We start from the raw sequence: 288,358 nt of genomic DNA on the forward strand, positions 1-288,358 counted from the left end.
AGGAAGACGTGAGTACAGAATGAACTGTCTGAATTGAGTAGCGTTATCTAAGGAGTGACTAGAAAAAAATTATGTTAGTGAAGGAGAATGCAACTAAAATATAAAAAGTTAACAATAAGGAAAGGAAAATAGAAAGGATGATGATTGAAGACCGGAGGAACAAATGGTATAAAGAATATGGAGAAGCCAGGCACAGTGGCTCACATCGGTAATCCCAGCCCTTTGGGAGGCCAAGGTGGGTGGTTCACTTGAGGTTAGGAGTTCGAGGCCAGCCTGGCCAACATGGTGAAACCCCATCTCTACTAAAAAAATACAAAAAAAAAAAAAATTAGACCAGTGTGGTGGCAGGCACCTATAAATCGCAGCCACTGGAGAGGCTGAGGCAGGAGAATTGCTTGAACCTGGGAGGCAGAGGTTGCAGTGAACCGAGATCGTGCCACTGCGCTCCAGCCTGAAAGACAGAGTAAGACTCTGTCTCAAAAAAAAAAAAAAAAAAAAAAAGGAGATGGAGACTATCAATCTACTTGAAATCTACAGAAAACAGATCAATTTCTAAAGAGAAATGGAAAAGGACCTGGAAAGTTCAATGAGTTGGTAACCTTGAGTTCTGTTATCTTAATTATTTAAAGTAGACATTCAGAATTCAATACAGAATTCTGGATAGCATAATGCCCTGATAGAAAGTATGCTTGAAGACAACTTCCTGTTGTGTATCAATGAAATAGAGCTATAGGAGAAAAACAGCCCAACTCTGTAAAAGGTTCTACACAAATGTTGAGAGCAAGAGGGTCGCCATCTTGCTTTATGGTTGTGGAGTGCAGGCAAAGGAGAGAGGACTGAAGAAATGCACAGAGAACAGTGAACAAGCCATGCAGAAGGGCAGCCAAAACCCAGGGCTTAGTTAGGTTGTCTTAACCCTAGCTGCACAATAAAATCACCAAATAGACCGGGTGGGGTGGCTCACGCCTGTAACCGTAGCACTTTGGGAGGCCGAGGCGGGCAGATCACGAAATCAGATTGAGACCATCCTGGCTAACACGGTGAAACCCCATCTCTACTAAAAATACAAAAAAACAAAACAAAACAAAAAACTAGCTGGGCGTGGTGGCAGGCGCCTGTAGTCCCAGCTACTCCGGAGGCTGAGGCAGGAGAATGGTGTGAACCTGGAAGGTGGAGCTTGCAGTGAGCCAAGATCCCGCCACTGCACTCCAGCCTGGGCGACAGAGCAAGACTCTGTCAAAAAAAAAAAAATCACCAAATAACCAACCCAGACCAATTAAATTCTAGTGTCTCCAAGCTGAGATGATATTAGTCCTTTAAAAAAAAACTCCTCACACATTTCTACCATGGAGCCAGAGTTAAAAGGCACCAGCCTAATGCCCAGGAATACTTCAGTGGCAAAGATTATTAGGAGTCAATGATTTTATTAAACTGACCTGTTTAGTGAGTTGGTGGCAAATTCTTTCAAGGTAGATTATCTGTAGGGAGAAGGAAATATGGACATTCAAGGCAAGAGATAGAAAGTGGAAGTTATTAACTTACAGGGGATTTTTTTTTTTTTTTTGAGATGGAGTCTTGCTCTGTCACCCAGGCTGCAGTGCAGTGGCGCAATCTTGGCTTACTGCACCTTCCACCTCTTGGGTTCAAGCAATTCTCCTGCCTCAGCCTCCCAAGTAGCTGGGACTATGGGCATGTGCCACCAAGCATAGCTAATTTTGACTTACAGGGGATCTTTAAAGCTGTGTTAGCAGGTACCTCTGAGAGACTGCAGAGAGAACAGAGAAACTAACACAGATTTGTGGACCACTGCTTCCATGGTTTATCAGGGTAATGAGTGGATTATGGGTAAATAAAATGGGAAACCAGCAAACAGGAATCAAAAAGCAGGGGTGAACCTTCAGTCATCAATCACATGCAATGAAAAGATCCCTTGTCAATACTGAACTCTGACTTTTTGCATTATTTTCTTCCTTCCCTCCCCTTCTAAATGGGCTTAGCTTTAACAGGTAGTCTCCTAGCTTTGTAGAATTTTTCCTATAAAATGCTTGCCAAAAGAAAGAGAAACACTTGCCTACCTTTTCATGTCTGCCCTTAAACATGTGAGTAGCACTCCCAGTGGTATTTTCCTCCGTCTCTGCTCTATTTTAGCTGACTGTTTCCTGCTGCCTGAAATTAGCCTGCCCCTAACTGTATAGATTACTTAGGTATGGCTTGCCTAGAGTAATAGATCCTAGTATTACAAACTTTTGAATAATTCCTATCCAATAAAGTTATTTGATTTTAATTGAACTGAGCAGAATAAACTGACCTCTCCCAAATATTAATAAGTCAGATTGAATCTTTCTGGGTTTTATTCTGCTTCTTAGCATCAAAGCAGAATTTTCCAAATTTGAAAATCTTAAAAAGAGACCCTCGGTTATAGTCCGCTTTTAGTGTCTGCTTAACTCAACTCATTCTTAAATAAATAAGTGGTAAAAGGAACAAGACTACCATCATCCGCTTAGGTTAATCATTGGTAGTGGAAAAAAATTGCTGAGTCAGCCAGAGTGATGACTGTGCTGGTTAAACTCTCACAGATCCTAACGGTTAATGACCATGATTGGTGAAGCAGTTCTCCAATATCACCTTTATTGTCTGTATGAAATCCTTCATATTTTGTAAGAGATGCAATTTCACTCTGTGTTTACATGGCGTTGTCAACCACCAACAGTCAATGAGAGACAGCCAACATAAGATAGACAGAGGTGGAACAGAGATGATAGAAACAGAAACCAGGGCCACTTTGTGGGAGAGAGAAAGTACAGCATGGGTTAGTTCCATAAGTGGTCAGTTCAATCGTGAATATTTTTACTTTGTGATCGCTCATTCTTCCCAGTGTAATCTTGTAACTTCTGGGACTCACACAATTCATTTTTTAATGAAAATGTACTTACACTGTCATATATTGTAATATTTGCATTTTGAGTATATACTTCTTGATTCTGTAGTTAATTTCATCAAACATATCTTTCTGATATGATCCCTGTTTAAAAAAAAAAAAAAGTGAAACTTTTTAAACTCAGGCCTGATCAAGCTACTTCTTGCTTAAAATACTTTAGTGGTTTTCCACTGGTTTTTAGGAGAAACACCAAAATCCCTAATAGGGCCTACAAGCCAAGCAGTGTGTGGCCACTGCCTGCCTTGGAACATACTCTACCTTGTCCTTTATATTCCAGAATTTGTAAAATGGCTCAGTAACAAGTTTAATCACGTTATTACATGACGTTCTCTCTTGTTCTCCCAAATTTTCATGTAAAAATTCCTTATACAGTTGTAACGCACCCTAAACACAAGGTATTAGTTAAATTCTTATATATTCCATATTTTTGTATAAGACTTTAAAAAAAAACTTTCTCAAAAAGAACTTTTCAATTAAAAATCATTTTCTCGCACAGTAGGTTAGTCCTTAGGCAGACTGTTCGTGTTGCTATTTAAAATGCCATCTTTTTCTTTGCCAATTTTGTTTTGTTTTGTCTCCCTCACCATCTTTTCACTTTTCGTTATCTCCTACAGCACTCAAATTTGTTGCTAAAATTTGGTGAAAATGTTTGACAAACTCTATTGTGAATAACAAATAGATCTTATTAAATTTGAATTCTGAAGTCTGATCTTGGGTGACCTCCTTTCTCTAAGTGTTCATTTTTCATTTATGCCAGGCTGGGGTAGGGGAAAGGGTAAGAGGTAGTATTTATTTCCTATGATTACACAAGTAATTTATTCTTTGTAGAACCTGTGGAAAGACTAAAAATATATAAAGAAGCAGAAAAATAGTCCACAATCTTAACACTCAGAGACAATCAATGATAATACCATGGTGTGTTGACTGCTCCCACTCTGGTGCCAGTCACCAGCACCTCACACTGAAACCAACCCAATAGTCCCATAGATCAGCAGTCCCCCAACCTTTTTGGCACTAGGGACTGGTTTTGTGGAAGACAATTTTTCCACAAACCGTAGGAGGTGGGCAGGGGGAGTGCTGGCAGGTGATGGTTTCAGCATGATTCAAGCACATTACATTTATTGTGCACTTTATTGTGCTGGGGAACTGTTGGCATAATTGTGTTTTGAAATGTGAGAAAGGTGAGATTTGGGAGGGACCAGGGGCAGAATTATATGGTCTGGATCTGTGTCCCAACTGAAATCCCATCTTGAATTGTAATCCGAATTGTAATCCCCACCTGTTGGGGAGGGAACTCGTGGGAGGTGATTAGATTATGGGATGGTTCCCTCATGCTCTTCTTATGATAGCAAAGTGAGTTCTCACAAGACCTGATGGTTTTATCAAGTGCTTTTCCCCCTTTGTTCGGCACTTCTCTCTCGCCACCATGTGAAGAAGGACACATTTGCTTCCCCTTCTGCCATGATTGTAAGTTTCCTGAGCCCCTGTGGAACTATGAGTCAATTAAACCTTTTTCCTCTATAAATTACCCAGTCACAGGCAGTCCTTTATAGTAACATGAGAACAGACACAATTATGCCAACAGTTCACCAAAGTCTTAACTCATTTCAGCATTAACCCAAAAGTCTTAAGTTCACAGTCTCATTGAGACAAGGCAAGTCCCTTCTGCCTATGAGCCTATAAAATCAAAAGCAAGTTAGTTACTTCCTAGATACAATGAGGGTACAGGCACTGGGTAAATACACCCATTCCAAATGAGAGAAGAAGTTGGCCAAAACAAAGAGGCTATAGGTCCCATGCAAGTCCAAAATCCAACAGGGCGGTCATTAAACCTTAAAGTTCCAAGATGATCTACTTTGACTCCATGTCTCACATCCAGGTCATGCTGATGGAAGAGGTGGGTTCCCACAGCCTTGGACAGCTCTGGTCCTACGGCTTTGCAGGGTACAGCCCCCTTCCTGGCTGCTTTTGAGAGGTGACAGTGTGCTGGCAGCCCTCTCAGCCCTTGCTCACTCTCGGTGCCTCCTCGGCCTTGGCACCCATTCTGGCCGCGCTTGAGAAGCCCTTCAGCCCACCTCTGCACAGTGAGAGCCCTTCTCTGGACTGGCTGAGGCCAGAGCCAGCTCCCTCAGCTTGAGGGGAGGTGTGGAGGGAGAGGCGTGGGCGGGAACCGGGGCTGCACGCAGCGCTTGCAGGCCAGCGTGAGTTCCAGGTGGGTGTGGGCTTGGTGGGCCCCGCACTCAGAGCGGCCGGCTGGCCTGCAAGCCCCGGGCAGTGAGGGGCTTAGCATCTGGGCCAGCAGATGCTGTGCTCGATTTCTCGCTGGGCCTTAGCTGCCTCCCCGCAGGGCAGGGCTTGGGACCTGCAGCCCACCATGCCTGAGCCTCCCCCGCTGCCATGGGCTCCTGCGTGGCCCGGGTCTCCCTGACGAGTGCCGCTCCCTGCTCCATGGTGCCCAGTCCCATCGACCACCCAAGGGCTGAGGAGTGTGGGCACATGGCACAGGACTGGCAGGCAGCTCCACCCGCGGCCCTGGTGCGGGATCCACTGGGTGAAGCCAGCTGGGCTCCTGAGTCTGGTGGGGACTTGGAGAACCTTTATGTCTAGCTAAGTGATTGTGAATGCACCAATCGGCACTCTGTATCTATCTCAACGTTTGTAAATGCACCAATCAGCACTCTGTGTCTAGCTCAAGGTTTGTAAATACACCAATCGACACTCTGTGTCTAGCTAATCTAGTGGGGACGTGGAGAACTTTTGTGTCTAGCTCAGGGATTGTAAACACACCAATCAGCACCCTGTCAAAATGGACCAATCAGCTCTCTGTAAAACAGACCAATCAGCTCTCTATAAAATGGACCAATCAGCAGGATGTGGGTGGGGCCAGATAAGAGAAAAAAAGCAGGCTGCCTGAGCCAGCAGTGGCAACGCCCTTGGGTCCCCTTCCACACTGTGGAAGCTTTGTTCTTTCGCTCCTTGCAATAAATCTTGCTGCTACTCACTCTTTGGGTCCACACTGCCTTTATGAGCTGCAACACTCACCGCAAATGTTTGCAGCTTCACTCCTGAAGTCAGTGAGACCACCAACTCACCAGAAAGAACGAACAACTCCAGACGTGCTGCCTTAAGAGCTGTAACACTCACCGCGAACGTCTGCAGCTTCACTCCTGAGCCAGTGAGACCACGAACCCACCAGAAGGAAGAAACTCTGAACACATACGAATATCAGAAGGAAAAAACTCCGGACACGCTGCCTTTAAGAACTGTAACACTCACCATGAGGGTCCACGGCTTCATTCTTGAAGTCAGTGAGACCAAGAACCCACCAATTCTGGACACACTTTCATGGGCTGGCATTGTCTATGGCTTTTCCAAGCTCACCATGCAAGCTGTTGGTGGATCTACTGTTCTGGGGTCTGGAGGATGGGAGGATGGGTGCCCTCTTCTCATGGCTCCACTAGGCAGTACCCCAGTGGGGACTCTGTGTGGGGGCTGTGACCCCACATTTCCCTCCCACACTGCCCTAGCAGAAGTTCTCTATGAGGGCTCCTCCCCTGCAGCAAACTTCTGACTGGACATCTAGGCATTTCCATATAACCTCTGAAATTTAGGTGGAAGTTCCCAAACCTCAATTCTTGATTTCTATGCACCTTCAGGCCCAACACCTTGTGCAAACCACCCAGGTTTGTGACTTGCACCCTCTGAAGCAATAGCCTGAGTTGTAACTTGGCCCCTTATAGCCACAGCTGAAGCTAAAGCACCTAGGACACAGGGCACCATGTCACAAGGCTGCATACAGCAGGGGGGCCCTGGGTCCAACCCAGGAATGCATTTTTTCCTCCTAGGCCTCTGGACCTGTGATGGGAGGAGCTGCCATCAAAGTCTCTGATATGCCCTGGATACATTTTCCCATTGTCTTGGTGATTAACATTTGGCTCCTCCTCATTACTTATGCAAATTTCTGCAGTTGGCTTGAATTTCTCCCCATACAATGGAGTTTTCTTTTCTATTGCACCCTCAAGCTGCAGATTTTCCAAACTTTTTTTGCTCTACTTCCTCTTGAACACTTTGCTGCTTAGAAATTTATTCTGCCAGATACCCTAAATCATCTCTCTCAAGTTCAAAGTTCCACAGATCTCTAGGGCAGGGGCAAAATGCCACCAGTCTCTTTGCATAACAAGAGTGACATTTACTCTAGTTCCCAACAAGTTCCTCTTCTCCATCTGAGACCTCCTCATCGTGGAATTCATTGTCCATATCACTATCAGCATTTTGGTCAAAACCATTCAACAAGTCTCTAGGAAGTTCCAAAGTTTCCCACATTTACCTGTCTTCTTCTGAGCCCATCAAACTGTTCCAATCTCTGTCTGTTACCCAGTTCCATAGTCGCCGCAACATTTTTGGGTATCTTTACAGCAGCACCCACTCTCTGTGGTACCAATTTACTGTATTAGTCCATTCTCACACTACTATAAAGAACTTCCTGAGACTGGTTAATTTATAAATGAAAGAGGTTGAATTGACTCAGAGTTCTGCAGGGAAATTTACAATCATGGTGGAAGGGGAAGCAAACACATCCTCCTTCACATGGTGGCAGGAGAGAGAAGTACCAAGAAAAGGGGGAAAAGCCCCTGATAAAACTATCAGCTCTCATGAGAGCTCACTCAGTATCATGAGAACAGCATGAGGGGACCACCCCCATTACCTAATCACCTGCCACGAGATCCCTCCCCAACATGTGGGGATTACAATTCAAGATGAGAGTTTAGTGGAGACACAGAGCCAGACCATATTACACACCTATGTTTATTACAGCACTATTCACAATAGCAAAGACATGAAATCAACCTAAATACCCATTAATAATAGACTGGATAAAGAAAAATGTGGTACATATACACCATGAAATACTATGCAGCCATAAAAAAAGAATAAGATCATGTCCTTTGCAGGGACATGGATGGACCTGGAGGTCATTATCCTTAGCAAACTAACAGGAACAGAAAACCAAATACTGCAGGTTCTCACAAGGATGCAGAAGGGAACAACTCACACTGGGGTTTATTGGAGGTTAGAGGGTGGGAGGAGGGAGAGGATAAGGAAAAACAACTAAAGGGTACTAGGCTTAGGTGATGAACTAAGGGTACATCACTAGGTGATGAACTAATCTGTACAACCAACCCCCATGACGGAAGTTTACCTATGTAACAAACGAGCAATGGTACCTCCAAACTTAAAAATGTTTAAAAAAAAAAAAGAGAAAGAAAGAAATTGACCTTTCTGGTCTTAAAGCTTGAAACATATTTGTTTTGTCTGAGTTCCTTCCTCAGGAAAGGGCCTTCAGGTCTCTACAAAAAAGTATCAAAAAACTGAAGCTCACCACATCACCACATCAAAACAATGAGATGCTGTACCCCTCATTCATCATGATTGCTTCTTGCCCTTCCCTAGTTCCCGTTTTCTTGCACATTGTTACATTTCTTCCCTGCTATAGAAAGCCCTAGTTTTAGTCCATCATGGAGATGGATTTGAGACTGAATTCCCATTTCCTCAGCTGCAGCACCCAATTAAAGCTTTCTTCCTTGGCAATAATTGATGTCTCAGTGATTGGCTATGTGGTGAGGCGAGAAGTAGGACCTAGACCAAACCCCTAATGTTTCAAAAACAACACCTGGAGTATTGCACCAGGCCTCTGAACTACCCTGTCTCATTTTGTCATCCACGGGATCTTCCACATGCTGTTTCTCTAACAACCATGCAGCTCCTGTCTCTTTTGCCTTCTACTACAGAAGCTTCTCTCTCCAGAGACACGTTTTACTCCCTTATCTCCAGGTTTCTGTCCTAATATTCCCTTATCAGACCTTTTCTAACTATCCTATATGAAATAGCACCCTCCATATAAGCACTTAGCACTATCTGATTGTGTGTGTTTTTATGTACATGCGTTTTTACTTATTTATTTATTTGCTAATTGTCTGGCTCCTCTCACCATAATGGATGCTTTATGAGAGCAGGAACTTAGTTTTTGTTCACTGCTATATTCACAGTATTTAACATAGTGCCAGACAAGTCACAGGCCCTCAATAAATATTTGTTAATGATTGAATGAAACAATTGATATTTTTATTACTATGTCTTCTTCCAAAACATGTTGAAATTTCAGTTCTCCTTGAATGATCTCAAGTGCAACTCTAAATTTGGGCTTGGTTTACACAGCTATTCAGGCTGAGATGCATCTATCTGCAAATGGGCAGGTTTCTAGATGAGCTATAACAAATGCAGTTGACTTTTTTTTTTTTTTTTTCTGAGACGGAGTCTCGCTCTGTCACCCAGGCTGGAGTGCAGTGTCGTGGTCTCAGCTAACTGCAAGCTCCACCTCCCGGGTTCACAGCATTCTCCTGCCTCAGCCTCCCGAGTAGCTGGAACTACAGGCATCTGTCACCACGCCCAGCTAATTTTTTGTGTTTTTAGTAGAGATGGGGTATCACCATGTTAGCAATCAGCAATGAAAGTGGCAGCACCACAATGTCTGGAAGATCTTCATTGGATCCTTTGTGGATGGTAGGCTTATTTCCATTTCTCTTTTGCAGGACTCCTGACTGGCTCAGAACTTTTATTCTTTTCTCTGAACAATCCCAGATTATGCCTACTTCACTTTTTTTTTTTTTTTTTTTTCTGAGGCGGAGTCTTGCTCTGTCACCCAGGCTAGAGTGCAGGGACGTGATCTTGGCTCACTGCAACCTCCACCTCCCGGTTCAAGCAATTCTCCTGCCTCAGCCTCTCGAGTATCTGGGACTACAGGAGCGTGCCACCATGCCCGGCTAATTTTTTGTACTTTTAGTAGTGATGGGGTTTAACTGTGTTAGCCAGGATGGTCTCGATCTCCTGACCTCGTGATCCACCCGCCTCGGCCTCCCAAAGTGCTGGGATTACAAGCGTGAGCCACCACGCTCAGCTGGCAACTTCACTTTAAAACTGGCATTCTGTAATTTCCCATTAGTAAAGACTGTGACGATGATGATGATAGGTGAAATTACATTCTATTACAAAATTACATATTTTTGTCCCCACCCAATTCTCATCTTGAATTATAGCTCCATAATCCCCATGTGTCATAGGAAGGACTGGATGGGAGGTAATTGAATCATGGGGGGCAGGTTTTTCCCATGCTGTTCTAGTGGTAGTGAATAAGTCTCATGAGATCTAATGGTTTTATAAAGGGCAGTTCCCCTGCACACATTCTCTCGCCTGCTGCCACGTAAGATGCACCTTTGCTGCTCCTTCACCTTCTGCCATGATTGTGAGCCCTCCCCAGCCATATGGAGCTGTGAGTCCATTAAACCTCTTTTTCTTTATAAATTACCCAGTCTCAGGTATTTCTTCATAGCAGTATTAAAATGGACTAATACATTTATCTAACTATTTAAATCTTCTGGCAGATGCAATTTTGTCAGTCATAGCATTTATTGACCATCATGTGGCAGTATGCCAGGTGCTGAGGGAAATCATAAAGGTTTGTGTTATAATGTAATTGTCTTGGCCATGAAAGATGTTCAATAAATATGTGTTGATTGATTCATTATTAAATCCTTTGGTTTCTTTGTTCATAATCCTATTCAGTTTTTTTTCTGTTAATTTTTATTCCAAATTCAAGGCATATTTTACAAAATCTCTGGTTACAACCCAAGGAAAATACCTAATGGCACAAATTAGGAAATTAAAAAAACAGATAATAAAAGAAGCATGGTAATATTTCATTTGAAAGCATAAAATAACTGGGAAACTAGTTCACTGTCACCAAAAAAGAACATTTTGTGACTGCAGCAATACAAAAAAAAGGTAAAAAAAAAAAAAAAGTATCTGTTCCCCTTGTGCAGTTGAATTCTGTAACTTACACTCAACTTATTTAGACTATGTGATAATTCAAACAAAGCCTGAATTGAAGTGTATTTTTGCCCCATATATATTTTAATCTATTCTGTGAGAGTGAGTGGTATAAACATGAGTTTAAGTGAATATTTAACCTACTTAAGGGAATGTGGCAGACAGGGCAGGCTGCATATTCAATATGTATTCTTCCAGTCTTCATTACTAACAGAGCCCAGATTTTGTTTAGGGCAGCAGTTTAGCCCAGTAAAAGTATTCAGCTTTCCAGACTCTTTGCAGCTCAAGGGGGTTTTCTTACCCAGCACAGGGCATTGAAATTAAAGTGCAAGGTGATAGGGTTGTTTTCCTAATAAAAAGACCAAGCTCAGCTGGCAGGCATCTTTTACTCTTAGCTCTGCTCCCTTTTTCTCCATCCTGAATAGAGATGCAATAGCTGGAAGTGAAGTAGTCATCTACGTAAGGATGCAAAGCACATGGTTAGAATGATGGGACAGGAAGTGTGAAAAAGCCTGTGCTCTTGGCTGGGCATGGTGGCTAACACCTGTAATCCCAACGCTTTGGGAGGCCAAGATGGAGGATTGTTTGAGCCCAGGAGTTTGAGACAAACCTGGGCAACATAGTGGAGCCCTGTCTCTTCAAAAAAGAAAAAAATTAGCCAGGCATTGTGCCATGCACCTGTAGTCCCAGCTACTTGAGAGGCTGAAGCAGGAGGATTACTTGAGCTCAGTTTGAGGTTATGGCGACCTATGATCATACCCCTACACTTCAGCCTGGGCAGTAGAGTAAGACCTCAATTCAAAAAAAAAAAAAAAAAAAAAAGAGGCTGTGCCCCTGATGGCTTCCTTGAGTGATTGCCAGCTCTGAACTGTCAAATTTCTGTTACACGTAGCCAAACACAATTCTAACAGATAGGATAATCTCCTGATCTCCTGAAGTTTTCATTTATGTGCAATTGGATATAGACATGATAGACACATTATAAATAATTCATATTTTCTTTCTGGTTGTATGTGTTAGGCTCTACCACTCTATTAGTCTGCTTCCAGTCACTATTATTAACTATAAAATTTTCTTTCTATTTTTTTAAGACAGAGTCTTGTTCTGTTACCCAGGCTGGAGTGCAGTCACTTGATCTCAGCTCACTGCAAGCTCCGCCTCCTGGGTTCACACCATTCTCCTGCCTCAGTCTCTCGAGTAGCTGGGACTACAGGCACCCTCCACCACGCCTGGCTAATTTTTTTGTATTTTTAGTAGAGACGGGGTTTCACTGTGTTAGCCAGTATGGTCTCGATCTCCTGACCTTGTGATCCGCCCGCCTCGGCCTCCCAAAGTGCTGGGATTACAGGCTAAAATTTTATTTCTTAAAATTAATGCATAATTTCACATTTTCCACTGAAATAGCCCACATGAGTATGATCGTGGTATTATTTTATCTCTGAATCTAAGTATTATTTACTAATTATTCAAAGTCAGTGATGTGGGCAACTGAGGAGTCATCAATCTTAGTGTATACATGCACAGATTTCATAGTCATAGACACTGAGATTGAATCCTACTTCTTCCCCTTACAAGCTCTGTGACCCCGAATACATAACCTCTCCTTTCTCTGCCTACCATCCCTTAAACCCTGTGCTACCACAATCATCACAGCACTTACTACCCTACACTGAAATCACTAACTTACTTCTCTTTTTCCTCAACTGCACTGTGAGTACTTTGAAGGTCAGGAAGGTGTCTTTAGCAACTCTCTTCTAGTATTCATCCCAGTACCTACCACCTAGACGGTATTCAATAAATATTTGTTGAATGAATCAATAATTAATTCTGAACCCATAATTAAGTAATTTGGCTTTCCAAATATGACATTCCCTACAAAGGAAATTTAGAAAACACAAAAATTGAAGATATGAAAGGTGACTAGAAAGTGACTGCCATGATCAACCAGAGACAATTTATCCCACGGGAAAGCATTTAAACAAACCAGCATGGTAATGTATCTCAAGTGGGAAGGGCCATGTGCCTTCTCAGTCTCTGTCTTACGGAGTTTTAGTGGAACACGTGGGAATTTAAGAGGCCACTTGATGGTATTTAAAGTCTGTATGAAACAGAATGATCCCCTGGAACTAAAGCCCATTGCATTCCTTAGATTTGGCTTCTTTCCTCTCCATCTGTAGAGGACTTTCTGTGCTCTGGACCGCATGGTGTGGAGGGAGGGAGAATCCATCCCTCCACATACAGGACTCCGGTGTTAGTTCCACAGAATTGTGTGTCGTGTGCACCCATAGCCTTACATGGGAAGCGATACAAGCAGAACCGGGAGCGACAGTGCTTCTCTGGATGGCTGTGAGAGACGACTCTCTGAAACAAGAATCCTCACACTGCTATGAGTCAGACCATCAGCTACATACGTGAAACATCCACCTGAAAGAAAGAGACAGAAGGAAAAGAGAGGGGAAGAGAGAGGAGGGGAGGGGAGAGGAAAATTGCTCTTGGATCTGTGGAGGGAGGAGATTGCCAATTAATGATATCTAAGATCTCACTATTGAGAACTGCTTATATCAAGCACTGTGCAAATCACTTCTCACATACTCTCTCATAGCAGCAATCTTAATAAGATGGGTGTTACTATCATCTCCATTTACAGGTGAAGAAACGGAGGCCAAGACAGATTAAGCAGCATGTCTGCAGTCAGTCATGCAGCTAGAGAATGATGGCACCTCGATTTAACCCTTGTTCTATGATTCCAAAGTCTATGCCTTTAAATATTCTGATAAACTGCCTGAAAAAGCCTAGAGTCTTATAGAAAATACAGTCACATATAGAGGTACACTTATATGCACCCATATACTCACATACACATACACATGTACATATACACATAAACACACACGCATTCACGTATATACGCATATATGTATATACTCACATACACATATTCACACATATACCCACATGCATAACATTCACACACACACAAACACATACACATATACACACACATCACTAGGGCTGCCCATCCATAGAAACTCTCCCAATGCATGCTGATTTTTTATTTTATTTTATTTTATTTTATTTATTTATTTTTTGAGACAGAGTCTTGCTCTGTTGCCCAGGCTGGAGTGCAATGGCATGATCTCAGCTCACTGCAACTTCCACTTCCCTGGTTCAAGGGATTCTCTGGCCTCAGCCTTCTGAGTAGCTGGGATTACAGGCACCCACCACCACTCCTAGCTAATTTTTGTATTTTTAGTAGAGACGGGGTTTCACCACGTTGACCAGGTGGGTCTGGAACTCCTTACCTCAGGTGATCCGCCCCCCTCGGCCTCCCAAAGTGCTGGAATTACAGGCGTGAGCCACCGTGCCCGGCCTCGTGCTGATTTGAGAGAGCACTTTGCTGCATCCAATCCACATCCTCCCCTTTCTCTCCCACTCCTCATGAAGGTCCTTGGAGTTAACCAAGTACTCTCTCTTACAATTTGTTTAAGGTTCTGCAAATAGCAGAGAGCTAAAAAGACATTCATACCATGAGGGGATGTTCCTGTGTAGGAATTTTTAAATAACCAATTAGAACATGTTATGGACTCCCTGAAAATACTTTTTAACTCAAGAGAATAGCTTGACTTTGATTGGTTTTGTTAGAAGTCAAAAGGAAGAGTGCAAAGGCCTGACCTCCTATTTCAGGCTTAAAAATGAAAAATAGCCTCATCTCATTTTGTGGATTTTTCCCCTTATCTTTTTGATACCAAGGGAACTTATTTCTTTTTTTTGGTTACACATATCACAGACAGTGAGGAGGCAATCCTTAGAGAGCTTCTATTTGAAGTGGTTTAACTAAAAGGTGAGTCGCATTCTCAGTGCTGTTTCCCAGGTTCTGAGATATTTTTCACTCTTTTTCTTTCCCACAGCCAACACAAGGAAAATGGACTGTGGGTCAGGTAATGTAAGCAACAGACCACAAGATTATTGCCAAAAATGTAACCATCCAATCAACTTCAAAGGAAAATATTCATTAAAGTGACACATGTTAATAGTATTGAATTCAAAACACTTGTTTGGACACCCAGATGCCGGAAAGTGCCATATCCTGATTAGCTGAAATATTCTCAATTCTCTCAGATCTTCCTTCCTTATTTTGATTGCAAGTCAGGTTTCAGGGAAATTCTTTCCCACTACTGTCTACTGATCACATCACTAAAGCATTTAAAAATCTTACTTGTTTCCTATAAGAAGAAATGGAAAGCACAACCACAAATATTTGTGTAAATGTCACCATTTATTATTGGAGTCTTTGTTCATGCTGTTAGAGAATTATTGCAGCAAGTTCTTGTAGCTGGACTTCTCTTCAGACACTTCCTACAGTGAACACGCACACTCAGACACGCCCATATGCTCACTCACTCTCTGTTTTTCTTTTTTATGCAGATGATTTTCCATTTCTTTTACCTTCTATATGTAGTCTTCAGATAGAAGGTATATGTTCTACTATGAGTGTTTTCAAGCCCAGGGGAAGTGGAAAGGCAAGGGAGCTGTTCTCTTCCATAGAAGGCAGAAAATAAAATCCACAGAAAGAAAGAGAAAGCACTTCCAGAAGGCAGCAAGTTCATGTCCTAGCCTATCATTCACCAAAAAGGAAGAACAGATTGAGGCAGCAATATTGGGCTTTAACTCTTTCCTGGAATGCTCTGAACCAGATGCCCAGGATTTCATTTTTATAGAATTAGATCATAAATGGGACCAAGCTCCCGGTTCAGTCATTTGTCACCAAATAGCAAGAATGTGGTGTCCTAACATGGAAAGAATGTTATGTCCTAAACATTTATTTCTGGCCATGTCTTTCCCAGCCTTGAGATCAAAACTTCACCTAATAGATAAGCATGGGGCCTGGACCCCTTGTCCTACCCACTCCTCGATAGATAGCACCCCGCTTGCCCAGCCTGGCATGGTCATCTTCACCATGTTTTAGCCTGGCTGGGGCTGCAGCGATCTTTACCCTCAGTTATGTTTATGCAATGAGTCTCCCTTGCACTTTCTCACACCCATTCATCTCTCTGGTAGGAGCAGGATTCCTCTCTCTGTTTCCCTTTGCCTTGCTGGTGTTTCTAGGAAAACAACTCTGTATTTTATTAACTGAATAAATATTGGTCATTTGTCCAACTTTATCGCTCAACCTCATGCTTATTGTTATACAAGGAGTGTATATGCAGGGTGAGCCCGTGAGAGTCGAGGAGGGATCCAGTGGATTTCCAAACAATCCAGGTTCTAGACTGAATTATCTTCGGGCAACATCATGAAATGCTGGAATTGGTCCCATCCCCGTTAAGAGCTTTGTATGATGGGTGATTCACTACAGCAATGTCAACAGTTTCTTTTCCAATAGTCAAAGGCTTTAGTCTCTGCATTCTGTACCAAGGGAACTAACTTATACTTTCTTACACAGAGGAAAAAATCTAGATTCACAGTTTTTCCTCATTCTGTCTTTGCTTACTGTGCCTGTCTTTCCATGCCCGGGACTAGCATTTACCACACGGTTACACAGAAAGAATGCAATGAATTTATTTGATAACAGATTTTCCCAAACTTAAAAAAAAAAAAAGCAGAATTCTTAATGATGGAAAGGAAAACACTGGCTAAAATGAATGACATTTGGATCCAAGCCAAGGGTTAATATTTTTATTTCTATTTACACATTTGTTACATGATTGATTGCTTTGGCCCAAGCTATTTGTACAGATGAGTTGCTTTGCATAAGAGTCATGGTACCCCAAAATATAGAAATACTGTTGAGAAGAGGGAGGTACAGGCTATGGGGTCAGAATCCCAGCTACATCTCTTATTAAGGTGTGACTCTGGGAGAGTTAATACATTTTCTAAACCTCAAGGCTTTGTTTGTTTGCTTGTTTGCTTTTTCAACTAGGCTGAATATCTTTTTTAAAATTTTTTAATTTTTATTTTATTTCAATAGATTTTTGGGAACAGGTGTAAACCTCAAGTTTTAAAATGCAGAGGATAATGATGTTACCTTACATCCTAGCGTGATTGGGAGACAGAAGTGAGGTAGTTCACATAAAGCCCTTAGCTCAGTACCTGGCACAAAAGGTTTATACATGCTAATTTTATTATTATTATTATAAATACTAATATAGCAAATCCTATTTTAAGGGACTTGTGGAAGTTTACTAGTTCATTCATTTATAATCTTGTGAGGAATCATTTTGTGAAGGAAAAAAATGTTTCGCAAAGTGAAAAATTATGCCCTTATTAATTGTTATATATATATGAACTGTTTTCGGCCCAAAGATATTTACATCAATTTCATATTTCATTAATAAGTTTTACCAAAAGATGTTTACACATACACAAAGCATACATAAACATGCATATACATATGATATACATGCATAGGTATTGTATGTGTGTGTATATATAAATCTGTACTTTCTTTTTCTTGAACCAATTATCAGTGCCCTATAAATCAGAGGACTTACTGAAGACACACACCAGTGTTTTCTTCTTAAGGTTCCAAGAGGGAAAAATCATTTGATAATCAACAGCTTCCTATACTGCAACACTCCAGGCTCCTTTCAGAGGACAAAGTTTAGTAACATTTGTATCATCATTACTCCATCTACATTCTCAGCCTCTAGCTGCCTTAAGGGATACAGTCACTGTGAGCACAAGCCTTCTGAGGTTACCAGCAGGATGGTGTGGAATTCCACCCTCCCCTAAATGCCCAGAACATAAGTCATCACTGATGTTGACTTGAACTGATTCACACTGCCCAGGACTTCTTCCTTACTGAGTAGCAGTCCTTCACAGGATCAAATGAGATCATCTCCCTCTTGCTCCCTCTCTCTCTCTTTTTTTTTTTTTTTAATAGGGATGGGGAAAAAAAAGTGCTTTTAAAACTGCTGGGTCTTGCAATGTTTTCCAATATCCTAACGCCCTCTGCTTCTCCATTCCTCTCTATTCTAATAAGACCTCATCAAGTTGTGTTCTAAGAAGTATCTGATCTCATCCAAAGAAAAAAAAAACAATTTATAGACAGAACAAGGTAATATTCCATTCTAATGCACCTTTACTTCTTTGGCCAAGATTACAGCTTGACCACTCTGGATGATAAAGACACTATCTTGTAAGATTTTTGTTTTTATTTTGTTATACTTTTAGCCTTTTTGTTTGTTGAATACCAACAAAAAATAGATATTTTGCCTCTCCTTTGACTTCATTACATATCTAACTCTTCTAACTTACTTGTGTCTAACTTTCCTATTGAGTTCACATTTTCTTACAAAAATGTGTCCCCAAGAAAGAATGCATAAGAGAAGATAGACAGTATTTTTAGAATTCTTAAATGCCCTGTGATTGGAATTTTCACGTGAAAAGCATTTTCAGTCGACACATGTTATCTACTGAAATCTGTATAGATGTTAGGCCTCAAGAAAGAATACGCCAAAATGACAGCCTCAGCAACAGCCTCAGAAAGCAAAAGTTTTTCTCTGACCTTCTCCTGCCCTCCTGTCTCACTCTCATTCTCTCCTAAGGCTAGCACAGAAACTGGAATCCCTCTTTTCTAGCGGGTCTCCTGGACAAAACCCCTTTGCCCCAAAGCCAGCCATAAGACCTAAAAATATTATTCTCATTTTCCCTCTCCCTTTCTGTGTAAAACCTGGCCATAAAGAAATTATCTGACCTACCTTGTTTGACTGTAGGTCATAAGACCCCCATTCCAGAGAGGGCCCTACCACTTACCGAAAAGGAAAGAAGGGATGATCAGAGAGGCTGAGAGGAATCTAGGCAGACAGGCCTTGCTGGATTTCCCCACTCAGTCTATTAGCATTAGACCATAACCCTTTTGTCTAATCATATTTCTACACGGCTGTCCATATTTTGTTTAACCCAAGCATAAAAATAGACAATTTCCTCTGTACCCTTGGGTGTTCATTCCGAAGACCCTCCATGTATACATGTTAAATAAATTTGTATACCTTTTCTCCTATCAGTCTGCCTTTCGAGGGTTGATTTTTCAGCAAACCTTCAGAGGACCCTTTGACCCTACATAGATCCTGTCTGGTCAGTGAGGAAGTATTTTGTTCGGGAACTACCATCATTACATTTATGCAGGACTTGAAGTGGGGGAACAATGGACACTGCAGTAGTTGCTGTTTATCCCCCAACTCGGGCTCTGCTTAAGCTTTGGGAGGAGAAGAGGATGCGAGAGGAATGGAAGGAAAGGGAAGAAAGAAGAAGCCCGGAGAAGCAGCTCCCTCATCTATATAATGAGCAAAAGTAAAGATACTAAAAGAGTCAAAGCCCCACCTAGCCCCAAGTTCAAATCCTAATTTAAAACAGTGTTTAAATCACCGACTTTGACTAGATTACTGACCACACTCACACATTGTCTGATCTGGCCAATATTAGTTAAAACAGAGAATGTTTCTTCTCAGATATAAATGTATTTATTCCTTGTTCATTCTTTGAATAAATTGCTCTCTTTCTTTAAGTTCAGGAAGTTACCTTAACTTTTTCAGTATCTTGAATTTTCCTTCCCATGGATGACTGTTCATGGACTTTAAAATAACAATTAAAAAGCCGTTAATTTAATTGTTAAAATAACGGTTAAAAGCACGCAGGTCTTGTTATTTTGGCCCTTAGCAACAGCCATCCTCTAGTTTGTTTAAGGGTGGGAAAGGAGAAGAGAGGGCAGAAACCTGCTGGGCATTATTCTAATCAGGGTTCTCCATTTGGCAGCCAGCACAGACCAGCTCCTGTTCTGCAAAGCAGTTATCCCCAGGGTGCTGGAGAGAAGAACACAAAGGCAGAGCAGGTGCTGGGCTTTCCCGACTTACCATTCAGGAAGGCATTCTTTTGTTTTGTGCCAGAAAGTTGTTGGTGAGCCACTAACGAAACTCGGAAGTTGCAACTGGGCATGTTCAAGTAGTATAGCAAAAGCATTTTTAGGGCCTCCAGACCAAGCTGAGGGTAGCAACCTTAGAAAAAGCTCAGAAAAACAATATCATCTTGGTTTCAAGAATATAATGGCTATTTAGTCAACAGGCTGGGCTGAGAAATGTCTTTCTTTCCCTTGGCCAACCTTGTGTGTTTGGAGGCATGTCTCCAAATGCATGATGTCATAGAGCAGAGATATGTAAGCGGAAATTGATATCCATCAATCACCATATACCATGCAATCAACAGTTCCACTGAGGGTCTTATTCTCACAGAGAAATGATCCCTAAATTCCACAAAGGAGCAACCTGCAATGCAATCTCCTTTCTCTAAATGATGTGAAAAAGGCCTTGTGGCACAAAAGCACAGAGGGAAGTTTTAACAGCACTTCTCTTTTTCAGCTTTTTTGGTCAAAGGTCCACTCTTGCTAGTAAGGGGAAATCTCTCACTTCATAAAGATTTGAAAAGTAGTATGAAGAATAGAATAAAATATCAAAAGCACATGGAATGGGAATCAGGAGAACCTGGGATTTTGTCCCAGATTCAAAAGACATGTTATCTAATCTCAATGGATCTCTGTTTTCTCATCTGCAAAATATGGGAATTAGATAGACTGTCCCCAAGTATCTTGTCATTATGGGATTCTGTGACTTATGACACCTTATTATCAGATATTGGTGCTCTTCTACAATGGAGCAGTACTGGACATTGTGCTTAAAGGAATACATGTAAGTCCAGATTCAGTGAAGTTTCTATCCTTCACCTGTAACGCTAGTCAGTGCAGTAAGACAAACAGGCAAACAGAAATGGAAACTGAATTAACTACCTTGTAGTATGTAGTATGACTTGTAGTATGACTACAAGCTTGTAGTATGACTGCCTTGTACATGTTTTAACAAAATGGTCATTTGAGACGAAAAAAATAAGAACACTATGTATGCAAATTTGAACAGAAAGGATTAAACAAAACTCATAATTAGCAGTGTATGAGGGCAAATAATTAGTAAAGTATGGATAATAGAAAAAGCAGCACAATTGTTGGTGTTTAATATTGGATGGATTGGAATGTGGAGAGAAAAAAGATATAAGCCAATTAGAAAATGTCCTTCTTGCATAAAAAGCTCTTAATTGGCCATAGTGACTTTGAGGGGTACCTGGTATAAAGTCTCAGTTTTGCAGACTTAATACCTTCTCACTAATGACCATATTGGGATACTATGATAGAAAATTCTAGACAAAATAGTTACTTTCTCTACAGCTGGGAAGCCAAGCCAGGCTCACTAAGAGAAACCCTCGCTGTCCACTGAACTAAGCGGAGATATAAAGTGGAAAGCTGTGCATTTGCATCTCACCTCTTCCCACCCCTACTTTGTTCTGTGCTGCATCCCCTGTACCCAGCTCAGCACTGGCACATGGAGGACAGTCAGCAAAATTTTATGGAATACATTTTCCCACTATGCAAGAGTATAATAATCCCCTTATCTTTGTCAGCTAGTCACTGCTCATTCATTCAAAAACTATGAGTCGATCACTACTAGATCTTGGAGATAAAATGTCATTTAAGCAAACATTGTTCTTCATCATGGAGAGCTCACTCTAGTAGAAGAGATAGACATTCACCAGATAACCACATAAAAATTCAGTCTATAACTATGGATATGATGGTACCATGAAGGAAAAGGCAGAGCAGTCTGAGGAGAGGCCCCAACATGGTCTTGGTCTAGAGTGAGAAAACCTGTTCCAGTAGCTTCCTTGAAGCAGTGACTGTTGAACTCATATCTGAAAGATGACTGGCAGTTGACAATGTGAAGATGAGGAGAGGGCAATTCAGACATAGGGACTAGCATGAGGTGGACGTGAGCATGGAAGGTTGGAGCGTGATAGCCAGAGCACAGAACGTGAGAACAAGATGCAGGAGGCAGAAGACATTGGCAGGTGCTGCATCCCAGAAACCACATTAACTACCATCAATTAGCTAGGCATGGTGGTTCATGCCTGTTAAACCAAGCACTTTTAGAGGATCCCTTGAGGCCAGGAGTTCACGGGGGCCGTGAGCTATGATGATGCCACTGTACTCAACCCTGGGCGACAGAGTAAGACTATGTCTCAAAAACAAACAAATAAAAAAAGAATTTCCATCGATAGATCGATAGTAGCCAATTCCAAGCAGATGCTTTGTGCAGGGCACTCTTCTTATGTGCTGAACATACCAAGGAGGTAAGGCTCAATCCCTTACCTCAATCAAATAGAACTCTAGTTCGTGAAAATAGGATGTTTTTAAGAAGATTAAAAATTAAAAAATTAACAAGTGTCTTCAGCTAGGGAACAAATGAATGGGTCACAGGCATTGTCAGAATGGAGAGCTCACTGGAAGCCATCCCAGAAGAGAAAGAACTTGACCTGGACACTGAAGAGCAGACAGGACAAATCACACCAGAGATTCCAAGTGTGAAGACCAAGACCAGGGGAAGACATTTGCTAGGATGCTTGGGGAGTCATCCTAGGATGCCTTTGACACTGTCCACCTAACAGGGTAAAATCCAGTGAAAAGGGGACCACCAGACAAATCGTCATACAGACTCCCACACAGTGCCTGTCTGTCTGATTTCAACTGAGTTTTTTCCTAAATTCCATCAAAACAGACAGTAGATGACACACTGATTATTTGCTTTTTGTATGTATCCCACAAAAATTAGTTAAGGAAAAACAGTCTACGTGTAAATTTTTCCATCTGCAGCAGAAGGAAAATGTATCTGTTCATACCAACTAACCCAAGATTCAACAGAATGAACCAGTGAAGGAGGGAAATGTAACATGTCTGTCAGGATAAATTAAATGCACATACCTACACTTTGATATACCTGCCCTCAATTCTTTCAAACCAGTTTCAATTACTTTCTCACCATACAGTAATATTCATGAGTATGTTTCTGGAAGATTTTAAGTATTTCACAAGTATTAACTCATTTTATCTTCACAACCACCCAATGTGGTTAGTATTGGTGTTATCTCCATTTAATGGTTGAGAAAACTGAGACAGAATGAGGAGAGGTGACTTAACTAAGGCTGCAGCAGGGCAAAGGAGGAAATGGCATTTGAACCTAGGACATCTGGCTCCAGAGCTATACTCTTAACCTTTACATTTTACTGCCTACCTAATGTGTATAATAAACTAGGGGCCACAAACTTTTTCTGGAAAGTCCCAGGTAGTAAGTATGTTTGGCTTTGTGGGCCATACATTATCTCTGCCTTTACTACTCTATTGTGTCATTGCAATAGGAAAGCAGTCACAGACAATATGTAAAAGAAATAAGTGTAGGCCAGGCACAGTGGCTCATACCTGTAATCCCAGCACTTTGAGAGGCCGCGGTGGGTGGATAATTTGAGGTCAGGAGTTCGAGACCAGCCTGGCCAACATGGTGAAACCCCGTCTCTACTAAAAATACAAAAATTTAGCCAGGCATGGTGGCATGCTCCTGTAGTCCCAGCTACTCAGGAGGCTGAGGCAGGACAATTGCTTGAACCCGGGAGGCAGAGGTTGCAATGATCTGAGATTGCACCACTGCATTCCAACCTCGGCAACAGAGTGAAACTCTGTCTCAAAAAAAAGAAAAGAAAGAAAGAAAGAGAGAGAGAGGAAGGAAGGAAGGAAGGAAGGAAGGCAAGCAAGCATGGAATCAAGCATGGCTGGATTTGACCCATGGCAGACCTGACCAAGCCCTTCCATAATTTGCCATTGCAAATTAAAATAAGGTCACTTTTCGTAAATTTACATAGCATGAAAAAGATCTTGCTTGTTAGCCTTTTAGTCCCCATTTGTGAACATTCATTTATTTACTCAACAAATATTCAGTGAGTCCATACTCTGGGACAGGCACTTTTTTCAGGTATTAAAATAACATCAGTAAACAAGATAGTTTTTATCCTCTGGAGCTGTATTCCAGCAGAGGAGACAGACAATAGGCAAACAATAGAGATAAGCTAGATAGATCATAGAACAGTAGGTGGTAATAAGTGCTATGAAGAAAAACAAATCAGAGCAAGAGACTAAAGACAGGCAATGGTTGCTACTGCAGGGTTCGTGGTCAAGGAAGGCCTCCCTGTTGGGGAGGTTTCTGTAGAAGTAGTCACTGAAGTCTGGGAGTTGGATGAGATCTCCGAGAGCGTACATGTCATTCAAAACTGAAAAGTGAAGGATTCAGCAAAGAAGGCTAAGAAGAATGCTTCAATAAGGAGAGTGAAACCAACTGCAACTGCATTGAATACTGCAAACATTCACACGGAGGAGGTCTGAGAGGTGCCCATTGATTTGGCAATGAGCATGACCCTGGTAACTTTAATGAGAGCATTTTCAGAAAAGGGAGGAAAGCCCAATTAAAGGAGATTCAGGAGCAAGTAAAAGAAAGAGAAAGGAAGACAGTGAGTGTGAAAAAATTATTTCCAGAAATTCTGCTATAAGGAAAGGAAGTAGAGCAGAGTAGACAGAGGATAGTATAGTATAAAGGAAGTATTTTGCTTTGTGTTTTTTTGTGTTTTTTTTTTAACTAGGAAGACATAATATACAATATGCTTTTATATTAATAGAAATAATCTAGTAGAGAAGATGAAATGGATGAAGTTGGGACAAAGAATAAATACTCTTGTGTTTGATGTTGCTATTCACCTGTATAATGGGCATTAAATGTAATTTAGATGTTTTATGTGTTGATCTTCACCTGTAAGAGATATATAGTGTGATTTTCATGTAACACAAACCAGTGAGCTCAGCACAGAAGCAGGGCTGGTATTATATGCACCAGTACAAACATAGCAATTGTCTATGGTCAGTATCTGTTCTGACTGTTTAATGCATTTCTAGTGAAATATTTTATTTATCATCCCTGCTCAGGGTGCTTCACTATATAATCTTAATTTTTACACATAGTCATTGTATAATATAATAAAATTTCTTTGAAATTGAAAAGAATCTTTGCTTTTCAATAGAATTCACCAAGAACAATGAAATAAAAAAAAAAAAAACATTGGATTAGAACATCAGACATGCGTTACCAGTTTTCTGTTTATTGGTTGATTTTAGCTAGAAGACATCTCTCTATTACTCTATCTACATTTTGGGTTGTCATCCTGAGTTGCTTGCTGTGGGCATTTTTAGAAATCTTAGGCCACTCTAAGTAGAATGGTATCTTATACCCAAGCCATTGTGTTTGTGGGTTTGCTTAACTGATCTGAGGTTAATGCAAGTGCAGAGCAAACAAGCTTTTGCCCATGTAAGGACTGATTGCGAGTCCTGAATGTGCAGAACCACAGACAGGATTCCTGCAGAGTTTATGACATTAGACCTGGTTGGTGGCGAGGGTAGGGGGGGTGGTGGGGAGCAGCTGCCACTAACTACATTCCTGAGATGTACAAATGCCTTTGGAGGAAAGGTATCTTGTTTGAAGGAAATTCCAGAATCATTTGTGAATTCCCAGGTCTGGGGACAAAATCACGAATTAAGTGGGCATCCTTAAATTCCTATTGACAACACATAAAGAATAGTGCCAAACTCCCTTAAAATGTTGTCTTTTTAGTATTTTCTCATTTTATTTTATGCTATAGAACATACGCATTTAGAGTGGGGGTGGAGAGGGAAGTAGCTGAATATATTTGGAGTAGATACATGGTGAGCTCCTTAAAAGCAGCCACCTTGTCAGTTTTGTATCCCACCAAACGGCACTTATGCAGGTGTTGTATGAATGAATGAATAAATAAATAAATAATTGGGCAAATACATACCCAGGAGTCCAGCTTTGGGTAGATTATATCTGGTCTCTCACTCACTGTTTGTGTGGTCAATACTGTGTAGTTTACTCATCTTTACCTTGTATTTCATATCTAAGTGATTGAAGTACAATTTCCCAAGCCAGATTTACTTAACAAAGGCTTAATGAGACACTATATGTTTATAACCCAGTATCAAAAATATATTTGAGTTTTGGTTTTTGCTATTTATTTATTTTTTCTCTCTCTCTTTCTTTCTTTTCTTAATTACAAAGCTATAATTGTTTAGTCACCTCTCTCTCATCAGACCCTTCATCCATTCGACACACATTCACTAATGTGAGCTAGACAGTGTTCCAAATGCTGGAGATACCAGATGAAAGAAAGTGCCAGACTTCTGTGAGCTCACTGACTGGAGGCTGTGGCCATGACAAAGCAAGGGGTTGTTTTAATAACAGCTTGCATCTCCATCATCACCCTACTTGATGTCTCTTAACACTCATTTTTGAATCATCCAGGTCATATCAATGTCTGAATCTGGCTTGTTTTCCATTGGAAATATCTCTACTATGCTTGTTAACTAACGAGGTGGCCAATAACTACCACATTGTTATATAACCCTCATAAGGGCAAAGCCTTCCTTCATTTTCCTCTGACTTTACCCAAAGGTGATGATAACTGAGTGTTATCTTGGAAAGACTTCTGTTCCTGCTCCTGACTATTATGGGAGCCTTCAGAAAGCCATTACCTCTTTAAAATTCAATTCCCTGAATATAAAATAAGATCACGGAGATCAATAGTCTTAAGATCCTTTCTAACTTCCAGTGACTGTGATTATTTAATACTCAGAAACATTCATTACTCAGCTAGAAGGAATTTCTGGCACCTAAACACGTTTTTTTTGTTGTTTTTTTTTGTTTTTTGTTTTTTTTGAGATGGAGTCTCACTCTGTCACCCAGGCTGGAGTGCAGTGGTGCGATCTCAACTCACTGCAACCTCCACCTCTCGGGGTTCAAGTGATTCTCCTGCCTCAGCCTCCTGAGTAGCTGGGACTACAGGCATGCACCACCACACCTAGCTAATTTTTGTATTTTTAGTAGAGACGGGGTTTCACCACGTTGGCCAGGATGGTCTCTATCTCCTGACCTCGTGATCCGCCGCCTTGGCCTCCCATAGTGCTGCAATTATAGGCGTGAGCCACCGCGCTCGGCCTAAACATGTATTTTGAGGGAAATATAGCTTAATAGTGAAATTTGACCTTTGAAGTGTCCCGAAGAATCAGGTACCTGCTTTCAAATGCGAATACCTACTCTAATAGGAGTAACACAAAATTAAGAGCCATGAATAACTACAATTAAATTGAAAGGAAACTACACTTTCTGAGTATTGGCCCCATTTTCCCAAGCCAGACACAAACAATAACTTAAATTTGGTTAGATAAGTTTTGTTTTTTGAAGATGATGTTTCTTTTAATTATAAAGGATCAAAACAGGGACTGCCCTGAGAAAATCAAGGCAGTAAGTTGCAGCAATTGAGCCCTGAACTAGAGGCACAGACTTTCGACCCATGCCTCGCTCTAACAGTGATGGCTGATGGCATCAGGCACCTCTCTGGCCCCGTTTTCTTATCAAAAAAATTAAATAGTCAAATCCAGAGACTGCAAAGGTCCCATACAGTTCCATCATAACATGGTTTTAGGAAGTCTGTAACATTTGCATAGTTATGTACTTCAGTAAATATCCTAATATTTCAGAAGTCCTTCATAGCATCAATTTAGCAACCTTAGATAATCAATAATCCAAGAACTTGTAATTCCAATATCAGCCTATATAGCTACAAATTCCTGTAGTTTCCTGGGCTCAAGCCAAGCAGCACAGATTAATTCATTTGATAATTAAGGACTTACATATGCATGGACCTTGGTAGACACTGTAGCCAACATGGATAAATATATCTCAGACCTTGTCCTCAGGTAACATGGTAGGTACATATATAAAATACACACAATTCATTCACTTCTATAAAAACATTCTGAGCCAACAGTTCCAGACACACAAATACAACAATGAAACATAAAATCAACCATGACAGTCTGAGTTCAGAGAAACAGAGGAGTGAGGAGGCACAGCAACTTAATATGGTTACAAAGAGCTGAAAGAGAAAATGAAATTTGGAATGAGGATTGGTCATTGGGCAGAAGTTTCACAGATAGGCATGGAGACAAGAGCATTTTAGGTAGAAGGAATGGCAAGAACAGTTATGCAGAATTGCAAGTGCACGTGGCTTTTCCCAAGCTGTGAGTATGACTGGAGTTTAGTATACAGGAGAGGTCAAAGATGAGACTTGGAAGGTAGACTGAATCAGCGTATGAAGTATATTGGATGCCAGGCTAAGGCATTTAAATTTGTTTTGCTGATGTTGCGGATTTGCATCAAGGCAAGGCACATGCTTTAGGAAAGTTGCTTGGTAGCTGCCATTATGGTTGTGAGTAGGGAAACACAGAAAAGAGGAAGAGAGAAGAGGATGTTGGCACAAAGATTCTCATTATTAAATTATTTATATTAAGTAGAAAGTAAGAAATTACTGGCCAGGCGCGGTGGCTCACGCCTGTAATCCCAGCACTTTGGGAGGCCAAGGCGGGTGGATCACGAGGTCAGGAGATTGAGACCATCCTGCCTAACACAGTGAAACCCTGTCTCTACTAAAAAATACAAAAATGCACACAAAAAATTACTATAAGGACTGATATAAGGGTAAGTTGGATTATTACTCAACCATTAAAATATGATTACCAGGAGTTTGTAATTAAATGGAAAAAATGACTATTTTATAAAGTTAAATTTAAAAGTTTGTGAGACAAATTTTATATATATATATACACACACACAGACATATATGTGTGTGTGTATATATGTATGTACATTCATGCATCATTTAACGACAAGGATATGCTCTGAGAAATGCATTGTTAGGTGACTGTGTCATTGTGTAAACATCCTTCACATACTTCACGAACCTAGAAGGTATAGCCTTCTACACAGCTACAGCTATCTACACAGCAACAGCTACAGCTATCCTAGCTACACAGCTAGGATATATGGTATAGTCTATTGCTCCTAGTCTACAAATCTGTACAACACATTACTGTACTGAATACTGTAGACAACTGTAACACAATGGAATTTGTTTATTTAAACTTAGCATAGAAAAGGTACAGCAAATATATGGTATAAAAGATAAAAATTGGTACACCTATATAGGGCACTTACCATGACTGGAGCTTGCAGAACCGGAGGTTGCTCTGGGTGAGTCAGTAAGTGAATGTGAGGGCCTAGGACATTACTGTACTCTACTGTAGGCTTCATGAGCACTGTACACTTAGGCTACACTAAATTTATTTTTAACGTTTTCTTTGTTTAATAATAAATTAACCTTAGCTTACTGTAACTTTTTTAACTCTACAAACTTTTTAAGTTTTTTAACTTTTTGATTGTTTTGTATTATCAGTGAGCTTAAAACACAAACACATTGTACTGCTGTACAAAAATAATTTCTTTATATCCTTGTTCTAAAAGCTTTTTTCTGTTTTTAAATTTTTTTTTAACTTTTTAAACTTTTTTGTTAAAAAACAAATCACAAACATACACAGTAGCCTAGGCCTGCCTGTGACAGGGACAGGACTATCCGTATCGCTGTCTTCCACCTCCACATCTTGTCCCAGCAGAAGGTCTTCAGGGGCGATAACACGCATGGAGCTGTCATCTCCTATGATGACAATGCCTTCCTCTGGATAACTCCTAAAAGACCTGCCTGAGCCTGTTTTACAGTTAACATTTTTTAATAAGTAGAAGGAGTACACTCAAAAATAATGATAAGAAATCATAGTAAATACATAAACCCCAACATAGTTTTTTATTATGGTTATCAACTAGTATGCATTGTACATGATTGTATGTGCTATACTTTTATATGAGTAGCAATGCAGAAGGTTTGTTTACACCAGCATCACGACAAACGTGAATAATGCATTGTGCTACAGCGTCACGGTCACCAAAACATAACTAGGCAGTAGAAATTTTTCATCCCCATTGCAATCTTCTGAGACCACCATCATATATGCCTTTCATTAATGACTGAAACATCATTATGTAGTGCATGACTATACATATGTGTGTGTGTAACTCTAAAATATAATTGGAAAAATAGCTAAAAGAAATTATAACCGCTATTCCTAATTAGCGAACTTGTAGGTGAAGTTTCTTTTGATGCCTTTTCCTTATTTTCCATAATTTTGACAAAATATAATAATATTAAGTAGTAAGAAATAACATTTTTCAAGGAAGTTCGAGTAAAAAGTAATGGCAACCTGAGCTCTGGTATTAGCAATAGGAATGAAAATCAGAAACTCAGTGATGTAATATGGAAGATACGCATTTGGAATCCACAGATTATTTTTATTTATTTATTTATTTATTTATTTATTTATTTATTGAGATGGAGTCTCACTCTCTCACCCAGGCTGGAGTGCAGTGGTGCGATCTCGGCTTACCGCAACCTCCTCTTCCCAGGTTCAAGCAATTATCCCACCTCAGCCTCCCGAGTAGCTGGAATTACAGGCACGTGCCATCACTCCTGGATAATTTTTGTATTTTTTAGTAGAGAATACAACATGTTAGCCAAGCTGACCTTGAACTCCTGGTCTCAAGTGATACAACTGCCTCGGCCTCCCAAAGTGTTGGGACTATAGACATGAGCCAACCGTGACAGGCCTGGAATCCACAGATTATTCAAATTCTTTCTCCATTTTGGCCAATGACATCAATCTTCTCTGGTATCAAACCTTTCAAAATTCATATGCAAGGGACTATAAAGAATAGTGTTCAAGAGCATCAGCTCTGGAGTCAGATTGCTTGAGTTTGAATCCCTTTCAGCCACTGACTAGCTTGGTGACTTTAGGCAAGTCACTCTCTAAGCCTCAGTTTCTTCATCTTTAAAATGGGAGTGATAATACAAATTCATAAGGCTGTTGAAAGGACTGAATGAAGTCATACATTAAATCATTTAGTAAAATGTTATCCACATAGTGAAGACTCAGGAAAGGTTAACTGCTATTTTTATTATTATTATTATTTGTCTTGTTCAACCTCTAAACAAAGATCGAGTGAAAATGAGATCATCAGAGAGAAAGAAGAAATATCCACGTAAGTGGATAATAAAAACCACTGGGAGCCAGAGTCGCATTCATACACAGTCAATGAACTGAACCTCCTTTCTTGTCTCCAGCACTAATCTGGTTATTCTCTTTTGTCCTTGACTGAACTTCAATTCCCTAACAGCTCCTGAAATTTGATGATTATGCTGTTACGCACCTCACCAGCCCGTCCTCCTAAGTTACAAAGTACATTTTATTTCTTTATTCCTGTTTTTTTTTTGAGATGGAGTCCTGCTCTGTTGCCCAGGTTGGAGTGCAATGGCTCACTGCAATCTCCACTTCCTGAGTTCAAGCGCTTCTCCTGCCTCAGCCTCCCGAGTAGCTGGGATTACAAGAATGCTCCATCATGCCCAGCTAATTGTTGTATTGTTAGTGGAGACGGGGTTTCACCACGTTGGCCAGGCTGGTCTCAGACTCCTGACCTCAAGTGATCAGCCCACCTCAGCCTCCCAAAATGCTAGGATTAAAGGTGTGAGCCACCGCTCCCGGCCAAAAACATTTGATTTCTGACTGTGTATATGAAACACTGACTGGAGGTCCTTGGACACTTGTTCTCACTCAGCCTTATGCCACAAAGTATTACGTGGATCTACAGATGTTCACCATGAAATAATAGAGCTGCATCACTACGTTAAAGAATTTCCAAAAGATGCCAAAAGGAAGCAGAATTTCTTCCTCTTGGGACCTTCTTGCGTCACAGTGTGTACTTCAGGAATTAAAATAGAAGCTTTGTTGATTGAAAACTAAAAACCAGCCAAAAGGAAATAGTGCTTTTGTATTGTGACTTTTCTGGATCATAAAATACTCTTCATTACTCATTACTATAAAACAGAGGCATTTCTGTTGTTAGTGTGGAAGAATTGTGTACCTATCATCCAAACTATATTATTGACCTTCATTTATTCAATGGAAAAAGTGCATTTCTTTTTTCTGCTGCTTTAAATTCTACTTTCCATTATCCCATACTTCCACTCTTCCTCCTCTCTATGTTAATATATACAGCATAGACAGAAATGACTATCAAATAGAGTATAAAGTGATAAAATAAATTTGGGGCCGGGTGTGGTGGCTCACACCTGTAATCCCAGCACTTTGGGAGGCCAAGGCAGGTGGATCACAAGGTCAGGAGATCGAGACCATCTTGGCCAACATAGTGAAACCCCGTCTTTACTAAAGTACAAAAAAAAAAAAAAATAGCTGGGCATGGTGGCACGTGCCTGTAATCCCAGCTACTTGGGAGGCCGAGGCAGGGGAATCGCTTGAACCTCAGAGGTGGAGGTTGCAGTGAGCTGAGATCATGCCACTGCATTCCAGCCTGGCGAAAGAGCAAGACTCCATCTCAAAAAATAAAATAAAATAAATAAATAAATAAATTCGGACTAGGCACAGTGGCTCACACCTGTCATCCCAGCATTTTGGGAGGCCAAGGCAAGCAGATCATGAGGTCAGGAGTTCGAAACCAGCCTGGCCAATGTGGTGAAACCCCATTTCTACTAAAAATACAAAAATTAGCCCAGCGTGGTGGTGTGCACCTGTAGTCCCAGCTACTCGGGAGGCTGAAGCAGAAGAACTGCTTGAACCCGGAAGGCGGAAGTTGCAGTGAGCCGAGATCACACCACTGCACTTCAGCCTGGAGGACAGAGCGAGACTCCATCTCAAAATAAATAAATAGATAAATAAATAAATAATATAAATTCATTTAAAAGTGTTTAAATGAGATCCACATATCTGCATATAAACCCATGTAGGCAAATACTCAAGATAATTATGTAGTCTCATGGTTAAATTCTTCTTCCTTTAGTCATTAGATAAAGAAACATATTTAGAGAGAAACCAGAAAAACTAACAATGGTACAGTAGCAGCTAGGCAGTTGAAGAGCCAGGAAAGGAATACGGGAGCCCTCCCTGCTTATCCTATTTAATTATTTCCCCACACTATCCCCTTCAGAGCGATGATAACACCCAACCTTTCTTGGAAAGCATCACATTTTTCGGGCTATGTTTCTTTTGGAATTGTTCTGGAGACAACAACATCATTAAAATTTGAGGCAAGGGACAGACACAATATCTATCTGGTTGCTATTAGTGTTTTGGAAACTCCAAATGAAATACTGCTAGTTAGCAACTAGAGATGTTGATCAAACAATAGTTCCCCAGCCAACATAAAAACTGGTTGTATCCAGATGACTTTGCTCTCAAGCATTGGAATTTTGGGGCATGTGGGTAAAGCTTGACTAATTATGATACTGACCACATTAAAGCACACATATGTATGGCAAAACACCCATATATTGAATTTATGGCATGCCAGAGATAGCCATTCCATATGACACTACCAGATTTATAAACCAAAACAACTTTGTCCCAATGTAGCAAACTGTTAGAGTTTGTGATAATCCATTGAACAATTAATCTATCTCACAACCTGTCTTGCACTCCATTTTACAAACTGAGAATATACTTCAGGACTGAAAATATGGGAAAGCATTCAGATATGAATTGCTGAAATAACTACAAGGAAATCTCATTGCACACCATACAAGTTATGTTGACATGGAAGAATATCTCCCCATCAGTCTGAGTAAACTATTACATAACAGCTAAGCTATAATAAAATCCTGATTCCAAATCAAATAAGTCTCCCAGACTTCTAAAATGAGTCACCAACAGCTTTATAAACATACAAAATACTTGACAAGGAAGTCTCTGATAATTTTTTAGTAATTATGTCTGCAAATTGTTCCTTGCTGACATCATCATTAGAAATGGTTTCCCATAAGCTTGTATTGCCTCTTCACATCTGTTCATTAATCACTAATGCTTTGAATATTTCTATCATTATTAGGTAATTCACAGGGTTTACATGATTCCACAGCACTCTCCTCAGTGGAATTTTTAATTAGTGGAATCAGTGTGATCAAAGCTGATACAATTATGGTCTCATGTTCCTTGCAGTATTTTTAGTGCACATTCATGATATTGACAAACCTTAATCCTAAAATAATATTTCAGAAACAAAGATGACACAGTTTCTAAACATCTTGAAAAAAAATGCAAGGGAGAGAGAGGGGACAGAGTTGAGGGGTCACTAAGTTGACATATTTCGTGTTTAAAGACATTTCAAAGCACTGGCGTCATCTTTCTTTGTGTTGGACATGAGATTTGAAGTCCTGCTCTGACATGTGATTCACAAGCCAGCCCTGAGCCAAGTATGAGTGTCAGATGCTGGGTTCTGCATACTGTATTGTCTGGCAATGAGTGTAGGAGAGAGGAAGAGCTACGCAAAGCAGTCCTGCTGCTCTAGAATAAAGACAGAGCAGTCCCAGCCTGGCCACATGGGTTTATCCCTCAAAGGAGAGCAACACGGCAGAAAATGTAAATCTTAGACCTGGGAAAGTTGTTGGGGACAAGAGGATTCCTTGGCCTAAACTATGCCATTATAATGGATGTGACCCAGAATAAACTAAGTCCTTGATCTCTGTGTAACTGTATTCATCCAGTGATAAACACTGGCTCCCTGGAAGCCTGAGAAAGCACAATATTTAGAGGAGTTCAAAATGTGTCTAAATGGAATTTGGATTTCTCCCTAAATGACCTGCGTGGTGGGCATGCCAGAAGCTTGCCACTGGAATGCCACTGGAATGAAGATGGTTGAACAAGCAAAGGAATAAGCACAGTACTTCCTGTTGAAAACAAAATTGCTATCTTTTTCAGGCCTGAAGCCTTCAGTTTAATACATAAAATAAATACTTGGGAAAGAGAAGATGTTTTCTATGGGAAAATGGAAGTTCTGAGGGTAAGATTTAGGTTAATACAAAATAAAAGCTTTCTATCATTAGAGCTATCCAACATAGTTGGATAGGGTTGAGAAGCAAAGTAACAAGTATTTCACAACAGGAAGCTTTCCAGTGGAAACTGTGTGTGTGTGTCATATAAGCAATTCACTTATTAATTTATTCACTCATAACACATTATTTATGAAGTGCTTATTAGGTAATGATAGGGTACAGAGAATGCAAAGATTGATAAAATATAGTCCCTAACATAACATAGCCCAGGAGTTCACAAAACAATAGATGAGACACACACCAAAGCAGAACATTAAAACAATATAGTCAATAATAAGCCAACAAAATGACCCAGCTTTGGGACACACATAAGACCTGACTTCAAAAGGAGCTGGAGAAACAGACTGTATTATTCCACTGGGCTTCTGACTGGTTGATTTTCTGTGCTTCCAAAAAGACAGAGCTTCAGACCCATTGGTCATGTTAGTAGAAATTGATGCCCATCTCTTTAACTTGAAGAGAATCAGGAAGTTGGAATAATAGAAAGAGAATAGTAGAACAACCAGTGCTGCCAATAAAAGTGAATTGGTAGGAGAGAAAAAGATAAAGAAAATAGAAAGTGGTATTGGTAGACTCTTGGAAATCATGGTTTCCATAGCAAAAAGTTTGCTTTCTCTCTGCCTCTGACCCAGGAAGTAAACACTTTCTCATGACCCTAATTACAAGATACTTCAAACTGTAGAAATTTGCAATGACAGGAAAATACACACACACACACACACCTGTTTCCATAAACTAACCATGGAAACTGTTTAAAAACTGATAGTCATATAATCTATACCAGAATGTGTGACAATAATTTTTACACCCAAAGCATAGAATAAATATCAATAGAAAAGAATTTATGCTGAAATAGAGTGAAAACTATTTATTTTATATAAGATCCCTGAGATAAGAAACCAAAAGCTGAGAACCATGAATCATTAGCAATTGTGTTAAGGAACTATGAAGAATATGAAAGATGACAGAACATTGGAGAAGAAAAAATGTGGTTCCAGACCAAGCCCACCATGAGGTTCATGAATTAAGCAAGAAATAGGAACTTATTTCCTGTTCTGACAACTGAGAACTTTGACTGCCTGGGAAGGACAGTTGACAAGGTGAGTCATGATGTCCTTGTGGAGAAGATGAAGAAATGTGGGCTGAGATGACGAGTCCATGGGTGACTTTGTAACTGGTTGAATGACTGTAACCTAAGTGGGATGACTATGGAGGGCATTTAACATAGAAGAATTCTCAGAGTGAGCCATGGATGGCTCTTCCTCTGTCTTATGCCTTGTCTCAGTCAACATGTTTACCACTGAATTAAACAAGAATCCTGACAGTGTGTTGACTACATAGATACATAGAAAACAATAAGCTGAGAGGGATACCTGATTAGTTAGTTGAAAGAATTCTGTTCCAAAAGAAGCTTTGTCACTCTGGAGCAATGGGTATAATACCTCTGAGTAGAAAATTCTGTAGCTGATCTAAAAATTCCAATTTCAAAAGTAAGCCAGGGTGAAATGAGATTCAAGAAGAGAATACTTGAAAGTAACGAGAGTTATATCACAATATACTGCCACTACTGAAAGCTATTATAATATGAAATTTTCTGTAGTATTAAAAATATGATTGAGAAAGTAGAACAAAGACTAAGGTAGAAATGGAAAGTATGCAGGCTTTAGTGCAACATAAGGAAGAACTTTCCGATATTGAGAACTGTTTAACACTGTAATGGGTTTCTGGAGGAAAATCAGAGGGTACTGGAGTGAATTCTTCCTCTGTGACTATGTGAAACTGTCTTGTCCAGTACAGTGTCCACTAACCACATATGGCTAGTTAGCACCTGAAGTATGGCCGGTACAAATTGAGATGTACTTTAGTTGTAAAATACACTCTGAATTTTGAAGACTTGGTATGAAAAAGAGAAATATAAGGTATTTCTCTTATATGGCTGGGCACGGTGGCTCACGCCTGTAATCTCAGCACTTCGGGAGTCCAAGGCGGGCAGATCACGATGTCAGGAGATCGAGACCATCCTGGCCAACATGGTGAAACCCTGTCTCTACTAAAAATACAAATATTAGCTGGGTGTGGTGGTGCATGCCTGTAATCCCAGCTTCTCGGGAGGCTGAGGCAGGAGAATCACTTGAACCCAGTAGGTGGAGGCTGCAGTGAGCCAAGATCACACCACTGCACTCCAGCCTGGCGACAGAGTGAGACTCCATCTCAAAAAAAAAAAAAAAGTGTCTTCGCTGATATGGTTTGGCTCTATGTCCCCAACCAAATCTCATCTGGAATTGTAATCCCCATGTGTCAGGGGCGAGACCTGGTGGGAGGTGATTGGGTTATGGGGGGCAGTTTCCCCCATGCTGTTCTTGTGACAGTGAGTGAGTTCTCAGGAGATCTGATGGTTTAAAAGTATGCAGTGGCTCCCCCTTCTCTCTCTCTCTCTCCTGCTCTGCCGTAGTAAAGAACTGTTTGTTTCCCCTTCACCTTCTGCTATGATTATGTTTCCTGAGGCCTTCCAACCATGCTTCCTATTAAGCCTGCAGAAATGCCAGTCAATTAAACCTCTTTTCTTCATAAAATTACCCAGTCTCAGGTAGTTCTTTATAGCAATGTGAGAACAAAATAATACACTCATTAATTCTTATAATGATTACATGCTGAAGTAGTAATCGTTTGAACATATTGAGGTAAATATAGTATTAAAATCAATTTCACCTATGTCTGATTACTTTTTTAACATGACTACTAGAAAATTTAAAATTACTTACGTGGTTTGCTTTTTTGGCTCACATTCTATCTCTAGTGAACAGTTAGTAAAAGAGGCTAGACAATTCTAGATAGTTTGGGATGGGAGTTACATGCTGGATAAGGACTTGGCTCAGTCTCTAAGTCCCCTTCAGATTTCAAATTTTATGCTGTAGGTTAAAGAACTGCTAATAGAAGCTGCAAAACAATTAATATCTTCTTTGTTAAATCCAAATGCCTTTCTAGCAACTAACATTTGTTGGTTTAAGAGTCCTGCTCAAGTTAAGACCATTTGTGGAAGAAGCTCAATAGCAATGACTCATTACAAAAGTGTCTCTGGACTCATGGTATTTTCTAACAGGATCATCATGTTGGTCAGCCATCACGTTGATATCTGTTGACACAGAATCTCAAAGTAACAAATGACTAGCCTTTAAAATAGACACCAATAATAATCGTATTCAAGAATTTTCTAATTTTTGTTTCCTACAGGATCTTATAAAGATGATATTTAGGAGTTTAATAAATAATTTTAAAAGTTGCAGAAAAGACCAAAATAACTCAATATCAAATATTTATTCTATGTGTTAAGGAAAATTGAGGAGGCAAGTACAGTCTATGTTCCTAAAATCTTTATAATGGGTGTTCTTCACATTTCAAGACTGAATTGTTTATCTCCTTAACCAGGTTATTATAATCACCTTCAACTTAGTGTGTAAGTTCCTCATATATGAAATGTGAGCTTTGTACAATAAGAGATCTGTTAGGCACCAGATAGATGTTTGCTATGTATAGAGGTTATAGTAAAGTATCTGGGAATAAGAAGTTCATTTTCGGAGATGAGTGGAATTTTCAGATAAGCCCTGGAAGACATATATGAAGTTATCCTAGTTCAGACCACTGCAAATTCTAACCGCACCTTCCTCCCTCCAGAAATCAACAAGACCTTCAAGGAGTCTATAATCTAGCTAAAAAGTTCACGGTCACATATCATGGGATATTAGGGCTGAATGAGCCAGCTCTGAAAACTCTTCTGACTCCAGTCTTGATCTCTTAAGTTCCACTTGCATTTGTTACTACCTAGGCATCTCACGTAATTATAGGAGTTTAGTATTTTATGGGACAGGGGAGAGAGTCAGGAGCAGAAGAAGTGGTTAATATTGATAATAATCCTCGACCAGAAATGTTCTGCTTTTTACTTATCTTGATCAGGGATCCAGAAATTCTGACAAAATGTCAGTATTCCAAAGCTCTGCAAAGACTGCTTATATAATTATTATCCCTATTGTTTCATAGGTATTTGGCTTGATAGAAAGCTAATGATGGGCACTTACAAGTCAAATGACATGAGTAATTAAGAATAGCCATGAAGGATGATGTAAAGGCATCTCCATTTCAGACTGGGGAAAGCACAGAAATGTTCTACCTAGTGGATCATAGATAAAAATAGCTGCCATCTGCTGGTGCCAGGTACTTTTCATGATTCTCTCATTGAATACTCACAGACAATTTATGAGATGGGTACTATATTATTCCTATGTAAGACATGAGGAATCCAAGGCAAGGAGAGGTTTTGCCACTTGTCAAAGGTTACAGTCACTGGGGCTGGAACTCAGTCCCACATTGATCTGATTCCAAAGCCTCATCTCTTAACCACTTAACCATTGCTGAGATGAGACTGTCTCACATGAGTCCCTGCTTAGATCTGGATAAACTTGTAAGAGTTGTTTCCTCTGAAGGAAAAATGGGTGCTTTTCACTTTTTCCTTCTATACAGCAGGAGAGAGAGAGGGTGAACTGCCAAGACAGAGCTGGATGTGCTCCTGGGTTCCACTGTAGGCCCTCAGGGAAATCTAAGCCTAGCAAGTTCTTGATGATACAGGACCTTGCTCTAAAGAATTCCATACATCTCATAGCTGTACACCTCACTCAAGACAGCAACTAGGAAAAAAAATTACCTAAAATTCGGGTTAAGTATTATTGGCAGCACAATTTCTGTAACAATTCACTCCCTAACTCCCAATAGAAAGAGATAAATCAATGCCTCTTATTTCTTATTGAAACCCGTCTCTTTTGTACCCTTAATCATTTTGCTTCTCCAATGGAACTGTGTGCAAATTAAAACCCTTAATGAACTTGCTATCTTTGTCTTCTGATCTGAATTCAGTCACAAAATGAAGGACTCCAGTCACAATCACAAGCCAAGAGAAAACAAATGCATGTAATTCATTACCATTAAAACCTTAGAATCTTTACACTAATGATGTTGGGTAAGAAATGTTATCTTTGGGTAAGAGAAACAGAAAAAAAAAAAGCAACAGCATGTCTCTCAAAGAGACAAGCAGGAAACATTCTGGAAAAGTAGGTCATATTAGAAAATCTCTGCAGTTGTTACAAAGCCAAAAAGATATTGACTGTTTTGTGCAGAGCACAGTTCTAGGCACTATGAAGGGAAGGTGCAAGAAAACAAGGCGGAAAGAAAATAGGGAAGCATTAAAGGCAAGAAGGCTGAACAGGTGACTAGTTGAAAGGAAACAAAACATACTTCCTGCCTTTAAAGCATTTATCTTTGCGCAGGCTTCACTATCTGACTTATTTGCAACCACCAGATAATCAAAGCTGTAATAAAAGCGAAACTATTCTCCATCGCTAAATTAGCTAGTGGTTAAAAGGGAGACAAGATGAAAGAGTGTGGATTACCCACTCAAATTTATCATCAGTAAAATAATAACTCAAACCACAGGACCTAGAAGAGGATGATTTAAATAAGGATAGGCATTTGCTTCAAAGAAAGAACAAAGTAGTTAGGGCATTCAATGAATAGCACAATGCAAGTGGCAGATATCTTAATTACCTAATCTTAGCTGAGTTAAATTGTGTGCCTGCCCTTGCCAGTAAAAAATAGCAATCTAACAACATGGCCAGTCGTTAATAAAGTATTATTTAGAAAAAGAAAACAATTCCAGATTTAATATCATATAAAGGTAATGGCCTCATTAGATGTGCATCAAAATGATGCCTAATCAGTACCATTATTATTATTTATTAATAGCAGCGGTATGGAACCTGATTTCACAGTGGCTGAGGTCAGCCTCACATGGATGACTCACACACGTGGCTGATCTACATAAATAGCATGTGCTAAGATTACCATCTGGTATAACAATCTACATCACAAGACTCCACATTTCCTGTTACCCAGGGTAAGTAAATTTCAAGCATGAGGGAAAATTTTAGCAAGTTTCTCCAAGTACCTTTACTGAGAAACTAATGTGGCTTACACAGAGAGGAGGGGAAAGGAAATTATGAGGTAAAGGTTATTCTCCCTTTCATCTCCCCCTGACTTCCTCTTCACAGGAGAGGAGAAACACCACCTTTGCAATTCTGGCTCATATCATCTATAAAATCAAATTTGTCCAATTAATCTCTAACAAAGGCACACCAGGCATACTGTAAGACACATATTTGAACAACATTAAAAACAGGTGGCATACATTTGAAAATCTCTTATTCCTTTCCTTGTACCTTCCCTCTTTTTTGATCCCTATTCTTCTTTTTTCTTTTCCTACATGAAGACGTCAGCATGTATCATGAAATGACACAAAAGAAGCTGTGGTCCCTGAAGATTACTTTGATATTTCGGATTTCCAAAAAAGACACCCACATTTGAAACCATTTTCATACAAAACTAATTTTGTCTCATGTTTAAGATTGTACTGCCCGTCAGGGTGTTATTACTGCCATAACTACCATCAGAGATGGGTGAGAGATCTCCTATATTTGTACCTGCTTGCATGAGGCCCTCTGGTGCATGATTGAAACATCCCTCTCGCTCTCTGAGAACTCCTCAGGATGTACCAGTCTCAGAAGCCCTCAGATGGTCTTTCAGAGCATGGGGCAAGCCAACATCTCTACTCTAGGTTTGGTTCTTCAGATTCTGTTTATGTTTTAATTTAATTTAATTTTTTTCTTCAGATTTACACAAATCTGGAATTTTGCAATTCAGTTTATGAAAACAAAGATTACAAAATTCAGATTATAATTAGGCAAGTAACAAATCTCTCTCTCTCTCTCATTTTTTTTTTGCTATTTGTAAGAAAGAATATTGTATTATACTAATTAAAGGTATAAACAGATTTAATATAACTAGGAGGAAAAGCAAATAGTTTACAGCAACCTTTGCTTGTGAGCAATGACTATATTTATTACTAATAATACAAATCCCTTTTAAGCACAACACTTTATAGCAGAGATCAACACATTTTTTTTCTCTAAAAGATAAGATAGTAAATATTTGGGGTTTTGTGAACCAAGAGGTAAAATAGAGGATATTAAATAGAAGCTAATACAAGGGAGAATACAAATATCTACAAAATTTTTACTAATGAAATGCAAAATATAATAATAGTAATTTAGCACAATTTTTTGTAATACCAATCTACTAATGAGAAGAAAGAAATTCTTTAAAGGGGGCCTGGAGGAAGTGATATTTTTTATAGTTGGGGTTCAAGTGTAATGTTTCCCATTAGCAAACTGGTGCAAATGTTCATCTGCATCATTCTTAGCTCAGGGGCTATATAAAGGCAGGTGACAGGCTGGATTTGGCCTATGGGCCATAGTTTGCCAACCCCTGTTTTAGAGTCTTGAGTACTTTCAAAGGAGCAAAGTGTTCTTACATTTACTATGTGATTTATGTCTCACCATAACTCTATGAGAAGCCTGGCTAGATACCTTATTCCCTCCCTATGGATGAAGTTCCAAAAACTTCCACAAATGAAGTGGCTTCCTGAGGGAATACACCAAGTAAATGTTGGAAGCAGGACTTGAATTTGGACTTCTTAACTGTTAAGTAGATTCCAATTTAGGGCATATACTAAGTCTCTTCTTCCTCTGATTTACCAAGGTAAATATTAAATTAAACTCTATTGATATTTCAAGTATTGATATCACCCAAAAGATTTTTGGAACCTCATTATTGGTAATGTTTATCAGAATATTTGTAATGATGGTCCATCTTCATCCTTAGATGTTTAGAAACGGCCCCAAGTCTTCTCATGCCATCTCATAATGTAAACTTCATTTAAGTCACAAACAAGATTTAGTGATAATGTAATGAGATATTTATTCTGGATGGGCCTCAAAAACCAATTCTGAAGATAATGTTTAAGCAGAAACACCCCCAAAAATATCTTTAAAGCAAAGACATCTTTATTAGATGAATAAATAGCCTTTCAGTTAATTGATCTTTATCGAATTTTAGAATTTACAATTTAGGAACTTTGAAAATAAATTTTTCCAATGTCCTTATTTATAGAAGAAGAAGGAAACAAATTTAGAAAAGTTACTTTGAAGAATGATATTCAAATTGTAAAATCTAATGTTTGTTTTAAAACCTGTCTCTCAGTGGTAATACATAATAATGAATTGCGCTCCAGTACACATCTTGTAAATTACATTGGGTATAGTGACTTTAAACCAGGAAGGGTAAGATCAGGGAAGTTTGGACTTTTTAGGCCAAGCTACCGTTCAGATGACTTCCCAAAATCTCTTCCAGTCCAAAACACCATGATACTATGTAAAATAAGCTGCAGTCAAAGCCAAGTTTTGTAAATAGTGATAACTATTTACTGGGTGCTTCCTATATGCCTTGCAGCGTTCTCAGCCCTTAGCTCATAAAATCTTCACAACAATCCTATATGGTAGTTAATGTTATTCCCATCTTATAAATGAGGAAACCTAGGCTTAGAGATATTCGCCTGAGTTCACACGTATAGTTAGGGGCAGATATTGGATTCCCAATTGATTGGTTACTTAGGATTCAATCAGAGAAAATTATTAAGAATGATATATATTTGACATCATACAGTTAGACGAATGGGCTAGACTATTTACTGCTGTTGCTTTTGCATTTGGTGTTGGGCTTAAAGTCAACAGAGCAGGCTGACAAGAAAGACAGACAGACATAAAGTAGGGAAGAGCAAAGACAAACTAAATCCATGAGAATAAGCTGGAATCTATGAGGATGAACTGGAACCTGTGTTATCCTCTCACCCCCAAACCTCAACTTCAGTGATATGTGTATAACCTGCAGAAGAACTGGCTTACTTTGCCACAATGCTCCATATGAAACTGATCAGGTAGCATTCTCAACTTCCAGTTTACTGAAATCATTACTGTGCTCACTCCTTTGGAAACTAAAACCTCTAGACTAACAGAGCAGGAACAGGAAACAAAAATTCCACTAGTTTATCTCTAGGAGAATAACTATTATTCCCATAGAGAGGATTTGCCATTCCAGGATTTGAGAGGTGCATTTGCACAAATAGGTAAATCTTATCTCTGGCAGAAAAAGCATTATACATTGGTCAGTAATTAGAGCAAATAAAACATCCTGGAGGATATCACTTTTGTCTTCCAAGTTATTCACATCCAGTTGGCACTGTATCCCAGTCTTCAAAAGGCCATCCCACGGTTCTACCAGGCCAACTGCTTCACAGTGATTGGGAACAGAGAAAGACCACTGAATTCCATGAGTATGAGCCCCATGTTGCACTTAATTTGCTGTAAACTGAATTGCTTTGTCAGCAGCAATGTGTAGTGATAGCAGCATTCTGTGAGTTCATAGATGGTAGTATTGGCACAAACACTACAGGAAGTTAAGGCAAATCTAAATCTAGAGTAAATGTCTGTTCTAGTAATAACAAAGTGCTGGTGATCTCTCTAACCTGATGGAATTGATCCAATATAATCAGTCTCCAATCAGGTGCCTTCTTAAACCCACCAGGTAGTGGTGCCACACAAGTGTTGTTCTTGCTGTTGCTAGGACAGACCCTTAGCAGTGGCTGAAGCCAAGTGAGCCTTAATGAGTAGAAATCTAAGTTGCTGAGCCCATGCATAACTTCTACCCTTTCTTTTATGCCTACTTTCTTCATAGAGCCCCTTGGGCAAGGATGGGGGTAGCTGGAGAGAGAAACTGACTGATGTCCATAAGACAGGTTATCTCACACACCTGATCATTGAGATCCTCCTCTGCTTAGACTGCTCTTTGGTGCAAATTCAAAGAGGCCCATCGACAAATCTTTTCCCCAGACTTCTTTGTCACTAATTTTCTAATAGGGCTTCTTCAAAGTCCCTAACCTTCCAGATATACTCATAGATACAGTCAATGTGTCACTGTACATCCATACTTTTTGCCCTTTCTCCTTTCAATCAAAATGAGCAACCAGGTGCACTTGTTGAAGTTCTGCCTACTGGTAGGTTTTTTCCTTACCACCGTCTTTAGGGCCGCCCCAGAGTGGGGCTATAAGGATGTAGCTATCTACTTTTGGGCATTGACCACGCATCATCAAGAACAATCTATAAACCAGGCTGAAATCGTTTCTTCTTTAGTCAACATCTATGCCTTTGCATGTGCAATTTACCTTTGCCTTCAATACCTGCTTCAACCTGATCTCATTTATAGCATTTTCCTTTAATAATGGAGCACTTCTATACACATATGACTTTTCTTTTTAAGAGATGGAATCTCATTCTGTTGCCCAGCCCAGGCTGGAGTGCAGTGGTACAATCATAGCTCACTGTAACCTCAAACTCCTGAACTCAAGTGATCCTCCTGCCCCAGCCTCCCAAGTAGTGAATAGCTAGAACTACAGGCACGTGCCACCAAGCCTGGCTAATTTTTTATTTTTAGTTTTTTGTAGAGTCGAGGTCTTGCTGTGTTGCCCAGGCTGATCTCAGACTCTTTGCCTCAAGCAATCCTCCAGCCTCAACCTCCCAAAAAGCTGGGGTTACAGGTGTGAGCCACTGTACCCAGCCACACACACATGACTTTATGAGAAAAATATGTGTGTCTCCATAACCCATAATCTTAACTATTGTGCTACACTTCTGTCATAACAAACAGGAACTAACATATTTAACATAGAAGAAAAAGTCAGGTGACCATCATTCTTTTCAACATCACTGTAGACATTTATCGTGTTAGCACTTCTCATTACGAGTATAAAGTGGAATTAAAGGAAGAGCTATGACTTAAGCAGCTTCTGAGAAAATAACAATAGAGGATGTCTGATTTACACTCTTGGAGATAATGACCTGTGACTAGTAACTAACTACACAGGAGAAAAGATCTCCCAGATTATATATAATTTAAATTCTAAGTATCTTTTAAAGTAAATAAGTGTTTCACAATTTTTTTTCTGTTAACGACACATTCCCATTGTAAAAGAATAAAGGATTTGGTCTCTTCTTGACTCTTTAATTTTCTTCTTAGGCTTTCTAAAATAAAACTTTATACAGATTATGGTAATTGCTCAAAAAACATAACATTTATTCCATCACCAACCTCAAAACATTCTGCATCATATTTTGACATTTATAAACTATGGGTATCTGATAAGCTTGGTTGCCCTTTTGGGAGGTTCTAATTTATTTCAGGCAGGTTTGATCCCTGAACTTATATAGATAAAATAAAAGGAGAGAGAAGAAATTCCTTCATGAAGTACAAACAAACAAACAAACAAACAAAAACATGTTGCAGGAAACAGAGTGCAAAGACGACACTGGAAAAGCACGGCTGTAATGTCCATGTTGCTACTTCACCCATCATGGACCAAAGGAAGGCTCCCTATAAGTGGAAAGGTTGTGCACCTATGAATTAAGAGACAGTAGCCTCATCAACATTATATACATACGAATAACAAGAAGTAATTTTCTTCTAAAAAGTTCTAGTATTATATTTACAAAGATTAAAATATTAAAAATGGAGTCAGCCATCCCTTGAATTTTCCTTCTGGTCTTCTGGGTGACTTTTACACTCTGGGCTTCACGATGGTGGCTGTGACCTGCAAATCTTGGCTCTATTCCCTAAGCTTCTGGTGTCTTGGGATTTCTCTAGGTTTTTTATTTGTATTTTTTTCTTTTTTCCTGTATGATTGTCCTACTCTGGCTACTAGTTGACATAAATGAGAAATGAAGTTAAAAATGCAGTCGCTGTCAAGGGTATAAAAAAAAAAGGGAAGTGGTAACAAGCATAATCCAAGAACTGCAGTTACTGTCAAATGCAAGGAGAATCTAAGAATTGTAGTTAAGCCAGAGCATTAATGCTTAGCTTTGGAATGGATCATCAAATTTAGATAGCCTTCTTGCTGAACTCTAGCAAATACTAAAATAAGTCTGTGCCCTGGGGATATCCATCAAGTTATAGTTCTGAGAGGCCAGCCTGCATTTCACATTTTTCTTCAGTTCGGGTACAAAGTGGACAATCCACATAAATTAATGGGAAATCAATTGTGTGTGTTGAGTGTTGAGAAATGCCAGTGGGATAAGAAAAGGGAAGAAGAGATGAAGCAAGGAGGCACATTTCACATGTAGCCAGGCGTACAGGGCCTCCAATCAGATCCGTAATTCTATCTCCCACATTTTAGATGATGCTTACAATAGTCATGGGTCACAACACGAAATCCTTTATTCCCATGGCAAATAGCATTTGAAAATGAAGCTCCGTGCAATTAAGGTTTGTTGGGAATTTTTTCTCTTTTCACATATGGCAATATTTATCTTCAAAGTCCTTCTCTTTGGCTCACAGGCTCCTTTATAAAGCAGCTGGTCTTGTGTGGCCTAATTGTGAGATGATTTGTTGTGTGATTCAGTAGCATTGTTTATTTGTACAGCGGTTCAGTGGAATTTATAAACTGCATAATATTGTTCTAGACTGTTTTCCTTTTAGTAAGAAGCCACATTTTCTCCAGCATTCATGACTGGGATTATAATTAGGTGGAGCACTTGAGATATTTTCATCCCAACTTCCTCTGTTAATTAATGACATTAAACAAGAAACTCTTGCAATTAAATGAAAAGATGTGAGCAGAACATGGAAAGAGAACTAGAGTGATGAATCAAGTTGAACTCAATCTTTGTTTTGCATATAAGAGCTTGTAACAAAAGCTCACATGTAACTAATACAAGCTGTAAGTTATTTCTAATTAGTCCTAGCTGTTCTCAGGAAAACCGAATCAAATCATGGAGTGTTTTAGAAAAGATCTCTTTTGCTATTCTTGGTCTGTCCCTGAGAAACCCTCAGCAAATGGTCCCAGTTACTTGTCACACGTTCTTCAATGATGAAATGTCTCCAGTGCTGCCAGGCCTATAAAAAGTTCTAAAAGCAATTTGACCTTCCCATTTCGTTTCCTTTATTAAAAAGAAGCTGCATGTGGGCATTTTGTTTTTTTTTCCGATAGAATATTTCCAAATCAAGTATGAATGGAATTTTCAAAGTACTTTGGAGATTAAAAAACAAAGTGATAATTTCAGGATCTGGGATGAAATCATTAAGATTTGTTGAAGCTCAAAAGAATGGCTTGGGGCAAAATAGGGATGTCACAGGGGAACAGCCAGTTAGCTATTGGTCAAGCAGTTTTCACATGGCATTGCTTTAGTGAATGAGTCACAAGCCAGGATCTGGCCCTCAGACTTTGCAGCCCAGCAAACGGACCTTATCAATAATCCCAGACATGGTCAGAATCTTGGGGAGCCACTCACACACTAGTCCACAGGAGATTAATGTATAAGCCAAAAGACCAATTTACTAATTTATTGTGGGTGATATCTCTGTCCAGAGTCTTAAATGTTTGCCCCTCCTAGCTAAGGCATCCCTTTGCACACGCTGATGGAAACATTCCCATCTTCCCAGCTGGGAAACTGGGTTATTAATCTGAATGTTGTTTGGTTGGCATGGAACTGAAACAAATGGAAGGGAAATGTCTCAAGGATCATGTCATCTAAGTGAAGATACGGTTCAATAAAATTTCCATCATATCACAGGGAACAATCCTCTACACATGTGTCCCCCAAATTCAGCAATTTCAATCCTCTAAGATTGAAGGTAAATTATTAATTCTGCTATTCCTTTCTTCTTGTGCTGCATGTCTTTATTTAAAAGTTTAAGATTATAGTTAACTAACATCTAATTAATATTTCTATAAACCCCAGAAGACATGCTATTTCTGTTATATGCTTATTTAATTTCTTTAAATTTCTAACAGCAACCTTTCTTACCCCTTGTCTGAGTTTCTTGGGAAAGCTTGCCATCACCCCAATGTATCATCTTTAAACTTTAGGATTCAACCATTCACTGAAGATATATTCATTTATCTGAAACATATTGAGTATATTCTAAGTGCAGAGCACTGGGTTGGGCATAGTTAAAGGCATAAAAAGAAAAGAGGAGATAAGCCCTGCTGCCAGGAAACCTCAAGTTCATTTAGGGAGATGAACTATACACGCACACATCCAAAAAAATAATATAGAGCAGTACATCACTTAGTGACAAATACGCAGTAGAGTTCAAAGGAAGGAATAACTAGAATTGTTCAGAGAAGGTTTTTGTTTTGTTTTGAGACAGGGTCTCTCTCTGTCACCCAGGCTGGAGTGCATGGAGTGCAGTGGTACAATCATTGCTCGTGGCAGGCTTGACTTCCCTGGCTCCAGTGACCCTCCCACCTCACCTCAGCCTCCTGCATAGCTGGGACTACAGGCATGCACCTCCACACAAGGCTGAATTTTTTTTTTTTTTTTTTTGGTAGAGATAGGGTTTCACCATGTTGCCCAGATGATCTTGAACTCCTGGGCTCAAGTAACCCACCCACCTCGGCCTCCCAAAGTGCTGGGATGACAGGCATGAGCCACTGCTCTCCTCTCAGAAAAAAAAGCTTAATGGAAAAAGTGGGATTTAGGAGGAAAACTGAATAAATTTCTTCTTAGATTAAGGCAAGATTTCTTAATCTAGGCACTATGGATATTGTGAGTCAGAGAATTCCTTGTCATGGGGGCCTTTCTCATGCATTCTAGGGTATCTAGCAACATCCCTGGCCTCTACCCACCATGCCAATAGCACCTTTCCCTTAAGTTTCAACAACCAAAAACCTCCAGAAATTGTCAAATATCTCCTGAGGGGCAAAATCACCCCAGGTGATAACCGTAAGGTTTAGGTGACTGGTCATGTAAGTGAATTATTCAACTGTCCCTTAGAGATGGGTGAATAATGCTCGGGGAGAGGTTAGGGCTAAAGATTCAGAGTGGTGAGTCGGCAACACAAGGATGTGAATAAATAATTGCAAGGACTGGGCAAGAGGAGGATCTAAGAGAAGAGGTGGGCCTGGGACTGGATATAGCATAATTGTTGTTATGACATTTATTTTTTGCATGAACACTAATGCAATAACTTATAAAACTTATAATGTTTTATAAGTACTTAAAAGGTTCCCATCTTTATCTAAATTGGTGACATTTTAAAATAGATCTTTCTTTGAAAATACTACAAATAAAGAGGAGGGGCGGGAACACACAACTAATTACCTCAGGAGACATCTAAATAATATCTCAGGGCCGGGTGCAGTGGCTCATGCCTGTAATCCTAGCACTTTGGGAGGCCGAGGCGGGCAGATCACTTGAGGTCAGGAGTTCCAGACCAGCCTGGCCAAAGTGTTGAAACCCTATCTCTACTAAAATACAAAAATTAGCAGGGTGTGGTGGCTCTTGCCTGTAATCCTAGCTACTCGGGAGGCTGAGGCAGCACAATTGCTTGAACCCAGGAGGCAGAGGTTGCAGTGAGCCGAGGTAGCACCACTGCGCTCCAGCCTGAGGGACAGAGCAAGACTCCCTCTAAAAATAATATTAATAATAATAATAATAATAATATCTCAGAAGACACATAAATTTGTCCTATAAGAAAAAAAATAGGATTATGAGAATACCACCAACAAAAATTTGCAAAGGGAGCAGAGAGTTTCCTCCTTACTGTATATAATTTTGCTTGAGAACTTGAAATCTAAACTGAGTGCCTGAAATATTATTACAAAGCACATTTCAAAATAGCAGTCTTCATAAGAAATGTCATTCACAGCTATCATCCAATACCTTTCCAGAGTGGTGTTTTTCCCGCCCTTTACGGCTGCACATGAGCAAAATCTCAATCATCATCAATAGCCATTTGGTTTTCCCAAAATGCTTAATGGAACAAGCCAGCGTGGGAGAAGTAATGGTTATCTGTGGTCAGTCTGTGTCTTTGCTAGTGACACTGGAGAGGGGACCAAGAAAGAGGGCAGCTTGCCAAGGGGCACCTGATACCACAGGACTGTGTGTAGTCTGTGAAGGGAAGTCATCAGCAGGCTCATTGTCTTCCAGATATATTTTGTAATAATTTTAGCAGGAAGTGAGAAGGCCCAGTGAGTCATGCAGAAATACATCCTTAAAAAAAAAATCCAGTTGACCTTTCCAACTTGTCCAGATGTATACCGTTTTTAAATTTTGCTTGTTTTTAACTCACCATATAAACAGGTACTGTGAGGAAACCCGGTTAGGTGTTGGTCCCAGGAGACTCTTTCGCCTAGAGGGTGGTGCCCAGAAGCATAAAGGGGCACAGAGGAGAACAACGGATTCAGAGAGTAAACTGGGCTGTATCTGAAACCTTTACCAGCCTTGCGGAATTAGTTTCAATTCTTTTTATTTTGCTCTTTGCCTGGCCTCCAGCGTGTCAGGAGCAGCAGTGCAGAAACAACGCTGATTCAGAAAGTCTGGTTGCCAGACATTCTGTTGGAAACAGAAATCCGAAAGGGATTCTGACCTGTGTTGAGGGGGCAAGCTGGACATGGCTAGGGCCTGTTATCCTTGCATGCAGAGGAAAGAATCAGAATCCCTTGAGTCAAAAAAATCACAGTGCAAAGCAGCCTTAAAAAAGAAAAAAATAAAATAAAAGTGTTCACTGTCCTTGGATTTTCAGAGTTTTGGGTTAGGCTCCAATGGGAAATGCCACAGCGGGGAAAATATTCTCAGACAATTTCTCCCCCCACAACCCCGCCCCAGATAAAACCTTTTCTATGCAGTGATTCTTTCAAGCCACAGAGATATGCTTAGGGTAAATTTTATTTTATCCAAACCCTTTTATCCATTTTTTTTTTTTTACCATTTATTCCTTTTCTTCCCCAACCATTACCATTTGTTTCCTTTAAAAAAAGAAGAAACTGCTCACGTGATGGCACACACTTGAATAGCTCCAAGACCTATTCTTAGACTGATATATAAGGAATTTACTCACCACTCCCTTCGGATTAACGGGCATTAGCCTTTGGAATACAGTCTTTTTACGTATGTCAGGGTATTTTTAAGAATGGGAAAACCCAGGATACAGATAAACAACAATGGTTCCAAAGGAGAGTTATTTTTAGACCTGACATCCCCAGGTATATAAAGCTACAGACACCAAAATGGTTCTCACTCATGTGCCCCTCCTGTCACTTTTACAAATCACTCTCCCCCCCCGCTTGGTCTGGTATGTTCGTGCATGTGCACATACACCTCAGAACTCTGCATAAAATCCCACTGTCACAATCTCTAGTTTTGATCAAAACCCAAATCATGCTGAAGAGTAGAATTGTAACAGTTTCCCCCAGATAAAAGATCATTCTTGATAAGGCTTTCTCCTAAAACTTTTGTAAAAATTGCTGGGATGGTTGAAAGTTTTTCTATACACATTTAAATGTTGGATGTTTCTCCAAACCAGTCTTGAACTCTTGAGGGCGTCATGGGAAAATGCTGGCGATGTTATCCTTCCTGCTGTTACTACCAACAACCAGCCTCTGAAAAAATGGACAGAGACTCCATTGAAGAGAATGGAAAAAGCTCACTTATGTGATACTGCATATAAAACCTGTAATGGAAAAAAAAGTAATAGCACCTGAAAGTTTACTACATTTATGCTGATCTAGAGCACTCTGTTGAGGTTCACTTGGAACATGCAAAATTACATGTTTATTCCCCAAATGTGAGTCTATCTAAAATATGGAGTACACTTTAGTGGATCTCTTGCTTTCCACTTATGTAGAGTATATTTCATATTCTAAAGAACTAATAGAAGAACTAACAGGGTCTGAGGATAATGTGAACTGTTAGCCATATATAGTGAACTGTTAGCCACATATATATATGGCTATATATATATATACAGCATATATATATATATATACAGCAACTATTCAGCTGCTGTTTATATATACACATATGTATCTGTATATATGTATATATACCTATATACACACATATGTGTATATTATTATATGTGTATATTATTATATACACATATGTGTGTATATAGGTATAAATATGTATATAGATAATATATACACAAATACGTGTATATAGGTATATATGTATATAGATAATATATATTCATTAATATTCTATATATATAGATTATATATATATTATGTATATATGTGTATATATGTATATATATGTGTGTATGTGTGTGTGTGTATATATATATATGTGTGTGTGTGTGTGTATACACAGCAGCTGAATAGTTCTAACACCCAGAGGGAATCAGCTTCTCTGGATGGTTTTACCAAAATTGTCTAAGCATGTTTATGTTCCAGGAGCAGAAATATCATTGTGTTAACAATTTTAAAGATCTTATTCAATTGAGTCACTATCTGGGATTTCTTTCCAAATAATCCAGTGGAGGAAAAGGGAAAGTGAAGAATAATGTAAATAAAGCAGTTGTAGATGAATAAAGGATACATGAAGCTTCTGTACTCTTCTTGCTACTTTTGTGTATGTTTGAAATTTTCCATGATAATAAACTTTTAAAATTTCCACATAGCCATTCATTTATTTCCAATATTAACTCTTTGAGTGACTTTCAAAACAACACATTTTTCCAGTTTAATTCACATGATTAAAGCATACATACAGGTAGCAGTCTAGTTTGGGGGCTTTACGGAGCAGTGTAAGCAATAAGACACCCAGAGACCCAAATCCTGGCTTCGCCACTTCCTAACAGAGATCTCAGGCAAAACTACTTACACTCCCTGAACATGGTGATTTTATATGTAATTTGATGATGACAATGATAATATCTACTTTATCATAAAGTCGTTGTGAAGGGTAAAGAAGTTAATAGAGCTAAAAGGGTCTTGAGGCAATTGGTGATTAATAAATATGGGGTGTATTTTCCATCAAAATCATTATTAGAATGTTAAAAGCCAAAATTATTTCAAACTAAAAAAAGAAAAAAAACCAGAATAAGTGCTTATTTAGGTATGAATTTGACTTACATATATCAAGCACCATTTGTGTGCTTTGAACTGTGCCAGACACAACACACAATAATATATAATCATTGTTTTAGAGAATCCTATAGCCTTGCGGTGGACAGATATACAAATTTATATACCAGTGAAGAAGAGCCAAAACAGGGGTATGGATGTGGAACTCCTGGAGTCCTGGAGAGGACACTGTGAGCCCAGCCCAGAAGGGGTCATTGAGTGGTTAATCAGGCACTCAATTAGGGCATCCTAGTGACCACTAAGCCCTGCTCCACAGCCTCCCAGGGAATCCATCCAAGCTCCCGGCCAATCCTTTGCCTCCCCTGGCCATATCCTAGGTAACCAACAGACAGCCACGGAAACGGAGCATACACAGTGGAAGGAAACCAGAACAAATAACCTCTGGCATTTCCACTCATTTCAAGACAGTACATCTGAATTGTTAATAAACAGAGAACAGAACTGTTGGAAGGAGCATAGCAGATTGGAGGGTCTAGCTGGAGGGGCTAGGGTGGGGATTTGGGACTGAGGGGGATATAATGGGAACATTTGAAAGGTTGTTTATTGCCAGTACATGGGGTCAGCTGCAGAGCCCCTTGGCCATTAGAAGGCTGTCTCTTGCAGGCTTTGCCTTCGGGCAGGGGACAAAGAAGATGTGAAAACGGAAAAAGAGAAATAGCTGGCAGGGAGGAGAGTGTGCAGAAAAAGGCAATGCTCCAAATAACTTGCCCCTCCTATTTTCTATTGGCACTATAAATACCATTCTAAAATGTTACCGTAACTTAAGGAGTCTCTTTTAGGAAGCATTTGGTAGTGAGTCATCCCACAACTATGTAAAAAGCTGAACACCCTGCTGTGACTCTGTGAAACTCCTCAACTGGCTTTTACTGGGTCTGTTTTGGAATCCCATCTCTGTGGCGAGGAAGGACATGTGCAATTTGCAGACAAGGTCACCTTTGCTGCCATGATCTCGACCACTGCACTTACTCCTGTCTTGCCCAGGGGACTTCCAGGAGAGGAGGGGGAGCGTCAGAAACCTGGACAACACAGATCCACTTTTAGGAGAGGAAGGCAGGGGCTAAATTTAATGAATAAAATGTTTTTGGAACACGACACTTTTCAGATGACAGGCTACAGACAAAAGAGAAATAGACCCAGGGTTCAAGGCAATGGACTTGAGACAATTGAATCTTATTCCCAAATATCCTAGATGCACTTTTGCCCGGTGTCTTTCTGCCGCAGTGGCCAAGCCGCCATTTTGGCCACCTGCCTAAGTAAGCTCCACGCACTTCCCTTTCAGGCCTCATCCCCTCCACCCCGTGGCTCTTCAGAAAGTCAGCAAAAACAATCAAGGGCCCGCACTGTGCTGACACAATGCTAGCAAAATTGTCACATTACCTTACACAGAGAGGGCCTTTCCGTTTATATGGAATCCTTACCAAACCCCTTGACATAGGCAGTGCTTATTAGCTTTGGGTTATTGATGTGGTTTAATGATTCTATCTTTTGAATAAAATTTATTTGTCAATATAATAATGTGTGTTTACTATGTGAAGATAATAAAGCAAAAAATAATAATAACCCAAAGAGATAAGAACTAGTCTCGCATCACACAGAGATAAGAACGATGAGCCTTTTGGTCCGTTTCTCTGCTGCATTGCATAGCAGCAGGTCAGCGCATAGGATCTGGAGCTCATTGCCTGCTTTTGTATTCTTAGCTCCTCCTTTTAAGACCTGTATGACTTTGGCCCATCTACTTCTCTGGTTATCTCACATTATTCACCTGAAAAATGGGGACTGTAATAGACTCTATCTCATAGGGTTGTTGTAAAGACTACGTGTATTAATAAATGCAAAGCACTTAATAGTGCTGATAATCAGTGCCTGATAAAGTAAGCAGTATGGAAGTGTTTGCTCTTCTCAAGGTTCAGCTATTCTCTGCATGCACTTTTCTATACTGCTTGCCACTTCAAATCGAACTAGATATATTTTTTGTATGATATCAGCAATTCTTCATAAACATAATTTTGTAACATTTCTGCTTTCTAATGATAAACTATTAAATATTTGTATAGAAAATCTAGAAAGTATGGAAAAGCACAAAAAAGAAAATGACAGTGTCACCAAATCTTACTGCCCTTAGGTAACAACTGTTACAAATTTACCGTGTGTCTCATTATTTTTGCACATAGAGATTTTGGCAAAATTTAACCAACAATTGTGAGCATTTTACATTTTACTAAATATTCTGCTATAGCATTTTAATAGCTCGATTGAGGCATATAATTTACATACTATAACATTCACTCAATCATAAGAGTATAGTTTGACAAATGTTAACATATTTATTCTGCGGTGCAACTATCACCAAAACATAGCTTGAAAATACTTCCATCTCTCTAATGCAAAGTGATTTCAACCACTATGTAATATTACCCTGTAGGGTTATACTGTGTTATATATATTACATAAGTAATTTATCTAACTAAATCCATATATTTGGGCCTCTGGATTATCTTAATTTTCTGTAACTATAATTAAGACTGTAATGAATATCTTTGTGTCTGGAGCTATTGTGATTATTTTATTAAGATAATTTCCCACAAACAGCATTACTGGATGTATATAATTATGTATAACCATCTTTTTCTATTTTTAATTTTTGTGGATACATAATAGGTATATATATTTATGGGGTACATGAGATGTTTTAATACAGGCATTAAATAAGCACGTTATGGAGATTATGCATTTACACTTTGAGTTATGAACAATCCAATCCACTCTTTAGGTTATTTCAAAATATACAATTAAGTTATAGCTACCCTCTTATACTATCAAACAGTAGGTCTTATTCATTCTTTTTAACCACTTTTTTTGTACCCATTAACCATCCCCACCTGCCCCTCACCCTCCCACTCTCCTTCTCAGCCTTTGGTAACCATCCTTCTACTCTTTATGTCCATGAGTTGAGTTGTTTTGATTTTTAGATCCCACATATAGGTGAAAACATGCAATGTTTGTCTTTCTGTGCCTGACTTATTTCATTTAACATAATGATCTCCAGTTCCATCTATGTTGTTGCAGATGACTGGATCTCATTCTTTTTATGGCTGAATAGTACTCCATTGTGTATATGTACCACATTTTCTTTATCAGTTCATCTGTTGATGGACACTTAGGTTCCTTCCAAATCTTAGCTATTGTAAACAATGCTGCAATAAACATAGAAGTGCAGATATCTCTTTGATATACTGATTTCCTTTCTTTTGGGTATATACCCAGCAGTGTGATTGCTAGATCATGTGTTAGCTCAATTTTTAACTTTTTGAGGAACCTCCAAACTGTTTTCTATAGTGATTGTACTAATTTACATTCCAGCCAACATTGTAGAAGGGTTCTCTTTTCTCCACATCCTCGCCAGCATTTGTTACTATCTGTCTTTTGGACATAAGCCATTTTAACTGGGATGATGTATCTCATTGTAGTTTTGATTTGCATTTCTCTGATGATCAATGATGTTGAGCACCTTTTCACATGCTTGTTTGCCATTTGTATGTCTTCTTTTGAGAAACATCTATTCAAATATTTTGCCTATTTTTGATTGGATTATCATTTTTTTTTCTATAGAGTTGTTGAGCTCCTTATGTATTCTGGTTACTAATTCCTTGTTGATGGGTTTACAACAATCTTGATAGTCAAAATTGGTCCTAAAAGTTAAGCGTATTTATGAATTAACTTCATTGCAGAAAGATGTTCATTTCATACATCTTCGCCAGTATTCACTGTTAACGATTATTTCTATTTCTTAATAGTAGAAACAGAAGTTTTAATTCTGTACTATCTAGTACTGTAGCCACTAGCCACATGTGGCTACTGAGCACATAAAGTATGGCTTATTCAAATTGAGATGTATGGTTAAGTGTAAGATACACACTAGATACTGAAGACTTTTGATTAAAAAATAATAACATAAAATGTATTACTAATAAGGTTATATATTAATCACATGTTGGAATTATAATATTTTGGCTGTACTGTGTTAAAATATATTGTTAAAAATAATTTCACTTCTTTTTACTTTTTAGTATAAATTGATCTTAGTTCATTTTCCATTGCTATACTTGAATACTACAGACTGAGTAATTTATAGTGAAAAGAAATTTTATTTCTTACAGCTCTGGAGGCTGAGAAGTCTAAGATCAAGGTGCTAGCACCCAAGTAGGGCTTTCTTGCTGCACTGTAAAATGGCAGAGGGCATCACATGGTGTGAGGGCAAGAGCATGCCAGCTCAGGTTTCACTTCCTCTTCTTATAAAGCTACCAGTCCCATCATGGGACACCACTCTGATGACTCTATCTAATCCAAGTTAGCTCCCAAAAGCCCCAACTCCACATGCCATCGATAAGCAAATTTCGGAATTAAGTTTCCAACACATGAAATCTGGAGGACACATTCAAACCATAGCAGGATTCTACAATATTTAAACTATATATGCAGTTTTCATTCTACTCCTAGTGGAGAGTAATTTCTCTGAGATTAAATGGTGTATCCATAGTATTTATGTATCTGGTGAGCAGCAAAACTAAAACCAGACTAATAATGTCTTACATCTTTGAGTCCAGAACTTTCCTACTATATCACTGGAAGAAAGTTAGAGCACTTTCTTTGTATAAAAGCTACTATTTATTGAGATGCTTTTCTACCACACGACAGAAACTGTCTTAGCTACTTTATAGATACATTCTGTAATTCTTAAAGATATGTTCTCTTGGCTGGGTGCCGTGGCTCACGCCTGTAATCTCAGCATTTTGGGAGGCCGAGGCAGGCGGATCACAAGGTCAAGAGATCGAGACCATCCTGGCTAACATGGTGAAACCCCATCTCTACTAAAAATACAAAAAGTTTAGCCAAGCGTGATGGCACACGCCTGTAGTCCCAGCTACGTGGGAAGCTGAGGCAGGAGAATTGCTTGAATCCAGGAGGCAGAGGTTGCAGTGAGCCGAGATCGCGCCACTGCACTCTGGCCTGGGCAACAGAGCAAGACTCTGTCTCAAAAAAAAAGATATGTTCTCTTTTCCTTATTTTACAGCTGAAGAAAAAAGAAGTTCAATGTTGCCTTTCTGCATAAAGAAACTATCTCACAACCCTCAAATTGCTGATTTCTGTGATTATGTTACTCACTGACTATGATCCCAAGGGGGAAAAAATTAGATTATGAAGATAGGAAATACAGATAAAATACAAGAAAACATACAAATATGTAAAAATGAAGCAAAACTCTGTTAATAAAGAACACACTAGGTTGGGTGTGGTGGCTCACCTATAGTCCTAGCACTTTGGGAGGCTGAGGCGAGCAGATCACAAGGTCAGGAGATTGAGACCATCCTGGCTAACACAGTGAAACCCTGTCTCTATTGAAAATACAAAAAAATTAGCTGGGTGTGGTGGCGGGCACCTGTAGTCTCAGCTACTCGGGAGGCTGAGGCAGCAGAATGGTGTGAACCTGGGAGGCAGAGCTTGCAGTGAGCTGAGATTGTGCCACTGCACTCCAGCCTGGGCAACAAAGCGAGACCCTGTCTCAAAAAAAAACAAAAAACAAAAAAAACCCCACTAATTTAGAAATTGTGATTATTCATATGGAGACTGAGCTTGGCACGGTCTTCATTTTCATTAATGTTAATTTTTCCTTTTATTGGTATTATCCATTCCTTGCCCATCTCCAGAAAAATATGAGTTGCAGCAAAAAGAGAGGTAACAGAATGGGAGTTAAGTAATAGAAAGCAGAGAACGAAAAAGGAGAAAATTCTACCTGACAACCTAGGCTAGGCTAAGGAAATGCCTGTGGTAAGCTATAAAATTTAGCTCTGAGTTCACTGGCAGCCAAGATAAAAACAGATAATCTATGCATTGTATTCTTATAATCTCATTTAAGAAAGTTTCCTGCGACATCAGGTAACATTTATATTTTATTAACAGTTGACTATAAGAGAAATTATTATGTGGTATTTTATGTGTGGAACCATAAGGAACATAACAGAGATTATATTTTAAATTTTTACCCAAAACAGAGATGTTTCTCTGGCAACCATTTCTCATCTTCTCTCAATGCTGTCCAAGTGCATAATGATTTGCTTTTAAAATTGAATAATATTTGTAAAAACAAACAAGTCACCCCCACATACAATAGATCATCCTTGATTTAGTAATCTATTGTTGCTTTATCATAAGTCTATGTGGGTTTTTGGTTTTATATTTTAAATTTATGTGGATAGTCTATGTGGTTTAATGTAGTATTTTATTTTGCTGCTATATATAATTATGATGTATGCTGTTTCTTTTTTGTTTGTTTTTCGAAATGGAGTCTCGCTCTGTCACCCAGGCTGGAGTGCAGTGGCGTGATCTCGGCTCACTGCAAGCTCCGCCTCCTGGGTTCATGCCATTTTCCTGCCTCAGCCTTCCTAGTAGCTGGGACTACAGGCGCCCACCACCACGTCTAGCTAATTTTTTGTATTTTTAGTAGAGATGGGGTTTCACCGTGTTAGCCAGGATGGTCTCGATCTCCTGACCTCATGATCTGCCCACCTCGGCCTCCCAAAGTGCTGGGATTACAGGCGTGAGCCACCGCGCTGGCCTGTTTTTTTGTTTGTTTGTTTGTTTTGTTTTTTTGAGATGGAGTCTTGCTCTGTCCCCCAGGCTGAAGTGCAGTGGCATGATCTCAGCTCACTGCAACCTCCCAGGTTCAAGTGATTCTCCTGCCTCAGCCTCCGAAGTAGCTGAGACTACAGGTGTGTGCCACCATGCCCAGCTAATTTTTGTATTTTTAGTAAAGATGGGATTTCGCCATGTTGGCCAGGCTGGTCTCCAACTCCTGACCTCAAGTGATCTACCCGCCTCGGCCTCACAAAGTGCTAGGATTACAGGCGTGAGCCACCGTGCCTGGCCCAACAATGTGTACTGTTTCTTGGTAGAGAGAGTATATAAATTCATTCTGCTTAAGGAGAGAACATGAATTTTTAAAATAGTGCCAAGACAGTATGTTGACTGTGGTATCAGAAAGAATTTTTTTTAACAAAGCTTGAAAAGATTGCACTGAACTTATTAAACATATGTGATAATAATTTAAAACTCTTCAAAAGCTGTTTGCATACCAAAAGCTGACAATTAAAAATAGTTCTGTGTCTTATCTACATCATTTGTGTGATTTCCCAAAGCTTCTATTATATAACACTTTGTTCTAGAGTCACTGCACACTGAATACTTGAAAACATTAACATTGCATTCTTAAATGATAGCTTGCATTTAGACTTTCTGTTAATTCAAATGGTTCAATGAATACATCCTATAATTATACTTGCATAGATACTCAGGGGATAAAAATAGGTCAGAGATCAGAGAATCAGGCCCCTAGAACTACGGAAATTTCCACAACCATCCGTGGAATAGGCTTCCTTTTTGAACTCCTGGTTGATTTTTCCAAAGATCATAGAAACCTTGAAATAGCATTTTGTTTGTGTGAGAGACTTAGGTAAGAGTTAATGGTATTTGTAATTAGAAAATGATGTTACAGAACCTTCTCCAGAAGGGATTTTGGTTCACTACATAATTTGTGCACGTGGCATATCTGATGATTAGTAGATTGTCGTGGAGGTGGGGGCAGATATTCTTTCCATGCACCTCTGTTGCACTTTTTAGTGTAAGGGCTGCTTTCAGGCTGTGATGTCACTGGATGTGACTTGAGGTTTTAAACTATATTTGTCAGAAACAGTCCCTGAGTTTTGCAAGTTCCACCTCAGGTGGTCCATATTCAAGTATTGTACCACGAAGATCAACCACATTTAGCCACACTGCACAGCAACCAACACACCACCATGTCCCACCTAGACTTGTGGAGGTTTTAGGCAGAAGACATAGTAAGACAGTACAAGACAAGACAAGTTGAGGAAGAAATTTCTTTTTGAAGGCTTCATGCACAACTCCAATTGGTTCCTTTTATTGGTAAAGTTTTCCTTTGTTGTTTTCTTTCTGGTCTCTTGAGGGCTTGACCAATAACTCATGGAATGTGTCAGCTCTAATTGCCTGTGTGGATTGGCACAAGTCATGCCTCAAAACTGGAATGTTGTCACATATAACATAGTCCTGCAGGGGGATAAATGTGGCCTGGAAAATGTTTTATCCAAACATTCCTTAAAAGCAATTGTGTTCTGCCATGGTAAGAGACAGACAACCTTTAAGAACCAGCTGAGTGAACTCCCAGGATACCGAAGTTTCAACAGGTGTCAGGACACTGCTGTCTTCCCCTTCCCTTAAAAATGCAGATGCCTTCCTTCCTCCAAGGACATCACACAATGGACAATTGCCCTCTGGGGTACTCTGGCACAGTTGTAGCCAGGGCAGCTTTCCAAAAGAAGTGGGTAATTGGTAAGTTGTGAGTACAGATGAGGGATCTATGAACCTGGGCTGGCTTTGGTGAGTGCCTCCTAATTGATGAGCAACTTACACAAGTGTTGCCTGATGGCCAGGTAATAGCTGTCAAGCAAGCATCATTGGAATGGGTTTGAAGAAAGCATAGAAGCTATCTGTAGGCGGAGATTTGCCACTAAGAAAGATGCCATGAGGTAAGCATATAATATGATTAGGAAGAAGAAGAATGGACATGGACATCTGTGGAGCACCTATTGTGTGCTAGGCACTATGAGTTGACATTTTCACACATTTTATCGCACGACTCCAGAAGTCAAGTACTTACATTCTCATTGCAACGTCTGTTTTCTTTAGAAATAAATTGTGGCAATCTGGTCCCTGGTAACCAATTAAGTAGTAAATACTGGGCTACGCAGACAATTCAGTTCTTTGCTTATTCATTCTCCTTTCCTCTGCACCAGGCAGAAAGGTGCTGGGGAGGAAAACAGATGCTTGAACCAAGCACTGCAACGTAGTAGGGAAAACATTCATTTCAAATGTAGTAAGCTCAGATAATGTTCCTCTTACCTCAGAAACATTCCTCATTAAAGGTGCATATGCAGATACCAAAACAGTTGTTGAACATAGAAAAATAATGATTATTATTTTGGCTACCTAAAACTAATCAACTCATTAATTTAATTTTTGGGAAAAAAATTGCAGAATTGAATTGCTCTTTTTATCTGGAGAGACTGAGTTGGCTGGGGACTACTAGCAAAGCCAAAACCATTAGTTGGGGAAGGACAATCAAAAGCTGCCACCAGGGAAGGGCTCTCTACAAGAGAAACATTCAAAAAATTTCCCATAGAAAGCTTCAGGCCCACAGGAAATGTCTAGTTGAGATGATGGATCACAGACTGCCCCAATCGCCAGACTTCCATGGCAACCTTTTGCAGGCACCATCATGTGAAGGAACAATTCTCCTTTTTGTCCTAGGATACGTCTTTTTTGGGAAACGACAAACCGTGATCTTCCAAACATTTCATGTTTGATATTTGACATTTTCCCAAGGCATCCAACCCTGACCTTGCCATGCAATAGAATGGGGAGAAAGATGCTTCTTTTTTTAGAGATGCGCAACATTGCTTTTAGAGAGCTGGGCAGATATACAACCATCTCTTAACAGAGCATGGAGCTGATATGATTGAGATTCCTGGAGAAGTGAGTATGAGTCTGTTACCAGACCACATCATAGATCCTCATCTTCTGATAGTAGTTCAAATATTTGCAGTTATCATGAAAATATCTTTCATTGAAATGGTCTCATTTTTGCGAAGATTTCCTTGTACATTTATATCCCACTTGGTTAGACAGTAATTGACAAATGCTAGCATTGTACTGCATTAGATTTACCCGGAATATATTTCTTCTTTACTATAAAATTCCCTTTCTATTCCCCGAAATGGTCTGACCCGGTAGGTTTGGGATAGAACTGAAAATCTGTAATTTTAGAAGCTGTCAAGGTGACTGTTGTGTGCCCTGGTTTGGGATCAGTGAGTACAGGAGGAAGTGCCCATCCATATAGAAATGTGCGAGGTTTGCTCTGAAAGTCTACAATTCTAGACTTTTTCAAAGTGTCTTACAAAGAAGACCAGGTTACAGAGATTGATCTAATTGACTCAAATTTTTCCCTATTACTGGCAGAAATATCTGGCCTTTAGCAGGTTGGTAAAGCCCATTTTTCATTCAGTTTATTATTCCTTGATTTTCCCCAGAAATAACTATTAACAGTCACTCCCTTCTGCAGTTCAGAGTTAAATTGTTATAGGTCTAGTTGTGTCCTCCCTAGAAAGGGTAGATTGGAGTCCTGACGCCTAGTAGCTCAGAATATGATCTTATTTGGAAATAGGGTCTTTATAGAGGAGATTAAATTAAAATGCAGTTATTAGGGTGGGCCCTAATCCAATATGACTGATGTCTTTATAAAAGGGAAATTTGGACACAAGATCGGACACATATCGAGGGAAGACAGTGTGAAGAAACGCAGGGAAAAGACGGCCATCTACAAACCAAGAAAAGACGCCCTGAAACAGCTCTTCCCTCACAGCCCTCAGATGACACCAACCATGTCAACACCTTAATTTTAGACTTCTAGCCTCCAGAACTGACACAATAAAACCCTGTTGTTTAAACCACCCAGTTTGCAGTACTTAGTTACAGCAGTCCCAGCAAACTAATACCTAAACATTGTGGCCCAGCCTCCATATTTCCTCCTAATAAACTTAACTTTTCTTATGTAACCATTTTCTCTTTATGTAGGCAGTCTTGCTGGGAGAGTAACTACTCCCTGTTTCTCTTCCTACCACAGAAGCCAAGGAACTCAGATTCTTTCCCTAAAATCCCATGTTCTAGCAAAGGAACTGGCTCATGACCTAAGTTCAGCCAACTGATTTCTTTCTTCTGGAACTTTCCATCTTGAATGAGGGAAGCACTGAGTAAGGAAGTATTAGGAGGCCATGCTCATAGCCTCCACAGAGCGGTGGTGTCTGTCTCAGCAGTGACTCCCCTGACACTATGGTCTGAATGCTTGTCCCCGCAAAATTCTTATGTTGAGATTCTAAACCCCAAGGTAATGGTGGTAGGAGGTGTGGCCTTTGGGAAGTAATTAGTTCATGGAGGCAGAGCCTTTATGGATGGTATTAATGCCCTTATAAAAGTGGCCTGAGATGTGCCCCTTGGCCCTGCTACCATGTGAGGATGCAGTGAAAAGATAACCATCCATGAACCAGAAAGCAGGGTCTTATCAGACACTGAATCTGCTAGTTCCTTGATCTTAGACTTCATAGTCTTCAAAACTGTGAGAAATAAGTTTCTATTGTTTATAAGCCACCCAGTCTAGATGATAGCAGCCTGAATGTACCAAGACACCCTTATTCCTGCAACAGTCCATTGGATTTCCTCTTTTCTGCCTCTAGTCCCTCCAGGGCTTCCTTGATCTCTGCTAATCCCCAAGTCTGTTTTCCCTGTGTTCTATTCATTCTGTGAACCTCATGTGAAATAATCAATAGTCAGCCTTTTTTTTTTTTAGTTTTGGCCCACCAAAAAAACAAAAACAAAAATCCAGTTCATGTGGTTCAACCTAATGATTTAGCCAGAGTCATTTTTTCTTGTTACTAGTAACCTCAATATTTTCAATGCACTTCACACATTTGTTACAACCTAATAGTATAATTCACATGTATCTGTCTTCCCAACACCACTGTATTCTCAATACCTGTAAAGTCATTTGTAATTTTTGTTTCTGATTCTTTGGTTGCCCTGATGTGTTTTTCTGTGATTGTACCAATGAACAGGAAGCAAGCGTCTAATCATTAATTCAACAAATAATTACTGAACATATTCTATATGTCAGATTTTGTTTTAGATTTTAGGTTCTGGGTTTGCCGAGTAAACAAAACAGGACTTTACAGGTCACCCAATCCAATGCTTTTGTCTTATTGACAAAGAAAGCACTGAGAAAGTTAGGTGATTTTACTGACTCCTATAGTATGTCAGTGGCAGAACTGGAGCTATAGTCCCATCTATGCCCTTTTTCAATTTAGCAAACATTTGTCAAATTGCCATAAGCTCAATTGTGTACAAGAGGCTGGAAACAGGATAAAAAAGGAGTTGTATTAGTCTGTTCTCACACTGCTATTAAGAAATACCCAAGACTGGGTAATTTATAAAGGAAAGAGTTTCAGTTGACACTGTTCCATATGGCTGGGGAGGCCTCAGAAAACGTACAATCATGGTGGAAGGCACCTCTTCACAGGGCGGCAGGAGAGAGAATGAGTGCCAGCAGGGGAAATGCCAGATGCTTATAAACCATTGGATCTTGTGAGAACTCTAACTATCATGAGAACAGCATGGGGGAAATAGACCCCATGATTCAATTACCTCCCATCGTGTGCCTCCCACAACACACAGGGATTATGGGATTACAATTCAAGATGAGATTTGGGTGGGAACACAGGGCCAAATCATATCAGGAATGGCCTCATATAAGAAGCACAGGACTGGGAACACTCACTGATTTTAGGGAGGCCCCTGGGAATGGGGGTCTGACAATTCCACAAACCCAGCACAACAGGGCGGATACTGAGAACAAGGAGCGACGTTTTCCCGTCACATCATTTCTACCACTAGCACTTTGGCTTTTAAAGACTCCTGTTGAAAGACAATGGCACAGTGAGATTCCTCAACTGAATCTTTTGCTTGAAGTTAAGCCCAGTTGACCAATTTGTTCTGTTTTTCTCTCTACATTTGTTCATTGCTGTAATGGTATATACAGGACATCAAACTCGACTAAATGTGTGGCACACATAATGTCAGTGCTCAGGGTCCCCAACTTCCTTTCTGGCTCAACTCCACTTGTCCCTCCTGCCTTTCTACTTCTATCTTGCCTTGAGGTATTCAACGGTGGTCTCACTATTCCAGCTCCTGGATGGAGATTAAATAACTGAAAATCCATTCTAGCATGTTTCAGTTGAAATTGTTTCCTGTGCTGCCCCATTGAGGATTTTCATATTTAAAACTATATATATATATGAATGTATACTCTTGTGGAAAAAATCCTACAAGAATAATTCCTCATGGATAACTCTCAGAGCCTGTAATGAAGGGGTAATACTCAGGGGGTTGCTGGACTTCCTTGGGGCTTCTTGGTGCCTCTCCCACCAGTGTCTGCCTAAATTTCACCTTTCAGAAATTTGAATGGAGCCAGTGATTTCTTGGAAGGCCAGGTTATGGGCAAGGGGAAGATGTGCACACTTGGTGATGTGAAATTTGATACTTTACTAAATGAACAACTGCCACTTGATTTAACAATCTCCCAGTTTTCTGTAGAGTTTAATTTTGGTTCAAATGAACAAATTAGTGTTACACCCATGCTTGAGGACAAGCCAAACTGCATGACTTCACATCGCTTTTAGAGCAGTATTGAATTACATAACTTCTTAGCTTGTTTGCTCCCAACAGCCTGAGATTCAGGATTTTCAGAATTGAGATTTGGGCCTGAGGAGAGGGTTTCCAACTCCAGGGCTGGCCAGACCTTGGTGATGTCACCTGAGGAACACATGTGTGTTCTTTCAGTTGGGTTGGCATCTACAGGAGAGAAAATCCCATGTTGGAGGGAAAGCCTAAGAGATTATATTGGGCCTCTTACCACTAATTTTTTGCTTTTCTGTTTAATTATGTCTGTTCTCTTAGGCTGAATGATTTTCCTAGTTCTGATCACACAGCACAAAGTCTCTCTCAGTACATTCTGTTCTTTTTACAAGGTCTCTGCCCAATTACAGGAACACACTCATCTCTTCTCCAAATAACCATTACTTGCTGAAATAAAGAAACTAACTACAAAGTATTTCAGGGAAATAAAGACTCAATCAGGGAAAAACCTGAAGCAACTTTTTCATTTAAAAAAGGCAATTAAAAAGCATTACCTTTGCAATGTTGAGTAAAATTATTCATATATATTGATACAATTACCTAATATTTACATTAATTGTTTCTCGAATCTCATCAGATCTAGTTATTATGCTCCAAAAGAGGCACAAAAATAACATTTCCTCTACTATCTCTGACCTGACCTGGAATGTTAGTAAAATCAGGATCCTAGTTTTCTTTGTTCAGTACAGAGGATGCGGTTACAGAGACAAGGGAAGGACTAGAGAATAGAGTGATGATTTAGTAGATTAGCAAAAAGAGATGCAATCTAGTTTTTGCTAGAATTACAAGGTAATAGTCTTTGATAGAAACAAAGGCATGTATTAGCTAAAGTTCAGAGACAGGTTTGCCATGATGCGCTTGAAGTCCTGGTCTTTCGCTTTTATGGGCCCTTTCTAAGACTTTGAATCTAATTTTCTATTTGAAATTTTGCTTCTTTGTTTTTTTAAAAAGCAATTCGCCTCCCACACACATTATATGTGTTTCAGGAAGACAAAGCATAGGTCCAACCATAGTCTAAGGCTTATTAGCAAAAGGAGCACAGCTCAGTTTATTCCCAGATAGAAAAGTAATGTCATCTCAAGGCTAGTGACTGCAAGGAACAGTGAGTTTTTGGCTTCTTCTTTTTATTCTCCCCTAAAAAATGGTAGGAAAGGTTGTCACAGGTACATTAATGAAGATTTCTAAGGGCTGAAATCATTTCATGCAATAGCCCAACTTGCTTAGGAGTAGGTTGTGCTGTTCCACTTAGTGGTGCTTTGCTTATATGTAACCATCAGTTTCATCAAGGGCTTTGCCAGTGGGGCTTAGGTAATATTTGTATTTTCATTACCACGTTTTTCAGTCAGCATCACCTTTTATGTTGAACTCTACTGAATGCGAATATTCAACAAATTTTGACCTACAAAAACTGCACTTTCATAAGGTATGACCTAATATTGTTCAATCATATGTACATTACAAAAACAAAGGCTGGTAATATTATAGCTTACGGGAATCATGTAACCATTGTTTGTAAACAGAGCTGCTTCAAATTATTTGCCAGAGCTGTCTACTAGAAACACAAGAACACAAGACACAAAGTGAGCCACATACATAATTTTGAATTTTATGGTAACTGTATTAAATAAGTGAAAAAAAAACAGGTAAAATTAATAATATACTTTATTTAATCCCATATATTCAAAATAGTATTATTTAGACATGTAATCAATATAAAAATCATTAATAAGACATTTTACATTTTACACTCTTTTTTTGTACTAAGTCTTCAAAATCTGGTGTATATTTTACACATCTGGCATATCTCAATTCACATTAGCCATGTTTTGGTTGCTCAATGGCCACATGTGGTTAGTGGCTAATATAATGGACAATGAAGTTCTGGACCCTTCACTTACAAACTGAGTGGGCTTGGACAAGTAATTTAAGCATTCTGAGTCTGCTCACTTCCCTTTAAAATGGAGTTACATTTTTTAAAAAACCTACATCCTAGGATTAAATATGAGATTAAATAAATTAAAAGAGAACAGTGTCTGGTAGATGCTCAGAATACTATAGTTACCAATACTGCATTATCATGTTAGGGAGTGGGTCATTCAACTAGCCACCACTGTTCTCTTTTACTTTGAATTTTCGTTGGTGGACTTCAGTAAAGCTTAAAATGAACATTTTCCCTATAACAACTTCTGTCAGTCCTGTAACCAAAAGGTTAACATATAGAGTTATAGAATATTCTCAGGAATTACTGATGTCCTGATCAATTTATGAGATAAGGGTCTGGAGGTTTTACACATTTAGTATCAAGATGGAGAAATATGAACCCAGGTTATAGTCTGGAGGTTAAAAGTTCATTACAAGATTGCCAAGAAACCAAAAACAGAACAGGCTTGGAAATATTGTTAAGCCTGCCTGCCATTTACTCTGCCAATTACAGAACAAACACTAAGCAAAGTACCTTTTCACGTGTCTATTCACTTAACAACAACAAGGGCACTAAAACACACAGACAAAACGCTATAGAGCAGGGACTGTCATCTTCATTTTAAAGAAACAGAGGCCCAAAGTTGCTGACAAATTTGCCAAAGTTGGTAAGGCCTAGGTGGCTCTTTTCATCTCTCTGATTCTATGATACCTTCTATTCTTACTCATCAATTAAATATAATGTGGGTTGGGGTGATAGCTCTGGGACTAGCCAGGCTCCACAGAAGCATGAACTAATGGGTTTAGAGTGACAAACTTCCTCTCTCTATGAGTTTACTATGAAAGATCAAACACAGATGAGACTGCAGAAAAGGGAACCATTTTCTCTTCTACCTCAATACTCGAATTGATGGTTTGTTTCTAGATGGTGTTTAGACAACACAACAGGCACACACTAGTTCTTTCACTAGACAAAGCAAGACAACCAGATTCAGTCACAATTATTTTTTTTATTAATCCTATTTATTAAGAGATTGGCAACTCGTTTGAGGAGTCTGGTCTTGTAGGTAGCAGCCAAAAAAATTGGAGGAAATAGGGTGGGATTTTTTGTTTGCGGTGCAGTGGTACCAGTGAAACTGACAGGCGAGTAGCTGATCCCAGACGACCAACCCCAAAAAGCACGTGGCTCTTGTTATATCTGGCTGGCTCAGCAACTATCCAAGTTATGGGGCTACAGGGGATACTGTCTAGACCAGTTCTTTTGGCCCTGGCGTTGGCAGAACATAGAACCAGAAAGCCAAAGCATGGTGCAAACATCTCTCTGCATTTTTTCTGGTCGGCAGTCAAGCTGGATGGAAACTAAATCTCAAACAATTACCAAATAGCAATAAATAAGGGAATAAAAAGACTGCACAGGGATTTCTTCCATCCTTGATGGATATGGCCTGACTCTTGTGCTTTAAAGCATGACTCCTGAAGTGACTATCGTTAAGGGAGAAAGCACAGAGGGCAATCTGAAAGGTGGTATGACTTTTCCAGCTTGAGATAGTCTTATTGCATCACAGGTGTTTTCTAGACTCGATGATGGTACTGATAGGAAAAAGACATCCACATATCGTTGAAATAATTTATTTACCACTAGAGCACCACAAAAACAGACATACATCGTGTTAAAATACAGCATAATTGGTCATCAAAATACAAAACAGCTAATCTTATATTCCATTTTTTTAACCATGCCAACGATCAAATTGTACTGCTGATTAACACAAAAATAATTGCTGCCCACTTGCATACTAGCACTTCACCCCTTCCTTCCCACCTCCACCCCCTCCCATGGCAATATTTACTTATGGGAAATAAAGACCTTATAGAACCCCCAAATTAAAAAAAAAGATTCAAGAGATCTTAAAATAGAGCATTTAAAATATTATCAGTGCATTCATGAGGAAAGACAAAATAATACAAAACAAAATGTCATCCTATCTGAGAGGAAAATACCTGCAGAAATAAAAGTGATTTACACATAATAGAAAAGTGGAAGACAAAAAAAATAAGCAACACACACTCAAATCTGGGATTGGGTTACATCCAACACAAGGGCTGTTTACTATTATGGCATCCCATCTCTTGCTTTTCCAGTTTTCAAATTTGCTAATCCAATTCTTTACTTTAATTAACGGTCAGGAAATTCCAAAAAAGACATAGACCATATCAAACAACTTCGCTTTGGATTCCCGCCTCCTTATGCTGCTCTTTAGGTGAAACTGCAAATATTCCATTGCTTTGCCTATTAATTTTTATTTTAAAGCTAAATAAGCTACAAGTGACAAACTGACATATTCTATAAACCCTAACATGAGGATACCTCTTCTGCAATGATGTGGCAAATTATTTATTAAAGCAAGGTAAACTTTAGCCTCAGATATAGATAACTCTCACTCAGAGGAAAGAAAGAATTTTTTGCTCATAGGAAAAATTGGCTTGTGCCTTTTCCCCTTCAAAGAACATTTATAAAAACCTTATAACTTCAGTGAAATACACAAAATGACTTATGCTGACCTGGACTTTTTTCCTCTTTTGAAAAATTGACTAAAATGCATATCTTTCAATTTCGTCCTGAATATTAAAAACCTGACTAAAGAAAAAGATGTTTCCTATGAAGTGTCCTCTTTGTAATAACAATAGGATTTTACGAAAATATTAATTAAACCAAGGTAGAGAAACTTTTCTTAACTCAATCAAGATTCTGAGTTTTAGTTAGAACCCTAAATCCTTGCTAAAACGAAAACATTTTACTTCAATTTTCTATGTATCTATAACATTCCTCACTTTCCTAACATAAAAGTTTGTTAACGTCTGACTTGGTTAGTAATGATGCTTGGAAGATGAAGACCACTGAACTCGAACCCATCTTTTCTGTAAAAGAAAAAAAAAAGACAAGTGGATCCAGGTAGCTTATGTCATAATAATGAAAGAAACACAAAGCACAAGTAGGGCAAATGTTATAAAAAAAAAATGCATTTGTAGTGCAAGTCAAAATATAGGGGCTTTACTCAAAAGTACTGGCCAGCTAAAAGAAACATACATTTGTGAGTGATCATTAAAAAGAGCCCAAATTTAAGTCAATCTAAATCATAGTTGACATTATTGCAGAATATAAAAAATATGGTAAAAATTTACACATTACACATAAAGTAGTTAATGTTTTGATTTAATAGTTTGCAAAAGAGATCTGCAGATGTGTTTTCAATTATGCTGGCTTCTATATCCATCTATTTTAATAATATAGGTATGGTTACATATACCAAAACAAAGGAAAAAACCTATAGCATAGCTATACAGCAATATTTTAAGGTCTGAAGTTTGACCAGTACATGTCAAAACATTTCAACATTTCACTGGTTTACTAAACTGACAAAGAACCATTTACAATTAAAAAGAAAAAAAAAAACTTACAGACTTATTCTGACTGAAAGTTTCTTTTATTAACAGGCTTTTTAGTTTTTGGACCTTACAAGAAGCTTCCTTAGGCAGCTGGTACATAACATGTGTTTTCAGGGTCTTTATCTTAATGCAGACTTTCTCGGTCATATAATAACTCACTTGGGTTTTCATCCCATTAATATGACCTCTTTTTTTCTGGCTCATTTGAGTTCAAGTTCCTTAAGCCATCCATGAGTTTCTGGCAAAGTATTTGGTCTCCACTTTATACACCTGTTTTATTTTCCAAGGGCAATGAAACGTTCATTATATAGTAACACACAATAAATAACTCACTGTTAACTCTAAGAGTAAGAATGGGAAGGGTGCCTATTGCATAGCAATACAGAAAAATCAAGTGAGGCGCGGGATAGGAACGGTACGTACAGCAACTCCACTTAATGGGATTTTCCTGGTTTTTTGTTGTTGTTGTTGTTGTTGTTGTCGTTGTTCACATAATTAACACTAATGAATTCTTCCAGTGTTTATTTTTTTCTTTAAAAAAATTTGCTTCTTGTCTCTCTCACTTACAAAGTAGGTGAAATGTAGAAGGCCTTCAACTTTCTTTGTGTCAGATGTCAGTTTTAACAAACAGAACACAAACTTCCAAAGTGTCTGAACTAGTACCGCCTTTTCAAAAATTTTTTTAACACTGATGAACCAAGGCTCTCTTATGTTTTCTTGTTACAAGCATCATCATTGTCGTCGTCATCATCATTATCATCATCATTGTAATTTTGGTCTTGCCACTTTCCCAAGAACTTTAGCTGCATTTGCAAGACTTTACAATCATATTAGAAAGCTGTTCAATCTTGGGTGTTTTTCCAATGTAGTAGAGAATGGTTAGAGGTTCTAAATCTTGGGACACGCAGCAAGGAGAAGCAGATGCTTCTGGATTTATGGTATTATATAAGCTCAGGACCTGAAAGGACACAGGAGAGGAGAGACAACATAGGGAAAGACGGAAAATGAACACAATTCGTTTTTAAAAAGAATTCCGCATTGTTAACAGTCACAGCACTGAGTAGGCAATTTAAAATTATTTTTGGTTGCTAATTTCCCAAATTACAGTCAAACTGATATGTGACCTTAGCAATCATCAAAGTCATTATTTTCCCACATGGAACTCATTTTTCACACATCTTAAGCAAATGATTCTGTAAGAGTCAGATTGGAAAAAATTGCTCATTCAACAGATTTTCCCAGTTTTTCCAGTAAGTCTTTCCTCTGATCAGTGCTTGGCTGCACATACTTCCTAGGTCCCCACAAAACTTGATCCTTATAGCATTTGGTCTTATTTCTACACTACTCTGTAAATGAAGTTGTTTCTTGAGTATACATTTCAATCCCATCTAGATTAAGAGCTCCCTCCAGATCAGGAACTCTATAGACTTTACTTTTATCTTGTAGCCCTAGTAAGTGTTCTCTGGACAAAATGAGATTCATGTACTAAGTGAAGAAATGAATACATGAATAAGTAGAAGAATAAAAAGTTTTACCAAAGCTCTCATAAGAGCTTTAATCTACCTTTGGGTATAGAAAAAGACACCTGTATGCAATGTGAAATCTTTCTACAGGCTGGGCACAATGGCTCACGCCTGTAATCCCAACACTTTGAAGGATCACTTGAGTGTAGGAGTTAAGGACCAGCTTGGACAACAGACCCAGACCCTATTTCTTTAAATAAATAAATAAGGAAGGAAGGAAATGAAATCTTTCTATGTTAAGTGTCTCCTCAGGCCATTTTAAGGTATCCTCAATTTTCATTAAAAAAAAAAAGCCTTTTTTTACCATTGCTTCATAAACACAATGATGCTAGGAATGACATAAAAGCGATCTCTAAGATCTCCTATAAGAAATAATTATTCACTTTCTTACATTTTGCTTAAAAGGATCATAATCATAATCACAATCATCATCAACCCTCCATTAACCTTCTATGTGGTAAATGGTAGTTGCTGAGTTGGAGGAGTTAATGGCAAGTCTGAAAACAGAATGAAGAGATGGTTCTATAATTAGCCTTATACCTTTAACCCCATTCTGTATCAGAGGCGTGTGAGACTTTTACTAATGGAAGTATGTAGGTTCCCCACTGATGATACAGAGACATTTCCAAGGATGCCATTAATGTGTTAGTCAAACAGCAAATGACCTTTTCCTCGAGATTCACTGCAATTTTTTCAGCCTAAGACAGAAGATCTGTTCAGCACAGCAACACTGACTACTTTATTAAGCTACCTCTGGCTTCTTGGGTAACTGTCCAAACCACATATTTGTGACCATGACAGTTATTCTTCCTCTCTCCTTGAAAAACAAGTATGGTCTCAGCCTTCACACACTCCCTCTGTGTATCAGAGAGGAGAATTATGTTTCTACTTGGCAACAGGGCTTTGCCCACATTACAGCTACTGCTGCCGCAGTCCAGAGGAGGCAGCCTGGCCAGAGAGCTCAGACAAAGGGACAGGCATGAGCAAGCTTCCCTCACATGGCCAAGCACACGGTTGCCCCCGAGTGCCAAAGTCTACAGGGGAGTTGGGAAAACAGCTGAAGGAAGGGGAGCCGTATTTGTCAATTTAAATTCCAGCATGTGTAGGCATTTATAAATAAATATACTTTATGCTCCACGAACACGATTTTTCATATGAACTGAAGAGGAATTTTTATAATACAGATTGTCTAAAATAATTGATAACCCCCAAACTCATGAATTCAACTGAATGTAGTATGTGATCTTTTTTGGCAGCTGATCCATTTTCCTACCCTGAAGTGAAGGCAATTTTTCTAATGCCTCTTCAATAGGGAGATTTACAGAGGCATAAAGAGCAGAATAGAAACCCTAACGTGTAACCATATTTTAGGAATTAAACCCAGTAAGATAGAGCAAATGGAGGCCTGGTTATAAAACAAGGAGGCCTGCATGCCAAGCCTTGGTTTGTCACTAATTTTCTGTTTGGTCTTGGGTATCATCTAGACTACATGATCTAGACCCCAATTTCTTTTTTTTTTTTTGAGATGGGATCTCACTCTGACACCCAGGCTGGAATGCAGTGGTGCGATCTTGGCTCACTGCAACCTCCGCCTCCTGGGTTCCAGCGATTCTCTGCCTCAACCTCCCGAGTAGCTGGGATTACAAGCACCCGCCACCATGCCTGGCTAATTTTTTTGTATTTTTAGTAGAGACAGGGTTTCACCATCTTGACCAGGCTGGTCTTGAACTCCTGACCTCGTGATCCACCCACCTCGGCCTCCCGAAGTGCTGGGAATACAGGCATGAGTCACCGTACCCGGCCCCCAATTTCTTTAAGAAAATGAAAGGGTTGGATAAGATGTTCTTTCTGTCTCTAAAATCCTGATGAGCCATCAAGAGGAAGCATGTGAACAAATATCATTATTACATAGGAAAACCCTTCTCTAATCTTGCTGGAAACCCATACCATCCAATCTGGGAATTACCTTCTGAATTAACTCTATCTTCATTGAAACAACTTGATAAAATACTCAGATTCTCATTTACTTTGTGTTACATTAAAAAAAAAGTAGAGAAACGAATTTTCAAGTCATTTTCATATATATCATCTTTTGTACTCCATATCAACTCTTGAGTTCGGCATTATTATTTTAAAGATAACTTTTAATACAGACATTCCTTCTTACTGATAAGAAACTGAGGTTTAGAGATGTTAAATTACATTCTAACTGTCATACATTAGTAAATTGCTAGTGTATTTACTAATAATCACACACTCCCAGGTATTAACTGAAATCCCCAACGTTCTTTCTAATATAACAGTCTGTGATGGAGATGATAGCAGATTTTTTTTTAGATGGAGACCTGGGTCCCTTCACACTTTATCTATATATGATACTATGTGACATATTGATTCTAAAAAAGGATTTTTTTTTGGCTATTTATGCTTATAGCTGTTAAGAATATAAAACTTATGGAGGCAGAGAGTAGAACGATGGTTACCAGAGGCTTGGAACAGGGTAAGGGTGAAGAGAAGTTGATTAACAGGTATGAAAATACAGTTAGATAGAAGGAATAAATTCTAATGTTTTATGGCACAGAAGGGTTACTATAGTTAACAATAATTTATTGTCTATTTTAAAATAACTAGAAGAGATGATCTGGAATGTTCCCCAAATGAGGAAATGATAAATTTTTGAGACAATGGATATCCTAATTACCCTGATTTCATCATTACACATTGTATACATGTATCAAAATACCACGTGTACCTCATTAATATATGCAATTATGTATCAATAAAAATTATTTTTGAAAAAGAATATAAAATAAAGAAAAAAGTAAACAAAACTTCCCTCCAGTTGTTTATATCTGGGCAGGTGAGACTTATGGTTTGTAACTGATCAGTGTCACTTTCTGATTTCACCTACAGCTAACATTCTTCCTTTTCATCTATTAGGGGAGTTGCTTGCCATTATTTTCAATGGCAAAAACCGTGAATACTTTTGCACCAACCTAATAAAAGAATTTCTCCAGTACCCATACATGTGTGATGGTAAAACAGCACAAGGTTAATTACAACTCATTTGGAAATACTATCAGCAGGTGCACATGGTAACCCAAGAACAGAGGCAACAGGTAAGCTGAACACTCACCCTGCTGTGCTGAGTGTCTGAACTCCATAAATACGGGCATGCTCCAGCACAGAAGTTGGCATTGTACCCTTTGGGTTCGTGTATCCATTTCCACCCTAGATCCCTCTTGAAATCAATGTAAAGTGGACGTAGGCAGCAATTATCCTGCACATTTCTGGCAAAAAAAAAAGCAATGGAGATTTTATAGCTGATTCACCACCTTCACTCTACCACCACCTCACCCCAAACCAGAAAAATGACTCATTCATTTATTCAACAAACATCTAATGAGCAAATATCACGTGCCAGGTTTTAATGGCTTTATTGTAATCTCAAGTGACTTTCATGATAGGGTGTTGTGTGTGGTGATTTGCTGGACTACTTGCCCTTATGAGTTCTATATCCTGACTTCCTTGTCTGTGACCTGGAAAATCATACCTTTACCTTCAGATGACCAGATATAAGCAGGGAGTGGCTAGGCGTGATGAAGCCCTTTCCAATCAACACTGGGCAGTTCTGCCATCCAGCCTCTATTGCCCTTTCAAATATAAAATGAAAGAAGTACAACAGCAATTTTCAAAGAACCATCTAAGGCATTTTCCTTTGAGAATTGATCCTTTATTTCACCACATGTTTTCTGATCTAGGAATGAACCAGAGATCAAGAAACATGGAGTCTTGCTGAGGGCAACCACTGGATCTGGAAACCAAAAAGTGCCACTTTACTTATGGCCTCTGACACTTTGAGCACTTCATCAGTGAGGACCCTTCCCTGTCCTGTACTTCTCAAAATAAGGAAAGAGCCCTCCTCTTACTGAGTCCACATAAGAACATTCACATTTTCCCTCCATGCACTCATGTGGGAATGGGAAATAAATTCTTCTTGCTTCTCTCATATGCTGTTGCTAAAGGTGTGACACATGGCATTCTTCTGCCGTCTCATCTCTGTTACTATGAAAGAAGTGTGACTATCAGCACTTGTACTTGGTGAGGGTGAAGGCATCATCCAGATGGTGGGTTTTTCTTAATGAAGGAGTTGACATCACACACCTCAAATGAGCTTTTATTTGTTCTGAGGAGCAGAGAGCTTGTTTTCTTCTTCAGCACCAAAGAACTTCAGAGGAATTTTGGGGAAAAAATTCAGGGGGCTAGTCTTCTCCCTTCACACTTGGTTCACTGCTAAAGACCTGATGAATATAAGCCTCTGGGAAGAATGGTATTATGAGATACAGGAGCTGTACTGCACTCTACCTGGCCTTAGCAATGAGTTCCACTTGGGTCAATACACGGTAGAAGAAAGGGCAAAGGCAGTGTAAGAGTTAACAGATGCAATTAATTGGTTTTATTTTTCTTTCCTTTACCTAAAGCAATAGGCCGCATCCAAAGCACGCTTCTTCCGCCGGTTGGTCTGTTGTGACTCAAGTCTGTAGGAGGGCAATAACATTAGCAGGAGATGTGGGGTCTTCCCACTGTTTTTTTTCCTAGTGGACTTTATAGTTTTCTGATCACCACTGGTATATGTGGAGGTGCCATCAATACCTTGAAAAAATGCATTTGGGTAATAAACATTTAGCTTCACCTTCATCAAATATAGTCAGCCATATTTTTTTCCTTTGTATATTGTCACAAATAGCAGTGATGACCACCAAAGCAGCATCAGCTGGCAATAGTTATTCCCCATGGAAATAGATATGGCACAACAGGACTACGACTAACCCATGTGACAATTAACACTTCTAAATGGGGCTCTTGTCAGAAGGCAGTTTGGTGTCAAAGCCAGGGCTGTTGGTTATGAAAGTCACTACAGAAGCAGTCTTTGACCTATAGTCCAAGGGCAATCTAGGCAGTTTATTTTAGTCAATCCTCAGTTTAGGCTGTGTTCAAGCCCTCAACAACTGAACACATGTCAATAGAACATGCCTTGTCACCCGCTGGTTCACACTCTTCCTAAGACTACTAAACTCAAAAGACTTTTCTAATGAACACAAACTGAGACTTAACTGAATTGGAGTGAATTAGGTTCAAGTGAAACAGAAGTCACCCTTACCTAATGCTATTTTGGGAAGCTGTGAAGAAAGGGCTTTTTCATTTATTTTATGGCATCCTCAACACTTTCCTGATTCCATCTGAGATTTAGAAACTTGAGCTCCCCAAAGCATGCTCAAGAGACTGCCAGTTTAAGCATTTAATCTCCACACTCCAGAGAATCATGACCAGGTTAGAGACTGAAATAAATCTCTAGACCTCTGGGAGTATTTTTCCATGAACGAGGGCTGCTGTAGTCTTCTAAAAGTGGATGGAGGTCCAGGGTGATGTTAGGAGGGCAGGGAAATCAATTCTCTGGCCTGGCGCTGTGGGCAGATGCTGCATTGGCACATGGGCATGGATTTCCTCTCACCTCTCATGATCCAACAACTCATCATCTAATACATGAAGTGACTTGAGCCCTTGGTATCTCCTCACTCTCCATGACTTTTGTCCAACTTACTTAAAGGTGAGCATGGGGTAAGCCAAAACCTTTTTATGTGTTTATAAACTAATATAAAATTCTGATAAGGAACCCACTTGAAATATTGGGTATGGACTAGAAAAGGTGGAATGTTCTTATACATGGAAGGTTAGTTATGGAAGCTGTAGCAGGAAGAGACTCCTTTCTTCTGTGAAATACGGTTGTCAGTTCCTGACATTTGGTTTGGGGGATTATCAATGGATTTTCTTAAATACATTCTATCTTTCTCTATAATATCAGTATGGATGGAAAGTTGGTTTGCTACAATGAAGAACAAAGGTCTTAACTTACTACTGGAGGGTTAATGAGTTAATCAGTTATTATTGACCAAGTTATCACTGGGCATTGAGAATTATAAACTGGGAACCTATTCCGTTCTTCCAATCCTTTCTCCCTTCACATATGTATATCCAACCATATCATTGTCCAAATGAATGAAACTCCCCAGGCCTTACTAGTCTCATTTTCACATGCAAACTGATTTTATCCCCCACGAGATTATCAATATAGACCCTTCCCTCCCCCACCTCATACGACCAAGTTTTGGTTACCTGCAAATCTTGCTTCTAGTTCTTCGCTTTTATTTGGGATGATGTAATTATTAGATGGTACAAAAGTGCAGCAGGGACAGTGTAAGCTTATTTTAAATCCCAGGTTCCTGTCTGGAAAACATTAAGTCAAGGAGGTCATTTGTATGTGTGTCTATACCCTTAAATCTGCAATCAATTTAAAGTAACTTAGGGATACTGAACATCTTGGGAGGAAAAGAGAGAGTGGCTTGTAACCTTTATGGTGAAGCCATTCATGAACAGCATCAGTTACATCGAAGGAGAGCCATTCGCCTTCTGCTCTTGTTTTCACAACTTTGCTGTCGATGTAGCGCTGGGTTGGAGATGTTAAATCTTTGGACTTGAGAATCTAGAGGGGAAAAGAGCAAGAGAAAAGGCTGAGTTGGCATTCTGACAGCATGACTAAACCAAAACGATTAACAGTATTCTAATTCGTTATCTAAATTTAGCTCTACTGTAGTATAGCCATGTATTGTCATCTCAATAGCATGGTCACATGCATAAAAACACAACACCAGGCTATTTGCCATGAAAAATAGAGCTACTAAATCAGCTGCATGTTATGATAAAGGTGACAGGAACCATAAAGCCAAGTGTCTAAAAGAAAGTGACAGTAATTATTTTACTTTGCTGACATAAGCTTTGCAAGGTTTCAACCATAAATTCTATGTTATTAAGTTAATGGTTTTCTTGTTCTGCTTCCCTACTTATTTAATTTGGGGAGTTGGGGTACAGGAAGGGACAAGAGAAGTCCAGTTCAGAGGACCTAGGCTAACTCTCAAAGGCCCTGAATTATAAATCTCCTCTAATAAAGAAAGAACGGTCCTAACCTTGGTTTCCAAATCCATTGCCATTAAAATATGTGTCATGCCTTAGGTTTTGAGGTAAGTCCCTAGCTGGGATATTTTACTCTTAATGTGATTTGTTATGATTTATAAAGGTATTCCATCCCCTACAGACTCAGAATGAATCTAAGCAGAAGTAGTTTGGTATGGTGCATAGATGAATATCTGAAAGCAAACCCACCTAAACACTGAGGCTTTAGAAAGATGTATTTATCTCAGGCTGGGCACGGTGGCTCACTGCAATCCCAGCACTTTGGGAGGCTGAGTTGGATGGATCACTTGAAGTCAGGAGTTCAAGACCAGCCTGGCCAACATGGTAAAACCCTGTCTCTACTAAACACAAAAATTAGCCAGGCACGGTGGCAGGCGCCTGTAATCCCAGCTACTCAGGAGGCTGAGGCAGGACAATCGCTCGAACCCGGGAGACGGAGGTTGCAGTAAGCCGAGGTGGCATTACTGCACTCCAGCCTGGGCGACAGAGTGGGACTGCCTCTCAAAAACAAAAAAAAGAAAAAGAAAAAGTTAACATTTCGAGAGAGGTGTATTTATCTCAAATAGGTAAAGCGCAACTGTAGTATGTTCCTAGGTTTCGACAGGAAATGAATATTTTAGGTGGTTTTTAAAAAATTCTATTTTGAAATGATAGTGTTTTAGGAACTAAACCATGATTCTAAGTCTACTATAGTAAATCCCTACTGAAATCCTGTATGCTGCCTTTCCCCAGTACTTAGGGGTTCAAGTTGTCATTTTGTACTACTCTTCCTGATTTTTGTACTACTCTGTTTTGTGGTCATTCCATACCTACGGGCTTGGTCTCTCCAGCAAATTCATAAAACTTCCCAGGTCAGGGATCATGTCTTCAATTTGATATCATTTCAAACCACAGCACTCAATTGAATCAATGTCTATTAAATGTTTATTTCAGTATCTAGAAGATTTATTAACTACCCTTTAAACTTTGTAAAACAAAAATGCATCATCTTTCCACTGATCTGAAAATGTACTTTCCTTCCATGTATGTACATGATTTGTTTCAGGTAATTTGGCAACAAACGCTTCCTAAAATACTTGCCATGATGGTAGACTTTTTTCTGGATTAAGTAAGTATAGAAAAGGAAGGAGATTCATACAATTAGACCCTTGGGTGCCCTCATGAATTTTACACAAGTCCTGTTCTACAGATCTGCCCCTGTGGTCCAAAAACGCCACTAAAAGAAGAGAATGTGGAGGCAATAATGACTCTATGATAGGTAAGAAATGTTCTTTGTGAATTAAAGAAAGCAGACAAACATGACTTGAGGGCTGGGTACACTATGCTCCGGGCTTGGCACACATTATTTTATTTTATTTAATCCTCAAAATGTTCCTATAGGGTAGATTAAGGAAGCAAACTCAAGGAGGTTAACTAACTTGCCCAATACCTCCCAGTGAACAAGTGTGAAGAGATGATCCAACTCAATCCCGAGTCATTTTCCTACTTCAGTGCTGGATTTTTAAAGGCCAAACAAGTTATTGAGTCAAGAAAACATTCAATGACAGAGGCAAAGATTTTAAAATAAGATTAAAATAAATGTTGGTACAAGATGAAAATATAAGATAGTGGAACATATACACAGTGAATGTTGGCATAAAGCTACAGCTTTAAAGATACAGCTTAATAGCAGTCCATCTCCTAGGAATCAAACCTTGCCTTGAAAATACTCCCAGTTGGGAAAGTAAGACATCACTTATCTAATTCTGAATAAATGGTATAATTAACCTACTGTGGAACGGAAATGATAAAAACAATGGTTGAGAAGCAGTTTTCAGGCATTCTGATCTGCCTCATTGACTAAAAACTGGTAACATTCACAGAACTCATCGTTTTGTCTTTAAATTCTTCCCCTAGCTAATCTGTAACAATGCATTTTTACATAATGCTTTGCATATTTCTGTGCTGCTAATTAGCACAGTGTATTATCTTATTCATATAGCTAACACTTAGACATACTACCTAGAACTAAACATTCTCTCCATTGCTGAATTAATTACTTATGATATACATGTCAAATGTCTATGACATATACATACATATACATGTATATATGTGTGTATATACATGTCCAGTCTCACTAAAGACACAGAATTTTTAAAAAGTATGGCCATATCGACCAAATAAACAGAAAAGACACATAATGCCAAATCTATAGAAATCTTCTACCTTATAGAAAAGGAGTACATTTAGATTATCTTGCTTGGAAAGAGTCCAAAGAGCAGCAAAGAGACTCTGAAGCTTTTTCTCTTTTAAATCCTACTAGGAGACTTAGGATAAGAGCTTCCTCAACCACAGAGCACTGGTAGGCTCAGAAAATGGACAACCTCATCCTCTCACTTGGGTGAAAGGTCCTCTGGACCTTTTTCACTAGCTCCAGATTCAAGAACAGGCCACTTATAAACCACCCAAGAAATACAGTTAGTTAGCTACACAATTCTCAAACACAGTAGCGACTTTTGTCTGGTGGATTTGTTGTCTTGAACTTCATGGCCAAAGAGTTCTTAATCCACTTGTTGCATGTTAACTCCATTCTTCTTATCCAGTCCTTAGTGGAAACAGGAAACAGCTGCTTTCCATCACTCAGAGAATATCCCTTATATTCTTGGAGACTATGATTAAGTCCCCCTCAGCGTGCTTGCTTGCTCTCTCTAAACTAAATAAACCCAGTTCCTTTAGACCATATTTAGAGGTGTAATTTCCCAAACCTTTAATTATTTGGGTTGCTAACAAGGATGAATGATGCTATATAAAAGTATTCCTCCTACAGCTTCATGATTTTGCTTCAGAACTGTCTAGAAAATCTTCTAATCACATCGTAAAGTCTTGAATCTTAACTTGAAAGGTATCTTCTTCCTAAGAATAGGCACAACCTCACTATCCTCTGTTTATCTCCCATTTATCACCCACACTAAATTGAACTGTAAGAGAAGAAGGCATGGAAAATCAACCTGCTGCTTACATTCAAAAGTTTATACAGGAAGTGACCAGATCAGTCAACTTCCCATGCCTTTGCTGTCTGTCTTTCTCGGGTCTCTGAACAACAAGAGTATTGAATGTTAGTAGTTGTGGATATGTAGCTGTTAATTGTTTTTCTAGATTCATGAGTCATTTGCTTCTAAATTTATTATACATCTTTTTTTTTTTTTTTTTTTTTTTTGAGACAGGGTCTCACTCTATCACCCAGGTTGGAGTGCAGTGGTGTGATCTTGGCTCATTGCAACCTCCGCCTCCCTGGTTCAAGTGATTCTCTCGCCTCAGACTCCGGAGTAGCTGGGACTATAGGTGTGCGCCACCCATGCCCGGCTAATTTTTTATATTTTTAGTAGAGACGGGGTTTTGCCATGTTGCCCAGGCTGGTCTCAAGCCACCCACCTCAGCCTCCCAAAGTGCTAGGATTACAGGCTTGAGCTACCACACCCAGCCTCTTTATATATCTTATCATGACAAAGATAATTTAGTTGAATAGTAGAAGCTCTCTTAACTGGCCTCCCCTTAACTGGCCAGAGTAACCAGCATTCTCCATTAATTCTGTGTTTTATAATACGTATTGGCTGATGTCCAAAGCACACTGGGGATCATTGGGGAAAGTTACTCTCCAAGCACTTCCAGTCTTACCAGTTGAGTTGTATGCTTAACAAATATCAATTATATACATTTCTTTTTTTCCCTAGAAAGCATGAAATGATATACATTTCTAAACCTGCTTATGACACTTGGACTTGTTATTGTAATTATGCAAGTTAATTAAATGGTCTAGAAACTGATGAAATGCAGGACCAAAAGTAAAGAGAGCTGTTTCTTCTCTGAAAGCTAGTTGACTGTCTTGGAAAGTCTTCATAAAGACTAGTTCCTATAGGAAAGAAAGTTTTTTGGAAAACAGTTTGCTAGTTCCTCAAAAAGGCAAACATTGAATTACCCCATGATCCAGAAATTCCACTCTTAAGATATATAGCCAAAAGAACTGAAAGCTGGCACTCAAGCAATACTTATACATCAATGTTCATAGCAGCATTACTCACAATAGTCAAAAGGTGGGAGAAAATTCAAGTACTCATCAAGAGATGAATGCATAAACAAAATGTAGTACACTCATCTACTAAGATATTATTCAGCCATAAGAAAGAATAAAATTCAGACACATGCTACATGACATGGATGAACTCTGAGGATTATGCTAAGTGAAATAAGCTGACACAGAAGGACAAATATTGTGATTCCACTTACAAAAGGTACTTTAAATAGGCAAATTCATAGCGATAAAAAGCAGAATAGGCCAGGCACAGTGGCTCACGCCTGTAATCCCAGCTCTTTGGGAGGCTGAGGCGGGTGGATTACCTGAGGTCGGGAGTTTGAGACCAGCCTGGCCAACATGGTGAAACCCCATCTCTACTAAAAATACAAAAATTAGCCGGGTGTGGTGGCACACACCTGTAATCCCAGCTACTCGGGAGACTGAGGCAGGAAAATTGCTTGAGCCCAGGAGGCGGAGGTTGCAGTGAGCTGAGATTGTGCCACTGCACTCCAACCTGGCTGACAGAGCAAGACTCTGCCTCAAAAAAAAAAAGATGTTCATGGATAGGAAGAATCAATATCGTGAAAATGGCCATACTGCCCAAGGAAATTTATAGATTCAGTGCCATCCCCATCAAGTTACGAATGACTTTCTTCACAGAACTGGAAAAAACTACTTTAAAGTTCATATGGAACCAAAAAAGAGCCCACATTGCCAAGACAATCCTAAGCCAAAAGAACAAAGCTGGAAGCATCATGCTACCTGACTTCAAACTATAACACAAGGCTACAGTAACCAAAACAGCATGGTGCTAGTACCAAAACAGAGATATAGATCAATGCAACAGAACAGAGCCCTCATAAATAACACCACACATCTACAACCATCTGATCTTTGACAAACCTGACAAAAACAAGAAAAGGGGAAAGGGATCCCTATTTAATAAATGGTGCTGGGAAAACTGGCTAGCCATATGTAGAAAGCTGAAACTGGATCCCTTCCTTACACCTTATACAAAAATTAATTCAAGATGGATTAAAGACTTACATGTTAGACCTAAAACCATAAAAACCCTAGAAGAAAACCTAGGCAATACCATTCAGGACATAGGCATGGGCAAGGACTTCATGTCTAAAACACCAAAAGAAATGACAACAAAAGCCAAAATTGACAAATGGGATCTAATTAAACTAAAGAGCTTCTGCACAGCAAAAGAAACTACCATCAGAGTGAACAGGCAACCTACAGAATGGGAGAAAATTTTTGCAATCTACCCATCTGACAAAGGGCTAATATCCAGAATCTACAAAGAACTTAAACAAATTTACAAGAAAAAAGCAAACAACCCCATCAAAAAGTAGGCAAAGGATATGAACAGACACTTCTCAAAAGAAGACATTTATGCAGCCAACAGACACATGAAAAAATGCTCATCATCACTGGCCATCAGAGAAATGCAAATCAAAACCACAATGAGATACCATCTCATACCAGTTAGAATGGTGATCATTAAAAAGTCAGGAAACAACAGGTGCTGGAGAGGATGTGGAGAAATAGGAACACTTTGACACTGTTGGTGGGACTGTAAACTAGTTCAACCATTGTGGAAGACAGTGTGGCAACTCCTCAAGGGTCTAGAACTAGAAATGCCATTTGACCCAGCCATCCCATTACTGGGTATATACCCAAAGGATTATAAATCATGCTGCTATAAAGACACATGCACACGAATGTTTATTGCGGCACTATTCACAATAGCAAAGACTTGGAACTAACCCAAATGCCCATCAATGGTAGACTGGATTAAGAAAATGTGGCACATATACACCATGGAATACTATGCAGCCATAAAAAAGGATGAGTTCACGTCCTCTGTAGGGACATGGATGAAGCTAGAAACCATCATTCTCAGCAAACTATCGCAAGGACAGAAAACCAAACACTGCATGTTCTCACTCATAGGTGGGAATTGAACAATGAGAACACTTGGACACAGGAAGGGGAACATCACACACTGGGGCTTGTCCTGAGGTGGGGGGAGGGGGGAGGGATAGCATTAGGAGATATACCTAATGTAAATGACAAGTTAATGAGTGCAGCACACCAACATGGCACATGTATACATACGTAACAAACCTGCACATTGTGCACATATACCCTAGAACTTAAAGTATAATAATAAAATAAGTAAATAAAAAGAAAAAAAGAAAAAAAAGAAGCAGAATAGAGGTTAGAGGTTAGCAGGGGTGTAGAAGGTAATTAGAAGGTATCGTTTAATGGGTACAGAGTTTCTGCTGGCGATAAAAAAAGTTCTAGAAATGGATAGTGGTGATGGCTATACAATATTGTGGTGAATGTACTTAATGCTGCTGACTTGTATAGTTAAACAATGGTTGAACTGTAATGTTTATATTATGTATATTTTATCACAATAATTTTTTTTCTAATTTTAGGTGTGAGAGAGACAGCTATAAAAGAAATAATACAATAAAAATTTAGAAGAATCCTACACTCAGGTTGCTCAGCAATTGTCCTTAAACGTCTCTCTCTACTTTAGCAAAATAAAAATAGAAATTGTAGATGATGCACTATAAATGTGATTTATACAAAACAAAATGACATGGATTGGTAATTGGCACATCCATGTCAAAGAAAAGTCCTTGGCCTTTCATAAAAAAAACTCAGCCTCAGCATGTGAATGTGTATGTATACATCCATATGTACATACATATATATGTGTTTTAAGTTTTAAAAATTTAAGGTTTGCATCTCTCTCTTTCTGTTTCTCTCTCATATGTTTTTCTAATCCCTGGTTTAACTGATTTTTTAATCTTTAACTGACCAACAACTGTTTCTGATTGAATTAGAAAAGGGGGCTTCTCATGTATTAAAAATGAGATTTAGCTGTCTTTGGCTTAGCTGCCACCCACAGTGATATTCGAATGCCACCTTCATTACATTACTGATATATACTCATTAGATATAATATGTGCGAAATACCCACATATCGCCTTCAGCAAGGCTCCAAGCTCTTCATTGAATTACACAACTCCCTACACAAAAGCATCCATTCATTTCTCTGCCATTGGAAAGCAGCCAACCGCCCAGTGGATAAAGGTGAAAGTCACTGATGTTACCCACTAGTTTGAGGGGGGAAAAAACAAGTAGAAGTCTAGATGCAAAATTATAGCCAGAAATCTTAACCTTAAAAAAAAAATGCTGTAAAACAACTCAGGATTTGGGTTAGACACTAAGCGCAACATCTCTTACACGTCTATGACACATTGCAAAGAGTTATAAGAAAGCATTGGGAATTCAATGTTACTTTCCATATTCATACATCAACAGATCCACAGGAGACCATGGGGCAATTCAATCAGACTTCTAATGCAAAGGGAATTTAACTATAGCGCTGTAGAGAAAAATTGACACCAGGTTCATTAGTGTGGGCCCATCTTGTTTTTAAATGCATTTAATGTTTTTAATGCTTTAGATATGTTTAATCATTAAATATTTTTAAGTGTATTCAATGTTTAAATGTATTTAAATGTTTTAAATGTTTGCAGTGACTTGCAAGTAGTGATGAACAAATGATGAATCAAACATTCACTCTGCCGGCTGTGAGCGTGAGTCTCTCAGATCTGCCTGACCTCAAGTCATTCACTTCAGCATTATGAAATACTAGCATGGGCAAGGCACTTTGAGGCCATCTGCTTCAATCCAATACGGTTCATTCTCTAACATCTCTTTGTCTAAAGGTCTCTCATGACTGTGAACCCACTATTTAATGAGAAAGGGTGTCCCCCTTTTGGACAATCCATATTGTTGAGGTTCTCCATTATCTTGGACTTAAAATTTCCATCAACTAGTCTTCCTTAATAATAGCGCCATTGCCTCATATTTGTACAACCATTGTAGTTTTTCAAATATTTGAACATTTTGCCATGTTTTTAGCCCTTCACAGAAACCTTGTGGGATGAACATCATGGCCCTTATTATCTGCATTCTAAAAGAAATAGAAGCCCAGGCCAGGCACAGTGGCTCACATCTGTAATCCCAGCACTTTGGGAGGCCGAGGCAGGCGGATTATGAGGTCAGGAGATCAAGACCATCCTGGCTAACACGGTGAAATACCGTCTCTACTAAAAATACAAAAAATTAGCCGGGCGTGGTGGCTGGCACCTGTAATCCCAGCTACTCGGGAGGCTGAGGCAGGAGAATGGCGTGAACCCGGGAGACGGAGCTTGCGGTAAGCCGAGATCACACCACTGCACTCCAGCCTCGGTGATAGAGCGAGACTCCATCTAAATAAAAAACAAACACAAACAAACAAACAAAAAAAACGGAAGCCTGAAGCACTTAGGTGTGTTAACAAAGCCCTTCAGGAAGAGCCTGGACTAATGTCTTTCCCTCTTAATACCAGTGGAGAAGGCTTTCCAATATTGTTTTTCGCCCTCTGGAGCAAGATGTAAAATTCTTTCTTTTCCATGTCAGGCTCCAGTCACAAGAGGTGGCTTCCCTCAACTGATCCCTTTAAGGCAAAAGTTCAAGGTGTGTCACCATCCTTGTTAAACCCCTTTCCAATGTCTTCTTAAAATTAGTTCCTCAACAAACTCCAGATATGGTCTAACAGAATATGAAGATATACAGAACCTGTCAAATGTGAAGAGAGGAGTAGCTATTGCTTCCTTTGTTCTGGTCACTACTTTTAATGCAAACTATTTACTTTTGGCAGCAGCCACATCACATCATGGAGTCACAGAAATTTTTTTGTAAAATAAAACCTTTGTTCTTATTCACAAACTGTTGTTAAGTCAGATTTTTCCACTCCAAATGCTTTCTGGAATGAGGTGGAATAAAGAGAAAGAAATAATGGAAAGCAAGAAGGGAGGGAGGGTTGGTCTTTCTAGCCCAGTGGTCTCCAGTGTTAGCCTGCTTCAGAAACATCTGGAGTGCTCATTAACACAGATTGCTAAGCCCCATCCCCAGAGCTTCTGATGTAATAGGATGAGGTGGAGGCCCAAGAATTTGCATTTCTAACAAGTTCCCAGGTGATGCAGAATCTGCTAACCAGGGACTACTCTGAGAACCACTGCTGTAGCCTGTATTTATATAATTCATTTTTCAAACATAAATGCAAATTACACATATATATCTGTTAATGTTGAACTCTATTATCTGACCCAAGTTTTAGCCTTTTGGAATCTCTCTGAATTTTCAGTTTGCTATTCAATGTATAAGCTACTCTTCCGAGCCACAGAGCACCAGCAACAGTGCAGCCAATGTCTTCATCATGTTGGTGATAACTGTTAAAATCATAAGGCCAAAACCAGCACCTGTTGCTGGCTTCTTAGTTACCTCCTTCCTGGTGGCTATTTCTGAAATCAACACTCTGTGGTATGTTGTATACAGCAGAAAAAAAGTGGAATTTCACTCATTGACTAAGGGTCCTGGCCATCTGGGCCACCTGACAATCAATCCATTCCATTTACTCAGTGGTCCCTTAGAGTTCTTTGAAGAAGCCACAGGGCTGTGCCAAGGGCCTTTGAAAATCATTACTGTAGCGAAAAGGTCCAGAGGCTTTGGAGTCAGACAAGCCTAAACTATGGCTTACTGGATCTATAATTCTCTCAACAATGAAAAGGAATAGTAAAACGCACCTTGTATGCTTGTTGAGAAAATTAAGTGTCACAGAGTAGGAAGAGCATCAGTCACATTGCCTGGTATTCAATACATGTGAGTTATTGTTTGATTATGTTCCTTACCTTGTCAAAAACTTTCAGAGGCTTCTAATGCCTAGTGAATAAACTCCAGATTCCTTAGTTTAGTATTGATAACACAACTGGCCACCAACCTATCATCTCAGATGCGCCTTTCATCCCTAGAAGCCTAATCTAAACAATATCTCTAAAACATGGATTATGTACTCCAAACTTTGGCTTCTGACTAGCAACCCTATCAGAATGCCTTTCCCTCCTCCAGTTTTCTCCCAAAAAACAAAACAAAACAAGCCTTTCCACTCTTCTAATCCAAACTTGAAGTCCAGTTTTCAATGACATGCTTACTTTCACTCTAAACTAAAGTCAGGTCCCTTTCCCTAGTTCCCCATGCAATGCTACGGGGTTTGCTGAGCATTTGGTCCCTTGTGCATAGTGGCTTCAAGGGTAATCCTGAATGTGTGGAAATGTCCATTTCCTCCAATAGAATATTAAGCCCATAAAAGAGAGAGGGAAACATAAACTTATTTAAATCCCCACAAACCCTTATATTTTGGTTTGCTGACACTGGTAGCTTAAAGAATACATATTCATTGATTAATTTTGGAGAAATCTGACTCTCAAGGTCAAAACCCTGTTATTAAAGACCAAGATTTTCTCTCAGGCAGACAGGCACAGAGAACACACTCCTGTGAGCATTTCTTGGCTTATCTACAGCAGGAACAAATGATTCTCCAACACATCACTCCCACATCCATACTCTGGAAGGCTTTCATTGGCTTTGGAGGAGCCTTTTACCCTCATTCAAAGTAATAATAATAATAATTAATAATATTCAAATATTTAATATGATCAGTTAATTTGTTTGGTCAGTCATTCATTCATTGCCGAGCATCTTGTATGCACTTGAGTCCTCATTTATTCATTTGTTTGATTTTATTTTATACCTCACTTCCTCCAGTTTAGTTCAACAAATATTAAGCACTGACTGTAAGCAAAGCATTGCATTATATGTATACCCCAGCATAACAAGATGGTGCCTGTTCTTAAAGGAGTGCATTGGGTAGTAAGGGAATATAGACATCTCAACAAAAACTTAAAACAATGTGTTCATAGGTTACCAGGAAATGTTACAGGCAGGGCATCTATCCTTGCCAGGTAGATGAGGTCAGGGAAGATTTCCTGGAGAGAGGAGAGTGTAAAAGGATGACCATGAACATCCAAAAAACCAGCACTAAGAGAACACAGTCCAGGTAATAGGGATGTGCTGGTTCATTAGAAAGGAGAACAAGGCCAGGCATGGTGCCTCACGTCTGTAGTCTCAGCACTATGGGACGCTGAGATGGAAGGATCGTTTGAGCCCAGAAGTTTGAGACCAGTCTGAGCAATATAATGAGACCTCACCTCTATGAAAACATTTTTAAAAATTAGCTGGACACGGTGGTACACATCTGTAGTCCCAGTTACTCAAAAGGCTGGGGCAGGAGGATCTGTTGAGCCTGGGAGGTTGAGGCTGCAGCGAGCCAAGAACCACTGCATTCCAGCCTGGGTGACAGAGCGAGACTCTGTCAAAAAAAAAAAAAAGAAGAAAGAAAGAAGGAAGGAAGGAAGGAAGGCATCCTCCTCTCTCTTCAGTGCCCTTATATCTTTTCTAACAATATATACTAGGATTTAGGGAGAGTTGGCTTGATAGGTGTATGGGTTTCCTAGAACTGTAGTAACAAAGTACCACAAACTGGGTAGCTTAAAATAACACAAACTTATCCTGTCACAAATCTGGGGGCTAGAAGTCTGAAATCAGGGTGTTGGCTGGGCCATGCTCTCTCTGATGCCTCCAGGGAGGATCCTTCTTTGCCTCTTCTAGCATCTGGTGGTTTGCTGGCAATTTTTGGTGTTCCTTGGCTATAGTTGCATAGCTTCAATTTCTGCCTTCATCTTCACATGGCAGGCTCCCTGTGACTGAGTCTTCACATGGCTGTCTTTTTCTAAGGACACCAGTCATACTGGATTAGGGACCCACCCTCCTGCAGGATGACCTCATCTCAACTAATTATATCTGCAGTGACCCTATTTTCAAATCAGATCACATTCCAAAGTACTGGGAATTATGACTTCAACATATCTTTTTTTAATGTGTAGGGGAAGGGACACAATCCCACTTCTAACAGTACGGATTCATAAATTATACTGTGGGGAGCATAATGCTGGATCTAACTATGAGCTCCTTCAAAGCAAAAAATGTTCTTTCTCTCTCTTATTACCCCCACAGAGTCTTTTTCATGGCAGCTTACACAATCCCTGCTTGGTAAATTCTTATTAACTAACAGACTTCATTAGAAAGACACATTTGATCAAGTGACAAGCCCCCGAACAATCGGTCTTTTATAGTGATAAAAAAAAAAACAAAACTGCTTCTTGGAATTTTATACACACCCAGAAACCCACTACAGACATTATATATATCAAGAAGGACAGAAAGAATCATCAGACAGAATAAGCAATTTAATACTGTATTTTACCATTTCTATTTATTTCATTATAAAAATGAAATGAGGGAGAGAAAGCAAGAAAGAGAATTTTCAAATAATAGCCAGTGGAGCCTTATAGAGAATCAGAACTGGGTAAACTGGCTTTTATTTCACGGAGGCACAAACGGAGCTCTCTCTTCCTGTCTAACTGTAGCCTCCTTGATTATGCTGGGTCACTTCGGGGGTGCCTACCACACCGACACACTGCATGATTATCCTTCAGAAGTGGCTTAACACACCCAGTACTTATCTTGCTTCTGCCATCACCATGTCCTGTAATTGCCATGGCTCCTTTATAATTGCATCTGTCTAAGAGGTCGTAAGTAATGTATACCTGGCAAGAGCTTCATGAGGGCCTTCAGTCAGCTCCCATGGAATACACATCAGCCTCAGAAGACTGAGAATACAAGTCTCTTTGGAGCTCAGATAGCTACATTATTATGTCACTACGTGAACTCTTTCTTTCTTTTTACAGTACAGAGTATTGCACATTGATATACACCTGTATTATACATACCCATGTGAAATTATGATAAAGTATGGCATACGCAGACCTTTGATGACCTTTATGGAAATGTCACTAGATGTGCCTTCAAGCTACACACATACACATATACATACACACACACACACGCACATACACACACACACGCACACACACACAGAAAAGTCTCTCCTCTGTGATGAAAACACCTTATAATTCCCGATTGTTTCCTTCATTAAAAAAAAACTTTACAGATGAACCTTTGTGCTGAGTGCACGTGTACATAAACAAGTAAATCCATTTCTCCAGGTTGAAGGGATGAAGGAGTCCTTTGTGTGAACAGAAAGTCTCTCAGATGCTGCAGCTCAGTAGCATTCACAAGACCATCAGGTATAAATCACACAAAAGAGAAAAGGATTCAACTGGACTAAAGCCACATCAGCATAGACCAGGCGAGAGAGGGGTGCAGTACAATACGTAATGGTAGAATTTGAAGGAGAATTAAATCAAGACTGTACTGTCTTTTTCTTAGCTGAATTCCTACAGTCTTTGAGGCTGTACCACACAGCCCAGCACTACGAATTTTGACAATGACCTAGCTATTTCCTGCCATTGAGGGAAAGACTGTCCACAAGACCTCAAGCTCTCTGGAGCCATATCTTCTAATTTTTTATTTGACCTCCCCCTTCCTCCACTCTGACTTTAACACTAACACATGTGCACTTGGGGAGCAGACTTCTAACTTGATTCCTACCTCCTGGCACCTATGACATATGTGGCCTGTACTATAATTTAAGTGAGCACTTTAATTTAGGGCATGTGACTATAAACTAACAAGCCCAAATAAATAAATGAAGAGCTTGATTTTTCTGAAAACATCAAGTTTATGGGGTACCCAAGAATATCAGTTTCATTAAGTTATTACAGAACTTTATTTTATTTTTTTACATACATGGTTATTATCTATTAATATTAAATACTTCATCAGAATTAGCTCTGAATAAGTCACAGAATATGCATAGTTATATACATTTCTTTCTTCATCAATATTTAGATATCTTTAAAACAAACGGAGCAGAATTTCCAAATCCAAATAAATGAGTGATGTTTCTCAATAGAATCCCCTTATAAAGTTACATACTTATTTGAAGGACATTCCTTATAGTTGAATCTTATTTTGACATTTTAGTTAAATTCATTCAAAAACACTTATTGAACACCCACTGTGGACCAGACACATCTCCAGTAGTTTACGGCTAGAGGTGGAGATAAGATTATAAACAACATAAAGATGGAATAGATCAAATATGGCAGATAATGAAGATTGTCAAGGAGAAAAGCACAGTAGACATTGGGGCTAGGATGTGTTGGGAAAAGCGGACTCTGAGATCTTAGGTACGGCGGCCAAAGAAGGTCTCCCTGAGCAGGTGGTCTCTAAGGAAAAACCTAAAGACCAGCCATATGGGTAGTTGGGAAAAGCACTGTGGGTGGAGGGAACAGTGGCCACAAGCCACAGGAAGGAGTGAGTGCAGTGTCTGAGGAAGAGCAAAGAGGTCATTGACAAATGGGGGAGCCCTATGAATGAGGAGGAAATTATGGCTGAGGGGTGGGTGACTAAGGAACAGGTCAGAGCCAGCCTCCTAAGTCATGGTAAGGACTTGGCTTCTACTCAGGGTGAGATACGAAGCCACTGTAGAGCTTTAAAGAGAGGACTTTGATCTGACCAATATTTTATCAGGAATCACTTTGATTGCTATGCTGTAAACAGCTCCTGAGGGGGTGTATTAGTCCATTTTCATGCTGCTGATAAAGACATACCTGAGACTGAGCAATTTACAAAAGAAAAAGGTTTATTGGACTTACAGTTCCACATGGCTGAGGAGGCCTCACAATCATGATGGAAGGCAAGGAGGAGAAAGTCACATCTTAAGTGGATGGCAGCAGGCAAAGAGAGAGAGCTTGTGTAGGGGAATGCCTCTTTTTAAAACCATCATATCATGAGACTTATCATGATATCATGAGACTTATTCATGATTACGAGAACAGCATGGGAAAGACTTGCCCCCATGATTCAGTTACCTCCCACTAGGTCCCTCCCACAACACATGGAAATTCAAGATGAGATCTGGGTGGGGACACAGCCAAACCATACCATTCTGCCCCAGCCCCTCCCAAATCTCATGTCCTCACATTTCAAAACCAACAGCTTCTCAACAGCTCCCCAAAGTCTTAACTCATTTCAGCATTAACTCAAAAGTCCACAGTACAAAGTCGCATCTGAGACAAGGCAAGTCCCTTCTGCCTACGAGCCTATAAAATCAAAAGCAAGTTAGTTACTTCCTAGATACAACGGGGTTACAGGCATTGGGTAAATATAGTCATTCCAAATGGGAGAAATTGGCCAAAACAAGGGGGCTGTAGGCCCCATAAAAGTCTGAAATCCAGCAGGGCAGTAAAATCTTAAAGCTCCAAAATGATCTCCTTTGACTCCATGTCTCACATCCAGGTCGCGCTGATGCAAGAAGTGGGCTCCCATGGCCTTGGGCAGCTCCGCCCCCATGGCTTTGCAAGGTATAGCCCCCCTCTTGGCTGCTTTTATGGGCTAGTGTTGAGTGTCTTGTGATTTTTCCAGGCATATGGTGCAAGCTGTTGGTGGATCTACCATTCTGGGGTCTGGAAGACGGTGGCCCTCTTTTCACAGCTCCACTAGGTGGTGCCCCAGTAGAAACTCTGTGTGGGGGCTCCAACCCCATATTTTGCTTCTGCACTGCCCTAGCAGAGGTTCTCCATGAGGACCCTGCCCCTACAGCAAACTTCTGCCTGGGCATCCAGGCATTTCTATACATCTTCTGAAATCTAGGCAGAGGTTTCCAAACCCCAGTTCTTTACTTCTGTGCACTCACAGGCTCAACACCATGTAGAAGCTGCCAAGGCTTGGGGCTTGCACCCCCTGAAGCCGTGGCCCAAGCTCTATGCTGGCCCTTTTCAGCCACAGCTGGAGTGGCTGGGATGCAGGGCACCAAATCCCTAGGCCGCACACAGCACAGGGACCCTGGGCCAGGCCCACAAAACCACATTTTCCTCCTAGGCCTTCAGGCCTGTGATGGGAGGGGCTGCCATGAAGACCTGTGGTATGCCCTGGAGACATTTTTCCCATTGTCTTGCGAATTAACATTTGGCTCCTCATTACTTCAGCAAATTTTTGCATCCAGCTTCAATTTCACTTCAGAAAATGAGATTTTCTTTTCTATTACATTGTCAGGCTGCAAATTTTCCAAACTTTTATTTTCTGTTTCCCTTTTAAAACTGAATGCCTTTAACAGCACCCAAGTCACCTCTTGAATGCTTTGCTGCTTAGAAGTTTCTTTCACCAGATACTCTAAATCATCTGTCTCAAGTTCAAAGTTCCACAAATCTCTAGAGCAGGGGCAAAATGCCATCAGTCTCTGCTAAAACATAGCATAGAGTCACCTTTGCTCCACTTCCCAACAAGTTCCTGATCTCCATCTGAGACCACTTCAGCCTGGACCTTATTGTTCATATCACCATCAGCATTTTTGTCAAAGCCATTCAACAGGTCTCTAGGAAGTTCCAAACTTTCCCACATTTTCCTGTCTTCTTCTGAGCCCTCCAAATTGTTTTAACCTTTGCTCATTACCCAGTTCCAAAGTCGCTTCCACATTTTGGGTATCTTTTCAGCAGTACCCCATTCTACTGATACCAATTTACTGTATTAGTCCATTTTTGCGCTGCTGCAAGACTGGGCAATTTACAAAAGAAAAAGGTTTATTGGACTTACAGTTCCACGTGGCTGGGGAGCCTCACAGTCATAGCAGAAGGTAAAAGGCACATCTCACATGGTGGCAGACAAGAGAAGAGAGCTTGTGCAGGGGAACGCCCCTATTTAAAACCATCAGATCTCATGAGACTCATTCACTATCACAAGAGCAGCATGGGAAAGATTTGTTCCCATGATTCCATTACCTCCCACCTAGTCCCTCCCACAACACATTTGAATTCAAGATGAGATTTGAGTGGAGACACAGCCAAACCATATCAAGGGGCCAGGGTGGAAAGAGGGGGACCAACCAGGAGGCCACTGCCATGGCCCAGGTGAGGGACAAGAACTGTTTGGACAAGCATAGTAACAGCAGAGACATGGAAGGTGGTTGACTTTCAGAAATATAAGAACCAGTAAAATCAGCTGAATGACTTATCATTTTCCTCTTCCATAGAACTTTGGCAGTCTTCAAAAATCAACACTACCTTTCGCAAATCCAGATTTGTCCCCTTTGGGGAATTCTCAAGTATGTATGCTGGGCTCTGCCACAGTTCTAGAACAGGGGTTCCACAAATTATCCTGAGTACTGTTGGCATTAAGAGAAAAACATACATGCTCCGTTGAAACAGCTTTTGCCCTAAAGCAGGTTACAGAATAGTTGGCATACTGAACATTTACGACATGAAAAAAAAAAAAGGAATCTTATTAAAAATCAATTGGGAAGCATATATCAAGCCTATTTGTGTGGTGGTGGAGCAGGGAGAGGTAGTAACAGGACAGGAGATGAGATAAAAAGACACCCCTATTGGAGTCAGTCATTGTAATCATTCTTCAAAAAGAGAAGCAAGACAGAGCACAGCCCCCAGCTCAGCACTGCAGCCCTTAACATCTTGATAACGCGAATGTACACAGTGATAAAACAATGGCTGTTCCCCAAAACCCTGCTCTGTCCCACTGTTAACAGAAAACAGATCAGACCTCATCCAAGCAGAGATGACTGACACCACTGCTGAGTGGTTTTAGAATCACAAGCCAACCTTAGGGGAAATATGAACCATGTTCAAGATGACAAGAAAAATCCTGACAGTAACCTACTCCTTCTGCATCTTATGTGCTAGACACTTAACCTAGGCGTTCTCCTCACAGGAACTCATTAGGCAAGAACTGTTATCTCCATTTTCAGATGAAAAACTGAGGTTCAAAGAAAGGACTGACTGGCTGCAAAGGTCTTCTCCTTTCCCACTCTGATATACTCATCTGCAACTTTTTTTTTTTTTTTTTTTTTTTTGAGACAGAGTCTCCCTCTGTTGCCCAGGCTGGAGTGCAGTGGCACAATCTGGGCTCACTGCAACTTCCGCCTACCAGGTTCAAGTGATTCTCCTGCCTCAGCCTCCTGAGTAGCTGGGATTACAGGCGCCTGCCACCATGCCTGGCTAATTTTTATATTTATAGTAGAAATGGGGTTTCACCATGTTGGCCAGGCTGGTCTCAAACTCCTGACCTCAAGTGTTCCACCCACCTCAGCCTCCCAAAGTGCTGGAATTACAGGCATGAGCCACCGCGCCCGGCCTGCTCATCTGCAACTTAATGAACCACCACAAGCTGAGTGAGTGGAAAATATTCTTGAAGGAGACCCTGAAGCAAACTCCTGGGACAGCAACCAAGAACCCAGACCCTACAGCAAGAAGGGCTAGGGGAAGCATTCATTTTTAACAGATTCTGAGCAGATCATAAATTTCACACTGTTTCTTACAAAAGTTCAAACTCAATGCTCGGAAACCGTAATGATAATAATAGTAACCGTTGAGGATACAGATACTGTGCTAGAAGTTTCCATGCATCATCTCTATGCCTTATAAAATCTTTGCCAAGTAGGTGCTTTTATCTGCATTTTACTGGTGTGGAAATAGTGTTAGTGACATGACTTCCTCAGATTCCCCAAAGGACCAAAGCTATGCCTCGAACTCACCCTGATCAACTCCAAAGTCTGTGTTCTTTCCGCTAGTATGGAATCATGGTCAAGAGCATGAGCCCTGGGGTCAGACTGCCTGGGTTCAAATCCTGGCTCTGCTTCTTCCTACCTGCCTCGCCTGGGCAAGCTACTGAACTTCACTGTATCCCAGTTTCCTCACTTGTAAAATAAAGATGAGACCAGTACCTACCTTAGCACACGGTAAGCACTGCATGTATTAGCGATAATTATCAATATTGTTACTGAGTCACATTATAAAATAAGAATAAGATTATTAGTTACCATTGCATATTCATTAACATTTATTTGAATACAGTGGAGAAGGGCTGCTGTTCATTCTACTTTTTGGGGGGTCTTGTCTGCTGACAAGGTTAACACACTTGTGCTAATGTTATAACCTAATGCAAATGATAACAATCCAGTTTCCTTATGAGGCAAGCACGCCATTTGATCAGTTTGAAAAAAAACCCTGAGATATTAATAGCCCTGTGCAAACAAAGTGTTTATTATACCTCATGGTTTTTTTGTTTTTTTTTTTTTAGGTGGGTTACCATGCTATGTATGTCTCCAATGTGGCGCCAGGGCTAGGATCAGTATTAAGAAGATTGTATGCTGTAAAATTATGTACAACAGGAGCACAGTATGGCTTTTTGTTTGTTTGGTGGTTTGTTTGTTTTTTTTTTTTTAGTAGCATTTTTGCAAGTCTAATTTAACAGACAGTTTTTTTGGCTGACCTCTTTTTATGTTACACCCCCTTGGGCAATATGATAAATGAAAGCTGAACCATGTGTGTGTGTGTGTGTGTATGTGCGCACACATGCACAAACACAAGCACACGCATGTGTTTAGGGTTAGGAAAAAGAGGCAATTTTCATTAACCTCATTAGTGCTGTGATCCCTGGTATGATAAAAACCCCACCTTTCAATTTTGCAGCATTAAATCTCTTGAAAAGTAGGCCTAGGCCATCTACCCTGAACTTTCACTATGAAACCTTAAGAATGTGCATTTTAAAATCTGTTGCAGAGATGTTACATATGGAATGTCCATTAAAGGTAGCTGATGATTCACTCCCCGCTACTACAATCTTTGCTTACTTATTTTGCTCCATAAACATCAATTCACCCTATTATCCTCAAGTCTGAAAAATCAGTTAATATTTACTATACAAAACTAAATGGATGTAAATGACTTAGGATTTTGCCACTGTTTTATAAACTGATAGCCTCTAGAAATGATATTTCATCACATTTGACAAGCTGATTACTGTTCAAATGCAAATTCAATGAGGCAGAGGAAAGAGGTCAGAGCAAATAGGATGACAGATTTTATTTTACAGATGCTCCTCGACTTACAATGGGATTGTGTCCTGATATCATACGAATGAACAAAAGTAAGTTGAGTCACTTTTACACCATCATAAAGTTGAAAAAATCTTAAGTAGGGGACCATCTGTACTTTCACTTGCCAAAGTCTTGACAGTTTTCTGTAGAGACGGGGGTTCCTTTGCCATGCTAGCAGTGGCTTCAACTGAAGCTGGATGCCCTGCCTCTCTGTAGAAATGCACAGCACCAATGCCTTCTCAGGCCACAATCAAGAAATCTAAGGTTCCCTTTAAATTCACCGAGCTGACTTCACCTCAGCACATTTCTCTTCTACTGATTAACAGGAACACATTGGCAGATGATATTCTACCAGCACCAACAGTGACACAACCCCGGAGGCAGAGATTGTGTGATCTTGGCTCACTGCAACCTCTGCCTCTTGGGTTCCAGCGATTCTCCTGCCTCAGCCTCCAGAGTAGCTGGGTTTACAGGCACGTGCCACGTGCCCAGCTAATTTTTGTATTTTTTAGTAGAGATGGATTTTCACCATGTTGCCCAGGCTAGTCTTGAACTTCTGGGCTCAAGCGATCCACCTGCCTCAGCCTCCCAAAGTGCTGGGATTATAGGTGTGAGCCACCGCACCCAGCCTCTGGGCCTAGTTTTTAAGAGGACTTGCAGCTTCTGCCTTGGACATTTGCACACTTGAGTCTCCATCTAAGAAGTCAGATTACTCTTCTGGGAAGACCACATGGAGACACCTGAGACTATCAGCCCCATGGGAAAAGGCAATATTTTAGTGGCTTTTTCTCCTGATATTGTAAGATGTATGAACCTAATACATGACTCTGCTTCCCCCAGGGAGTTATTTATGTATGACTTTATTCAGTGCTCTGAAGCTAATAAATCAGTGTTAAAAACAACCTGGCAACTGACTTTCACAGGTAACTCAGGAGAGAGCTCTTCCCACTGGAGGAATCAAAGACATAGAAGTCAAAATCTAAGCAGCGACAGCAAAGGAAGGGAACTAACACATGTTGAACACGCACTCCCCACCTGGCCGTCATAGACATTATTTCATTGCACCCTCATAATAAACCCCAAGCTAACTGGGAATTACTAAGAAAGCTTAGGTCACAACGCCCATACCATTGCATACTATGCCATGCTGCCTCAATAAGGTAAACAGGGAGGACAGACGTAGTCACCAAATCCTGGGACGTGAGTATGCACACTGAAACACGAGGACGGTCGTTCTGACATAATACTATGCATACCAATTAACCAAACCCACTCCTTTTTCAATCTAATCTACTCAGATATCTCTGCAACAAATATTGTTGGGTTCAAAGGAATCTCTTGATTCAGGCATATGTCTCAGTTCCTTGGAATTACGTGTTTGCCCACGAAAGGAGCCCAACCAAGATGGCAAGTTGCCCGCAAATTCTCACAGCTCCCTTTCTGGCAAGAATGAGTTCTGAGGCATTTCTCTGAATTCTCCAGCTTTTGCTCTAAGAGTATCTTGGGTATATCTTTATTCATAGACAGATACCACTTATATGTACATTTCTTCACAAGACCCTGAGTAACCAGAAGGTGGAGGCTAATTTATCTCTAGATGGCTGGCACCAGGTATGATGCTGATGCCAGGAGGTGCACACTCACAGTCGGCTGACTATTACTTTACTTTACACAGTGGGTTAGTGTTCCATGATTAAAGATGGCTGCAACTTCTTTGACACATTTCCCATTGATATATGGGATCTATTTCCGTTCCCTTTGAATCTGGGCTGCCCTGTAGTTCATTTGATCAATAGAGTAAGGCAAAAGTGATGCTGTGTCATTTCTGGGCCTACTATTTTTTTTTTTTTTTTTTTTTTTTTTGAGACCGAATTTGGCTCTGTCGCCCAGGCTGGAGTGCAGTGGTGCAATTACTGCTCACTGCAACCTCTACCTCCCGGGTTCAAGCGATTCTCCTGCCTCAGCCTCCTGAGTAGCTGGGATTACAGATGTGTGCCACCATGCCTGGGTAATTTTTGTATTTTTAGTAGAGATGGGATTTCACCATGTTGCCCAGGCTTGAACTCCTGGGCTCAAGAGATCCACCTGCCTCAGCCTCGCAAAGTGCTGGGATTACAGGCGTAAGCCACCACGCCCAGCCTCTGGGCTTAGTTTTTAAGAGGACTTGCAGTTTCTATCTTAGACATTTGCACACCTGAGTCCCCATGTAAGAAACCAGACTACTCTTCTGGGAAGATCGCATGGAGACATCTGAGACTATCTAGGGGGAAGAGCCCAGCTGAGCCCGGCCTTCCAGTCATTCTACTGAAGTTCCAAGCATAGGCACAAAGCCATCATCAATCCTCCAGACCAGCCCAACTGTCATCTAAATGCTACCAAGTGACCCCAGCCAAAGCCACATGGAGCAAGACAATATCCAGCCAAACTCTGATCAAATTTCTGACCCACAAAAACTTGTGAAGTATAACAAAATGATTATTATTTGAGGCCACAAAATTTTGAAGCTTGTTGTGCAGCAAATAGATAACCCAAACAGTGGTATGAATCATACTATTCTGGAGGTGGTAAGGTTTTAAATGAGAAATGAGTATTGAAAGGGTGTGAGTTGGTGAGAAGAAACTAGAAATACTGGAGAGCTCCAAGTCCTCTGAGGTTAGCAAATTTAAATATAAGTATTCTTTGGTGGTCCCAAAGGATTGTTTAGGGACATGAAGTTATGGGTGCCCTTAGATATGTCATTAAGTTCCCCAGGCATTTCTTCATGTGTAAAATGGGGATTTATCCAACTCCAAGATATCAGGTGTTCTTGCCCATATAGAAGATGTTCTACTTGAAGAGGATTCTCCTTCCTATTTTCTTTCCCTCTACCTCATACTTCTGGTCATGATTTTAATCATACATACAGGGGCAACTTAATCAAAAAAGGTGTGTTCAAATTTACAAATGGGCTGAGAGCTATAACAACTATCATGGGTTTGAATGCATTCCTAGAGCACTAGAGTTTTGTCTGAACATATCGCAATAAAGGCTGCCTTTGGCATAAAGCTTTAAAAATATGGCAAAGATCGTTACAATCTAAAAACAGTTGTTTTTCATCTTTGTTTTCTCTCTTTCCCTTCATCTGTCAGACACTTTATCCCTCTCATATTCCCTCCATTATTGGTATACATGGGAAGCCTATCTTGATCACACCAGTAGATGCTGTTTAGAGTTTGTTAACTTGAAAGAGGTTAGAGAAAGCAGGAAAGAAAGATTTTATTTTCCTATCATTCATTAATGTTCTGACACACTGTTCTGTAGAGAGGGGAGGGTAATGAAAATCTTAAGTTCACAAGCTTTCAGGTTTAAACAAGCTCAGAGTGACTTCAACAGAAGCATGGGTTTCCTAACTATCCCAGGTGGAGAGAAACAATAGACCTTCGCAGCTCTGGACAAGACAAACCCTGAACTCATGTATAGAATTGCTATCCTACGTTCATCCAGCCTTATATTGTGACTCTAAAAAGAATACCTGGAGGCATTTTTATGAGACAGAATGACTCAAAAATCTTGGGCTATATTTTAAATCTGTGAATTCCAATTGGAAGATCCGAATCTGAACAATCACACATGTGAGTCACCAGGAGAGCTCTTTGAAACCAACATCTGTGCCGAAGCAACTCTCATTTTCCTTTCCAGGGAAAATCAGAATTCCCTTGAAGGAAACTGTGGTTAGTCTTCGTAAAAGCTCCCCCAGGGATTCCAAACCTGGTGGAGTGCGTATGCTCACATGTAAGTTCACAGGCACATGTGCACACATGTACACACATACATACTCTCTTCCTGCTGAATATCAGTGTCCCGAAGAGTCCTAATAAATCATCCAAACAACCATGTAAATGACCTGAGAACCTTTTCATAGTCACCCTGTCTTCCTCTAGGGAGTAGGATGCCAACTGTGTGTCAAACAATACAGTAATCAAAGGGTATCCAAAAACTTCAAAGGCTTTGTTCTTCTGAAGAGCTGAGCTTTCTAAATAGCTGAAGATCTGCCCATTTAAGCACCAAATCTTTTTTTTTTCCAAAAGACTATTTCAGCAATTTTGGATGTGAAACTCTGTAAAATTTATTGCATGTGTTCAGTTTCCTGACTATAATTTAGCCTCATCTTCATAATTCAAGGCTATTACCATAGGCATCAATTCCTGTAATAGGACTAGAGATGGGAGTTTATTACCAAAGACTACAAAGACCTCCAAATGGCAACTGGAGACAAAAGGAAAGTTGGAGAACACCATACTAAAAATGGGACTCCAAAGAAAGAGGCCAGAAGCAAAAGTCAGAAGCCAGACAGGAAGCCAAGGAGATAAAGAGTGGGTTAACTATAAACTGGGTAAAATTCAGAAAACTTGTCCACAACAGGCATTGCTTCTGTGGTCTGATCATCTGAGATAGCATTACTGTGATACACTGGTAAAAATCTTTAGTCTAAAGCAGAGGTCCCCAACCTGGATGGTACTGGTCCATGGCCCATCAGGAGCTGGGCCGCACAGCAGGAGGTGAGCAGCAGGCAAGCAAGCAAAGCTTCATCTGTGTTTACAGCCACTCCTCATTGCTTGCAGTACTGCCTGAGCTCCACCTCCTGTCAGATTAGCAGTGGCATTAGATTCTCAAAGGAGCAAGAACCCTATCGTGAACTGCACGTGCTAGGGATCTAGGTTGCACGCTCCTTATGATAATCAAATGCCTGATGATCAGACACTGTCTCCCATTACTGCCAGATGGGACCATATAGTTGCAGGAAAACAAGCTCAGGGCTCCTACTGATTCTACATTATGGTGAGTTGTATAATTATTTCATTATATATTACAATGAAATAAAGTGCACAATAAAAGTAATGCTCTGTGGAAAAATTGTATTCCACAAAACTGGTCCCTGGTGCCAAAAAGGTTAGGGACTGCTGGTCTAAAGGACCTGATGCTGATGTCACGGTGTCCTCCTCTAGCCCTCCTCTTTTAATTCAGTGCTTCTAATTTCTTGTGGCCCTACAGATAGTCAATCTAGATGAAGCAATAAAAGGCAAGAGGCTGCCTTTCTGATCCATCAAAAGTGTGTGTGAGTTGTCTTCTCTTCGGGTGTTCAAGGATCTCTTTGACTTGCTCTCTGGACCTTGTCTTTCAGGAGGTGTATAGCTGAGCCCCAGAAAGATTAAAAAATTGCTATTATTTTATATTTTTCTGCTAGAACTTTCTCCTTCCAGATACCCATGTATAGTGACAGTGAATATGCCCATGCTTCTCCAAACTAAAAGCTTCCATCTTGGGCCGTTCCTCTTTCAAGCGTGGGACTCTAAGCCATGCAGATCATGTCGCTTGCGTCATGGAGCAGACGGTGCTGCAGAAACCTCTGAGGCACACCTACCAAGAACTCACTAAGGTCCTCTAAGTTGCCAGCCTCAAGAGAAACACCCTTTCCTGGAGATGGGATGGGCCCTGGGAGGAAAAAAGTCATTGGCAAGCCTGCTGGCAGAGGCTACTCCTCAGAGGACAGGGTCAAGGGGCCACAGAAAAATAGTGACTTAGCAGCTTCCATTACAGGTAACAGGACCTAGGTGACCCTGCCTTCAATTTACTGAAGCCAGGTAACTAAAGTAGGGCCAAAAAGAGCAACCTATGATGCTATCGTCAGCACAGAAGGAAATTTAAGAGTGATTTAATTGGTAAAAAAGAGAAGAAAAAGGAGAGGAAATCATGTTTTTTGTTTGTTTGTTTAAATCATCTTGTAATTTATCTAGCTACCCTTAATCTGGTTTTTTTTTTTTCATAGGAACCAGTTTTTGCTTTCCCTCCAAATATTACTTCATCCTCTAGCCTAGTTTGTCTTATTCTTCTTCTATTCTGGCTGATCCCAAGGGTAAGAGAAAGGGAAAATTTTGCCAGAAAGAGCATAGTATGTGGTGAGGGGCAGGAGGGACTTGGGAGTCAGAGGTGGATTTATATCCCAGCCCTGCCATTTCCTACCTGTGTGACCCTGGCCAAGTTACTTAGTTTCTGTGGGATTTAGCATCATTCTCTGTGAAATGGAGAAAGAATATAATAGCAGAAAGAATACTTCATTGTACAAACTTTATAGTATAGCTGTGAGTATCATTGGAAACAATACTTCTGATTCTTTGCTCTGCATACTGTCTGGTCACACAAGCATGCTCTCTGACCTTGCGGCGACGAGCAATGGCTGGCCCATTGGTGCTACCCAGAATGCGAGTTAGGATTTAAAAGTCTCCAAAAACAGGTTCTCGAGGGCCTATTTAAATAAGTAGGAATTATTCTTCATGAACACACATGTGAACTAGTACTTTAAAACTGGGGCCAGGCACAGTGCCTCATGCCTGTAATCCCAGCACATTGGGAAGCCGAGGTGGGATGATCTCTTGAGCTCAGGAGTTAGAGACCAGCCTTGGCAACAAAGCGAGACCTCGTCTGTACTAAAAATTAAAAAAAAAAAATTCATTAGCTAGGTGTGGGGATGCATACCTGTAGGATCACTTGAGCCCTGGAAGTTGAGGGTGCAGTGAGCTATGATTGCACCACTGCATTCTAGCCTGGGTGACAGAGCAAGATGCTGTCTCAAAAAAACAGAAAAAGAAAACAAAACGACTGCTTTAAGTATTTTAAACTATTCTTCAGGTCTCATATTCATTTGTATGGTAGTTCTCCATTTTCATAATGAATACAAAGAAAATTTGATCCTAATTATCACAAATTCCAAATGATCAGAGTCCAGAAAAACTAGCGGTTTCTGCACATAGATGCCAATTTCTTTTTCTCAAGTAATCCCATGTTTTAATCATATTGTCATACATATATACCCCTTATCACGGGGATCCCAAGGGGTTTGTTCTTAATCCTCTGTAGTGTCACTCTACACACTATCTCTGGAGGTTCACCTTCTCCCTAGTCTCTCCTCACCTCCAGGCACTGAGCACTATGCATCAGGTACCCTCAGCAAGCCCATTCAAGACTGTCTTTGCACTGGCTGCCCTTCCTGCCAAGAATGATGATCCCCCATCAGGTTTTAATAGATACTTCTCAAGGCCTCACCAAAATGTCAGCTCCCTGATGAAATTTCCCCACCTATACCCTATATGCAAATACCACTATTCATATGGCATCAGGGTGTATTTAAGTTGCCTGTTTACAAGGCTGCACCAGACTCAGGATTTTTCAAGTGGTTCTTTAATGTGCACAAGAAGCACCTGCGGATCTTGTTAAAATGGAGATTCTGATTCTGTAAAGTCTAGGGTGGGGCCTGAGATTCTACCTTTCTCACAGCCCCTAGGTGATGCCGATGCAAATGCCCTGTAGACTACACTCAGGTAACAAGCTTTTAAGAACATCTCTGAAAATCTCAGCAAGTTGGCATTTCATCATTATCATCATTATATTTTGACGCAGCTGCCCACCAACTTCAACTCTACTAGAAAGATGAGAACAGGAGACATCAGGGCTGTCCAAATAATGGAAGAAAGTGTGTGTGTGTATGTGCGTGTGTGTGTGTATGTGTGTGTGCGTGTGTGTGTATGTGTGTGTATCTGTGTGTATATGCGTGTGTATGTGCGTGTGTGTGTGTGTATGTGCGTGTATGGGCGTGTGTGTGCGTGTATGTGTGTGTATGTGCGTGTGTGTGCGTGTGTATGTGCGTGTGTATGTGCGTGTGTGTGCGTGTGTGTATGTGCGTGTGTGCACGTGTGTGCGTGTGTGTATGTGCGTGTGTGTGCGTGTGTGTGTGCGTGTGTGTGCGTGTGTGTATGTGCGTGTGTGTATGTGCGTATGTGTGTGCATGTGTGTATGTGTATGTGCGTGTGTATGCGTGTGTGTATGTGCGTGTGTATGTGTGTATGTGCGTGTGTATGTGCGTGTGTGTGTGTGTATGTGCGTATGTGCGTGTGTGTATGTGCGTGTGTATGTGTGTGTGTGTGCGTGTGTGTATGTGCGTGTGTGTATGTGCGTGTGTATGTGCGTGTGTGTGCATGTGTGTGCGTGTGTGTATGTGTGTGTGTGTGCGTGCGTGTGCATGTGCGTGTGTGTATGTGTGTGTGTGCATGTGTGTATTGAATGGGTAGATTGGAGAGAGTGGGTAGAATTAGAAAGGAAAAGGAAACGGGATAAGGTTAATAAAGAGAAGGAGGTTGCAAAGAGAGGAGAAAAAAAGTGAAAAAGGAAGAGAGAAGACAAGAAAACAAAGAGAAAAATCATAGAAAAGGAGAAAGAAACAGCTATAGGATGAGTAAAGGAAGGTCAGCTGACTGTTCCCCAGAAAGAAATCGGACCTACATTATCTGACTTTACAGTTTAAGGGGTTGACTTCTGGAACAAAACCCTCTCAAGAGTACATACTCCAGCTGTTCATGCAACTGAGGAAGTGTGCTCAGAGCTTCAATACTGCATTCTAAAGGGTTCTTCCCTCCTGAGTGATTAGGAACAAGCTATTACTAGAACAGTAATAGCAAATGAGGGCCTATATCACGATTGTGAATACACAGAATGGCTTATATCAGCTAAGAAAATCTAAGACACTAGAATTCTTTTACTCTAAGACCTCAAACTGATTGCCCATTACAACAACCTAAATGAGCCAGGTATGGTGGCTCATGTCTGTAATCCCTAAACTTTTTGAGGCCAAGGTGGGAAGATTGCTTAAGGCCAGGAGTTCCAGATCAGCCGGGGCAACATGGTGAGACCTCATATCTACAAAAAGTTTTTTAAAAAGATAATCGGGTGTGATGGTGCACTCTTGCAGTCCCATTGACTCGGGAGGCTGAGGCAAGAGGATCGTTTGAACCCAGGAGTTCAAGATTGCAGTGAGCTGTGATCATGCCACTGTGCTCTAGCCTGTGACAGACAGAGAGAGAGAGTCTGTCTAAAAAAACAACAACAACAAATGAACATTACCTGATACAGCTCAATCCGTTGTTCAGGCACTCTGGCTTTTGGGTTCTGCAAACGAAAGACTCTGAACTCTGCTTTCACCAAATTGGAAGCATTCTTCTCCATTGCTGAGACGTCAAATCGAACAATTCTGAAGTAGGGTCTGTAGAAAGTGGGCGGGATGGCATCTGTAAAAAATTAGGGCAATCATTGAAAATGATAAAATCCATTGTGCTTTCAGAAAAGACTATAGTGTGAGATAATCCCAAGAAACCATAAGGGAAATATCTACAGAATAATTTAGTTTCCAACGGCCAATTTAATACCATTAACAATTTAACCAGAAAAAAAAGAAATAAAATAAACATGTGCATTTAGTTACAGGAGTAGCAAATTAATAGAGATTAACAAACCACTTCCAACTTCATTTGAAAGCATGCAGTTAACCCCATCCTTTGAAGGGTGACAGACTGGTGGAAAATCATAGATGGTTTTGAATTGGAACAGGTTTATGACAGTTGATGCCTGGAGAGAGCTGTCAGGCCTGCATACACTTTAATCAGATGTGCCAAGAAAATAGTTCCTAATGGCCAGCAGTTTGCCCATGTATTTTTTTTCCTTGAAAGTTTGTCATCCAAATAATCTTTTTTTTAACCAGGCTCATGTATCGAATCTCTTTTGGCTTCAATATTTTAGTTTTTCACACACGTATGACTTAACATATTCTGTAGTCAAGTTATGATGAGGAAATCTGAATAAACAAAAGTATAACCCACGTACTAGCTGATACCAGATCCAGTATTAAAATTCTTTATGCAGGATAATGTCTGTTGGTGGGAGGTCATCCTAGCTAATGAAGAAAAAGAATTGGCACTAATTCCTTCAGTTCTAAACCATGTAAAATACAGAGTTGCTGATGGTACATGACAATTTAAAGCTCTTGGGAAGGCCAGGCACAGTGGGTCACGCCTGTAATTCCAACACTTTGGGGGCTGAGATGGGCAGACCACTTAAGGTCAGGAGTTTGAGACCAGCCCTGGCCCACATGGCGAAACCCTGTTTCTACTAAAAATACAAAAATTAGCCAGGCTTGGTGGTGCGCACCTGTAATCCCATCTACTCCGGAGACTGAGGCAGGAGAATTGCTTGAACCCGGGGGGTGGAGGCTGCAGTGAGCTGAAATCACAACACTACACTCTAGCCTGGGCAATAGGGTGAGGCTCCATCTCAAAAATCAATCAATCAATCAATCAATCAAACTCCTGGGTTGCTTTAGAGTTGTGCTGGCTTTTTTGTTTGTTTTGTTTTGTTTTTTTTGTAATCTGCCAATGTCTTTCAATATGCAACTGAGGCTATACCAAGAGCAGAGCAGGTCCTAGTCTAACTCCATGCTTTCAAATACAATATTCATTTATTAAGCACCTACACTGTGCAGACCACTTGTTACAGGTATGTTTCTACAATCTTCTTCCAAAGTCTCCTACACACTTTCTTTCCCCTTTCCAGAGTGTTTCATCCAACTCTAGTGGCTCCATTTCTTTCTACCCACTCTTCAATTATCTGACTTCATTATAAATAATCATTCACAGTTGTTCATGTTTCTTTATAAATGTTTTTATTACTTCTGCATTATGTTTGTTTATTTTGTTTTCCCTGTGAAATTTTAAGAATCTTGAGGGCAGAGACTGTATTTGCCAGGTCTTTATTCTTTCCCACGTATCTGGACAGGATTCACCAAATATCCCGTGTGCATAGTTGGTCATCAACAGGAGTCTCTTGAAAGACTCAGGCATCTGACTCTTGGCAACACTAACCTCTTATTAAATAAATGAGCCATCTTGCCGATCTTAAAATAGAAATAAATACCTTCCGTGATTTATTGGGAAATCCATGCCCTGACGATTACACTGAAGAAAAAAAGATGCTAGGAACACACCAACATTTTCTCATCTTAAAAGCCTGAATTTTTTCCTTCATAGGAACTTTCTCCCAACGCACCTCTTTCCCCTATATATGTGTGACTCTCAGCACACAGGCTCATGGAGAAGCGGGGAATTTCTACACCAGTCTCCTCCATACCGGTTCAGAAAATGACTGTGTGAATTGAGGCTTTATAACCCATGAGTCAGAAGTCTCAGAAACAAACAAACAAACAAAAAACCCCCAAAAATCCAAAGTATCCAGGTTTCAAAGAAAAAAAGTATTCCTGCAGATGTGGTGATGATCCGCTGCATCACCACTGCGAATTAGTTGATGGGCGGCTTCCAGGCCAGGTGGCACTGGTACGCGTAGAAAAGCTTTTGGAGCCCCCTAGCACACAGCATTTTGACAAAGTAGCTGCTGAGAACAAATAGAACTTTTTCTCCTCTGGAATATGCCCGCCCCCATGATTGGAACCGCTGGTCCTATGCCGACCAGCTCAGCTGAAAACAGACCAGACACCCAGAGAAGCCTAGGCCAGTGTGGGGCCAGGCTTTCTGGCTTTGCACACCGTCTTGGCCAAAACCTTCCACAGGCTGATGCTGCATTCATCTTCGCATAGGCTCCGCATTAGACAGCAGAAGCTTCAAACATCCTTTGAAGGAGCATCCTGGAATAGTGAAGCTAATTTAGCGTGTTTCCTGTCGTTAGGAAGAGTAAACATCTCATTCAATTTTCCCCGCCTCTTTCAGTGGAATCCCTGCAGGCCTCTTCCACTTTCACAAACACCCATCTTTCACACCCACCCGCCTCAATCTTATCCTTCCATCAAGTTTGTAAATAAGTGCTCTTGAGATTTATTTTTATCTCTTTTGTGTTTATTAAACTTTGGACCATTTTTCCCCCCTTTTCTGGTCCTCTGCCCATCCACACTCTTTCTTTTTATGGCTTCCTCAGACCATGAGGTCAATTTTGTTTCTTCTTCTTCTAAGCAAATCGTCCAATGATCCTGTCCTAGGCTTTTGAGCTTTGAAGGGGAGTTTGCAAATATTTACAGGAGTAGCTTGCTAGTTAAGTACAGTTGTTCAGCTGGGCTTCCTATACATTGGCAAACAGCCCTCCTCCCCTCTGGCTCTTATAAGCATTTAGGCTGTTTATATTTCAACTGTCTAATAACACAAATCTGCATTTTTGGTCCTTGTTTTATAAGTAGAAATAGCTAACACACACAGTGAAAGGACTGCTGAGCAGCCCCCATCAGCCACTGCTTTAGTCTTGTAACCACAGCGAAGCGACCAGGCCAGGAGGAACCGGCAGCCTTCCCTGCCTGTACTCCTGCTGCAGCATATGACAGTGTGGTAAAAACTGTCAAATGAAGAACCGACTACCCCTTCCAGGAGTTGATGCCAGCTGTCCTGTGCTGTCACCTGCTCTGGGTCACAAGCCCCCTGGCTGGCTGAGGAACGTGAGCAACTGGCCAAATGTCTCCTCATTTGGAAAAAACAAAATTGCTGTCAATTGCTCTAACACAGTCTTCGACCCTGCCTTTACTTCATAAACGCCCTGTACGCGGAGCAGGGAGACCCAAAAAGGCCCCTCGATGCCCAGTCGGGAAGCGGCAGGCTTCCGCCCTCCACTGAGGGAGCTCGGGGTAGGGGCTTAATGGCTTGTGCAGCTCTGATCCACCCACTTAGTCTTGGAGGGATGGAGCTTTTTCCTCTGCTTCCTCCAAGAACTCATTTCCTGCTTTGGAATGGGAGTTCTCACTAAAGTCCTCTGTAATGCGCACCCCAGTTCCTATTCCATTGCCAGGTGGTCAGGTACTTGTGCTTGACCTTTGCCAACTTATCCACAATCACATCCTGGCCCGCTCCTTCTCTCAATTTCTGACCTACTTTTTCAGTTCAATCAAATCGATTTTCCTTCAACCCTTTGGATTTCACACCAGGAGGCTGATTCTGGTCCTCCTCCCAGGCTTTCTCATGGGCCTTCCTCCCAGGGAAAATTTTGCACATAGAAGATTCCAGTATGTCATCAAGTGGTGTCCCCCTCACCTCAACCTTGGCCACACATGCCTGCAAAACCATATTTTGGGGACGGAAGAGAGAGAAAAAAAACCTGAGAAAATCTAACTAGTCACTAATTTCCAAAGTAACAGTATACAAAAAGCTTAAATACAGCACTTAATCACATACTACTGTATAAACATTATATGTTGACTTGTATCTGCTCCAGAAAATTTACCAACTTATTGTATGTAAGTACTTTGAACTCACAAATCTTTCCTTATAGTTTTTCTCCACAGCCCAGGGTGGACTTCATGAGCGTGTGGCCAGCACAGGGGCACAGGGTCTCCATCCTCAGAAAGGTCTCATACCTGAATTCAGTGCTCTGTGGCCTCTCTAGTCACCATCTTGAAATCCTCAATCATTTTATTTTTGAATTGATGCTTTGTAAGCAAGGTCTTATGGGACAATGGAGCATGCACAGAGGGCTGGGGACCTCAGCCCTGTGCCATCCCACCTCCTGTCACCTGTCCACTTGCCCAGGACTCTCTGCCTCCTACCCCTTGCCCTCTGGTGTCCCCAATCTCACCCTGCCTTACCTGGCCTGCCCAGTGGTCACTGTTTTCCTCCACCCAATGACAGTTAGGGTCAGGCACACAACCCACGCCGTTTCAGGGCAAAGCCTGGTGGCAGCTATCCCCACCACAAACTGGCAGTGCCACAATGTTCAGGGAGCAACCCAGTAGAAGCATGTCTCTCACCCACTCCTTTTTAAAAATTTTTTTCAATACTTTTTGGGGTACAGGTGCTTTTTGGTGACATGAATGAGTTCTTTAGTGGGTGATTGCTGAGATTTTCATGCACCCTCTTAATCCAGGTACCAAGCACATCCCAGCACAGAGTATGCAACCCTATGGGTTGAAGTGGCAGTCCCATGGGAAGGGAGATACCTGGCTCAATGTGTTATCAATCTTGTGGGCTTGTGGCAGGGGGACCCCAGCAGCTGCTGGGCTACATGTTTTAGGGCAAGGGTCTCAGGTCCCCGTGAAAGTCTCCTGTCACTCTGGGAGCATCCCCATGCCCAAGCGAGCACAATATCAAACAGCACATAAAAAAACACCGTGACAGTTGGAGAGCGAGAGAGACAGAGAGAGGGAGACCATGGAACAAAGGAAAAAGTTTTATATTTTAGCATCTTCAATAGTACTCCTTTTCTTTCTTTTTGAACAAGAGACCCCATATTTTCATATTGAAAAAGGATTCTGCAAATTTTGTAGCTAGCCCTGTCGAAGCCTCATATAGTTATAGGATTCTTACATACTGAAGGACCTTCAAGGCTATCTGAATTCTAATCCAGTTAAGAATGAACTGGCTGAACTGAATCAACCAGTTCCTAGCTACTTAGCAACAGGGATATTATCTGGCTTTTCTGAGCCTGTTTCTTCATCTATATAATGAAGTAAATAATTTTCTACCTCGTATGTATTGGGTCATATTGTCAGGATTATATAAGTAAGCAGATGGAAAGTTGGAGCGCTGGGTCTAGCACAAATTTCCACACAGTTTCCTCCCTGCCTCCCTTGCCATAGCGCAACAGAACTGCCAAGTGGTCAGTAGGCCCTTCGTGAATGCCCCCGAGAGAGAGTGCTCTGATAGCCTGACAGACTAAATTAGAAGACGAGAGAAAGAACAGGAGGAGCTAAGCGTCCTGGGGCAGTTTATAAATGACGCTATATACTCTAATTCCTTTCCACTGAACAGGGAGAAATTCCAGTCCCCAAAGTTCTCACAGACTCCCCACCACTATCCTTTAACATTTCACCTGTTTTACTATAAACCTGACCATCAGAAAAGGTGACAAGAGAAATCCTAACTTTCCACTAAACAGCTCTGCATCAAGCAATTTCACTTTTCACTACAATGTTCATATTAGGACTATTTTTATTAAAAAGTTTAATTGACATTGGTACAATACTATTAACTAGGCTTGGATTTCTTTGGTTTTTATATGCACTAATTTTTTTTAATTTTTAATTTTTGTGGCTACCTAGTAAGGGTGTATATATTTATGTGGTACATGAAATACTTCGATACAGGCATGCAATGCCTAATAATCACATCATGGTAAATGGGGTATCCATCCCCTTTGAAAACATACTATAGTTGTGATTATCATTGGGAGAAGCTGTTGAAGGGTACATAGGAACTCTCTGTACTATTTTTGCTATTTCTTGTGAGTCTAAAATTGTTTCAGGCCTGGCACAGTGGCTCATGCCTATAATCCCGCACTCTGGGAGGCCAAAGTGGGAGGATTGGTTAAGTCTAGGAGTTTGAGACCAGCCTGGGCAACAAAGCAAGACAAGACCCCATCTCTATTAAAAAATAAAAAATTAGCTGGGTGATGTGGCATGTGCCTGTACTCCCACCTACTTGGGAGGCTGAGGTGGGAGCATCACTTGAGCCTGAGAGGGTGAGACTACAGTGAGCCATGATTGAGTCACTGCACTGAAGCCTGGGCAACAGAGTGAGACCTGTCTCTTAAAAAAATTAAAATAATCCAGGCACTGTGGCTCACGCCTGTAATCCCACCACTTTAGGAGGCTGAGGCAGGCAGATCACGAGGTCAAGAGACCAAGACCATCCTGGCCACATGGTGAAACCCCGTCTCTAGTAAAAATACAAAAATTAGCTGGGCATGGTGGCAGGCGTCTATAGTCCTAGCTACTCAGGAGGCTGAGGTAGGAGAATAGCTTGAACCTGGGAGGCAGAGGTTGCAGTGAGCCGAGATTGCACCACTGTACTCCAGCCTGGCGATGGAGAAAGACTCCATCTCAAAAAATAAAATAGAATAGAATCATTTCAAAATAAAGTTAAAGAAAAGGTTAATAAAAAAACAAAACTGAATAAAGGTCTTACAATGTCACTCATATGTGATGAGCTCTGAAACAGAATGTAGATTTGAGGCTTGCAAGAAGTCCCCCAGTGATGTCTAGGGTTCAGCCCTTCAGGAGGGCAATGCTTCAGTCATCTATCTATTGTTTATTCTCTCTTAGATTGGTTACACCACAAAACTGGCAGGAAGAAAGTGTGTGAATGTTGAAATGCTTGGGTCAAGAACCTACGGGTATTTGCTGTATTTGCTAAAGCAGTGGTTCTTAAAGTGAGGTTCCCGGCCCACAGCATCAGCCTTGCCTAGGAATCCATGATAAATGTGAATCATCCAGGAAAGTCTGATGCACCATCTCATCAAAGTTTGAGAACCAATGTGTGACTACATACTGGTTGACTCCTAGCTGGTGAAACCAGTCCTAGTTAACAATTAAAAGCAGATTGATAAAGTCCGGGGAAAAGAAGAAGGAGGCTTTAGTGTTTAATATCAGCTTTCTTGGAGTCAGCACTGACCACAATCGTCAAGGACAGACAAGCACTGGTCTCAGTGTCCTTGTGGGGGATTTCCCAAATAAGCCAGAAAGGTCAGTAGTTCAAAGTGAAACACAGAAGGTGTGGGTATGAACGGAACTGGTAGTGGCCTGGAGGTTTTGTTTATCCTCCTGCCTGAGGTACTCACCAATTACCTCAACATCAAGTCCAAGCTAGTCCCCCTCCTAGGGGAAAAGCTAAACGAGGCTTACAAAGCAGCACAGGTTCCTGCTGATTGCAGTGGCTATATGGATCCTATATAACAATCTTTCTCAAAGAGTGTGGATGGTGGTCTGCATTTTAGCAAACTCCTTGAGCAATTCCTATGTACCCTAACATTTGAGAACTGCTGAAATATACGACAGAAGAAAAGGAATCTACAAAGAAATACAGAAAGACAAAGGAGCACCTAAACTTTTTTTTTTTTTTGAGACGGAGTCTCGCTCTGTCGCACAGGCTGGAGTGCAGTGGCGTGATCTCAGCTCACTGCAAGCTCTGCCTCCCGGGTTCACGCCATTCTCCTGCCTCAGCCTCCCAAGCAGCTGGGACTACAGGCACCCACCACCATGCCCGGCTAATTTTTTGTATTTTTTAGTAGAGACGGGGTTTCACCGTGTTAGCCAGGATGGTCTCAATCTCTTGACCTCGTGATCCGCCTGCTTTAGCCTCCCAAAGTGCTGAGATTACAGGCATGAGCCACCGTGCCCGGCCTTTTTTTTTTTTTTTTTTTTTAGATGGAGTCTCGCTCTGTGGCCCAGGCTGGAGTGCAATGGCACAATCTCGGCTCACTGCAACCTCCGCCTCCTGGGTTCACGCAATTCACCTGTCTCAGCCTCCTGAGTAGCTGGGATTATAGGTGCGCGCCACCACGTCTGGCTAATTTTTTGTATTTTTAGTAGAGATGGGGTTTCACCATGTTGGCCAGGCTGGTCTCAAACTCCTGACCTCAGGTGATCCACCGCCTCGGCCTCCCAAAGTGCTGGGATTACAGGCGTGAGCCACTGCACCCAGCTCAAGCACCTAAACTTTGGATTAGGCTTTATACCTAGAAAAAAAGAGTAAGACAGAGAAAAGAGGAAGAGTGCTAAAGCTCTTAAACTGGAAAAATAGGATTCCTCTATGATTTGCAGTAGTAGTCTGCCTTGACTGCACATGTTAATCAACCGAGGAACTTTGAAAATCCTGATGCCTGGGTTGAAGTCCCTAAGAGTCTAGTTAATTGACTGGGGTGGACTTAGTTCTAAGTTCCTCAGATGATTTTAAATGTACAGCCAGGATCAGCACCCCTCACTGAAAGAAACTGGTAGTACTCAGATAGAAGAAGGGAAGACTTAGGGATATCAAATCTCAAGGGATTTCAAAGATTTCAGGGACTTACTTTCTATATAGCCAAGGAGCCACAGTTTGACTCAATATAAAAATAATTTTCTAAAAATTTAGAAGATTAAAAAAAAAAAGAAACCAAACAACTCACTCTCTTTCAAGGTTGTGAGAGATCACACCTCACGGGCCTCCCTGCAAGAACCTGTGTACTCACAAGGCGCAGTCTGTCCCAAAAGATGCAGTGGGGCTTCCTGAATGTGGTGGCAGGGTGAGCTAGATGGCCTCGCAGCCCACTTCCAGCTCTGCCGTTACATCATGCTCTCCACCGATGGAGCCTCCAAAAATTGTTTTTCTCCCCTAAATTCCACTATGTTAGTTAGATATTTGTTCACTCACCCCCAGCATCAGAATCACCTGATGGGCTTATTAATATGCTTGTTACTTGGTTCCATATTAGACCTACTCGGTGAATAGTAGGCAATTCTTTTTTACACTCAAGTTTGAGAACTTCTGCCCTAGGCTATGATAGTCTAACCACAATGCACTTGACCAGGCTTCCCTTCTGGTTACTCAGTGTCATGAACTAGCTAGAGAGGAATGAAAAATGTCCATCCTACCTTTCCTACTCCAAAAAGAATGACCTGATCTCACTGCAGGCTCAGAATTCTATTTTATGTTCCCTTCTCATTTTATAATATCTTTACTAACTTCATCACCGCAAAAGCCTTTTTTTAATCCCCATTTCACAGATAAAGAAATCAAGGCCCAGCACGGTGGCTCACACCTGTAATCCCAGCACTTTGGGAGGCCGAGGCAGGCGGATCACGAGGTCAGGAGATCGAGACCATCCTGGCTAACGCAGTGAAACCCCGTCTCTACTAAAAATACAAAACAAAATTAGCCGGGTGTAGTGGCGGGCGCCTGTAGTCCCAGCTACTCTGGAGGCTGAGGCAGGAGAATGGTGTGAACCCGGGAGGCAGAGCTTGCAGTGAGCCGAGATTGCGCCACTGCACTCCAGCCTGGGCGACGGAGCGAGACTCCCTCTCAACAAAAAAAAAAATAGGAAAAGAAAAGAAATCAAGAGTGAGGAAAGTAAAATAACTTTGGGCTAAAGTCGAAGTGAGGCTAGCCTTTGAATCAAAAGCTTTTCAGTATAATATCCTGCCTTCTGTGCAAAGGAGCCCTGAGTTGAAGGCATGACTACCACGCCAGGCAGAAACACCAACACATGCAATGGAGCGTGGTGGCAACAAAATACAAATAAAATAACAAGGCAGCAGCTCCTCCTCCACTAGAGATAAGTTTGACCTTGCAATAAAGCTTGAAAAACTTTAATGCAAGGCCATAGTATTTTCACGGATACTCCCTAAGAGAACGCACCTGATGTGGAGACTTGGGGGCTCACCCAGTGTGAAAGTTTCCCAGTGAGAAGCACTTTACTAATACCAGTATTGCCCAGGGTCTTTCAGATCCCCATACATTGGTGCCTAGTGCTGCTGTTCTCAGTGGTATCCCCTAGCTCTTATTCCCAAGCCCATAGAATGAACAGAACAAACCCCCTCATTTCCCTTTCCAGAAATGACTGCACTTTTCCTGCAGCTCAGCAGTGACTGGTGTGGACTTCTGACATGCTTAATGAGTGTGTAGTGGCCCCTCATTCCTGACATCCCTAGCTTTGAAGGAAGTAGTTTGGGGTTCATTAGCCATTCCCCAGAGTGTGGCAAGACAAGCAACCCACCGAGTGGTTGGAGGGCAATAACTAGCTACTATTTGTGTGTGCACAGACACAGCCAGCAAGAAACCAAGACAATTGTGTTTTGGGGTTTTCTGAAATTTGTCTTGGCACACTGGATATGGATTTTATTTCACTACCACATCCCAAACACTGCTGACATTCAAGTCACAGCAATTTAACATAAAATGACTAAGAAATAAACAGCGCATCAGCGGTGGTTTCTGATTTTCTCTCCGGCCATCCCACCTATTAAATGTAACACAGCACCAGAGCATCTGCTATGTAAAGACAGAGTCTCCGAGAGGGGGATGATATCAGACTTGACGAGCTGTTGGCAATGGTGAGTCTAATTGTGTCAGCATCAGCTTATGTGACTTGGCCTTCATCTAACTGCTATTTGAGACTGTGCGTACTGTCAGCATGAGTGTTTGGGCTCCTTCTTACACTGTGCAAAAAAAGTAAAATAACAGTGGTGCCGGCCCATGGTGTTTAGTTTTCTTGAACTGTGTCAGACATGGGGTTTCCAGTTTCTATTCCAAAGTTTCCATCATCCTCATAAATCCCCACCTACACGGAGACACCTATTTCACTTCAGTTCCTCTACATTCCTCATCAGGCTCAGGGCTGTGCAGGCAGTTTGTGTAGGGTGTACTGGGTGTTAGCAGTAAAAGCACTGGGTGCTGTAAGGGCAGGCCAACTGTTGATGTTAAGAGGCCGATGCTGGCCGGGTGCGGTGGCTCACGCCTGTAATCCCAGCGCTTTGGGAGGCCGAGGCGGGCGGATCACGAGGTCAGGAGATCGAGACCATCCTGGCTAATGCAGTGAAACCCCGTCTCTACTAAAAATACAAAAAAAAAATTAGCCAGGCATGGTGGTGGGCGCCTGTAATCCCAGCTACTAGGGAGGCTGAGGCAGGAGAATGGCGTTAACTCTGGAGGTGGAGCTTGCAGTGAGCCGAGATTGCGCCACTGGACTCCAGCCTGGGCGACAGAGCGAGGCTCTGTCTAAAAAAAAGAGGCTGATGCCTAACGTAGAGGAGTCTCAGAGCCCATGAGCATGAAAAGTATGGCTGGACCCACGTTTGTGGGCAGGTAAACCGTGAATGTGATATGTCCCTTCCCAATGGCCTCATCGGGGCAGGCGGTCCTCACAGCTGGAACAGGCCACTGAAGCAGCTCTTCTCTGCCATAATCTCATCCCTTAAAGCAGATAACTTTATTTTTTTCTTTTTCTCTCTCCCTTCCTATCTTTTCTACTTCCTTTGCTTCATTTTCTTTCTCTCCTCTTTTTCTCACTTCCCTTCAATCTGTGCTTTTGTTTGCTGTAATGATATCCAGGGAGCAAAATAGTCATCTTTTTGGTTCTTTCATGGCTTTTAATGAGGCCAGTGAGCCCATGACACAGATAACCATATATCATTCTAGAATGCAGTAAAGGCTTCAAACAAGATCAGTAGAAGGAAGCCAGCCTGTGTTGATTCCTTTAATGAATTAAACTTCGAAATTTAGGATCTCATCCTTAACCTTTTAGTAGGTTAGAAGCACATTTTATTTTGATCTCTTTTACAGATTAAGAAACTGAAGGGTAAAATCTTTGCAGGATGACACCAAGCATTGGCAAAATAGGACTTAAACCACACAGCCCTGGACATTCTTGCTCAGCATTGGACATTCTTGCTCATCCCTGCAAAGAAAGCATTCTTATCCCACAACAAATAAACGCCAACATTCGCCTTTCCAGAAACGAATGCACTTTCCCCTGCAGCTCTGCAATGACTAGTATGGACTTTTGACATGCTTAATGGGTGTAGCGGGTCATTATTAGCCTGAAAATCGTTCTCTAATCTTTTCAAAATTATAGCAGTGATGCATGTAATGGCCAATGCATGTCTTGTACTGTGAGATTTTCTCTGTGTTTTCTGTAAGCTTCTTGCTTGTGGCCTAATTTTTCTGTAAGGCAATTGCCTAATTACTTTGAGGCACTGTGCTGATTTGTTGCTGTGCCCTAAAGCTTAAGCTAATAAGTGGCAGGGCACACCCTGCTAGGATTGCAAGCTGTTTACCAACTTAACCAAGTGGCATGGGCTGTTATTACTAGCATATTAAATTAATGGCTTGAGAGTGAATAAATACGAAGGGGAATACATGGTCTGGATTATCCGGTTTTAGAGAAGTAAAAAGCAAATACAGCTGATGTTCAATTTCTCTGCAAGTCTTTATTGAAATTAGAAATGATAGCACACAAAGGGGTTGCCTGGCACCTACTAGGTGCTGTCTCCTATAAGCGTCTAACTCTTCTTACTGCAATTTTCTTTACAAGACAAGACAAGACAGTTTCTCTCAGAACCCTTCAGTGACCGAGAACTTAGAACCCAGATAGGTGGCCCATTTCAGCCTCTGACCATTGTTCCAATGGTACAAGAGTTCTTCCCTACCTCAGGCTGACAGCTGCTTTCTACAAGAGCTACACCACAGTGGGCCTAGTTCTGCCACATAAAATGATCTATTCCCTTTCCACTCGATCCTACTTAGATCAAGCCAGTTTTTTGTTTGTTTGTTTGTTTTGAGACGGAGTCTTGCTCTGTCATCTAGACTGGAGTGCAGTGGCGTGATCTCGGCTCACTGCAAGCTCCGCCTCCCGGGTTCACACCATTCTCCTGCCTCAGCCTCCAGAGTAGCTGGGACTGCAGGCGCCCGCCACCATACCCGACTATTTTATTCTTATTTTTTTAGTAGAGACGGGGTTTCACTGTATTAGCCAGGATGGTCTTGATCTCCTGACCTCATGATCCGCCCGCCTCAGCCTCCCAAAGTGCTGGGATTACAGGTGTGAGCCACCGCGCCTGGCTGATCAAGCCAGTTTTTGAAGCCAGTTTTTGCATCTTCTCTTCTTCATCTCTTTTCTTCTGTAAGCAAACATCCCCTCCTTCCTTTCACATTTTGTCATGAAAGCCATTCACTTGTTCTAGTTGTTCTCTACTTTGCCCCAGTCTTAAACCTGAACCATTACATCTGAACATAATTCTCAAGGCAGAATAGAGTAGAACTATCTATCCCCTTCCTTATGTGGAACTTATGCTTTTACGAATGCATCCGAACACTGAATTATTCTATTTTTTGGCCTTTGCACTCACATCATATATTCTCTGTATTCTGAATGTCTAATAAATTGCAAGTCTTTGGTCTTTTCCACAAAAACAATTTTGCAGATATCATCGTCTTACGCTTACACCCTGTGCAATATTTACAATATACTCCTATTCAGGGTATACTTATTTGATTTGAGTCCTCATTTTAAATATGCTGAGAAGGATTTGAAGTCTGATGTGGTGAGCCTGTGCATTCATTTGTTAAATGATACTGCAGGGCACAATGTTGTATAATAAAATGAAGAATCGTTGATGTTATTTCATTCAATCCCCAAAACTCACAGATAAGGAACAAAGGTCTTCAAGTTTGTTTAGGTGGAAAAGGACCTGAATTCACACTAGAACTTATTCCTTCTGAGGTGCTTCCTCTGCACTAGGCACTTCCCACTGTGCTGCTCAACTCCAGGGACACAGCCAAGTCTATGGGCAGGGGGCTCTGGACCTGTACAGGCACACACTACCACCACAATGAGTCTTCCAGTTTGCCCAGCAGCACATCTTCTTCAAGGGGGACCAGTAGGCCAGCTGTGTCCTACTGCAAATCATCAAGGAAAATGGCCAGTGGGACAGAACTCAGGAAGGTTCTGGAACCCACCTTAGCCCAGAATGCCCATCCTCTATTAATCAGCACTCTGAGGAATTCGTTTCAAAATATACTTCCTTGAAAAGCTGAATGGAAAGTCCGAATTTTTCTTTATGCCAAATGGTAGCCCTCTATCTAGAATATAAAGATAGTAGGGAGTAAGCATTGCTTGGAAGAAACGTTAAGTTACCAGATATCCATATTAGCACTTCAGTAGATGGCCATTTAGTGCCAGAAAGAATATTAAGAGTTTCAAATGATGGTGCTTTCTTAGGGTTGGTAGATGTATTCATTAAGGGTGTGCACTCTTCCCTCATCCTGTTTGTACTGGCAACACAGCTATGGGCAATTAAGATATGGGAACATACAGGAATTATAGGAATCCAGATGAACTGTGGCATGAACGAGTTCTGGAATGGAGCCAAGGGTGTTATGCTTGTTTTAAGGAATCATGTTCATTTGGGTGCTAAGCAGCTTTCTGTTCTTCAAGGTTGGGCCACTGTTTGTGAGAGGAAGAAAAACAGCCTTTAAATTAAGAATCTCCATTGCAGAACTAGACCCTGGCTAAGTACTTTAAAATGTTTAAGTATGTGTTATTTTAATTCAATTGAACTAGCTGAGAGCAAGCCCCTATAGTTTAGCTTCAATCTCATTATTTTTGTGCACAGAGGCTATAAAATGTCTGAATTTTAACCTGCTCTCGGGACACTGGGAGAGAAAACTGAAAAATGGCAGCTAGGGTCTCCAAGGAGTTAATCTAACGGGTCCCAATTTATTGGAAAGCACAGTAGTTTTGAGAATGGAAGGAGAATTCTTAAGAAAAAAATACTTTTTTTTTCCTTTGGGGAAGCTTAAGATCTGTCATACAGCTCTCTGTTGTCTTTAGGAACGTTCAAGAAGTCCTTGCAATGGAGGTGCAAAAAAAACTCAGGTGGTTTCCAAAGCTTTCCTGCTTTCTTTTCTCACTAGTGGTTGTGTAGACCTGGGGGTCAGGACAAATGCTTTTAGTTAGTCCCAAGTCAATGGCTGTCCTGTGCTTCCTAAAAAGCATTTACTAAGTCCTCTTTTAAAAAGTGTTTCTTGACTAAAGCCAGTGGTTTATAAATGTGTGAGGGTGAAAGTAAATACAGCACCATAGTGGAGTGGTACATATATAACAAGAATTAAACAAATAGCAAATGAAGGTATAGAGATGGGAATTTTACACAAAGCCTGCATGGGGCTTACCTATGTGTACTCAAGTATATCCTAAAGTCAGTGGAATCACTTTTAGTATGTCAGGGTGCCTCAGTGATGTCACTGAAGATGTTTATTTCTCGCATATTACATTGGTTCCACTAAACTACTCTTAAAGGTTAGACATGTCTGAAAAATTTCATTGTGTCAGAAAAGTGAAAAAACAGTTCCACAATCGCATCTGAATACCTTAATTCAGCTTCTGTGTGTGTAGTGCCTGAAAGGTTACCAATAAAGAACGTATGTTCCTTGAATCATTGATTAGCACCCATATACACTGTACCACAGAGCACCCATGAGATACTATCTGAGTACATTCATTGGCCAGAGGGGTTTTGATCAGGGAAAATTGATAACTCCTCTCAATTCTTTTCAGTGCTCTTAAACACTCGAGAATGCTCTTTAGCCGGAAGCAAGCTGTGCTGCTGTCTGACTGTAGCACTGGACTAGAGATCACTGAAGGCCAGGCAGAGGTCTGCTTTACTTGTAAGCAGGTGCATATGGGACTGGTACAGGAAGAACAGCCTCTGTATTGGGCGAGGGTGCCTTTGTAAGTTTCACAAGCACAGACACTGCATCTGTCATCTTCCCACTCCTGTGTCCTAGCTCCAGGCTCAGGACAAGTTCTCTTAGTACACAATAGGTGTTCAACACGTATCACAAAGCAAAAGGAAATGAATCACTCTCAAACAGCTAAGTCACATAACAATGATGAATGTTAATCCCAATCATTTAGGTCTTCATAGTGTTTCACCAAGCACCTCCACATATATACTATTTCATCCTAGCCTGATAACCCTGTAAGCCAGGTTAGGATTATCCCCATTTTACTGTTGAGAAAACCACAATTCAGAGGCCAAATGATTAGATGTAAGTGACTCCACCAGACTTCTCAGTGCTAATCCAATGCTCACCTTCTGACATCAGGCTCAAGAATAGGCTCCCCTGTAGGATATCAAGCAGCCAGTGGAATAACCAACCCTGTATAGAGTGCCTTCTAAAGGCGAAGCACAGTCAGCTGAGAAGGCCATTTCTGAGACCGCCATCATAGTCCAACTTGAAGAGATACAGCAACATTAAAACAAACAAGCTGCCTTTTCAACTGGCACTGATACTCTGACAAGAGCGATTTTTCTCTTCATTATGATTGTGAATAGTTATTACTAGTGCTGAGAGCGGAAGTATCTTCCTCTAAATGCACAGCAGCCTTAGAGTGTACAATGTCTGGAAGGGACCAGGATGGAGAAAGTTATTAGTGTTCAGGCAGCCAACTCAGGGATCAGCTATTCAGCGGCTCCCGACATACGGTGACCTTCTTTGGAAATGGTACTTTGGGAATGACCTAGGGATAAGATCCAGAGAGGGACAAGCAGGGAAAGGACCAGGTCCCCCATGTTTCAGCAGGAATAAAGATGTCTTCAGAACAGCCTGCTCTTTCTTTCATGGTGGGCGAGGGGGCCACTGGTCCACCTCAGTGGGCACAGCGGAGACTCAGAGATGTTGTTTGAGCATCAGCTTCAAAGACAAAATCACTTTTTGGTGTGCCAAGCAATCCACAATTGCCCAGTAGTTTACCGAACTTTTAAAATTTCCCTCTGGATGTGGGGGGACCAACTGTGACCTCTCTTCCCTCAGGATGGCCTGACGCAGGTCAGACTGCCTTGGACAGGCAATCGGTGCAGCCTAAACACAGACGGACTTTTAAAAACTCCAGTTGATCCCTTTGCTTCCTTTTATTGAAAACAACTGACTGCACATTACCCTTTTTTTATTGTCAGAAGGAAGCTGGGGAGCTCTAGGAGCCAAAAATGTGCGTTCTCCATAGCTTTACTCTAATTATATACTATGCCTAATTCCACGTCCATTCCTCTGTGGGTGCACAGGTCCTTTAACTATAGCTTCTATTCTTGCAGAGCACACAGGTGTGTTCTTGCTGTCTATGGGCCTTCCAGATCACAGTCATTTCCATGTAGAATAATGCCAGTGGGGGTGGGGGACATAGAAAAAGACATGAACTTCATGGCATGGTGAACCCTTTCAAATATCTCAGAGAAGGATCCCAGAATCCTAAAAGGATTTTGTAAGTCTCATAGCCAGGCAACATAGAATCATCAATCCTAATTTCCCAGCCTTCAATCAGACCACCTTTTCTCACAAGTCTGGCTTGGGGAGAAGAAACAAAAAAGGTCAGGTGGGAACAGGCCTTGTACAGTAACCACTTGAGCTGTGAAGGGATTTAAGATGTGCAATACGGGAGGGGCTTTTCAGGAGTTAGCATTAAGAGAAGGTAGTGGTACAACTGATTTCTCTGTAGATCTTATATAGGGTATCATCAACTTCCCAGGCCTTGGTTCCCTCGTGTCTAAAAGAATAATGGGCTTGGATGAGACTCTTCCATCCAAGGCTAGGAGAGACACTACCTGCCCTTGAGGTTACTGGGGTTCAAGGTGAGAAAGCCCTGCCCTCTGTAGCTGGGCATGCCTTTTCCAGGAACATAGACAGCATGGTACCAAGCAAGCCTACTTCAATTCTTAACCATCCTTTCCTCTCTCTTAACCTCTAACAAGTGCACAGTCTTGATAAATTTCAAATATCCCAAAGAGACAACTTCATGGCATGTCAATTTTTGTACCTTCTGACCCCAAACTACCTTTCCAGCTTAATGGGCACCCTGCTGTCTCCCCTCCACTCCCCTCCCACCCCTGCCATACTGGACTCTGCCCCAGCCCCTAAGTGCACCACATCACTTCCAATCTCCAAATATGCCAAGCACCACCACACCCATACCATGTCAGTCTTTCACCTAGAAACCTTTACATTTGGCAAATTCTACTCATCCTTGAAGGTCCAGGCTAGCGTCACCTCTTTTTAGAAGTGTCTCTGGCTCTTCCAGAGCACAGTGCGTTTCTCCCTTCTTTGCATCCTGGCACTTATCATACTGTGTATTATAGTGGCCTCTTTAGGTGTTCACCTTGATAGATGGGAACAGCAAAAGAGCAGGGACTCACTTTATTTCTGTATCTTTAAAATATGATAATACTAGCACTTGCCTCTATAAATCGCCATAAGGATTAAATAAGGTAATAAATGTGAACATAATAAGTACTCATTAAACATAAGCTTATATTATTAACAGAACATTGGAAGCCAAAGAGGAAAGGGTGCACCTACTTTCAGAATCTGATGTCAATAAGACTTTTCTAGGCAGGAATATAGAAAAGGTCACAAATCTCAAGACAGGAGCAGTATCAAAAAGCTTGTGGAAGCCCTCCCTTTCTCTGCCATCCAGAATCAAACAAACCAGAATGGCCCTGGGGTCTGCCTCTACTCCTCAGTTTGTAACTATTAGCATCAGGAACCTGTGGGCAGGCTTGAGCCTGATTCAGTAGGACACATCTTAGAAAGCCATTCTTGGAGTCATTAGTTTTGTTGGCCCATTAGATTACTTGATAAATCAGCTATACAAAGAGACTTCCAGTGATTTTCTAGGAGCAGTGCCTACATTCAAAAACAACTTACTAAGGGCTTTCTTGGACATAATCTCATTTTTAATGACACCTGGCAATCTCATACAAATGCTATCTTATGGATAGTGCCTACTAGGTTGGCTAGATAATTTCCAATCCCCACCACTCTCATTGTCTGAATGAAGAGACTGAGGTTTCCAGCAGGCAAGTCACTTGTGCAACAGCATACAGCTGAAACAGAAAGGTAGCTGGAAATTTGCAAATCAAGTCTATCTGATCCCAAGTCCACACTCTTTCCACTGTCCCATGTCCCCACCTCTCCTGATAAAGATTTGTTCTGTAGTACTTTAAGTATGGGGTGGGGGTGATAAATCTCAGGACAGCCCAAGCTCAGTACAGTGAAGAGCCTTCAAACAGAGTTACCTACAAAAGGATCAAGCAACATCCCTGCGAGTAGCCAGGATCTTATGACAAGATTCAAGGAGTAATGACAGAACTAGATGACCTTTAAAATGCGACCACGGGAGTCTCTCTGAACTTATTCTGGTTTGGGGGAAAAGACTGAGGGAGAGGCTGCCCAATTAAGAAAAAATAAAAATAAAAACAAAATAAAATGCAACCACTGTGACAACCTGTGACACTGAGGCTTATTAGAGAAGTCTAGTTCTAACAGCTTAAATCTTCAATTTTCCTCCAAGGGGAAAGATGGGAAAGGAGCCAGACAGCACTGAGTTCAGAGACTGAGCTTATGAAAAGCCTAATTTTGGTTTTGAAGGAGACACTAGGAGGCCCCTGCTATGCTCCATCTCATGAGTCCCTCACCAGCCAAAGACACCCTCTGTGTGTGATCCTCTGCAGCTATGTGAGAAGATCTTGGTCTTAGTCTTGACATGGGGTCATGTTAAAACCCTTCAGCAAAAAATCTCCCAAATATCATGGCTAAAGGGATAAAGGGGCTTATACACCAAGGATGGCCACTTCTTAGCAGGAATTTCCATTTTCCTCTGAAGTCGTGTTACTTTGGGGAAGGCTCAAAACCTCTGTGCTCTGTGAACCGGTGATCACAGGCTCTTGTCAAGCTGAAATATGATAATGCCTGTCCATGTCCTTTTGTTAAATGCAAAATGATAAGTACAAGGTGGCATCACTGTACTTCAACTTATTCTTAATTATCATTGAATAACAATATGCTGTCCACATATTCCAGAGGTCATTCAGAAATAACAAGCATTTGCTTACATTATCTTATCTAATTCTACTCTACCCTTCTAAACAACTTTTGAGGTACATCTCCCTTTTGCAGATAAGGAATCTGAGGCTCAGAGCTACCAACCAGAAAGTACCAGTAAGAGAGAGGGAAAAAAATAGAATCAAACCCAGATCCTACCTCCTAACAGGTGTTCCTCCCACTCACCACATCCATCCCAAACATGGGAAGGGTTCACTCTGGTTTCAATGCATATAATAATACGAGCCATCTGCCGGGTGGTTACGTGACATCATTGCGGCATCGGCCTTAGGAATAATAACTGCACAGGCTGCAATGTGCTCTGGGGCAGCCTCTGAAGCATCTGCAGCCACTTTGTCCTCAACTGTCAGAGACATTCGGGCTTCACTGAACCTCCTCCTGCCATGAGTCATCCTCCACGTTTCATGTTAACCATCCATTCTCAGCAGATTTGAATTCTGCCTTCTGTCCTTTTCTGGTGAGACTCTAGGGGTGTAAATGGACTGTCCATAGCCCCTGAGTTTAAGGAAAAATGAGATGAAGCAAACGTATGTTAAATCCACTGCCTGGAAAGCCAGCCTCTCTCAATATGTACAGGGCCAAGAATAACAGCAGCTGGGTCTGACCTGGATTATCTCGTTTAAGCCTCACAAGAACTCTGCGAGGTAGAAACTATTTTCATTTCCATTTTGCAGATGAGGAGACTAAGGCTTATGAGGATTAAATAATTTATCTAAGGTCACAAAGCTAATAAGTGGTAGAGCCAGAGTGGAAGTGACTTGTAATGAACCACTTTTAGTACTTTATTTTAAAAGGTAAGATAGACTCTTATTATACATAATCTTTCTTATAACACATAATAGTATAGGAAGCATTTAACATGCTTGTTTTTCTAAGGCTTTCAAATATCCCACATACCTGCTAACACTTTTTCCACCACGATATTCCAAATTATTCTAACTCCATTCCAACATACATAGCTACTTTAATTATCTACCTGAAAATTATTATAACTTTTAATCCAATAAAATAATGAGTGACAAGATAGTTATTAAAAATAAAACCCATAACCAATGCATTCAAAATACTTATGCTATTTAATTCCTTTTTTTTCTTTTTAATGAATCAAGATGTTCTAGAAGAGGAGGGGGGGGAAATCTGTGACCTTATATTATTTAAATAAACCTTAAAAATACTTTCTCTGTATCTCATTTTCACAGAACTGTTACAACAACCACAAAATCGTCATAAATGACAAACTCTGTGACGTGGAAAGGAAGGAAAGGGAGGAGGAAAAGCATTCTTGTGTTGTTTCACAATTATTTTCAGGATCCCGAATGTGGTGCTTTTTTGTCAGTACATGTTTACTCTCTACCTTTCTAGATGGGGAAATCCAAAGCCAATATTTCTTAGTCTAAAATGCCTTTCATGGAAAGTTTTTCCAAAGCCTGTGGTTGATTTTGTTGCAATTTGTAACCCATCGAAACCTGACTCATGGGATGTATAATCAAATCTCGCAAGTCCTTCGCCACGTAGCTGTGTGAAAATCCTTCAGTAAAAAAACTCACAAACATTATGGCTGAAGGGACGAAGGGCTTCTGCAAGGACTGCCACTTCTTGCTAGGACTTTCTATCTGCCTGTGAAGCCACTTGAGGGCTGTGTGACAATGAACACCTGAGGACACTCTCCCTCTCCCCCACACCCCCCACATACACACACTTCTCATGCACCTGCTTTCCCAACAAAGAAAATGAAAAATGACTTCTGAAGGGCAAATTAGCAGCCCTGTTATTGCATTTTAAAATGGTCTTGTGTTTTTCTTAAGGCAGATTCATATTTGCAATAGACTATACATTAAAAAGGACACATGCTTTCCAGCTTTGAATTTTGGACCCTCCTAAAGGTCACTTGCAAATTCCTGTAGAATTATGCATTGACAAAACAGAGGTTTCAGATTCTGTCTAAATGTGGCTCCATTTGTGCTCATAGTCTTCTAATTAAACCCCTGGTTGCATCATAAATCCAGTCCTAGGGCCTTGCTGTAATATCCAAGGGCAGAATACAAAAGCTTAAGACTCCATCGCATAGGTTTCTTTCCTCTTGGTTGGGAATTGCCTTTCTTTTTAACTTTATCCTCCCTTGAAACATTTCCTTATCACCTAGTGTTTAATTTAAAAACTCAAATACTTTCAAGAAGACTCCAAAAAGAATTTACAGTAGGCTTGTGTTATAAAACAATCTTCTTACCGCCATGAACATTTATTTTCAAAATTTGAGATGAGTAGCCAAAAGAGAAACACCACCTTATGCCTCCATGTACACCACCAGTGCTTAAAATTGAATACTCATGAAAGACTAGAACTCCTACGGAAAGTAGAGGTGGCATTTGAAGATGATCTTAGTGATTGTGTTGGGAGCAGAAGTTTGTGACTTTAGTCCTTGTTTTCCTAGTCCTGACTTTTTTTACCCAGAGACTGGCTGATTCACCACAAGCAAATTACTCCATCTCTCTTCTACTTTAAGATTTCAAGTGATAGAAAATCATCCCTTGAATTCAGTTCCTATGTGTCCAAATGTCCAATGGGACATGGTGGTACTGTGAAGTAAGTAGAGAAAAAAAATCTCACTTTCCACAAAACAAATTTATTATTTCTGAACAAACTATGAATACTTTAATTCAGAAGTATGATCAACTGCTTAAAAATAGTCACTTTACCAGTCTCACATCAGCGAGCACCTGGATGAATCAGTGGTCCTACTCAAGTGTGTGTATGTGTCTTGGGGCACCTATTACTCCACCGGGGTGACTGTTCTTCCACTGACAGCACTAACCAAAGAGCTTCACTTCACACCTTTGCTTTCATAATTTTCCGCCTTCAGCTAAAAACATTGATTTTTGGGAGAGACTCAACCAAAGCTACAGTCCCCAAAAGCAAAGGTACCAGTAGCTGATTAAGGGCTCTTGCCAGGGGCCTCTGGGCAAGACATTTTATCTATTTATATTTCCAGCTTCCTTGGAAGACAGCTTTGAGCACTGCAGGAGGTGGGGAGGGGGATGTAAAGAGTGGTTTCCAATGCTATAGCTTAATTTTCACAAAAATACATCATAAAATTTTTTTTTCAGTTGAGTTGAGGGCTTTAATGGCGGCCTCCATCTGGTAAGGGCAGCAAACAACTAGGGCTAGATTTCACCCTCTCTTTCTGCTGACCTGCAGGAATCTCCTTAAAATTTATTCATCAGATGGAGAGATGATGAAAGTAAAACATAAGACATTGCACATGTGCTTCTCTGGCGACTGCTAATTTCTTCAATTTAAAAATAAATCTTCCCTGCTCCAGCCTGCAACTGCCCCACTGTGTGCATATGCGCACACGCACACACACACACACCTAGTAGCACTATCTCATTTAATAGCTCTGTTTATTCACACACAGGATTCAGTACAAGCTACCTGGAGCTCTGCCTCAATTGCCTTCCCTTTTAGGAACATCACAGAAAATTGAGCTTGTCCAGAGTTAGAGTTTTGTTTTATTTGTGATCTTGTCACTGGTGCCTAATGAAGACGTCATGTTTGAACACAAAGAGATTTAAGATGTGGGATTCAGCAGACCCAGACTCTACTCCTGGATTTACCACTTAAAAATCTGGCCTTTCAGTCGGGCGCTGTGGCTCACACCTGTAATCCCAGCATTTTGGGAGGCCAAGGTGGGTGGATCACGAGGTCAGGAGATCGAGACCATCCTGGCTAACAAGGTGAAACCCCATCTGTACTAAAAATACAAAAATTAGCTGGGCATGGTGGCGGGCACCTGTAGTCCCAGCTACTCGGGAGGCTGAGGCAGAAGAATGGCGTGAACCCGGGAGGCGGAGCTTGCAGTGAGCCAAGATTATGCCACTGCAATCCAGCCTGGGCAACAGAGCAAGATGCTGTCTGAAAAAAAAAAAAAAAATGTGCCTTTGGCAAATATCTTAAACTCTAAGGCCTCAATTTCCTCGTCTGTAAAATGTTAACAACACCTAACTTTCAGGGCAGTTGTGAAGGTTAGAGAAAGTAAGAACCAACAGAAGATACAGTAAGTGCCTTGACTTGTTGGGGTGCAGCTTGATGCACTGTCATTCCTTGCTCTGTACTAGTTTTACTAAAGTAACACAGAGACCTTGGAACAAAATAGAATTGATCTTGGGTAATTAACTCTCTCAGCTGCACTTTTCCCATCTACAAAGTAGGGATAATAATAGCACCTATCTCATAGAATTGTAAGGATGAGATAGGCTCATGAAAGCAGAACATTTGGCACTGTGCCTGGCACATGGTAAGCACCCCAGCATGTTAGCCTCTGTTATTTTTTCCTAGATTCCAAGTTGCCAGAAAAAGGGCTTTTTCTGGCAAATCTCTGTTCCCTTCCCAGCTACCTACTCATTCAGGGATTCCTCTCAACACTGAGCTCCCTTCCCAGCAGCCTGACCCACCCCCACTCTATTCATCTCTGCTCTTCATCTCCAGATGAAGCAAAAATCTGGTAAATATTACACTTACAAGGTAACAGGTCTGGAATGCTTGGCATCCCAAGCAGAGTGCAGTTGCTTCTTGGCACCCGGACACATATACTCTGCAGCCTAGGGCCAAACTACATTTGGCTGCTTTGTGCAATTCAAATAAAGATATTAAAAATCTTCCAACTCTATAAACATTTGTACTATTTGCTAATCAAAGGGGTTAGCTAGGAAAAAAAAAGGGCCATCTAAAGAGAACTTTGCATGCTGATTACTCTTGCCAGTTTCAGACTGTAAGGAGCTTAGCACGTGTGTGCACCATGTAAGTTTCTAACTTGGTGTGATAACACAGTGATTTATATATTTTAGGCCAGGTGGAATCTACTTCTAGAGTGGAATGTCCTTCCCCAAACATACAAACCTAGGCCATTTTCATTCCAGAGTTTGTGCCCTTAATCATCACACTGTACTGCTGCTTTAGCGACACATGATTGGTCACCGACTTGAGCTTCCAATGAATGCGAGTGAGTGCTGACGATGGCAGCGACTTTGATGGGTAAATGTCTCAGCTCTACTGCCTCACAGCTTGGGCAAATTACTTAATCTCTCTCTGCCTTGGTTTCCTCACATGTGAAACGAAGAGAGTAATAATATCTATTATTGCCAGGATCAAACGAATATGAATGTCTCTAAAAGTGTTTAGAAGAGTGCCTGCAGTATATGAAGCACCGCATCGGTATTATTATTGTTGTTATTGTTATTATTGACTAAATACCAACTGTGGATAAAAGGAACTAGACATAGGTACTTCTCAAAGGGTAACTGGTTCCTTAAGTAAGTAAAAGAAGTTAAATGCAATTGGACATTTTAAAACCTAGCTTCCTCCATTAACTAAAAGCATGCCAAAGAAAATGGTAAAATGAGATTGTATCACAGCCAGCTGACTTAAACTTTGGTCTACCCCGATTCAAAAATCAGGACTGACTGAACTTCTCTCAGGCATGAGAACAGAAAAAGAACACTGTTTTCCACTGGCTTCATCTTATCTTCCAGGTATTTAACCTCAGAACTTTTAAATAAAAACCTCCTGCCAAATGACAACCTTGAGAAAAAATATGAAAGCTAGATTTGAGCATTAGAGAGGAAGAAAGACAGGTGCAACATTTTCATCAAGTTAAAGAAAAGATGTTCCAGGCTCGCAGAAGTAAAAAGAAAAAAAAGAAATAAAATTAAAAAATAAAGAAAAGGTACTGGCCGGGCACAGTGGCTCACGCCTGTAATCCCAGCACTTTGGGAGGCCGAAGTGGGCAGATCACGAGGTCAGGAGATCAAGGCCATCCTGGCGAACCACGGTGAAACCCCGTCTCTACTAAAAATACAAAAAAAATTAGCCGGGCGTGGTGGCGGGGCCTGTAGTCCCAGCTACTCGGGAGGCTGAGGCGGGAGAATGGCGTGAACCCGGGAGGCGGAGTTTTCAGTGAGCCAAGATCGCGCCACTGCACTTCAGCCTGGGCGACAGAGCCAGACTCCGTCTCAAAAAAAGAAAAAAAAAAAAAGAAAAGGTACCATGTGTTCTTGGTCTGCTTTCATAATTAAAGGTACTAATGAGACCAGATTTCCCTTGTGGGTGGCAGAAGGTCATGTTTTAAGGACTGCTGTGATGACAACTAGAATCTGCTGGCAGACAGCTTTCTAGGCCGAACTGGCCTGAGAAGGTGCTGCTCAGGAGGGTAATAGCCACAGACCCAGCGAGGAAGCAATGTGAAGGCTGCTGCCCTTGCCACAACCTCTTCTTCCATTACCCGCCTTTCCTCTCCTTTCCTTGTCTGCCTTTCTCTATCCCTCTGGTGTGCACTCACATTGCATATTGTTTCCTCAGGTCCCTTCTGTATAAGAAAAAGAAAAAACAGGCTGGGTGTAGTGTAGCACCCCTGTGATCCCAGCGCTCTAGGAGGCTGAGGCGGAAGGATCCTTTGGGGCCAGGAGTTCCAGGCTGCAGTGAGCTATGGTCCCTGCACTCCAGACTGGGTGGCAGAGTGAGACTCTGTCTCAACAGCAAAACGAACAGACTGGGCACGGTGGCTCACATCTATAATCCCAGCACTTTGGGAGGCCGAGGGGGGAGGAACACTTGAGGTCAGGAGTTCGAGACTAGCCTGGCCAACATGGTGAAACCCCGTCTCTACTAAAAATACCAAAAAAATGGCCAGGTGGAGTAGCTCACGCCTGTAATCCCAACACTTTGGGAGGCCGAGGCAGGCGGATCACCTGAGGTCAGGACTTCAAAACCAGCCTGGCCAACATGGCGAAACCCCGTCTCTACTAAAAATACAAAAATTACCTGGGCGCAGTGGTGGGCGCCTGTAATCCCAGCTACTCGAGAGGCTGAAGCAGGAGAATCACATGAACCCGGGAGGCGGAGGCTGCAGTGAGCTGAAATCGCACCATTGCACTCCAGCCTGGGCGACAGAGCGAGACTCCATCTCAAATAAATAAATAAATAAATAAATAAATAAATAAATAAATAAATAAAAAATTAGCCAGGCATAGTGGCAGGTGCCTGTAATCCCAGCTACTCAAGAGATTAAGGCAGGATAATTGCTCGAACCCGGGAGGCGGCGGTTGCGGTGAGCCAAGATGGCCCCACTGCACTCCAGCCTGGGAAACAGAGCAAGGCTCTGTCTCAGAAACAAACAAACAAAAACACTATAACATATATAATGAATTAAAACGAAGGACGTGGTGGCAAATGGGAAGCCTCATCTCAGGATTCAATTTAAGGAAGACACAGGAAGATGGATGCTAGGGTTATATTAGTAAAAGAGAAGAAAAGATTTTTTTCTCAGTAAGGTCTTCTGGGACCTCAGACTGCATCCTTTGGAAGCATCTGTCCTGCTTCCGCATGAAACTGGGCAGAGTTTCTCCCCAGCCACAGCTACCCAGGGTATAGGCCACGACTGGACTTCCCAGGGGTCGGGGGTGGGGCAACGCGGCACAACATAGGGGCAGGCGACCAGCAGAAGAGTAGGATTCCTTTTTTTTGTGCTTGACGAAGCATAAGTATCTCCCAATGTAAAATATATTAGGGGGAGGAGGACTACATTGAATGAATCATAGTGCTGATTTGGGGGTGGAGCTGGTGGGGAGGGATGCCCTTGTGGTTAACCACATTTTACTGGGGTTTTTATTGATTGCAGTTGTATCGAAAGAGACATGACTCACACATACCATATTCAAAGCCACGTAAAGCACTGGGTTCTAATGGAATTTCAGTGTCTGAGAATGTCATGAACTATACTACAAAATGTGAAAAGTTATGCTATCAACATAGATATCTATCTATGTTTTGCTTCTGTCCTCTACCAGCTAAAGAGGAGGCTGATTTTTCTATTTCCCTTTCACTTTAAGGCTGTGGCTAAGCACTTAAGAAATACACATTGTTCTAGGCATGCTAGGGACTGCTTCTCCTAAAAGTTGGTTTCAGCTGGGCACAGTGGCTCACGCCTGTAATCCCAGCACTTCAGGAGGATCCCTTTAGCCCAGGAGTTTGAGACCTGCCCGGGCAACAAAGTGAGACCTCATCTCTATAAAAAAATTTTTTTTAAATTAGCCAGGTGTGGTGGCATCATTTGTAGTCCCAGCTAACCTCCTAGGCTGAGGTGGGAGAGTCACTTGAGCCCAGGAGCTCAAGGCTGAAGTGAGCTATAATTACACCACTGCACTCCAGCCTGGGCAACAGAGCAAGACCGTGTCTCAAAACAAACAAAGCTGGTTTCATTAACCAACCATCTTCCTATGTGTTTGGATTGAACTTTGCTTGTAAATGCCATTCAGCAGTTTTTTAATTTTTCTGCTTTGTGCAGGGTAGTGTGTACAAATGGGTCTCCACAAATAGGTTATAAGCTACTTGAGGGCAGATATAATATAGTAATAACAATAAAAAGAATAAGCATAACAGCAAAAGCAATGTTACTAGCTACTGGGAGCACATCAGCTGTCAGGTACACATCTGGATTCATCCCACTTAGGCGGGGGATAAGAAACTGAGGCTTAAAGAGGGAATTTGCCTGGTGCTATGGAACTAGAAACAGTAACGCCTCCACTTAAACCTAGGTTGTATGGTCCTAGTACTCTCTGAGCTGTTGGTGATGCCTCTTCCAAGAGGGACTCATCCCTACCTATCTCATTTTTTATTCATCTGCATAATTCAGGCACCAAATTCTTAAGGCAGTATATGCTTGGTGAATTATAACTGAATTAAATAGAATAAAACAAAATTTTGTAGGTCATTGTTTTCAGGAACCATCCAGGCAGAGCTTAAAGTGAAATGACAAGGAAGTGAGGCGGCTGATGTTCCGCCTAGTTGTAGAAATCATTACTAACACACATTGTCCTTTCATGCAAGGTCTGAGCTTCCAGCCCTTCTAACAAGATGAAGAATGTCATTCTGCCTTATTCACTTCTAACAATATTTTAAATTCTATTGTGTAAGAACACTTAACGGGAGATGGACGCACTTAACACATTTTTAAGTGTACAATCTATTATTGTTGACTGTGCGTACAACGTTGTGCAGCAGCTCTCTAGATCTTATTCATCTTGCTCAACTGAAACTTTATGCCCATTTATTAGTAACTCCTCATTTCCCCCTTGCCACAGCCCCTGGCAACCACCAATCCTCCCTTTGATTCTATACATTCAACGTATGAATATAAATTATAGATATCCCATAGTTTTTTCTTCAGCTTCTTAAGTTCAGGGGTACATGTGCAGGATGTGAAGGTTTGTTACATAGGTAAACGAGCGCCATGGTGGTTTGTTGCACAGATCATCCCATCACCTAGGCATTAAGGCCAGCATCCATTAGCTATTCCTCCTGATGCTCTCCCTCCTCCTCCGATATCCCATATTTTAAAATACTATCTCCAATAATATCTTCTTCTCACAGAAATTGGTACCACTTTTCTTCTTTTCTAGACTTTGAAAAAAAAGCACTCACTGTTCTCAGTGTATGCTGACATGAGATTTAAAGTATGGGCTAGAATTTCTAGTTTTTCTATGGTTTTCAGAATAAGAAAGCAAAAATGTTAAAGGCTTCAATGATCACTTTAAGATGATTGAATGAATGAATGAATGACAATTTACTCAGCCTCTACCATGTGAAAAACATTTTTCTGTGTTAGATAATTTCTTCTTTTGAAGAACCATTAAGAAATAATGTTGTTTTGTTTTTTTTTTTAATTAACTCTCATTTTAGGAAAAAAAAAAAGTTCAGAAAGGGTAACTGACTTTCTCGATATTACACAGTCAGGATTTTACCCAGGTCCCTTGTATGCAAAGTGTATATTTTCTTTGTACTCGATTGTAAGACTAATTGTCACACTCAAGAGTCATTGTTGGCTCATGTGTGAGTCACTTTCTTGGCCTATCAACAGCAGGTTGGGATAAAAAAAAAAACCAAAGGTTGACATCTTCACAAAGTTTAAAGGAAGGGACCACCGTCTGTTACACAAAGCAAAAGAAACAGAGAGGCCCATTATATGAACTCGTCTGTCTAGACAGATGACTAAACAGGGGTCCCTCCAGGGTTAGACTTGAATTTCCTCCGTTCAGCCTGTTGGATATTTAGCAATAAAAAAAAATTTTTTTTTGAACTGTTTAAAGGCTGTAGCACTAATCCAACCCCTCCTACACTGCCCAGAGAGTAGTTTAAAAGTATTTCAGTGAAGCCTGCGTGTGTTAAAGTTTCAAGCAGAAATCAGATTGAGACAAAAAGAGCCCTAAAAATACTTGTGCTGTCTGGCTACAGACCCAAGAACACAAGCCTAAATGTCCCTTTATAACTCCAGTGACAGCAGTTTGAACTCACAGAGGGAGCAGGGTCTCATCCAGGTGTCCCTGTAGCAGGGGACATGAATGCATCCAAGTTGGGCTTCTCATCTTTCACATGGGCTGGCAAGCAACTTCTCTCCTGTTCCTTATGTGCCCTGGGGACAACAGAACTTTTTCTAACTTGTAATATGAAGAATGCTACTTAGAGTAAAGCAAAAGTCAGCTTCCTTTCATCAAGGCTTCCTATCATCAAGAGAGATATAAACAGAAGCTTGTGATGATAAGATTTTTTAAAAGCCTACTAATATTGCTATGTTTAGTGCACAGAGAACTGCTTCTGGTAGGCAATTAGGAGTTGGTTAGCAGACCACGGGGGCCCCGTGGAGAAACTGGGAGCATAGCAATTGACTAAAACCACTCTCGTTTCCCATCCTTAGCAATACGCAGGGTGCTATTTCTGTTATGGTACATATGTGCAAAAATTCATTCACTCTCTCATTTAATAAATATTTATTGGATGCCTCAACTGTAACATTCCTTCATAAGTATGGGGCCTATCAGGAACTGGCTATGGAATTTCCAGGATCCTGCCTATTGATAGGTGCTGGTACTATTCTAATCTTTTAACAGGCATTAGAGAATTAACACAGTCCTTTAAGTAAGAAGTATGTACTCTGATTTACAAATCTGCCAACAACAAAAGCAACAACAAAACAGTTGTCCTATTCAGGGAACAAAATGAAAACACTGGAGTTCATATTGCCCACTCTAATTATTACCCAGCTTAGAAAAGAAAAGCTCACACTCATCCTCCATATAAATTCACATAAGAAGCTATTTTCATTCTTCTAATGGGGAACATGAAGAGCATGCATGAGCTAAGCTCAGAGGCCACTGCTTAATTCCAATACCAGTATGCAAGCCCTTGGGTTCTACTGCCTGCCTTGAACTTTCACAGGTTCTTAGGAAAAAAATACTGCATTTAAGAGAAAAAAAGAAACACATCCAGACATGTCTTTTTTTCCTTTTATCAGAAGAGAATGATGCCCTGACACATACAGATGCATATGGTTCTCACTCAGAGGATTCTCCTTTTTAGACTTCTCATTCTTTAATCCACATTTTCCTTATTTAAATGGAAATTTATCATCTTGGAGGAGTGATGAATAGGATGAGCTTTGGAGTCAGACAGCTGTGTGATCGTGAGGAAATTACACATGATGTTACTACACCTCAGTTTCCTTATTTGTAAAACTTAGAATAATAACAGTGTTTATATATATTGCTAATATGGAGATTAGCCCAGAGCCTAATATAACTATTCCATAACTGATGGTTAGTATTATTAACACTATGATTAGTAATATAATCATATTATAACTAATCATATTACTAATCATATTAGTCATATTATTATTACTAATCATATTGTTATAAAAGACAGGATCCACTGCCCCATCCATCAACATCATCACCCAAATAGATGTCTTTTCTTCATGCAGAAATACACTCAAAACATAACATGGATATCTAGACACAGCCACAGAGTTTTATTAAAAGCTTTGTAAGCCCCCAAAATACAGGTTCTCAACTCCAGTTGCACATTAGAATCTCCTGGGAAACTTTTTTTTGAGACGGAGTTTTGCTCTTATTGTCCAGGGTGGAGTGCAGTGGTGCGATCTCAGCTCACCACAACCTCCGCCTCCCAGGTTCAAGCAATTCTCCTACCTCAGCCTCCTGAGTAGGTGGTATTACAGACATATGCCACCACGCCTAGCTAATTTTTTGTATTTTTAGTAGAGATGGGGTTTGTCCATGGTGATCAAGCTGGTCTTGAACTCCCGACCTCAGGTGATCCGCCCACCTCAGTCTCCCAAAGTGCTGGGATTACAGGCGTGAGCCACTGTGCCCAGCCAGGAAACTTTTTAAAACTAAAGATGCCAAGTCCCACTCCAGACCAACGGAGTCAGAATTTCTGGAGGTGGACTCTGGCCTGAGTAATATAAGTAATATGTTAAGTGCTCCCCAGGTAATTCTGATACATAGTAAAGTTGAGAACCTCTGCACTACAGCTACCAAACAGAAACATCAGCCTTGACTGTCAAAGCTCCCAACAAAGAAGCTAAGTGCTTGGATATCCCATGTCCAAGTCCAAGTCTTTGCCATGGTACCAGGGCACCTAGTAGGTTAGCTATTCTTGGTGCTTCACCTGTTTCATTTCTGAAAAACAGTCTGCTCTCTTCCTAACAATAACACTAGAGTTAATGATCCTTGAAGTCCCAGTGGCCACAGTTCCACAGGGAGTTACCTTCCTGGTCTCCTGAGTATAGACAATGGACAAGGTAAGCAGCAGTCTTGGGAAAACAAGCAACACAGACCAGGAAAACAGAGAAGCAACCCCTGCTGCCACTGTGAACACATACGAAGTCAGCTCCACTTCAGAGCAAAGATACAATCCAGCTGAATATTAGAAAAATATGGTCTGACCATTTAGATTTCAGAGGGATCCAAAACCAATTTAGACTCCAGTCGGTCGACAAAGTTCACATTCAGCAAAACAGCTCCAGCAGTTGCATCATACACACAACAGGGCAATTCAGAAATACAGATGTCCAGCCATGTGCAAAACAATGCTTTCATTTTTTTCCTTCTCTTTCCCACCACTGACCCCGAGAGCAGGCTGGAAAAGCTCAGCATCTGTTGCTACTAAGAATAGGCTGTGGAGATAATTATTTATGAACTTGCAAGCCCTGAGCTACCTAGCACGCTCAGTGGCGGTCAGAGCAGATCACTGTCACTGTGTTGAGGGTTACACAGCAGATACCCCATGCCAGGCAGGGTTACTTTCCAGTTTGCTCACTGGAAACAACAGGTAGGAACATGACTCTAAACAATCAACCTGGTGAGTCATTCTCAAGAGACTAAGGTTCAAGTACAGATGGGGTTCTAGGGAACTACATGGTACACAGTGTTTAAGATGGCATGGAACTCGCACAAGAGAGATAAGAAACAGGAAAGCCATGCTCCTTCTGGCAAACAGCTAAACATCTACAGACCCTCATGGAAACTCACCTGAATTCTTATTGTGGACAATATCTATCAGACACTGCTAGACATATCAGGACCAGAGTGAGAATATAGGACCTAAGGCTAAAAGATATCACTGCATGCTTTGGAGGTAAGCCTGAGTTTCAGAGTCTGCCGGACATACATAAACGCCATATAATGTATCAGGACTTGCTTTAGAAACCTGGTACTGCCAATGGGGCCTTTTAAAATAGATAAACTCATCTTGATTGGAGGAGAATGGCATTAATGAAAATGGAGGGAAATAACATGCATGTCTTATAAAACCAACCAAATATGCAGTAAATATTCATATTTCAATAAAGTGCCCCATATTCCCACAGACACAGCAATAGTGTGGATCCAATCATGTCATATCCACAAAACAGAAAGTTTTTCTTTTCTGTTTTTAAATTTTTATTTATTGATTGATTGATTGAGACAGGGTCTCCCCTCTGTCGCCCAGGCTGGAGTGCAGTAATGTGATCTCGGCTCACTGCAACTTCCACCTCCCGGGATCAAGTGACCCTCCCACTTCAGCCTCCTGAATAGCTGGGACCACAGGCACACGCCACATTAGGCCCGGCTATTTTTTTGTATTTTTTGTAAAGATGGGGTTTCACCATGTTGCCCAGGCTTGTCTCAAACTCCTGGGCTCAAGTGATCCTCCCACTGGGCCTCCCAAAGAGCTGGGATTACAGGCATGAGCCACTGCGCCCAACCAGAAAGTTTTTTTAAAGTGGGCGAAACCTTTCCCTATTCCCCAACTCCTCCACCTACACTGTGGTAGACTGTATCATTTGTTCAAAATGCTGGCTGTCCCTCTCCCCTGGGCCCATCCCCACAGCCTTTCTCCCTTGTACCCAATTCCTACTCTATTGAAATCATGTGTGGCCATGTGACCTGCTTTGGCCAATGGAATGTGGGTAAAGACAACTGCCACATCTGCTGGTTCTGCCGTGAGGTCAGCATGCCCAGGTTAGGGGCTGCTCACTAAGCCCTGGTCCTGGAATAAAGAGCTCATGGAACAGAGCCACAGCCATCCCACAAGGCCATCTATATGAACGTGCGAGAAACTTGTGCTGTTTATCGCTCACTGAGATTGAGAGAAAAGCTCTAGACACTGACCCTGAGCTTATAAAATAATGCCAAATTCCAGAGTCCCAGTATACCACATCATCACATGGATGTTTATATACAATAGGTCCATTATGTCTTCTGAATATATCAACTTTGAATAACAAATACTTGATGCAACCATATTGATCTATTCTCTGGTCTCAGTATTTCAAAGTTGTTCCCTTTTAAGAATACATCAATTTTTTCAAAGACCACACTAAGCATTTCTTGGTGTTTCATGACTCATTAAGACAGTAGTCATGCAAACTCACAGAGAAAGAAATTACTGAAGGGGCAAATCTCCTTCCAGAAAACATAAGCAGTTTTCTATTGCTGCTTGATGACTACCAAACTACAATCTCAAAGGCCATCTTTCAAGAGGTAAATATCATCTCCCCCAGTAAGGCTTCCTTCACCACTAGGCCAAGTTGCACAATTCTTTTTCTGGCCTCTCAGATGCTTTCCTTGTCATCAACCACAGGGTTGGCCTTTTGTTTCTGTTTGGTTGGTCTAGTCTGCCTGACTTCCTCACTAAGTGCAGGCTCCCTGAGGACAGGATCTATGCAGTTTTCTTACATCTATCACCTGGCACACAGTAGGCTCAATTGATGTTTCTTGTACAGATGGATGAAGAAATAAAATCAACATCCCAGTGTGAAGTCTTCCTGTTCAAAACTTAAGAATTAGAAAGCAAACTTCAGTCCAACAGAAATTCTTTTTGACTGATAAGAGACATAGTTTTACAAATTCTCTGGCTTATGACCTCATTTCAAAGTTTAGGCAAAAGCCCTTCTATTGCATGCACAGAGCACAGCTGGACAGATCCAAAGAAGGATCCTTCCAAGCTTGACTTTCTATTTCACACCAGAAAAGGTAGTTTGACATTCTCCTAGGCCAAAGTATGGTCAGCTATGGGTATAGTGCCACATGTCCCTGGCCATCATGTCAAAGAGGGCCATGACTAGGCTTCACCGCGAGTACGAACTCCAGTAGCTGCCATTCCACATGAGTGAGCACAAGATGGGAGACCCAAGGGGTTATTTTCACACACAGAAGGCTGCAGAACTGGCTCCTCCTCAGAAAGGAAGGGGGTGAGTTGCCAATAACTAAGGACCATTAACTAAAAACCATCAAACAGAAAAACATTTTCTAAATACAAAACCCACCGTAGCCTGCCTATCAAACTGTTTGCTAAAGGAAAAACTCAGCATAAGGCAGGTCTGTTTGAGATTCTTGCTATAGAAATGCAGTTGCCAAGTGCCATCCTGATGCATCACAAAGACCTCCTCACTGAATTTCCTGCCTCCACCTTGGCCATTCAACATAACATTCTTTTTTTTTTCTGAGACGGAGTCTTGCTTTGTTGCCCAGGCTGGAATGAAGTGGCGCGATCTCGGCTTACTGCAACCTCCACCTCCGGGGTTGAAGTGATTCTCCTGTCTCAGCCTCCTGAGTAGCTGGGACTACAGATGCATGCCACCATGCCCAGCTAATTTTTGTATTTTTAGTAGAGACAGGGTATCACCATGTTGGCCAGGATGGTCTCGATCTCTTGACCTCGTGATCCGCCCTCCTCGGCCTCCCAAAGTGCTGGGATTACAGGCATGAGCCACCGTGCCCGGCCCAACATACCATTCTTAACAGCCACACGGCCCTCTGGCTAAAACTACTCTTCTCTCCGTTTTTTTGTTTTTTTTTTTAATTTTAAATTTTATATATATATTTTTTCTTTTGCTTCTTTTTTTTTAAATTTATTATTATTATACTTTAGGTTTTAGGGTACATGTGCGCAATGTGCAGGTTAGTTACATATGTATACATGTGCCATGCTAGTGCACTGCACCCACTAACTCGTCATCTAGCATTAGGTATATCTCCCAATGCTATCCCTCCCCCCTCCCCCCACCCCACAACAGTCCCCAGAGTGTGATGTTTCCCCTTCCTGTGTCCACGTGTTCTCATTGTTCAATTCCCACCTATGAGTGAGAATATGCGGTGTTTGGTTTTTTGTTCTTGCGATAGTTTACTGAGAATGATGATTTCCAATTTCATCCATGTCCCTACAAACGACATGAACTCATCATTTTTTATGGCTGCATAGTATTCCATGGTGTATATGTGCCACATTTTCTTAATCCAGTCTATCTACTCTTCTCTCCGTTTTAGTCAGAGGAAAAGCCACAGACTTGATGATGGCCTACAAGGCCCCGCATCACTTATCCCTCATTATCTCTCTAATCTCATCCCTAGGATACTTTTGACAATCCTTGAACATGTCACAACAGAACCAGCTATTCCCTCTGACAGAATGGAACAGACTAGAATGCCCTTCCCCAGGTAGTCCCAGATTACTGTCTAACTTCCTTCAAGTGTCTGCTTACATGCACTGCCTTCTTAACAAACTCATCCATGCCCAGCTTATATAAAATTACACCTCACTTCCTCATCCCCGTGACCAATCTCTACTTCCCCTGCAAAACATTTATCCAATTCTAAATTCTTATTTCATCTTTATTATTAATTATCTATCTTATGCCACCAGAATGTGAGCTCTCCAAGGGCAAGGATTTTTGCTATTCAATTCACTAGCAGCTAGACTGCTGCCTGATACAAGTAAATACTCAATAAATACAGCTGAATAGGCCAGGCACGGTGGCTTGTGCCTGTAATCCCAGTATTTTGGGATGCCAAGGCGGGTGGATCACCTGAGTTCAGGAGTTCGAGACCAGTGGGGCCAACATGGTGAAACCCCGTCTGTACTAAAAATTAGCCAGGTATGGTGGTGTGTGCCTGTAATCCCAGCTACTCCGGAGGTTGAGGCAGAAGAATTGCTTGAACCCAGGTGGTGGAGGTTGCAGTGAGCTGAGATCACGCCACTGTACTCCAGCCTGGGCAACAAGAGTGAAACTCCGTCTCAAAATAAAATAAAATAAAATAAAATAAAATAAAATAAAATAAAATAAAATAAAAAAAAACAGCTGAATGAACTAATATATCATAAGAATGTCCTCTCTTCAGCCAGGCGCGGTGGCTCATGCCTATGACTCCAGCACTTTGGGAGGCTGAGGCAGGCGGATCACGAGGTCAAGAGATCAAGACCATCCTGGCCAAGATGGTGAAACCCCGTCGCTACTAAAAACACAAAAATTAGCTGGGCATGGTGGCGTGTGCCTGTAGTCCCAGCTACTCGGCAGGCTGAGGCAGGAGAATTGCTTGAACCCGGGAGGCGGAGGTTGCAGTAAGCTGAGATGGACCACTGCCTTCTAGCCTGGTGACAGAGTGAGGAGCGAGACTCCGTCTCAAAAAGAAGAAGAAGAAAAAAAAATGAATGTCCTCTCTTCACCTTTCTCTTCCAAAGGTCTCTACATGCATTTGACATTTGTCTTAAAATTATATCTATATTTGTAGTTAATGTACAGCTCTTTTAACTGAAGACTTATGCGGAAGTAAAATGAATACTATCAAGTCATTCTTCTCACACTTCAATAGCCATGAGGGCTATTTAGTGATGTAGACCACATACAAGAACTGGGTATTTCTGTAAATAGTTCAATAGCCAAAAAATCTACAGTAGTTATAGAATATACATACTGTACAGTTGTCTTCAAAGTATTAGGTGTTTCAAAAACATCAGAATACCAGGGGGCACAGGGTTGCACAAAGAAAATACCAAGTGATTTATCATTAACTTTGCTTCTTAATAGGTTGGTCAGATTCTTGCCTGCTCTAATGCCTCTGGTTGAACAAAACACTATTTGGAAAGAGAAACCTGCAGTTACCCAAAGCTGAGTTTGGCTGAGATAGTAAAGTTTACATTCCATTGTTTGCTAGGTCCTTACCCCATGGAATGTCTCAGAACAGGATTCAGGCCACCAAGAGGTCAGCAGAGCTTTGGCCAAACGCTACCTCAGGGAATTACACATTACCTTATACATGATATGTGTCACTTATGCATTAAACACTAGCTTTGAAAGTCCCTTCCCCACTCCACAGTTGCCCAGTTGAAGGCATTTGAGTGCAGAAATATATAACTTCCAAACTAGGCATCTAACACCCACCCATGTGATTAATTTACTTCCTTGCACACTTATTGTTCTCCTCTGTGATGAACAGTGAGCAGAGGGTATGTGTGGTACTCTTAATAACAAGTAATATTATTAATAACTACCTCAATATTTGCCTGCATTTGGGAAAATGGAAAGCACGTGGCAAAAACTCCACAGGGGCTGTAGGTTCAGGGTCACACTTGAAGGACCAGCTGATCAAACAGAGACTCCACTGGATCTGAATCCATCCATGTGGTATGACTGAGTAAACAGATGTGCATAATCAGAGCATCCTTTGACTTGAGCAGCTGCAAACTTTAGTGAGGTCAGAAGCACCTGCAGTGCCTGTTTAAAATGTGTAGAGTCCTCAGCTCCACCCACCCCAGTGATTCTGACTTGGCAGCTCTGAAATGGGGCCAAGAAATCTGATGGATGTCCCAGGAGACAGAAATGCATATCACACTTTGAGAAACACCACCTCGGGTCAGGCGCAGTGGCTCATGTCTTATAATCCCTGCACTTCAGAAGGCTGAGGCAGGAGGATTGTGTGAGGTCAGAAGTTTGAGCCCAGCCTGGGCAATACAGCAAGACCCCATCTCTAAAAAAAAATTTTTTTTTTAATTAGCCAGTGTGGTGGTGCACACTTGTAGTCCTAGCTACTCAGGAGGCTGGGGTGGGAGGATTGCTTGAGCCCAGGAGTTAGAGGTTATAGTGAGCTATGATCATGCTACCACACTCCAGCCTGGACAACAGAGAGACCTTGTCTCTGTCTCTAAAAAAAGAGAGAGAGAGAAATACCACCTTTAAATCTTAACCAAGTTACTTAAAAGCCTCTTATTCAGTAAATACTCTTTTTAAAAAATTATATTTGCCTTCATGACTATTAATCCATTCCTTCATAGAGAGACTTATCTCTACGGCTTACACACTGGATTCTTATGTCTTAATAGGAAAATCTTTAGGCAAGCTAACCACATCTTAACCAATATTATTAGGGATAATAAGCTTGAAAAGAGAAAAATGATTTCGCAGTCACATGGCTGTGAGGAGCACGGACTATTTTCTCCTCTAGGGTATTTAATTTAAAGCTGATGCAGCATCAGAGCTGCCAGTCCAACTGTCAGTGTCAGAACACGTCGTTATCAACAACACCCAGGTTAGAGAGTGAGAAAAGCAAGAGGCGCCACAGGCCTCACGCTCCCTTCAGCCTCTCCCAACATCTCCTTGGAATGGAGAGGCGGTTCACGCAAGGTGACAGGGATGGCCCTGGAGCTGCTTGGCACAGGGCAACTTCACTTAACGAGTGTTCAGAATCACACTCAGCATGGAGAAATTCACCCTGACCCTGGATGCCTGCCCCCTGGCATACGCTCACTTACATTTTTACTCAATTACTATTTCTAAGAACAGAGACAAAAAAAAATGCAGAGCCCCACTGCTCAGCAGCCTTGCAGGGAAGGTCTGAAAGGGGTCTGCAGGGTTTTTCCAGAGCCTGCGAGCTAGGCAAGGTGGAGGAGCCTCCCACTGTATGGGAATCTATGTGGAGCTTGTGCCCCATGTCCCCTTCCACACCCTCAGACACTCCTGATTTTCCCTGACTCGCTGAGGAGCAGGGTGGGTTTCCAATGTTTTTTCACCAAAGGAAGAGAGAAGCTCGCAGCAATTAAGTGACCGAAAATAACCCCAAGTGAGGAGTGTCTGAGAAGAAAAACCGCCCAAAGAACCAGGGTAGGCCTCTCACTTTGTTTACTATGGGAGGAAAAGATGAAAAGGAAATTAATCCCAAGTAGTAGGCAAGAAAGTTACAAAATTAACAGGACAGTATTCCAAAGGAAAAGCCAAAAAAGGGGGGAAAAGTTTGGGGTCTCTGTGGTATGGTGGCATCTGGGCCAGACCTGAATTCAGATTTTGGCTCTGTCACTAGCCAGCTCTGTGACCAAGGACAAGGTGTTTACCTCTCCAAACCACAATTTCCTAAAAAATGGGGATCGTCATTCTGGCCCTCCCTGACCAACCAATGTGGGGAAAATTAGGATGATGTGTCTTAAGTACCAGGGACATAGGGGGTATTCAACAAATGTTTTCTTTCTCTCATTCCCTCCCGTTTTCCTTTCCAAATAGCCAGTTAGCTAGGCGGAAAAAATCAGATGTTTAACTCCTTGGTTTAGCTAGTGAAATAAAATTAGAATTTAGAGTATAAAAACAAAACGTAATGACTCACAAACGGGAGCTTTAAAGGCATGATTAAACTTTTCACTCTTTTTATTCACATTGCAGCTTCTAGCCACTTTGAGGCTTTCTGTACTAAAATCAATGTATATTCTCAACAGAATGAGTTCTTTTTGAGGAAACCCCAGCTTAGGCCACTGTAAATAAACTATACTGATTTCTAAGCAACAATGTGTAGGCATGATACATTGCAGAATAGGGTATCCAGTGACCTAGGCTTTTCCTAGGATAATAAAAACATTTCTTTTGTCTTTAGCCGGGACCTCCACCCACACTTAGAATCAACATAATCCAAACCTTCTCAGGGCCTCAAAAATATGCAGTGAACCAATGCCAGGATTGCAAGTCTGTTTCCTTTTTTCCTGAGCATGGTTCAGGGATAACTTCAGCCACTGAATTCCTTGAGCATCGGGATCACCCAAGCTCTATTCTTTGTTGTGGACTCATCGTCCAGCATATAGTAAGCATTCAATAAATGGCTGAATTAATCAGTGTTCCCAATAAGAAAGGGGTGAGGACTTCTGGCTTTTGTACCCCTCAGCCTAATACCTGGTGCTGGCTCTGAGGAGCTTGCACCTGCTCCAAGGGTCAGGGCTAAGTGGTTTGAGCAAGTGGCAGGCTCACAGGTCCAGTTAGCTGAGGGCCTGACCCACGACGATCCATTTCCTTATGCAAACCAGACATGTCAATACAAAGGTCACAAATAATCAGCAGCATAATTCCCCGACAGGTCTCCTCTAGAGCAGGGGCGTCCAATCTTTCAGCTTCCCTGGGCCTCACTGGAAAAACAAGAATTGTCTTGGGCCACACATAAAATAGACTAACACTAACGATAGTTGATAAGCTTTAAAAAAATTGCAAAAAAAAAATCTCATAATTTTTTAAGAAAGTTTACAAATTTGTATTGGGCCGCATTCAAGGCCATCCTGGGCTGCATGCAGGCTGAGGGTTGGACAAGCTTGCTCTAGAACCTTAAAGGAGAGAAAATCTCCTTTCACTTTGGTTCAGGACAAGAAACATTAATTGAGCAACTACTGTGTGTCAAGAACAAGAACATAGATACAAATAAGATATAAAAAGGAACATTCCCTTGACATTCAGGCCATGCTGTCCAACCCTCCAGAGAGTGGCCTCCATGGGGATCAGGAAAGGGGATGTCAAATCATTCTGTGACCCCTAGAACACATATCTCATCCCCACAAGTCATTCTTTTACATGCTGCAATATAGTCATTGTATTACTTCAAAGTTATTCATCAGTTTTTCTCATGTAAACTCTTACTAAAAAAAATTCTAGGCACCTTTGTGATCGCTCAGCTACAAGGCTGCATTTCAGAATCTCAGCTTGCCTCTGGCAAGTTCCCCACAGGAGACAAACACTAAAGATGGATTTGATATAACTATGTCAAATGAGGAATAAAGCAGACAAGTGTACTCACCAAGGTACCCACAGAGCACCTGGGACTGTCTGGAGCACAAGCTGCCCACTGAGCCAGAGGGTGTTGTAACAACTGGGCAGACAGCTAGGAGTTTTAAAAAGCACAGTCATTAGCTATTTTACTGAAGAGATGCCTGGCACAGAACTATACAAAGATTCAAAGTAGAAGAGGGACTCATTGAATGTTCTTATCATTTCCCCAGAAATAAGGTCCCTGCTACCTGGGGCCAGGGGATTAGACACTGAGGATCTAAGGAGGATTCCAAATTCTAGTCCCAGATCTTCTGGCATCCCTTAACCAGGAGTCAGGCTCCTGAATTCAGTTTTCCCTTTAGCATGTTCTAATGTTAAAATAACAGTGTACAATTTACATACTGAAACGGTAAAATAAACACCTTGACTTTTATTAAAGATGAATAAGAAAGGCTTTGACCTCCTTTGACAAAAGACAGCCTACCGATTAAGAATAAAACTTTGGTTTTCATTTGGCTGGCCTAGATTTCAGTGTTCTTAAAACCACCTGTCATCATTTCTAACCCGCATATGAAAACTCCTTCTTGAATGAGTCAAAAATACAAGTGAATATTGGTTTGGGGCTACTTACCTACAGTTTAAAAAGCTAGAGCTCTCTGAAATGGACTAAACGCATCTTCCACGATAGTTATTACATCTGGAAAATTTGAACTTCACTTTCTTTAAAGTAATAGCAACCCAATTTGTATTTTGCCCACCATATTCTTAGAAAAGAAAGCACACCCCCTCCCCCACAAAATACCTCAAAACCTCAAATTGAAGAGGAAATATTGCTGAGTGTTCAAAAGCTTTTCTATTGGTGGTAGGGTCAATAAAAATACAGAATTTTTGCAGAAGAAGATGTGAATTCAAACCCCTGTTCTGTCACTGATTTCCTGTGAATCCATGGAGAAGTCTGTAAGATGAGGCAGACATAACCCGACCTCTGAGGGTTTTTATAAAATTGAAATGAGATGATATATTTAAAACAGACTGGCAGATAAAAGGTGGTCAAGGAATATGAGCAGTTGTCTAACTTGTGTGACACAAGAAGCCCTGACTGCCTATCAGGGCCTGGCATGAATATCATTCTTTCCCGGCTCCTTACACACATTGAGAGTCCATGCACCTTCCATGTTTATAGGCACATCTTCTAAAAGTAACACTGCCACTATTCAGACCTGACTTGAAAACTTCTTTCAACACAAGACAAAGGCTTTGTGGACTCTTCTCTTGATTTATTTTTTATTTCTTATTTTTGCCATATGTGTGCCTCTTATTACTCAATTTTTAAATGGATAACAAAGACTTTTTCCATACTCTGGAACTTACCATGTCCAATATTCAGCCCACTATCAAGATTCCAGTGGCAGATTTTTCACAAATGTGTGGATTACACCTTCTAGGCAGAACACTCTTTAACTGAGATATGGGGCTCTGACTGGCCAGTGTGGCATGGAAGACGAAGACCCAACAGCGGGGATTCTATAAGCACATACTGCTATCATGTTGCCACCATATGCTGCTTCCAGCTGACATCTGCTCACATATGTTCCCACCAATAAGAAACCATGCTGTTTATTTTTAGAGGCTTCTCCACAGTCTTACAGGAAGAAAATTCCCTCAAATAACCAGTCAGCAAAGACAGGAAACTACACTGGATATAAACTGTTTGTCACAAGATTAACAAGTCAAACAAAGTTTTCTCATTCGTATCTGACCTTTAAAAAGAGATGCTGAAAGTTATCTTAAATAAAAATCTCAAAGAATACAACCAGAGAAAGGTAGACTATGCAGAGTAAGTCACTTGGTTAGCAATACTTTTTCTTCGAACTATGGCCCTGTGCATTTCTTGGGGGGATTTAAGTGCTTTTCCTGGGAAACAGCACCTTCTTCAGGCCAGTGTACGCCGTGGTGCAGAAGAGGGACAATTCTATTAAACAGAATTCAGATCCCAAGGTCACCCAGGTCATAGGAAGTCTGTATGGGAATAAGATGAGGTAATTATTGTCACTTGCAATTTCCAGCCTGCAGTTCTCAAGTATGCACCTTTGGTTTACTTTCACTCTGCTATAAAGCAGTATTAAAATCCCTTCTTTTCTTTCCTTTCTTTCTTTTTTGTTTTTAAGCAAGGCAGGAGGACATGGAGCTCTGGTGCTGATCCAATGCCTTAGAAGTTAAGACCATGAATGAGATAGAGATGTAAGGATGCTAATGATTGTTCAGTCTACAGAAAGCAAACCTTAGTTTTAAAATAATCAGTTTTCAGGCCGGGCACGGTGGCTCACGCCTATAATCCCAACACTTTGGGAGGCCGAGGCAGGCAGACCACGAGGTCAGGAGTTCGAGACCAGCCTGGCCAATATGGTGAAACTCCGTCTCTACTAAAAATACAAAAATGAACTGGGTGTGTTGCGACGTGACTGCAGTCCCAGTTACTCAGGAGACGAAGGCAGAAAAATCGTTTGAACCCAGGAGGTGGAGGTTGCAGTAAGCTGAGATCACACCACTGCACTCCAGCCTGGGTGACACAGTGAGACTCCATCTCAAAAAAAGAAAAAAAAAAATCAGTTTTCAATAATCTACATCATTGAAGCAACACTGAGGTATGGATACACTCTGTTTAGAACAGTGAGGCTTTCGATATATGCGAAAAGGCTTTGTAACAAAGAAATGTAAACAATTCTCAAAATCTGAGGCATTTATAGTCTTACAAACATAACTTTTTTTTATTTTAAATTTTATTTTATTTTATTTTAAGTTCCGGGATACATGTGCAGGATGTGCAGGTTTGTGACATAGGTAAATGTGTGCCATGGTGGTTTGCTGCACCTATCAACCCCATCACCTAGGTATCAAGCCCTGCATGCATTAGCAATGAATCCTGATGCTCTCCCTACCCCATCCCCACTGACAGACCCCAGTGTGTGTTGTTCCCCTCATTGTGTACATGTGAGAAACATGATATTTTTAGAAGAATGCAGGCATTCACTAATTATGATGGGGGACTATGGGTAACACAAGTCATAAAACAGAAACAGTCCTAGAATTAAAACTTTGCATGGGTAATTTACAAAGTAATTAAATTAATATGAAGTTAATTAACTATAAAAATGTTGGGGTTTATTTTTGCCTGCAATGACACAGCTAAGAAATAAAGCAACAAAACAAAAATACACAGTGTTTCCAGAGTATGTTTCTGAACTATCTGCACAAGGATCACCTGGCCTTCTTATCAAGATGCAGGTTTCTGGAGCCCACCTTAAAACGAACTGAATTATAATCTGAATTGGGGTGGGTGACAAAGGCTTGGGAATCTACATTTATAAAGGTAAAATTTGAGAACCCTGGTACAGGTTATTGTGCCTTACAGGTTAGTAAGGCCTTTTACAAAACCTCATTTGACCTCAAAACAATCCAATCAGGTGAATCAAGGAAAAATTATTCCCTCATAAGGGCTATTTGTTCTGAGTAGGTAGTGGTTTTGTGTAGTGTGAGTGTCTATAGGATAGAGATAAAGCCATTCTTACTGCAATGATATCTTAAGTAAAATCAGATGTCTTACAAATGTACAACTAAACTCCCTATCAAATAAGCTCCTGCCCTAATCCCTCCAGCCTCTCCACACAAACAAACAATGCATCTCCCTTGTGATATAGCAACTCTGTAAGTAGGTACAATCATTCCTCCCAACACTGAACTACAATGAGTTTCTACTCTTCTTAGAGAATTCTCAGCAAGAAAGGGAAAACTGATCCAAATGTATAACAATTCGGGGTCAGCTTAGATCAAGACCCTCTTTCTATAATCTGAGTACTTGTGACAAACAGTTAATAAAATTAGACATGACTTTACACACATAGTTTCATTATTGATGGTGATATTTTCTGGCAGTGGAATTCTTCTGAAATACCTCTCTCTCCAGGACAAACTAGCACCGGTCATCTCATTCTACATAGAAGAAAAGTGTAAGTTTAGTAGGTGGAACCATGGCAGTTCAAGACTTAGTTTAGAGATCTGATCAGTGATTTTAGTTAACACACATAATAACCTAAGGCTTAATACTATGAAGAGATACAAATGAGTGACTAAATTACTATTCAAAACAACTTAATGTTTTAAAAATGCCTCAAGATATCTCAGATAGAAAACAGTGAAGACAGGTACAAGCAACCCAGGGTGGTGAAGTTTAACAGATCCATCTGAAGGTGGAACCTGCTGCTTCAGAGCCTGAGGTCATGGCTATTATTCAGCTTTGCTTCTGCTTGGCTACTTCCTGGTAGGAGTCAGAAGGTTTGGAGCACTCCTTCCTCTGTTTCCCTCTCTTTAACCTGCAGAGCCCAAAATGCCTAGGATGAACTTGAATGTAGAAACATTTTTCCCACAGAAAGCCCTGACCAACCTCTGGGGGGACCGTTCCTTGACCAAACCACCCATCCTTTGCACACAAAAGTCCTCCATCTGTGATTGTTTCTTTCTCCTTCTAAAGTAGAATCAGAATAAGTCATTCACACTTTTTTGGAGTTTCTAAGCCAGCAGTTTTATTACAAGAGTTCACTGCTGGGTGCGGTGGCTCACGCCTGTAATCCCAGCACTTTGGGAGCCCAAGGTGGGCAGATCATGAGGTCAGGAGACTGAGACCATCCTGGCTAACACGGTGAAACCCCGTCTCTACTAAAAAAAAATTAGCTGGGCATGGTGGCGGGCACCTGTAGTCCCAGCTACTCGGGAGGCTGAGGCAGAAGAATGGCATGAACTCGGGAGGCAGAGCTTGCAGTGAGCTGAAATCGCACCACTGCACTCCAGCCTAGGTGACAGAGTGAGACTCTGTCTCAAAAAAAAAAAAAAAAAAAAAAAGAGTTCACTATAAAGGAAGTAGAAACAACTTCAGTCATATTGCCATAAGATGCCAAAGCAAAAGTGAAAATGAGATTAAGCCAATAGATACGGGAATAAATGATCATATTTTTAAAAAATCGAAATAGAAGAAACAACAAAGTTACTGCTACATCTGGTGTAAACAGAAAAATCCCTGATAAACTTGGTCTAAGAAGCATTGACATTACCAACACTGAAATGAATCCAAAACTTTAAAATTAAATTATATTTCTCAGAAAATTCCCATTTATGTTTTGGCAACAATAAATATTTTAGTGCTCTGAAAATCCACTAGAAAGCACACAGTCATCTTTTTCAGATAGAGAGATTTGCAAAGAACAGTGGACTTGCGGTCATTTCAGTGTCTTTCTCAAAACCAAATTTTGCATTCTTGCTCACAAGATGAAGTAACAAATAAGGATTCTTACAACAGCCTAAAATTATGAATGAATAGTTATTTGCAAACTAGCTTGTCAAGACAGATGTGGTATTTGTCAGTGTCATGTGGGTTAGATAAGAAAAGCAAAATAAACAGAGCCAAAGTGACAGTCAAAACGTTTTTCTTTTTCTTTCAGAAGACCAAAAAGATGCTACAGTACTTCCTGAAACAGCAACTCCAAAAGACCAGTGTTATTCTTAAATAGCTAGCTGCTCCATGACTTTTTCTTCAGAAATGCAGTGTCTCTTCTTCAGAAATAACCTGTTTCATAATTACCGACATATAGGTAGCTTGGAAGGCCTGAGGGACGGGCACATGCTAGTGGAACATGCTAGTGTGAGAGAAAAACAGCTGCCTGTGGAGGGATGGAAATGCATTCAAACTATTTCCAGAAGGTTTGGACTTTACAATATCCAGGAAGCATTTTCCATTTGCCTTAAGTTCCTCAAGTCATTGTGGTTAAGGGAACATCTAAGCCAAACACTTCTGACTTATCAGGCAGTAACAAATCCAAGCGTTCATTTGAGAGAAAGAAGGGATGGTCCCGGCCCAGGGAGGATCGCTTTCTCAGCACGATGAGGCTTTCCCTCCTAACAGACACTAAAGCCAGTGAATTCAGTTCCTCTTGGACAGCAATGTTTTTCCACATCACTGAAGTGGTGTTACTGGGTTGCCCCAAGAAAGCCAGGATGCTAACTCACTGAGAGAATATGTTGCACTGTGAACAACTACCCAAGGCCTTAGTGTGGCTTCCCCTCTCTGATATCATTTCTATTCCTCAAATCTTCTGCAGTTACTCTCGACCAGCTCCTCCCCTTCATCTCATCCAGCTTCCTCTTTGAGATTTCTTTTCTTTTTTTTCATTTTTCAGATGAAGTCTTGCTCTTGTCTCCCAGGCTGGAGTGCAGTGGCGCAATCTTGGCTCACTACAACCTCTGCCTCCTGGGTTCGAGCAATTCTCCTGCCTCAACCTCCCAAGTAGCTGGGATTACAGGCACCTACCACCATGTCCGGCTAATTTTTTGTATTTTAAGTAGAGACAGGGTTTCACCATATTGGCCAGGCTGGTTTCAAACTCCTGACCCCAGGTGATCTGCCCGCCTCAGCCTCCCAAAGTGCTGGGATTACAGGCGTGAGCCACTGCACCCGGCCTCCTCTTTTAGATTTCTACACCGTAACGTCATACTATTGCTAAAGCCGCCTTTAAAATGAATTGCCTGAAGGCTAAGAGGCGGCTGTGGCCAGTGCTTGGTTGCGGAGGTGAAATGAGGTCTACATGAGTATAACCACAGCTGTCTGACCTGCCTCAGCCTTGACTCCAAATGTCCTGGCTTCTTTTCAACTAGTAGAGGTGATGAGAGACAGGGCACCTGTGAGGAGAAGCGAAACCAGCCCCAGAAGCACATTACTTAGAAGCCCCGTCTGCATGTCAGCCTTTTATAGGCAACATCCCCTCTGTTCTTTGATTTTGGACTTTGGGATCCAGAAAAATAAAGAGGCAAGTACTATGTGATGCATATGCACCTTCAGAGATCAGTTCAAATAGTTTAAACAATTTTTCCCAGCTGGGTGCAGTGGCTCACATCTGTGATCCCAGCACTTTAGAAGGCAGAGGCAGGAGGATTGCTTCAGGCCAAGAGTTCAAGACCAGCTTGAGCAGCATGACGAGACCCCAGCTCTACAAAAAATTGAAAAAATTAGCCAGGCATGGTGGTGCATGCCTGTGGTCCCAACTATTCTAGAGGCTGAGGCAGGAGGATCACTAGAGCCCAGGAGATGGAGGCTTCAGTGAGCCATGTCTGTGCCACTTACTCCAGCCTGGGCAACAGAGTGAGACTGTCTCAAAAAAAAAAAAAAAAAAAAAAATCCCCTAAAAATTTATATACCCTTTGAAACAAATGGTAACTCTTGAGATGTCAAAAATAAAATAAAAACAAAAAATTTTTGATTTCCAAGATTCTGGCTGGGAGGAGTATATACTATGTGGATCTCCTGTTCTTGATTCCACAGATGGGCTCCTAACATTCATTAACTAGAAAACGTTTCTGAGGGCAGATGTCATGCCTCCGCTTAATTTCATTTTCCATGTACTTCTGCTACAGCACTCTATACCATGTGCACACAGACCGCTATTCTTTCATTCCACAAACATTTATGTGATTTCACTGATTCTATATATTTTTCATATTCTATTATTTCTAAAATCCAGATTCTCTCTTATAATCAATGGCTGAGTTAACTGGCAGTGATATTTAGTTAATGTTATAACTAATAGTTAAATGGGCAGTGATATTTCTTTGTTAGTGGCACATAAAATAGTGGTGCATTTTAAAGTCAACGAGATTTGATGAATAATAGCTGCTGTGCAAAGAAGGCTAGAAGCAGCTGCACCAGGTGCTTTTTCACACACATCATCCTTTACAACCTCTAGAAAGTCGATGTTCTTCTTTACAAATGAAGAAACTGAGGCTGGGCTAAGTGAAGGGGTTTCAGATCCAGCTGCAAAGCCGACAATGGCAGAGCCAAGATCTGAATTTGGTAGGAAGCAACTTAAATATCAATGAGGCAGTTTTAATAACTTGCACTGAGAGAGCCAAGTTGCTAACCAAAACAGGACCACTCTTTAACAATTGCCACAGGCCTGGAGTAGGATTTCTTGTCTTTGATGTTACCGCTTCCCTTTCAGCCTTTGAGATTCCTTTGTTACAATTCCCTTTTATTTATTCTCCTTTCTTTATTTAATGGGTCTGTCTAGCTCCAAAGTCATCATGCTCATTGTATATCATCTTGCCTTCCCAAATAAATTAATTCTCTGAAATAGGAATGCCCTATCAATAAAATATATCAAAATTTTTGTGAGGAAAATGATTGTAGTTCAAAAACAAAACCAAGGCTGGGCACAGTGGCTCAGGCCTGTAATCTCAGCACTTTGGGAGACCGAGGAGGGTGGATCACTTGAGATCAGGAGTTCGAGACCAGCCTGACCAACATGGTGAAACCCCATCTTGACTAAAAACACAAAAATTAGCTGGGCGTGGTGGCACATGCCTGTAATCCCAGCTAGTCGGGAGGCTGAGGCAGGAGAATTGCTTGGACCCGGGAGGCAGAGGTTGCAGTAAGCCGAGATGGTGCCACTGCACTCCAGCCTGGGCAACAGAGCAAGGCTCCGTCTCACAAACAAACAAACAGAAACAACCAAAGGCTTAATCAATCACACTTTTTGTATCAATTAAGTGCCGAAATAAAAGTTGAATGTGTTAGAGGCAAGAAAAAAAAACCCAGGTTGTGTGCTTCAGAGGTATATTTTCTCAGCGCTTGTGAATGCAATTCTTGTTAACAGAGGAGAGTCACCATTCTCTCATGGATGTATTACATCATTTATCAAGAGGGCAAGAAAGGTCATGCTCTCTATTTTCTGCGCTCTGTATTAGGGCTTCTATTACCTGTGGTGGCTGAAAGTCTAATTTCCATAACACGTCACTAATAGAAATAGCTATTTCCATTTCCTCAGCTGTCAAAGGGACAATATGAGTATTAACCTCACAGGATTGTTTGTGAGTATTAAAGAGTACATACATGTAAAATATTTAAAACTATGCTTGGCCTATAGGTCTTCAATAAAGGTTAGCTATGCTTGGCCTGTAAAAAGTCCTCAATAAATGTTAGCTTTAATCATCATTGTCACCACCTTCATTATTATCTGAGAATTGGAAACAGAAAATATATGGTTATGAGAAGCCCTGTGCTCTTTAGCATAGTGACATGACCCATCAGACACATTTTCCCTGATAATGAAGGTCAGAACATTTCATCTCTCCACATCTCCTGGCCCTGACACCTCTTTGAACTCACAGATTCTTCTTCTTCCTGTAGTTCAATCTTATTCTCGAAAGGGAATGCTCATTCGTCAAACATTCCTTGATCAAACACAATACGCTAAGTTCTATAAGAATATAGATAAGTTAGACTTGATTTCTGTTCCTGGGGCAGTCTACAAACCAATGAAGAAGACAGCCCAGAACAGAGTTAGATCTAACTAAGATCAAAAGAAGAGAGGGAGAGATAGAGATAACCATCAGTATAGTAAGAGTGCAAAGGAAGAGCTAATTAAATAAGACTAGGACAATCAAGGAAGGTTTTCTAAGGAGGTGGCATCTGACTAAGCCCAGAAATATTTTGTTTTATTTTGTTATGTTTAGAGACAGGGTCACGCTCTGTTGCCCAGGCTGGAGGACAGTGGGGCAATCATAGCTCACTGCAGCCTCAAACTCCTAGGCTCAAGCAATCCTCCTGCTTCAGCCTCCCAAGTAGCTAGGACTACAGGCACACACCACCAGGCCCAACTAAATTCTCTGTAGAGACAAGATCTTGCTATGTTGCCCAGGCTGGTCTTCAACTCCTGCCCTCAAGTGATCCTCCCACCTCAGCTTCCTAAAGTGCTAAGATTATAGGCGTGGGCCACCACACCAGGCAGAAGGATTTTTAAAGGTGTGAAAAGATAGATCTCTATGTAGAAGAAACAGCATAAACAAAGACCCCCAGAGGCATGAAAATAAATGGCCCATTTGGGTAAAGGCAAAGAGGACAATGTGACTGGAGTATAGTTTTCTTGCAGGGATTTAGTGAGAGGAGGGGCTGAGCAAGGAGGAGGGACCAGACCCTGAAAGGCCTGAATCTAATAGCCTAAACTCTCAGGCCTTCTCATAGGAGAACTAGATAGTGCCAGACATGGTGAATTACCAACCCTATGTTCTCTGTTTCCAGCCCCATCCCATCCCTGCCCTGAAGTGGCAGAGGCCACCTAAGGAACAAACTGAGCGAGCAAAGGAAAGAGATCCACTGAGTGGCACTATCGCAAAGGAAAGAATGAGCCGGAGGTTCCAAGACCTCCGAGGTTAATGGAAGTGGTTCCCGGGGCATCACTTATAATCACATTTTCATCTCTCTAAAATCCAGAGCCTCTCTTAAAATCAATGGCATGATCACTGGAGTGATATTTTTTTCTTAGTGGCACATAAAATAATGGTACACCCTAAAGTCAAAGGCATTTGAGACTCAGAGAATTGCTGCCAGGCAAAGAAGGCCTACTCCATGCCAGAAGCAGCTGCACTAGGTGCTTCTTCACATATGTCATCATCAATCCTTACAACCCTAGAAGGCGAGTGTTACTTTCTTCATCTTTACAAGGGAAGAAACTGAGGCCTGGTTAAGTAAAGGGGGTGCTGTCTCCCACAAACTCAGTAGAGTATCAAATGGGACATGATATGTGAGCACTCGACCATCCATCCATGCAGACATTCCATCACAATGAAGGAAACGAAGGCAATTCAGAGATGGTGGGGAAGAGGCCAAGGGGCAGTTTTATTCAGAGTCAAGACCACCAAGCCAATTTAGGAAGTAAGGTAGTGGTGAGAGTGTGGTGCAGTTAAACACCCACTTCTGGATATCAGCGCTTAGAAAAGAAACAAAACAGCCAACCATCAAAAGCAGCTTGTGGTTGTAGCATGATGCAAATTTATTCCAAACAAATGACAGAAGCAAACTTTTCAGTCTAAACAAACCCATCGAAGAATCCCCTAACATATTATTAAATCTAAAATAAAATACCTGGAGAACGTTGAATTCCCAGGTTAAAAACTATCATTGTTTAAAGGATATTTTTTTAAAATGAAAGCACACATATGCCTTCAAAATGACAATGGACATTTGTTTATCTCGGGCAGAGCCACATTTCATCAAGCTGTGCAGAATCTGCAAAATGGAATACACCCTTGAGCAGAAGCACTGCCTAAATAGAGCAAGCACATCCGGCAAATCCAAATCCTCTCTCCGGGAGCCCATCAGTACCGGAAATGCTACATCAAGATAGCAGAAAGGGCTATTTCCAGAGCTCTTCCACGCAGTCTCTTGCTCAGCTGCTTACCTTACTCCTGAACCTATAATGGGGCGGGGTGGCAGGGGGGTGTGGTGGGCAAGGGGCAGGGGGAGGCGGGCTGGAGTGGCAGTGGGCCAGAGTCTCACTCCAGTGGTGACCCTGCACACCTCTCCCAGGGCCAGGAGCCTCCACTCTAATTTCTCGAACCTTCTAAATATGCAGCCTAAAGTGTGTTGTAATCTCTGGGCGAAGGCCTACAAGTCAGTGACCTCCTTGGTTCTAACCCAGATTTGATGTGGGTTCAACAGTGAGTCATTAGCACTTTTTTCACATCTCAGTTTCCTCTAGGAAAAATGATCTGTCATTCTTTCATATCTTTATATGAAAGATGCTGCGACTAGGTTACATCACCATCTTTTCACCAGGGAGAAGTCATCATTCAAAAAGTGCAACTCCTCGAGTAGACCACATGGGTTGCTGTGGAGACACAGTGGGCTCCCCCAACCCCTTCCTTCTGTGAGATGGAGAGGTCCCCACCTGCCCCTCAACCTCTGCAAAGCCCCTCTTTCATCGGGTGGGGTCTTCTCAGGAGAGGCATAAAGCTGGCTGGCCTCACTTGGCAACAAAGACGACCCAACTGCTTTAGTTATAAATAGTATACTTCTTTAAGAGGTTTTTCTAGTCTTTGAAAAGTAAAAAAAGAGGAAATCCTGAAGGAGGAGCATGTGACCTAACTTAAATGTAACCACAATTAGACACTAGAGTTAGTACAAGCAACGATGCAATAAAAAAGGGAGAATTAAAGTTCGGTCTGTTGTATATTAATAACTCAATCATTCTGGAAGTCAAGAAGTTCAAGTCTGTCTTTGATACGCTCTCTTTTTCTTTCTGTTTCTATCTCATACACCCACATACAAACACACACACAGAGAATCCTAAAAAATAAAATAGTAAAAATACTTACTACATAAAGCAAAAATACCACTATGTTCCAGCAATCGCTAACATTTTCCTTCATTGGGCAAGTGGCCAACAGACCAGCAACTTGTATATAGAAAGACATATTCATGAATTGAATGCTAAGGCACATTCCCCCAAACCATAGTGTCATTGGTATTCATTCTACATTCCACAATTTAACTTGGAAAATTACAGAGGAAATAGAAAAGGAGATTGCTTCATGTTAAATGTTTAACATTCATGTGAAACAACTACAAAGGAAATCTCATTGTGATTTTTCAGGCTGTATATTTCTAGTGTATCTACTTCAAAATGGTAGAATAAATCAAGATGATTATTTACTTTCTTCCGTTGCCTAGCTTGGAGATTCCACTCTTTGTTAACACAAACTGCTTATTTCCCTTGCAAGGAGAATCCATGATAATTCCTCACTTCTTTTTTCTCTGTTCTAACATCACACTGCTGCTGACTGAAGCTAGTAATGGATAGGTCAACACCATCACTTAAGCTAAATAAATGGGAAGTTTTGATGTCTCTAATTTAGGGGCTTTAAGACCACAAAAAATAAAGTACATACGGTATACAATGGTCTAGTCCACACTCCATTTAATTAAGATAACTGTCTGACTATCCACCTATTCAGTATTCTCATTTGAATATGCTTTGATCATAAAGATATTTTATTTTTGTTATTATTTTCTAAATGGTACTGTTAACAGAATCAGTAACCCCAAACAAATACCAGGGCTCCTCAACAGGGGCATTACTGACATTGTGGTCAGGATAATTCTTTGATGTTGGCGGGGGGTTGCCCTATGCATTATAGGATGGTTAGAAACATCCCTGGCTGACCCACTAAATACCAGTATCACCCCTCCAACTTCAGTCATGACAACCCAAAGTATCTCTGGACATTGCCAAACGTTCCAGTGGGAGTAGGGGTGCGGGGGTTGGGGGGAGTACAAAATCACCAGGGTTAGAACCACAACATGTGCTGACTGGTTACAATGAAAAAGGGAGAGAAAAGAAAGAAAATGAAACTTTGTGTCTCTTCCTCTTTTTGATTGTCCAACTCTCTACAGATTCTTACATGTCAATTATTTGAATTCTTCCTGTGTGTGTATAACTGAATCACCCTTTATAAGTTTCTAAAACCTTGTGCAGCATCTTTCGAATAGATGTGCCTCGAACTTCAAATGGATTGTTAAAACTACTAGAGGTCCACTAATTCCCAGTGGGCAAACTATCGGTAAACCTTAGCATAACTCCACTTTGAGTCTTAAACTAACAGTACGTGAAAAGATCAATATGAATAAATTCAAAACTAATCAGACCCCTTCTTTAAATGTTGACACAGTATTATTTATATCCCATAAATACATTCTTGACTAAAATTCATCCTAGGAGATTGGCACCTGGCCAGTTCTATTCATATTTACTGTATTTATATAGTATACTTGGCCAAGGATAATATTTAAGACAAAATATGCCTGAGGGCATATACAATATCTCTTATATTTTTACTTTTAAATCTCCACATTGCTAAAAATATGTAGTCTGAACTTTATAAAATGTCCCACAAAGGGCTATCAGCAATCTGTAATGATATATAGCTCATTGAGTATAATTAGAGCATATTTGTAATACTTGAGCTGAAGTCACTCCCTGAACGCTAATAAGTTGGTGGTAAAAAATGAACCAGTGATCTTTCCCATGCCTTCATCTCTGGGGCTTATGACCCTCGCCAGATTCACTGCAAGGAATGACAGGCACACTCCCTCCCCACAGCCACTTCAGTGACAGCTGAGTTAAAAGTTAGGCAGAAAAGTCCTAAAGAGGGAAAGCTGGTATATAAGCCAATGCTGTACTTTTCAATTTGCTTTTTAAAAATATGGTTTTCTTCTTTTTTTCCTTTTTTTTTTGGAAGGGTTTGCTATATTCCAGTATAACTAGAAAGTGCTGGAAAATCAGTTAACCTATTTTCTATAAAATTATCCAGTCCTTGCACAGTAGTATCGAACCTGCTATTAATATGGCTTTCTGCTCCTAAACTTCCATACACAATACAGACTTTTTAAAGCCTGTATTCTTTGTATGAAAACTGGCAGTATATTTTATTTATCCTGGACATATCAGAGGTTTTCATTTATTTGGTGGCTGGGGTGAAATGGAGAGGAGAATCCACACATTGATGTTAAATGCCATACTCTGAAATCCTCCTAATAATCTAGGAATTTTTCCAGTTTGTTGATGACCATGACCCTGGGTTGGATCATCTCAGCTCTTCAGACTGAAGTGTGCTTGAGAGAACAAAGAACTAATGCCCTCTTGGGTTACTTGCTCTCTCCACACCTATTCAGTAATGAGATCAGAGCTCCTTTCTGTGTTATAAAAGTGCTGGCAGTTTATTAGACCTTTTGCATAAAAACATTGAAAGATGAGTTATTCAGGTTCTACATAGCATACTTTCCGCTCTGCCCAAATACCAGTAGAACTGATGCACGTGCTAGAGAAAGCAAACTGACTGAACTCCTTGTTTGTCTCAATGGTTTTGGATTAATTACAATGAACTTTCTTTCCTAATATCTCCTTGGCTCCACCCCAGATAGAAAGCTTTACTTCCCAAAGGGGATAACCAGGGGTGGAGTGTATTCATCGCCTCTGTTGCGGATAGTGCCATAATTACAATAACAAAATCATCCTGCTTGCCAGAATTCTCTGCATCTGTTCTGCTATTGAACAAGAACAGGAGAAGTTGCAGCAAAATAAAGCTCACTAGGAAGACTGGGGTTAGATACATGGGCTGACTTCTGAGACCATCAAGTACAAGACATGGCAGGTCACATAGCTAGGACTTGTCAAACTAAAAATAAATATTAAAAAAGAAAAGCACCACCCTGCAATTAGAACCTTTAAGAGAAAATTACCAAGATGGCTGTATTATCTATTTAGGCAAGACACAGAGACTTTGCAAAGGCAGCCAGCAAGTATATAGGGCATGGAAAGGGGAGGAGAGAAATGAGCAACCAATGAAAAGTTTATGACTTGGGATTTGGAATACACAAATGTTGAAGAGGTTCCCCCCACCCCGCCCCCACTTTTCTTTTTCTTCTTCCTGGTATTTAACCCTCTCAGGTATCAAGTGGATGCTGCTGTCCCTTTTCTTTCTTTCTTTTTTTTTTTTTTTTTAAGAACTCTGAAATCATTCTACACTGTCTGTTCCCTTCCTTTGCAATAAATCATTTCACTCCTATTGCTACTGTATGCCAGCTGGTTTTGAGGACACTGTTCTCAGAGAAGTCATTAAAAAAAAAAATACGGCTGTCGTCTACTCTGAGTTTTAGGAATGCATTGAAGTAACTGCAGGAAGCCTGCGAGAAGGCAGGAGCAGGATAACAGACCCGTAAGAAAAATGATCTGCTACACTGGAGATGTGAAGAAGGCAGGTTTGAGTGTATTCTGAAAAATAACGTGAACAAAACCTTTTGAAACACAGTCAGAAACGGAGTTGTCCTTTCTACACTCCAGGTTAAGTGAAAAGGGAACGTGGTTATAGGATTTTGCCTTTGGGTAATGAAACACCTAGTGATAGCAAACGATACATCAAGGACTGAGGGCAGGTAGGTTTCTCGAGGGGTCTCCAAACCGGGTTTTGTCTCGGCGATGCTGACATTTTTAGGAGAGTTAGAGACAATAGAGAAGGCTTGGGGAACCAGCTGATAGGTCAGCACGGAAAGGGGGCGCCTTCCGGAGAGGCTAGTTTTGAGACACTTTTTTTTAACCCTTCGTGCACCAGTTCGGCGCGCCCCACGCCAATCGGAGCAAAGAAAACAAACCTACCAAGATTCCCCAGTTTAACTCTGCCCCTGGGAGCACCTCTAGTTTGACAGAGTGGGGCGGACTCCTAGCTGGTGGCCGACTAAAGAACTTCAGGGAAGAGAAAAAGAGAATAACGCCTTTTAAAGCACCGAATTGTTAGGGGGAAGGGAAAGATGGAGAAAATAAAGTAGAAAGTAAACATTTTAAAGCCTGATGGCCTCAGGCATACAACTGAAAAGGAGGTGGATGGGGTGAAGGACAGGAGAACGGGAAAAGAGCGAACGGGAACCGCGAGAGGGAAGGGCGATCCCGGGAGCTGCTGCGGTTTTGAGAGCTCTGGGCAGCGCTAAACCTCAGGGGATGGAAGTCAAAATGAGTACTTACTTTCGGAGGGGAAGAAGGGCGGCATGTCTATTTTGTAAACCTCCTTGGCGTAGTACTCTTCGTCGCTCCTCTCGCGCTCGCAGGCGGCCGCCCTCCGGCTCGCCTTCTCCTGGAGCAAGTCCCTGGTGCTGTTGTAGATGGAAATCACCTCCGGGGGGACTTCCTCAGGCTCAGGATAGTCTTCTGGGGGACTGTTGAGCTTCAGCTTGCTCAGGATCTGCCCGCGGATCGCCTCGATCCTCTTGCGCATGAACTGGTCCATATCGAGTGTGCTGCAGGTAGACAGGCTGAGCGCGACCGTGACCAGATGCAGGATCAGAAAAGCGCTCAGCACACAGTAGTGCATTTTTTAAAAAAGTGGAAAAAAAAGTTGTTTTTAAAAGTCAGAATAAAAAAAAAGAAATCAACAATTCTCAAAGTATAGATCAAGGAGAGTTGTTTGTTTTTTTGTTTGTTTTTGATGCGAAACTTTTGCAAACAATCTAGTCAATGCCCAACAGAAAAACGTATCCTGCTTGAATTCCTTTAAAAAGAAAAGGCAAGTAGTTCCCAAAGTGGAAATATTAATACGGGACGGGCAGAGGGAACCCTGACTTTGGAGAGTAAGAAAAAAAAAAATTCTTGGAGCAATGAGATGGGGAAAAAAAGAGACGAGTGGCTATTAAGTAGAAATAAATTTAAGAGGAGGAAATGGAGTTCAGTGTGTCAGTCTCGGGTGCGGAGTGGCGGATCTGAACTCGGCTCCTCCGGCCAAAAGGGAAGAGATGAAAAGGTCCCGGGGCTGGCAGCTGGCGAACTGACGGAAGGGGCGCCGGGAGCGCGGTGAGGGGGGCCGCCGAGGCTGACCTGGGCTGAAATTTATATATTTAAAGAAGGAGAGGTTCGGTCCTGCCTTCCACTGCGGCGCTGAGAGCAGGAGCAGCAGCAGCTCCGGAGCAGAGAAGCGCACACGTGTGTGCGTGCGTGTGTGTGTGTGTGTGCGCGCGCTGGGGGCGAGCCCAGCGCGCCGCGGGGAGGAGGGTGCGCTTCGCAGGGCGCTCGGGACTCGGTCGGGTGCCGCAGGGGCCGCAGAGGCTGCTGAGGCGGCGCGGATCCTGCTCTGGGAGCTGCGCGCCGTGGCCTACACCCTGGCGGGCGCGCGCTGACCCGCTTGGTTACTCCACGTTGCTGCCGCCGCCGCTTGCAAACGCTTCCAGCCTCCAGCTCCCTCCTTCTCCTGCTCCTCCTTCTCTTGCTCCAAACGCCAACCCAGCCACAGACGATCAGCCGTCGCGGTTGCGTTCACCCCCTGCGGATCACAACGGCAGCCCTTGCGACACCCTGGCTGGGGAGTTTTATTCCTGAGGGGGTTGCGCAGGGGCTCCCTTGGACTCCCACCCTTTCCCAACCTCTGCTGGCTTCTCCCCAACGTGGAATTGCTCGCTTAGGGTAGGTAGGCACTTGCCACCCTAAAATAGACTCTCTCTGTTTCCTCCTGTCTGCAGCCGGGCAGCCCCTCAGTTTGTTCCTGGATGACTCCCTAGACCGTTAGGCTAATATTCTCCATCCCCCTCCCCTGCCTCTTTCACTTGCGCTCTCGCTCTGCTGTCTCTTTCTCTCTTTCTCTTTCTATCTCTATCTCTATCTGTCTCTCTCTTGTCAGGAGCTTCTGGAGCTCCGCTCGGAGCGAACCTTCTGCTGCCAGCAGATAACATCACGATCTTGCCGGGGAGGAGAGATTTATAAGTTCTCTCTGAACCACGTGTCTGCCTTCAACAAAGTGACGTGCTAGGATTACAGTCAGAAGTCCTCTCGTTACTTAGACCACGAGCTCTCCCTGAACCGTTGAGGGGGTGTGGAAATGAGGACTGCTGTGGGGAAGGGAGGAAGGAGGTGGAATGTGCGCCCTGACAACAGTGATTTACGGTATTTAATTTCTAGTCATTTTGGACAGGTCTGTTGAAGGACAATCAAGTCTCCCGTTTTTACTTAGTGTAGCTCAGTCACAGCCTCCCAAACTGAATCACTTGCTCTAGAAGGGAAGGCTTTCCTCCTGTATTATGTGTGCACACACACCCCTATGGGAGGGAGCACTAGTCTACTCAGGGTCAGGCCAGTCCTGAAGACATACCTTCCTATCTTTTAAATTCATGTCCTACCTCTAATTTTCTGGGATACCTTAACAGGTTGCCATCCTAGAATTTATTTTGTTAGTTTGTTGTTTACAATATACCCCTCTGTTTGTGAACTGCTGGAAAACAGAGATCCATCAATTTTACCTAAAGAATAAGGTATATTTGTTTGTTTTACTGATTTGAATTAATGGTCACCTTTATAATTTGCTGCCTCAGCCACTTCTTGTATGGCTTTCTTCTTCACCTTCTTGCTAGGCTAAACATTATCAACCAACTTCATTCTTTCCATAGCATTAATCCAGGAAGCTGGAATTTTAAGTGTTTGATGTCTACTGTTCTACACTACTCATAACTTGACATTTTCAATTTCAACCAAGTCTAAATTAGATGAATACAAGAATAACTCTTACCACTGTTCCACTTTCCCTTTTTCTTTTATTTTACCTTTAGTTACTCAAAGTCAACATTTTCATTTCGGCATGACTCTGCAGCCATACTGACCAGACAGATGATTTAAACTGGAAACTCTGTTGAATGTACCCCCAAACCCAAGATCTCTATACTGTTCTCTACTTCAGATGTTCCTTAGTTCAGAAAAGTCACAAAGAACTTTCTATCACTTTTGGAATTTATACTTTAGATGTGTATGGGGCCTAGGTTATTAGAGCACTGAATAAATAAAATAATAATAGCTAACATATACTACACTTAGTAATTTGATGTGTGTTGTGTATGGTCATTTAATCTTCACAATGAACCTATAAAGTAGGTCTTATTATCCATATTTGGCAGATGAGGAGACTGAAGTACAAAGAAGTTAAGTACTTTGTTCGAGACCACAGTAAGTGGTAGAGCTGGATTTTTGCAGTCAGGATCCACTATGTTCTTACCTACTATGTACTTCTGAGAAACAGTGGTCCCAGAATATGTTCTGACAAACAGGAATTCTGGGGTCAAACAAGTTTGGGAGATACTGAGTACTCTCCTGTCCTCTAAGATTTCTCATTCCGGAACATCATCATGTTAAAGGCTCTGAAACTCCTGTAGAAGAGAAAACCTTTTCACTCTTTTAACCCAGCATTTTCCGAACTCCCTTGAATACAGAATTTTTTCCATTATCACACATTGAAAAACTCTGGAATAAAATAATTGTTCCAACCCACTTCTGAATAATTCTAAAAATTATGTATAAATCAGCACCAGCAGGTTCCTTTCCTTGATACCAGTTTTGAGTTGAAGCAAAGCTACCATCCCAGTAGCCCAAGAAAAAGATAATCAAGAGGCGCTACTGTCAGACTAGTAGTTTCATCCAGTTAGGTCCTCGCTCTGAGTTCAGTTTGAGAACTGCAGTAGGCTAGCTCTACCGATTGGACAAAAAGTGAATATTCTTACACCTGTGGCCATTATAGACACAGAGCAGGAGCTCCAAATCAGAGCTACTGAGTGAAGATGCTGCTGTGGAGTATGGCTGGTTACCTGAATTAGCTATCACCATATTTTGCTGAGGATATAGGTTCAGCTTCCACAAGCCAGTGAGCATCTTTCATGTTTACAGACAACCTTCTTGGTACAGACACTGATGCACCTTAAGTAGATTCAGATTAGAGTGTGGATAGAGTAGCAAAAGTTCATTTATATCACTTCTAGGAAAACAGCGTAAGCCATAAATTCTGATGGCCACCCCTCTTCCTGACATAGACATATACACTTTTGTTCGTAATACTTAGTTTACTGAGTACCTATTGCTCACTTAACAACTCCTTAGACCTGAGACCCCTGACTTATTCATAAGAGGCTACTTTAATTTCCCCAAAGCCCAGGAGGGTAAGATGGGAGGTATTGGTAAAAGCTTCTGGAATGGGTAAGTACAGTAAGTGAGTATAGCAGGAGAGGAGGAGCCCCTTTCCACCTCTCAAATGATCAGTTCTTTGAAGACCTAGCAGGCAAGATTGCTAGAGCTGTCTCCCTGGTAACCGTAAATGAATCCTTTCTTCTATTAAATAACTCTTATAATGCCTTTTCATCTCTATATTTAAGAGGCAAAACATTCACTCAATTTATGGAGGTCTTATGTGCCGGGGTCTCTACAGTCTTCATGGTAAAAGGGTATTTAAATGATATACACCCATCTTGATTACTTCAAGGAGGCAGGAGAGCACAGTGGTTTAAAGGGCAGGCTCCAGTCATGGTTTCTTGGGTTCAGATTTCTGTCACTTTCTGGCTTTGTGATCCTGAACAAGTTACTCACTGACTCTGTGAGTTTCTTATCCTACCATGTCTTTATTTCTGTCAAGGAATTTATAATAAAAATATCTGGCCTTCTCTCTCTCTTGCTGTCTCTGAAAAGCCAGGAAAGAACCCAAGAAGAATTTGCTTCTAGTTCTGCCTCCTAGTAGTTTCTGTAGGCACATTTTAAATATTATGGTATTTTGCCCCCAGTAATTGTAGGAGGGAAGGACAAGAAAATACACTTTTGGTGAATAAAATGCTAAATGACTATCAAAGTTCAGTTAAGCATTCACGATTATAGTCTCTTATTAACGCCCTCAAATGGAATTTTTTGTTTCGAAATTACAGAGGTAGAGAGTGGAGCTGTTTCCACTCTTAGCCATTCTCCACTCATCAATGGGTCTATTCACTTAAGTAATGTGGGATTTCTACAAGAGGCTGAAAAAAACAAAACTACTCATCCCTGTCCTAGAGTTTTACGCCTATGGATCATAGGTCCTTACTAACATTGACCAAAGCATAACTTCATTTGTAACAATTCTGGAAGCTTTCCAGAATGGTTTCAAGCATGAAAAATCAGGAGGTGAAAAAAAAGAAATACACGGAACGACTGTAATTGATTACATTTTCCCCCAAATAGTGATACTTGATAAATGCAAAATAACCCTTTAATATGAAAATACACCAAAAGTCTTTTAAGATTTTATTTATAATTTTATATTTGATACCACTATTCAAGAACAATGTTTGGTCTATATCAATTTTGTCTCATGTTCTATATGCATTTCTATAAACAGCTTTATTTCATTATTCTAGTTATGAATAATGAAATGGAAAGGTGGTTTCCTCATGAAAAATAATCCGATTATTATTTCCATTTGTATTTAAAGGTTAATCTAAGGAAGAAGTGTTAAGGAAAAATGAGGAAACAATGGGCAGGGAGGAAAATGGAAACAGGGTGGGTTTAAAGAGATCAGAGGTGGTAAAAGATAAAGAGATAGGACCAAGAAAAACCACAGCATATCAGCCGGTTGTGAGGCTTTAAAGAGATAAACTCATCACACTAATGATACACTGTGGGAACATTATCTCATCCTTTGGAATTATGATTAGTTGATTGATTACTGCTTGTGGCTTTTGGGCCACTCATATCTCTACAATTTTAGCTCTCCAGGAAAGTCTTTCTTTGGGAGGCAGTCTCACAGTGGCCTGTGCTATGTCATCCCTGTAGCTGCAGCCTCTGGTTTCTTGCCCCTGGTGAAATTCATCCACTAAGATAGCATTTAGTAACTGATATAAATAAATGAACATATGGTAATAGTTGGCACACAGCATAACACTATGGATAAGTGCTTAACAAAATCCTAATGTTGACAAAAAGAAACCAGCAGCAGAATTTTCCTTATTTTTTAGGGCAGTATTTGACGCTCACCTTTACAGAATCTTTACTCCTACTTCATTTACTCTGTCACCACAGAAGTTCACAGATAGACTTCACAAAGCAAGAAACCAGAATGAGGTTGCTGGGGAGAAATGGAGAGAGCGTTTTGGCCAACTAAAAATAAAAACAAAAGATGAGAAAGAAAAAGAGAAGGTGAGTGATAGAGAAAAATATGACTGTTCTCATAATTAAAATGAGTATGATATAACAAAAGTTTTTTTTTTTTTTAAAGATACATGGTCTTTAAATGAATTATGTGTCTGTTGTCATCTCAGTGGGCTTCGTAGATTGGGTAAAATTCCAAATGTCTAAATTTCCACTGCCAAAATTACCAACCTACATTTCAAACAACTTTGCCGTTCTGCAGCTTCGATTAGCCTGCAATTAAAAAATAAATAAATAAATAAAAACCAAGGGTCAATAGTAATTGCATAAAAAGAGAAAACCTCAGTGTAGTTTATGATAGAGGGAAAAATTAGTAAATAAGTATTTTTAAAAGCCTAAGTATGTAAGTATTTTTAAAAGCACAGCTATATAGATGGTTATAATTTATAAAACTGGAGACTACAGACCACAAACTCTCACTGATGATTATTTTAAATCTTAGTAGAAAATAAAGTTCTCATAACTAGGGTAGCTACATCGTTTGTCACACAAATCCAAACATTTTTTGCAGTAAAGAGGTTGCCACTCATTGATACACTAAGACAACAGGGGTAAATCAGGACTGTCCCAGATAATTACCTTATTTAAAATGAAGCCACTTTAAATCTGTAAGAATACATCTGTTAGTCTTTCACCTTTTTTCGGTTATAATGGTGATATTATATTTTGCATACTTCCAAAACCTTTTTTTTCCTTTGCCTATGCAGCATATTCTAAAAATCACCATTGGAGATACATTTTGAAAATGCTACTTGCACAATTTTAGCATTAATATAAACCTGCACTGCCACAAAAATGAACCCCCGAGAGGTGCTTGGTCAAGTTCTTTTGAGCTCCATGAAAGAAGTCTCCCACAAAGAAAGGCAGGAGAAGATAAATATAACAATAATGGGATTAACAAGCATTTTATGTATTCTGTGTATAGCCAGAGAAATTCATTTTTAAATTTTTGAAAATCAACAACAGAAAAAGAATCCCAAAGGTAAAAGTGAGTTTGGCCCCCTTTCCCATTTTAGTGCCAGTACAGAAAAAAAAAGAACAGTGTTTCTGTTTGTTGTTTGATGCTTGCAGGTCACATAATAATGACTTTTCACATGTTGATCCTTCTTGTTTAGCACACAGTAACTGCTTCATAAAACCAGGGACACCAGGAAAGTTACTTTCACATAATTTAAGGGGTTGTTTCCTGTTAACATGAAAATTTTTGTGATCAAGAATCCTACCATTTGTGGTTTCTCTTTAGATTTGTTACATCTATATGAGTCCCTTTAAGTAAAAAGGCAGTATCATTACTGTTTCAAGCAAATAGCAAGCTATCTACCATAAGAAATAAATATATGCCAAAGAAATAAATCCAGAAATGGGTGTGTCATTGTGACCTGAAGAGACAAATAATTTTGGCTGCTGAGTTATTGGAGATAACAAGTTTTTTGTATTTGTTTCATTAAGAGGACTTTGTCTTATAATTTTAAGTTACTTAAGATCATTAAACAATAGACTATTATAAGGTCAATCTGGTTATTTAACCAGTTGTAACAATTAAATCTAATCAATGTCACACTTATACTGATTGTTCAGAAACTACATACTCATGTGGTTGTAGGGAAAAAGGATTTTTATCAGTTGACTCAATGATAGCTGAAATCATGCCACCTAGAGGAAAGCTGTGGTACGTCTTACAACTTCATACTGCTACATTCATTAATGTATAATTTTGCATTGATTTGTTGTTACTGCACATCAAATAAAAATTAGTTTCACATAAATATTGTAAAACATGCATTTTTAGAAAAGATGCTAGATCAACAGCAATGGAATATCCTTAATTATAAAGTTTTAGTTACCTGTTATCTCCTAGGCAATAACATGCTAAAAATCGAATCCTCATTTATAAAGCATAATTTGAATATCTAAATTCTTAATAGCAAAAATGTCAACCACTTACATTTATGAGTCATCTAATGTCATGAAGTAACAGAGCAGCAAATAACCAATATATTGTATCTTAAGAATAAAAAACCAATAGCTGTATATAGTAAATTATTGGATACCACTTCAGTAAAGTAGTTCCATTGCTGCAGCATCCAGATAATTCAGATATAAAGTTTTAATTATCAGACATGCTCAGACAAGACCTATAATGAATTATCCAGTAGTAAGTTACAGAATAAACTGACAGCAACAGTCTGGGGTGATATGTTAACTCTAAATTGACACAGCCAGGAAAATTTTCACCTTCTGATTAATGGCATCTACTAATTTTTTTAAGTACAATTTCCATTTTACTTTTCTCCAGAGGATAGTTTTGCCTCAGTCCTTACAGACTCAGCTCCTTACATGAGCTTTGGTGCCAGCATCTGCAGGTCTAAATAGAAGTGGAGATGTTGAGTTCTTGCAGGCTTCCTGCTGTGAATGGCACAACTCACACAATAATGTAGCTTCACATACAGCTCGGGAAGCACATACGCATTGAAGACACTTGCTGCAGCCTCTACTGTGTTTTGAATAAAGAAATTCTTAATAGCCCTGTCCTTGGGCACACACGTGGCCACCACCCTTTTTGGCATGATCATTGTTCCTTTTGTCACCTTGGAAGTGAGGACCCGAAAGAGCATGGCATCTACTACTACCTTCCATTGGCCATAGGTTTACGTCATGGTTAAATGAGACCAAAATACTGAATGCCCATTTTTCTTTCCAGAGAAGAGTTCAATTTCTAGAATCTCATTTTCTATAAGACATTAATATCTACAATGTGAGCAATCACTATTGTGTATAGCAGCTCTGTGACTCGAACCTGGATTGGACTATACTATCTGTGTGGCCTTGGGCAGGTTACTGAAACTTATTGCTTGTTTCCTCATCTGTATAATGGGGACAATAACAGCATCTACCTAACAGGGTTATAAGGAAGAGGGTATGAATTAAGGGGCATTATGAAACCCTTAAATATTGTCTGGCATAAAATCAATATCGTTTAAATGTTTGCTGTTATTATTACATGTTCTGTTCCAACTTTTGCTTGAATAAGTGATAGAACTATGCAAAATAGGATGGTTAAAAACAAAAAAGCAATGACTTTTTAAAAATCAAGAAAACAGAGGTTCTCACTTAAAAATAAAGTTTCATTAATCAAGAGGCACAAGGAAACAGTGGACACACATGGAAAAGGAGTCAAATTTTTTATGTTCAACATTCATTGCAGGGGAATTAGCAAAACTTAAAAGATAAAGTAGGATTCTAGCAAATAGGACTCTTCATACAGTCATCTAATACAGCTAATATCAATAGTGCTCTATTAAACAGTATTTAGAGTTTGGATTCTAGAAAAGAATAAGTAAGCAAAAAATAAAAACTGTTTTAGTGTCTCATTAAATGTCAGGATCATTTTTCTCAATATAAATATAAGGCCTGTCTTTTCAGACTGTCAAAAATTACATTCTTTAAAGAAAAGTCATTCTATTCACCTCATGCATTGTTGGCATTTAAGAAACTTATACTATCCATAATGTTTTTAATCTTACTTTTTCAGTTAACATATCATTGACACTGTGTTTTCATCAGTCTTCACAACCATCATTTTAAAGGAACTGACAGAAGACTGGTGGTTCAATAGTTTATGTAAATGTCCTCATATCACTGAACTTGTAAGTTTTAAAAAATTTCTTGCTATTAAAAACAATTCTATATAATACTGTTCACACAGCATTTTCTGTCATCGGAATCTTTTCCTGAGGAAGGTTTCCAGAAGTAGAATTGCTGGGCCTCAATAAGCACCTATCACCTGTTAGACTTTAAATTTTTGTTGGGGGGAATTCTATCTAGAAAAGGAACACTCAGAATTACATAGATGAGAAATGAATGGAAACCTATAGGCGCAGCACCTAATCCTCCAAATGCATAAGAGAGAACATCTCTTGACACGCTACTACATATCAGGCACTGTGCTAGATAGACACTGCATACATTAATCCAATCTTTACACCATGAACTATATATTATTATATCTGATTTACATGCTAGCCTTACAAAGGTTAAGAAACTTACGCAAGGAAACAAAACAAGTAAGACTCAAAACTGAACTCTGAACTCAGTTGTGATTCCAAAATTATGCTGTCTCTCATCTAATAACGAACACTGGTATTTCTTAAAATGTCCAGTGTAAATATAATTTTACTGGTTATTAAGGAGTATATTTGGGAATCCTAGTAAGGACCAAGATACGGCAGTCATGTCTCATGCAATCTACCGTAGTGTTCCTGCCATTTGTAGAGAAGGATATCATCACATTGAACCTTTTGGACTTTGAGCTTTTATATTTATAATATACTTAAGAGAACCCAGTGTTGCTGTAGAAAGACAAATATTATTGTGTAGAAACAGTCTTGATGTTATGCTTGGTACTTCTCAGTATTTCAGGGCAACTGCTGAGTCTGGCTGCTGCACTGATGTTTTCAGAGCTGATGTCAATCTATTGTTTTATGTCCTGTCCATGGGAGGGATACATTTTTACCTAAGATTGAAGTCTGGTTCTGCAAGTGCAAAGAGGCAACTGTCTGGTAGCCTGAGGGTGAATCAACAGCTGCAAGGCCACCCACGCATACGGACACAGCTCTCAGCTGTCTCTCCATTTAGAGCCCCAGTTGGTCCTGACCTCTTACAAATTTGGTGTTTTCACTTTGATGTTTATGAACCGATTGCATTAAAAATGCAGGATAATGATTCAGGGTTAGAGAAACTATTATTTATACAAATGTGGTTAACACCTCATCATATTAAATTGGCTATGCTAATAATGCTCATTGTGCTCTTTGGGGTTTGTGTGTGTGTGTGTGTGTGTGTGTGTGTGTGTGTGTGTGTGTGTTTTGCCTGAATCTGCAACCTACATTTGCTCTGGCAGTATGTTGAGTATATGCTAGAATAGAATGGACCTAGGCAACTCTAAGGTCCTACAACTAAATATACTTACTTAGGAAACCTCCTAAATAAGTAGGCCCCTAGATATAAGTGAAAAACATGGGAATTCACTCCTTACATGGTATCTGTTGCTCCAGCAGTTCTCAAAATGTCCTTTTGGTGCATCATAAACCCATTCTTTTAGAGAACAACAAAAATATTTAAGGTTTAGTGTATTAATTCTGAAAGCCTCAGATGACAAATAATGCTAAAAAACCAAATGCTATTTGTTATTAACTAAGTGGCTTAACATTTAAGGACAATAGTTACCCTACAATACAAGTTAATTATAAAGAAACATATCTTTTTAAAAATATAAATACTGGAAAAAAGTCAACAATAATTCAATCAATAAAATTTCACCAGTATTTGTATATGCCTAAATTGTATCAATAAAAGTTTATGGAAAAAGCTTAAGACAGATTTACAATTCCCAAATTCACTGTTGTTTTATTAGACTAGATATATGCTCTGTAGGTTTATTCTCTTCATAGTTGGGATAGACCCACTAGCCACATGTAACTTTTAAAATTTAAAGTAATTAAGTAAAATTAAAAATTTAGTTCCTCTGTATCACTAGCCACATGTGAAATGCTCAGTAGTCACCTGTGCTAGTGGCTACCATATTGAACAGCACAGACATAAATTATTTCCATCATCAAAATAAGTCCTATTGACAGCAATGATTTAGACTTTTAGTACCTATAATTTTATTATAAAGTATTATGCCCACTCTTCTAACATATATCTTTGCTTGCCTTACTCAGTTGAAAACCAAAGAGTGTTTAACAGAAAGCTAAATATGTGCTCCTCCCACTGAAGGAGAGGGCAAAAAGGAGGGAGAAGAAAGGTGAGCAATGTTGGAACAGGTATTTTAAGAAAGCAAATTTAAATTTAAAAGGTTTACCGCATCTCTAGGTAAAAAGTCCTAAATACTAACTCCCTGAAATTATGTTCAGTAGACTAGGTAAAAAATATTAATATGGCTCTCTAAGTTAGAAAACACTCTAAATTTAGAGAATCTAAAATTATTTAAGAACTGTTAGAATATATCTTCCAACTATATAATTATGATTAGATTCATTCTAACTTAGCATTTTATTAAAACATTAATCACAATTCTAAACGTCTTGTCAACCACCTCAAACATTCTACTTCTAAATCTATGCACAGATTCCCTTGGGTAACATGTTTAACCAAATTTCAGAAAAGCTCTCCCACTGAAAAAATTTACCAGGACTACCAATGCTGCAACAGTCAGTAAGATTCAAACACCCAGCTGGCCAAAATTCAGACTCCTGTTTTCTTGGAGAAGGAGTGAGAGAGCTTTTTGTAGGCACAAAGTAGTTCTCTCTCCTGTTTCCAAAATTTGCTCTCACTGGCAATTCACCTCAAATAGTCTTCATACCCATAATATCTACAGGGCTTATAGCATCTATACCATATCACTGACATGCAGAGTGGAGATAAATGTCAATCACATTGATCGTAATAGATGAATTTGAGGGAAGAACAGAATGAATTCTGCTTTGGTCAACTGGAAAAAATGTTTCCAAATAAAAACAAAGCTAACATTATCAATAAAGTATTGACAAATTATAATATTCACAGCTCTACATAAACTTCATCAGTCAACTTTCCTGGAAGTTAAATTCCTTCAAGTTAGCACATTAATGGAGACATAGAAGGAAATGGGAGGAAACCATAAGAGGTTTCCCAGAATTTATATGTCCCTTTCTTCACCCATCTGTTTTAAAAAGACAAAAAAAAATTTATTTTAAAGAAATTGGATTGCCTTCAACTAGACCTTTGAGAACCTCCTACTGAGTGACTTTAGGCTCTTAAGTACTAGTGGTAACCCTCTGAACTATTCTATCCAAAGGGTTTCCAAGGTATATTTTGCAATCAATTGAATAATATTTGAGCAATGCAGAATTCTAGGTAATTTGAAAATAAATTCAGTGCTCCATTATAAAAAGTGCTAAACTACTAAGATAATTCTATTTTCAGTCCTAATCAGGTATTATCATTGACTTTCAAATTCTGATGCTTAAAAATAACCAATGCTAAACTGTGATAAATACTAAGAACATTAACCCCAGCCAAGTATCTAGAACATTCTATATATGAAATAAGGGAATAAGATAATTATTTCTATATATGAAATAAGGAAATAATACTTCCAAATTATTGGTTCCTAATTTCCATAGTTCTTTCTAACCGAAGATAAGTAACCTACTATATTATTCTAAGTAGTTACCAAAAATAAAATCCTAGGTGCTATGTTTAAATAAACGGGGAGGCAGGAATTGCAATTTTCTTTCCCCTCATTAAAAAATTCAAAGACAGGTGGTATGGTGGCTCACACCTATAATCCGAGCACTTTGGGAGGCAAGAGGTGGGGGGATCCCTTGAGCTCAGGAGTTTACAACCAGCCTGGGCAACATGGGGAAACCCCATCTCCATCAAAAAGACAAAAAATTAGCTGGGCATGGTGGTGCATACCTGTAGTCCTAGCTACTCGGGAGGCTGAGGTGGGAGGATAGCTGGAACCTGGGAGGCGGAGGTTGCAGTGAGCTGAGATTGCACCACTGCACTCCAGCCTGGGTGACAGTGTGAGACCGTCTCAAAAACAAACAAACAAAAACCACAAAGACAATGTAGAAAGATGAAATAGACTCGGATTATTTATCTGATTGATATCAGAATAATTTAAATGTTGTAGGTAAAATATTTAGAATAGAGGTGATAGAACTAAACTACTCAAAACATTCACTGAAGATACACAATTAGTTTCTAAAATACGCACATTCCTGGTTTCATATTTATACATATGGTATTTTGCTTAATACCCAAGATGCAGAAATATGAATACATAGAAGATATCAAATCTATATGATAAAAATTGTCATATAATTTATATATACTTCATAGCCTTCTAATAGAAGTGATACATTTTTTTTTCCTGATAGTGGCAACTCAATTTTGCTTTGGAATAAAATAATTTCAGAACAAAGGAAATCTGCAAATATTGTCGTCCTTACTTTCAATATGAAGATGTTGTCAAATTTTTTCAAATCAAATGAGGGACTATAAAATATGTTTCAAAACATTTTAGTAAATAAGCTATTTATCCATATCTATCATGTGAATGTACTATTCAGAAAGATTCCTGCAAAACTCTAGTATAACCCAGAAACAGATTAAATTAAATTAAGTGTAATCTTAGTTCTGGGGAGAAAAATGTGTTTAAGTTGCTGCACATATTTTTTTTTTTTCCCAAAATTGTGTGTTTGTTAAGTCATATTGAAATATGTATCTGTATTAAGTTACAGCAGGATATTTAGTTCTCCTGTATTACTACTGAGGTATATTTGTTCACATTTATTTATACTGAAAGACACTAATGTTCAAAGGTTAGAATAAATACAAAAATGCGTTTTGTACTTTGCTGTTTTAACCACTTGATATCTTAGGTGTACATCTTCCTTTATGATAACAAATACCAGGCCACAGACTGATTCAGCTTTAGTCATATAATACTGTAACACTCAAATGGGTTTCAAAATATAAACATCTCTGCTCTTGGATAGTTTTTTGGGGGGAGGATTATCCTTCAATACATAACAGATGCAAGTATGTGCAACTGGGTGGTAGGAGGGAATTATTTTTATTATGAAAAGGGATGGATCCTTTTCAAAAAGGGACAGATCGTATTTATTAAATAATTCCCTTAAAAACTTTAGATCTTGGGCCACATTTCACAAAAATTTTGGAATGATATTAAACAGTCTTTCCTCTTTTTAACAGCTGGATACTAAAAGTCACCCAATTTAATAGCCTTTAAGGCAATAATATGGAATCAAGTCTCAAATTGGATGCAATATTCTGCTGCAGATTACTTGTTGTCTAACTGCATCAATTCACTGGTTGGGCAGTCCATAAAAAAGAATTTAAGCTAACTCAAATATTTGGGAGAAAAAAAAGAAGAGAGAGACTAAAACATGTCAAACTTGCTTCCTGAGAAATTGTGTCTCATTGCATAAGTTAAGCATGAGAATTTCCACCTCTGTAAATCTCTCATGCAAAAATAGCCTAACACCTAAAATAAATCTGTCATTATTTATATTATTTAATAAATGAAAGGAAATAAAATAAAAGTTGAAATCTGGGCTGGGCGCGGTGGCTCACGCCTGTAATCCCAGCACTTTGGGAGGCCGAGGCGGGCGGATCACGAGGTCAGGAGATTGAGACCATCCTGGCTAACAGGGTGAAACCCCGTCTCTACTAAAAATACAAAAACAAAAAGTTAGCTGGGCATGGTGGCAGGCACCTGTAGTCCCAGCTACTCGAGAGGTTGAGGTGGGAGAATGGCGTGAACCTGGGAGGTGGTGCTTGCAGTGATCCGAGATCACGCCACTGCATTCCATCCGGGGCCACAGAGCAAGACTCCGTCTCAAAAAAAAAAAAAAAAAAAAATTGAAATCTGTTGTTTCTTAAATCATATCTTCCAGATTACCTAAAACTAAAATCACGACCCAAAATCTGAAAAACTGTAATTTAAAATTTTATTATATAGGTTTTCTCAATAACTTCCCAACACAAAGCAAAAAACACCAATCATTCCCAAAAACTACAGATACATAGTTGGGTCTATAAGTTAGAAGGCAGAGTTTCAAAGAGTTTAATTATGAATTAGTACTGTATTTCTGAAAACATTGGTGATACTGAAATAATACACCAATAGACATGACCAATATGATCCTGGCAAAATGCATATCTCGCTGGTCAAGCAGAAATATATCCTTTTACAAATGTTCTGAGGAACAATGCTTAAAATTATACAAGGGTTTAAAATATAATTTTAATGAAGTATATATAAAGTGTACATGAAAAGGGGAAATATGAAATCTGGCAAAAGTCTTTTGGCTTTCTTACAAATGGTATCCTTATAATTCCCCAACTATCAGAGGATGACATATTTTTCTAGAAAAAATAAAACGACTGCAATTGTATTTCCTATGATGCTTTATGTATCAGAGTCACTTGCAGATTCTGGTCTGCTGTCATCTGGCCCATCACTTTCCTTGTCCCAGTCTTTCATAGATGCTCCCATCATGAAATCATCACGTAGGATTGTCCAACCTGGGCCTTCTTCTGATTTCACTTCAGTCTGAGGAAAATTATAGAATCAAAATATTCCAAAGTCAATTCCATCATAAGGAAACAAAAAGGTACAAGCTACAAAACAAACTTTTCAATGCTTAGTTTTTAAAATAGGGGTAAAACCAAGAGAAATTATAAATCGACTTACTTTATACACTATGATTATACTATGATTATATATGTACAAATGTATAATAAAGAACTAAACATTAATAAAATATTGTATGGACTCCATAAAAGAAACATGAAAGCAAAATAAAAAAATTTCTTTGAAGTGAGGGAAAAAATATAAATCTAGGTTTGGTATTAATTTTTTAAGCACTTCTGACAACCAAAACAGACTTACAATACTATTTAACCTTCAGTGATAATTTACTAGAAAATCTTGGGCAAATTATTTCACCGCAAATAACAATTTAACAAAAGCCTTTAACCCAAAGTAAATTAAAAGTGAGAAAAAGAAACTACCTTGTACTACGCTAGGTTTTTTAAGATGCCATCTCACTTAATGTTTTTATAAAAATTTGAACCAAATGTTCTTTATTTAGGTTATGAGCTCACTGCCTGACCCAATCACGTAATCAAAGACTAATCGCATGTTGAAATTATAAATAAATGAAGCAGGCAATAAACATAATAGGTAGTCAATTCGTTTCATTTAGTCACAGGATTTATGTGGTGCTAATTACAGGCTTTCATTTCATGGTACAACAGTACCACCTTGTGGTATCAATTAAGTAATACAATAGATGCAGCACTCAAAAATTTTTCATTCCTTCCACAAATATTTATTGAGAATTAGCTGTGTATCAAGCACTATGTTAGAAACATAGTGATGAACAAAACGAAGTTCCTGTTTTCAGGGGGCTAACAGTCTATGCATATCTATTTATGTCAATCACAGAAATACAAAATTTTGTAAAAACCTAAGGTACAAGAACCCATGACATTTGGTTAGAAAACAGTGTTAATCATTATGCGGTCATTAACTACATAAAAAAACAGTTTAAAAATATATATATATTAAAGATATTTGCTGGGTTACAAGATTACTTACCTAACTGCTGTAGCTTCCCTTTATTTAAAAAAAGACAGCCCTGAAACATTCATCCCATTTAAAAAAAAAAAATTGAACACTATTACAAGCAAATAGGAAAACTGTCCTATTGGCTCACTCTTGTCTTCTTGAGGTCAAAATATCAAGCAGAGCTTGTGCTTAAATATAACTTGAAGACTGAATGGGATATAAATGTAAGCAAAGATTTCAGAACTGACTTAGTATGTCAAACATCAGCACACTTTTTACTATAATTTACCCAACATACAGAAACAAATAAAAAACATCTGTGCTATTTAAAAACCAACATAAAACAGTTCCAATGCTTCTCTCGTCACATTGATAGGAGAACAATAATGTAGGAAGATAACTGGAGTATATTAACAACTTTTCACTTCTTATTTCTACAATATCAAACCTACTCTTAAAACTGAAATTCTACTTCTATTGGATTAAGTTAGCTAGCTGGATAAAAGGCCATTTTCCCTGATTTTCACTCTGTCAACCACGCTGGAGTGCAGTGGCGTTATCATGGCTCACAGAAGCCTCGACCTCCCAGGCTCAAGTGATCCTCCCACCTCAGCCTCCAGAGTAGCTGGGACTACAGGTGCACACCGTCATGCCTGGCTAATTTTTCTAAGTTTTTTTTTTTTTTTTTTTTTTTGTAGGGACAGGGTTTTGCCATGTGGTCCAGGCTAGTTTGGAGCTCCTGGGCTCAAGCAATCCACCTGCCTTGGCTTCCCAAAGTGCTGGGATTACAGGCAAGAGCCACCACACCCAGCCAACCCAGGTTTTCTTTAAATAAAAAACTGATGTTCACAGTGAACAAAAATCCACTTAGAACCAACAATTATAACACCTCTCCTGTCAAAGTAAGAATTCAAAGCTTTCAATTAAATTCGGAAAAGTGTATAGCCATATCCAAACTGCTGACTAGCAAAGACCTATCCTGACTTTGGTATTTGAGTTTACATATGAACAAGTGCAATCTCAGTGTGAAGCCTCTATGTTAGGCAAGTACACCCAATAGGCCATCAACATGTTACCGAAAGAGCATACTGATCCCACATGACTGACTCAACACAGAGTGTTTCTACAAGAGAGCTGACAACCAACCTCTAGTTGGACTGAGCTACTCCTCTACTCCTCTCCTAGGTAGCACCAGAAAACCCACAGGCAACAGAAGAACGAAGAAGAAAAGGCAACATGGAAAAAAAATTTTTTTTTTTTTTTTTGAGACGGAGTCTTGCTCTGTCGCCCAGGCTGGAGTGCAGTGGCGCAATCTTGGCTCACTGCAAGCTCCGCCTCCCAGGTTCATGCCATTATCCTGCCTCAGCCTCCCTAGTAGCTGGGACTATAGGCACCTGCCACCACGCCTGGCTAATTTTTTTGTATTTTTAGTAGAGACGGGGTTTCACCATGTTAGCCAGGATGGTCTCAATCTCCTGACTTCATGATCTGCCCGCCTTGGCCTCCCAAAGTGCTGAGACTACAGGCGTGAGCCACCGTGCCTGGCCCACAAAACTTTAAACATGTAATTCAGAAAGAAAGGAACAATAGTAGACCAAAGGAAGGAATTCACTAATTAAAATGGTGACACCAACTATATTGCATGCTTGTCTTGAAAGACGATTGTTGTAAACATGTATTTTAGGCAAGAAGAGCAACAACAGAGTAAGTACAACGTTTTGCTCAATTGTCCAATGTAAAGAGTAACAAGAAGAGCTTTACAGGGGGATTTTGGTGATGTCTTTCTTTCTTGGTTTCAAGGATCAATATAGTCTGTATCAGTGATTCTTAAAGTGTGATCTTTACACCAGCAGCATTATCCGCATAACTTGAAAATATGTTATTAGCAATTCAAAATCTCGAGCCCTGTTAAATCAGAAACTCTAGGCATGGGGCCTAGCAATCTGTTTTTATAAGCCAGTCAGTGATTCTGGTGCATGTTAAAGATAATTATTTATTTGCTTTAAATAAACAAACATTTTTTCTTAGTGACGGTTTTTGTTCATTGCTATAAGACCAAGTACACTTTATGGCTGAGAGGGAAAGATTTTAGAAAATCCAATATTCAATTTTGTAAATCTAATGTAAGACTCAGCACTGTATGCCTTAAGTATGGACATCATTCAAGCTATCACTACAGTAGCATTTTTACACTGTGAAGCAACAATTTGGAAAAAAAAGACACAATAGAAAATTTATAAAAACAAGTGTGGGTTAACACATTTTAAAAACAGATATGTTAGATGGCATCTGTCAAGATGGCAGCTCAAGAAAATTTTGTTTAAGGCCAGGTGTGGTGGCTCACACCTGTAATCCCAGGAGTTTGGGAGGCTGAGGCGGGCAGATCACTTGAGGTCAGGAGTTTCAGACCGGCCTGGCCAACATGGTGAAACACCGTTTCTATTAAAAATACAAAAATTAGCCTATGTGTGGTAGCACAGGCTTATAATCCCAGCTACTGGGGAAGCTAAGGCGGGAGAATCATTTAGGAGGAGGTTGCAGTGAGCCGAGATCACACCACTGCACTCCAGCCTGAGTGACAGAGTGAGACTCTGTCTCAAAAAAATAAAGAAAACCTTGTTTTAAAGGCAGCAGAATGACTCTTTAAATTCTAATCCCTACATTTGCTAAAGACATATGTAGAAAGAAAAAAGGCAGAGGGCCCATGCTAAAGTGGCAGTTTGAACATAAACAACTAGTCTTGCTCAATTGCAATACTCAATAAAACTACAGAAAAGTGATTTGTTGTTTTAAAGACATAACTCAGAAGGACAAGATCAGAAAAGACAATATCAACACAATTTTGAAGGTGAGGGAGATGGACCAGAAGACACCAGGAAAGTTAAATCCTAAGACTGCAACTATCACACTGACAAAACCAACCCTATTTACACTGCAGAATCTGCAAAAGAAACAGAAACTGGCAGTATGTATCAGGGACTTCTGGAAGTTAAGGGTTGAAGTGGAAGAACCAAAATAAAGAAGCACTGGGGTGAAAGGTATGTTCTGAGAAACGTTTAGTTCTCTACTTCGCCATCCCATTCCACAATAACCTGGCATAATACCCAGAGGTTTAACTTCTGAAGAGGTAATGGGCTTGCACAGATGAAGGCATAGGTATAGAACCGAAAATGGGATTAAGTTACACACATACACAGCAACCAGATATTGAATCCCAGCTCTCTTCTCACACTGGGCTCCCAAAATGCTGGTACACAGACCTTTTTCTTCTAAGTAGGAGGAGACTGGAAGAGTTACTTTATTGAAAACCTGACAAGTTACTAATAAATTCACCCAGAGAACCCTACAGTGAAATTTAAGGTGGATGACATCCATATATTCATAGCTTCCAGTTGAATTTTTTGGTCTATTTGTTCTAATCATGAACACACAACTAAGGATTATCAGAAAGAAGAAAACAATGCAAACACAAAATTTAAAAAACGACTTGTAGAAAAAAAAATCTCAAGAGAAAAAAATTTAGGGAAAAATATCATCAACATCCTCAAAGAGTTAAAATATATTGCATCCATAAAATCAGAACAGTTGCTATTTGATTTTACCTTGTTTATGTATTATTTTTGAGATGAAGTTTCGCTCTTGTTGCCTAGGCTGGAGTGCAATGGTGCATTCTCGGCTCACTGCAACCTCCACCTCTTGGGTTCAACCGATTACCCGGCCTCAGCCTCCCGAGTAGCTGGATTACAGGCACCTGCCACCACGCCCAGCTAATTTTTTGTATTTTTAGTAAAGACGGGGTTTCACCATGTTGGCCAAACTGGTCTCGAACTACTGACGTCACGTGATCCACCCGCCTTGGCCTCCCAAAGTGCTAAGATTACAGGCCTGAACCACCACACTCGGCCAACAGTTGCTATTTTAAAAGAAACATTAGAAGAATAACAAAGAGCTTAAAATTAAAAATATGGTGGAAGAAACAAAACAATACAAAACAAAAAAACACATTATAAAAGTCAGAAGATAACACTGAGGAAATTGCCCAGAAAATAGACTAAAAGAAAAGAGATGAAAAATGGAATAAAAAGATAGTCCAAGAGGCCCAGTATGCAAATAATAGGAGCTCTACAGACAGAGAAAAAATGTACAGGAGGAAATTAATGAAATACTTTAACAAAATTTCCCAGTGAAGGACACACATTTCCAGATTAAAAGAAGCCCTCGAGTGTCTAATACAACACAATGAGAACATTACCGTAAAATTTCAGGACAACAGGAACTAAAAGAATATCCCATAAACTTCCAGGAAAACAAAAGTCACATACATACCAATAATCAGAAATCAAAAGATTCAGATTTTCCAGTAGCAATATTGGAAAGCAAGGAAGCAATAGACAAATACTTTCAAAATGTCAAAGGAAAATAATATCCAACCTAAAATTCAATATTGAGACACATTATTATTGAAATGTGAATACTGAACAGAAGTATTTTCAGACATACGAGGTCCCCAAAAGTTTACTTCCAATGCAGCCTTTCTCAGGACACTGAGGATGTTCTCCACAAACAGATGGAGTAAAACAAAAAGAAGACATGGGATAGAGAAAATAGGAGTCCCACCAAAGAAAAAAGAAGGAAACAGCCAGGATGAGAATGAATGGAGATTCCAAAATAACACCTACACGTCAAGCATGAAGGACAACCTGCAGCCAAGTGAGTCCGTGGGACGGCATGCTGAAAGCGGTCATCACCATGACATCTGTCACTGTATGTTATTTTAACTTGACAAAACCACCGGAGAATATGCTTTACCAAAAGAGTGAGAGTGAACCAAGAAAAAAAGGAAGATCCAAGAACCCAGAAATAGGGAATTCAATCCAGGAGAAATTCCAAGGATCACAGAAAATTTAAGTCCCAGATGACAACAGTGAAGCAACCCAAGAAAGCAATCAGGCGATACAAAGGAAAATAGAGGCCTCTAGGAAAGAATATCTCAGAGAAAATAATTACAATAAATAGATTACTTCAGATCATTTGACTTTGAAAAACTAAATTAATTAAGGAAATTAAATATGAAAAGTCAAGACAATGATTAACTTCAGGAAAAACAAATAGAAAGGAAACATAAATATGGAATATTACAACATTCAGCTGTAAATAATTTTTTCACATGAATAATAAATGCTGAATACTGACAACATATAATTGTAAACTAACTACATTGAGTGGCCAAAAGAGAAGAGACTGTGTAAGATAATTAAATCTTTGCCTACTATAACAGAAAACTAATAGATAATGCCTCAAACTGATTAATCAAAAGATACGACTATACATATGCACGAGTTAGTGATGGCAGTGGCCGACCACCCGGAGTGGCTGCTGCCATCACACCAGTTGCAGCAGGGAGGTGCTGGCGGTGGTAGCAGGAGCGGAAGCAGCAGTGGCGGCGCTGGAACCCTTGTGACCCGCGTCCCTGAGGCAGACAACTGTGTCACATCCACGCTCACACAGCCAGGCAGGACCCGCTCCCAGGTCCGGAGCCTCTGCCAGGGCCTCAACCTCACTGCCGGCCGCGTCTTGGGAACCCACGAGTACCCGGCCGAAGGTGCAGGCAAGACTCAAGGGGCCAGCTCCCAGAGTGTCGGGTTCATTTGTGCGGGGTTGGCAGGGGCCATGCCACCTGCACCTCCCCTGCAGCTGCTGCTGCAGGGAAAACATGGAGTAGGCAGGCAGTTCCCAGGCCCGCTCCTGGGAGTCACAGCGTTGGGGCTAGACTACTTCGCTCGCCGGCGAAGGAGCACCAGTCAGGCACGGAGGGGCAGGCTGAGAGGCACCAAGAGGAGGACTTGGGCCTGGGATGGTGCCAGGCTCCACAGAGCTGGTGGGAGCTGGGAGCAGGCAGAAGCCCCGCCCTCGCAGGCATAGCTGCAGCAACCCAAGTCCCGGCTGCAGACCTAGGTATGGCTGCACTCTGGAGTGGAGCGAGCCAGGAAGGCGCCCCCTGCCCCTGCAGGCTCGGAAGTATCTTCTCCCGCTGCCCGGTTTCTCCCCGCTCCCAGTGCCCGCTCCAATCTCAGAGCAAGGTTGGAGAGGAACTCGGGCACTGTTACAGCCCAGCTGGGTATACGCACACTGGGGGCAGCGCTGACACGCCAGGCCCCTGCCCCCTTGGCCCCCTCCAGAATTTGGATGCCAACAAGCATAAGAGGGAGGTCGAGGTGGGGCTAAGGGCAGCTCAGCATTGACCTGCAGGCACTCCTTGGCCAGAACAGTCTGGGCGCCATGAGCAGTGGCAGGAAGCAGACAGGCTGCTGGGTAGAAGGGGGAGGGTCCCCGGTGAGGCCCCGCCTTCAGGCCAGGGAGGGCCCGAAGCCTGGGGACCAAGTTGCCAGTCCTGGGGACCAGAGTGGGAACTTGTGCTTTTTCTGGGCCCATCCATGGTAGCCCATGGACCAACTGGTACTCAGTTCCTCTCCTCTAAGGCCCATAAAAAGCCCGGAACTCAACCAGACCCAGAGACAACAAGACCACCAGCTGCTGAGAGGAGCTATCCACTCCAGGGTCTCCTCTGTTCTATCGCTCAATAAAGCTCCTCTTCATCTTGCTCATCCTCCACTTGTCTGTGTACCTCATTCTTCCTGGATGCAGCACAAGAACTCGGGACCTGCCAAATGGCGGGGCTAAAAGAGGTGTAACACAAACAGCGCTGAAATATGTCCCTTGCTTACCACGTTGCAGGTGACAAGGAGAGAAGGAGAGAAGAGCTGCAGCCTTTCGGGAAGCCCAGACCTAGGAGCTCCCTGAGCCAGGGCTGTGACACCTCTTTAGGGCTCTGCAGTTACTGGCATCTCCAAGCTTCCAGAATGCCACGACGTTCCCTGGTGTCAGCCATGGAAGCTGCTTACAGTACACCTGGTCAGGCTGCAGCCTCCCAAGTAGCCGGCGCCCATGCCATTGCCTGGAGCTGTCGACCCTGCCGCAGCTGGCATGCCTGGCTGTGTTCAGTGGCAGGACCCCACTCTGGCTCATACATCCCAAGCTCTTGGCAGGCGTGGGATCCAGGCTGGTAGCACGAGCCCAGCGCAGACTGCCAGGCTGAGTGGGCAAAACGAGCCCATAGGACCGAGCAAAACAGGCAAAGGCACCACTGGCCACAGAGGTTTCCAGCTGGTGAAGCGACACCCAAGGATCCTGTAACATTAGGAATACAGAGATTTATAAATGCCAGCAGGACTAGCTAGAGAAGTAAGAATTAGTTGCCCCTGAGATAGGAGCTATGAAGAGTAGGCAGAATGAGGTGGAAAACAACTTTATTTTACAATCAACGTTTATGGCAAAATGTGGCTTTTTAAACTACATGTATAAGTGAAGAATTTAAATAAAAAAAAAAAAGGACAGCAAGAAACAGAAAAAAAAAAAAAGTACACCTGAACCATTTCCACAAATCCTAAGTTTCCCAAGCTTCTTTTCTACCAAGATTGTCCCAAAAATATCCTAAGAAATCCTTCTAGTTTCATGTGGATTTTGTCTTTGGTTCTGTTTATATGCTGGATTACATTTATTGATTTGCGTATATTGAAGCAGCCTTGCATCCCAGGGATGAAGCCCACTTGATCATGGTGGATAAGCTTTTTGATGTGCTGCTGGATTCGGTTTGCCAGTATTTTATTGAGGATTTTTGTATCAATGTTCATCAAGGATATTGGTCTAAAATTCTCTTTTTTGGTTGTGTCTCTGCCCGGCTTTGATATCAGGATGATGCTGGCCTCATAAAATGAGTTAGAGAGGATTCCCTCTTTTTCTACTGATTGGAATAGTTTCAGAAGGAATGGTACCAGTTCCTCCTTGTACCTCTGGTAGAATTTGGCTGTGAATCCATCTGGTCCTGGACTCTTTTTGGTTGGTAAGCTATTGATTATTGCCACAATTTCAGCTCCTGTTATTGGTCTATTCAGAGATTCAATTTCTTCCTAGTTTAGTCTTGGGAGCATGTATGTGTCGAGGAATTTATCCATTTCTTCTAGATTTTCTAGTTTATTTGCGTAGAGGTGTTTGTAGTATTCTCTAATGGTAGTTTGTATTTCTGTGGGATCGGTGGTGATATCCCCTTTATCATTTTTTATTGCATCTATTTGATTCTTCTCTCTTTTTTTCTTTATTAGTCTTGCTAGCGGTCTATCAATTTTGTTGATCCTTTCAAAAAACCAGCCCCTGGATTCATTAATTTTTTGAAGGGTTTTTTGTGTCTCTATTTCCTTCAGTTCTGCTCTGATTTTAGTTATTTCTTGCCTTCTGCTAGCTTTTGAATGTGTTTGCTCTTGCTTTTCTAGTTCTTTTAATTGTGATGTTAGGGTGTCAATTTTGGATCTTTCCTGCTTTCTCTTGTGGGCATTTAGTGCTATAAATTTCCCTCTACACACTGCTTTGAATGTGTCCCAGAGATTCTGGTATGTTGTGTCTTTGTTCTCGTTGGTTTCAAAGAACATCTTTATTTCTGCCTTTATTTCGTTATGTACCCAGTAGTCATTCAGGAGCAGTTGTTCAGTTTCCATGTAGTTGAGCAGTTTTGAGTGAGTTTCTTAATCCTGAGTTCTAGTTTGATTGCACTGTGGTCTGAGAGATAGTTCGTTATAATTTCTGTTCTTTTACATTTGCTAAGGAGAGCTTTACTTCCAACTATGTGGTCAATTTTGGAATAGGTGTGGTGTGGTGCTGAAAAAAATGTATATTCTGTTGATTTGGGGTGGAGAGTTCTGTAGATGTCTATTAGGTCTGCTTGGTGCAGAGCTGAGTTCAATTCCTGGGTATCTTTGTTAACTTTCTGTCTCGTTGATCTGTCTAATGTTGACAGTGGGGTGTTAAAGTCTCCCATTATTAATGTGTGGGAGTCTAAGTCTCTTTGTAGGTCACTCAGGACTTGCTTTATGAATCTGGGTGCTCCTGTATTGGGTGCATATATATTTAGGATAGTTAGCTCTTCTTGTTGAATTGATCCCCTTACCATTATGTAATGGCCTTCTTTGTCTCTTTTGATCTTTGTTGGTTTAAAGTCTGTTTTATCAGAGACTAGGATTGCAACCCCTGCCTTTTTTTGTTTTCCATTTCCTTGGTAGATCTTCCTCCATCCTTTTATTTTGAGCCTATGTGTGTCTCTGCACGTGAGATGGGTTTCCTGAATACAGCACACTGATGGGTCTTGACTCTTTATCCAATTTGCCAGTCTGTGTCTTTTAATTGGAGCATTTAGTCCATTTACATTTAAAGTTAATATTGTTATGTGTCAATTTGATCCTGTAATTATGATGTTAGCTGGTTATTTTGCTCGTTAGTTGATGCAGTTTCTTCCAAGTCTCGATGGTCTTTACATTTTGGCATGATTTTGCAGTGGCTGGTACCGGTTGTTCCTTTCGATGTTTAGTGCTTCCTTCAGGAGCTCTTTTAGGGCAGGCCTGGTGGTGACAAAATCTCTCAGCATTTGCTTGTCTGCAGAGTATTTTATTTCTCCTTCACTTATGAAGCTTAGTTTGGCTGGATATGAAATTCTGGGTTGAAAATTCTTTTCTTTAAGAATGTTGAATATTGGCCCCCACTCTCTTCTGGCTTGTAGAGTTTCTGCCGAGAGATCTGCTGTTAGTCTGACAGGCTTCCCTTTGTGGGTAACCTGACCTTTCTCTCTGCAGAAAATTTGACAAAATTCAACAACCCTTCATGCTAAAAACTCTCAATAAATTAGGTATTGATGAGACGTAACTCAAAATAATAAGAGCTATCTACGACAAACCCACAGCCAATATCATACTGAATGGGCAAAAACTGGAAGCATTCCCTTTGAAAACTGGCACAAGACAGGGATGCCCTCTCTCACCACTCCTATTCAACACAGGGTTGGAAGTTCTGGCCAGGGCAATTAGGCAGGAGAAGGAAATAAAGGGTATTCAATTAGGAAAAGAGGAAGTCAAATTGTCCCTGTTTGTAGATGACATGATTGTATATCTAGAAAACCCCATTGTCTCAGCCCAAAATCTCCTTAAGCTGATAAGCAACTTCAGCAAAGTCTCAGGATACAAAATCAACGTACAAAAATCACAAGCATTCTTATACACCAATAACAGACAAACAGAGAGCCAAATCGTGAGTGAACTCCCATTCACAATTGCTTCAAAGAGAATAAAATACTTAGGAATCCAACTTACAAGGGACGTGAAGGACCTCTTCAAGGAGAACTACAAATCACTGCTCAAGGAAATAAAAGAGGATACAAACAAATGGAAGAACATTCCATGCTCATGGGTAGGAAGAATCAATATCATGAAAATGGCTATACTGCCCAAGGTAATTTATAGATTCAATGCCATCCCCATCAAGCTACCAATGACTCTTTTCACAGAATTGGAAAAAACTACTTTAAAGTTCATATGGAACCAAAAAAGAGCCTGCATCGCCAAGTCAATCCTAAGCCAAAAGAACAAAGCTGGAGGCATCACACTACCTGACTTCAAACTATACTACAAGGCTATACAGTAACCAAAACAGCACGGTACTGGTACCAAAACAGAGATATAGATCAATGGAACAGAACAGAGCCCTCAGAAATAACGCCGCATATCTACAACTAACTGATCTTTGACAAACCTGAGAAAAACAAGCAATGGGGAAAGGATTCCCTATTTAATAAATGGTGCTGGGAAAACTGGCTAGCCATACGTAGAAAGCTGAAACTGGATCCCTTCCTTACACCTTATACAAAAATTAATTCAAGATGGATTAAAGACTTACATGTTAGACCTAAAACCATAAAAACCCTAGAAGAAAACCTAGGCATTACCATTCAGGACATAGGCATGGGCAAGGACTTCATGTCTAAAACACCAAAAGCAATGGCAACAAAAGCCAAAATTGACAAATGGGATCTAATTAAACTAAAGAGCTTCTGCACAGCAAAAGAAACTACCATCAGAGTGAACAGGCAACCTACAAATTGGGAGAAAATTTTCGCAACCTACTCATCTGACAAAGGGCTAATATCCAGAATCTACAATGAACTCAAACAAATTTACAAGAAAAAAACAAACAACCCCATCAAAAAGTGGGCAAAGGATATGAACAGACACTTCTCAAAAGAAGACATTTATGCAGCCAAAAAACACATGAAAAAATGCTCTCCATCACTGGCCATCAGAGAAATGCAAATCAAAACCACAATGAGATACCATCTCACATCAGTCAGAATGGCGATCATTAAAAAGTCAGGAAACAACAGGTGCTGGAGAGGATGTGGAGAAATAGGAACACTTTTACACTGTTGGTGAGACTGTAAACTACTTCAACCATTGTGGAAGTCAGTGTGGCGATTCCTCAGGGATCTAGAACTAGAAATACCATTTGACCCAGCCGTCCCATTACTGGGTATATACCCAAAGGACTATAAATCATGCTGCTATAAAGACACATGCACGCATATGTTTACTGCAGCACTATTCACAATAGCAAAGACTTGGAACCAACCCAAATGTCCAACAATGATAGACTGGATTAAGAAAATGTGGCACATATACACCATGGAATACTATGCAGCCATAAAAAATGATGAGTTCATGTCCTTTGTAAGGACATGGATGAAATTGGAAATCATCATTCTCAGTAAACTATCTCAAGGACAAAAAACCAAACACCGCGTATTCTCACTCATAGGTGGGAACTGAACAATGAGAACACATGGACACAGGAAGGGGAAACATCACACTCTGGGGACTGTTGTGGGGTGGGGGGAGGGGGGAGGGATAGCACTGGGAGATATACCTAATGCTAGATGACGAGTTAGTGGGTGCAGCGCACCAGCATGGCACATGTATACATATGTGACTAACCTGCACATTGTGCACATGTACCCTAAAACTTAAGGTATAATAATAATAATAATAATAAAAAGAAATCCTTCTGGTTTTATTAACAATGATAATTCTGCTTTACTTCCTAACAATAAATGAAAAAGGGTCAAACACAATAAGTATACTATGAAGTCATTGTGTGCCAAGTACTTTATATAATATTGCCTTATTTCTAATTCTCTTAAGATTTCTGGCCAGATCGCAAGTATCATGCTTACCTTATAAGAAAACTAAGGCTCAGAGAAGTGAAGTAATTATTCAAGTTCAGAGGTAATAAAGAGCTGAGTCTATACCCAAACACAGATCCATTTGATTCCAAAGCCCGTGTTCTTTCCACAACACTAAACTTCTCTAAAACTTAACTGATGATACGAACACAATACAGTAATATACTGTGTTCTTATATAACCTGTTATAACCTATGAACGAGGACTAAATTACATGCAAAATGCTGAATATGCTTAAGGTAATTTCCATAAAAGATTTGGAGTAAATTATATTACACACTGGATTGACATAATTTCAATTTGCTATATCTTTTCCATAAATATGATTTACCATTAAGTATAAAAACTTATTAAATACTTGGAACACCTACACAAAAAAAAAGGTAGATCAAAGATTAACATAAGAAAAAAGAAAAAAAAAAGCCTGAGGCAAATTCTAAATGTGTCATTCATCGGAAAAGCTTGCTTGGGGTGATCCCTGAATAGATTTCATTAAATGTTAAGACATCCTGAGAATGGAGGGTTTTTTGTTTTGTTTGTAAAAGAGAAGTAGTAGCAATTTGGTATATTCTTTTTACAAAAGGAATAAAAAGAGAGTTCTGGATTTGAATCTTAGATAAGCCATTGACTCCAATACTGCAAATTAGAAAGTTTTAGAGGTCCAGGCCTTGAAAGAAATAAAAAATTTATTATTTTTTATTAACTGGGTATAGCTATAATGTAAGATAAAGTTAACCATACTGTACATGTTAGACATAGGTATTTACTATCATAGATGGAAGCTGTGTTAGCGGTTAAATATAACTAACTATAATATAAATCGTAAAGTATAAACTGAAATAATCAAACTTTTATCAACTTACGGAGTCTCTCAGTGTTGCTGCAAGGCAGCACTGATTCAAAGACTTAAAAAAACCTATACAACTCTTTCTACTTATATCAAATGAAAAGTAAAAGTGACTAAATGCAAGAACTTAACGAAAACTGCATGATGCAAGGAAACAAACAGTCCCCACCTTCCTTGGCCTAGTTTTACACAAATATTGAATTGAAACCATACAGAAGCAGTCTGTGTCCATTTTGAAGGTGAAGACAACCCTTAAAAATGTTAATCAGCTTTCATTTCAAAGCGCAAACATACATTGTCAGCCACTGAACACTGAAAAAGAAGGTTTGGAATTACTCATTCATCTAACACCAATGAGATGGTTAACTTCATTTCATTTGCTGGGGTGGGGGATAATTAAAATCAAACCATAAAGAAAGAAACAATATAGTCTCATCTATATTTAGTAATCAACAATAGTTGATTTCATTGCTTTCCCTAACAAGAAAATTCAGTTTTCATTTTAACTCAGTTTCACCTAAATTTTAAAAAGTTCTTAACATTGACTAAATTCATCTTAATATCTTTGTTGTTAAAAATTTTCAGTAAGCTATTTGCAATTGTAGTTAAAAACATACTTTATGGATTCAATTTTTTTCGCCCACTGATTTTTTTTGTTTGTTTGTTTTAATTTCATTTACTGCCCCCGAGATAGGAGCTATGAAGAGTGTGCAGAATGGGGTGGAAAACAACTTTATTTTACAATAAATGTTTATGGCAAAATGTGGACATATGTACCCAATACATACGTCCTTGTTCAAAGTGGTTCTATTTGGTGGTTTCTATTATTACACAGCTTGTTATCCATACATTTAGTTCTTAATTCAACACTGATTTTCCTCAACATTTAAATTATCTTAAGAACTCTAAGTAAGTTAAAGTTAACTAAAGTAACTGAAAAGTCAAATGTAACACTTCAGGGAGCCTTTTGACAGTGCTCTATTCATTTTCATAGTAAATTAGTTGTTTGAAATATTCAGATACATTCTGCCAATTAGTCTCTTAAAGCACATTTTATCTGCTATATTATATAGCATATAAATGAAAATCCAGATTTATAAAAAATTAGCAGAGCTGTGAATTCAGCTGAAAACTAGATACCAACGTCTTCCTGATATCACAAATTTGCTAAAAAGCTTAAATAAGAAAACATATGTAAAAGTGCTTTGCAAAACTATGAAATGCTATATAAACAAAACAAAGCTGTGTCTAGTAAGGAATATGCACACTATCAATCTACTGAACTCAACAAACAATTTAGAAATAAATAGATTGGTCCCATCAGACCCCCTTGGAGAAACAGGTGATTCTAGGTCTGGGACACAGAAAGCACAAGGTTTGGGCTGGACATCCTGTCCCAGAATGCAAGGAATCACTCAAAGAAAATGAGGGAATGCCAAAAGGACACATGAGCCAGTTTACACAGGTTCTCACAGCCACATTTGCAAACTTAAGCAACAAAAAGTATAATGACACTCATTGACTGTAAACACTGAATAAAAATCCCTATGTCCATGACATTTTAAAAAGACAAACAAGCCGGGCACAGTGGCTCACGTCTGTAATCCCAGCATTTTGGGAGGCTGAGGTGGGTGGATCACCTAAGGTCAGGAGTTCGAGACTAGCCTGGCCAACATGGTGAAACCCCATCTCTACTAAAAATACAAAAATTAGCTAAGCGTGGTGGCGGGCGCTTGTAATCCCAGCTACTCAGGAGGCTGAGGTAGGAGAACCGCTTGAACCCAGGAGGTGGAGGTTGCAGTGAGCCGAGCCAAGATTGCACCATTGCACTCCAACCTGGGTGACAAGAATGAGACTCCATCTCAAAAAAAAAAAAAAAAAAAAAAAAAGACAAAAGAAGAAAGAAGAGACTGGAGGTGACTATTAAACTCCTTACTCTGGAAGACCATAATTAAAAGGGATGAAACATCAACCCCCATCTTTAGGAACTTTAATTCATCTCTTGAAAAGTGTCAGCTAATAAATTAGAAAACAAATGAGAGAATCACCATTCTGTACCCTCATGTCACTTAACTGTTTTAGGCAAGGATCACTAATTGATGGTAAAAGGCAAAAGATGGAGACAGGTATACTTGCTCCTGTGAAACTATTTGTCCCAGAAATTACTTTCTAACTGGGGGGTGGGGAGGGTGCACCTTTAATAAAAAAAAAAAAAAGTATTTATTATCACTTTAACCAAGTGGAAACTGGCATCACTACCACGAAACATTCTGATAATGTGTCTCTTGATGTGTTACAATAGCAAGTACATAGTATAAGCTATCACACATATGATGTAATTATGGCAAAAAAAAGTTTAACCTAAATCTCAGCAAGCCTTTAGTCCTAACTTCTAGCTTACAGGAAAAAGGCATAGAACAAGATAAATGACATCATAATGAAGTAATCAGACAAATTCATAAACCTGGATTCATTATTCATTCTTCAAGACAACTGGCCTGGATTCATTATTCATTCTTCAAGACAACTGGCTTGTCTCTTTAAAAAGCTAGTCTTTAAAAGAAAAAAAAAGAAAGACAAGGGATTGGTCTAGAATAAAAGAGAACAAGACAGAATCAAATGTAATGGGTGAGACTTAATTGAATTCTGGTTCTCAAAAAGTTATAAAAAAATATTTTAAATGTATGGTATATGAACATCATACCTCAATAAAGCTGATTTTTTTTTAAAAAAAGAGACTCTTCAGGGCACATGGGGGTAATACTTTCAAATAATCAACCTAAACAAACAAAAACTAGATGGAGAGAAAGGTAGATAGCTATTAACACAAACACAGTAAGTGCTAACAACTTTTAAACCTAAGTAGACATATAGAAATATAGGTGTTTATATTACTATTCTTTATAATTTTCTTCCTGTTTGAAAATTTTCATAAAAGAGCTGGGAGTTCACACCTGTAATCCCAGGACTTTGGGAGACTGAGGCAGAAGAATCACTTGAGCCCAGGAATTCAAGATCAGCCTGGGCCACATGATGAGACCCCCATCTCTAGAACAAAAAATTTTAAATCAACCGGGCCTAATGGTGCCTGAGGCTCTAGCTACTCGCGAGGCCGAGGAGGGAGGATCGCTTGAGCCCAGGAGGTTGAGGCTGCAGTGAGCTGTGATCACACCACTATACTCCAGCCTGAGTGACACACCAAGACCCTGTCTTTAATTAAAAAAAAAAAAAAAAAAAGGGTGTGGGGCAAGGGGGAAGATTCTAAAATCTGTATTAGACACACAATCATCAAATGCATGATGCATTTGATTTCTAGTAAATTTTAATTCCTTGACAAATGAAGAGAAAGTCAATTCTAACTTGAATTTATAAATAATTTTCTAAGTTGGTTTTATGAGTTTCATAACTTGAAAATGTCTTACTATGGTTAACATTTTATCTTACATAACAGTTTTGAGAAATCAGATTTTAAAATGTGTCAGTCTTCATTATGCTTTACATCAAATGAGCAGCATGAGAGACCTAGGAAAAAGCAGAATGCAAGCTGCTTCCTTCACCATTCTCTTGCTAGTCTTGCTGACACTTTGGCTTATCAGCCAACCACAGTTCTTCCAGCTCATCTGGGTGAGAGAAGGAAGAGAAGTTTTCTATTGGAAATGGAATTACGTAAAAACATCTGCCACAGCATCTGGCACAAAGCATACACTAGTAAGTGCCCTTTCAGTCCTTCTACTCGCTATCCTTACTTGCTGATGCCGAGTCATTGTGTATCACATAATCCCCAACTTGGGACAGGTATAATCTTCTAATGATGTTCTACACATTATTCACAAAGATGAGGACATTCAAATAGTATGACAGCACCCCCATAAAAACCAAACTTATCTTAATAAGTAAATTCTTGTAAGTAATATAGTTAGTTCAACCATAACTGGAAATGGGGAGCAAGAGAAAGTGGACACATTTCTACTTCCTTCAAATCTAGTTTTACATTTTCTAAGAATTATGCATTACTAGAGCCATCACACCTAATGTGAGTGAGAATATCCAAATCTAAACATAATTTTAATCAAATTATTGGAAGGTTTTTGGATTATTCAATAATTCAGATAAAAAGTAGTAAGAGTTCCCCTTCAAATTGGTTTCCAACTTTGGAATTCATCTTTGACTATAGTTTTTAGAGAAAAAATAAGTACCAATATAAGGAACTTGTTTTGATGGCATGCAATGCAAAATAAAAATTATTGCAAACATTTATATAGCACTTACTATGTGCTAAGCATCATTCTAAGTGCTTTATGTATATTAACTTAATTGACTCTCACAACATCCCTGTGAGGTAGGGACTGTTATTACTACTATATATAACAGGCATTTTGAACTCAGGCAGTCTGGTTCTAGAATCTGTGGCTTTAGTACTATGTGTTATATATCCCCACAAATGTTCTCAACTGCCTACTACTCAAAAATGGTAATTTTTACCAAGACGCAATAAAATATTATTCTGACTTTTAAAAATGCATTATAGGTGCTAACACATAAGACTGATGTCTTAATACAATGCATTTTTAAAAGACAAATGCATAAGACTCATCTGTGCAGGATAATTTTTTTTTTAAAGCCTCAACCTCACTAAAGAAAATCCATTACAGGCAGCCACTTCAAATAGCACATTTCTTCATATAGGGGCAAAAAGATGTATGACACTATTAATTTTAAGTTAACAGTAACTAAAGATTTCTACAGTAGTTCTGTAATAACTAGTTCTTATTCTTCACTAATATCCATATTTTCCATAAGTCAAAATGCTGCATGTGCCATATTGCCAAACCTAAGCTCATTTTGATTAAAACTGTTGTTCAAATCAGAAACCACCCCACATTAAAACTAAATAGCATATTTTAAAAGACATAAATACAATGGGAAACTGGCTTAAAACCATTCCCATCAACAGTAATATGTATAATCCTGCTTGTTCTCATTTCATACATGGAGTCTCACTTTTGCCTAAGCTCTGTTTAGGCATTTTCAGTAAACAAACATTAAGCTGAATTATTTACAAAATTAGGATTCCACACATTCCTGTCAGAGAGCTTTACGTGAGAGTAAAACACTGTTGTCCTGCAATGCAGGGGCAATCTAAGGACAGCATCTTTCTCTACCCCCTTGCCTGCCTTCCACAACCCAACTTGATTTAAAAGCTAAATCCTGGCCAGGCACGGTGGCTCAAGCCTGAAATCCCAGCACTTTGGGAGGCCGAGGTCAGAGGATCACTTGAGGCCAGGAGTTCGAGGAGACCAGCCTGGCCAACATGGTAAAACCCTATCTCTACTAAAAATACAAAAAAAAAAAAAAAAAAAAGCCAGGCGTGGTGGTGGTGGCATGCGCCTGTAATCTCAGCTACTCAAGAGGCTGAGGCATGAGAATTGCTTGAACCTGGGTGGCGGAGGTTGCAGTAAGCGAAGATCGCGACACTGCACTCCGACCTGGGTGACAGAGTGAGATCCTACCTCAGAAAAACCAAAAGTAAATCCTGAAAATTGCCAGAGGCCCACCAAGGGACCTGGGTGAGGAAGTCCTCCTTTCCTAGGCTTCTGTCTTTAGAAGCAAGAATTCAGCAGATCTAAGAACCAGAAGAAATGCACATTTTAAAAAGTACATAGCAATTTGGAGTCTGGGTCTAAGTTGTAAGATACCAAAGAGGCCAGGTATTTCAAAAGCATTCTCACCACTAATTATTTACCTACGAAGAAATTACAAGGTTGCCATTTATGATAAATAAATGAGAAATAGAGGAGTACCCTACCTTATCTCTATGTTTGACATTTAAAGTGCTCATACCACAAAATCAGAAAAAATAAATAAATACCTGGACTTTTCCGGTAACTCTTTTTCCTAGGGACTTCTATTGAAAATTATTGTCCAGCAATCACTAAGGAAATCACTTTCTTTCTTTTTTTTTGAGACGGAGGCTTGCTCTGTCACCAGGCTGGAGTGCAGTGGTGCAATCTCAGCAAACTGCTACTTCCATCTTCCAGGTTCAAGCGATTCTCCTGCCTCAACCTCCCAAGTAGCTGGGATTACAGGCCCCCACCACCACGCCTGGCTAATTTTTGTATTTTTAGTAGAGACGGGGTTTCACCATGTTGGCCAGGATGGTCTCGATCTCCTGACCTTGTGATCAGCCCACCTCGGCCTCCCAAAGTGCTGGGATTACAGATGTGAGCCACCATGCCCCGCCAAAAAATCATTTTCTAACAGAAACCAGCTAGCATTTTCCCTTACTATAAAATTATAATTTGTTTCATTATTAAAAAAAAAAAACTGAAATTGATATATTGGCAATTTCAAATAAATGAAAACCTTGTAGAAAGTCTGTAATTCAAGAGTGCAAGTAAAGCCAATGCTTTCCTAACAGCCAATATATTTTCCTTAGAGACTCAGATTTAACATCACATCTGCTTCTGCCAGCCTTTAGAGTAACAGAATTAAATTCCAAAAAATCTGATTGAATTTTAGTCGGCTTTTCAAGAAAACAGCAAAAGGAATAATTACAACTTTGAAAGCTAAGGAAAAAAATTTAATGCCTCTACATTAATAAAATCTTGATTAACATACTGAGAAACAAATCACTCTAGATAGGAACATGTTTTGAATAGAGGAACAGAGGTATTAATCCTTTAAGAGTTAAAGCTTAAATTTTTTATAAAACTTTTCTTAAAAAACATGTTTTTGTTGCTTCCTTAAACAGTGTTCTAAATACAATGTAATATTTTTAAAAATCACTCAGGGTCACCAGGCATGGTGGCTCATGCCTATAATCCCAGCACTTTGGGAAGCCTAGGTGGGTGGATCACTTGAACCCAGGAGTTCGAGACCAGGCTGGGCAGCACAGCAAGATCCCACCTCTTTAAAAATAATAAAATAATACAATGTAAAATAAAACAAAATAAAAATAACTCGGGGTCAACATCAAGATATTGGTCAATATGCCTTGCCACATGTTGGTATGTAATTGGGATGATGCTTCCTCTATTTGATCGAAGACAGGAATTACAGCTTCTGGATTAGGGAATTCCTTCCAAATAACTGAAAATTGGTTATTTAAACCTAGAAGATATTATATTTATTCATGTGAAAAACTCTCTAAAATAGACTATTCATCTTCCCTGACTCAGTAAACAAGTTAATCGTTCTTAAAGATTCAGGAACCCTACTAAGACATACAGGACTCATCAGCGCCTGCCCCAGGTGGCCTCACCATACTCTGCTATTCTGGTTGCCTCCTTGTTTCTGGCCACGCTATTTCCTGCACTAACCAAACGCTTCTGCCACACTGCTGCTGTTAACCTGACCTTTACTGTCATCCTTCTCATTTCTGATTATAACCTGGAGCAGTCACTGCCTTCAAAAATCTTTACCTCTCAGACATGTTCCATATTTTATATTCTCTATTTTGGTGAAAGCTGTCACCATTTCTGAGTCTCTCAAGTTGTAAACCTCTGAGTTATTAATAAATCTTCCCTCTCCCATATCCCTCTACATCATGTTAATCACAAATCAAGTCAATCTATACCTTAAAATTGCCTCTCCAATCTGATTCCTCTTTTCCCTTCACCCCAACCCACTTTACCCCACACAATCTTAGTTCACATTCTCTCCCGTTGCTTTAATTATGGCAATTGTCTTCCACTAATTGGTCTTCTGACTTTTCCATCCTTCAGCCCTTTCTTTTCCTTAAAAATAATGAAATCTTCACTATCTGAGCAATAGATTCAATCATTCCCCAAACTTCAGCACTGCACAATATTACTCTTGTAACAAATCTCTACATGTACCTCCTTAGTCTAAAATAAAAGCTGAAATAAATCAAAAGAGAAAGACAGAAAAATCAAATCTGACCAGATCACTTACCTTATGGCATTGGCTTCCAAATGCGTAACGAATGAAGTCCAGATTCCTCAAGATAGGACACTTCAAATCTAATGCCAACCTACCTCCTCAGAATCCCTTTTTCTAACTCCCCACTCATTAGCAAACATCCTACATTCCAACTTCCATGGAAGAAAACAGGAAAGAAAACTATAACGAATCTGAAAATTACAGAACTGGCAGGCTTTTTCCCCCTTACCATGTTTACTTCATGCCATTTTAAAAATCAAAGCTAAGTTTCTTATATTCTTCTAAAGTACATTCCTCCTGAGAGTCACATTTCCTATGAATATCCCCACATCACAATTTTTCCAACTTTACGATTTTCTAATTTCATGAGCAATATATGTACCACCCAGAACAGCTACTAAAACAATTTGGCAAAGAAGGTTCCTCTTCTTGTTTCTAAATGAAATACGTGGTGATCTGATTCATTCCATAGAACCAAATTTCCACTGATTTTAACATTCAACACTTTACCCCAAAGTTCTATTTATTGGCTAAGAATCATTCTTTTTTTATGTCTTCTCACATCCACTAACAATATCTTTTTTCATAGCCCTATCTCACAAAAATATAAATAAAATAAAATTAGTGACTACCAATTACTCACTACAAATGTTTTAAGAACGGGGAGAGAGAAGGTCTTAAAAGGTTCCAAAAAGAAAAGAATCAGAAAGCAGAACAGCACTGAACCTCTCAATGGCAAAAAAAAAAAAAAAAAAAAAGAAAGAAAAAATTTCTCTCAAACTTCTGAGAGAAAATTACTTTCCAACATGGACATCTATGTTCTATTAGTTTCCTGTGGCTGCCATAACAAATTGCTACAAACTAGGTAGCTGAAAACAAGAGCAATTTACTCTTTCACAGTTCTGGAAGCCCGATGCCCATATCTGGCAAAGCCTCACTCCCTCTTGGGGCTTCAGGGGAGAACCCCTCCCTTGCTGTCTCCTCCAGCTTCTGGTGTTTCTTGGCATTCTTTGACTTGCAGCCACATCACTCCCACCTATTCCTCCATGGTCACACTGCCTGCTCCGATTCTGTCTGTCAAATTTCTCCTATGTGTCTAAGAACACTTGTCACTGGTCTTAGGGCCTACCCGAATAATTCAAGATTACCTCTTCATCTCAAGATCATTAATTTAATTGCATCCACAAAAACCCTTTTCCAAATATTGGAAGCCATCTATCAGGCCAACATATCAATAAAAAATAAGGACACCTACACTCTCTCCTAGAATGCTGATAACTGTGCCATCACTAAAATGCAGGAGAAGGCCAAGAGAAAAGAAGACATTTCGTCCAAAAAAACAGAGGATACTGCATAGGAGAGAGGCAAATGGAATTCCCAGGAAGGGGATAAAGCAATGTTGCAAAATGACAGTGCACAGCAGGTAAAGAACAACCAGTTTAGATAGTAGCAGCAAGATGACCACAAGAAATATACTACTGAGAAGGGTTTAACAGTTCTTTTGAAGAATGTGGAAGGATTTTGGCATATACAAAACTAAGGGGAAAAAAAGGCAAGTGATAACTCCAGGAAAAATAAAAATTGTAACAAAGCTGAAGAAAGTAAGTATTATTATTGTATAGTATTTTGCTCAGCAGTGAACAATATTCACATTGAATGCTAGTATTCAATCTAGTATAAGAAATTTTAATATACTATGTTGGAAGGACAGAATGTGGAAAGGTGTGAGGAAAACCAACTTTATCTTCCATAAAAGATAGTTTCTAGTATTGATAAAGAAATAGTGTAAATATTATTTAAGATATGGAGGTAAATACCAGAAGTACTAGGAGTACTAGTGTAGAGAAGAATGGAAAAGGGCAGTGGTTATTTTATTTAATCATAAATTCACTTTTCATACTGTGCTCCTATTGCTTTGATAATAAAATTCTAATGCAGAAAAGACTAAGAAAAATGACTTGTTCGGCCGGGCATGGTGGCTCATGCCTGTAATCCCAGCACTTTGGGAGGCCGAGGCAGGCGGATCACCTGAGGTCAGGAGTTCGTGACCAGTCTGGTCAACATGGTGAAATCCTGTCTCTACTAAAAATACAAAAATTAGCTGGGCATGGTGGTGCACGCCTGTAATCCCAGCTACTCGGGAGGCTGAGACAGGAGAATCGCTTGAACCCAGGAGGCGGAGGTTGCAATGAGCTGAGATAGCTCCACTGCACTCCTGCCTGGGCAACAGAGCAAGACTTTGTCTCAAAAAAAAAAAAAAAAAAAAGAAAGAAAGAAAAAGAAAATGACTTGTTCAGGCCCTATCACCGTTAAAAAACATTTGTCACAATGTCTGTTTCTTATACCTTGAAGAAATATGAAATTTCTATAACAATTTTTTTTAAAAGCGTTCTTTAAAATAAATTCCCACGTCATGTGTACATTAGGAGAAAACAAAACCAAACACCAAAACCACTCCTAAAGTATGGTTAACTATAATGGGCTCAATGTATATAACCTATGTTATATTATTACAATTCTATCCATATTTAATATAAAACTCCTGCCTCTTTTGATTATTGAACATAAGACTTTAACATCAAAACTGAATAACACATATAACTGGGAAAAAGAATTGAAGTCATTAAAATGAAGGTGTTTCCAAATTGGTACCCTGATAGATAGCTGCCAGTGAATCTAGTTTATATGTGGGTGGCCTCTAATTTTAAAGACTTCACAATATTAGGAATATTGAATTTAAAAATCTGTGCTCTGAATATCATTACAGCCCAGGGAAGGGACAACAATAAGATTTCTTTTGTTCCATTCTATGATGAGAGAAGGAACATCTATGAGGAAAGAGTACAATAGCTATGGTGCTAGGACAAGGTTAAATATAAGAAAAAAAATGGCAAATATTACTTTCTACTTTCTTAATCTCTTCCTTTATTTAGCTCATTCATCAATGATTCATTTCTGAATAGCACTTTGGCACATCAAATCTATGCTCACCTTTGCCACCCTGCCTTCCCTTGAACTACCTTAAAAGTTCACCTATTTCAAGTAACATACATAGATATAATGATCTATGCTCTAAATAAATGGTACACAGTTACTCTGAAATTCCCTTCACACAGGGGTAGCCACTTAATGTACATTTTGTTAGAGCTGGTGTAACTAATGTTAATGTGTACTCGACATACTAATTTAGAATTTGCCTACTATCAAGTTAATCTTTCTTACTTATTTACTTGAAGTCATTTGTCCATCTTAATTGTAAGATTTTAAAGGACACAAGGATAACACCTGGTAGAAACAGGCACTTAATAAACATGGTTTTTGTTTTTAGTTTTTTGTTTTTTTTTTTGAGATGGAGTCTCTCTCTGTCACCCAGGCTGGAGTGCAGTGGCACGATCTCGGCTCACTGCACCCTCTGCCTCCCGGGTTCAAGCGATTCTCCTGCCTCAGCCTCCTGAGTAGCAGGGATTACAGGTGGGTGCCACCATGCCCAGTTAATTTTTGTATTTTTAGTAGAGACAGTGTTTCACCATGTTGGCCAGGCTGGTCTCGAACTCCTGACCTCGTGATCTGCCCACCTTGGCCTCCCAAAGTGCTGGGATTACAGGCATGAGACACTGCATCCAGCCAAGAAATATGTTTATATCAATAACTGATCCAATCTCAAATAGTATAGTACTTTCACAGTTATTCAGATGCAAACTCAAGCAAAATTTTTTAAAAAGGAGTCTGTTTTTCCATAAATATGCAATCAACATGAAAACAAACATTTTTAAAAGAAAGAAATATGTCAGGGTATTGATGGCATGGGGCAGGGTGTTCTAGAAACAAATTACTTTTGGAGCAAAACCACTTTGGCTTATGTCTCAAGCAATTTTTGACCTTGTCCCAGATTTACAAATACTGTGATCACTGAAGTAGAAAAAAAGAAAGTCAAGGGCAAGTGCAAATGGTAAGGAAAAAAATACAATGCCAGTGGAATCTGTTATGTATTTTCATAACTCATGAAAGAAATAATCCCAAAGCAAAAGTATGTGCTTCTATAAAATGTTATTTTGAAACCAATAGGAAAAAGAAAAAAAACTAAGTCTCTTCATCTTCCCACTAGTTCTTTCCAATCCAATGTTGCTGAATCTTTCTCTAACTCTTACAGTAAAATGTTACTAGCAAGAATACAGCCTATTAAGGCTTTTGAACTAAAAAGTATAAATCCCCAAACACAGTGTTCATGTATTTACAAGTACTTCTGATAGATACTTTAAAATAGCAGCACTAGTGAAAACTATTATCATATGAATATACAATTTGAACCCTTTGATATTCAAGAAAGAGACAAGTAGATTCAAAAACTTTTGTCACTTAGGTAAAATATGAACTTAATCAAGAAACTTTAAAAAATGCTCCAACCCTAGGCTAGCATAAAATTCCTAAATGCTCTTCTTGCTCGGGTTTCAATTATTTTCCCAAACAAAAAAATTTATGACAGAAATTCTCATTTCCTGACTGATTAAAAGTACCTTTGGTTTTGGCAACAGAAATCAAGCCATCAAAATACAGCTACATATTTTGCTTTTTTAAAACGACAACAATAGAAACTCACCACTTATAAAATTAAAGCACATGTCAAAACCTTTCACCTGGTACATTAAAAAGAAATTACTGGCTGGGCTCGGTGGCTCACACCTGGAATCCCAGCACTTTGGAAGGCCGAGGCGGGTGGATCACCTGAGGTCAGAAGTTCAAGACCAGCCTGGTCAACATGGTGAAACCCCATCTCTACTGAAAATACAAAAATTAGCCAGAGGTGATGGCGCGTGCCTGTAATCCCAGCTACTCAGGAGGCTGAGGCAGGAGAATTGCTTGAACCTGGGAGGCGGAGGTTTCAGTGAGCCAAGATCGCGCCACTGCACTCCAGCCTGGGCCAGGGAGCAAGACTCCATCAAAAAAAAAAAAAGAAAGAAACTACTGAGGGGGCTGGAGAAGCAAAGTTCTCATGCCAAAGGTCATAGAAAGTATTTATGCTCTTAATCTCTCAACCAAACATCACTAAAGATGCCTCAATGCAAGAATGACTTTCTACCATTATTTCCTAAAACTCTCTGACTCTTCATATTTTATAAGTTACACACCATCTATGGGTAAAGTTTGAAATTAAAGCTGTGGCCCAGACAGGTTTCTATTCTCCAAAATGTGCAAAATGGCAGGATTTCAGATAGGAGAGCGGCAAGCCCTATCTCTAAAGGTTGCGGGCATGGAGGAATTTTAATAAAATCTAGGAAAAAAAAAACAAAACCCTGTAATTCTATAGTCTGGTTTTCCATCTCAAGACTCTAGTTTTAGAGCTGAAAGTCTGATACACTGAATCCTATATAAAAGTTTTTACCTGTTTGGCTTTTGGTTTCTTCCTGCTTGAAGTAGTCTCATTTGTACTTCCATCCATCCCTCTCAAAACACTAATGAAATCTTTCTTGGAAACAGTTGATATCAACTTAGCACGCTTTCTCATAGAACTTCCAGCTTCCTTAACCTTTTCATCAACGTTCTTTTGATGTTTCTGAACAGCATTAAATAATTGCACCACACCCCTGTAGAATATAAAATGACCAGAACGATGTATTAAATAATTACACTAGAATACAAACTCTGAGGATAGGAAAAATGTATTTTCACTGTCTAGAAAAGAGGCAAGCATTTAACAAGTACTCAAAGGAAAGAGCTGGATAAGTGGTTAAATACATTTGATAAATACATCTGAAAAATGAATATACATTTCAATGAATGAATATAAATTTCTAAACAGATAACAAATGTGGATTGGTACATAACTTTGTGCTTCACTCCAAGAAAGATTTTTCTGGATCTCAATTTCATCTGTAAATTGGAAAAATAATACCTGAGTAGCTTAAAAAGTATTTAGCTATGTTATCTGCAACTCTTGTGTTATGAAACCATTGTAAAATCCTACTTTAAAAAATACTTATTTTTAAAACTATGTTCTGTATTTATTTGAGTTCATTCAAAGATAAATTCTGAAAATTAAGACCTGCATCCGATACAGGAGCCACAAGCCACATGTGGCTAGTGAGCACTTGAAATGTGACTGGTCTGAATTGCCATGTGCTGTAAATGAAAATACATGCCAGATTTCAAAGACTCAGTATGAAAAATAGAATCCTTAAATATCATTAATAACTGCTTCATACTGACTACATGATGAATATTTTGAATACAGAGTTAAATAAAATATTATTGAAATTAATTTCACCTCTTTCATTTTATATTTCTCATTGTGGCTATAAGAACATTTTAAATTACATATTAAATTACAAATGAATGTAGCTCACATTCATTTCTCCTGGATAGCATTGATTTAGACTGCTAAGATCCCTTCCAGCTCTAAAATTCTGCAATCCATGAATTTTCTTGCTCTAATAAGAGGCAATCTGCCTCTTCCAATAATTATTGGGCCTTGAGCATCCCTGCATATGGTTGCTGGATTTTTCAAGAATGAATGCACCTGACTGCTCTTTATCCAGGTCATTTCTCAGGGTTGTGTTTGTAGGAAGTGACCTTGAGGGATGAGGTAACGTCTCCCCCCAGACAAAGAGCAGGCTTGTTACCAATCAGTATAAAAGTGATAGATTCCCAAGCACAGTGTTCCAGTTCTTATAACACAACATATTGCACGTGCGGGCATCCATCTGGGACACCTGCACTCCCTCTATGGGACAAAGGAAACAGTGGGAACATGAAGCTCTGCTACTGCTTTTGCCATGAGTAATAAAGTCCTTTGTCTTTGATCCAAAGTGTCTTGTCTTCTACCAGCATCCAGGAAACTTTAACAGGCTAGCTTATGAGCTTATAAGGAGAGTAAAATTCCAGACCCTTCACAGTAGTGACAGGACCAGGGTGAGGAAAGGGAGGCGCCTAGGACATAAAATTTAAGGAGGCACTCACTCTCATGTATTGAGCCTGTACTTTTCTAAGTTCTGTATATGTATTAATCCATTTAATTATCAAAGAAACCCTATAGGCTAGGTATATTATCCTCTATTTACAGATAAACTGAGAGAAAAAGAAATCAAGTAGCATGCCCAGGGACACACTGCTAGTGAGAGCCAGTACTATGATTTGAACCGAGCAGTCTGGCTGTATCACTCATGCCCTTATTCACCACATCATGCTATCGCACTGTGTAACACCGAGATGGATTAGAAAATGACCAAAATAATTTAGGTAACACGAATTTAAAAGTAATTCTGCTAAATGTAACTGCTACATTCTTTAGTAGCAGCCCAAATGTTATCTCCTCTGTAATGCCTTCTCAAACTCTCCCAGACAATCTCTTGTTCTATGTTCCCAACACACAGACATAATTCTATTCTCAAAGAGACTGTAATTCCTACACATGACCAGGCAAGGACCACCCAGCAGCCACCATATCCTGTTTGTCTTTGGACACAGAGGGCATCAAGTAAACGTTTGGTGCCAATGAATAAATAAGCAGAGTAAAAAGATAGCACGAAATAGCTATAATGTGTAATGTATTATACCATAAATATAATGCAAGATAAAAATCATCATCGAGTGCCATAAATTTAGACAAGCATCATAAGAGAAATGCAGTAAGAGGTCTGATTACACAGTTCTCGTGACTATAAAAACAAGATGATCTGAAATAGGTTCTTAGCAAATATACACTTAGCACATTATATTCTTGCCTCATGAGACCTGGAAAATCTTTGGTTGAATTCAGTGTTGAACAGACAGGCTTAGATATATATCACTCGGCTCTGAGAAGGCTGAGCTTAAGAATCAAATTGGGTCAAAAATAGAACCACTATGAAAGCTTTAGTATACTTATTTTTTAAAGGGCAAAAACACTACTTTACCTTGTTGCAATTCTCTGAAGATTTCTCTCTGTCTCTTTGTCTTGGACAACATCTGGCTTTACTCTGCACATCATTTCCCACTCCAGCCTCTTATCACGCTGCGTTATAAATATTGTTATGTGAAAGAATATTAGATATTTCTGAAAGTGCAGCAAACATTGGTATGACACTCTGTGAAAGGGTGAAGGTAATAAATCATTCTGGCTTAGTTTGTCAGGGACTTTTAAAAAAACACAATTTTAAGGGTTCAGCTTCGAGAGCCTGTGGTTAGCACTCAGCGTGTCATGCGAGAGGCACAAAGTGAGTTTCTGTCAGGCCTTCTGACAGCAGGGGCCTGGAGAGCTGCCAGCATATTCGGCCAGGCAGTACAAGATAGGGTGTGAGGGAGCCACATGCCTGCTCTGACCAGATCATCAGAGGGAAGCATAAGGAAGAATTCCAAACTACCCTTTTTGAAAATTGTAAGTTTATCTTTACTTTCAGAAAATGACTTCCTCAGTCATCAGAATGATTATTAAGAAAATGTATCAGCTTTTAAAAGAACAGCATCGTATCCAGATACTTATACAATGACTATTTTTCTATGCACAAAATCATTTAAATCTATTTCTCCTCTCGTAGCATATCTGACCAATATTCTTGCCATATATGGTTTATCAGTTGTAAGCTATAGCAAACTGTACAGAAGCAGAAGGGGAGGTGGGAAATAAGAAAATTCCCCAGATAACATAATTTAGTTTGAACTTGTCTTTAAATAGTATCCTGGTCCCAGGAACCTGATTTGATACATTGTTTCTTCATGTCTCCTTCTCAGGCCAACATTTAACCAAATATCAGATATAATGATAAAATGAATCACCAAGAAGCTGGCAAGCATCAAAACCAGTAATAAAGACAACGTTTTTACTAAAATTTCTTTTTTTTAATCTATGCCTTTACTCATCTATTTCTCATTTTGTATTAATGAAAGTGTCTAATCACAGTAAAACCAAATTCTTGCACTCACTATAAAGATTAGCCTGATAGCTTTCTAAAGAAATAGATTCTTCTCCTAACCAGACAATTCATTTTAGTGGTCATGAAATTCACTGTCAGATTATGACAGGAATTTTTTTTAAAAATCTTACTTTTAAGTTTGAAACAGTCAATACTTAATTATATTCCGTACTCAAAGGATAATATGTATGCTTAATCCTGAAACACTTTTAACTCTGAAATTTATTTTTGTATTTATGATTAGAAATAAGTAGCTGATAAATTGGAAAACCATAATAGTTAAATTAGGAAATAATAATTTACATATACTCTTCTAAGAAATACACACAAAGAGCATTTGTAGCTGCCATGTCTTGCTTCTGGTATCAATACATGTGGTTTCATGCATTATGGAGACAGTATCATCTCTAGCACTCAAAGCTTTGGCCTAGAGCAGAGTTACAGACTCATTCCTCTTGGCTTCAAAATGTTCTTACCCTCACTAGAACTCTGGGACCAGAGGAAGTCAAAGATTCTGATATTTTTGAAGCCTCTTCTAGCATTTGCCAGATAATAAACAAAGATTCAAATTTTCAGTTGAAAAGCTATCCATAAGATTTAAAGACAAAACTTACCTTAAATAAAGTACAATAAGAATATTGAATTAATAATAGAGCATGCTGTGTTTCTAAGAGCAATACTTAAAAATTTCCACCTTTCACACAGAACAACCAGTATTAAGAACAAAGAAAACATTCATCTTGAAACAAGATAAGGAGATGATAAACATAAAAAGAAATATATGTCAATTCAAACCTATGTTTCTTTCATTTTTACCTATGAAGTGACTTTGGGAATTAGTACTTCTATGCTGCCAGTACATTTGTAGAAAGTTATTTTTCTTTAATTAAAAAACATGCTTCTTTTAGTAACCAAGTATTTTAGACACAGATCATCAAGTACAGGTGATATGAAAACCTTATCATGGATATTTAGCTTTCATAACACACAACAAATTTATGTACAACTTTTGGCCTTTAATTAATAGATTACACCTAGTCTAACGTCTATCATCAGTAGTTCAACAAAAGCATAATGAATTCAAATTTATCCAACACTGATTTGTATCTAACACTGAAATAATCCGTTTTCAGAACTACAACCAATCCTTGAGTTATGACATCATCACAGATTCGTATTGTAAAATAAGTTTTGGCAAAAAAAAAGTAACATGCTTCTTAGTTCACAACCTAATAAAGTCAGCATACAGACAGCTAAAACAAATAAAATAGGCTCAGGAATCACTACCATGTATATAATTACTTGATTTTAAAAAGATGTTTCCTCAGCGTTTACATTTCTATTATTTTGCCTTTGCGTAGATGATTAAAAAGTGAACATGCTCAATGGAATAATTTAGACTAAATTCCTAAACATAACCTTAGTTACCCACCGTCACATAAAAAGCAAGTTAAAAACTGGAACGTTAATTGGTCAAACACTGCAAGAAACAGTTCGGTCAAGATAAGAGCTAGCCTAGACAAACAATCTAATCTACAAGACAACTGGTGGAACACACCTGTTTTATTTTCTCTAGTCTTTCTTGCTTTAACTTTTCTTTTTCCTTTTCCAGCTTCTTATTTTTGACCAGAATAGTAGGTTTACTTTCAGGAGTTTTCTTGTTGAGGACTTTAGCCATGGCATCTGCCCAGCCCATATTAGTCCCAACACTTGATTCTCCATCATTTTCATTTTCTTTGTCACAGGGCTCAGCATCACCCTCACTGTCAGCTTCTATTGCGTCATCATCAGAATAAAAGTGGTCCTTTTCCGATCCACAGCTTCCTATAGAACCTAAGAGTAAAAGCAAATTAAACTTTAATATCCTAGGCAGAGGCTGCCAAGGCCCCCCGAACCCTTCCTGGAGCTCTGCCTGTCCCCATTTTTGCAAGGGGGGTACTTTTCTGAGTCCCACAGCTACAGTAATGATGAAGAGCAATAGGACCATCTATCCCATTGCCATCAGCTCCCAGAGACCTAGCCCAGCCACATATACAGGGGATGTCACAGCAGCTTCCAAACCCAGGACTCAAGCAGCAGAAACAAATCCAACAGCCTCTGCCACATCCTTATTGTCAAAATGGTGACAGATGTTGACATGGAGTTGGTGCAAGGTATATTCAAGTACACGAACCTTAATGGTGTTACTAAACTAATGGAAGGGGCTAATGAAGGCTATTAAAACAAATAACAGAAAACTTTAATAAGAAAATGGTACAGTATTATCAGAATAAATCTTCTAAGGGATTTGCCCAGATATTTAAAATTCTGAATTTGTATGCAGAAAAAAAGCCTAAAACTAAAAATCAGCCTCATGTAAAAGAATTTGCATATAACATTAGAAAATTGGGCATTTTAACATTTCTGGAAAAAAAAATTATCTAACGACGTGCCCAAGATACTAGATTCAATTGTAGCAATGAGTGACTAAATGAAAATACCAAGTTCTGATTGAAGATACAAATGTGTAAGTGTACCATTGAATTTTATCACGCAGAACCACCAAGAAAAGCACCACAGGTTACCAGCAAACTAGTTCCTCATTTAAAATTCAAATGGATGAGGAAGATTAGCAGAAACAATAGTCCAGAAGGTGGCTTGGCTTGCAAATCAACTTGCTGAGCAGCTCTTTCTCAACTTCTTAAATTAAGTGCACTTTAACAAGGAGAGCACAAGCACCCAGCACTGCATGCATGCATCTCTATGATCCAGAGCCCTCTGGAGAGCTTCTGTTCTTCAGAAACCTACAGAACTTATTAGGAAATACTTGGAAGAAGACAATCCTCCAATAGCTTAGTAACTTGGAGTGTTTTTTAATTAGCAGAAGAAGAGCTAACAAAGAAGGCTGAGAAGTCAACAAAGAAGAAAACTCAGTAATATACAAACAGCTGCCATTTAGCAGTGATGTCTTTGGGTAAACAACTGCACTTTCTTTGGATGACTCCAAAACTAGTTGAATCTCAAAAGATTATTACAGAAAATGCCATTAGCTGAAACTTTTCCTATCAAAGTACCTCTACAAATGTAACAGTATTAGCAGTTTAAGTATTTTTTTAAATATTGATAAACTTGCGTTAAGATAAAATACTATTTAACACTAGAAGAAAAAGGCCAAGGCATAAGCAGGTTTCCTGCTGCTCCTTACTTTACTCAATTCTATTCCACCCACCCAGATCAGAACCTTCACTTAAATGCAGAGGATTAGAAAGCAATCCATAAGCCAAAAGCACTGCAGCGTTTCAGTGAGGCTGCTCTGGGTTCATTTACCCTTACCAAAGCCAAGCATCAGAACCATAACCGTTGCTTCTACCTTCTGAGAAGTCTATTGATTGAGTCTTGTTGTTGCTTCAAAATTATCTATTCTTCAACTCCGAGGCTCAGTTTCTTCTTTAAATAATTTCAACAAAATGTTTTTAATTTGCCTTTAAACATCCTCTTAGCCTTTTTATATCAGCTTATTGTTATGACCAAAGTAAATGGAAGATAGTACATAGTCAAGTATTACCTTCTGAGTGATCCCCTCTACTCTCTTGACTTCAAGCCATAAAAAGACCTGACTTTTAGCAAGTGATTACAATACTTGCAATTTGGGCATTATTTTTGCATAATACCTTTATTTTTTCAGTGCTGAAAATTCATGAAACAAAAAATGATGTAAAACACTAATACATTTCAAGTAAAAATTAATAACAAATTAGAAAGTAGGAAATAAAAACATGCCTATATAAAAATGAACCTCGAGCATGAGTAAAAATAAAGTATCTTCAAAAAATTAACTGAACATTACATAACAAAGAACAATAACGTTTCACATTTTTTAAAAGCATGATCTTAAAACATGAAGTGCCAACAGTATAAAAGAAAATGTTATAAAGACAAGAAGTCACTTGCAATTCTGTCATGCTAATAGAGCTGCATATTTCTTAATAAAGAGAAAAAAATTACTGAAAACATTTAATTTGAAGCTTTTTCTGTATCTTATACGCTGGGTCAATTTAAGAAATCTGAACACATTTGTGACTCCAGGCTTTAACATACAAATATATATATATATACACACACATACAAATATGTATATATTTGTATACATATAACCTACAAATATAGTTAATATATAAGAATCTTATTATTGCCCATAACACTAAAAAAAAAAAAAAGGTATTTAAATTAAAAGCTGGCAGCACTATTAACCAATTCAATAAAAGACTGAATTATTTTATTCCAGGGCCACAAAATTTTTCCCCAAGAGGCATTTCCTAGGACCAGTGTACCCAGGGAAGTACACTGGAAAACAAAGTTTGAAGAATATAGTTAGCTGAAAGCTGTATTACTTTAATATTGTATATGTTTTACTCTTCAGAGTCAGTAGCATTACACAGACACTAATAACAAAATAAACAATTCTTAGAAAAAGTCCTTCATGTAGTAAGTATTTAACTAAATGTAAGGAGGCAAGAAGGCTTAAAAGTTTGGGTCAATAAAAAAATATCTTGGCAATTAAAAGCAGAAAAATCTTGACTAGCTCCTGGTAACATGTCAAAACTGCAACACTGACATCTAGTGTTTTGTCCTGATGTATTCACACACAAATTGCCGCAGATTTCATGTTTTTCAATGGTACTGTAAAGGCAGCCAAGGCAAGCCAAAACACTTTCTGATGGTGTAACCCACTCCAATTCTCCACTTCAAAACCATGGCTATTTTTCTTTGATGCATTTCTTACCCCGCTTGACTACCGCAACATGCATAATATGAACACACAATAAATCCATGAAAAGTTTATAGCACCATTTTATACAACCTGCACTCACCCCACCAATTAAAAAAAAATTCCAGAAGAATTCCCTTAAGTCATGGCTTTTATTTTATTATTTTCTTAAAGAAGCTCTATCTCAGAAGTTTTTAATCAGGCATTCACTGACAATGAAAATGATGACATTTAATATAAACAAATTAAAAATGCCAAAGTAATGAAGTCTCTCAGCATACTGAAAAAACAGGATTTACTTCTAGGATATCAAAGATTATCACTATGCAAATCAGAAAATAGAACTGGCTCAAATATTATTATATCCTAATCAAATGAGGTTTTTAAAAAATTTTCCACTCACTGATCTATAACAGCAGAAGCAGATATATCCAGGTGTCTAAGGGCATAGACGGAAATCACCAGACAAGTAAAAAATGCCTTTGAAGTCCTGTGTGTTGCCTTAAACATTAATTTTGCATTCTACTATAAAAATCTAGAACTTAAAGGACTACAAAGGATGCTTATTGAAGTAATGACTAAAAGTTCCAATCATGGCAGTGTTCTCTATTAAAGCTGCTCAGTAGCCACTAGCCACAAGAGCCTACTGAGCACTTCAAATGTGGCTAGCACAACCGAAGAACTGAATTTTTATTTTCTTTAATTACCTTAAATTTAAATCACATGTGGCTAGAGGCTACCATATTGAACAGAGCAGGGCTAAACCTCTGATGTACTGAGGTAGTCATAAGGCATTTCTTATCTCCTGCTGCCTTTTTCCCCAAACCTCCAGTTCCCTTTCAAACTTGCCATCTGTTCCCTGATCCCAGATACGAATGGTTAGCTGCTGGCAGGAAAGTGAGCCATTTTCCTTAGCCTGGGATAAAATTTTAAGAAGGCTCACAGTTCCTCAGCATTCACTGAATACTTATGAGTGATGGCCAAGAAAGGACAAAGGAAAAATCTAAATCTAGGTTTCTCTCCTTGAAGAACTCAGGAGTTTAGTAGGGTGGATAAATTACATAGCCAAATTGCAATAGAATTTGTAGGTGTTCTTAAACCGAGGAAAGGGTGACCAGGGATATCTGGGATTGCTTAGAGAAAGTTTTACAAAGATGATATTCAAGTTGTTTCTTAATGCAAGAATTTGAATGACAAAAGAAAGGAGGAAGCCAAGGAAGTAAGATTCCATAACCCAAGCCAGTTGATCACATGGCAAGATCACCGAACCTAGAACCAAACACATCCTAGATTTGAGTCAGTGCTCTGTATGAAAATCAAAATTACTATTGTAATCATATTATTATTGGCACTCCAGGCAGAAGAAATCAGCATGTCCAAAGGTATGGGAATGTTAAAGATGATGAAATATTTATAAAATGACATGAAGTTGAGACTGGCTGAAACAAAAGATTTGAGAATTGGATGGTAAAAATTGGGCATAAAGAAAGTAAGATTGGGATTTCACAAAAACGTGATTTATGATCTAAGAAATGCAATACACATCAATTCCAAGATTAAAACCAAGTAGTTTAAAAGTTCATACTCCAGGTGTGTGCTTCCAATAAAAGGCCAAATAGCTGGAATTTTTTCTCTTAGCACTTAAGTCCTTACTTTTAAAAACATTCTGTATTACAGTTTTTCTTCTAAAATGTAAATACCACCTGAAAGTGGTAAGCCTATTGGTTAACCTTTAACTTCCTTCACACCTTTAAAATTTGCCCTTAGTCAAACAGAACTCCGGGTAAAAACATGACTGAGGACAGTTAGTAGGGGACAATGAAGTAAGGCTACCAGGATTCAATTTCAACTCCAGACACTAATCTAAGTGGCTTTTCTGACATTAAGTCTTCTGCCTTAGTTTCTTCATCTGTAAAAATAGGAATAAAACGGTACTTCATTGGGTTTTCATAATTAAAATATACAAAGTTCTTTGAGTGCCTACCCCTTAGTAAGCACCACTTAAATGCTGATTACACACCACACACACATGCAGAAATACACTCACAGACACACACAATGAGAACTTTTATGTGGCTGTGGTAGAGAAGGAGAAAGAAACAAGGAAGGAATGCCTCTGGTATTGGGAATCTGGAATTCATGTGAGGTGTTAAATGAGAAGCTTTAGATGACTAGAGAGTTATAGCATAGGGGCTAAGAGCTCAGATTACTGAATTAGACTTGGGATGCTATGTTCTTATTCCAGTACTTTCTAATAGCATAGTTTTGGGCAAGTTACCTAACCCTTCTGTGTCTCAGTTTCTTTATCAGTAAAACAGGGATAAAAACAGTAGGTACTTCACTGGGTTGCTATGATGATTAAATATGATAACACATGAAAAGCACTTAGCACAGACCTGGCACAATAGTAGGCACTAAATAAATGATAATCAGTAATCAGAGGAAAGACAGAGATCCTGAGAACCTGGGGAACGGATAAGAGAGCTTAAAAATTGATGTCAAGAAATAGAGGGAAAATAAATGTGACTTCAATTATAAAAGTGCTGCCTAACTCTTGTTATAGTTTATAACTCGTATGCCAGGGAATCATCACATGCCACCTTTTACTTATTTCATGAGTGGCCAATGTCTCTGTGCTACAACCTTTCCAAAGTACTGTAAAATAATGATAATACTAACTAGCTAACATGTAGTTAGATCTAGGCACTATTTATAAAGCACTTTTTATGTATTATCATTTCACAACACTTATTTTCTTTTCTTTTTTTTTTTTTTGAGACAAGGTCTCACTCTGGCACCCAGGCTGGAGTATAGTGGCACAATCTTAGCTCACTGCAGCCTATCTCCCAGGCTCATGCAATACTCTCCTTTCAGCCTCCCAAGTAGCTGGGACTATAGGCACACACCACCATGCTCAGCTAATTTTTTGTAAAGATGAAGTCTCACTATGTTGCTCAGGCTGGTCTTGAACTCCTGGGCTCAAATGATCATCTTACCTTAGCCTTCCAAAGTGCTGTGATTCAGGAGTAAGCCACCACACCCAGCTCATTTCACAACATTTCTATGAGTTGCTTTTATTATTGTATTTACACAGGTGATGATTCTGAAGCTTAGAAAAGTTAAAAACATGCCCAAAGTAAAAAAGGCAAAGCTAACGGGGCTGTCAACTTGTGAGACACTACAAAGTTTTGTGTCAGAGATTCAATTTGGACTAATGTGTACTGAACTAATGTAGCTACTCATTAAATATTTTAAAACATAGTTTAATAAAGCTTGAATTTAAAAAATTTCCATCTAAGCCTCAGTTAAACTGAACAGTCTACTCCCCATCCTCATTCTGATTTTACCTAAGTATACATATCCCCCTAGTTATTCAAGGCTCTCTAAAACTACTGCTCCCCATTCAGCTGTAAATCATCTGTTCTGCTCATGCCACATGGTCTTTCCTGCCAATTACTAAATTTAGAATATTCAAAATTGATGCTTTAAAACTTCAAAAAAAAAAAGTTACCTTTGAAAAAAATGAAGTCATCCCAGGTTTCCATAAAAATAACCAAAAACAAAATGACAGTGCTACCATGGGAAAACACTGTCAGATGTGATTACATGTGCTATTGGGCAAGCCAAAACAGATAGACTCTGGAAGTAGTCTGTTTCCTGAGCCTGTCTTATAAATTGCTAAACCACTCAAGTAGGACTATGATATACTTCATTTCTTGGGCATGTTCCTTTGCTATTTTAAGTAACTTAAATGATAAAGGAGGCTATAAGCTACAGTTTGATGAAAAGCACATTTATCTGCTAGGTTATTATATCTTAAATACAGCATTGTAGTTTATCAAAAATGAAGGGATATCTCCTAGGACTTTCTAACCTGAATTGTTATCAAGTCTTTTATTATAAGTAGATGGCCATTTTTCACATATGTAACAAGAACAATTCAGGCTTTTTAGCTGCCTGGAAAACCTGAAATGATCCTCCTGATTATTTTACAGTCATATGGGCACATTCTATGAGGGAGGAGTCAATCAGATCACAGCCCCGAGTAACAATCAAGGCTTCTTTTTTTTAACCTGGGTTGATTTACAGACAACAGAAGCTTCCCCGCACCCTGTCCCAAGACTACAAGCTAAAGAATCTAGTTAGAGTCACATCTTAACTTCCATAAATCTGAGTAGCTCAAGGATAACTCAGAGGTAGGGGCTATCATCTTACCCTTTATCATACTTGCTATCATCAACCACTGTTCTTTTTTCACCTGAGATGATTTACTGACTAGGGAGACTGTTTTTCTGTTTCGGGGTTTTTATTGTTTTAAGACTACAAGCTTAAGAACCGAGTATATATTGTATCTAAACTTCCAACAAGGTATCAAGTCAATAAATCTGAGTAGTTCATGGATAACTCAGGTAGGGCCATCACCCTCCCTTCTATAACACTTGTCATTTATATATTACTTAAAATGCAGACTGTAGCACTTTAGTAACTTCTGTGATACTGTGAAATATCTATTCGGTCAACTCCTAAAATCCTTGGAATCTCCAAAGGAGTATCTTCTTGTATGCTAATGATTGAGGGCTGGTAGCCCCAAGGCAGCTTCAAGATCAGGGCTGGTCACTAGATGCACCAAGACAGGATTAGAGGTTTGGGACTTTCAGCTCCATTCCCCAACCTCTGGGAAGGGAGGGAAGCTGAAAGTTAAACGAACCACCTCAATGATTTAATCAACCATGCTTATGTAATGAAGTCTCCATAAAACATTAAAAAAAACAGGGTTCAGAGAGCTTCTGGATAGCTGAACTCCTGGAGGTTCCTGCAGGACGGCACACCCAGGGAGGGTATGGAAGCTCCACACCCCTTCACCCTATACTTCACCCTATGCATCTGTTCATCTGTATCCTTTGTAATATGCTTTATAATAAACCCATAAACTTAAGTGTTTACCTGAGTTCTGTGAGTTGCTCTAGAAAATTAATTGAACCCAAAGGGAAGATTATGGGAACCCCAATTTTAAGTCAGTTGGTCAGAAGTTCCAGAGGTCTGGATTTAGGACTGGTATCTGAAGGGTTTGGGCAGTCTTATGAAGCTGAGCCCTCAGTCTGTGGGGTCTGACACTACCTCCAGGTAGATAATGTTGAAATGAATTGGAGAGCAAACAGGTGGTATCCACTGCAGAACTGATTACTTGCTTAGGGTGTGGGAAGGAATCCATACACATTTAATCACAGAAGTCTTCTGTGATGATTGTTGCTGTTGAGTGGCTGAGTGAGAAAATAGAGAAAAGCACACTGAGTGGTGTTTTTTCCACATTGACCTGCTGTATATCTCTAATTCATGATCCCCTTCAATTTTACTATGATCAAATTTCAAATCGTACTGACAGTACTGCAATTCACCAAAAATTCAATCTTAGTCATTTTGCTATTATTCAAGTTGATATATATAACTGCTAATTTCACCTCCATGATAATCTAGTATATGAGAAAAGAGTATTAAAAAAATCATGTTAAGAGAAATTTCCAATTTATTCAATGAATAAATGGATATCAAGTACTACACCATGAATCAGGCTCTATGCCAAATTGAGATATAGCTGTCCTCACAGTGACAAGGTCTCTGTCCCCATGGAACTTAGGAAACTTCTGCAGTCTAACAAACAATACTTGAGTTTTGAGTTTTGTTCTCATGAAAGCACATTCTTCTACCTTTCTTATACAATATGTGAAAAGAAATTAAAGCCAGAAAAATAAAATTCAAACAACATATGGGTTGTATCTGTGTTTTCTATGAAACTCAAGTAGCGTCTTACTAAAGGAAGTTTTTCAAATGTCGATATAGGGCACATCCCTATCAATTTTTATAATCCAGTTAAAATTCAAAGATAAGTGCCTGATTCAGTTTCCTGATAAAACAAGCCAGTACTCTTTAAATATATCTATAATTTACACACTGATTCCTCATAGGTCTGAAGACTCTGCCTTTATAGTTTCTCAGTACTATCATCTAAAAGTTTTTGATAACTTAATAGCTTAACCAAGACCACAGGTATACAACTACCTGACTAGAAAATCCATCTCCATGGGTCACCCTTACAGAAATTTCATGAGAGGAAAACAGCAATTTCTTATATTAAATAGCAAATTCTGAGTTAAGCCAAAGAAGAATTGTCCCATCTTTAACCAACAGACCTATATTACTAACTGTATTAAATAAAGGACTCTTTAACCAGGCGTGGTGGTGTGCACCTATGGTCCCAATTATTAGAAGGCTGAGGCAGGAGGTTTGCTTGAGCATGGGAATTGGAGGTTACAGTGAGCTATGATCATGCCACACTGCACACCAGCATGGGCAACATACCAAGACCCTGTCTCTAAAAAAAAATAAGAAAAAAAGTTTTAAAATAATAAGTAAAATATATGACCCTTTATTATTTATCTATATTGCAGAGATAGGAAAAGTTGTAAAAGACAAAGTGGAGGAGACATTTAAGTTGAAACCTAAAGGATAGAGAAAAGCTGGTTAAGAGAAAGTAAAGAACAAAAAGAGTATGCCAATAGAGTACCATAAGCACGACTAGAAAGACAGAGAGCAGACTGTATTCCAGAAACTAGTTCAGAATGCTATGACCCTAGTCGTCTAGGGAATGACAAGATGTGAGCCTGAAAGGCAAGCAGTGGTCAGATCACACAGGTTGGGTATGCAGACTGTTGCCAGTTCACAAGGAGATTCAGTCAGTCAATCACTGTTATTTGTGGATTCTGTATTTGAGAATTCACCAACTCAGTAAAATGTATTTGTAACCCCAAATCAATACTCACGGCACTTTTGCAGTCATTCACAGACATGCTTAGAGCAGTGAAGGGTTGGAGTCTCCCTACAGGCACACTCCTAGCTGAGGCTGAAGAAGGAGACACTCTGCCTTGTTTCAACTTTCTCATTGTAAACTGGTGTTCTTCCTACAGACTATTTAGTGCCACATTTTTTCCATTTCTGTGCTTTTTCTTGGCTACAGCAATGTTTAAAATGGCCCACAAGCATAATGCTGACAGGTTGTGCAGTGTCCCTAAGCACAAGGATGCAATGTGCCTTTCAGAGAAAATATGTGTTGAATAAGCTTTGTTCAGGCACGTTATTGGCCATCCATGAGTTCAAATGTTAATGAATCAACAAAGTATATTAAATATAACTATTATTACCCACTCCCTCTAACAGTATAGTATGCCCAAAATGTATGGTGCTATGAGTTTGCATTAAAGTTCGTTGTTTGAAAAATTGAAGACTGGGTGCAGTGGCTCATGCCTGTAATCCCAACACTTCGGGAGGCCAAGGCAGGAGGATCACTTGAGCCCAGGAGTTTGGGAACAGCCTGGGCAACAGAGTGAGACCCATCTTTACAGAAAATGAAAAATTAGCTGGACATTATGGCACGCACTTGTGGTCCTAGCTACTTAGGAGGCTGAAGTGGGAGGACTGTTTGAGCCTGGGAGGTCAAGACTGCAGTGAGCTCTGATTATGCTACTGCACTCCAGCCTAGGCAACAGACCAAGACTTTGTCTTAAAAAAAAAAAGGGGTGGGGAGTGGGGGGCCAGCCGTGGTGGCTCACGACTGTAATCCCAACACTTTGGGAGACCAAGGTGGGTGGATCATGAGGTCAAGAGATCCAGACTATCCTGGCCAACATGTTGAAACCCCGTCTCTACTAAAAATACAAAAAGTAGCTGGGCGTGGTGGCACGTGCCTGTAGTCCCAGCTACTGGGAAGGCTGAGGCAGGAGAATTGCTTGAACCTGGGAGGCGGAGGTTGTGGTGAACCGAGATCGCACCACTGTACTCCAGCCTGGCAACAGAACGAGACTCCATCTCAAAAAAAAGGAAAATTCAATGATTTCTCTCTTTTTTTTTTCCTTTTTCTTTAATCTCAGAGTTTTGTTTTTAAAATTTATTTATTCATTTTTGAGACAGAGTCTCACTCTGTCAGCCAGGCTGGAGTGCAGTGGCACAATCTCAGCCCACTGCAACCTCTGCCTCCCAGGTTCAAGTGATTCTCATGCCTTAGCCTCACAAGTAGCTGGTACTACAGGCATGCACCACCATGTTGGGCTAATTTTTTGTATTTTTTTTTTTTTTTTGGTAGAGATGGGTTTTGCCATGTTAGCCAGGCTGGTCTCAAATTCCTGACTTTAAGTGATCTGCCCACCTTGGCCTCCCAAAGTGCTGGGATTACAAGTGTGAGCCACCATGCCCAGTCTAAATTTTTTATTTTTTGGGACAGGGTCATGCTGTGTCATCCAGGCTGGAGTACAGTGGCACAGTCACAGCTCACTGCAGTCTTGAACTCCCAGGCTCAAGCAACCCTCCCACTTCAGCCTCCCAAGTAGCTGGGATTACAGGCACACACCACCATATCCAGCTAGTTTTTTCCATTTTTTTTGTAGCGACGGGGTCTCACTATGTTGCCTAGGCTGGCCTCAGACTCCTGGGTTCAAGCAATCCTCCCATCTCAGCCTCCAAAGTGCTGCGATTACAGATGTGTGCCCCTGCATGTGGCCAAGGAAAATCAAACACTTCCTTTCTGAAAAACATTTCAAGTGAAGCTCTTCGTTGTCTTCAAACAAAAACACACACAAGGCTGGGTGCAGTGGCTCATGCCTGTAATCCCAGCTCTTTGGGAGGCCAAGACAGGCAGATCAATTGAGCTCATGAGTTCAAGACCAGCCTGAGCAACATGGCAAAACCTCATCTCTTCCAAAAATACAAAAATCAGCCAGGTGTGGGTAGTGTACGCCTATAGTCCCAGCTAATCCAGAGGCTGAAGTGGGAGGATGGCTTGAGCCTAAGAGGCAGAGGTTGCAGTGAGCCAAGATTGCACCACTGCACTCCAGCAGCCTGGGTAATAGAGCCAGATCTTGTTTCAGAAAAAACAAACAAACAAACAAACAAATAAACAAAAAACCCAAAAAAATCCACATAAGACAAGGTTATGTATTGATAAAATGACAAAAATGTTCTGACCAGAGGCTCACAGGAGCCTAAAACTGTATTTCCTCTAGAAGCAATGGTTCACTAATTCAGGGATTCAGGGTTTCCTGCAACTTTACTGAACATTACTGTAACTAGAATGAACTGCGAATTCATAAATTGAGAGTAAGTATTTATAAACATTTATAGTAATTTGATATTACCGTGATGTCCAACAATGTGGTCATGTTTCCAGTTATTCTTTTTCATTGATTTTTTTTTTTAAAAACACCTGTCTATGACAGATTGGAGATTAAAAAAACAAAAATCAGAATGGTCCTTCAACGTTGATGGTTTAAGAAGCAATTGCCTAGAAGACTGAAGGGAGAAAGGCTGCAATGACAGGCCCAACAGATAGGTACCCTATGAACTAATGTAAACAAAAGAGATGCAGGCAAGGCCAGGCACAGTGGCTCATGCCTGTAATCCCAGCACTTTGGGAGGCCAAGGTGGGCGGACACCTGGGGTCAGGAGTTCAAGACCGGCCTGACCAACATGGAGAAACTCTGTCTCTACTAAAAATACAAAATTAGCTGGGTGTGGTGGTGCATGCCTGTAATCCCAGCTACTTGGGAGGCTGAGGCAGAAGAATCGCTTGAACCCGGGAGGTGGAGGTTGGGGTGACCTGAGATCATGCCATTGCACTCCAGCCTGGGCAACAAGAGCAAAACTCCATCTCAAAAAACAGAGAGAGAGACAGAGAGAGATGCGGGCAAGAACTAAAGTAGTGGCAACAGGATAAATGGATTAATTAAACCAAATAGATATGGAAGCAACAGGAAGAGTAAAGGATGACACTTGTGTTTCCAGCTTTGATGGGAGTAGATGGCCGTGTCTTTCTTAGAGACAGAAGCAGCTTTGGCAAAGAAAATGTGTCTATGGCACACCAAGCAGACACAATCAATTGTTATCAACATCATTATCACTGATATTGAATTTTACCAAAAATATATGATCTAATGGTTAGATTATGGAATAAAACAAGTGGAATAACAGATAACATCCTGCACCTATGGAGGTTAACAGTTTTCTACTAGGAAGCAATATGATATACTGGAAGCACTATTTCCAAGCTTCTTTTCTTATCTGTAAAATAGAAATGCCATCAGCTACCTTACAGGGTTACTAGAATAATTCAAACCTCTTTTCTGGGGAGAGCTCCAGCTTACACCACATTACCAAAGGTGGGAAAACTTATTTGGCAAAAAGAGATGGGACTAGCAGTTTTTTTTAGGTCAGAAGAGACATTATCGTCATCACTAATATTTATGAGTGGGTACCATGTGCCAAATATTAAACGCTTACCATATATAAACTCATTTAATTGTTACAACAATCCTAAAGTAGACATTATTATTATCCTCATTTTGTAGATGAGGAAATTGGGGCAGATAACAATAAATAACTAGCACAAAGTCACTCTGAAAGGTAGTACCATCACAGGTGCCTCTTATACAATTGAGTGAACATGGGAATTTGTTTCCAGAAATAACATATGGATTTTAGGAGAAAGGAAGGAAGGAAAGAATACTCTGGTTATAAACATTGGAAGTGCTATAGAAATCTGAACACAAAAATGTCCCTTGGTGATGAAATCTTCTTGAGTGGGAGGGAGAAAAGTTTGTCTCCATACCACAGTCTCCTTGTTCCCAATCCTTTCTTTCCTTAGATTCAAAGGCCCAACGCTTTCACTTTCCAGATAGTTTTTTTAATTATCTATGTCCTCCTGATTCCTCAAACATATTAAGGTAGTGGTCAAGAGCATAAGCTCTACAATCAAACTTCAATAATTGTTGTATCATTTATCAACCTGCTTATCTGCTTATGTACAGAAGTGAGCAAGTTATAAGCCTCTGTGCCTCAGTTTTTTAAATGTAACATGAGGATAATAGCAGCATCTATCACATAGAGTTGTCAGAATTCTCCGAGCTGATATATATAAGGAACTCAGAACAGAACCAGGCACATAGGAAAGTTCCAAAAGTATAACTATTGTTATTATCCAATTCCTCTACCAGTGTAGTATGCCCAAAACCTATGGTGCTACAAGCTTACATGAAAGTTGCCTGTTTGCAAAATTGAATACTTTCTTTCTGAAAAATATTTCAAGTGGGGCCCTTCTCTGTCTTCACTGCTGTGTCCTAGTGCAGATCCTAACATAGAGTTTTGCAATTGCCTACAAACTGTCCTGGCACTCTTTGGCAGTTACCATACATCTGGCAGTAATATTTATAAACAACTGTCACCATCTTGCTTAAAAGTTCTCAATCGCTCCCTGCCACCTACAAATACACAAGGCCCTTTATAATCTACTTTTAACCATTGTTTCCAGTTTTACTTCTAGTCACTTCTCTGAACAGCTAGAGCCATAACAGAAGATTACTTTGTCTGAAATAGGCCATGAATTTTAAGAGACTGCATGCCACTGTATATGCTTTTATGTCTGAGAAAACTGCCCTCTATACTCCCAGGCCAGGAAAACTATTCATCCTTCTAAAGCCTAGATAGAATGCCACCTTATACATTTATTCAACAAAACAATTTACTGAATACTAAAGTATGCAAAGAAGACCCCGTGAAAATAAACAAGACATACTTTTGACATTTGGGGAACTTATCTCTATAAGGAGAGAGATATGTTAAAATATAATAACATAGTATATTATCAATAATACACGTAAGATATAAGTAAGCAACGCCTAGGCTGGGTTCCAGAGGATATGAATTTCTCTGTCTCCATCCTTACCTTTCCAAAATTGAACCATGATCTTGAAAACTACCTTTTAATTACACTAATACACTATATTACAGTCCTGTGTTTAATATCTTTCCTAAAACTGAAATTTTAATGCAAAAATTTATTCATCCTTTGTATCCTCAACACCTAGAGGGTGACTGGAACCTAAGGGAACACAACAAGTGTTCATTGAATTGAATTAGATAAATTAGGTTTCCATATTGGCCAAAAACCTTTTTAACCCATAATGTGGCTGATCTATAACAGCAAGAGAACCTTAAAACCTAATCAGCATTTATAATAATATGCTGAAAAGTCAGAACAGTTCCAACTTGGAATTATCCAGTACTTGAATAGAAAAATCCAGTTTGGCCAGGTGTGCTGGCTCACACCTGTAATCTCAGCACTTTGGGAGGCCGAGATGGGTGGATCACTTGAACCTAGGAGTTCAAGACAAGCCTGGGCAACATGGCAAAATCCCATCTCCACCAAAAAAAAAAAAAAAAAAAAATTAGCCAGGTACAGTGGTATGCGCCTGTAGTCCTAGCTACTTGGGGGAGCTGAAGCAAGAGGATCGCTTTGGGGGGTGGTGGGGGAGGAGGTCAAGGTTGCAGTGAGCCCTGTTTGTGCCACTGCACTCTAGCCTGGGTGGCAAAGCAAGACCCTGTCTCAAAAAGAAAAAGAAAAATCCAATTTGTAAGCAGTACTGACATTTTGCTCCAAATACAGTACTCTTCCCTTCTTGAACAATGGTGTTTGAACTAGTCTAATGAGTTCAAAAAATATCAGAACCAGAAGTTCTAATTTTGGCTTAACAAATAGTTTGTTTTCCTTAACAATGTGGCAGGAGATGAAGACTAATTACCTAGGAATTGCAGTAGCATATGACACTTTCTTCTTGGTCCTGGAAGTCCAGGTTAATTCATTCATTTACTTAAATATCTGTGAAGGACCCACAAGGCAATAGGAACTGGGGATACAGTAGGCTCTATTTTTATGGAACTTATATTCCAATTGGGAAAGCAGCAAATACATACATCAAATGGTTTGGGCAGGGTTGAGAAAAAATAAAGCAGGGCAATAAGTCAAAAAGTGAAGAAAAGAAGGCAGGAAGAAGAGCAGTGGTGGTACGTTACATAGGGTAGTCAGGGACAAGTCTCTCTGGTAAGGCACTGGATCAGAGGCTGGTGAGGGAGAGACATGCCAAGCATTTGAAACCTATTCTAGGCAGCGGAGCCAACAAATGAAGAAACCATGGTGTGGGAGCATGTTTAAGGTGTTAAACACAAGCATATCGGTATGGCATGATTACAGTTAGCGGTTTGTGAGGGGCAGATTGGCCTATGACAGACAACCTGGCCCAAATCGTACAGCCTAAGGATTTTGGATATTATATACTGAGATGAGAAGCCACTGGATCATCTCAAACAGACAGCGGGCATAATTAGAAATACGTTATAAAAGAATAGCTCTGTCTGCTTTTTGGGTATCAGCTAGTACAAAGGAGCAATAACTGGGCAGTAGGAAGTCAGGGATTACCTGCAATTCCTTGTAACCTAATAAGCTGGTGCCAAGAATGGTGGTAAAGAGGAGCAACAGACACAGCATGGTTGAAAGCCTCAAAAACACATCCTTCCTTCCTTTTATTATCAAGCGTCTCTGAGAGACATAGTTATCAAACGCTACCGGTTTTTAGTCGACCTTAACCACCAACCTCTTCTTTCTTTCACTATTATTTAGTCTCTGAAAAAACACACACATCTACCGCACAAGAAGTCAAGTACACCCCCTTCTTCCTCTTACCTCTTTTAACCTTTTGCTTCTTACACCCTATGAGACTCATTCTTCTCCGGTTTTCAGGTACCCTCTTCCTTTCACCCTTTGCTACTGTAAGTTTCTCGCTAGCTGCAGGTGTTTCACTCATTTTATTATAATTAATAATGGTGACCCTGAAAATACCTTAGTAAAAGAATGTGGAAACTCAAAATTACAGTTGTCAGCGTTACTTCTCTGAACACGACTTCCCCAAGCCTCCTCTCTAAGCCAAAGTCGCCCCTCTGAAGTGGTGCCAAGATAAAACCCAGATGGCTAGCAGCAAATGAAGTCGCAAGCGGTGCTTGACACGAACTCAGCCCCGCCTTTCCTCCCAGACACCAAAGCTCAGCGCTACCACATTACCTTCGCTATCAGAAGTGTCTGTGGCCTCGTCTTCCAGCACCGACGCTACGGCTCCAGTTACCATTTTCATCTTCTTCTTTGGGGTCTTTTTCAGGTTTTCTTCCTCCCTCACACGTGAGTCCGGAGCGGCGGCTGCCATTTTTCCGCGCCGGAAGCGCCACCTGACAGTTGCGTCCGGTGGCAACCAGAGGAACTTCTGCATTTAGTGCCGGTGACACAAGGTTCCGGGGCGGGGTCGTCCAGCCCGGAGTTCCGGGGCCGGAGCCTCAGAATGTGACTTGGGAGAGAGCTCCGAATAGCCCGGTGTGTTTACGCGAAGTCGGTTCCAGGACGAAAATCAGCGGCTGAATGGCCTCAGCCGACTCCTCCGCTAGCTCGCCTGTGCCCTGGTCCTCCGCCCCAGTGCGGCCCCAGCCCGGTGCGGTCCACTTTGATTTCCTCGCCTCGGCGGCTTCCCTTGTCTGCTGTCTTAATGTTGGTTTAGTGTCCTCCTCAGGTGTCTCTTATGTGCCCACTGAACGCCGCAGCAGCTAGGACGTGGGACAGATCCACTGGGGGTCGATAATTAGAATACGATCGTATCATCCCCCCGCCCAAGATAACACGCGAGATCTTTCTTGCAAACCGAATAGACTCAGCTTCTTTCCCTGGGGCGGGTGTTATGGAATCCAGCCGCACCCTGCTCCCTCGGACCCGGCTGGGGCCTGGAGGGTTTCTGGAGCCCGACTGCGCGGTGCAGACAGAGGGTGCGAATACCTCTCTATCCGCGCGAGGATCCTGCCTCCTACTCGGGGCCAGCTTTTCTCTGAAGTTAGCCTCTGTCACCAGCTCTCAGCTCCTAGTTCCATCGAAGCACCTACCACAGTCGGCCTTCATTTTCCCCCCTAAAATGTGGGCTCCTTGCAAAAGGGGAACGTATTTCATTTACCATGTCCCCTCAAGGTTAGCAACAGAAGTTGGCCTGAAGTGAATTTCCCAAAAATATTTTTGGAAGGGATGAATGAATCAATGAATGAGTGACAGAATATAACTATTGACAAGGTTAATGACTCAGATAGATAATGCAGCAAAGCTTTACTGGCTAGACTTGTTCTAAAGGCTTTCCCTAAACTTAGCGTTTTCCCTTTCCCCTCTTAAGGAGATTCATAGATTTTGATACCCATAATTCAAAAACAAAAACAAGAATCCTCATTTTGACATATTCCAGTAGATATTTATGTAGGAAATAAATATATATTCACATCCTAAAAACTCAATACAACATTTTTAAACTTGGTTTTTAATTTTTTTGTTTTTTAAGAGAGAGAGGGTCTCGCCGGGCGCGGTGGCTCACACCTGTAATCCCAGCACTTTGGGAGGCTGAGATAAGCGGATCGCTTGAGTCCAGGAGTTTGAGAACAGCCTGGCCAATATGGTGAAACCCCAACTCTACTAAAAATACACAAATTAGCCGGACGCAATGGCGAGTGCCTGTAGTCCCAGTTACTCGGGAGGCTGACGCAGGAGAATCGCTTGAACCTTGGAGGCGGAGGTTGCGGTGAGCCGAGATCGTGACTCTGCACTCCAGCCTCGGCGACAGAGCGAGACTCTGTCTCAAAAACAAACAAAATCTACCACCACCACCACCAAAAAAAAAAAAAATTGTGCAGGAAAAAAATGACATTTTGAATACAGTTGGTAAGAGATGAGATTCCAGTATAAACCTTTAAAAAGTGCAGTTATTGATCGGGCGTGGTGACTCATGCCTGTATTTCCAGCACGTTAGGAGGCGGAGGCGGGAGGATCTCTTGAGGCCAGGAGTTAAGAGAACAGACTGGACAACATGGTGAAACCCCGTCTCTACTAAAAATACAAAAATTCGCCAGCCATGGTGGTGAGCACCTGTAGTCCCAGCTACTCAGCTACTCAGGAGGCTGAGGTGAGAATCGCTTGAACCCAGAGGGGCAGGGAGATGAGCGGGGAGGGGCAAAGGTTACAGTGAGCCAAAATGGCAAGTATGGTGGCTCCAGCCTTTAATCCTGGCTTCTTCAAGGCTGAGATGGGAGGATCACTTGAGTCCAGGAGTTCGAGGCTGCAGTGAGCCATGACTGCACTACTGCATTCCAGCCTGGGTGACAGAGTGAGACCCTTACTCTTGAAAAAATAAAAAGGGGTGCACTTTAGAGGTGCCCTTTAGGATGCTGCTGATGCCCAGAAGCTCTCACCATCCTGCTCAGTGTGATCCTTTCATTGCCACCGTGTCCTGATCTGGAACCTATTTTTTGCTGTCTTTCATAGCTAATGTTTGCTTTTGCCTAGGGCTAAATGTAAATTGGAACAAGGAGTTCCAAATAAAGTTGGGAATGCATTGGAGAAAGTTGTAGAGAAGGAAGCAAAGTTAAAAAAAAAAAAAATGATTGCAGTGGTTCAATGGAAAACATGTTCCTGCATATTAAACACAAAGTTCCTGCATTAATGTTAGTGTTATTTAGTGATCAAGAAGTGATGTTTTGTGCATTTAACATGTTAATGTGAGTTTATGTATATATAGAAATTTTTTTGTGTTTAGTTGCAATTTAAGAAATTGCCTGGAGGGTAGGAATGGCTGATTTGTTACACATTCACATTTTTCTTCCTTTAAAATAATATAAAACAGGATCCAGGTTTTTATCCAGAAGTCTGATTTTCAGAAATTGATTACTGCTGTTAAGTTGGAGATACCTATGTTAGCTTATTTAATCTTCACAATAAGCGAATGAGTTAAGTATTATTATTTTTTCCATTTTATAGATGAGGAAACATAGGCACAGAGTAAATAACTGCTGACCGTCACACAACCAGTACATGGCAGAATCACATTCAGACCCAAGCACTCCACTGCAGAGTCTGCTCAACCACGGAGTTGCACTGCCCACTCAGAGGGCTGTGCTTTAGCACTTAGCATACAATCAGAATAGGCAACAAAAATTTCCTTTTTTCTTTGTGTTTTTTCTTTTTTAAAATTTTAGTTTACGTTCTGGGATACAAGTGCAGAACATGTAGATTTGTTACGTAGGTGTACATGTGCCTTGGTGGTTTGCTGCACATTTCAACCCGTCATCTAGGTTTTAAGCCCTGCATGCATTAGCTATTTGTCCTAATGCTCTCCCTCCTGTCACACCCCAATCCCCAATTGGCCCTGCTGTGTGTTGTTCCCCTTCCTGTGTCCATGTGTTCTCATTGTTCAGCTTCCACTTATGAGTGAGAACATGTGGTATGTGCTTTTCTGTTCCTGCGTTAGTTTGCTGAGGATGATGGCTTCTAGCTTCATCCATGTCCCTGCAAAAGACATGATCCCATTCCTTTTTATGGCTGCATAGTATTTCATAATGTCTATGTACCCACATTTTCTTTATCCAGTCTGTCATTAATGGGCATTTAGATGGGTTCCATGTCTTCCCTATTGTAAATAGTGCTGCAATAAACATATGTGTGCATGTGTCTTTACAGTAGAATGATTTATATTTTTGGGGTATATACCCAGTAATTGGATTGCTGGGTCAAATGGTATTTCTGATTCTAGATCCTTGAGGAATCGCCACAGTTTCTTCCACAATGGTTGAACTAATTTACATTCCCACCAACAGTGTAAAAGCATTCTTATTTCTCCACAGCCTCTCCAGCATCTATTGTTTCTTGACTTTTTAATAATCACTATTCTGACTTGCATGAGATTGTATCTCATTGTGGTTTTGATTTAGGCAACAGAAATTTCTAACAAGCACTGGAATTCATGAATTAAAAAAAATAGTTTCTGCTCTTACAATGAACCAAAATAACTGACAATATTCAAACAGAATGCCCACTGTATGGTGGAAATAACTGAAGTCACCTAAATGCTTGTGTGAGAATTTTACAAACAAACCTATGCTAGTTATCAGCTTATTGCCTCTCGGCTGTAAATTCATCCTTTTTGGCTGCTCTGTGAAAATTGAGCTGGGCTCTTAAATATTTTTATTTGCCTGAAGGCCAGATATTCAGCTTTGTCAGTAGAGGGCATTAGAGTGACATTATAAGAAAAAGGGGCCATCTTCCTGGTTCCAATGTGCTTTTCTCTACAGACTCCTGTGGAAACTTCTCCAGCATCAGGGTGCTGAAGTATACTCACGTTCTGTAGCACAGATGGCTTCTCCATCATCTGACTCCTGAATGCCTCTAGCAAGACACCTGCCCATCCACAGCTTTTTCTAGCACCTCAAAGGGAAATTTCAGGAAGGCGGATTTTTGAACGAGTTTTTTTGTTTTGCTTTTGTTTTTTAAAGATGAGATCACACTCTATTGCCTATGCTGGAGTGCAGTGACATGATCTTGGCTCACTGCAGCCTCAAACTTATGGGCTTAAGTGATCCTCCCACCTCAGCCCCCTAAGTAGCTGGGACCACAGGTGCAAGCCACCCCATTGGCAATTTTCAACAAGTTCTGACAGGGCAGTATCACAGCAACTCCTCCGCACCCAGTGAACCACAACTGTGCCCTCCCATGAGAGCTGTATCTCAGCTGTGGGTAGAAAGATAGGCCTCTTCCTTGGATGCTGCATTTTACATAGTCACTGCTCCTTATATCTGCCATTACTATATTCTATAGAGTTTACTTAACCTCTTACTAACAATCCCTTGTTACTTCAACCTTCTGATATAGCTAATGATTCTTTATATTAAATTATCCTATTCAAATTACTAAAGCACTTTCTGTCTCCTGAGTGGCCCTGAATGATATAAATCTAGAATGGGTATTGTAATGAAAATATCAGCACCCACATACCTTCTTTGCCTGCCTACAGCATGGTTAGAAAGTTTTACAGGGAGTTTCTCACTTTGGGAAAGGCCAGAGGCAGGGTGGTTATGAGAGTTTCCTTTTGAAATGCCAATATTTATAGAAGAATAACAGATAAAATATTTTTCTTCTGAATAATGTGTGCAGCTTGGCTGATATGAGTGCCTTGAAGAGGTCTAAGCTAATAGACATGGAACAGAAAAGAGAGAGGGGTAATTGCCCAGGGTATCCTGAGCAGAAGGGTGGTCCTCTGGGAAGGTCTGAGCATAAAGCTAACTTGATAGGAGCCCTGGACAGAGATTCTGGTTACAGAATAGTTCTTGGGATTCTCTACATACAGAGGATCTATAAAGGGAGAGAGTAAAGAGAAAGAAGACATCTCAGAATTATAGAGGATGCCAGAGCTCCTAGCTGAGAAGGAACGAGAAAGAGTGATCAGGATAGAGAGTTATGAGAAGAGCAGTGCTAAGTCCCTGAACACTAGTGAAATGAAGTCCCCCAAAAAAGAGATTGTCACTGATGTTAAATTCTACCATAGTTGGCCCGGCACAGTGGCTCACGCCTTTAATCCCAGCACTTTGGGAGGCCGAGGCGGGCGGATCACGAGGTCAGGAGATAGAGACCATCCTGGCTAACACGGTGAAACCCCGTCTCTACTAAAAATACAAAACAATTAGCCTGGCATGGTGGCAGGCGCCTGTAGTCCCAGCTACTTTGGAGGCTGAGGCTGGAGAATGGCGTGAACCCGGGATGCGGAGCTTGCAATGAGCCGAGATCGCGCCACTGCACTCCAGCCTGGGCGACAGAGCGAGACTCCCTCTCAATGAGAAAAAAAAAAAAAAAAAAAAAAAAAAATTCCACTATACTCTCAGAGAAAAAGGAATCATACACAATTAACATACATTAATTAAATCTTACATGTAATTAACTTGATGCTATAATGGGAGACGTAAAGGAAAACTTTAAAAAAAAAGATATTTCCTGAAGGATAGACCAGATATTCTAAAGATGTTTGTTCCAACCAAAATTTCACTGGAATTAATTTTGAGAGGGGAGGAAAGGAGAGAGAGAGGTCTTGTTAAAATAATTATCAGGTACAAAATAAGTAAAGGATAATTAAAAAAATAGAAAAAGAGTCTTGAGGCAAAATTTGCCCATTCAGGTGTTAGAATATACTATAAAGCTGCAACAATTAAAATATGTAGATCAAAAGAAAAAATAAATGGAGATGAAATAAATCCTAGAATATGTAAAATCTTAAAATATTATAAAGGAAGTATTACAAGTAAAAGAATATATTATGCAAAAATTGTGTTAGTAAAATTGATGATTAGAAGAGAAAGAGGCCAGGTGTGGTGGCTCATGCCTGTAATCCCAGAACTTTGGGAGGCTTAGGCGGGAGGATCGCTTAGGCTCAGGAGTTTGAGACTACCCTGGCAAATGGCAAAACCCTGTCTCTACAAAAAACACACAAAAAATAAGCCAGGTGTGGTTGTGAGCACCTGTAGTACCAGCTACTCAGGAGGCTGAGGTGGGAGGATGGCTTGAGCCCAGGAGGCGGAGGTTGCAGAGAGCTGAGGTCATACCACTGCACTGCAGCCTGGGTGACAAAGCCAGAACCTGTCTAAAAAAATAATAAAAAACAAAAAGTTGATTAGCAATGAACTAATGAACTAACTGAGGGACTAGGAACACACAAAAAAAGAAAGAAAAACATTAGAGCCTCATGTCTTACCCTAAAATTAATTTCAGGATTATGAAAATAAGCTGTAAGAAAAGAAAAAAAGAAAAATAAGTGACAATCTGATTTATCTGGATTGTAGAAACAACTTTCCAAGTTAAAGGTAAATAGAATATAAATGAATATAAGACAGAACATCAAGTTTGAAATAACTACATAATGAATTCATGGGACTTCGGCATGGATAGGACTTTTTATCAAGATGGAGTAGCAGGGAGCAAATCTACCTTGTCACCTGAAACAACCCAAAACAGACAAAACCTATAGAACAACAGTTTTCAAGACACTGGACATTAGATAATGAAGCATAATAGTCACTGAGAGATGGAAAGCAAATCAGGTGAGCCCAACAATTACTCCAGCATACTGCTTTGAGAAAATTCCCAGATCCTAGCACAGGAAACAGGGACCTAAGCTGAGCCTGGAAGACTCTCCAAGTTGAAGAGATATAGCTGAGAGTAAGGCGAAACCGAGGTGACTAGAGGTGGAAGGGCAGAATACTAGAGAAGAGAGAGAGAACTCAAGAGATCTGCGAAGAAGATCCCTTAAGAATTTAGGTGATTACTGACCAGTGCACACACGTGAGGAAACTACGCAAGGCCAGAGAAAGAACCATGAGAAAGGATTAGAGGCAACAGTTGTTATCGACGCATACACAAGGCTGATTATAGTCTCCATTCCCACTAGGCACTGGTTAGGGCACCTGTTAAAAACTAAGAAGGTGTGAGATTTTTATCATACTTGCAAACTAACAGATAGCCTGCCAAAATTTCATGAGTGCTGGTAGGAGATATAAGACTCCTGGGTAAGAGATAATGGGCAGTTTATTTATTGTTCTGGACAATAGCAGTAGAAGCATATCGGCAATTCCCACAGAGTGACACAAAGAGGATCAGATAACACCACATGCAGTAGGCTGCCTTACAGGAGAGGAACTTTAAGCTGTTTACAATAGCACTGAAAATATGTGAAATAATTAGGGATAAAATATGTAAAATGCCTGTATACTAAACAATAAAAAGCATTGCTTAGCAAAATTAAAGAAGATCAAACTACATGGAGATATACAATGTTCATGGGTCAGAAGACTTAAAATTATTAAGATGTTAATTCTTCCCAAATTGACCTACAGATTCAATGCAATCCCTATAAAAATTCCAGCAGACTTCTTTGTAGAAGTTAGTAAGTTTATCCTAAAATTTATATGGAATTTCAATGATCTAGAATAGCAAAGAAACAACTTTGAAAAAGAAGAAAAAATTTGAAGGCCTAACACTACCTGATTTCAAGACTTATGATAAGCCTGTGGTTATTAAAACAGTGTAGTATTAAATCAAGGTAGACAAATAGAACAATTAAACAGAATAGGGCATAAAGAAAAGACATCTATCTATCTATCTATCTATGAAAAACTGATTGTTGACAAAGGTATAAAGTCAATACAATGGAGAAAGGATGGTATTTTCAACAAATGTTCTTGGAACAATTGGATATTCATATACCAAAAAAAGAAAAGAGAAAAAAATTGGATATCTATATACAAAAACCTGTACTTCAATTTATACCTCACACCATACATAAAAATTGACTCAAAATGGAATAGGCCTAAAGACAAAACATGCAACTATAAAGCTTCTATAAGAAACACTGGAGAAAACCATTGTGTCCTTGGGTTAGACAAAGATTTCCTAGGTACAACCACAAGCATGATCTATAAAGGAACAACTTGTTAAATTGAACTTTATCAAAATTTAGAAACTGCTACCTGAAAGACAAAGTATAAAGAATGAAAAGACAGGCCACAGACGGGGAGAAAATATTTGCAAAGCACACATCTGATAAAAGATTTTGTCTAGAATACATAAAGAATTATCAAATTCAATATTCACTTGAATATTGACACTTCACCAAAGAAGATATACCAATGGCAGATAACACATGAAAAGATGTTCAACATCGTAAGTCACTAAGGAAATGTAAAAAGAAAACCACATAATCAGATACGACCATACACCTTTTAGAATGGCTACTAATAAGAAGACTAACTACACTAAGCATCGATGAAGATGTGGAACAACCAGAGCTCTCACAGGCTGGTAGTGAGAATGTAAAATGGTCAACCAATGGGAAGGCAGGTGGTCAGCTTCTTAAAAAATTAATCATACACTTACCACATGATCTAGCCATTCCACCCCTAGTTATTGACCCAGAGAAACATAAACTTATTTCCATGTAGAGACTTCCACGTGAATATTCATAGCAGCTTCACTTATAATACTTCCAAATTGAAAGCAACTCAAATATCCATCAATAGGTGAATGAATAAATAAATTGTGGTATGACCATGCAGTAGAGAGCTATACCCAACAATAAAAAGGATCAAACTATGGATCTACAAAACAAGTAGGTGAATCTGAAAATAATTATGCCAGAAAAAAAGAGTGCATACTGTATGATTCCAGTTGTATTAAACCTTTTTTTTTTTTTTTTTTTTTTTTTTTGTTACAAGATCTCACTCTGTCACCCAGGCTGGAATGCAGTAGCATGATCATGGTTTACTGCAGCTTTGATCTCCTGGGCTCAAGTGATCCTCCCACCTTAGCCTTCCAAGTAGCTGGGACTACAGGCGTGCTATAGGCATGCACCACCACACCCAGGTAATTTTTGTATTTTTTGCAGAGACGGAGTTTTGTCATGTTGCCCAGGCTGGTCTTGAACTCCTGAGCTCAAGCAATCTCCCTGCCTCTGTCTCCCAAAGTGCTGGGATTACAAACATGAGTCACAGCACCTGGCCTTACACTCTTTACAAATATAAATTTTTCTATGGTGATAGAAATAAGTTCAATGGCTGCTGGAGGGGTGGGAGGTTAGAAGGGCTATGAAGGGGCAGAGTTATCATGAGGCACAAGGAAACTTTTTGAAGCAATGGACATATTTATTATTTAGATTGTGGTGAGTTTCCCAGTATAGATAGATAGAAACCGGGAAACATAAAATAGCACACTTTAATATCTGCAGTTTACTGTAAGTCAGTTATGCCTTAATATAGCTGGTAAAAAATACATACAATTGACTAGGGAAATACACAAAATAAGAAATACAAACATGAACCAAATATGAGAAAACTGTATGGCTACTGTAACAGATTAACACAAACTTGGTGGCTTAAAGCAACACAGATTTATTTTCTTGCAGTTCTGGAAGCCATATGTCCAAATTCAGTTTCACTAGGGTAATCCAGGTGTCTGCAGGCTGATGCTTTCTGGTGTATGTATGGGAGAATCCATTTTCTTGCCTTCTGTAGCTTCCAGAGACCATCTGCATTCCTTAGCTCAGGACCCCTTCCTCGCATCACTCCAACCTCTTGCTTCCATTGTGACATCCCTTATTCCTCTTCTGCAGTCAAACGGCCTTCTGCCTCCCTCTTTCTAGGACACTTGTGATTGCATTTTAGGGCTCACCTGGATAATCCAGGATATTCTCTCCATCTCAGGATTCTTAATTTAATCACATCAGCAAAGCCCTTTTTGCTGTACAGATGCTTCTCAATTTATGATGAGGTTATATCCCAATAAACCCACCCTAAGTTGGAAAGATAGTAAGTCAAAAATATATCTAATACACTTAAACATCACAGCTTGGCCTAGCCTACCTTAAACATACTCAAAACACTTACATTAGCCTACAGTGAGGCAAAATTATCTAACCAAAGCCTATTTTATAAGAAAGTGTTGAATAATCTCATGTAAATTACGGAATACTGTGCTGAAAGTGAAAAACAAACTTGTTCTATGGGGTCCTAGTCCATTTTCTGTTGCTTATAACAGAATATCTGAAACTTACTAATTTATAAAGAAATGGGATTTATTTATTACAGTTATGGAGGCTGAGAAGTCCATGGCCAAGGGGTTATATATGGTGATGGCCTTCATGCTGGTGGGAACTCTCTGCAGATTCCTAAAGCAACACAGGGCATCCCATGCTGAGGAGGCTAGCTCAGGTTTCTCTTCCTCTTAGAAAGCTATCAGTCCCATTCCCATGAAAACCCATTAAACCATGAAAGTAATAATCTATTAATCCATTAATTCATAAGTGGATTAATCTATTTATGAGAGCTCTGACCTCATGACCCGATCACCTCGTAAAGGCCCCACCTTTCAATACTGCCACATTGGGGATTAAGGTTCAACATGAGTTTCCAAGAGGATAAACATTGAAATCATAGCATATGAGTACTTGAAGTACAGCTTCTACTGAATGCATATCTCTTTCACACCATCATAAAGCAGAAAAATCCTAAATTGAACCACTGTAAATCAGGGACCATCTGTATAAGGTAGCATTCACAGTTTCCAGGGATTAAGACATGGAGTCTTTGGGTCTATCATTCAGCTTACTATGGTTTGTTTTAATTTACTCAGTTTTAAGAACAGTGTTTTAAAAAAGGCCCTTTGGAACACTGTTTTTTTTTTTTTTTTTTTAAAGGAGATATCTTTCTTCCTTATCTTTACTTTCCTCTGGCACTGAACTACTAGTAGCATGTGATATAATTAAGACCCAGGCCTCATTATTACTAACCACACTGAGCCCTTTGTACTATGTTTGATTGCCTCTTTAGAAACCTCCCTGTAAACAAGAAAGGGACGATTACATCATCTGGTTGGTGTTAAACAACGGAGCAGGTGAATACTGGCAAGACTAATAGGCTTTATTTCATTTGAACAAATTACTCTTGGACTCCTGGTCTCAGAGCCTGCATTAGTGAGACTGGACTATCATGCATCAAGGAGACATATTCCACCTTGCATAAAACCCTTCCATTAAAAACTCACCTCGCTATGGGACTTAACTGTCTCTTAGGCAGTATTCATCAGCAATGACAAGGTTGCCCAGCATTTCTGAATGACCAAGCAAACAAAGGAGAAAAGTGGACTACCTTAATCCCGCCAGACTTTCAGACTTCTCTTTCTGCCGGTAGAAAGTGCATCCTGAGTTGTATACGAGGAACTACCACTTCCTTTTGTTGTAACAGTTAACCCCAACCTGTGTCCCTAATAGACCAGAGACACAACTGAAAGAGGCCTCAAGAGCGCAGTCTTTTTATTCCATTCTTCTGAAGTTGAGTGGCCATGTCATCCAGGACCAGTGATTATTTGTCCAGTGATAAAGTCTCAGGGTCCAGCCTTCCTCAAAATGCCATTCACTCATTTGACAAATATTCAATGAACCTTGTACCAAGTTCTCTTTATTTTAGTTTTTACTTTTTTATTCTTTTGGGTACACAGTAGGTGTATATATTTATGGGGTACATAAGATATTTTGATACAGTCATACAATGTGTAATAATTACATCAGAGTAAATGGGGTTTCCATCACCTCAAGCATTCATCATTTCTTTGTGTTACAAACATTCCAATTGTACTCCTTCAGTTATTCTAAAATGTCCAACAAATTATTGCTAACTGTACTTACTCTGTTGTGCTATCAAAGGCTAGATCTTATTCATTGTATCTAACTATATTTTTGTACCCATTAACCACCCCCATTTCTCTCCCACCCCAAATCCTTCCAGCCTCTGGTAACCATCATTCTACTCTCTATGTCCATGAGTTCAACTGATTAATTTTTAGCTCCCACAGATGAGTGAGAACATGCAAAGTTTGTCTTTCTGTACCTGGATTCTTTCACTTAACATAATGTCCTCCAGTTCCATCCATACTGTTGCAAATGACAGGATCTCATTCTTTTTACAGCTGAATAGTATCGATTACATGTATGCACTAAATTTTCTCTGTCAATTTATCTGTTGATGGACAGTTAGGATGATTCCAAATCTTGGCTATTGTGAATAGTGCTGCAATAAACATAGGAATGCAGATATCTCTTCAATATACTGATTTCCTTTCTTTCGGGTATATGCCTAGGTGCTAAGCTCTTTTTAGGCACTGAGAATTTCTAGCAAGACAGACAATTCCTTGTTCTTATGATGCTTTGCTTCTGTTTGAGTGAGACAACAATAAACATGTAAATTTTAAAAATAGAACAAATTGCTGCAGAAAGCAGTATCAGGAAGATAAAACAGAGTAGTAGAATAGAGAATGGTTTGGGGACTGAAAGGTGGCTGGTGTGGGACACTTTAGATCAGCGGTCCCCAACCTTTTTGGCACCAGAAACTGGTTTCATGGAAGACAATTTTTCCACTGGTAAGGGATGGTTTCAGGATGAAACTGATCCACCTCAGATCATCAGGCATTAGTTGGATTCTCATAAGGAGAATCCTAGATCCCTCGCATGAGCAGTTCACAATAGGGGTCCCGCTCCTGTGAGAATCTGATGCTGCAGCTGATCTGACAGGAGCTGAAGCTCAGGTGGTAATGCTCATTCACCCATCGCTCACCTCCTGCTGTGCGGCCCAGTTCCTAACAGGCCATGGACCAGTAGTGGTCCGTTACCCTGGGGCTGGGGACTCTTGCTCTAGTTGGAGGTCAGAGATGCTCTCAGGAGGTGACGTTTGAGCTGATATAGGAGTGGTGTGACTGAAATGGCATGTGAAAATCTAGGACAGAATTTTCCTGGAGAACGCAATGAGCCCCTTTGAGGAGGAAAAGACAGCGTAAGTAAGGAATGGTGAGCAGGGGAGGTGGGGTGCACATTGATGGGAGAGGGGAGAGGAGAGTCCAGGGCAAGTGTGCTCTTGAGGGCCATGAGAAGGACATTCAACTTTGCCCCAAGAGACCTAGGGAGCCATGGTACTATTTTACACAGGGTAATGGCAGGACAGAACTCATTTCTGAAAGGCTCCTTTAGTTTTGGTGGAGAATGTGGGGGTCAGGTTGTAAACACGCAGACCATTTGGGCCATTGTGGAAGCCTAATGTGGAAGACCATGAGGGCTTAGACTAGGGCAGAGACAAATAAAAGTGGACACACTCAGGGTATGTTTTAGATGTGGAAATCTGACACAAACTGTTGTTGATAGGTTGAATACAAGAAGGAAAGAATTAAAAATGACACATAGGTTTTTGACTTTACAGCTAGGTGGACGATGGTGCATTTGCTAGTATGGGAAAGGCCAGAGAAGAACAGCGTTTATGAGGAAAAGCAAAAGTGTCTGACTTGTTAGGTTTAAGGTCTTGACATCTGTTTTAGTCTGCTTGGGCTACTACAACAGAATGCCATAGACTAGGCGGCTTATAAACAACAGAAATTTTTCATTTTTCCCACGATTCTGAAGGCTGAGAAGTCTGAGATCAAGGTGTCTGGGGAGGGCTCAATTCCTGGTTAATAGACAGCTGTCTTCTTGCTGTGTCTCACATAACACAAGGGGTGAGGAAGCTCTCTGGGGTCTCTTCTATAAGGGCACTTAACCCATTCATAAGGGCTCTGCCTACCAACGGCCCCACCTCCAAATACCATCACATTGAGAGTTAGGATTTCCACACATGAATTTAGGAGGAACATAAACATATAGTCTACAGAAACATCTAAGTAAAGGTATTGATTAAGTTATTGGATCCCAAGGGAGAGACCAGGGCTAGAGACAATAGGTATAAAAGTTGACAGCACCATATTGATGGTTTTTAAAGCCGAGAAAATGGATGAGGTTTTGGAAGAAGAAGAAAAAGAAGCCAAAATACAGTTGGCAAGAACTCCAATATTTAGAAGTAGAGGAGACAACATATGAAAATGTATATCAAGAGCAGAAAGAATTATGAAATGAGGAAAGCCAGAGAACTTCACGTTTCAAAAGGAAGCAGAGATTTTTGTTAAATGCTATTGTGAGGCCAAGCTAGGCGAGGATAAGGGTGTGTCCATGAGATTTTTTTTTTAAGTGAAGATTATTAGGGACTTTGTCAAGTGTCTGGTAGAATAATGGGAAAGAAAGTTATGGCAGAAGGGCTAAACAATAAATAAAAACTTCAGTTTCCGGCCGGGCGCGGTGGCTCACGCCTGTAATCCAGCACTTTGGGAGGCCGAGGCGGGCGATTCACGAGGTCAGGAGATAGAGACCATTCTGACTAACACGGTGAAACCCCGTCTCTACTAAAAATACAAAAAAAATTAGCCGGGCGTGGTGGCGGGCGACTATAGGCCCAGCTACTCGGGAGGCTGAAGCAGGAGAGTGGCGTGAACCCGGGAGGCGGAGCTTGCAGTGAGCCGGGATCGCACCACTGCACTCCAGCCTGGACGACAGAACGAGACTCCGTCTCAAAAACAAAAAAACAAAAAAACAAAAAAACAACAAAAAAAAACAACTTCAGTTTCCAACAATATAATGAACCAGATGTGCAAAGAAAAGCCTCTTGATATGGAACACCTATAAACAGTTGCCTAGCTTTTCTTGGGGTATGGGGTGGTGCTCAGTAGTCATGTATTGAATAAAATGAATGGCTCCAGGCTTTGCCAGATATCCTGAAGTAAGCACAACATCTAATGTCCAGGTCCTCTCTTTTTGGCAATCCCTAAGGTTTCATTAAAAACTCAGACCTAGAGTTAGATCAGTCTTTCAGTACCTTTACATGAGTTGCATAATTCTTTGAATCTCTCTCAATCTCTCTTTCTTCTCCTGTAAAAGGGGGATGACCTCATCTATCTCAGAAGCTTATGAGTGGTAGGTGGCCTTGTTTTGCAGACACGATACTCTCTGAAGTCCACATTGTCATCATCAGAGACTACACTGCTAAACCTGGCAGCCTGCTGGGTGCCTGTATCTCCTTACGAGTATATAGATCCCTGTTTTTGCTTGGCTATGCCAGGAACCCGAAACTCAACTTTGTGGAGTCCCACGAAGCTCTTGGCTAGAGCAGCCCTGAGTTTTCTGATGAGCTGCACCCCGAATCATTAGCTGCTGCAATGGTGAGAGGAGAGGCTTTTCTTAAGTAAAGCAGATCAGGTGGGCTAGACCATTTTGTAACACTTCTCAATAGCCATCAGAAGCTAAGATTGTCAGTGCTCCATTTACTGAGTACTTATTATATATCAGGAAATATACATAGGTTCTTAATATGCTCATTTTACAGATGAGGATATATTTTGGGTCAGAAAGAGTAAGTGAGATGCCCTGTGCCATGATTTCAGCTCTATCAGTTTTTGCTTCATTTATTTTCCTTCCTTCCTTCCTTCCTTCCTTCCTTCCTTCCTTCCTTCCTTTCTTTCTTTTTTGAAACAGGGTCTCACTCTGTCACCCAGGCTGGAGTGCAGTGGTGAGATCTCAGTTCACTGCAACCTCCACCTCCCAGGCTCAAGCGGTCATCCCACCTCAGCCTACCAAGTAGCCTAGACTACAGGCACGTGCCACCAAACTCGGCCATTTTTTTTTTTTTTTTTTTTTGATAGAGATGGGGTTTCTTCATGTTGCCCAGGCTGGTCTCGAACACCTGAGCTCAAGTGATCTGCCACCTTCAGTCTCCCAAAGTGCTGGCATTGCAGGTGTGAGCCACTGTACCCAGCCTTTATTTATTTTGAGTCTCTATTGGTGTAGACACATATAAGATTGTTGTATCTTCCAGGTGAATTAATTATTTTATCATTACATAATACTTTTCTTTATTTCTAGTGATTTTCTTTGCTCTGAAGTCTACTTTACCTGATATTAATAGAGCCCTTTTGGGTTTTTTCAAAAATATTTACATGGTATGCCTTTTCCCTTCCTTTTATTTTCAACCTACCTATGAAGTATTTGAAGTGAGATATTTTGTAGCCAGCATATTATTGAATCATGTTTTTAAACCTACTCTGTCAATCTCTGTTTTTGAAATAGGTTTATTTAGACCATTTGTATTTAAAGTAACTATTGGCTGGGTGCTGTGGCTTATGCCTGCACTTTGGGAGGCCAAAGTGGGAGGATCACTTGAGGTCAGAAGTTTGAGCCCAGCCTGGGCAACATGGTGAGACACGATCTCTACAAAAAATTTAAAAATTAGCCAGGCATTGAGGCAGATGCCTGTATTCCTGTCTACTCGAGAGGATGAAGCAGGAAGATTGCTTGAGCATAGGAATTCAAAGTTACAGTGAGCTATGATCATACCACTGCACTCCAGCTTGGGCAACAGAGTGAGACCCTGTCTCAAAGAAATAAATAAAGTAACTATTGATATGCAAAGATGTAAATTTGCCATTTTATTATTTGTTTTCTCTTTGTTTCTTATTTTTTTTCTGTTTCTCTTTTCTTACCTTTCTGTGGCTTACTTTAAAATTTTTTAGGATTCCTTCTTGACTTGTTTATAGTACTTTGGATATATCATATTATATAGTTTTCTTAGTGCTTGCTCAAGGTATTATAACAGACATACATAACTTCCCTGTCTACTGATATTGAAGCTTTACCACTTGGAGTGAAATGTAGAAACCTTACTTCCATTTAGATTTCTTTACCTGCCACACTTTTTAAGTATAATTGTCATAAGTATTTCCTTTATACTCATTGAGCACCATATCATATAATGTTAAAATTTGTACTTCAACCATAAAATATGATTTAAGAAACTCCTGAGGATAGTCTATTTACTCCTATTTTAGCCATTCCAATGTTCTTCCCTTTCTAAAATTTCAAGCTTTCTTGTGTTACCATTTTCTTTCTGTTTAGAGAACTTCTTCTAGCCATTCTTTAAAGAGGACTTGCTAGAAACAATTTCTCTAATTTTTTAGTCTTCTGAAAATGTCTTTATTCTCCCTTCATTTCTAAAGGATGTTTTCATCAGATACAGAATTTGCAGCTGACAGTTCTTTTTCTTCAGTTATTGAAAAGTATTGTGCCACTACCTTTTGGCCTTGATGGTTTGAAATGAGACACTTGCTGTTGTTTGAATTGATGTTCCTCTATATAGAATGAGTCATTTCTCTCTGGCTGATTTTAAGATAAAAAAAATTTTGGTCTTTAGTTTTTCAAATTTAACTATGATGTCCCTTGGAGTTGATTCCTATGGATTTATCCTAATTAGGGTTTGCTCAGCTTCTTGACTCTATAGATTTAAATCTTTCACCACATTTAGAAAGTTTTCAGTCATTATTTTCTTGAATTATTTTTTTCAATCTCCTTCCCTTTCTCTCCTTTTTTTCTGAGACTCTGATGATATAGATGTTAGCTCTTTTGTTATTTTTCTTCAGATCTTGTCTGTTTTTCTCTCCATTATTCAGATTGACTAAATTCTATTGATCTATCATAAAGTTCAATGATTCATCTTCTGTCACTTCTACTCTATTATTGAACCCATTCAGGCAATTTCTTGGGGTTTTATTTCGCTATTGTATTTTTTAGTTCTATAATTTCCATTTTTTTTCCTCTCTCTCTCTATAACTTCTATTTCTTTGCTGGGATTTTTCTATTTTTTCATTTGTTTCAAAAAATCATAAATACTTGTTTAAGCATTTTTATAATGTGTCTTTTAAAATTTTTTGTCAGATAATCCAACACCTGATTTTTGGTGTTGGAGCCTATGGACTGCCTCTTTTCATTCAAATTGTGATTTCACTCATTTTTGCTATGACAAGTTTTATGGTTTGAATGTGTCCACCAAAGTTAATGTGTTGGAAACTTATCCTTGATGTGGCAGTGTTGGGAGATGGGGCCAATGGGTGGTCTTTGAGTCATGAGGAAATTGCCCTCATGAATGGACTAATGCCATTATCGTGGGCGTGCGATCCTTATAAAAGGATAAGTTTAGTTCCCTCTTGCTCTCTCTGTCACCCTTTCTTGCCCTCTTGCCTTCTGCTATGTGATGACACAGCAAGAAGACCCTTGCCATATGCTGGCCCCTGAATCTTGGACTTCCCAGTCTCCACAACTGTGAGCCAATAAATTTCTTTTTATTATAAGTCACCCAGTCTCAGGTATTCTGTTAAACAGAACAAAACAGACTAAGACAATGAGTAATTAAAACAAAAATTTTTTTTGAGACAGGGTCTCACTCTGTTGCTCAGGCTGGAGTGCAGTGGTACAATGATAGCTCACCTGCAACATCAAACTCCTAGGCTCGTGATCCTCCCACCTCAGCCTCCCAAGTAGCTGGGACCACAGGTGCATAACACCACATTTGGCTAATTTTAAAATTTTTTTGTAGAGACAAGGTCTCGCTATGTTGCCCAGGCTGGTCTTGAACTCCTGAGCTCAAGCTATCTTCCTGCCTCAGCCTCCCAAAGTGCTAGGATTACAGGTGTGAGCCACTGCACCAAGCCAGGTGATTTTCTAAATTGTATTTAGACTGCTTAGATATGATATTATGACTCTAGACCCTATTAAAAAATTTGGATGTTATGAGATTCTGGATCCTATTTAATTTTCTTTCATTAGCAGACAGTCCCCCTGTTAAGGTGTAACATAAGAGCCAAGTAGCTGTGTGTGCTCATTTTCCCACTGGACTTTACTAATACCACCCCAGCAATTAGAACACTGACTCGTACCACAAAATGCTTCCGAGTAGAGGTTTAAGCTCAGCTTCTTGTTGGACCGTACTGACTCCAAGGAGGAAAGACATGGTAATCTGACACAAGCTTTGTTGTGCAAGTCCCCAGTGACACTAGGCCTTTTTGCTGCCAGCTGGGGTGGAGGCTCAGCTATTTGCTGGGCTCTACTGACATTGACACTATCTTGGTGAGGGGATCAGAGCGCCATCTGGCAGAGCAGGGCACGGAAGACTTCTCCCCATTCAGCCTTTTACATCACCTGGCAGGGTAAATCAAAGCATCAAAGCACTGCCTGCTTCTATTAGGCAGTGAATTGAAAATCAATTGTCTATTCTCCCTGAATACCTCTGGGCAGGGAAATTAGAGTGCTTCTATGGGACAGACTGGGGGTGGGTTGGGGAGAAGATCTGCTTCCTACTGAGAGTCAAGTCCTATTCATGAATAACCAAATCTAAATCTCTGGGGATAGAGTATTAGCAGTGGTATTAAAAAAAAAAGCAGCTTATTCTAATGTACAGTGAAGGTGAGAACCATAGGTCTACGTGAATGCTGAGGTCTTCGAAGTGGACAACAGGTGCTAGTATTCCTAATGAATAGGTGCTGAGACTGAAGGATGATATTATAGGACAAATATGGATCAGACACTTCAGAGAAGCCTTGGTTTTCAAAGAGGAGAAGATTGGCAAAGAGAAACATGAAGAATAGTTCATCTACCTTAGGTGTGGCAGTAAAAGGAAAAACAGCCTACCTGTGAAAGTGCTCTAAGGCCAGCCAAGTTCCAGTTGAACAAGGATGTGAAAGGATTTCTGAAAGAAGAGGTTGGGAATTTGCTGATGGAAGATTTTGGTTGATATAGGGAATAGCAGATGGGTTTGCAAGGACAGGGAGTAGAGATATTGGATCACATTAGAGATTTTTCCAAGCAGCATAGGACAAGTGTCTAGGTGAAAATGGATGACCTAGGAGGCTTCAAGTGGTGATTTATGGAAACTGAGAGATGCATGTGATGGTAATACTGAGTGTCAACTTGATTGCATTGAAGGATACAAAGTATTGATCCTGGGTGTGTCTGTGAGGGTGTTGCCAAAGGAGATTAACATTTGAGTCAGTGGACTGGGAAAGACAGACTTATCCTTAATGTGGGTAGGCACCATCTAATCAGTTGCCAGCATGGCTAGAATATAAGCAGACAGAAAAATGTGAAAAGAGAGACAGGCCTAGCCTCCCAGCCTACATTATCTCCTGTGCTGGACGCTTCCTGCCCTGGAACATCAGACTCCAAGTGCTTCAGTTTTGGAACTCAGACTGGCTCTCCTTGCTCCTCAGCCTGCAGATGGCCTATTGTAGGACCTTGTGATCATGTGAGTTAATACTTAGTAAACGCCCCTTTATATACATATACCTATTCCATTAGTTCTGTCCCTCTAGAGAACCCTGACTAATACAATGCAATAATGATGGAGTTCATCTTATCATCAGTTAGTGGAACGTAGTCAAAATTCAGATACAATTGAACGTCTTTCTTTGGGAGATATGAGGTCATGAAGCAACTACAAAATCCTGTGGCAGCCTATGGGCCAGGCCATCTCACCTAAGAAAGATGGTGTGATGACTTGGGGGTGACCCTTTTCCACACATTCTTGGCCTCCCTGTGCTGCAGCCTTGGAATAACCCCCCTCTCCCTGTTATCAGTCCACAGGAAATTTCTCTCCTCTCCTTTGTTACTCTTAAAGGCATTCTCTCTTCCAACACCCCTCAAACACATAATCTCTTAGAGTGAGTTCATGATTTTACAAAAACTTGAAGAGTACCAGATTTCAGACAGCTCATTTACAACTCTGCGCAAGTCACAAGGTCAGGGAAATACAAAGGCCTAGTTATCTACTTGAAACTGAAAAGGAGGGAGGGGTTAGGGAGCAAAATACAAATTCATATCTCCAAATTATTATCCAGACTCCCCTTGCAGGAAATATTTAGTTCAGACAATATTGTTGAGAACCATAGTTATTATAAGGAATCTTCATAACATTACTGGGATTTGAAATCATCTTATGTACTTGTTAATATCTTCCAATAAAAAAAAATTGTTGTGTACCTTTTATATGCCAAACACTATTCTAGATGAGGACACAGAGCCCAACCACAGATGAGCTTGAGACAAACTAAGATAATTCTTTTTTTTTTCTCACTCTGTCACCCAGGCTAGAGTGCAGTGGCACAATCTTGGCTCACTGCAACCTCTGCCTCCTGGATTCAAGTGATTCTCCTGCCTCAGACCCTGAGTAGATGGGATTACACATGTGTGACACCATGCTTGGCTAATTTTTTTGTATTTTTAGTAGAGACAGGGTTTCGCTATGTTGGCCAGGCTGGTCTTGAACTCCTGGCCTCAAGTGATTCACCTGCCTCAGCCTCCTGAAGTGCTGGGATTACAGGTGTGAGCCATGGTTCCCGGCCTTTATTGTATTTGTTTTTACAATAAAATAATTAATTTTCATTGTAAGAATTTTGAAAAAGTTGCTTATGGAGAAAAAGCTTTACATTTATTTATATTTAAATATAACATGGATCATAATTGTGGTATATATACTACTTGTATCCTAAATATTGTGACATGAGAATTTTTATTTCATTTTATTTTTCAATAGCTTTAGGGGTACAAGTAATTTTTGGTTACACTGATGAGTTATATAGTGGTGAAGTTTGGGCTTTTAATGTCAACCCAATAGTGTACATTGTACCCAACAAGTGATCTTTTTCTTTCTTTCTTTCTTTCTTTCTTTCTTTCTTTCTTTCTTTCTTTCTTTCTTTCTTTCTTTCTCTTTTTTTCTTTTTTTTTTGAGACAGGGTCTCACATCGTCACCCAGGCTGCAGTGCAGTAGTGTGATCTTGGCTCACTGCAACCTCCTCCGCCAAGGCTCAAGTCATCTTCCCACCTCAGCCCCCCAGTAGCTGGGACTACAGGTGCATGCCACCATGCCTGGCTAATGTCTTCATATTTTTTGTGGAGACAGAGTTTTGCCATATTGTCCAGGCTGGTCCTGAACTCCTGGGCTCAAGTGATCTGCCCACCTTGGCCTCCACAGTGCTGGGATTACAGGTATGAGCCCCACCAGACCTCACCCAATAGGTGATTTTTTTTTTTTTAATCTCTCACCTCTCTCTCACCTTCCCAGCTTCTCTTCTTCTTCTTCTTCTTCTTCTTCTTCTAATAATAATAATAATAATAATAATAATAATAATAATAATAAGAGAGGAGGCCTCTTGCTATGTTGCCCAGGCTGGTTTTGAACTCCTGAGCTCAAGTGATTCACTCCTTTGGCCTCCCACAGTGCTGGCATTATAGGCATGAACCATTGCGCCTGGTCCTCTCCCCACTTCTGGGTGTCCAATGTCCATTATACCGCGACATGAGGATGAGGACTTCTATCGTTAGATTTTCTTCTCTTTTACTGCACTACTGCCAGAACTAAAGTATGATTTTTTCTCAGTACCTGGAGAGGATGGTAAGCACAGAGGACTGATGCTATTACCCTTCAGGTTTTTTTCGGTCTTTTTTTCTTACTGAATTTGTGAGTATTGGCTACATTTACTGGGATCAAAATATGAACTCAACAAGAGGCACAATGCACCACTCAGCCCTCAGCCTTCTTTGTCTAAGAAAGTAGGTATTCTCTTGGCGGAATTTCTGATTCCCAGACGGGTAGTGACAGGAAGTTTGAAGTTTTGACAATTCAGAAATTTGTTTAGCCTCCCAGGCTTGATCTGAACACTTGGTGCCTAGCAGTAAGAGAAAAACATTTCTATTTTCAGAATAATCCTGGAGCCGAACAGAAAGGGATCACAATATGCAGTGAGTCTAGTGAAGCAGCTCCTGAGTTGAGAAAGAGATTAGGGAATTAATTAATCACCAAAAGACAAACCTGTGTATTCTTAACAAGGGAATTTATTTTTTTGTTGCCTCTTACGATCGTACTAAAGTCAGAGAACAAAAGAAAATATGTAATCTTCTGGATTTCTTTCTTATAAGCATAGAATTTTAATGTCTGAGAAGTCTTTAGCTATATATTAATAAAGACTCGGGTGGGTTGAGACAAATATGCTCAAGGCCACCTAGGAGGAACTGTCCAGCACTCATATGTCCAACTCATATGTCTGTGTTCTTTCCTTTGCACCATGTTGCCTCTCCGTGGCTAATAAGTTTAGCCTTTTCAGACTTTCTTCCAGCCTCTACTGACATTTTAACTTTCCAGTTTCTTGAAATTCACTACCTTGAGGAGTTGTTGTGGTATTGATATGAAGAACTTTCCTTAAGCAAAATATAGGATGGGCTCATGCCTGTAATCCCAGTACTTTAGGAGACCAAGGCGGGTGGATCACCTGAGATCGGGAGTTCGAGACCAGCCTGGTTAACATGGCGAAACCCCGTCTCTACTAAATATACAAAAATTAGCTGGGCATGGTGGTGCATTCCTGTAATCCCAGCTACTCGGGAGGCTGAGGCATGAGAATCATTTGAACCTGGGAGGCAGAGGTTGCAGTGGACAGATTTCATGCCACTCTACCTCACCCTGGACAAAAGAGTGAGACTCTGTTTCAAAAAAAAGAAAAGAAAAATGGGGATAGTCACGTGTTTCATCAAGACTCATTATAGGCATTATTACAACACATGGAAAATGGGCATTATTACATTAAATACTTTTTTAATTTTTTATTTTTTTTTTAGAGATGGTATCTTGCTATGTTGCCCAGACTGGTCTTGAACTCCTGGTCTCAAGTGATCCTCTCACCTCGGCCCCCCAAAGTGCTGGGATTACAGGCATGAGTCACTGTGCCCAGCTATTATACAACAAATACTTACAAAGTAAGCAATAGCACATTGCCTATTGGATTTTCTAATTTTTAAAAAGAAAACTTTGGTTATTTTGCCATTTAAGATCAACTTATTCAAATGAAAGTAGAAAACCTAAAATTTAATTTTCTTAAGAAGGAAACTAGACACAATTGGGTGTTGACTTCATCAAACTCATTGCACTAGGACCTTGGCACTGTACAGGAGAAAACGGAAGAAGAATGTTGACATTTGCAATAGAATTTAGAGCAAGCTTCACCTCAAAGAAGATGTCTCTGTGAAGCAATTGGCTCTCAGAGGCTGGATTCGCATGTGCTGATCCAGATATATACCTACAACCCTTGGTTGTAATGGGTACCACTGATCTTGTTACTATATGTGTCTACTCACAGATCTTTATGAGGGGGTCTTTTTATGTTGTTTATGAAATATTGCTGGCTTTAAGGAAACCTCAGGGTTCTTGCTAAATGAAATTTTTTTTGTTTCAGTGCCAATATTATTTCTGCACTTGACGTTTAATATGATTCATTATTGTAAAATTATATATTTGGAATGGCTTTGGATGAGAAGAAGCTTCCAAATGTCTACCTAACCAGTAGGCTTTTAAATACAAAGACTACTAATAGAATCCCTGGGGCTGGAATCTCACATTTAGAAAACCCATCAGTAATGTTTTTATTAATTTTTGAATATCCATTGATGATCTGTGTCTCACTCACAAGAAAACCAACAAGAATGAAATTGTATATTTTTTATTTTGTAGAGAAATTTAGTAATGGCCCAATTATGTTCTCTAGTAAAAGGTCTCTCTAATTAGTGGATAAAAGTTGCAGGGAAGCTATGACCTTTTGTTCCTTCTTTTACTAATGGAAAAGGCCTTGTACTGTGTGAGGGTGGGCATAATAAAATTGTACTGAAACCCACTAAATAGGGCAATACATATATTCTGACTATTGTTGATTTTTCTGTGAGATAACCAAAAGGTTATTCTGTCAACTTTAGCAGATGCTCAGACTCTGGAAGACTCAACAATGATGATTTTTTCTTTAAACTTGAGATTCTTCCCTGAGTTTTTCTTGTCAAATAAAGATCAGCGGAACGATAGGAACTGCTTTGACAGCTTCTAGTAATCCTACTCTCAGGAAAAACAGGTAGATCACCAAAAGGGATACGTTTAGCCTGGGTTTCACTTCAAGAGAAAATGTGAACAATGTTTTTCAGATCACACACAGTTCACCGTCAAACTTAATAAAAAGTGCAGAGTTAAAAATTATCCTCTGAAAGAAAGAAGCAAAGAAGTTTCCTGAATCCAAAAAACGAAGATGTAATCAATTGAAATCAGAAGTTATAACACAACCAGAAGCCCAGCTCAAAGCTTGAGGAAGAACCAGCAGAACAGATCAGATAAAACAGTGAAAATGGTCATGAAGATTATAAATGCTACTTGCATTCTACTACCTAACACCTCTCAAATCTATCGGCTTTTCTCCATCCTGCTACCACTACCTCAGTCCAAACCTCATTGTTCCTCCAGTGGATTCTGGAGTCAACTCTAACTTGTCTCTCTGCATGCTCTCAGGGATATAGGGATTTTTTTTTTTTAATGCAAGTCAGATCATAGTAATCTCCTATACATTCCTCTTCAAAACCTACGTGGCCTGCATGATTCTGCAATGGCCTAATAGCTCAGTGTTTCAACCCCAGAGAGTTTTCCTCCAGAGGGTCATTATCGGAGACATTTTTCATTGTCACATTGAAGTGTGTTATTACCACCTAGTAGGTATGCTGCAAAACACCCTACAAAGTACGAGATGGACCCCACTCCCACAACAAAAAATTATCTGGCCACAAATATCAATGATGCGGGGGTTGAGAAATCCAGACCACTCTCCTCCTAACTTATGCTTCAGGCATGCTGGATTTCCCTTACTTTCACAAATTTGCCATCTTCTCTTCCATTTATCATCCTTTGTACATGTTATTTTCTTTGAAGGATGTTCTTTCTCCCCTACAAATCTTCCTACTCATCATCTAAATGCTACCTTAAAAGTCCGTTCCTCAGGGAAACTTCTACTAATGTCCAACTTGCCTCTTATATGCTTACAAGCATTGTTAGGATTGTCTTAAATACTGGGTAGGACTGAGACTACAGATTTAAAATTTTCAATATTGGCAGCTAGCCAATGGGATAGGGCTGTAGTGGAGACCAGTTCCAAAGGGGTCCATGTGGACATGGCTAAGTGCTTGAGTTTTCTTCTGCCTGATCAATTCTCTTGTTGACATTCTCTATTGCATTTTTCATTTTCTTTATTGTATTTTCAGCTCCAGGATTTCTGTTTTATTTTTTAAAAGTATTATTTTAATTTCTCATTACATTTCTAATTCTGGTCACATTGTTTTCCTCATTTTGTTTAATTATTTCTCTGTATTTTCTTTTTTTTTCCGCAAAGGTCCAATAAATTGTTGTGATTTATTTTCCCATTCTAAATTCACATTCAATTCCATACCTGTATTAGGGTTTCTCTGTATTTTCTTGAAGTTTGCTGAGCTTCCTTAAAACAGTTATTTTGAAACCTTTGTCAGGTAGTTTATACATCTCCATTTCTTTAGGGTTGGTTATTTGTACCTTATTTTTTTCCGTTTGGTGATGACATGTTTCCCTGATTGTTCTTTTTAGTATTATTTTTTAAGCCAGTAAAATTTAGCATTTGGGGGTTGTATAGCCCTGATTGTTCTTGATCTTTGTAGTCACACATCAATATCTGCATATTCGAAGAAGTAGCTACTTATTCTAGTCTTTGCAGACTGGCTTTGTCTGGGAAAGCTCTATAGCAGGTGTGGCACTGGGGCACACTAGAAGCCCTAGGCAATTGTGGCTGGCATGGTGCTGCAAGAAGCCCAGAGACACTGAAGGATGCCTGTCATTGAAGGCTGCCTGAAGCCCAGGGCCACTGATATCAGCCTGGTGGCAATGCAGACTAGAGATCAAGTCCACCATGCAAGCCTGAACCCTGGAGCTGTGGGGTCCAGGGACAAGTCCTGTGCTAACTTCCCTCTCTTTCCCCCAAGCATACAGAATCTCTCTCTGCATTGTGCTGCTTGGGGTTAAGGAAAGCGTGAAACAGGTAATGTAAACCTGTCTTTCCTACCCTCTTCAATGCATCACAACAAGGTACTTTGATCTCTCACCTGTTTTCCTTAGCTCTTATGAAGGCATTTTTGCGTGTAAATAATTTTTCAAATTCATGTTTCTGTGGGAGGATGATTGCTGGAGGTTCTCACTCTGCCATCTTGTTCCACTTCTCCTAAGTGCTTAAGTTTTCTATTTTCAATGATAATTAACCAACAGACTTTTTAATGAAATACATTTCAAGTATCCTCTATGTGTAGGGATTGTGTCAGGTAACGGGAAGAGGCATACAAAGATGAACAAGATATTCTCTCACGTTGTGTGGTATTGTTAAAAGCACTGTACCAAATGTAAGAAGAAGAGCAGGATGAGGCAGTGACTAATTTGGTCTCTGTTTGTTGTTCATAATTATGCAACCAATATTTATGAAGTGTCTACTAAAAGCTGAGCCTTGTACAAAGTGCAGGGCATACAAAAGTAAATAGGAAACTGCTCTAACTCTTAAAAAAATTATAATCCAGTAGAAATATTAGCTGATTTATTGGGCCTTACAATTCCTTCACATGAATTGTCTCATCCGTTCCTTGTACCTCACATGCTCCTCACAAATTAGATGTTTTATAGCCCCGTATTAATAGAAGGAGCAACTGAGCTTTGGAGAAGTTAGTTAAGTAGAATAAAATTTCTTGAGTGAAGGTTTCATGTTTGAGTTGTTTAACTGTTTTAATTGCAGAGTCCAGAATGTACTGGATGGTCAGTATTTATTGGTGGAATGAAGGAGTAAACTTCCTGGCCAAAGGTTATAGCTTATTAAGTGATGAGCTAGAACTTTTTGATCATAATTGAGGGAGGGTATCCTACCATGATAGAAGCTGTAAACATGAGTGGCTATGTATATCAATCCCAGAAATACTACGCTCTTTGAAATTAATTTAGTAACAACATAATTTACTGTTTACCATGTAATCTGCATTTAATTGTTTATAGAATAACATTTTAAAGTCCAGATTTTGAAGAAAAAAAAATTTCTGCTGACATGGGAAAAATCGAACCTAAAATGAAAGAAAATTATTTCCCCAAATATTAAAATAGCAAAAACAGATAAAATGCTTTCTACTTTGTTAGCATCTTCTTATTGCAATTACAGCTAAAATATTTTTAAAGAGAAAGTAATTTATAAAAATTATTTTTTCCCCAAATGAGTTTCTAGGCTTTGAAAAAGCATTTCTTCTACTGTCTTTGCTATAATAGAGATCAGAAGAAGGAAAACCACATTCAAATTGATAATAGAAAAGACTAGATCCCATGAAAATATTTCCATCTTGCCAGCCTCTTTATTTGTATTGTGTCACATTTCCTGCATGACACTCTTTGTTATTGTATTCAATGCACAGACATAGGAATCTATTTACACGAGCAAGTTCAAAAACTAGTGCCATTAAGTAGAAAAAAGTGTTCATTTCCAAACGAAAGAAACAACTCGCTGCTCTTTAAGACCCTTCCAGAGCACACACAAAAAAGCATAGCTAAGTCTGAAATCTGAAAAGGTATTCTGCACCCCCTCTGTGGTCAACTCTGACGCTCTGCTTTAGAAGGAGGTCCTTTTCTCCCTCTCTAGGGAAATACCATCCGTAGGCCTCACTTTGGCATTCTTTATTTGCATGCGCTCGCCTTTTTATTGCAAATAGGGCTCTAAATCTTATTTTAGAAATGGATATTGCACTATGTGCGAGTACATGTGTGAGAGAAGCTATCAATAATGTTAGTTATGAAAACCTGATCATAAGTGTTTTTAGTCCATTAGCCATTTCACTTTATTTATGTCCCCTTTCAGGCAGGATTTGAAGCCAATATTCAAAATATGAAGTTTGGATGAAGAGCAACACAAGAAGGTATAAAACACTGTCACATTTTTTCATGCTAGAAAATATTTCTTCCTTATATTATTTCTTTAAACAGCTCCTAACAATAAGTAACCTCTGGGGGAAATAAGGAGTGCAGAATAAGGAACTGGGCCAAGGATAGGTATTATTTAATCTATCTATCTATCTATCTATCTATCTATCTATCTATCTATCTATCTACTACTCTTTTTCTATTATTACATTTAATTATTTTTAACCATCATTACCAAATTTTAAAAGTTACTATGCACCCAGTAAATGTATCTATAGGCAATTACAACATAGTTTGCTCCATTTCAGCTCCTAACAGAAATTCAGCTCATGGTTTATTAATAAAATCCTGTTTGCTCTTATTTGTGGCTTTATCTTCCAAATAGCATGCATTATGAACAGTTGAACCTGCAAGGAGATAATGCTTCCTGTGCCTTTCCTGGTGTACAGTGGCTTTCAACTATTGAGATTGCTGGTGCATGGTTACCAATTTAATGTATCCCCAAAGCCGTTGCTTTATCCTCCCGCAGTGAGAAGTGTGTGGAAATGTCAGCCAGCCCCCAGACTTCTCTCAATGCCTCACCTGAGCTGTAGGTAGCAAGACTGTGGCAATCACTCCCAGATTTTGCTCATATTTCACAATGCCCAAGGAGAAAAAGGAGAGAAAACAAGACTGGAAAGGAAAAGGATGTCTCATATCATCTTTCTTTCACATCGTATTAAAACTCATAATAAAATAAATGCAATGGAAAATAAATTTTCTCCGGTAGATCAATAGGAACTGAGGGGGACTTTTAAGAAAAGAATCAAATGTTTAGTCTAATATCCAAAAACAGTAAGCAATGTTGTGACTCAACATTGCGCCAAATATCTCGCTTGAGTCTTGTGCACTTGATAGTGAGCCTCTGACTTTTATATTAATTTCCATCAATGACAATGCAAATAACATGTTTTAAATCTTCATGCAGACCCAAAAGAAAGTGAATACTAAGTCTTTGAGTCACCTAGTCTTTCTCTGTGGAATCATTTCTTATTGAATGTTAAGATCAAAGTTTAAGTTTATAAGAAAGAAAAACAAGTGCAGATAAATAGTTATTATCTGACATCCTTATGAAAATTCATGACCTGCAGTTTTATCAGAGGCCTTATAAGAATTCTAATTGTGAAGTATGCAAAGCTATTAAATGGCTAGTACGCTTCAGTCTCTTGATAAGAAGTGAGTTAAATAATTGTCCTGTTTAACTTGTGCTTGTTAACCTTTAAGGTCAACTAGTTTGAACATACGTTTAATGAAATCCTGGAGCCAGAATTTATGATACTGCTGCTGAATGTTAAATTGGACAATTTACATAAGCAGGACATTAACCTTCTGAGCACTAAATAGCATTTTAGCACTTAGCCGCTGGGGACAATAAGGGACATGTTATATATATTTGTGATTAGCTTGCCTGGAAACTCTCATGATGACCAATTGGCCTACCAAGTTTAGCAGCATAATTAAATGAATGGACTCAGCCTAAGTAAATTATCAGTGCTGTGTACAGTATATCATTATAGTCCAAAGGAAAAAAGATATGAATAATTTAATAATACATTACTAATTTATCAATGCTAAATGACTTCGAGGAGGCTCTTTGTAGTTCATTGTTTTAAATTTGGTATTTGATTTACTGCTTATGTGACTAAAATTGAACCTATTTTATTTCCTACCAAAAATATATAGAAGTAGTAGATTTTATTTTATTATTTTGAGGAGAGAGAAGTGTTGTTTTCTGCTTTGGTGACGTTACAAAGTACCTACCACTGTGCACTGATGAGCACGTAAACTAGTAATTTGTCACAATCAGATGTATATAGTCCACACTACTTGGTAGCCTTACTGGAGGGGAGGGCACTAACCCTGGAGTTGTTCATAAGCCCAGCTTGCAACACAGCAGCAATTATCATTATGGTTTGGAAGGGTCAAGCACCAGGGAAAGCAATTTACACTTCACCTAGGAATGTTCCTGCTGATTGTGGATAATCAATCCACTGGGCTGGCTATCCGGGGGTTGTATTCTGCAACCGCAGACTCACATTACGGTGTATTGAACTTTAATGGCCAAGTACCTATTTGGGGAAATAGTATGTTACCCTGAAGTCAGCTGGGGCCCCTGCCCCTTAGACTTCTAAAGTCAGTCTGGCCTGGATCTCAATCCTTGTCGGTGGCATTACAAAACTCCTCCTTTTATTCCCCAAAGGCTCTGCATTTTTACTTCCTTATGCTTTTCTCTCGATCTCGCTTGAATTCTCCTTTTTTTTGAGCTGCTCCCTGAATGTAGTGCTTAGCCCTTTTACTGGCTTTCTTCAAAATCTACTCACCTCCACCCTTTCAGGGTTTTATTGGCAAGTGATGTGGTGGGGTCACATTGTTGAGCCCTTGATCTTTGACTAATCTAGTTGTCATCCTTTCTTCTCTCCTCTTTCTCTTTTTCTTCCAAGGATCAATACTGTTTCTCTCTGTCTCCCCATGGCCCCTGTGTGGTTTACCTTCTATCACAAAGATTCACGCAAGTATGTTTTCAAATCAATATTTTCCCCTTTACGAGATGAAAAATGTCTTCACAGTCGATGTTAATACAATAGGAATATGGTTCCAAGTGGATATTTGACACACATTTGGTTGATTTGCTTGACGTAGCAAATCTAACTGTATATGTTAACTCTTCCCTTTCTGACTGCATGAACTAGAGCATGCCTCACCAATAAATAACAACAATAACATTTTCACACTTTAGAGAATCTTTATATTACCTTATCTGATCCTTGAGAACCTGTGAGTTGTGGGGTAGATATTAGTATACCAATTTCCCTTAAGAAGAAATTGAAACTAAAAGATTCAGATCTTATACAAAGAAATCCAGCTAGTGGTGACAGAGCCAAATTTAAAATTGATGTCTGATTCCAAGTCTAGTGCTTCTGGATTCACATGGCTTATGTGTTCTAATCACTGTTAAGGTCAATGAACGTTGATTGAGCATCTATTAATTTTTATTAATGCTAAAATACTTTTAAGTAATTCATGCATATGATAAAAAATAATTAGAATAACACAAATAATTATTTTCTTTGATTTAGTTACCCTTTACAGAAACAATAAATAACACTGATAGTCTATTCTACATTAGTTTATATGTCTATCTTTTAAAAAATATTTGGGGGCCAGGCATGGTGGCTCATGCCTGTAATCCCAGCACTTTGGGAGGCTGAGGCAGGTGGATCATGAGGTCAGGAGATCGAGACCATTCTTGCTAACACGGTGAAACCCAGTCTCTACTAATAATACAAAAAATTAGCTGGGCATGGTGGTGGGTGCCTGTGGTCCCAGCTACTTGGGAGGCTAAGGCAGGAGAATGGCTTGAACCCAGGAGGCGGAGCTTGCAGTGAGCCAAGATCACGCCACTGTACTCCAGCCTGGGCAGCAGAGTGAGACACCGTTTCAAAAAAAAAAAAAGTATTTGGTAACATACTAGATATAACCTACTCAGCACTTTGATTGTTCACTTAACACTATGTCTTGGTGATTGATTTATATTAGCACAAATGCATCCATTTCATTTATTTTAATAGTTACACAACATTCCATTTTATGTATTTGTCATAATTTATATACTCCTTTTGATAGTCATTTAGATTTTTATCCTTTCCTATTATAAACATTATTAAAATCTTTGTAATATATCTTTATATCCAAATTTAAGTATATTAGGAAGGTGAATTCCTTATTTTTTAAAAAAATTACTCTTGATATTATTCATAGCCATGCACTGGCTACTCAGCTTGGTGCTAACCTCTGCTATCAAAAAAAAAGTAGGTTTTTCTATAAATATCTACTCCATTTGCTCCCAATTGCTTCAACTTCATCCCATCTTTCTAAACTAAGCTATGTTTGTGTTAGATCACCAGAACAGAGCAAAACAAATGAAAGATTAGGAAAACCAGGAATAGGGCAGAATATTAGAAAACTAGCTGAGAAACAGGATCTAGCTAAGGTAAAGCCAAACCAGTGTGGTGAGGACTCTGGAATAAAACATACCTAGATTCAAATGTTGGCTCTACTAGTTACTAACTCGTGTGAAGCAGGCGAGTTGCCCAGGCTCTCAGTCATCTTCTCTCATCTCTATGTGGCTAATAACAGCACTGATATTCATAGAATCATAGAGAGATGAAGTTACATAATGCTTGTAAATGCAATTTCTGTCTCATAGTAAGCAGTTAATTCTTAATTATTATCAGCTATTAACATTATTAAAACTGTCCAAATAGTTGATTAGACAGCTGAGTTAATCTTAGATAATGTTTGTTTATTTTTAATTTTTAAATTATTCTCCTCAAGCTCTTACTTGACAATTGAGTGTTAATTGGTCATAGTAACAGCTGGAACAATCAATTTGACTTAACACTGGAATAGTCTTATAAGTAGATTTAACACAAAGGTTAGCCACTACTGTATATACATTATTAGAAGAGAAGAGTATTGTTGTTCAAATGAGTATTTTCAAATGAGACCTTATACTAAAATATTTTAAAGGTAAAAATTCCTAATTGTTTCTTTCTCTGTTGCCAGTTTATTATTAATTTTGTATTTTCCTATAAAGTGAATGTATTAAAAAAGATTTTTGGCTTTTAATACTTTGGGATCTCCTCTTCCTGTTTTTTTTTTTTAACAAATGTAAAGGAAAGATACAATCAAGTTTCATGTCAGTTTTCTCCCTGATGCCTAGCCTGACTATACAAAGCTGAAGTCTCTCCTAGAATTCTCTGTGAGGACTACTGTAATCAATTGTTTTCTGGGACATTTGATTCTCACCTGGATTGGACCAGCCCTTCTCAAAGTCTGCAACTTTGCCTCTAGATGTTCCAAGGATTGACATTTTGAGATAATTTGGCACAGTGAAAAAAGCACTTGGATTTGGAATTAGAGGATTTGGGTGTATTTTAACTTCAGTATGGCAGTTGCTGAAGTCAAGTGTTATAAAATATCTGTCGAGTGTTATTAAAAAATACTGGCCCTACTTACTTCAGGAACAAATAAGATGATGAAAGTTCTTTATGAATAATAGAGGATGGGATAAATGTTAGTGATTATTGTCATTATAATTCCATCAAGATTGGAAACAATGTTCAGAGAGGCAGAGATATTATAGTACCTGGGGGCCGGTAACAGAAGAAGCTCTGCCAGGTGGGCTGGAGAAGCACCCTTTTTTTTTTTTTTTTTTTTTTTTGCACTCTTTCATCTCTGAAATTAGCTGGCTCTTTTGTAGTACTTCCCATTCTGTTATGTAAACACCTTGTCAGTATTTTCAGACCTACTAGAGCTTATCTATTGGCAGAACTTTTCTCTTACTCATGGTCCAGCTGGGAATTTTATATACAAATGTGTTGACAATCGCACTGAATAATTTTCTTTTCTTTGCTCCCATGCACAGTTTCAACTGGCTCACTTGAAACTGTAAAGGCTCTTTTTCTTTCTCATGGGGTCTTCCCATCATCTCCCTCCTACTCTATCTGCCAGTGGTCTCTAACAAATCACTGTATGTTCTGGAAATGCAGACTCACTAGAACAATAGTCATATCGAGGTGAAATGAGAAAGGTAACTTGTTGCAAAGAAACCCTGTAAACCTATTCTTCTTTCAAAGCCAAATAGATGTGGTTTATGAATTAGCTAATAGTCTGGATTAGCTGAACCAACATTCCCCTCTACTATGTTTGATACTCAAAGCTTTAATTCTTCTTAAATGCACAGCTGTTTACAGTAATTTATGACCAACAGATGCAGTAAGATAATAGTCTCAGTTTTGTCCCCACCTTTTCTTTGTGACACACGTTCTCTTGCAAATACTGTAAACTCTCATTTTTTAGAAAAATTAGTTATGGAAAATAACTATTGAGACCAGTAAATCCTGGAACCTAAATATCCGTTTGGGAATCCATAGTGCCCCCTAACGGTTACCGTATTCATCCACATAGAGTTAATCTGCTTTTTCCTTCAGCCGTATTGCTTGCCAGACATTATAGAAGCATTAGTTCCAGAACACTTCTCAAAGCATGCAAATAATTTCATAGCCCTCTTCTTATTAGCTAGTATAATCTTAGCTTGAGCTACTTTTCGATAAGCATTCGATGCTTCAATGAGGCAGGTTTCCTTGTCTCCTATTTATTGCTCTTCTGCCTTCCTTATATTTTCTTTCTTTTCTTGGCTTGGAATAAATTATTTAGTTGGGCAAGGGTAACTCTGCATTAGTCTTAATCAACACAGGGGTAGAAATATATACAGACAGATTTTTAAAATCTGTCAGGACTCACTCAATGAATTTGAAAAATGAAAGTGTTGGTGTTGCCATCTGAAAAGATTTGAAGCATTCTTTCAACTTCATTGCAACCATCACCCACTTTGTAAGGAACATGCTTCCTGCTAACTGAAAGGAAAAGAAATTTTTCTGACATGTTTTCCAACCAGACCTCTTCAAGATAATTCCTTTCATTGCTTTGGTAAGTCAATCACACTAACAGGTACCAGTTATTTTCTGTCTGCCTTGGGCTAAATAGAGCAGGTGACAAAAACTCTTTCTGGTTGTCGGGTATTAATGTAAAATACCCCTAGACCTCACTGCTTATTCATCTTCATCTAGTTGACTAATGCTTTTCCCATGTTGTTACGTGTTGGTAAATTAAAGGAACCTTCCAGACAGTTCTGTCAACAGTTTACTGAAATGTACCTCATTAGTGAGGTTGAGTTGTCACATGAGTATAATTTAATCCTATTGAATTATCACTCAAAAATGCCTAAGTGCCTGGTTTTCATACACTGGATAGAAGGTTTGCTACTAACACTGTCATATTTCCAGTTGATGAGAGAAGAAACAAGCAAAAAATATGCAAGGCTTCTCTGTCCCCACCTGCCCTGCTCAATGCGGTGATACTATGTCAACTCCTGAACAGAATATTACATTTCACTGTAGATCAAAAACATCCCCATGGATCATTTTCTTTTCAAATCTAAAATGTTAAGAGCGAGCACTCACTGCTCCCCCCTTCATTTCCCTGTCCACTAACAAAAGGAATCATTGATACAAAGGCCACTCTGAATGAGACATTCAGTTTCTCTAATGTTAATGGAACTCTTTATTGTAAGATAGCATTTGTGAACTGCTGTAAGTGGCATTGTGTTTTGTAAATGGCAATATAGCACATGAGATTATTTTTCTATAGTTGTATTCTCATTGTGCTTTTTATGCTATTCTGTGGTGAGCTATGTCAAGGGAAGGATAAGAACTAATTATAAGAAATGAATACAGGCTGTAATGCACAGTAGGAACATTTTGTTCATCTCTCTTTTCCAGAACACATTTGTAACTCTCTCCTCGGGTATTCTGATAATTGTGGTGATGTGATCAAGGCATGAGTTTTTAATTATTGTGTCTTGCCAAGTTGATCAGTCTATCTGATATGGTTTTGCTGTGTCCAACCCAAATCTCATTTTGAATTGTAGCTCCCATAATTCCCATGTGTTGTGAGATGGATCTGGTGAGAGATAATTGCATCATGGGGCGGTTTCCCCCATACTGTTGTTGTGGTAGTGAGTAAGTCTCATGAGATTTGATGGTTTGATCAGGGGTTTCGCCTTTCACTTGACTCTCATTTCTCTCTCTTGTCTGCCGCCAGGTAAGACGTGCCTTTCGCCTTCTGCGATAATTGTGAGGCCTCCCCATCTACGTGGAACCGTGAGTTCATTAACCTCTTTTTCTTTATAAATTACCCAGTATTGGGTACGTCTTTATCTGCAGTGTGAAGCGACTAATACACTATCTTATAGAAACTGAGGAAAGTCTCTAGTAGCTAAAGGCAGATAGCCAAAAGGTACGTAGGCAAATCCAAAAAATTAGCCTGACACCACAGATACACTCATGAGGTATCTGTCATAATCATAACAGCTAATTTTTAGTGTGTGCTTAACATGTGCCAATCTCTGTATTATGCATTTGGTGTGAATACTTTTTTTATTGTTGTCATTTCTCTCAACAACTCTAAGCGTTTAGCTTCATTCTAATCACCTGTTAAGGAAGCTGAAACTTAGAAAGGTTAAGGTTATCTAGCTCACAAATGATAGCATCAGAATTTGGACTCAAAGCCCATGCACTTAGCACTGATGAAGCATTGTGGTAACAGCTACAAAGTCACAGAGTCTGGTCATAAGTTCTAGTTATCCTAACTTGTCACTACTGTTCTCCAAATGAATGTTGGCAACCAGGCAATGCTAGTTCTATCATTCGTATTCGGGTTCCTGGTTACTGTTTTCCTCTTCCGTCATAGCTGATTAGCTATGGCCCTAGAGTGGGACATTGGTGCACTGCAATGCACGTTGTGGGATAATGAAATAGGGTCCTGTAGCTTTTGGAGGCCTGGCTGGTGCCCCTCTGACAGCACACTTGACCTTACCTGCTTGCTGTCCTTTTATGGGAAGGAGGATTGTAAATTATATAGCTGTTTTCTTAGCCCTCTTACCTTTCTCCAACCTCCCCCTGCTCACCCTCCATGTACCTGTCAGGCTTCACCAAAGATGCACTAAATTCTAGATGGTGAAAAACTGACTCTGAGTAACGGGTGGGTGAAAAAAGGCCATGGTACCTTATATTGCCATTAAGATGGCAGCCAAGTTTGCCTGAGAAATACAAAGGGAAATGCTGGGGAAAAATTTTCAGAAAGAACATATATTTTCATACTCATTTTTTCTTCTAAAGGCAAAGCAAATAAATCAGAATTGGAGTAGTGCAGGTACACTTCTTCTGTTTTTTCCATTGATGGAATAAAACCCATAAGCAATCTCTGAGACTGCTCTAGACACAGAACTCTTATTGATCTCGACAGCTATTTTATATGAGAGACAAAAAGGCTTCTGGTGACTTTACTAGGTCTAGGAAACCTCATCCGGGAAACAGCAAAGATGGGAGAAATAAGTTGAGTCAGGAGTACTGAGCTCTAGTTCCACCACTACTGACTCAATACAACATGTAACTAAAATTCATGTCTGGTGATTTACTGACACAGAAATATATGTGTTTATCTGGGAAATTATTAACATGCTGACATCACCTTTTTGGAAATGTCATCACATGTCTTGGTACAGGAAAAGGAACTGAGAATGATGCATCAAGGCTGTTGATAAAGTCATTACAAACCCTGTAAGGGAAGAATAAGTTGCTAGCCTTTTCCAAGGAATGACACCAAGTGAAAAGACTACACTGAAAAAATAGGTGTTTCACTGTCATTCCTTGCCCCAAACCATATTGAGCCAAACCCCAATTAGTTCGAAAATAATTACAGCTTTCAGATTTTACATCTCCTGCCACTCTTTTAATAAAAGTGGGCATGCCCTTTCTATGAACATGGTAACAAAAAAATAAGAATTAATGATAACGTGCATTTTAGGTGACTTCAGAGTTAGTGTATCAGTGTTATTCCCTTCAATGTCTCTTCTTTGTCCTATTATTTTTGTTAATGAACTACATACAAATTACATGCAAGCATATAATGTACAACTACGTACCACTACAAACAAATTACACAGCCATTCACCTATTCATTCATTTATTTATAAAGTGGTCAAGCCTATTCCCCATTCCAAATCTTCGTCCCATTGTGCCTGGTCAATTATAAAAACCTCTTGCTTATTTTCCTACCCTCTGTTTCTTTGTCTTTTGTATTTACTATTTTCTTATCTTTTTAAGTTTAATTTTATTTTTATTTCTTAGTTTATTTTATATTTTCAGAGATAGGGGTCTCACTCTGTTGCCCAGGCTGGTCTTGAACTCCTGGCCTCAAGGGATCCTCCCATCTGAAGCCTCCCTAGTGGCTGGGATTACATGCATGTGCTACTGCACCCAGCTCTGCCGTTCACCTGTTTTCAAATTTCATTGTCCTTTATCTGCCCTCAGAGTCTTCCAGAAAACTGGAGAAATTGTAGAGCTCTTCACATATGTAGAAAATGTTGGAAGAGGATTAGAATTAGAGAGTGGGTGGGTGGAAAGAACAGTTTGGAACTTACTGCATCAGGTACCAAGAAGGTGGAACAAATGTGAAAATGATTTCCAATATGCAATTTTTGGTATAGATCTGGGGCTCAGAAGAGAGATGTTCTGTGACAAAACAAAGGTAGACGTGATGGTAGATAAGATCTCTAAGAAGATCAAGTCAAGGGAAGTGAGAACTGAGTATGACAGTGGGTACCCAATAAATTTTTGCTATTTGTGGTATCCTTAGTGGGAAATGTGTTCTTAGTAGTTTGTTAGGATGGTCATGACCTGATTCTTTTTTTTTTTTTTTTTGAGACAGGTTCTCATTCTGTCACCCAGGCTGGAGGGCAGAGGTGCAATCACGGCTCACTGCAAACTCCGCTGCCCAGGCTGAAGCAATCCTCCCACCTCAGCCTCCTGAGCAGCTGGGACTACAGGCACTTGCCACCACGCCAGGCTATTTTTTAATTTTTTTTGTATTTTTAGTAGACACAAGGTTTTGCCATTTTGGCCAGGCTGGTCTCAAACTCCTGAGCTCAGTGATCTGCCTGCCTTGGCCTCCCAAAGTGCTGGGATTACAGGTGTGAGCCACCACACCTGACCTCTAATTCTTTTAAATTGTGAAATTCTTTTATTCCTTGTGTTCATTATGGATTCTAACTCCCTACTTGAAAAGTTATTTGCAAGAGAGATATTCCTAGAAACTTTCTTTCAACAAATAGCCGCTCAATGGATGGAAAGTTTCCAAAAACAAATCTTTAAAATAGATTGTAACCTTCATCCATGTTGAGGCTAAGAAAATAAGTCTGAGTTTTGTAGAAGGAAAATCCAATAGCAGCTGCAGAAAAGAAATGCCAGAAAAGACTCCAGAGATCATAGCTGAAGCACTTGTTTACTATAAGAGAAAACAAGCGAAGAAAGGTTAAGAGACTAACTCAAGGCCTCCTGCTTATAACTGGCAGAAATCTCAACCCATATCATCAGCGGGGATTTAGAAAAAGAAAACTCACTCAACGTTCTGGTAATGATGGTTGTGCTCCCTGGAGCCAAATGTCAAATTAAAGACCCAGCTCACGATCTCAAATTAAAACTTTAAAATGTTACTTAATTCAAAGAAAAAGCAGGGGCATTTTTCAAGAATGCCCCTTCCCTTTGCTTGAAAATCAGAAAACAACCAAAGACAGCCAATGATTCAGATTTTTTTCACTTGCTATCTAAAAACAGTCACAAGGCTGTCACAGAGTAGGAGAGTAGCTTGGTGACAGCCCCGGGAGGGCAGAGCAACTCCTCAAGACAATCTGGACTGGACCCACTGCCCTTCACAAACTCAGCGTGATTATACGCTTTACCACATTTCTAGATCTGTATCATGAGCATGTTTCTGGAATTAGTGTTAAATCTTTTAGAAAATTCAGAGCACAAAAATCTTTAAAGGTGGGGTCAATATGGTACAGGTATAGTGAAGAAAATAAAGATGAAAATGCCCAAGTTTAAATGTTATATCCTTCTATGAATCTCAGCTTTCTCATTTTAAAAACAGGAATAATAATTCCTGCCACGCAAGATTCTAATAAGAATAGATAGGTAACCAAATAAAGTGTCGAATACAACGGTGGTTCTCAACTTGGAATAATTTTTACCTCCCTACCTCCTGCCAGGGGACAGTGGCAAAATCTAGTGATATTTTTGTTATCACAACTAGGGAGGGAGTGTTACTGGTGGGTAGAAGCCAGGGATGCTGCTAAAACCCTGTAATATACAAGACAGGCCCCACGACAGAGAATTATCCGGTCCAAGTGTGGATAGTGTAGAGGCTGAGAAACCCTGGTATGTACAGCACACAGAGCAGGTAGGCAGGGAATGGTGGTTATTACTATTACCCACAATATTTCAATACTAGATCTGATATGAAATAGACACATCATGAGTAGGAGGGGGGAGATGAAATATTTCCCCATCTCTTATAATGAATTAATTCCTAGGTTTCCTTGAAGATATACATAATCATCTGAACAACTTGAATACCATTCTCAATAGCTCCAGTAGCATTCAAAATAATATCTAGGCTGAGACTGACTTCTATGAATGATTAAAAGAATTTTCCTGTCAATATTATTGTATGTCAAATAGCAAACCTCTTGATATACATGACAACTAAAATCTAAGACAGGCATAGGTTGAAAATACCATTTAAAATTTAGATCTCTCAGCCTGGGCAACAGGGTAAAACTCCATCTCTACCAAAATACAAAAATTGGCCCAGCGAGGTGGTGCATGCCTGTAGTCCCAGCTACTTGGGAGGCTGAGGTGGGAGGATCACTCGAGCCCAGGAGGCAGAGGCTGCAGGGAGCCGAGATTGTGCCACTGCCCTCCAGCTTGAGTGACAGAGTGAGACCCCCCCCATCTCAAAAAAAAAACAAAACTGGATCTCTGTTATGGTAACCTGGCTATTCCTTCCCACTCTCTCCCACCTGCATTACCATGAACGGAAATCCTTGCAAGATTTGGGCCTTCTTCGCAGCCTTCTTCCAAGGATAATCAGGCTTTGGGGTCAGTGAGATATTGCACACTATTTATAAAATACATCCTAAAGCTCCTGAGCTCTTGGAAATCTTTTTTTTTTTTTTTTTTTTTTGAGACAGAGTTGCTCTGTTGCCAGGCTGGAGTGCAGTGGCGTGATCTCGGCTGACTGCAACCTTCGCCTCCCGGGTTCAAGCGATTCCCCTGCCTCAGCTTCCTGAGTAGCTGGGACTACAGGCGCACGTCACCACGCCCAGGTAATTTTTTGTATTTTAGTACAGACAGGGGTTTCACAATGTTGGCCAGGATGGTCTCGATTTTCTGACCTCATGATCTGCCTGCCTCGGTCTTCCAAAGTGCTGGAATTACAGGCGTGAGCCACCGCGCCTGGCGGGAAATCTTACATTGTTATTTCTGTGCTCTTCTACAAATGTGATATTCCTCTGTCTTTTCTATTACGGAATTGTCCCATGATGTTCCTGTGTAGGAATTTTTTTCCATGGTAACTATGAAAAATCACACAGTAGTTGAAATGCATTACACTTGGACTATTTTTTAATATGCTAATAAAATAATTTTTTTAACTCGATCCATTAAATCAGATTCTGACATTTTCTGAAAAGGACCTGTATTAAGTTGAATTTAGTTTCTCACACAATGTTTTTATGGATTTTTTTAGATTAGCCATCCTCAGGTAAAAGTTTCCTCTTTGTTTTGTCATATGACAGTTTTGAACATCGTTACTTACAACCCCTTTCCCAGTTTGCCTCAGCCACCTACTAGGAACTTCAACCATTCTGCATCTCCATAGCCATCGTATATGTATATATTTCTAATATTACCCATGTACTTTTTTTATTATTACTCTTTCATACTCAATTTAATTATTCATTCACACCAGATTTAAGACAGTGGTTGTTTTAGGAATCTTTGTATTTCTACAAAGAGTCTAGCACAATGCAGATACACCATAAGCCCTCAGTAAATGTTAATTTAATGAAGAAAGACTGATATACATTCAACTAAGTTATACGTAAGTGTTTTTGATTCCAAAAGAATTGTGTTTATGTAATCTTATCAATGTCCCCTTGGTTCTTTCTACGTAATATTAGGAACATCATGAACATGTCACAAGTGGAATTTATCTGTAAATAGCACAAGATCTTATAGTAGATCAAAGTTTTGTAGCCACAGGGAGGATTCTGAAAGTAAATATTGCTAAGGATTTATATCTATCTTAAGGGGCTCAAGCCCCTTAAAGATCATGAATAGGATATAAGATTGTATCTTTGATAAATATGAAATGAAGTGAAATGAAATGAAGTTAAGCAAGACCTTAAATATAAATAAAAGAACCCACTACATTGATGCAGTTAATTTATTGCATACTCGCATACCAAATGACACTGGCCTAAAACTTTCTTGCCAAATCTGTAATTTTGTAACATACTGTTAAAATACGGGATTTCAAGATTTTGAGCTGATTTTTAAGTAAATGATACTCATTAAAACTGAAAAAAAATCCAGTCTTGCCTTTAACCCAACAAATATTTATTGAATACCTACAACGTGTTAGACACGGTTCTAGGTACTTGGGGCATAACAGTGACCACACTTTTTTTTTCTTTTCTTTTTTTTTTTTTTTTTTAAGAGAGAGAGTCTCACTCTGTTGCCCAGGCTGCTGGAGTCTAGTAGCAGCCTCACTGTAACCTCTAACTCCTGGAATCAAGGAATCTACCTGACTCAGCTTCCCAAAGCATTGAGATTACAGGTGTGAGTTATTATACCCAATCAAACCTGTTCTTGAAGCTCACACTCGATCATATCCATTTTCAACCGGAGAAATATGGAAGGAATAATGGTTTGCTTCTTAAATGTATTAACAAATATATTGTTTGCATTTTTGTGATATATTTAATAAGTTGAGGATCTGGATTTCATATGAAAGAATTAGTGAGGAAAGAGTGCATTAATTTTTAAAAATTATTTCCAAATAGTTGAGATTGAATAGTTTGAAAGCTATTTCCTAGAATGCTTCATTGATGGTGAGGTGAATTCTCAGGATGATTTCCTACTTTACTGTTTTACTTACACATAATCATTGTTCGTTGTCTTACAGATATGGAACAAATAGTTTTATCTACCTACATATTTAAGTGATATGTTCAAATTTTAATCTTTTATTTTAAAATAAACAAATGCAGAGACTTTGTCTGAGGAAAAGGAAAAATAGCCAAAAAAAAACCCCAAAAACTTACCTCTGGTCGTTAGTGTAAATTCAGTTGTCTGTACATTATGGGGAATTAGTCACTTTTTAGAAAGAGCTTTTAATTGCTTAATCTAAGTAATGTGGGCAATGCCATACGTGTTTTATTTTAGGGTCTATCTAGCCCACTCAGAAAATGTAATGGACCTAATTTTCATTTAGTATAGGTCTGTGCAGTTCCTAAAACATCTAAATGGCTATTAATTTAATCAGGTAATTTAAGTATAGCTCTAGAAAAGGCCACCAGCTAGTTGTCACGCAATGATTATGAGGATGACATTTCTATCCCATGATGCCAGAGGCAGACTTTGATACATCATTTTCTTTTTGAAGGTTAAACTCAGATAACCTGCCTTTGGCATTTAATTAGCTACATATTAAACACTCTTTTAATAATAAAATGATTAAAAATTTTATTGCTTCTCAAATGAGGCCCTTTTAGATAGATTTAATGACTTGGTTAGAGCTCTGTAGTTTGTGAACCAAACCTTACTTAGACCAGTATGTAGTAATGATATGCTTTACAGCTTGCAAAATCTGTATTTTATTCAAATGATGGCCATAATCATTTTGGATAAAACTTATGATGCTTTCTTCTGTATTTTTAAGTCTAACTGTTAAATGTCATTGGAAAGTAACCAGAAGCACGTTGATTCAAAATTTTCAGAAATTACCAAGTTCAAGATTAATAAAGAGACTGTGAAGTCTGTTTAATGTGCTGAATCCTATATTCTAATTGTTTACCCTTTGTAAAACCATTTGTCACCATTGAATACCTGCAAAAAAAGTATTGTAGAAAAGGCAGAGAAGTGTGAGTGGATGGCAAATCCCCATCCGTATTTTCAGTTAATATTAGTTCTTCAGTGAAAACGGTCATCAAGAGACCATTCGTTGTTCATCTTTAGCATGAATTGAGAGGGAAAAGGGAGCATTAAAGTATCTGTAAAATAGAGTTGCGGAGACAAAATGCTGTCACACAAGAGCATACAGTAACTATAGTTTGAATAAAACTGGCCATTTTACTTTTATTCTTTTTTAAAGTTTTTATTTAATTTTGAATTTATTTTATTATCTGTATCTGCACAGGTTTTAAGTGCTCAGTTCCATAAGAATTGACATAATGCCCACCTCAATCAAGCTATAGAACAATTCTGTTATCCTCAAGAATTCTTCATGCCTTTCTAGTCCAGCAGTTCTCACCACTGCCCTAACTCTGTTGAATTCTGTCACCATAATTTAGTTTTGCCTGTTTTAGAACATTACATATAAATGCAGTCATGCAGTGGGCATGCTTCTTTTGTCTATCACATTGTTTTTGAGGTTTATGCAAGTTCTTGCATATATTTATTGTTTCTTTTTATTGCTGTGCAGTATTCTGTTGTGTGAATATATCACAACTGTTTGTCCATTCACCTGTTGATGGACATTTGGGCTATTTTCAGTGGTTTACTATTTTAAATAAAGCTATGAACATTGTTTTACAATTCTTTTTTGGAACGTATGTTTTCATTACTGTTGAGTGAATACCTAAGAGTGGAATTACTAGGTCATTATAATATAAGTACATTTAACTTGAGGAGAAACTGCCAATATTCTTACTTTTGATGTAGTTGTTACTGAGCCAGTATCTACTCCTTTCAGCTTGGAAAGGTAAAGAATTCAATGAATAACACAATAGCAAAGACTTGGAACCAACCCAAATGTCCAACAATGATAGACTGGATTAAGAAAATGTGGCACATATACACCATGGAATACTATGCAGCCATAAAAAATGATGAGTTCATGTCCTTTGTAGGGACATGGATGAAATTGGAAATCATCATTCTCAGTAAACTATCGCAAGAACAAAAAACCAAACACTGCATATTCTCACTCATAGGTGTGAATTGAACAATGAGAACACATGGACACAGGAAGGGGAACATCACACTTCGGGGACTGTTGAGGGGTGGGGGGAGGGGGGAGGGATAGCATTGGGAGATATACCTAATGCTAGATGACGAGTTAGTGGGTGCAGCGCACCAGCATGGCACATGTATACATATGTAACTTACCTGCACATTGCACACATGTACCATAAAACCTAAAGTATAATAATAATAATAATAATAATAATTAAAAAAAAAAAAGAATTCAATGAATAATATTCATTGCAATGAATGATACAAATGTGTTCAGAATTTTAAAGGTAATTTTCTTCTTTCTGTACATACAAAAATTTTCTTTTTGGTGGTTGAAAGAGAGTCCTCCCCTGCTCCCCATTCTATATTAACAGAATATTGCTTTCTTTCTTTTTTTTTTAATTTCTAAAGATGAGATCTTCATATATTGCCCAGGTTGGTCTTGAACTCCTAGGCTCAAGGAATCCTCTTGCCTCAGCCTTCTCAGTAGCTGGGATTACAAGCGTGTACAACCAGGCCCAACTAACAGGTTACTGCTTTTATTCCAGGTTTTAGGAAAATGTGGGAGTTTGGTAGTTAGCAAAAATAAGGGAAAACCGTAAATACACAAATTGTTAATCAGATTAACATGAATAATATAGAAAAAGCCACCTGTTACTTTATCAAATGTATATCTATTTGAACATTAGAGAAACATATATGGCTGGGTGCAGTGGCTCACACCTGTAATCCCAGGACTTTGGGAGGCTGAGGTGGGTGGATCACTCGAACCAAGGAGTTCAAGACCAGCCTGGGCAATATAGTGAGACCTTGTTTCTAAAATAAATAAATAAATAAGTAAATAAATAAATAAATAAAATAATAAAAATAAAAAAGACACATACATAACCAAGCTTTGTAGATAAATGGCAACGATGTTGGTCATTAGGGTCTATAGTAACCAGCAAGTTACTAAATAACATAAGAAAATATTTTTTTCTCTCTGTTGTAGAATTCAAGACAGCTGGCCCAAATTCTGAAGATTTTAGGTCCTTCTTTAACTTCTTCAGTGCAGTTCATTGATATTAAATGAGATCCTAGGAAAAATTTTTTCCCCCACTAGAATTGTTATTATAACTTTCCCTTGATTATGTTCCTGACATCCATAAGTCTAGGGGAGTGTACTTTCCCCAAACAGACTTAGTATTTTAGTCATTCCACTTACATTTTGTGCTAGTTTCTTCCTTTATAATTGTACATCAGCGTTTGTCAGGCCAACAAATATACAGATTTTTTTTAAAAGATAACCAATAGATAAACGCACATTTTTATTTTAAATATTACTGATGTGTTTTATTGATGCAATAGGTATTTGTTAGAAAAAAATAGAAAATACAAATAGGCAAAAAAGAAAATAAGTGGCAATCCTCCCATTCATAGCCATCGTTAACATCACAGTGAATATTCTTTCAGGTTTTTATGTTTATATGCATATATAGGTGACCCTTGAACAACCCTGGTTTGAACTGCACAAGTACACGTATAAACACATTTTTTTCCAGTAAATACAGTCAGCCCTCCATGTCCCTGCATTCTGCATCTGCAACCAAATGTGGATGGAAAATGTGGTAGTCACTGGATGCGGAAACCTGCGGATGTAGAAGGAAGTTTCCATAAAAGCAGGTTCCACAGGGCCACTGCAGAACGTGCAGATTTTTAGTATCCATGGGGGTCCTGGAACCAATCCCCAGTGAATACAATATGTGTGTGTGCATGTGTGTGTGTGTGTGTGTGTATATATATAAGGAATATATATATATCTATATATGTCTATATATAGATTTATACACACACACACATATATACATACTTTTTAGAAACAGTAACCTACTTTCTTCACCAAGCAAAATATGAAAACATTTTTATATTTAATACATATATCTACAAAATTATTTTGATTATTTGAATAATGCTCTATTGTATTATAATGTATATAACCAATCCCACATTGTTGGACTTTTATTTTGTTTATGATTATTTATTTATTTATTTATTTTAATTATTATACTTTAAGTTCTGGGATACATGTGCAGAACGTGCAGGTTTGTTATACAGGTATAGATGTGCCATGGTGGTTTGCTGCACCCATCAGCATGTCATCTACATTGGGTGTTTCTCCTAATGCTATCCCTCACCCAGCCCACCACCCCCTGACAGGCCCCAGTGTGTGATGTTCCCTTCCCTGTGTCCATGTGTTCTCATTGTTCAACTTCCACTTGTAAGTGAGAACATGCAGTGTTTGGTTTTCGGCTCCTATGTTAGTTTGCTGAGAATGATGGTTTCCAGCTTTATCCATGTCCCTGCAAAGGACATGAACTCATCCTTTTTTGTGGCTGCATGGTATTCCATGGTGTATATGTGTGCCACATTTTCCTTATCCAGTCTATCATTGATGGGCATTTGGGTTGGTTCCAAGTCTTTGCTGTTGTGAATAGTGCTGCAGTAAATATACATGTCCATGTGTCTTTATAGTAAAATGATTTATAATCGTTTGGGTATATACCCAGTAATGGGATTGCTAGGTCAAATGGTATTTCTGGTCCTAGATCCTTGAGGAATTGCCAAACTGACTTCCACAATGGTTGGATTAATTTACACTCCCAGCAACAATGTAAAAGCATTCCTATTTCTCCACATCCTCTCCAGCATCTGTTGTTTCCTGACTTTTTAATGATCGCCATTCTAACTGGCTTGAGATGGTATCTCATTGTGGTTTTGATTTGCATTTCTCTGATGACCAGTGATGATTAGCTTGTTTTCATATGTTTGTTGGCTGCATAAATGTCTTCTTTTGAGAAGTGTCTGTTCATATCCTTTGCTCACTTTTTGATGGAGGTTTTCTTCTTGTACATTTGTTTATGTTCTTTGTAGATTCTGGATATTAGCCCTTTGTCAGATGGATAGATTGCAAAAATTTTTTCCTATTCTGTAGGTTACCTGTTCGCTCTGATTTTAGTTTTGTTTGCTGTGCAGAAGCTCTTTAGTTTAATTAGATCCCATTTGTCAATTTTCTCTTTTGTTACCATTGCTTTTGGTGTTTTAGTCATCATGAAGTCTTTGCCCATGCCTATGTCCTGAATCCTGAAGGGTATTTCCTAGGTTGTCTTCTAAGGTTTTTACAGTTTTAGATCTTACGTTTAGGTCTTTAATCCATCTTGAGTTAATTTTCGTATAAGGTTTAAGGAAGAGGTCCAGTTTCACTTTTCTGCGTATGGTTAGCCAGTTTTCCCAACACCATTTATTAAATAGAGAATCCTTTCCCCATTGCTTGTTTTTTGTCAGGTTTGTCAAAGATCAGATGGTTGTAGATGTGTGGCATTATTTCTGAGGCCTCTGTTCTGTTCCATTGGTCTATATACCTGTTATGGTACCAGTACCATGCTGTTTTGGTTACTGTAGCCTTGTAGTATAGTTTGAAGTCAGGTAGCGTGATGCCTCCAGCTTTGTTCTTTTTGCTTAGGATTGTCTTGGCTATATGGGCTCTTTTTTGGTTCCATATGAAATTTAAAGTAGTTTTTTCTAATTATGTGAGGAAAGTCATTGGTAGCTTGATGGGGATAGCATTGAATCTATAAATTACTTTGGCCCGAATGGCCATTTTCACTATATTGATTCTTCCTCTCCATGAGCATGAAAGGTTTTTTTTCCATTTGTTTTTGTCCTCTCTTATTTCCTTGAGCAGTGGTTTGTAGTTCTCCTTGAAGAGGTCCTTCACATACCTTGTAAGTTGGATTCCTAGGTATTTTATTATCTTTGTAACCATTGTGAATGAGAGTTCACTCAGGATTTGGCTCTCTGTTTGTCTATTATTGGTGTATAGGAATGCTTGTGACTTTTACACATTGGTTTTGTATCCTGAGACTTTGCCAAAGTTGCTTATCACCTTAAGGAGATTTGGGGCTGAGACAATGGGGTTTTCTAAATATACAATCATGTCATCGGCAGAGACAATTTGACTTCCTCTTTTCCTAAATGAATACCCTTTATTTCTTTCTCTTGCCTGATTGCCCTGGCCAGAACTTCCAATACTATGTTGAATAGGAGTGGAGAGAGAGGGCATCCTTGTCTTGTGCCAGTTTTCAAAGGGAATGCTTCCAGCTTTTGCCCATTCAGTATGATATTGGCTGTGGGTCCGTTATAAATAGCTCTTATTATTTTGAGATATGTTCTATCAATACCTAGTTTATTGAGAGTTTTTAGCATGAAAGGCTGTTGAATTTTCTCGAAGGCCTTTTCTGCATCTATTGAGATAATCATGTGGTTTTTGTTATTGGCTCTGTTTATGTGATGGATTACATTTATTGATTTGCGTGTGTTGAGCCAGTCTTGTATCCCATGGATGAAGCTAACTTGATTGTGGTGGATAAGCTTTTTGATGTGCTGCTGGATTCGGTTTGCCAGTATTTTATTGAGGATTTTTGCATTGATGTTCATCAGGGATATTGGCCTGAAATTTTATTTTTTGTTGTGTCTCTGCCAGGTTTTGGTATCAGGATGATGCTGGCCTGATAAAATGAGTGAGGAAGGAGTCTTTCTTTTTCTATTGTTGCGAATAGTTTCAGAAGGAATGGTACTAGCTCCTGTTTGTACCTCTGGTGTTTTTATATTTATACATAGTGATGAAGTAAACATTCTTGTAGACAATCTTATACATTAAAATTGTGTTTTCTTAGAATAAATTTTTGTAAACAGAACTGTATAAGTAATGGGTATTGATAATAAAGATTTCTGTTAGGTGAATTATTTTTATGTGAAGAGCAAGTAGATTTGAAACAGTATTGTACTATTAATCCCTGTTATTCATTTTTAACTCTTTATGTAGCAGTTTGTTTATTACAGTACCAAAATTGAGAACTTATGTGATGTATAGACATATCCTTGGCCTTTAACCTTGTGAAAAGAAATGCACTGGAGTCTGGCTCCATCAGCTGAGAGTAGATCCCTAGTTATATAGAACATTTATCTTTAGAATAAATCTATAGTTAAGGTCTCAGCAGAAACTAAACAATTTTGAGATCCAACCTAATAAAATGGATCTGCCTTCTGAAACCACTTTAGTTTAACTTTACTCTTAATGACTTTCAGCTTCTTTTATTTTATTTTTTAAATTAAGACAGGGTCTCGCTATGTTGCCCAGGCTAATCTTGAACAACTGGCCTTGAGTGATCCCCCTGCCTTGGCCTCCCAAAGTGCTAGGATTACAGGCGTAAGCCACCTCACCTGGCTTTGCATCCTGTTTTGATGACCCAGAATTGCACTGTCTAGTATGGTAGTCACTGGCCACATGTGGCTATTGAGCACTTGAAATATGCCTGGTCAGAATTGAGACCTAGTACCAAAAAATGTAAAATATTTCATTAATAATTTTATACTGATTATATATTAAGAAGATAATATTCTGAATGTATGAGTTAAATAAAATATACAAAAATGAATTTTAACTTGTTTCTTTTTACTTTTTTCAACACAGCTGTTGGAAAATTTAAACTTACGTATGTGGCCCCCATTTTATTGCTGATGGACAGTGTTCATCTAGATGTATTAATATAGTCTCCTACTATACAAAATATTAAACAAGTATTGCTACATGCTAATTATATTTTTTGTGGTTATAAATGGTGAGTGATTTCCAGAGGTGACTGATTCACAGAGGTCCCTTAAAATTGGCCTCTGATGAGTGAATTAATGACTAAAGAAGAAATCTTAAGTTTGTCTGAAGCACCTAAACTCTATGGGTACCAGAAGACCAATTCTGCCCAGTAGTATTATAGACTCCATCCCGCTGAAGTCCTGAACTATTGACAGGGGTGGTTATAACCAGTTTTCATAAGGATGGGTTGAGAGCAAATGGATAAAGCAAGCAGAATTCCATTCTAGATTATCTTTTCTCATTGCAAATCATGATGATCACCACTTCACAGGCATAATTTGTATTTATCCTCATACGATCTCAACACGAAAAGATGAGGATGAATGCAAGTGAAGAACGAACCTTCCCTAAAGACAGCCAGGGACTTCAGCGTGTGAAAGTAGAACTCTACGTAAACTTTTCTTCACGTAGTTATCTATAAACGTAGAACACGGTAAATAATTGGGGGCGTATATCCTTCTTTAAAAAGAACAAACAAAAAAACCCCCTAAAATTTATAGAAAAAAGATTAACTCAAATTAGACATTTGACTAGAGGCTTTTTTTTTTTTTTTTTTTGAGACAGAGTCTTGCTCTGTCTCCCAGGCTGGAGTGCAGTGGCGCTATCTCGGCTCACTGCAAGCTCTGCCTCCTGGCTTCACACCATTCTCCTGCCTTCACACCATTCTCCTGCCTCAGCCTCCCGAGTAGCTGGGACTACAGGCGCCGGCCACCACGCTTGGCTAATTTTTTTGTATTTTTAGTAGAGATGGGGTTTCACCGTGTTAGCCAGGATGGTCTCTATCTCCTTAGTGATCCACCTGCCTCGGCCTCCCAAAGTGCTGGGATTACAGGCGTGAGCCACCGTACCTAGCCTTGACTAGAGGCATTTATGTGATTGCTGTGTGTGTAGATATGGCCAAAAGGCAGATCTTATAGGATGATGGAAACACACATATTTGCTGAGAAGAGCAAAGAAAGTTCTCTGACTTCTAAGAAAACTCATCTACTTTTGAGAGTATCTGGGTCATGGGCCCCACTGATAACATCTAAAAGTGGGTCTGTGGAGGGTACACTAGCAAGAGTTACAGAAAAAAGGAAAGAAAACAATGTCACTCTATTCTTTTTTTAAACTTTTTTTTTTTTTAAATAGAAGTGGGGTCTCACTATTTTGCCTCCGCTGGTCTTGAACTCCTGATCTCAAGTCATCCTCCCACCTGGGACTCCCAAAGTGTTGGGATTACAGGCATGAGTTACTGCTTCCAGTCCACCCTATTCTCAACAAGATTAGAACTTTAATTTCTTAATCCATGTGTTGAATGCTGTATCTAATGCAAAGCTCTCCCCACCCAAAGTTACTCTGTTTACAGAAACCTCTGTTTGTTTAATCTTCCTTTTATAAATGTAATATTTGCTGAAAATGTCACATTGCGTCTTAGACTGCCTATGTTCTCCCCACCAAACAGAGCTATCTCTGCCTCCCCAAACAAACTCTATCAATGCATTTTAATCATGTAATGTCTTCATAACCCCAAACAGTTGACCAATGTGAGAAAGGACTGGTTAACCAACAAGTTGCTTGTTCTATGTAAACTGAACTAGCTGACGTGTTTGAGTAATTGGACTGGGCAGCAAAGCTGTTTGATGTGAAGTTTCTAGTTGTAGGTGAGACAGAGTTCCATGAATTACTTTGTACTGAAGAAATGCTCATGAATAGGACAACTGGATTTCTAAATTGTGATGTCCATAATTCTTTGTAACTACTTATCAGCTGTAGTTTATATGCACAGACATTTAACTGTCAGAGACTTAGGTGGTCTTCTTTATTATACAGGGCCACTACGGTATGGCATTTAAGAGCAACGACACTGGAGCCAAACTGAGCTCTACTGCCTACTAGCTGTGTGACCGAGGTACTCATCATTCTGGGCCTGTTTCCTTATCTTTAACGTGAGGTAATAATAGTGTGAAGTACAAAAGCTGTTCTGAGAATTAGGATTTTTTTTAACGTGTCTTAAGAAGTGCTTGGAATATATAAACCCTGTTAATTGTTTGTTACCTATTTTATATTGCAATTAGAAAGTCTCACCAGTTCAATGGCAGTTATGGATGCATCAGTTTAGAAAAACTTCTGCTGTTACACAAAACACCTAAGTTTCTTATTTTTATTTTCTTTTTTATTTATATTCTTATTTTTAAAAATTGAGACAGGTTCTCTCTATTTGCCCGGGCTGATCTTGAACTCCTGGGCTCAAGCCATCCTCTCTCCTTGGCTTCCCAAAGTGCTAGGATTACAGGTGTGAGCCACCATGCCCGGCCAGAACACCTAAGTTTCTATAGCCTTGGACAGTCTTAGATATAAAGAAGTTCAGGTAACTCCCTACAACCTTCCCACAAATTACTAAAAATGAGTTTTATCTTTTTTTGATGAGAAATGATTTCAGAACAGGAAGCTAGAGTCAAAACTCCCTGTTCTTCCTCAAAATTACATACTTTTATATGAGATTCTTTGGAAAAGATTTGTGAAAGCTAGCCACCCATTCGTGTCTGCTTCTTCAACCTAAGATGTTAGCACAATTCGTGGAAGCTTTATCTTGGGGAGGAATGGCTCGTAGCTCTGAAGAATCAGCATAGTAGAAGTTATGCACAAAAATTCGGGCTCCAGACTTCCAGGTGTGTCTTCTTTGAGACCCAAGGCAAGCCACCTGACCTCTTTGGGCTTCAGTTTTCTCCTCTGAAAAATGGGGATGATATAAGTCCCTGCCTCATGGGGCTGTTTGACAATTACATGAATTAAATGCATGTAAAAGTAAGTATAGTACTTGACCCACAATGAGTCCTCAAGAAGGGTTTGGCCTATTGTTAGAGCTGTGACTCTAAACTTCAACTCTTAATTTCTCAGAGCCTTTTGGAGAATTGTCTTGGTGTCTTATTTCTAGTTTTCTCCCTGGAGAATTGTTAGCGAGCCCCCATGACTTCATCAGACTTGAAGAAGAGTTTTATTGTAAAAAGAGATGCTCATTATCAGGCTGGTTCTGCAGTTCATTTTCTTACTTCCCAGAGCAAGGGTTTCCAGCAGGCCCAGAAGCATCTTGTCAAATGGTCTCTTGGCTCGGATCAAGTTGCTTTAGTATACCAGCGTCTCTCATTTGCAACTCCACTCTACTTGCCGACAAGCTACAAATCAGCATTTTTTTTTTTTTTTTTGAGACAGAGTCTCGCTCTGTGGGCCAGGCTGGAGTACAATAGCACAATCTCAGCTCACCACAACCTCCACCTCCCAGGTTCAAACTATTCTCCTGCCTCAGCCTCCTGAGCAGCTGGGATTACAGGCGCGCACCACCACCTCCGGCTAATTTTTGTATTTTTAGTAGAGACAGGGTTTCACCATGTTGGCCAGGCTGGTCTTGAGCTCCTGACCTCAGATGATCT

At 39.8% G+C, this 288,358-nt stretch overlaps 2 protein-coding genes and 1 long non-coding RNA gene across 7 annotated transcripts in view; all 3 read right to left on the bottom strand.

Annotated features, from left to right (window-relative positions):
* Nucleotides 1-3,023, bottom strand: part of LOC129020108 (uncharacterized) — a 15,828-nt gene extending 12,805 nt beyond the window's left edge. Inside the window, exon 1 of the long non-coding RNA XR_008495768.1 lies at nucleotides 2,934-3,023. This is a non-coding gene — a long non-coding RNA (uncharacterized LOC129020108). The remainder of the gene's footprint in view (nucleotides 1-2,933) is intronic.
* Nucleotides 3,024-70,354: 67,331 nt separating this feature from the next.
* TGFB2 (transforming growth factor beta 2) lies at nucleotides 70,355-182,725 on the bottom strand. Of its 5 annotated transcripts, none has more exons than XR_010127704.1 (9): nucleotides 168,183-169,962; nucleotides 151,817-151,900; nucleotides 109,549-109,712; nucleotides 80,120-80,252; nucleotides 79,886-79,996; nucleotides 78,187-78,364; nucleotides 76,848-77,001; nucleotides 72,201-73,146; nucleotides 70,355-71,660 (listed from the first exon to the last, which is right to left on the bottom strand). XR_010127704.1 is itself a non-coding variant. In XM_063672080.1 (9 exons), exons 2-9 carry the CDS (start codon nucleotides 168,526-168,528, stop codon nucleotides 72,988-72,990), a joined length of 1,329 nt encoding a protein of 442 aa, XP_063528150.1. In that variant the 5' UTR covers nucleotides 168,529-169,470; nucleotides 173,958-182,725; the 3' UTR covers nucleotides 70,355-72,987. The 5 variants fall into 5 exon arrangements, 3 of the variants coding, with proteins under 3 accessions (XP_063528150.1, XP_063528155.1, XP_054294657.1); XM_063672080.1 differs by adding an exon at nucleotides 173,958-182,725 and having other exon boundaries at nucleotides 70,355-73,146; nucleotides 168,183-169,470; XM_063672085.1 differs by adding an exon at nucleotides 171,187-171,329 and having other exon boundaries at nucleotides 70,355-73,146; nucleotides 168,183-169,470.
* A 916-nt stretch (nucleotides 182,726-183,641) lies between these two features.
* Nucleotides 183,642-234,599, bottom strand: RRP15 (ribosomal RNA processing 15 homolog). Its single transcript, XM_054438702.2, has 5 exons — nucleotides 233,707-234,599; nucleotides 216,585-216,859; nucleotides 214,031-214,128; nucleotides 211,522-211,723; nucleotides 183,642-184,260 (listed from the first exon to the last, which is right to left on the bottom strand). The coding sequence occupies exons 1-5, from the start codon at nucleotides 233,906-233,908 to the stop codon at nucleotides 184,117-184,119; spliced, it is 921 nt and encodes a 306-aa protein (XP_054294677.1). The 5' UTR covers nucleotides 233,909-234,599; the 3' UTR covers nucleotides 183,642-184,116.
* Between the last annotated feature and the right edge of the window lie 53,759 nt (nucleotides 234,600-288,358).

Source organism: Pongo pygmaeus, chromosome 1, assembly GCF_028885625.2.
Source record: "Pongo pygmaeus isolate AG05252 chromosome 1, NHGRI_mPonPyg2-v2.0_pri, whole genome shotgun sequence".
Lineage (NCBI taxonomy): Eukaryota > Metazoa > Chordata > Mammalia > Primates > Hominidae > Pongo > Pongo pygmaeus.

Bases quoted from the DNA above. Each gene is read 5' to 3' on its own strand.
- RRP15 (XM_054438702.2), bottom strand. From the start codon at position 233,908: ATGCAGAAGTTCCTCTGGTTGCCACCGGACGCAACTGTCAGGTGGCGC. The intron at 214,129-216,584 runs GTGTGTTCCACC...TTTATAACGCAG, and splicing joins GACTAGAGAAAATAAAACAG to CGTGATAAGAGGCTGGAGTG. The intron at 211,724-214,030 runs GTAAAGTAGTGT...TATATTCTACAG, and splicing joins CTTCAGAGAATTGCAACAAG to GGGTGTGGTGCAATTATTTA.
- TGFB2 (XM_063672080.1), bottom strand. From the start codon at position 168,528: ATGCACTACTGTGTGCTGAGCGCTTTTCTGATCCTGCATCTGGTCACG. The intron at 109,713-151,816 runs GTGAGTACACTT...AATTTTTTACAG, and splicing joins GGTGCTCTGTGGGTACCTTG to ATGCCATCCCGCCCACTTTC. The intron at 79,997-80,119 runs GTTACAAGCCAC...AATGTTTTCCAG, and splicing joins TGAATGGCTTCACCATAAAG to ACAGGAACCTGGGATTTAAA.